We start from the raw sequence: 288,358 nt of genomic DNA, 5'->3' as shown, positions 1-288,358 counted from the left end.
GTAAAGATCACTTTTAATCATCTGCTAGGTGTTCAGTTTGGTTCGACAAGGAAATATGAGAATATCTGTGTTTAACACCAGCTTCACAGCAAATTTTGAAAGCCTTCAATGGAACATCAAAGCAAGTGATGCGTGACAGTCTACCTGAAGGAAATATTCACCGGCTCTGAATCATCATCTCTAAGTGTTTTATCTCCGTTGTTAATAATGAGAGCATGAAGAAGGTTCCAAGGTTGAGCGTTATTTATAAAAAAAACTTATTCATGCTGGGTTTAGCTGAGATGCAATTATTGCGCAAACAAATTAATCAATCAAAGACAACCCACAAGTATACGCATTAACTCCAGTGTCATCAGTCTTTTTGAGAGGAATGTATATCACTGATTTTTGGATTGAGCTAATGTAGGGTCATGCAATAATCAGAAGGCCAATTACACAGTCACAATCCTGATATAATCGGCAAACTCTTGTTTTATTTAGCAAAATATGTAAATGTAACCTTTTTGAGTGGTATATGGGAGTTTTATTTCTTTTTTTATTTCTGAGGTCCAAGGTCAACACAGCCGTATAATAGGAAGTTTTAGAGCTGCTTCCTGCTGTTGACCAACTTTATGGAGATGCAGATTTCATTTTCCAACAGGACTTGGCACCTGCACACAGTGCCAAAGCTACCAGTACCTGGTTTAAGGACCATGGTATCCCTGTTCTTAATTGGCCAGCAAACTTGCCTGACCCTAACCCCATAGAAAATCTATGAGATATTGTAAAGAGGAATGCAGAAGAGCTGAATGCCACTATCAGAGCAACCTGGGCTCTCATAACACCTGAGCAGTGCCACAGACTGATCGACTCCATGCCACGCCGCATTGCTGCAGTAATTCAGGCAAAAGGAGCCCTAGCTAAGTATTGAGTGGTGTACATGCTCATACTTTTCATGTTCATACTTTTCAGTTGGCAATGATTTCTAAAAATGCTTTCTTTGTATTGGTCTTAAATTATATGCAATTTTTCTGAGATACTGAATTTGGGATTTTCCTTAGATGTCAGTTATGATCATCAAAATTCAAAGAAATAAACATTTGAAATATATCAGTCTGTGTATAACGAATGAACATAATATACAAGTTTCACTTTTTGAATGGATGAGTGAAATAAATTAACTTTTTGATGATATTCTAATTACATGAACAGCACCTGTAATAACTTTTTACTGTAATCAGTTCAACTAAATACACAACACGTATTTAATCAGATAACAGCTGGTTTTCTCACATAACTAGTATTTTGGAGATCTTCTGAGTTGTCATTGTAAATACATTTCAGCTTCCGAGTTTGAGGGCTGGCCTTTTTGTCTGATGTTTGTTAAAATTGTAAAGATCTCCAGAATGTAGTGTTAATGTTTGTATTTCACAGCTCAAAATCTCTAAACATTATTTTTCCATTGGTATGGTTTGTCCATTTATTTTGCAAGCATCCATGTAATTAACTGCATTTCTTCAGAAAATGATTGTTTGTAGAGTGATAGAAGACTCCCGGCTTCGGGTTGGGGTCTACATCACCCTGTCAGGGTTAGTTTTAGATAATGACCGACTGACTGTAGATTATCCCTTACAAAACTACTGATGCTCTGACTTTGAAAAGGTTTGTTTTTGACATGTGTTGTCATGCAAAGCTCAACACCATTTGTGTAATTAACTGTACTTTCAAGCTCTGCCCTCCACCATCTGTTGCTGGTTTATAGTAATTTGAAGAGACTGCACAAGGACTCTTATCTTCATCTGAAAGTTGCTTGGGAATACATTCACAATGGAAATGCCTGTCACTCAACTATTTCAACAAATGCTGTTTTTGCATTCTGAACTCTCCTCTTGTTGCTTATAAATGACACTATTTTTATCATTATTATTTAGAGTTATCATTATCTGTACATATTTCAGTTAATACATTTTATTTAGTTATTTAGCTATTTTGGCATCATTCCAAAGTTGATTGTTGTTGGAGTGTGTATACTTGAAACTTAAAAAACAGATTTACACCATTCAGCGATCTTTCTCTCTCTCCCACATGCATTTTGTTGGCAGCACTGAAATACCAGTGGGCCCATTCTGACACAGTGTTGTCTATTGTACTTTATCAAATGCCTTAACACAAAAAAACGAGTTGGTTTTACATTTTGGATTTGTGTTCCAATTTTCTATGGTGTAAAAGAAGATCATAGAGCAAATATATTTTCTTTACTTTAAAACATGGAGGAAGTCAATACAAATAAATACATTTATATATAAAGATAAATAGATAGTTTTTCACAAAAACTTTAGATTTATTTCATATTAATAACAATTTTGAAAATAATAATATAGATATACAGGGTTTCAAGGCTTCTTTTTTTTAAGCTATTCTCTCAAATTATTTTAATTTGTATTATTTGGTTAACATGTTTATGTGTGTAATTTAGAAGAGGGGACTGTAAAACTGACTGTAAAAATATTTTGAAATTATTAAATAATATCAATATAGGTCAATATAGGTTATTATAAGAAACTATAGCCATGCCGTTAGTATAGATTATCAAATGTACAGTATCTGCATACATGACAAAACTTGATACTTTGGAGGACCAGGGATGTTGGTCTCTTGAAGGTCTCTTATTCACTACACTTTCCCTAAAATAAGCCAGCAATAAAATAATAAAAAAAGATAAATGAATGAATGAATGAATGAATGAATGAATGAATGAATGTTGTGTGACCTTAGGGAGCGTGATGGATTGTAGCGTGGTAGAAGGCTAGTTAGGTACACAGGAGCTAAACCATTTAGGGCCTTATAGGTAAGTAATGATAATTTGTAACTGATTCGGAACTTAATAGGTTACCAGTACATATTATCTTGACCTGGTAAGGACTCTAGCTGCTGCATTTTGGACTACCTGTAGCTTGTTTATTGAAGTGCATTACAATAGTCCAGTCTAGAGGTCATAAATGCATGAACTAGCTTGTCTGCATCAGAAACAGACAACATGGCACACTTAGCACTTATGTGGACTTTAGAAAGTACGCAAAGAACTCAGTGTGCACTCTTACCACTTATGTGGATTTTAGAAAGTGTGAAAAGTGTTCAAACATGCACACTTAACACCGATTTTAGAGAATACAAAGAGTTTAGGATGTATACTTAAACCGGTGCTGAACCGATTGGGAGAAGCAAGCTCAAATACAACCCTTTAAGGCAAAGGGAGCAGTGCCCAAGACAGCATTAAACATGAATATTCTCACAAATGCCCCCTATACTTCCCTCTCGATGCCTCAGCAAGAGGGGATATCCGAGTGACCAGGAAGCCCCTCAGGTTGACCTAGCCTAAAATCCAGTAACATCTTTGCAGTGCCGTGCTGTGCCGGGAGCCTGATGACCAAAAAGGCTCCCGCAGAAGCCTGTGACCTGGCCGGAACCAGGGATATCATAATGGCTTGACATAATATTGATGAGTGGAGAAACACTGCAAGTCGAGCACCCAGTTTCTGAATCCAGCGAAGGGGTGGGGTGCTCACAGAAGACCTACCTTAGAAGGGACAGAAGCCCCCCCACAGGTCCTGGAACACTGCAAAGACATCTCACAGAAGGATTATACACACATAACCACCAGCACATTAATACATACATATACTGTATAAATGTGTGAAATGGATCTGACTCACCCACCCTGGTTCCCATGCTGGAGCCTAATCTTTCCTCAAGAGGTGACTCCAAAGAAACCTTTAATTCAGACCATCAGTAAGGTGGTCACTATGAAGCCATAGAACCAACCACAACATCATACGTCCAGCATAGGAGACTGTAATGCAGGAAGTGTCAACCTAACCTCGGTCAGGTGGAGAGCTGGTGGTTATAGGGGAATTAGGAAGGGGAAGATAAGGGCAGATATAAAACCTCCAAAGGGAATGAGTAGATACTCAAGTATTACTCTGATCCAGACGGAAGTGCTGACGCCTTGTCTGGATCACATCCCTTAGGTCTTGCCTACCTTCCTTTCACCCGTGATTCCTTCTACCACTACCCACCGGTGGGGGAGGAGCGCAAGCAATGACTCTAGCCTTCTGTGCCCATCACTGTTCCTGGGACTGAGACGGCCCAGGACCCCTATAACCTTCTTGGAATGAAGAATTTGAAAACCACTGAGTGCCCCTTCGCCTTCCTGAACTTCTTGCCCACCATCTCAATGGAGGTACTGAAAAGTTCAGAAGGCATAAGCGGAGCATCAAGAAGAAAGCCTCTCTTTCTTACCGATATCTGCCAGGTTCACCCACAGATGTCTCTCCGTTACTACCATGGCCACTAGACCTGCCCATGGTGGAGGAGGCCTGCTTAGTAGCATGGAGAGTGAGATCTGTGATGCGGCATAACTCAGCTACCTCATCAGGAGAAAGGCCCTCGCCTTTACCCAGGTCTTTCAACAGATCAGCCTGATATGTCTGGAGCACCGCCATCATGTGCAATGAAGCCACAGCCTTACCTGCTGCTGTGTATGCCCTACAATTTAAGTGAGATGTATCCTGAAGGGGCTTACATAGTAAGGTGGGTGTATTAAGAGAAGACTTCTCACCCATGAAGCGATAGCTAGCCAGCATCTCCTCTACAGGAAGCACCCTCTCATAGCCGCTTTCATGCATTGCCTTGATATTGACATAACTGGTATGCTGAAATCAATGGATGCATGAGGAAAACGGCCCCTTCCATCCCTTCTTGATCTCTGTATGGAAATCAGGAAGAAATGGAGGGCTCACCTGAGCTGGAGGACTATGGTCAGAAAGATAATGCTCATTGATACGATCTCGCGGGATCACCTTCTTAGTCCACTTTCATGGCAAGTCCAGCCTTGCCGTGACGTGATCCATAACCTCCAACAGCTAATCATACGCATGACAGGAGGATTGAAAAGACACACCATATTCACCGTCCTCATACATCCTCTGCTCTACCTGGGCCAAACCCAGCAGAGCACTAGCCTTCGTATCAGACAGTGTTAAAGAAATAACATTGTCCTCCAGCTGCTAGAACATTCACTTAATGGAAACAAAATTTGTGTTCTAAACAACAACATGACTAAAGCATGTAAAAAATGGATTGGCAAACAATTTTTCAATATATATTATCTCTCACTTTCAAAGGAACTGGAATGCCATTCTGGACCGTTCCAGCCCATTTAACCACTGGTGAATAAAACTATTGTTCACTTTTACTGACTCACATTAGTGTACAACAAGACATTTCAAATGTTAGATCAGGCACAGAGTTATTACTCTTTAATGTTACAATGCATGGTCTCACTTAGAAATTGAACTCAGAAAAGTTAAAGTTTAAATGTAATGCATATATTATTTTATACATTTTATTATTATTATTATTATTATTATTATTAATTATTTTATTTTTATAAACAGCACATTCTAATGCAGCTAAGCTATTTCGGATGCATGTTCTTGTCTTGGCATGAAACATCACCAGAGCATGCCATTCATATCTCATTGGAAACATTCCTTCTTGCGAGGATTTTCACATTAAAGGGAGTTCTAAGCTCATTATGCAAATAGACGGTACAAATTAAGCATGCTTACACAAGTGAGTTCCTCCATACACACATCTACAAAACAACACATGACCTCTTCCTGGATTACTGAACCTAAAAAGGAAACCCAAGGGGTACAGAAGGTAATTTGTGAGATTCATTTGTAAAATCTCTTTGATGACCTTTAACGCCTATCCTTGGGTTCAGCCAGCAGACAGCAAATGTGAATGAGAATTTGTGTTCCGTTTTAAACATGAATAAACAGAGGGCCTTCAAATGTAATTCTCTTGTTTAAAGTGTTGGCTGAACATAGACTTTTGTAGCTGTAAGCACAGCAGAGCTAATAGAATTAACATACGAGTCTCGTGCTTGAGAAATGCCCAACCAGCCACCTCAAACAAGTTTGTCAAGACAGGACCTGCTCTTATGGCCTCAGAGAAACTATTATGCTTGCTAAGTGCTAAGCCGGCAAGAAGTTCAAAGTGACCAAACAATGGTCAATGTATGTGCTATGGCTCCAAGGCATTGCACATGAAGAGAAAAAAAATGATAAGAAAATGCAACAGTGCCCAGCTGCAAGAAATGTGCTTCTCCTTGAGGCGCTCCACCATGGGGGAAGCTTTGAAGCCCAATGTCAGTGCATAGTGGATGCTACAATTTTTTTATTTTTTTTGTCTATTTCGCAATGACAGACCGTGGGTTGGGTATTAAAGCAAGAAGTGTTGCAGGTCTTGATGAAAGGCCATGGGTGTGACAGGAATTAATGTTTGACCAGAGGGAATAGAAGAAATAACAACTGTGAGCACTAATTTTAGAACTAAATTCTAATTGTTAGTCAGGTTTGCACATGCATACACTCATAAGATTCTATATGAGTGCAAGTTCAATCAAAAAATGCAAGAATGTTAGAAAACAAATGTGGGAACATGCATTGTATAAACCAGGTGTCACTGAGGTGTTGTCAAGTACTAATAAAAGAACATCTCCAAAAATGACACATTTTACATTTTTTAGTTCACCTTAATATTGTCCCTAAACTGACTGACTTTATTTTCTTTGTGGAATGCAAACTAATATATTTGGAATGTCACTGTGGCCCTGTATTGTTTTGGACTGGGATTGGATTGACTTGCATTGCATAAAAAGATCATTCTTCATTATCTTTCATAGTAGAAGGAAAGTCATACAGGTTTAGAAGGATATGAGGGTAAGTGATGAGATAATCTACCTTTATGTGTGAACTATTCTTTAAAACAGCTGGATTTAAGGCAAGTCAGTTGCAATCACTACCATAGTTTTGGTAAATAGCTTGCAAAATACTCAACCATCCATTTTAGCGCCACATAGATACTTAAAATGATGCAATTTCATTTAAGTCTGCTGTGAATAACAGATTAAATTTAACAAGTCAGCCAAGCTGTTCACAATATAACACACAATGCTATTGTAAAAGCTAATTAGATATAATAAAATGAATCAACTCAATATGCAGTGTGCAATAGATGTGCAAACTTAAAGCAGTTACTAGAACCATCCATGAGATGTCTTCATTTTGTGTCTGTCATTGGAAAACCCACACTAAACATGATTGCCTAACATGAAGTAAATTTCTTATTAATGCATGCATGTATTTAAATTATTTATTTTCTCATATATAATGAAATATTTTTTTTTTTTTGATTGTCAGTTTTGCTTCCCATTTACATAGTGGCTGACATTTTGTATATTTTGCAAACTAGTTTGCAATAGGCAACCATTAGAGCCAACTAGTTGCTAGGAAACCATACATCCCATCCCCAAATGACTCAAAACGCAATTAGCCATTGAGCCTTCATGCATGCAAAGTTCGGTGAGTTTGTAGTATTAGGATAAAAAAGTTATTGCTGTTCAAAGTGACGAATAATAATTACAAGATTTAATGAGGTACAGTTTCTGAAGAACAATTTTGGAGAACAATATGTGCTACTGGTCCACAACTCACTACCACGATCCCGGAGTTTGAGTCAGTAGCTGGCACAAAGGAGCCCGGCCTCATGGCTGTATGTTTTCTGTTGTTAAAACATTTGCTAAAGCATTCTGGGTGATTGCTTGGGGCATTACTAAGGGGCTTCTAGACCAAAACCAAATGTTTGCTCACAGCCCCAAGTAAAAAGAGTCTAGGTGTTTCTATGATATTTTGATTCTTTAGATATGTGAAGGGAGCCAAGGGACTTTTTTTTTAAGTGAAATGCTATAGGATTTCTTGCCTTTTTCTTTGTCCACTATAAGAAATTCAAGAATTCAAATGTACTTTAATTGCCTTCAATGCAATTCCCTAAATATTGCATTATTAAAAACAAGAAGGAATCAGGTATGAACAGAAAACAATATATATATATATATATATATATATATATATATATATATATATATATATATATATATATATATATATATATATATATATATATATATAATAATAATAATAGTAATAATAAAAATAATGATGATGATGATGATGATGATGATGATAATGATATCAGTAGGCCTATTTGTCACACAGTGCAAACAATTAATATCAAAAAGTATGATTTTTAAAAATGTGTTTAACCACATTTTTTTAAAACCCCTTAACTGTTACTGTCCCACTTGTAAAAGTAAACTTCTACATTACTTCATGATATACTACTATATTACAGTTAAATCCCAATCTACTCATGACAAATTATATATTGTTGGAAAGGTCTAAGAATCCTATTTATCACAGATGTTTTTTTTTTTTTTTTTTTCAAATTTTGTAGGAACAGTAATAGATCCATTTATGACAAGAGTGTACCTCAAAAAAATATTCTACATAATAGGAGTTCTGACCTTTGTCAATTTTTTTTTCCATTAAATTTTTCCCTATCACATGTTTTAGTAATCATCATAAATTATATATAATTTGAAAGCTTCAAACCTAAAAAAAAGCGTTTTGAAATTGGACATTGCATTATCATGGAAATGGTGCTTAAAATATTTTAGCAGGCTCCTCGCCCTTAGTGGGGGGTGTCATTTTACAAAATGTATTACAGACTTTTTATAATCCTGCAAAAATACATATAGTTTTCAAGTATTTCTTGACCTGCGAACATCAAAATCATCAGAAACATATTTGTGTGAACTATGGAACACATCAGTGTATTCTCACTTTGCATGCATTTTCAATGACCTGGAACATAAAACAAGGGTTACCCAATGATAAACTGAGTATGATACACAATACTAAAACCATCATACCAAAGGACATGTAGTGAACTGCTGTGCTGAGCTTAAGAGTAACTTGGTCAAAACTTATTAGTAGGTATATTTCTGGGAAGTGTATTTTTATGAAAAATGCATCAAATGTAGTTTAACATGATCATAAAGCACAGTTAAATGTCAAATTTATTGTAATGAGAACTTCAGAGACCAATTAAAATACCTCTCTTGAGGAAAAGCCGTGGTCTCCCTCAACAGAGATGCTTAGTAAAAAAGTATCCACAGGCCAGATTTTATCTAACACCTACCTCATATATCTGCTATATCACACTCATCTCTCATTACCCTTAAAAAAGTTTGTCAACCTGAAATGATTTCAGTGATTGAAATGATTGTCAAGAAAGAAAGAAAGAAAGAAAGAAAGAAAGAAAGAAAGAAAGAAAGAAAGAAAGAAAGAAAGTCATACAAAAAAAAAAAAAAAAAAATTAATAGAAAATAAAGTTGAAACTGTAAGGCTAAAGTTCAAAGATATAAATGTTATAAAACTACATAGTCACATGCAAATATGGTGGCTTTAGACATAACATCTTTGACAACTGTTAATTTATTAATTACATAACTGACGACTGCTTGCCTATTCTGGATGCAGTAAGTTTGAATGTGCAAATGTGGAAATGCAAATGAGACCTGAGAGGTTTAACAAGAGAAGATTATGGCAAGTGAATAATGACTTTCATTTTGCTATGAAAAAATCTTTTACAGAAATCTTCATGGAGTGCACTGATGCTCACGGGTTCATTAAATTATAATATTAGTATCCTTATCAGGGAGTCTTGTGACATCAGCAAACGCATTTGCACATCTGCGTCTCGCAATTGAATGATCATCCAAACATTGTTAATTGCACCCAGCTTTACTGAAGTGAAACAAGAAACAATCTGTTGCCGTGATGCCGACAATACACTCTTTAACCAGCCACCCCTCCAATTTCCAATTCATTAGGTGCATCTAAGTTTACAAAGCGCACAGTGCTGCTCATTTTGTGTGTGCAGCTGTAGATAATGTAATCAGGACTTCAGTATTTCCCTGATGTTCTATAATGCAGCTCTTTCGTAGTTTCAAGTCTTGTATATAAATAACGTTAACGTATATTATACACACACAGGGGGCTTTTGCTGTTTATTTCACAGCTCCTCCGATGCGATTCATCTAAATGGAGTACAGGAAGTTTCATACGATGCTTAGGCTTTGGTTCTCGCAGTAATTCAATAAACGCCTGGGCGTATAAGTAGAGAAATCCGTTCTCTCTGGATCGTGTCGAGAAGCTGCCGCAGGAAAAGACCAGACTAGCTCAAGGCCAGGATTATACTGTGAGTAAATCACACTGACACAGGCTGAGAAAGAGAGTCTACATTGTCTGATGGGAGAATCAATCACAGCAGTGATTTGCAGCTTCTGTGCGAACACACATAACCAGAGCCCTCCCGCCTAAGTACATTATCCCAACTCCGCAATTCTGTGACAGTCCAATCCATATGGCGTGGGCGGAGAAAGGTATACATCCCGCAGATAAACTACACGAGTGAGCAGCTGTCATGTTACTTTACTCACTGGCTTCTGTGTTCAAACCGCAAAGCTTTGTTTGAACTGACTGAGGCGAATTGTGGTATTGTTTTGGATGTTCTTTTGAAAACGTATAGTTACATTGCTTTGAAATGAAAAGGAGAGATTTGGTAGAAAATGAATGGAACCAGCTCATAGCGTAATTTTGCTTGAGTGTATTGGTTTGGTATCTGATTCACTTAAGATTACGTTTTAATGTGAAATATTGATTGGTATTTGACAATATATAATACACTGAATGTAACCGCATGTACGTTTTATATATAAGATTTGTTTTTTTATTTATCTCCGTCTTGCTGGTGGGACTTTGTATTATGTGATGTTAGTCCAAGTGAAGGCATGTTTGGAGCGGGTTTTACAGGAGTGTCGCAAGGATACTGTCATGACGCCGCATGATTTCGGCCTCTGTACTTGAGGTCTGATGCTATTAGCTCCGCCCATCCCGCTGTTAGCCCCAGCTCGCACTGGCCAGTGGAAAAGTGACTAATGGGTGACGATGGCAGAAGACTGTACATTCACAAGATGGACGTATGCACATCTTGTCATTTTACAATTGCATATGGCATTAGAGTTTGCATATAGTCGTGTGGTGTCTAATATGAACAGACCCGAGCAATTCACAGATATTGACAGATAATCACTTTACCTCTACCATACTTTTAACAGACTTGGATTGTTTGTTATTCTGGCTGTCATCTTTTCTTGCATTGACTTGAGCCTTCACTTTGCCAATTAAAAGCTGTATTGTTAGTAGCCTGGAAAGCCCATAGTCACTATGCTAAACCATATTGCACTGTACTGGATGCAAAATGCTCTGTAATACATTTAGCCATTTCAGAACGTTAATTAAGTTCTACTTCTGTAGTTATTTTGGTGAAAGTAACTCAAAAGTAACGCAGGAGTCATGCAACGCATTACAGTTCTCAGACAGTAATGTTGTAAGGTAAGGAATTATGACAGTAACAAGTAATCTATAATATATTACAGTTGGAAGTAACTTGCACAACACTGGTGCTGAAGGTTACATCATAGCAACCACCGTAGCACGACACATTGGATATTGATACTGATACTGTCTGAACAAACAGATCTGATTTCATCAAGTACAGTCAGATTGAAAACCAAATCAGATTTGTGTATAGTGTGAACAAAGCCTCAGTATAGCTGCTATTGTTAATGGTATTGTACTCTAGCTGATTAAATATAATGCCTCCCTGTTCACTCTGTTTATGAGCTACAGAAAAATTGGACTACTGTGTGGAATCTAATTAGGTCGCTAATTGGTAAATGGGGTTCATATAGATAGGCCTTGCATTTAAAGATATATTACCCAGATGACTTGGTTAATTGCATCATTCAGTTATGGCTGTGCTCTTTCTGCTTCCATCATTTTTATGGATTCTTACACTAAATCTGGGCCATTTGTACAAAATTATGCAGTTTTGTCATGCATAAAAAGTCTTAAAAATTTTGCTGATGCAATTTTAACAACAGTTTTTTTCCCTTTTTTTATGTTCAAATATCCAGTTACTGTATTTTGTGTGTGCATACTTTAAACGGCATTTATTTCCATATATGTCTCCAACTTATTTGCACCCTCTATTATATAATATATAATACAAATATACATTGCTGTTTAAACATTTTGCTTCAGTAAGATTGAGCATTATTAGATCAACAAATAGAGTAAAAACAGCAATAGCAGATATAAATATATACATTTTAAATTATAAATGCTTTCTATTTTAATACATTTTAAAATGTAATTTATCATGGAAAAGCTGAAATATTAGCATCATTACTCCAGTTTTCAGTATAAAAAAACAAAAAAAAACAACAACAAAAAAAACAAATCAGTTGATTAAACTAAATTAATAATACCTCATAATATGACAAATAAAAAATAAAAAAAATAGAAAAGAAAATAATATCAATACGAGCTTTGCCAGATAAATCAAGAAAAGGCACCATTTTAGTGCATGGTTCCACTGTTTTCTTCAACTTTTCCTTTATACATGTCTCAGGTTAGAATCTTAACTGGTCCCCTGTGTGTTGATTTTCCAGGAGAAAAGTGCTGATCACCAGTGGCTCAATGAATACTGTGATCTCAGTGAGAGAACAGCACTGAGCTGCAGGTAGCGTGTCGATTAGACACTAATTACAGCCTTCTAGTAACTGTCAAGATATCTTATCATCTCAGCTTCAAAACAACTGTAACACCCATGATATTTCAAGCATGATAGCTTAAATATACCTAGCAGTCGCTGACAAGCTAATTAAAGGGATTTGGAGAGGTGAGAGGTGTGCGTGTGTTTGTGTGTGTTCACATATGTGAGAGTGTGACTGCTAGTAGACAAGGTTAGTCTCATCCAGACGGCACACCCAGGACCGCCCACTGATCATTCACAGACCATCTGATTCACACACAACCCCAAAGCACTTGTGAAAATCATGAGCTTCAGTCAAAGTGCCCAACTGTGAGTCACAGTACACAGGTTTGTATGTGTTGGAATATGTTTAAAAGTAGTGCTGTCAACTTATTATAAATTACATGACATCCCAGTCAGTTAATCACAATTCTTTAAAATTTGTACAAAGATATATCTTTATATATTTTATTTCATTTTATTTGCTGACTAATTTGCAATATATACAAAATTTATTTGATGAGCTTTTGATGAAAAACTGGATTCAATTATTTTTCACCAACTTTGTATTTTTAAAGATTAAAGATTAAAATGTAAAGACGTTTGGGGGTAATTTAATGTAATTTAATAAAAAAAAAAAACTTATTTTCATCAAATTTTCCTGGAAAATTTATCATGGTTTTCAGCACGTTTTTTCAACGCTGATGATAATAAATGTTTCTTGAGCTGCAAATCAGCACATCATAATGACTATCAAGAATCATCAATGATAAATAAAATCAACTTTACCATCACAGGAATAACTGACATATTAAATATATATGCAAACAAAAAACAGTATTAACAATATTCATGTTTTTACCGTATTTTTATAACATAAATGCAATTTATTTATTTTCTGTGAAAAATACATGAAGCTTTCTAGGCTGAATCTTGCTAGTTCGATTACAAATGGATTCGTAGGGCCCTTGTAAATGCAACTACTGTCAAACAGCATACTTCCGAATTCGTGCAGTCTGTTCTCTGACCATCTTATGCATATTGTCCATAAATCTAGCACACTCTAATCTGATTGGCTGACTGCTCACCTCTTCCTGGAGTGCACAGGGATTTGTATCAATCTGTCTGGCAAGTCATGTTTGCACGTCCCGGGGTTGATGCAACAAGCACTTTTGCTGATGAAATACATAGATTTTTTTTGTCAAAATATAATAATAAAACTCCACCCTAAACCAAAATGTCAGTCAGTCTTTAGTTACAACTGAACGATTGTATGAATTTATACAAATTTGTTTTAAAATAAAATGAGCATGGAATTCCAGCCTAAACCTAACCATAAGATGAACGTAAGCAGATGGTGCAAAAACAATCAAGAATTAAAGCTGCAAGCAGCATTTACGGGGTTCAAGCACATTAAGGCCTCTGAGGTGGTCTGAGCCAACCTGGATGTATGGATGACAGTTAAACACATCCAAAACGGAGAATAGGCTGACAGACAGACACACGTACTGAAATTAAATGATTAAAGTAGTTTTTAAGAGTTTGGATATCATTTTCAGGTTTCACTGTAATCATAATGTGACAAAATTGTAAAAACTGATAAGTCTGTATGAACAAAATGGAAAACTTTAACTCAGTGAGATTTAAAATGTTGTAACAGTGTTTTTTTTTTTTTTTTTTATTGTTTAGGCATGAATTCATAAATCTTTTCAAAAGTACTGTTTAAATTTTCTGAATGAGCCCATTAGTGGTCTTCCGCTGCCATCTAGTGGTTATAAATTGCATTTACTCAAACAACACTGTTTTTAAACATAACTGTTATAGTGTTATGTTTTTTGCCCAATCTCTCTTAAATTTTGCATGCTTGTTTAGAATGAAATTAGGCATTATTTTACACAGTTTTGATAATTTGTGGGCTTTCTGTTTGTATTAATAGGCCTTTGTGTACACTGTGAAAAGAACATATTATACAATCACTGGTTTATAGTTGTCCAAATGCAATTGTTCAACATGTTTTGGATAATTATTGACCTTCATAGTCTAGAGAATTGTACTTCAGTGGTTTTATTGATTTTCAGCTTAAAGCCTTGGACTACTTTGCCAAAGTAACTTTTTAAAATAATCTTGAATATTTAATTAACAGCTTTATTGACAACATTGGTCCCAGAAGTTGTTCAGAATGAGGAGATCTATCATATGATATGAAGATTTAGTGTTTTTGAGTGAATATATGAGCATTTTCAGACAATTTGAGGCCATTTACCATGTAAATCTTATGTTTTGAGACCTTTTCTACTGTTATAGCGCCACCTATGGTCTGATCTCCATGAAACTTTGCATGGTTGTTAAGGGTCAGCTGTTACATGATTTCACAGAGTTTCATAAAGTTTTGAGTTTTCGTTTAGGTTTTATATGCTTTTGGGTATTTTGGTCACGCCCTTTTGTAATTCAGCCAGTTATAGCTAACCAAAGGACAAAATTCAACATTTTTTTGATAATTATTGATCTAGAGAGTCCATAGAAAATTACTGCACTAGTTTGGTTTCGATCGAGTAAAAAACCTGGGACTAGTTCGCAAAAGTAGCTTTTTGACATATTTGTTAATTGCAATTGAACGATTTGATTGACATCTTCGCTCCTTGAGGCAAAGTTGTTCACAAAGAGGAGATCTATCATATGATATGAAGATCTAGTGTTTGTGTGAATGTATGAACATGTCCTACAAATTGTGATCATTTTTTATTGAAAATGTGTGTTTTTGAGGCTTTTTCAACTGTTATAGCGCCACCTATGGTCCGATCTCCATGAAACTTTGCATGCTTGTTAAGAGTCACGTGTTAAATGTTTTCACCGAGTTTCATAAAGTTTTGAGTTTTCGTTTAGGTTTTATAGGCTTTGGGGTATGTTTGGCCACACCCCTTTTCTAAATTACCCATTTAAAGCTAACCAAAGTACAAAATTCAACATTTTTTTGATAATTATTGATCTAGAGAGTCCACAGAATATTACTGCAGTGGTTTGGTTCCGATCGGGAATAAAACCTAGGACTAGTTCGCAAAAGTAGCTTTTTGACATATTTGTGAATTGCAATTGAACGATTTGATTGACAGCAATGGTTCTTGAGGCAAAGTTGTGCATTATGAGGAGATCTATCAAATGATATGCGTTTTGTGTTGAAAAGTGAAACACCACGTGATTACAGAGCCAATAAACTCGTTAGCGCCAACTAGTGGCCGATTTCTTTCAAAATTCTTACAGACCTTAAGGTTCATGAGTCAAACGTACCCAGCGAGTTTCGTTCCGATCACCATCCGTTAACCCTTTCAAATAGGTGCTTAAATTTGTTTGGCCAATGGCGGCCATGTTTTTTGAGATATGCAAATGTCCTCATAGGTACTTGTGCCCCTTCAGACCAAGACACTGCATACCGATTTTCAAGTCGATCAAGCCAACGGTTGCCTAGTTATAGCAATTTATGTGTTTTTTCTATCTTATAGCGCCCCCAAGTGGCAGAGATGCGCAATTTTTTTGATTTGACCAAAGATTGAGCTCATACATATGTGTACCAAGTTTGGTCAAGATATCTCATTCCGTTCAAGAGTTATAGTCAAAATAACATTTGGCTAACGTTAGCATAGACGCTTTTTGGCGTACTGTTTCGCGTAAGAATCGAAATTTCAACTTTTTTTTGATAATTATTTATATTGAGTGTCCAGGGAATATTTCTGCAGTGGTTTCGTTCCGATTGGTTGAAAATCCTAGGACTAGTTCGCAAAAGTAGGTTTCGGATATAGCTCGATTTTGCGAGAAAACGGTGCGTCGTAGAGCAAAAAATGCAGATATGCACTTTTGTTCGGGCTAACCCAAGGATTGCAACGATGCCTTGTTTTTGAGTCTACGGCTAACGGTTTACGACCTGCGGCCAAAAATGTCAAAAATTTTTGTTTTTTGCGCTGTAGCGCCCCCGTTAGGCCGATTGGGCCGGTTCTTTGTATCTGAGTAGCGAGCAAGACTACTACCATCTGACCAAGTTTCAGCTCTCTAGGCCTTACGGTTTGGGCTGCACGTTCAGTTTTAAGGCGGAAAAATAATAATAATTAAAGCTGCAAGCAGCATTTTACGGGGTTCAAGCATTTAAGGCCTCTGAGGTGGTCTTGGCTAACCTGGATGCATGGATGACAGTTAAAGACATCCAAAATGAAGAATAGGCTGGCAGACAGACACAAACACTGAAATTAAATGATTAAACTAGTTTTTAACAGTTTAGATGTCATTTTCAGGTTAAACTGTAATCACAATGTGGCAAAATTGTAAAAACTGATATATCTGTATGAACAAAATGGAAAACATTGACTCAATGAGATTTAAAATGTTATAACAGTTAATTTTTTTTATGTTTTGGCATGAATTAATGAATCCTTTCAACAGTACTGTTCAACTTTGCTGAATGAGCCCATTAGTGGTCTCCCGCTGCCATCTAGTGGTTCTAAATTGCATTTACTCAAGCAACACTGTGTTTTTAAATATAACTGTTATAGTGTTGTTATTTTTTTTGACCAATCTCTCTTAAATTTTGCATGCTTGTTTAGAATGAAATAATGCATTATTTTACACAGTTTTGATAATTTGTGGGCTTTCTGTTTGTATTAATAGGCCTTAGTGTACACTATGCAAATAACATATTATAAAATTACTGGTTTATAGTTGTCCAAATGCAACTGTTCAACATGTTTTTGATAATTATTGACCTTCAGAGTCTAGAGAATTGTACTTCAGTGGTTTTATTGATTTTCAGCTTATACCCTATCACTAGTTTGCCAAAGTAACTTTTTGAAATAATCTTGAATATTTAATTAACAGCTTTATTGACAACATTGGTCCCAGAGGCAAAGTTGTTCAGAATGAGGAGATCTATCATATGATATGAAGATCTAGTGTTTTTGAGTGAATATATGAGCATTTTCAAACAATTTGAGGCCATTTACCATATAAATCTTGTGTTTTGAGACCTTTTCTACTGTTATAGCGCCACCTATGGTGCGATCTCCATGAAACTTTGCATGCTTGTTAAGAGTTACCTGTTACATGTTCTCACCACGTTTCATAAAGTTTTGAGTTTTCGTTTAGGTTTTATAGGCTTTGGGGTATGTTTGGCCACACCCCTTTTCTTAATTACCCATTTAACGCTAACCAAAGTACAAAATTGAACATTTTTTTTGATAATTATTGATCTAGACAGTCCACAGAATATTACTGCAGTGGTTTGGTTCCGATCGGACAAAAAACCTAGGACTAGTTCGCAAAAGTAGTTTTTTAACATATTTGTGAATAACAATTGAACGATTTGATTGACAGCAATGGTTCTTGAGGCAAAGTTGTGCATTATGAGGAGATCTATCAAATGATATGCATATTGTGTTGATATGTGAAACACCACGTGATTACAGAGCCATAAAACTCGTTAGCGCCAACTAGTGGCCGATTTCTTTCAAAATTCTTACAGACCTTAAGGTTCATGAGTCGAACGTACCCAGCGAGTTTCGTTGCGAACAACATCCGTTAACCCTTTCAAATGGGTGCTTAAAATTGTTTGGCCAATGGCAGCCATGTTTTTTGAGATATGCAAATGTCCTCATAGGTACTTGTGCCCCTTCAGACCAAGACACTGCATACCAATTTTCAAGTCGATCGAGCCAACGGTTGCCTAGTTATAGCCATTTATGTGTTTTTTAAATCTTATTGCGCCCCCAAGTGGCAGAGATGCGCAATTTTTTTTTATTTGACCAAAGATTGAGCTCATACATATGTGTACCAAGTTTGGTCAAGATATCTCATTCCGTTCAAGAGTTATAGTCAAAATAACATTTGGCTAACGTTAGCATAGACGCTTTTTGGCGTACTGTTTCGCGTAAGAATCGAAATTTCAACTTTTTTTTGATAATTACTTATATTGAGTGTCCAGGTAATATTTCTGCAGTGGTTTCGTTCTGATTGGTTGAAAATCCTAGGACTAGTTCGCAAAAGTAGGTTTCGGATATAGCTCGATTTTGCGAGAAAACGGTGCGTCGTAGAGCAAAAAATGCAGCTGTACACTTTTGTTCGGGCTAACCCAAGGATTGCAACGATGCCTTGTTTTTGAGTCTACGGCTAACGGTTTACGACCTGCGGCCAAAAATGTCCAAAATTTTAGTTTTTTGCGCTGTAGCGCCCCCGTTAGGCCGATTGGGCCGGTTCTTTGTATCTGAGTAGCGAGCAAGACTACTACCATCTGACCAAGTTTCAGCTCTCTAGGCCTTACGGTTTGGGCTGCACATTCAGTTTTAAGGCGGAAAAATAATAATAATAATAAAAATCTTAACAATTACAATAGGGTTTCAGCACTGCGTGCTTGAACCCCTAATAATAAAAATCTTAACAATTACAATAGGGTTTCAGCACTGCGTGCTTGAACCCCTAATAATTAATAGGAATTTGACACCAGTTTGCAAAAAAACATAAGTTTCAACTGCACATTTAAATCCTACAACAGCTCAAATTTACATGATTTTTATGAAATGTAAGTATAAACTCAACCATCAACCTAACCTTTAGTCAAACACAAGCAGATTGTATAAAATTGATGGTACAAATTAAGACAAATTTGGCAAAACATAAAATAGTTACAAACTCTGCAATTAGATTTGTATGAAAACATACATTATTTAGACAAAATGCAAGTAGGAAGCTTTACCCTTAAACTTAAATCTGTCAGTCAAGAGTTAACATATTGAGCCTCATTTATGAAACTTGTGTACATATATGAGTAAATTATGAGTAATCTGCGTGTAAAACAGACCTTCCCGAAAACTATCCTCCAGATTCACAAACACTACATTAATAATTAACACTGAATGGCCCTTAGCCAAAACATTAAATAGTTATGAACTGCAGTTAGATTTGTATGAAAATGTATGACATTTAGGTAAAATGTAAGCATAAAGCTAATCTGTAAACCCCTAAACCAATCTGTAAGTAAAGGTAAGCGGATCATACAAAAAATGTACGGTGGCATGAAGAAATACGAATTGGTCACCAAAAATAAGAAATTGCCATTAGACTGTGTTGGTGATTCAAACCATTATATGTGCTTCGCATCATGTGAGATAAATTAATACAGTGATAATGCCTTTTAAAAACTGAATTCAGCTAAAAAAAAAAAAAAAAAAAAAAAAAAAACTTTCTCAGTAATGTGTGAAGAACTACGTCAGTCATGAATGATTCAGGGTACCTTGAAAACCATCACCCAGAGTGCGTTACCACGTGACACAAGGGAGTAAAATCATGCCACTCATGGGAGCAATGAAACTTCCCAAAGCTCTGTTCTTGATAACATGCTGTAATATAAAAAGCTCCTGCACCTCCTTCTCCTTGGTTTCCTCAGTTGATGGATAATGCAGTGGCTTCATTAGCCGAGCGTCCTGCTGTGTGGAGGCTGCTGCTGGCGTTCCTCCCTTACTTATATGTGTTATCGGAAAGTGTACCTTTGAGAATAAAGCAAGCCATGTAGTCAAGTGTGTGTCCTGTCATCATGACATTATCTCTTTAATACTAAAGTTAGAAGAGCTCATTGAGGAAGATGCTCATTATGGCGTTATTGTCTTATTATTGTTTTATTGAACACTGAAACTCTTAGCTTCTTGGTTATATATCATTTGATCTATGTATTTTTTGTATTGGCCATTTGCTTATCTGAAGCCATTCATGCTCTAGGGCATTACAATAAATGGTATCTTTCTTTTATGTATCTATTTATGCATGCATTTATTTAGCTATTAATTAATTTTATACAATAACATTTCCTTGTTTTAGATATTTCACGATTCACAAACTTTTTTTTTTTAAGTTTTAAATTATATTTTAAATCACAGATTTTTTTTATAGATTATAAGCTAAATTAATAAATAATGAAGAAACATTTTATTTTATTACAGGTACACTGAAAGCATGTTAATTAATAGTATGAACTCAATGCCACAGCAGTCCCTGAATGCAGACCATAAGGGCTGCTTAAGAAAACATCTTTCCTCTTTCTGCAGCCTCACTTCTCCCCTCCATACAGTACGTGTGATTCGATCAAACACACAGAGAGAGAGTGATCCGTTCCAGGTTGTACCCCATCTCACCTCCAGTCCTTTAGAGAATATTAAGAATTCCTTGTGTTTGTATGTTTCTCTGCTCAGTGCCACAGAGAAAACTTATGCTCTCTTTCTTTTCTAGTGACCTAGATTCTAAGGAGCGGCTCTGTTTGGAAGAGCCACAGACCTTCACGAGCTCTGGCTACATATACAAAGTATATGCACTCATGGTTTATTTATTGCATTTATTATAAATGACCATCCCATGCGATTCATTGGACATACCGTTTTCTCCTAACATGTTGCTGTTTTGTGAAGGGGTCTATATACTGTCTTTTGGAAGGCTGAGATAATGTATTTTAGGCTCCGTGGCTTGTGCAGTATCAGTCGCAGGGTTACATTGTGGGCTACTGGCTAATATTATGAACCTCATTTTCATCAGCATTAGAATTAGCATAATTGGACTAAAGCATATGGTGAGAGCGCTGTGAGTTCTTAGCTTTCATCAATTCTCCCTGAGTTAACAGAAATACACTGTCAGGTTTTTACTTGCACCTACAGTATTTCCTATTGCTGTGTAATCAGAGTGTACTTGGACAGGATAATTGATTCTGTACGTTGACTGGGTTTTCTTGTCATGATTACATTTTTTATGAATTTAATTCAAGGAGAACACAGAGATTTTATATTTTGCTAGATGGTAAATTATAATAACGAACAAATCACAGATTTTGATGAATCATTGGATAGCATATTTGAGTCATGACAGCTTTGATTTCTAACCACCATTTATTAGCATTGGACAGGAGATGGCAAATGCTTGATTTTGGTAGACAAGGTCTTCTAAACTAATTCTACTGCTGAGTAAATGCAAGGGTTATTTCAGATTAGTTAAAATAACATACATGATAAGGAAACATGCTGCTGCAAGAACATTCCCAGAAAAAGACTGAAACAGATGGAGCTGGGGAGGAGGAGGGTGAAACACGAATATGTTCGATTGGTTAAATGAGCTATGTGGAGGTTTTTACTAAAAAAAAAAAAAAAAAAAAAAAAAAAAAATCTTTAAGATCATTTATACATGTATGAGCCAACCATGATGTAAAAAAAAAAAGATTTACACCTTGACTGTCCACCACGGTTGCCTCTATCAGCGTGTAGACTTAATTGTTTGTGGAGGAGTCGGGCCTGAATTGGGCCCGAATTCACAAAATGTGATGTAATGCGCATTCTCGTCTACTTGGGCTTACAACCGTACAGCACGCCAGCCATTATAGTAAGCAGCGGCAATAGTGTTTTCAGATGGACTCTGTGGTTGGAAAGAAGAGACCAGCCTCCGGCAGCACAATTCAGACACCCACAGACACTCCTCAAAGTAAAAAAAAAAAAAAAAACATATCTAGTGTGGCAAAAAGAGAGAGCGACCGGCGTTAATGTGGTCGTGCCCGTACGAGCGTGCGCACTGAGAACGAGCATGAGACTAGCTGCAGTTCCTCTAACGGTTAGAAATTTCAGAACCTACGCAATGCTCCTTTAAATGGATTACATTTTTATTTTTATTTTTTCAGTGTCACATGATCCTTCAGATATCATTCTAATGTTGAATTTATGCTCAAAAAAACCAGCAGACAAACAAACAAAATATATATTTAACAGCTGGTTTGAAATTTTAGCCTCTTAACTGTTACCTCCCTTATTTAACATTTAAGTGAAATTTAAAACATAAAAAATATAATAATAATAATTTAAATAATGCCCAAAGTGTAAAAAAAAAAATATATATAAGTTAAAGTTTTTAAAATGTACTGTACTAAACAAAAATATGTAAAATAAATATTTATGAAATAGTTTGGAATCTAAAATTGCTGTCAAATCAAAGCCAAATGTCATAATTTATGTTCCAAAACTGTTGGTCACATTTATTATTATTATTATTATTATTATTATTATTATTATTATTATTATTATTATTATTATTTTGTAGCATTATTATTTCTATGACAATATCTCTGTCAAAAAATAAAATAAAATAAATAATAATAATAATGATTATAAAATACTGTAGTAACATTTTGTAATATGACACTTGAGTCCACCCATTAAGGGGAGGATCCCACTAAAAGGATTTAAAGTATAATTTCATTGTAAAGCATTACGTGTTTAAGCTTTTGAATGATATATAATTTAGGATGATTACTAAAATATGTGATAGGAAATAAGGCAATAAAAAACATGCTACTAGAAGGACGCTGACAGTCTATATTTATAAACACTTTTAAAAGGTAGAGTATTCAGCTCCATATTTTACCAGATTTGCAGCTTTCTGGAATCCACAATAAGTATCTAAACCCAAGTCCAAATTTCCATATTGCAAAGGTCAGTGCTATAAATTATGTACAGTGCTGCAGAGACGAACATCAGATGTTTTTTTAGACCTCTAAGGGAATCGGTCACTCAAAGTAATTTCCAAGAATACTAAATAAATAAATAATTAAATAAATAATAATAGATCAAAATACAAATAAAAAATAATTAAAAAGAGAGTGCAGAGAGCACAAGGCAAGACCATTTTTGTGAGACCTGTGAAATAATTTTACAATGATAAAACATATGTGATCTTATGAATCCAAATGACAGTTTTCCTTCAAAGTGTCTTAATTACATTCATCTACAAGATCAATTTTATCTTTAATTCTTTAAAGCAATTATGGACAGATGTCTGTGATGCTGGCTGGATTTTTTATTTGAAATGTGAATGAGAAATGAAAGGCAATTTATTTTAAATTGTCATCCTATCATAATTTATACATGATTTCCATTATGCCACATCACTTATATAAACTAATAATTAACTATATCAATATTTATTGTGTGATAATGTGTGTGTGTGTATGTGTTTTTTTTTTGTTTGTACTTTTGTAATTTATTAGCTTTTTTAAATTCAGTTTAGCTTCCTTTTATACTACTATTTTATTTTAATAATTTAGTACTTTAACATGTTCATTTCAACACAGATTTTTGTTTTTCATTTAATTTAGTTTAAGTTTGTCATCTAACATTGAAATCAAATTTTATTTCAGGTGTATTTCAGTTATAAAAAAACAATTTAAATGGTTTTAATTTGAGTAACAAGCAAACTTCAAGCTAAATGACTTGAACACATTATATGGATTATATGTATAATTTCCCAGCAAACTGTGTTTTTTATAAAATTACGAAAAAGGTGGGTAAATATTATTTAATTGTTTTGATTGAGTACTCATAAAATGCTAGATATGAAATTAGCCTTAAAATGTAGTTTACAGTAAAATGTAGTTTCTAGCACAGTATATTATGCAGATTATTACATCATTTGAAATGAAATCATCCTGTAGTGAAAATAATCATGAAATTATAAAAATGACTCTTCTCCTTTAGATGCATGTATAGTATATTATATTATTTTCCAAAAGTCTATGAGGCCAAAACTATATGAGTACTTAAGGAGACTGGAAGAAGTTTAGAGGGTATAATATATTTAATTTAATACAACTTTCAAGTTTTGTGTTTCCCAAAGAAACAGATTTATTTGTATTTTTATAATAATAATAATAATAATAATAATAATAATAATAATATATATATATATATATATATATATATATATATATATATATATATATATATATAGATAGATAGATAGATAGATAGATAGATAGATAGATATAAAAATGTATCTATAGATAGATAGATAGATAGATAGATAGATAGATAGATAGATAGATAGATAGATAGATAGATAGTTATAAAAATATAGTTTCCTTCCATCTCATTCCCCTTTTACGAGCTCTGTACAAAACAGTCCAATACAGATCATTGCCATTGTCTGTCTTGAAATATTCCAGTAAAGTCACAGCTTTTCTTCTACTTCCACACACACAGTGATTCTGGAGGTGATAAATAAAGCAACACATACAGTATCTTCCTTTAACTCCACAGTGTATAAAGCTGTCTGTCAGCTCTACATGCTGCCAGCTTACTGATCCTAGTTATACAAGAAAACCACTTAGAATAGTGCAGATGCCCACAGAATTACTATAGCAACCATAGTAGAAAATAATCATACTGCCTGAACACAGATCAGATTTGATCGCTAGTAAACAGTGTGGACAATCCTAAATCTTGCATTCATAAACTGTCATTGTCTGCATTTTGAACATATTCGCTCCTCTCAGTCAAATCTCTAAAGGATTTGTAAATCGTCCATCACAAGTAGCATCACCGGGTACATTCAATCACAAAAGCTAGAATTAAAATCATAAGACATCAGATGCTCAATATTCTCAAATGAGATTACGCTTGGAAAGAGAACAGATTTTGTTATTCAAATTTCCAATTGATTTTGCTATGGAACTGTCACTGCTTATTAGACATGGATGCAGAAGCTGACATTTGGAGATTTTTTTCTGGGGTGCTTTGTAGACCTGAACAACTATGCTGGCATGTTGGACCTGGGATGTTATTTGAGATGGCAACAGATTCTTGGCTGACTGGAAGAGGCACTAATTACTTGCTTTGTATTGCAAAATGGCTGCCAACTGGATTGTGCTGATGGAGTGTGTATCTGGATGTGTTCTTCCCCTGTGGTCGTCTGCAAATATTCGGGTGAGGGTTGCAACTGATATGAAAGTATGTTTAGTGGTACTACAAATTGGAAAAGATTACATGAAAAACGTATAACATTTTAAAAAATCAATTACTTAAGTCGGTTTAGGTACACTGGAGGGAAATAAAGATAGCCGTTACAGTCAGGGGTGTAAATTTTGTCTCACAGTAGGGGGGGACAACAAACATACAATTTTTGAAGGGGACACAAATAATACAGCTAAAATTGTACTTTTAAAGATATGTATGCACAGAGGAAAGTCTTACTACTATATGTGTGGCAGGGAGACCATGCCAAATTAGACAATGTCAAGCTGTTGTGGTCACGCCATGACAGCACTCGTGTCCATTGTAGACATTACTATAGCCGTCACAGTGTTGCCATATCTGTGGTTTTCCCGTGGAATTGGGCTACTTTATCATCATTGCCGCGGGTTGTTTTTCATATCCACGTGAAGCGACCCCAATAAGTTTATCTTAGCCCCTGGACCAGGATTTTTACTGGGGGACCCCGTTAGGGGGTAGTTTGGACTAGCTTTGAGCAGCAATTTGGCAGGTTTTGTTATGAAAACATGGCCAGCCTTTTCCTCAAGCAGGTAATATTATTATTGCTAACATAATGGAAAATAATCACTTAATCCGATGTTTAAGTGAATAAAATAGCCTTGACAGCCTTACTTACAGGAGTTCCACTACTCTCGGCTTTGTTCTCTCTCACCAGACTTGTGTGTGTGTAAAACAGGAAAGCAGGCATTTGGACACAAGAACTGTGAGGCAAGGGAAGGGGAGATGCAAAATGTTTCTAAACTTACAATGCTTTTTTACCCCATCTGTGTTATTTTATTACTTACACAGTTATTTAAAGTATAAAACATTGTTATGTACAGTGCACAGCATAGTTTTTAATCATATTTTTAGGGGGGGCAACTCTCAGATGGTGGGGGGGGGGGGGTAAGCAATAAACACATTTGTGTGGCCACAGTGTGTGAAAACAACCAGCGTATAATGGTAAAAATCCACCCACTAATGTTCAAGTTCCACCCAACAACTGTTTTATAATACCAATAAATCATGAACAGTCTCTCCTAGAACTAGCAGTTCCAGATGATGTCATTTTTGGCAAAGTCCCACCCATTTGTGATGTTCTTTGCCATTTTAGCATATACACAGCCCTGAGTGAGAAGCAGTGGTCCGGCATTACTGTTTTCTTACTGTAGTTGATTGAGATACAAAGTCAGTGCCAAAGAGCCATTAACATCGGGGTCTCCATAGACCGCTGAGGATGAGTAAAACATTTGTCTATGGTAACATTGATCACATTAATATGGAGTTCCTAAAGGGATGTGGTGATAGGAAAATCATTAAAAAAATGCATTTAGTATGACATTTTTGATCGTTTTGCAAGAGAACACAAACACAAAAAAAATGTTTACAATGATAGTTACTTTTTATTATACTTGTTATAATTAATCACAATTACTTCACAAGCATTAAAAAAGTACTATAGAGCCCCCTTCCTCAAATCTTGCCCTGGAGGTCCAATGCACTGCAGAGTTTAGCTCCAACCCTGATTAAAGTCACCTGTCTGCAATTTTCGAATGATCCCAAAGACATTGATTGACACTGATTAGCATGCTCATGTGTGTTTGATTAGGGTTAGCGCTAAACTCTGCAGGAAAGTGGATCTCGAGGTCCAGATTTGAGGATCCCTGCTATAGAGTATGAATGTGATCAAGACGTACTGCTGTATACTTATCATGTTGTCATTGTCATGTAACCTACCAGTGTCAGATGCGTTGCTTCAGGGTCAATCTCAAATCCTCTCCCGTGGCCTCATGGGATACTAAAATGCCCACCAGATGGGCGCTTCAGAATCTTGGCATAAATAGTATGCCATCAATGTATTTTTATTCAATGCTTAATGGATTCTTCTTTTCACACACTGTTTTTCACCTACCAAGTCATTCTGGATGCAGACAATTTTAGGAGATTAATTTATTCAACCTTTCATTTAACTATATTTTCAGTAGCATTCCGGTTTTTTATTTATTTATTTATTTATTATTTTTATTTTTTTTATTAAGCACACATACATACTCCATTTAAAGCTGAAGCAAGAATCAAACACACTCTTCTAGGCTGTCTTCTCTCCAATACTTTTGGCAAGCTCGCCTCATTTCAGAAAACCCCTTTTAATCATGAGCAAGTTTTAGATTGCCAATTTTTGAAGTAGCTTCCTCGACTCTGCTTGTTGCCACCACTGTCAGGTCGAGGCAATGATCCTCTGAACCTGCAGTACTGGGATCCTATCCAATCCTGGCGGAAGAGCTTCACAAACTTGCCGGCCTTTGGCAGTGGAAGAGTAATGTCTTTGGACCTGTCTGAAATGTGTTGGCCTTGCTCTGGTGTAACAGATCTTGGACGGTCATCAGTCCTGCAAGCCATCTGAAATGCTCTCTGCAGGCAGGTCTCAGTCAAGTGGTGTACCTGCATGTCTGGAAAAACACACACATGACATATTTGCCTTTGGTGCGCAAATGCACACTTTGCTTCTGGTGATTATTTGAGATGTAATGGAAATGTAGAAAGTATATTTAGTCTTAAAAATGTAAAACATGTATAATAAGTATACACACAACCACAAATATACTATATGCATGCATATTATATATCTGCTCAACCTAGCAGATCTAGACAGGTGGTTCTGGGGAGGAAGTGGACTATAGATATATTGCACAGACTAAATCCATTTAGTTGAAAATAAAGAGTAGCAAAAATAGAAAAAAAGTGATTGATTAGCTGCAGATCCAGCAAGGAGACAGACAATCAGTATGCGAAGAAGAGTTTCATGACTGAACTTGGTATAGCAGTTTTATAATTTATAAACAAGACAATTTTACACAATATATTTTTACACTTCGAATGTGTTATATTTTTCTATATGCATTCTGACTGAAAATTCTTTTTACAGCCTGTGTCATTGATGACAACAGAATTTTGTTTCTCTGGAGGAGGCAGTAATTACATGCTTTGTATCATAAAATGGCTGCCAACTGGATTTTGGAAAAACAGCGTTTGTCTCTGGTGGCTGTTTTCTGTGACTGCGGTCGTCTAAAGATTTGTCCTGGGAGCAGAATGCATGTTGTTTCAGATGACGAGCACAGAAAGCTTATGTGCTTAATTGTCTTAGAAATGAAAATCCTTGCTCTCAAAACAAGAGAGAGGAGATGCACAATAGACATACTTAAGGATTTCCTGTATTTCTGCTCTCAGAAGGAAATAGCTTGGAAGCAGAGTGTTTTGATGATGTTAAATTAAAGCCACACATACTGTGCAGCGAAATATAACGTGTTCAATGTTCAAGTTCAATAATGTGAGTGACAACATCATTCTACAAACAAATTTTATGCCAACTGCCAACTACATTTTCAATACATTTTTTGTACAGAACCAAACTTGAAATCCTAGTTGTTAATGCATATATGCAGCTGCTCTATTTTGGCAGTGGCAGCAAATGTTTTTCTCAAATTGTAGGCTACAGCATTTCACACTGTCAGAATAAAATGTATGCATATAGTGATTCAACATTTTATTACTTATGCAATAGCCTCAAAAGAACATATTTGTACTTTATCTAAATCAAAAAGGTGCATATTAGTAGGCATTTTATATCGGGGGCAGCATTCCAAGGCAGTAAGGCATCAAGGCATGTCCAAATCCTAATTGTGCTTCACTTCCTGACTCTGGAGGTACTTTCTTCTGATCTAATTGTGAAGGTAGCATAAATGTATCCTTTGATATCCCACGATCCAGTGCATTCTATTCCATAACTGTTGAGCTAGAAATGAAGGTTGGCATCTGAAAGTTGTGTTTGGTGGTCAGTTTGTGTGTAAATGTATATTTCTGACTTACTTTTTGCACTTTTTATTTTATTTATAGCATGAAATCAGTATTATAGTAAATAAATATTAGTTAAGTTATCACCAAAAGTCATTATATATTTTTTTTAGATCATTACTAATGTGACACACTAGAAGGCATTAGATCTATTCGCAGCTTTATTGAGAATAGTCAGAAAATACAGGGTCAGATAGCAGCAAAGCAGATCAATGGAGACAGAACCTTAACCAGGCGAGAGATCAGGGCAGGCGGCAGACAGACCGAGTTCAGAGAAGGCAATCTAAGAGAGTTTTCCTTAATCAGCAAGAGCACATTAATGGGCCTTCAGTCATTTCCCTGCTTGCATATTCCCATAATTAATCTGGTATGAGTGTCTCTTTTACTCTCCTCTTCAGGTGTCACATCTAAAAAAAAGACAGTTACACACTGTCAACACATCTCAGTTCTGTCGTTCCCACTCTTTCCTCATCTCCTCTGTACCCTCCTGCGGTTTTCTATCATTCTGAATGAAATGCAGATGCTGTTTTCATAGGAAAATGCAAAAAGGGGGCCTCTGTATTTTGAAAGATTCATGATTTCCCAAATTAGCCTGGTTAATAATTCAGCATGTATATAAGCTGACTCTGGAAGGCAGGGAATGAGAGTCTGTCGGTCCTGACAGGACAGTCTGCTGAAATGGGGGCAAAGATGCTTCACTGCACTGACAGGCCATTTTTGCAGGTTAAAATGGCTTTAGCATAATGAACTAGCCAAGGGACTGGACGTCTAAAGGGCTGACCCAACTTATTCAAGTGTGGATGCGAATATATGTGCACATTAACATGCACAAACGCTCTCGCTCGCTCTGTGTGCCCTTCCATAATCTTCTCTCGGCCAAGACCAGTGATTACCATTTGAGGGCATCCGCTAACATTTACTGTGTAGTTAATTTTTCACAGGCCAAAGGAGGTGGTAAAAACCTTCCTGCCTAACTTACAACAGCCTGTATACATTCATGAAGTTTCAGTGAGCAGATTATGGAAGGTCCATATTTTGGTTTTGAGAGTCCCCATCAACAGATTGACATGCATATTATAAGACAATGAGAGTGCTTTTCTGACCTTGCATGCATTTATATTTACCTTACTTGCTCAACGACTCCCAGTCTATTCGCTCAACGATAAATTTTTCCAAACCCCTCCTTTACCTGATGGATATGCTAATGTTTAATGTTGACGTCAACATGAAAAGAAATGAAAAAAAAAAAAAAAATCATTGTTTCAATGATTTAGAGTCTCTTGTTTCAATGATTTAGAGGACTCTTTTTTTGAGAGAGAGAGAGACTATAACTTTATAAACGGTGCACTTTCAGATTTAATAATTTGCGGGATGTTTTCATTCACTTAGAGCTGTGTTACTCACTGCATTATAGGTAATTTTCATGATAGGGGTGTCACACTTCACGAGGGTATGGAGCAAGAATGATGAGACAGAGGAGAAATTACAATGATGCATACATTTCTTTTAACATAGAACCAGGAAATCACACAAAAAAAGCAAAAACAACATTCAGTTCAATTTACACTGATTGCTATAAATGTATATTATTTTTGAGTATGCTTTTGATTTATTTATCCATTTATTTATTTAGTCATTCATTTAAGTAGCCTTGAGAGTCATTGTATTTATCCTAAAAAAATAATAATAATAATAATAATAATAATTTCACAATTGCACTATTAATTGAATAAATTATTCCAGTGGTCTATTTTTGTTGTACTATCACATATACAATGGCACATACAACTGGAATACAAATTATTAATTGCTTTTTATGTTGGTAAATGAGTTGCTAAAACAGATTATTGACCAAAGTAAGCTGCAGAGTTAACCAGACTTTATTTAAATAGTCACATGTCTGCAAGTTTAGGTGGGTTGCTTTGGCCTCCTCAACACTAGCATCTACTGGTAATAGATCATTAGGCGGTCTGCTAACTCTGAGTGACCTGTCATGACCTGTCATGCCTGCCCCAACTCCCCTTTCTCTCTCTAGCTGCACTTAAACCCTTAAAACAACACTTATCACCAGGCTGAACCATAAATGCTTGTCTCAGCACAAGTATTGTATCTGTTCATATCAGTCTTCCCTATAGTAAGCAGTTGCTCTCAGAGACTCTTTGGGAAATGGATTGTCACATAGAGCACTAGGTAAATGCTGTATTGTGAGACAGGACATTTTTTTTTTTTTTTTCATTTTAAGACAAGCAGAATGGCCTTTTTTTTCCTGTGTTGAAAAGGCAGAGGTATTTTATTTGTAATGGTAAAGGACAGGGTTTAAGCAGCTTAAGCATTGGCAAAGAGCTGTTTAGATCAATCAAAGGGCATTGTGTCTGTACAATCTGTGTTAGTGTTGATTATTTCCTATATTTCTCTGTTATCGTTGTTGATTGCTGCCGATTGAACGTGATCAATACAGCCATTCTCAACAATAAATCACGAGCACTGATGTGAATCAGTGTGTGAGAGAGAACAGAAATGAGAAAGTTCAGGCATCTACTTCACTTTAAAGTACAAACACCTACTGAAATACTTCTCAGCTTCACTTGAGTCTTATACTATATAGTGCTGTAGTCAAGACCAGACCATTAAAGTCTGAGTCCAGGCTGAGACCTAAGAAGGTTGAATGAGGCTGAAAACATAGAAGACTAGAAGAGGGTCAAGTCCGAGTCAAAGCCGAGTCCAAATGGTTCCGACCAAGACCATGAAAATGGACCCAAGACCAATCTTGAGTACTTCAACGCTGGCCTTAAAGCTGTGGCTCTCAACTGGCTTTGCTTTATGAACCAGATTTTGTATCCAAAATAAAGTGGTGAACAATTTTTTTTTTTTTTTTTTTTTTGATTATATATTTTTTTGTTAAGTATGGTTCTACCACACCTTCATTGACAGAAGTTTTCATACACACAAAAAAACGTACAACATGGACGTATTTATAGCACTAAAACGTACAAAAACATACTTATTAGCAGCCAAAAAAAATCTAACGTAAAGTGTGAATGTATATGAATTCCCATGTATTAATATTAATATTTAAAATTCCCATGTATTTAAATTAATATTAATAAAAAGTCAATCAACTATAGATATACTATATATATGCCTCTGTGTGTGTGAGTGTGTGTGTGTGTGTATGTGTGTAATTGCACTTTTGACATTTTTAAGTTATCTAACGATAAATATATTTAAATACATGACATATAGTTGTCATATAGTATAGACATTAAGTTTACCATAAATAATTTTCTATTTAATTCCGCACTACACTTTAAAGGGGGGTGAAATGCTTACGCTGTTAAAGAGTTGGATTCCCATGCTAAACATGGACAAAGTTTCAAAAATTAAGTTATACGTTTGAAGGAGTATTTCTGTTACAAAAATACTCCTTCCGGTTTGTCACAAGTTTCGGAAAGTTTTTTTCGAGTATGGCTCTGTGTGACGTTAGATGGAGCGTAATTTCCTTATATGGTTCCTAAGGGCACTTCTGCCGGAAGAGCGCGCGCTCCTGTATAGCAGAGCACTGAGAGCACAACAGACATTCACTGATCAGAGCGAGAGCGTCGCGAAATGTCACAAAAGAGGTGTGTTTTTGGTTCCCAGGGCAAGACAACCCTGCACAGATTACCAAAAAAAAAAAAAACAGCATTAAGGGACCAGTGGATGGAGTTTATTTTTACAGAGCATCAATGGAGTTGTGCAAGTGTTTGTGTTTGTTCCCTGCATTTCGAAGATGCTTGTTTTACAAACAAGGCCCAGTTTGACGACGGATTTGCGTATCATTTATTTCTTAAGGATAATGCAGTCTCAACGAAAAAGGGTCACGATTGTGTGTTGGAACCGCAGGCGGTGAGTAAAACTGCTTCAAATATCTCGGTGTTGTTAACTTAGCTATCGGGGCGTAAGCACATCAAGTAAACAACATGCGATGTTGTCATCAAACTGCACTTTCCACATGTACAGCTTAAAAAAAAAAAAAAAAAAAAAAATAGACGACAAAGTGGAACTTAGTCATTTTCCAAAACCGCTAAGCAAATATATACAGTTTCAGTACATACCACATAGAGACTGATTGCTGATGCTGCTCTTGTTAAATTACAGCCTCTGGATCTGATTCTGGATCATAAATATACACTGAATCTGACTGTTTTTCTTCACGGTAATGTCACAGCTTCCAAACACTCTCAACGCAAAAGCCTACTCGCGCTCGTGATTCTTTAGCTCTGCCCACACGTCACGCCTCCAGCCGGTCTTGTTTTTATGTGTGTGTGTGTGTGTATATATATATATATATATATATATATATATATATATACTGTAAATGTAAATCCTTATCTTGCTCAATTTCCATCCTATTTTTCTCTGCACCAATCTGCCACACTGCTTTGACATGATGGGGTCTCATGCATAATTTGTGGGGCCCCAACTAGAGTATAGGGCTGCTCGGCTCTGTCTCAGTCTGTATTTAAAACTGTATTTATTATAAACTCATGCATTTGACATGGCCTAATCTATTTATTATGTGTGCTACTGCGAGAGTAGGTATTTTGGAGCTGTCAATTTTAGAAGAAAAGATAAAACAGCATAAATTCTTAATCTGTCCTAGAATCCCAACATGAAACGGTCGGAAAAGAAAACATGCATTTCTTTTGAATGTTCTTGAGAAATGCATTCTTTCATTTAGCTGAAAATGAGTGAGACTGTCAAAACAGACATTGGTAATAGAAAATGCATCAATAAAAGGCTTAACTTCAAAGCTTTACTTTCCTTTTTTTTTTTTTTTTCACATTTTACAAAAAAGGCGTGCAAAACTTCAGCATATGAAGACAGATACAGTATGTGCTTCTCTCTTGCTGTCAACAGCCACACTAAACGAACTTGTCATGTTTCATCTGATCCGTTCCAACAGCCATCCTGATTCATGTTAAGTGTGTGCGTCTGTATGTCACGAATCCCGTCACACATTAAGATTTCAGTATATAATCTGCTCTCGAAACATTAACATTTCATCAAACCACACGGAACAGAAATCATAGAAAAGCTTTCATGAAAAATTCACTACCGTTGGCAGGTGTATTCCTCTATCTATCCATAAATTAAAATCACAAATGGGGGTCAAGCCTTTGTTATGGCTTTAAATGATTCAGACACCTGAAGCGGTTTAGAATGAATTCATAAAAATGGGTAAAGTCTCAAAAATAGATGAGACTTTTTACAGCGACACGATTGTGCAAATTTAAAGATCTCTGCTGTTGTGAGAATGGCCCTGGATTTTGCCTCTTTGGGTTCATCCTGCATGTCAAAGCAGCAAAATTTCACTGCCATTTCATATAAAATCTAACACATTAACTATTAGTTTCTGAGCAGTTGCCATTTACACAAAATCACTTAGTAACAGACCTTTATCATCACATTTGACATGAAGTTGGTTAAATGAAATTCCCCCTGCTGTAACTTAAAATGAACCCTTTATCATTTTAAGTGTTTTTTTTTTTAGCTTCATCTGAAACATTTCTGTGTGTCATCTTCATTTTAATGTACAGCAGTATCTCAAAAATATCTGTAAGGGAAAATGGGTTGTTCATTTTTCAGTGCTGAATGTTTTGTATAGTTTTCACGGCTGCAGAATGTTAATCTCCAGATTTCAAACCTAATGCAACTATAGACACTGACATTTTCGTCTTTACTCATTTTGCTCCACATATTTATTCATTGACATTGTATTCAAATCAGATGAAGATCTCCAAATCCAAATTTACATCTGTATCTGATCTTGTTTTATACATTGAACACTGAAATCCTGCAATAATAATATTACTTTGCATCCTAATATTTTGCATTTTGAAATGCAAAGGTTCTGCTTCATACATAAACATCATATACAAAAGTATGAACATGCAAATAGTGCAGTACAATTTTGTCTTTAGAAATACAGAAATATACAAAAGTTTGAAGTTTGTATAATTGATTAAAAGAAAGAAAGATGTATATATATATATATATATATATATATATATATATATATATATATATATATATATATATATATATATATATATATATAAGGTCATAAGAACAGAATTTAGATTATAAGAACTCCATTTATTGAAGTCTGAACATTTTTCTAATAATTTTTTACTGTCTGTTTTAATCCGTTTTATGAATTCATTGTCAAGGTTCATGAATCGGCTGTCTCACACTGAGGTGTCTGCGTGAGTGTAATTGTGTGGGTATGGTTACTCATTGTGTTGATTAGGGTCACCAGCTGTCGTTGATTCCACCTCCTTTATTTGCCAGTAATTTCCCTCTCATGTTGTCAGATCCTTGTGGGTTGTTCCTCGGTGTATGTCCTGTTCTCATACCTCGTCAGCTCAGTTCTCCATCTGGATTTCGTCAGTGCTTCGTGTCGTCTGGATTTCGGCAGTTCTTCATGTTGTCTGGATGTTCCATGGTTCCTGGGTTATCTCTACATGCTCTTCACCACACCACCACTGGATCGCCATATTGTCCCTGCTTCAACCACCACCTGACAATGTTTGTCCCCGACCTGTGTCTTTACTCTGACTTTCTGTGCCTGCTGTACCTAGTTCCAGGCACTCTCTCTGCGACAGGGAGAAGGCTCGGTGACGGATTTTTCCATTCGATTCCGCACCCTGGCCGCAGAGTGCCGTTGGAACAAGGAAGCGCAGTGGAATATATTCCTGCATGGGCTGGCTGACCGCGTTTATAAGGAGATTTGTGCCATGGACTTACCAGAGATGCTAAACAGACTGATAGAACTCACCCTGAGAGTGGACGCTCGTCTGAATCACGTGACCAGGCTGACATGCCCCAGCCATCCACAGCCCAGCTCAGAGGACCTCCAGCCCGATGGTGCGAGCGCGGTCAGCCCCGCATTCGATCATGAGCCCATGCAGGTGGGGAGAGCTCGGCTTTACTGGGAGGAGAGAGAGAGGCGGAGATCCCAGGGCCTTGCGGGCCACTTCATACACTCATGTCCGGTAAAAGAGCAGGCCCGGTAGTAAGTATTAGGCTACAATCGGGTGGGATGTCCGCCAAAAAGACCTAAGAGGGTAATTTCATGGACTTCAAACTGGCTGTTAAACTTCAGGTCCCCATCACTTCTCTCTCGCACCAGATCATCCGTCAACGCACTCAATGGTCAAGAACTTCCCCGGATCACACATTCCACTGAAAGTATCAACCTCATCACATCTGACAATCACACAGAAACCCTTTCATTCCTCCTCATGGACTCACCACTTGCACCAGTGGTTTTGGGACACCCGTGGCTCTCTAAACACAACCCCCGGGTCGACTGGTGCACTAACACAATTTCCACATGGAGTTACCACTGTCATGAATCCTGTTTAGTGTCTGCCTGTCCCTCTGTGTCTGGTTCTGTGTTTCAGAGTAAGGCAGTGGATTTGTCTAATGTGCCCGTAGAGTACCTCGACCTTAAGGAAGTGTTCAGTAAGTCCCATGCTGCTTCTCTCCCTCCGCATCATTCCTATGACTGTGCGATGGATCTACTGCCAGGTAAGACTCCGCCTAAGGGCAAACTTTACTCTCTTTCTGTTCCTGAGAGGGAGGCCATGGAGATATATATTTCTGATTCTCTGCCCTCTGGGTTCATCCAGCATTCCTCTTCTCCTGAGGGGGTGGGGTTCTTTTTCGTTGGAAAGAAGGATGGCTCTCTGCGACCTTGCATTGATTACCGAGAGCTGAACAACATCACAATAAATAATTATTATCATTTGCCGTTGATGTCTTCAGCTTTCGAGAGGTTGCAGGGAGCATCCATTTTCACGAAACTGGACTTACGCAATGCATATCATTTGGTTCGCATCAGGAAGGGGGATGAATAGAAACCCGCTTTTAATACCCCCAGGGGGCACTTTGAATATTTGGTTATGCCCTTCGGTCTTTCCAACAGCCCAGCGGTTTTCCAGGCACTCATGAATGACATGTTGAGAGACATGGTAGATCAATTCATATTTGTTTACCTGGATGATATATTGATTTTTTCTTCGTCTCTCCAGGAACACGTTCAACACGTCAGACAAGTGCTCCAGAATCTGTTAGAGAATGGGCTTTTTGTCAAGGCTTTTTGTCAAGAAATGCTTGTTTCATGCACTGCCTGTTCCCTTCCTAGGGTACATCATCTCTTCTGAGGGATTGTGCATGGACCCTGACAAGGTTAAGGCTGTGGTAGATAGGCCAAGTCCAGATTCCCGTAAGGCCCTACAGCGGTTTCTGGGGTTCGCCAATTTTTTACCGCCATTTAATTCGCAACTTCAGACAACTAGTCGCACATCTGACTGCCTTGACCTCCCCCCAAATGACGTTCAGGTGGTCGAACATTGCCGAGGCAGTGTTCATCAACATCAAAAGTCCCTTTGTTTCGGCTCCCATTCTTCTCACTCCTGATCCCACACGTCAGTTTGTGGTGGAGGTCGATGCATCAGAGGTGGGAGTAGGAGCAGTGCTTTCACAACGCTCTTCCTCAGACGATAAGATGCATCCCTGCACGTCCTTTTCTCATTGACTATCGTCTGCCGAATGTAATTATGACATTGTTAACAGAGAGTTGTTGGAAGTTATGTTAGCGTTGGAGGAGTGGCGTTATTGGTTAGAGGGTTCGGGGATACCTTTTATCGTTTGGACCATGTCTTTTGGTTACATGGCTTCCCGATAGACGTCGTCTCTGACAGGGGTTCCCAATTCGTATCCAAATTTTGGCAAGAATTTTGTAAATTACTGGGGGCGAAGGTCAGTCTGTCCTTGGGCTATCATCCCCAGAGCAATGGTCAGTCTGAGAGAGCCAATCAGGACCTCGAGAGAATGTTGCGATATTTGGTTGCCAAGAATCCGTCATCCTGGAGCCAACAGCTTTCTATGGTGGAGTACGCCCACAATTCGTTGCCAGTGTCATCCACGGGCCTCTCACCATTTAAGTGTAGTTCAGGTTACCAGCCACCAATTTTTCAGAGTCTGGAATCCGAAGTCGCGGTCCCCTCCGCTCACGCATTCGTCCAGAGGTGCCGCCGTACTTGGACTAGAGCCCGTGAGACTCTACTCCAAGCAGGGGAGCGCATGAAGGGCATGGCCGATCGCAACCGGTCAAAGCCTCCCTTTTACGTTGTGAGTCAAAGAGTGTGGCTTTCTACCAAGAATATTCCTCTCCGCTCCGTGTCTAACAAGTTAGGTCCCAAATTCATTGGCCCATTTCCTGTCACCAAAATTATTATTCCGGTGGCAGTCCGACACAAACTGCCTCCGGCATACAGGAGAATTCACCCCGCCTTCCATATGTCTAAAATCAAGCCCGTGTTTTATTCTCACATTAATCCGCATGCCCCATCCCTGCTTCAACCACCACCTGAGTGTTTGTCCCCGACCTGTGTCTTTACTCTGACTTTCATTAATTAAACTTTGTTTACTTGCATCTTGCATCTTCCTGTTATTTCATCACATTCATGCTGAATAAAATTATTAATTTCGTAAACTGACCCTAGTACACTGTAAAAAATCCAACTTACATTTTGTTTTGCAAACTCAGTTTTTAAAGTTAATTCAACAATTTAACATTAAAAAAGTTGAGATAACACAGAAAAGTAAGTTGAATAGGAATTTAGGTCAATTTGTTACACCAAATTAATATTTGGTATTAGTTTTTAATATTATATTAGTTGTTCTAATATTTGGTTAGAACAACTAGCAACTTTAAGTTGGTTATTAGTATTGCCAACAAAGGCTGATGAGCATGCGCAGTTAGAATGTTTTTTTAAACAACGCCATTTTATTTTCTCCTGTTTCATTTTCGAGTCACCTTAAGCGGCCTCTCTTTATTCCCTCATTGTGATCGCTCTGGTAAGTGTAGTTCTATGTGTATCAATTCACGATATGATTTAAATGAAGTTTATTCACAATATGCGCTTTTGTACAACATAGGTGGCGGCAAGTTAGTCAGTTAAATTTTCCCGCCTGGGCTTATTGTTGCCTCAGGTCAGACGTTGCCTATTTTTTCTGCCTGACAGTGCAAATTAATCTTTCCGGTAGGTGCTGTTCTTTATATAATATTTACCATAAGAGTTGAAATGTGTTTGTTCAAAATATGTGATTTTGTATGCCGTTTTAGAGTTGCCTCAGGCGGCGCCCAGTTAACGTTGGTCCGTCATTGTTATCACTCCGGTAAGTGGTGGTTCTTTGTGTATCAATTAAAGCCATGATTCACAATATGCACATCTTTACAACGGTGTAGGTGGCGGCAAGTTAGTCATTTCAGTTTTCATGCTTTGTCTTCGAGTTGCCTGAGAAGTGTCAGACGAGCGTGAGTTTTTTTTCCTCGACAGTGCAATCGCTCTCGCAGGTAATGTTCTATGCAGGCTATGAGAATAATTAACAATAATGTCTGAATGTATTTGTTTACAATATGTGCTTCTGTACAGCTGCTTAGGTGGCTCCAAACTGGTCAGTTCAACCTGTCCTGCTTCGTCTTCGAGAAGTCTTTTAGTCATTCGGTGGCTTTTTTTTTTCCAGACAGTATCATGACTTAGGTAAGCACTGTTTTATATCATATTAAGTAAAGGGGTTTAATTATTGTTAAGGATATAGAGTTTTCTTTATTTGTTTATAATATGTTCATTTTGTACAGTAGTGTGGGTGCCTTTGAGTTTTGAATAAGGTTATTTAAGTTATAAGTGTATTAATATATTTTTTTTAAACAAATGTAACCGTATAAGATAAGCTTGTGTGTTTTCGTCTCAAAGATGTATTTTCTTATTTTAACTTCTTTTAAATGTATGTGCTTATGTTTGCTTGGCGTGCTATAAGTCTGTATGTTTTAAAAATGCAAATAACTTAAGATCTTTTTTTTTTTTTTTTTTTTTTGATATTCGTTTAACTTGCTTGTTTTTAGATAGTACTTTAAAGGGATAGTTCACCCAAAAATCATAATCATGTCATTAATAACTCACTCTCATGTCATTCCAAACCCGTGAGACCTCCATTTAAGATATTTTAGATTTAGTCTGAGAGCTCTCAGTCCCTCCATTGAAGCTGTGTGTACGGTATACTGTCCATGTCCAGAAAGGTAAGAAAAACATCATCAAAGTAGTCCATGTGTCATCAGAGGGTCCGTTAGAATTTTTTGAAGCATTGAAAATACATTTTGGTCCAAAAATAGCAAAAACTATGACTTTATTCAGCATTGTCTTCTCTTCCATGTCTGTTGTGAGAGAGAGTTAAAAACAAAGTTTGTGATATCTGGTTTGCGAATGAATCATTCGATGTAACCGGATCTTTTTGAACCAGTTCACCAAATCGAACTGAATCGTTTAAAACGGTTCGCGTCTCCAATAACTTTTTTTAATGTGACTCACACTCCCTCTGAGTCAGAATAAACCAATATCCCGGAGTAATTCATGTACTCAAACAGTACACTGACTGAACTGCTGTAAAGAGAGACCTGAAGATGAACACCGAGCCGAGCCAGATAACGAACAAAACATTGACTTGTCGGTTTTCGGATCACCAGTAGTTATTTCGGACAGTTTGATTCAATAAACCGGTTGAAGAAAACGGTTCACCGGTTCTTTTGCGCTCAATGTAATGACGTCATTGGCGACGATTGCAAGCCTTCGGTTTACCCGCACTCATAACATTAGCACAGAATCAGTCACCAAAAGAATCAGTTCAATTCAGGCGCTATGTGTGTCGGTTTGCGTCACGCTGAATCACACATTCGCAGCATCATCAGCTCCTCGGTTCTCGAATCGGACGTGTCTTACAGAAACGGTTCTTGACTCGTGAACTAGTCGGTCTATTGTTCATTATCTGGCTCGGCTCGGTGTTCATCTTCAGTTCTTTCTTCAGTCAGTGTACTGTTTGAGTAAATGAATTACTCCGGGATATTGGTTTGTTTGAACTCAGAGGGAGTGTCAGCCACATTAAAAAAGTGAACAGCTTAAGTCATTTGTGGATTAATGATTATTGGAGACGCGAACAGTTTCAAATGATTCAGTTCGATTTGGTGAACTGGTTCAAAAAGATCTGGTTACATCGAATGATTCGTTCGCAAACCGGATATCACGGAACTGTTGTGTTTTGAACTCTCTCACAACAGACACGGAAGAGAAGACAATGCTGAATAAAGTCGTAGTTTTTGCTATTTTTGGACCATAATGTATTCTTGATGCTTTAAAAATTCTAACTGACCCTAAAATATCTTAAACTGTGTTCTGAAGATAAATAGAGGTCTTGCTGGTTTGGAATGACATGAGTGTGAGTTATTAATAACATAATTATGATTTTTGGGTGAGCTATCCCTTTAAGTTGTTATTTTATATTGTTCTCCAGCAATTAATTAATGTATCACTGGTGGTAAAAATAAAATAAAATCGTATGTTGTTGCCAAAATAATTAGTTCTAACGTTATTTTGTGTGGTTTCTTTTTTTTTTTTTTTTTTTTTTTTTTTGTTAAGTTGATGCTGTGCAAGATATGCAGATTTGAACACCCTGCCCAGGACGTCCTTTTGAAACATGACCAATTGTGCCACTACCAGGGAAGATACTGCCAACTACCCTGCCCCTACACAGATTGCATCTGCTCCTTTAAAACCACTGGTTGACGCCTTACCTTTTAAGATCACACAAGTGCTTATCTTCACGTGAGAGTCACTTAACATTGAATGATGAATTGTGTGACTTTAAGGAAATTTGTAAAACACCCTATTACTCCAAACATATAAGGAGCCATTTTAAAAAAATCATGAAACTTTAAGGTGCCCTTTTAGCCAGTGTGGTTTTTGAAACACATTTGATTTCATCATCCAGTGGTCAAAGAAGTCAAAATCATTGCAGCTTTTCCATTACAGACTTTAAAGCAAATATCATTATTCAAAATGCAGAACCAAAAGACAGCGAGCCAACTGTTGTTATGCACACACTTTTATCACCATTGCAGTTAATTTTATATTGCTTGTGATAGATATGAAGGACAGATATGGAAGCCAATACATTTTTGACTGGACCCGTTGCTATTTTTGCACATTATTTTGGACTTGAATTTTGTGATAGTTAATTTAATTGGGAAAGCATCAAATAAAAACTGTGTAGAAGTTTTTAATTTTGCAACACAAATGTGACAAATAAGCTCTTAACTTGAAAAAAATCTTTCTATTGTAATTAATTTTATTGCGACTGAAATGATTAATAATATATATATATATATATATATATATATATATATATATATATATATATATATATATATATATATATATATATTAATATTAACATAATATATTAAGTTAAGTGAACTTTTAGTTAAACTTTCAATTTTGTGTTTAGCTGACTTAATCATAATTTGGGCCAACTTAAAATGTTAAGTAAACTAAACACAAAATTAAAAGTTTACCTAAAAGTTTACTTAACTTAATATATTATGTTGATTGGACATGCACAAAAGTTTGTACAACTAACAGAGCTTTAAGTTGAGCAAACTCAAAAATCTGCTGAAGTTTGTTGCCTTGAAAATTTTAAGTTGGCCCAACTTTTGATTTTTTACAGTGTAGTATATATAATAGTGGTTTATTATATATATATATATATATATATATATATATATATATATATATATATATATATATATATATATATATATATATATATATAGTCAGATGTTTGCTTACTCTTGTTGATGATAAATTGTACACACAAAGAAATTAAAAAAAAAAAATCATCATTAATTTTGCCTATGTTAACTGCCAATGATAAAGGATAAAGTTCAACTACTCTTGAACCTTCTGCTTGATCACTAAACTGAATAATTAACCTTAGACTTTCTACATAGCTGCCATAACATAATTTTTCTACTTCTGTTTCTTCTCACATAATACAATGACTTCAAGTCAAATCAATATTTCAATTCCATTTACTACTTTATTTGGTGAGCAGAAATGTAATATGTGCCATAATGTATAGTCAGCAAAATAAACAGCAACATAAACCCCTTACATACAGTGCTGATAGAGCTTAGAGCTCAAAGTCACCATTATCAGGTCACTGAACAAATCTAAAGATGAGTTGAGTCAACACATCCATGAGTTTTCTCTGTTACAGAACATCTTGGATGAAGGTTAAATCACCTCTCTGCTATTTCCACCAACACAGCCTCCCACAAACCAAACTGAATAGGAGTTTGAGGCCATCCTGTCCTGATGTCACAGGGAGCAAAGCACAAAAGAGCACTAAGAGTTTGAGTGATCCAGCGAGGTGAGGGGCCACTGAAAGAATCAGGATAAAATATCAAGAGCCTTTCCAATGTCTAGAGGCAGACGGAGAGAAGATTTGTAATATTTTTTTTTTTTTTTTTTTTTTTTTTTTTTTTTTTGCACTGCGGCTCTCTGATAAGTAGTCCAGCAGATAAGATCACTTGGTTAACAGGGTCCAAAGCCTGAATTAATCATGCACTGAAATATATCCCTCTCAGGACCACTGAAGCATAACCACCCCTTCAACTTAAAGGAACACTCAACCATTTTTGAAAATAGGCTCATTTTCCAATTCCCCTAGAGTAAAACAGTTGTGATTTACAATTTTCGAATCCGTTCAGCCGATCTCTGAGTCTGGCGGTAGCACTTTAGCTGGAGCTTAGCATAGATACCTGAATCTGATCAGGCCGTTAGCATCTCACTCAAAAGTGACCCAAGTGTTTTGACATTTTTCCTATTTAAAACTCTTCTGTAGTTACATAGTGTATAAGACCAACGGAAAATGAAACGTTGCATTTTGCTAGACCAATATGGCTAGGAACTATACTTTGCTGCCATTCCACGGGTGGAGCAGATGCAATAGTATGCAATGCCTAAAAATAGGCTGCATCTGAAATCCTAGGCAACTGACCTGCCTTATGAGGCAATGACTTTCATTTATTTGTTTATTTTTTGGACAGGCTCCTGAGGCAGCATAATGGTTTAATGATCTGCAACAAAATAGAATGAGTTTTGGTGATATCTAAACTAATATGTAATTACTATAGTATTGATTTCTCACTTTAAATAATATCAAAAGTGCAAGTTGGTCAGAAATTTTACACACATTTTAGCTCAACAGTCACGGAATGGAATGTACAGGATTGTGGGATATCAAAGGCAGCAAAGTTAGCTGGGGACTATTTTCAGGGGCTGTGTAATATCATTGCGCCTGCTGCACCCGTGGTACGGCTACAAAGTTCCTTGATTATTACACTGGTAAGAGAGTATAGTTCCTAGCCATATTGTCCTAGAAAATTTGAACTTTTTAATTTTCCATTGGTCTTAGTACATGATGTAACTCTAGAAGAGTCGAATTTTAAATAAGAAAAATATCAAACCTCTCTGGTCATTTTTGAGCAAGATACTAACGGTCTAATAAGATTCAGTGATCTATGCTAAGCTACAGCTAATGTGCTACAGCCAGACCCGGAGACGGCTGAATGGATTTTAAAGCACTAAATCAACTGTTTAACTCTAGGGGAGTTGGAAAATGAGCCTATTTTCAAAAATAGTGGAGCGATACTTTAACACAGGGCTATTATACTGTATGAGTAAGTTAGTTCCAAGAAGAAGAACATTGTGTTTCTGCCAGCCTTTTGTGAACAGTTTGGTGCATGATGTACTGTACCAGAACACAAGTAGGGTCACAAAAAAAAAAAAAAAAAAAAAAAAGGGATGTGTATCTCGACCAACTGTATTAAGGTTCAAATCGATTTTTTTTTTTTTTTTTTTTTGGAGCTAATCGACTACTCTAAGAAACAATCCATTGGCAAGTAGCCATATTTTATCAATAAACCAAACTACAAAATGCAGTTTTAACAGTTTTATTTTTAGAATGTCTGCTAATATAGACATATTTATTCAAATCAAAAGGCAGCACAATACGAATAGCTAGTCATTAACAGAATTCATCACGTAAAAGTTCACTGACATAAAGTCAGCACATGAAAAGTATGAAAAGTAACTGCATACCCGCAAGAAAACCTTGACGTGTACCAGCAACAAAACATTGTTTTATGGATATTTAATTCGTAATGATCTTGATATAGCAACTGTTGTTGTCAAGTAAGTTTCATTTATATTATTTTCACTTTAAACCAGTATAAAATTCCATACCGTACCCAATAAACAAGCTTTATTGTCATATTATGCTAGTTTGAATGGACATACATTAGCCTACACAGAAGTACTTATAGTGGTCAAATGATTTGTATACATTTTTTTCCTGGTATTATATCTAGTGCTTAATCACATCCAAAACAGATGTTTTGTTCATATATTATATGTGTGTGTGTGTGCTATATGTGTATATGTATTATGCATATAGACACACACAGGCAGAATATATTTAGAAAATAGTTACAATAATTTACATGTATGCAATTTATATTCATATAATTTATTTTATGCAGTATATGAATATATTTAATATATAAACAACAAATTGTTTTTTTAAACATATACATATATGTGTGTGTATTTATATATACATAATAAATATACACAGCATACATGTTATATATGTTTATTTCGGATGCAATTAATTGTGATTAATTGTTTCCCAGCACTAATTATATCGTATAACTATATCGTATGTTATAAGTAATGATGCAATTTTTAATAATAATAAATAAGTAGCCGTTATTAAAAAAAATAGCAAAATACAAATGTTCCATGCATTTCATATGTTGCCTAGCAGTAGCAGTGTTGTTAAGTTGACCAACCACACACATTCCAGCAGAAAACAGGTGAGAATGTGATTCTACAAATCTAATTTAAGTTTTTTTTGCAGCTCATAAATGCAGAAAACTTGAAGCTGTGGACATCTTGGCTGAAGATGTAGCATCACCAGAGGCTGGATCAGTTCAGGAAGTAGCTATAGGTTCCTTGAGGCCCCGAGACTAAGCCTGGTTATTGCTTACTTGTGGATGAAAACCAAAATTGAATCCCAAAGGCTCTACAACACCTGAAGCTTAAGAGCAAAATTGCTATCGAAACTGGATTTTTTTTTTTACCGTGGGATACGCGAAACTGTTGTTGTGTTACTCCGGGATCAGAGCAGGATCAGTGATCCTGCAGTTCCACAGATGCAGAAGAGGCCGCAGATGCGTGATGGCACCGGTGATTCGGCTGTCAATGGAGACTGCAGCTGAATTGATGAGCGAGGCGGGTGAGGGAGCGGTGAAGAGCGCCTGCTGCTGCTGTCTGTGGTGTTGAATGAACGGCAGTAGGGTTTAATGGGCATCTCTCATTTCTCTCTGCTGTCATGATTCAAACAGCCACAAGCAAAAACACCAGCTTGTGTAACCTCACAACCAACAGTCATACATGAATAAAATAACATTATTTTCACATGTGTATCTCTCTCTCTCTCTCTCTCTCTCTCTCTCTCTCTCTCTCTCTCTCTCTCTCTCTCTCTCTCTCTCTCTCTATATATATATATATATATATATATGTATATATACAATCTTTCTTTCTTTTTTTCTCAGGCCCATCATTTTAATCCTGATGTTTAAAATGTAAAGATAAAAAATTAAGTAATAATAATCATAATAATACATAAATAAATAAAAAAAATAAAAATAAACACTTTATTTATTGTAAAATACTTACAATTATTTAACATCCTGATATAAATAAACCGTTAGTTTTGCATTTCTTACTTTCTTACTTTTTTTATAGAAGTCTCCTATGCTAACTAATGATAATAATAATAATAATAATAATAATAATAATAATAATAATAATAATAATAATAGGAAATGTTTAAAAATGTTAAGATTTCAGTGTTAATATACTTTTAAATGGAAATCATCCCTGTGACAATAACATTCAACTTCACGCAGCCATGTTTCCAGTCTTCATGAACAGCCTACAGTCACATTATTTATTTATTTATTTATTTATTTATTTATTTATTTATTTATTTATTTATTTATTTATTTATTTATTTTTAATGGCAGTACACAAATGACAAATGTTCCTCAGACATCACGTTGCATCATTCACACAAAACAACAAAGTGTTAAATATCAAGAGATTAAATTGAAATGCTAAAAACAAAAGCTTAAACATATACAACAGTGATCTGAACACAGATTCCATTTCAAAATCTGTGCACTACTTGAAACATGACTTTTATTATCATTTGACTCTTCTGAACAACCTGAAGTTTCATGACTATTACAAATATGGGTCAAACCTGCAAGGGTATGAAACCCTTAGACTCACACAATATAAACCAAAAGCTGTAAAAAGTGGCTTTACAAAAAAAAAAAAAAAAACAAGAAAAAAAAAAAAAAACAGAGAGAATCATGCAATTTATTTTTATTTATTTATTTTTGTCACAATAATGTCTCAATAATTAGAATTTCAGTGTTTTGAGATTACAACAACTTGAATGTACAGTGTGTGACTGTAAAATGAGAGAATTGTTATGGGTCTAAATATTTATGCAAGCATTTTCTAGGACACCAGTACATAGCGTACATTCTCTCGTCTTTAATTGGAGTCCTTGAGAAGACAAAGCAAAGAAAGAGGAAAAAACATCTAGCGTGAACAGTTGGTTGTGTAACAGCGGAGCCGATGATGCGCGGGCCTATAAATACAGACTGGCAGCAGGAACGCATCGTGGGCCAGTGTTTCCCCTCAGCCCACTCAGCTTTGTTTATTCCCAACCGCCTGGCTTGTTATGCCTCTGCACAGCTTTGACACTGGCAGAGAATTCAGGAAACACAATGCACAGCACCAACTCCCTCACAGATTTTGACCGATGCCTCCCTCGCTGTATGTGTGACTCCCTCGTACGTGAAAACAAACGATCAATTTGCCATACATCCGCCGTTTTATTGGCAGGTACAGTGACGATACTTTCCAGTATGGGAACCACAGAATGACAAATGTTTCCTCTGTGTGAAATGATGCAATGATTAATGTAGCTGCCCTGTCCTGTGAATAATTTTGTCTGGTAGCCTAGAGCTAATGTAACACAAAACACCTCCGCTGTCATTTGTTCTTAATAAGAATTCAACTTAGCTCAGTTGTCAACCGATCCAATTCACTCTCTGCTTACTAGGTATCGCCTGGAGAAGCTGAAGGGGAAGATGCAAAAGATAAACACATATAATGTGAAGATAAGGAGAAAGAGACAGGAAGAGTTGGGTCTCATCTAAATTGTTAGATAATGCATTTGAATGAGTTGCATGTATCTAGCCTTTCCGAAGAATTCTGCCGTGCATTTTCTAAGCTTCTAATGAAACAATATATCACCTTCTCTACCCACGTTCCTCAGCCTCGGTGCAGGATTGCTAACACTTCGGCTTTCATCTTCTAGATGTGGGAGATATTATTCATAAAGTGTAAAAAATCAACTCTTCAGATATTTACTGCGGAGTCAAAAAATGGAGAGCAGAAAACGGAAGCCCAGGGGAGAATGTCACTAAGACCAGCCATATTAGCTTTGTCAGAAAATACATTTGGTTTCAAACAAACTAGTTTATATGTCATCAGTTACTCAACCTGCTGTTGTTTTAAAACTGTATTGCATTCTGTGGAGAAAACAAAATGAATAAAAAAAAAGACATTTAGCAGAATGTCCAAGCCACTGTTTTCCATACATTTAAAATGAATGAAGACTTTGGTAGTCTATGACCCCAGGAATTGGAAGGAATGTAACAATTCAAGTTCCTTAACATTACTATTTAATTATTCCTTTCAAATTCAGAATATAAAAAGGGAGGAAAACAATATAAGTCTAGTTCTGTCCTAATAATTTTAATAGCAAATGATAAATGCTACATTTTAAAATGCTACAAAATGGATAAATGTTTTTATTTGACACTGCAATATTAACAAGCAATAATTACACTGATTTAGATTTTACAAGCTTTAAAGGGCACCTATTATGCAAAATTCTCTTTTAGATTTAATTTGAACATTCATATATATTGGTAGTGTGTACACAACCACCCTATAATGATAAAAATCTACCTGCTACTTTTTTTTTAAAACCCCATAAATCATAAGCAGTGTGTCAGAGCACAAGCCAATCACAGAATCTGTAAAATGTGATGTCACATTTTACAATCCCTGCACACAACTGTTGACAGGCACTGCTGTATTAGCAGAGACCCCGTGCTGAGTGACCCCTGATTTACACTGCACATGTCAGCAGCGCATTAAGGCTCCGAAGAGGTTTTGTTATGTCCTCCACGCTGTGCCAACTTACACCAGAACCAGATCAGAAGCACAGCGTCTAACCGTGTTGTTCTAACATTCTAACATTCCATTTTTTAATGGTCCTTGTAAAAAAAAAAAAAAGGATCTGTTGTATATATAATAATGTGTGTTTCAACTTTGAGAATTAACTTCTCATCATCTATTTCTGGCCTCCTAGAATGTGAAATATGATTAAGAGTCTACACAGGGTGTTTATTTTTAAATGTACATGATTTTTTTACTTTTATTTTGTATTTGCTGTGCGAATCAGGGCCGTAATGCACTGCAGACATGTGATGTGTAAATCAGGGTTGAGCCGCACACAATCAGCCATTTTAATCTTCACGCAAGAGCATGCAAAAGCAGCGTTGAAGTAAGAACTATCTTCTTATTAGAACTGCAGAAATTATTAATTCGAAAGCAGAGTGAGTTTCTGTGTTTATTTTATTGTTTGGGTCATATAAACAGCATAGATAGCAGTGAAGTAACTTTATATTATGCTGTGTTTTTCTAAATAATGTTTGTTTTTTTACATAAACGTCTGTGTATTTGACAGTTTAAGTGCAATAACATATGAAATACAACTTAGTTTAGTACTTGCCATATGATAGCCGCTTTCTGTGTGCATGCTAAACATGTGAGCGCTCAGAAAATCATATATCAGAAGTCTAAACTGATATGATATTGAAATCCATGATTTTAGTGCAATACATTATAATCAAATCCAAACAGATGTATGTTGTTGTTGTTGTTGTTTTTTTTTTTTAATCTGAGAAATTAGATGAAAAGGCACAGCCCTATTCTGGTCTGGAAAAGGGGCCAGAGAGCAGCAGTTCATTTGCATTTAAAGAGAAATGGACAATAATAATAATAATAATAATAATAATAATAATAATAATAATAATAATAATAATAACAATAATAATAATAATAATAATAATAATAATAATAATAATAATAATTAAATTATGTGTGGGGTATTTTGAGCTGAAACTTCACTGACATATTCTGGGACACCTGAGACTTATATCTTGTAAAAAACGGACATAATATGTGTCCTTTAGGCATAACGTAACATAACGTAATGTAACGTAACTTAACATATAGCATTAATTTAGAAACTTCTCAAACTATTACATAAGGGTTTGTGATTCCCTCCTTAGTTGAGAATCGGACTTCACTGGTTGTGCTATGTGTTTTTGATTCACTATATATTGTATTCTATATATTTTAGAGTGTCAACGATCATAATAATTTGTGCATAAATTCTTAAGGGAGACATAGAGTATGATATACATATGATGAAAGCAAAACCAAAGTGGTCCTCAGATACCATGTGTGTTAAAGATGCATATTTGTTAAATTATGTTGTGGAGAAAGCAGATCACACAAAACTGTATAATAATCTTATATTGAGATCAGAAGTCATTACTCCACCACTAGTGTGTCACAATACTAATGTGTCACCTTAATAACGTTATTAAGCATACATTTTTGAACCAACATGTTTCAAATGACAAAGAAATGGCCATGTTATTGTGCAATGGTTTTGGTCAGATTCAATTCAAATTGAAATGACTGGATTTTGGAAATTTTGGATTTTTTGTAAATGTGAAATGAATAATGCTGCCTTCACAACAGCTACAATATATACTTTTGAGTTGCCCAACATCTTACAGGATTGGACCAATATGAATGAATGATGACAGTATTTTAATTTTTATGTGAAGTATTCCTTTAAGCACTCCATGTTTGGATTTATTAGATATCAGATTTATCTATTTCCTCTGTTTACTGACATTTCAAGGATGCAGGGCAGAGGTGATGTATTAAAGTAGCAAATCATCAAGAAGCTTATGGGGAAATGGTTTGATTTCAATGTTGTGTGACTCTATCGACTGGTGAAATGCCTATGATGCAAGCACACAGGTAAAGGTGGCCCAGGAGATGTTTACGCCGGCAGAATGTTCCTTTCATTAACAGCACAGCAATGTTTATTTATACTTTCACCATTTCTGCAATGCCCAATGGGCTAGAGGAGTGTCCTGTGATGATGAGCTAGTGTAATCACTGAGCCCAGCTTGAGATTTATAGCTTACAGCGCAGAACCTAAAAACAGATGCTCTTTAGAGCACTTGCTTTATACAAGTTTACAAGCCCTGTAAAGCATTGTGGTAAGTGAATAAGTGAAGGTCTGGCATTACTTGGGGCTTCAGCAGATTCTGTATTTGTGCAGGACCACTGATTTTTAATTGGAAAAGACTTCAGGAAACTCACAGGTAGGCCATTTATCACAGATTCAGGAGGGATTTAATGCCCCGAGTCTCACAAGCATGTAAATGCTGGCCATAAATGTTTTAAAAAGCATAATAATCTTGAGACCACTGTTATCAGGGAATAGTTCACACAAAACTTAGTATTTGCAGAAAGTTCACTCAACCTCTGGTCAGCCAAGATGTTGGAGAAATGTAACTTTTCAGTACATCACTTGCTCACCAATGAATACTCTGCTGTGAATTGGTGCCACCAAAATGAAAGTCCAATCAGCTGATAAAAACATCAAAATAATCCACAAGTGATTCAAACAACTCCAGCCCATCAATTAATGCCTTTTGTCTATTCAAACCATTGCTTCTTGCATGGCTGATATTAGTTCTTTATTATTGCGCTCTCCAAAGGGGAAAATAAATGTTGCTTCTTAATCAGAAGAGAAATATGCACAGATCAAGCACCATTCCTGAAAACAGTCCAAAACAGCCTTAAATCATGAAAGTGACATAACATACAGCCAAGTATGGTGACCCATACTCAGAATTTATGCTATGCATTTAACCCATCCAAAGAGCACACACACCGCATTGAACACACACCCAGAGCAGTGGGCAGCCATTTATGCTGCGGCACCCAGGGAGCAGTTTCAGTGCTTTGCTCAAGGGCATCTTAATCATGGCTTTGAAGGTGGATAGAGCGCTGTACATTCACCCCCCGCCACCTACAATTCCTGCCTGCCCAAGACTTGAACTCGCAATTAGGGATGCATCGATCCGATACTTGGGATCGATATCGGCTCCGACCCAGGCATTTTCTGTGGATCAGGTATCGGACAGACGAGACCGATCCAAATCCGATCCTGTGTATATTATTCTGTGTTATTGTTGAGCCACACGGAAGGCACAAAAACATTATAAAGCACCAAAATGTTTTAGAGAACATATTTCAAGTGTTCTGAAACTGCTTCATAGTTCAATGTGAGGTACAGATTAATATTGAAGTAATTAAATTCAAGTTCACATAAACCCTTCTCTCCACTGTGGCTGTCTGTCTCAATACTCCTTGAGAAAAAATTGTCCCTCTTTCTAGTATATAAAAATATACTTTAAGTATAACATTAGCAAACTTTATGTACACAGTTAATTTACCTCTATGCATGCAGTTTGTACTGCAATTATATTAAAAGTGAACTTATAGGTATACTTATAGTTTGAAGTATAGTCTAATGCCGAGTTTCCACTGAAATTACCCGGAACATTTTTACCAGGAACTTTTTTTCCCAGGAACTTTTTTCCCCCCAGACCTGTTGCTTTCTGCGTTTCCACCGTGGTGTAAAGTCAGGGGTCAAGGAACTCGACCGGAAGTTGAAGTCGGATGGGGGCAGCCATCTTTTAGCAGAACTTCACTAGCGTTAGCATTCCCATTGACTCCCATTCATTTTGGCGTCACTTTGACAGCGAATAACTTTACATCTGAGGCGTTTAAAGACTCAGTTTGTCCATTATTTATTTCTAAAGATACACGACAATGTATAAAGGGCTCCATTACCTTCTATGTTACATTATGGCCCCGTATAAACAGTTTTTGTAAAAAAATAGGCTAACGATTGCGTCATAACCACTCGTCTCTCTGTCGCATTACCGTACAGACAGGAGGAGAAGCTCGCAGGCAATTAACTTAATATGGCGTACTGGCGTTACATTTTAAAATACTATACAAAATAATTATTCAGAATACTTACTCCTGCTCACTCATACCAAAGAACTCCCTGCTCAAGCTCGCCGTCTCTGCAAGATTAATGATGGCAGTTTGCACGCACAGCCACTTAGAAGATTTACATCTGTCAGACAGGTTGCTGATGTCGTCAAGCTTCGTTTGAGTCTGCGCGTCAGAAACGGAAGTGCTAAAAAACGCAAAAAATGGGCTTCACTTGTCTCAATTGAGTTCCAATGGGGTCGCTGTGTCCATTTCTTTTACTGTCTATGTGTAAAGTACCAGGAAGATTAGGCAAATGACTGGTGACGTAGGTCCGCGCGCATTTCTCAATACAAAGTAGCGCTGATAAAAAAAAAAAAAAAAGTATGCTGTTTTTGGACGTGCATCATCAGTAGTTAGTTCAGACTTTGTGCATTCGACTGGGGAGTGTGATGTCCGCGACGACGCAAGTCCGGTAAATCTATAAACAGCAGCGTAACGTTACTTGATAACTTCAGTCAGCTCGTCTTGGCTACTGCAATTTTCCTTACTGTATATTTACAATAAAACGAAATAGGATATCAAATACCACTGCCTCCTTTGGTTTTCATTTAAGCATAATAACAGCCGCAGAAATGTACTTAGTTCAGGGATATGTGTATATGCAGCCATTACAATGAAACAAAATATTATATAAATTTGCCTTTTTTATTTTCATTTTAACATATAGATAAATTGAATACAGACCAAAGAAAACCTGTTAGATTTACCCCGCAGCTGAATTATATTTTATGTTTAACCACTAAAGACACATCATAGCCAGCGGCACATATCAGAAGGTCTATCCCAGGAGAGGCTGCTCTCTGTGGATACATGAGGACTGAGCTCCCGCTGATCGAGTGGAGCTCACCGTCGCAGAGATCGGCGAAACACATTTTTAAATAGGCGCTGTCTTTATAAATAAACCACAGATTTGAGTTTTAAACAACTACATTCTCGCCTGAAATACTTTTAAAATTAAATTTCATGACACAATAACAGTAATATTTGAAAATGATCCGAATAAATGGTGTTTGAACTCAACCAATGCTGCGTGAACTCAGATGGCTTTGGCTACAGCAATTTTCCCCTCAGTATATTTACAATCACACGAAATAGGATATAAAATACCACTGCCTCCTTTCGTTTTCATTTAAGCATAATAACAGCTGCATAAATGTACTTAGTTCAGGGATATGTGTAATATACAGCCATTACAATGAAACAAAATATTATATAGACTTGCCTTTTTTATTTTCATTTTAACATATAGATACATTGAACACAGACCAAAGAAAACCTGTTAGATTTACCCCGCAGCTGAATTATATTTTATGTTTAACCACTAAAGAGACATCAGAGCCAGCGGCACATATCAGAAGGTCTATCCTCTGATAGGATAGATGATCACATAGCTCCCGCTGATTGCGTGGAGCTCACTGTCTCAGAGATCGGCGAAACACATTTTTAAATAGGCGCTGTCTTTATAAATAAACAACAGATTTTAGTTTTAAACGACTACATTCTCGCCTGAAATACTTTTAAAATTACAATTCCAGACACAATAACAGTAATATTTTGAAAATGTTGATCTGAATAAATGGTGGTTGAACTCAACCAATCAGCATGTTTAGCACCAAGGTCCCGCCCCCGAAAGTTCCGGAACTTTGAAAAAGTACCACCTCGCCAGCAGCAAGGGGCAAGGAACTCGACTGGAAGTTGAAGTCGGGTGGGGGCTGCCATCTTTTAGCAGAACTTCACTTGCGTTAGCTTTCCCATTGACTCCCATTCATTTTGGCGTCACTTTGACAGCAAATAACTTTACATCTGAGGCGTTTAAAGACTCCGTTTGTCCATTATTTATTTCTAAATATACACGACAATGTATAAAGGGCTCCATTACCTTCTATGTTACATTATGGCCCCGTGTAAACAGTTTTTGTAAAAAATAGGCTAACGATTGCGTCATAACCACTCGGCTCTCTGTCGCATTACCGTACAGACAGGTGGAGAAGCTCGCAGGCAATTAACTTAATAAGAGGACTGGCGTTACATTTTAAAATACTATACAGAATAATTAATCAGAATACTTACTCCTGCTCACTCACGACAAAGAACTCCCCGCTCAAGCTCGCCGTCTCTGCAAGATTAACGATGGCAGTTTGCACGCACAGCCACTTAGAAGATTTACATCTGGCAGACAGGTTGCTGACGTCGTCAAGCTTCGTTTGAGTCTGCGCATCAGAAACGGAAGTGCTAAAAAACGCTAAAACTGGGCTTCATTTGTCTCAATTGAGTTCCAATGGGGTCGCTGTGTCCATTTCTTTTACTGTCTATGGCCAGAAGGGACTTTCTGAGGGGCATTTTTTTACCCGGAACTTTATTTAGTTCCTGGTTCCTGCGGTGGAAACACACCAAGTACCAGGCCAAAGTCCCTAGTTCCTGCGGTGGAAACGCGGCTTAAGTAAACAACTAGTTTAATAGTTTTATACTGCATGTATACTCATTAGTTTTCTTGTGAACTTACATCATGCTTTAATTATACCACTATGTCCCTATTTAGGTTTTAATTTGTATAAATATCTGAACATACAAAACAGATGGGGCAGGGGTGGCCTGATGGTTAGAGAGTTGGACTAGCTACCTGAAGGACATGGGTTCGAGTCTCGGTGCTAGCAGGAGTTGTACAGTCTAAAGCTTGACTGTATCGGTCGACATTGTATTCCCTAACGTTACAGTTTTGATGCTGTTTCATGTCAGATGATTGTTTATTTTTTCTTTTTCACTTGTGTTTTTTGGAAATTCTACGCAGAAGATGTGTAGTAGCGCCCTCTACCACACAATCATGAAAACACAGATCTAGGAATAGCTCAAATATGTTTTTTTTTTTTAAGTATAAGTACTTAAATGTAATTTTAAGAGTATTTCTAAGGAGTACATGAAGCCAATTTCATATTCATTCAGCCAAGTACATAAAAAAGAAACCTAAAAGCTTACTTTGCTATTTTCAATTTAAAAGAAGTATACTAATAGCACACTTGAATAAACTTATAAACTTCACTCAGATCGGGGTCAGACAAGTTCATCATTGGTAGATGTCATGCCATTTTGTTGTGTTTATCTTGTACTCACTTTAAAAGCATTTGTTTACTTTATGTGTTGTTTTAGCAGTTATCATGCAGACACTGTGCTTCCTCCTGGTCCAACATTGGTGTACAAGAGATCATGTCATGGTGTGTACTCGAGTGTTGCACAGCAGCCACAGGTTCTTAGACTCGTGGCATGGTAAGTTTCCACTTCACTGGTCACGAACACTCACGTGGTGACACTATAGTTGTTTACTGCTACCACCATGAAGTATTACTGGATGTATTTACTACGTGCTCAATGCATATTCAACTACACCAGTACTTACAGTAAACCCATGTACGTATTGCGTAACACAACAAATCACATATCAAAACACCACCTACTGTCAGAGAATTAATCTGCATTTGTTCTGCTCTGAACAGATAAATCACAAAATTACATTTTGTGAATTCTCAGAATGACATTTAATGAACATTTTTCAAAGTAGGAATTTGGACATTGTGACTTTTGTGGTTGATTGAGATTCAGCATAAGTTAAAGCATGCACTATCATTGATAAATGATGAACTTCAGTCTCATCTCATCAAGACGCTGAATTTTAAACTGAATGGTAAAAACCCTGTGCAGTATTGAGGGTCAAAAAAAAAAAAAAAAAAAAAAAACGAAAATTGCAGCGCTTTTACAGTAATGGTTAAAGGCTAGAGTGATTAATTTCTAACTCCGCTGCACACCACATATACAGCAGCTAATTTTCTTCTGGAGTGAAATGCAAATGAATATCTCAAAAGTGCATGACTCATAAAAAGCTTACCAGTCTATTAGCATTTAGAATCCAAGAATGAGGTCAAACAATAAAATGAACTCAACAGGGACTTCAGGTCTGACTGAGTGAAGCCTCTCTGTAATATAAACAGCATTTTTGCAGCATATTCAGAAGATAACTCCCACTGCCTGTGATGTGTAGCGCTCCAGGACACATGTGAAACATGGAAATTAGAGGTGGGATTGAGGGTTTTGGTCCTAAGCACTTCCCTTTTATGTCCAGCTTTCAGACATAACACCACTGAGGATTCACTGACGTCATCTTAACATACCATTTCACATTGTGAGTTGCTGTGTAAGGGGTAGTCAGGTCAAGTCTGCTTTATTGTCAATTCTTCCACATGTACAGTAAATACATAAAGAGAATTGAAATTGCGTTACTCTCAGACCCCCGGTGCATACAGATAACAGTAGAGCCTAAAAATACAGATAGATACAGATAAAATATAAAATGTAAAATATGTAAAAAAAACAATAATAAAAATAATACGTTAAATAATTCAGCGTAAGGCACATTGCAGATAGAGTGCAAACTAGTGAGGTGAACAAACAGTGCAAAAAAAAAAAAAAAAACTCTAACAACTTGAAGCATAATGGGCACAATTCTGGGCTGATGACTAGAGGTTGCAAATTTAGATTTTTCTGCAGAAACATCAAAGCTGTGCATTTGGTCGAGACTCTTCAGTTCATGTTACTCCAGTGTTATGGTATCTGAAATCAGTTTACTGTAAAGACACACTCACTAAGGTTATGTTGGAGGTTTTTTTTTTTTTTTTTTTACATTTTATTTTTACACTCAAACTCTTTCTGTTTGATCTGCCTGGATGATTGCACGTGTGCTGAGCCATACTATATCTCTGATCAATGCTGTTGACTCAACTTCTGTTGTTATGTCGAGACTAATGTAGGGCTGCATAATAAATTGAAATGGAATTGAGATCGTGAATCGACAGAAGCTGCGATTGTCATGCATATCTTTCAGAGAAGCACGGTTCTGTGATCAGCAGTAAATCTCCATCCAAAGGCCAGAGGGCTGAAACTCCAAATATACCTCGCAGAAGAAACCCAGGAAGCTTGGTAAAGAGAAGATTTAACTGCTTGAAATGATTCAGTGTGCCTAATAAACACATGAATGTGACAATATATGGTTTATCTGAGTTCTTCTTATTATAATTTTCATTAAAATAAAGTATATTTATAATGCAATGCCTTTATCACTGCTTAGAGTACTATGACATGTACTGTGTGCCTTATTCTGTGCAAGAAGCCACATCATCTCACAGAAGGATATATTTCAAACACACAAATGACGCTATGAATAGGGTGACCATATGAGCCATTTTCCCAGGACGCGTCCTTGCCAGGATTTTTATATTGCCTAAAATATCCAGATTTTGGCTGTTTGTGCTGTGCAGATCGATCATTGTATGACATTCTTAAGAGCTATAGAGAGCAGACGGCTCCTTATGCATTCAAATCATTCTCTTGGTACTCTGGTGTCATTAAATGATAGGTCCGCAGCGACGCTTCAAGTTAAATGAACGAACAGACACCTAACATGTGCGTGTATTTGTATCGTTCTCTGTAAGTCTCACCTTCTTACACGGCACGATTGGTTGATTATGTACCATACCTGCGTGTTATTGGTCAAACTACTTTGGATGTTTTAGGCAATATAGAAATCCTGGCAAGGACGCGTCCTGGGAAAATGGCTCATATGGTCACCCTAGCTATGAAGTAAGGTTGGGAGTAAAAATATGTTACTAAATATGGTATTTTCACATGCTTTCCGATGGAGCAATATTTACTACACAAAGCCGTAGTTCAAAGAAAAGTTACACAAACAGGTGTCATTATCGGAAATGATGCTGATGATTTACTGCTGATTGCAGAACCATCTTTACTAGCAAAATGCGCTTGACAATCGCATTCAATTAATCGTGCAGCCCTAGTCTAATATGTATATTATGTTTGTTATTCTTTTTGTGTCTGTGGCATGTTTTGGTCAGGTGTACAAAACAAAGTATATATATATATATATATATATATATATATATATATATATATATATATATCTAGGCCACAGACGTTTACAAAGTAAACTGTTGTGAGTAGCATCAATAGTAGTAGCTTGTGTAATATGACTGGTCATGTGACCTCAAAATGGAGGCATTCAAGAGCAACCCACCTCATGATGAATAAAACAGTTTTTCTAGTCGAGTTCATGTGAGTGCACCACATTTTCTCAAAACCACTTTGTGTGTGTGTGTGTGTGTGTGTGTGTGTGTGTGTGTGTGTGTGTGTGTGCGCATTTTTAATTAGCACAAAATTACTGAGTGCACCTTAAGTTTAAACGCATTAGCTAAATTGCTAATTAGTATATTACATCAGGAACTTTTAATCCTGGAACACATAGGTAACTTCCCCTCTAGACTGCATATGTGGTACAGTATACCGTTGGATATATTTTCTTTATGACACATTTTGTTTTGTGAACAACATGATAATGTTAGTGATGATATAGGTTATGTGTGTTATTATTAACCTCAGGTTATTCCAAGGGGACTTTCACTGTAATACATATACGGTAAAAACATATGGATAAAAGCACCAGCTAAATGCCAGCTTAGTACATGTAAACCTGAATATAATATTTGACATTGCCTATATGTAATTGTGGATAATGCATAGAGAATGAATGAATAAAGGAAAGAAAGAATGAATGAATGAATGAATTAATGAATTAATTAATTAATTAATTCTCTTGGAGTGGTATTTGACTTTAAGGTACAGTTTGGATGCTTAATCCTGCAAATATGCAGGACTCAAAAACTATCCTCACTACCAATGTCACCACTGAAAAAGCAACAAATAACCATTATGTCAATATCATGCTAAGGTAGTTCCGCTATGTGTGACAATGTGTACAGTAGCTGTCAGTAGGTCCTTGGATAAGACCTCGAGTCAAGTGAGCATGCTAGCGCGATAAGAGGGCTCTTTCAAGCAGAAAATTGTTGCAGATAATGGGAGAACAGATACGCAGCTCAAAAGGAGATTGAAAACCCACTCAGTCCCATCCTATTGTAGAACATATGTTTTACATACATAATGAAGATATGATGGTCGATGGATAGGGTAAATTAACAATGACATGCAAAACAGCAGGTGAAGTCTGTGCAAATTAACAGTTATCAGGGCAAGCTGAGAAGTACTAGCTGAAATACAACGGATTAGTGTGCTTTAATACTTCCATCATCTCAGTGCCAGTGAAACCTCACTTATATTTTCCACTCTGTCACAAGCTTATGCTATATCCTCACAATATATACTATAATCACAATTTATAATTAATTGTGAATAGCATTACTTTTTTTTCTAATAATATAACATTTAATTACTTATTTAATGATTACATAAAAAATACAAAATACATATTTTGTTGCTATAATAATAATAATAATAATAATAATAATATACTCAAATATATATCTTAATGTATTATCATCAGTATTACAACAATAATTTGTATTATTATTGTATATTTTTATTAACTAATTGACTAAACATAGTTTTAATTCATGCAATAGCATGATATAATAAAAAAATAGTTTATTTATTGATTTATATAATGTTGTTTTTATTTATTTATTTATTTGATTTAATTTAATTCCATTTTTTACGTATTTATTTATTTATTTATTTATTTATTTATTTATTTATTTATTTATTTATTCAGGAAAACTGTTCCAGATTATCTGACCCAATTTTGCTAGGCTTCTCTGATTAAACATAACAGTGCTGAGCAGTGTTGCCCATTACATGGTAGACGGTTTCAATGATTGTAGTAGGGCAGTCTAGTTAGTATAGTGTCATGCCACATGTTTCCAGGTGTCAGACATCCATGCCAAAACCATAATCCTTGGATGAGCCTTTCATTTATACCCAGCCCAAAATAATTCTATCTGAAAATCGTACCTCTCATCTCATTTGTTATGTGAGTAAATGTAGTTACAGTAATAACAGTTTTGGAGCCGGCAGTTTTGAACTTAGCACTGACAGCCAGATAATTGAATACAGCTTGAAATGTGGTACTTCAGCTGTAATTATGGAGCGGGTTTCTCTCTTCCTCTCTCACTACGACACTCTAGGCTATGACAGGAAACCCATTAATGGGTTGAAAGAACTGCAAACGCTATTATTCCCTTTGCAGTGTTTCAAACTGACTCGACAGAAGCTGAATAGACACTGTTTGTTCTTCTTTGATAAACTGGAGCGTTCTGAAAGTTAGTGAGTTCTGCAAACGAGACCACGCTCCATTTTGCTGTGAATGTGAATTAAGCCTTATCACAGTCTAAAGGGGATCGAATGAATAACTGAATAAGGGATAGGAACCGGGAGGAAAAGCAATAATTTCTAGTTTGGTTAACCACTGGCTTACAAATGCAGAGTGACATCAAAATGTCGTTAGTGCGGTATATTGCTGTGAAACCACATGGCACCTCACTTGGAAAAGAGAGGGAGAAGTTCTGGCAAAGGCAAAGCAGTATATTCTAAAACCGTAAAACTCTCAGAATGGCACCGGCTGATGGAGTGTGAAAATATATAATGCTTACTGAATGTTTAGAGGTTGGTTTCCTCAGGGAGAGCAATTAATAACAGCAGTCTGCTGCCTTGCCGTTAATCCTGTCAGCTTGGCCCGAGAGGGGATGGAAAGATGCCTCCGTGATGAGAGATCAATGCTGGTTATGGTGGCACTAGGCTGAGGGGAAGCATAGGTAACACACAGCCGCTAATTGCCCTGTAGCGCTGTGTTCTGTCTTATATGTTTATAAAGACATACTGTACTGAAAAGAGTATAGATACCTACTCGCTGTCCTCTGTTACACGTGCACACCAAAACCAAAATAAATTATTAGTGTGAGTAGATTACATTCAGATTCAATGCAAAGACGCGAATAGACATGAATTTGCACCAGGCGATGTGGATGATGCGAATTTGGTATGTGAATGCGCAACAATCACCTCAGTCGAGTCTTCTGCGAAAGTTAAAAAATGTCAACTTGAGCAATAACTTGACAATACATGTTGTTGCACATGCCAATCATCAAAGAGCTTATCAAGGTGTTTGGTTTAGCACATCGGTTGTATCAGAAAGTCGTTTTTATTGGCTTAAACATCCTGTGAGTAACATAATGCACATATTCACTTTGCTTTTGGTGTAACACACTATAAAAAAATAAATAAATAAATAAACAAATAACGTTGTTAGAACTCTTTATTAGAAGTCAGTGTCTAAAAAAAATATTATTTTGAAACTGATATTATTAAAGTTAAAATTGCTTTAAATTTGTCAATGTATTAAAATATTATATTTCAAGATCAAATCAGCCTCCTGGAATTCTTAATAAAGTAGGAGCAATACATTACAGAAATAAATTGCATTTGAATTGCATTTTGAATGCAAAACTAAATTGCAAATCAATTAGCATTGCATTTATTTTATTTTTTTCTAAAAACAGCTAAGTTTTTCAAAAGATTTGTATACAGACAACAAAGTTGTGAAAACTATTAATGTTTACAAGTATCCTAAAATCACTTAAAGGCTGTAATATGCCAGGCTACTAGTTGATGATGAAACTTTGTAAATAAACTCACTTATGCCTATAGACTGAATACATAATGTGCAGATGCATGACATCACTGTTTTACCTACAGATGATAACAGCATAATTTTCAAAAACTTGCATTTTGAAACACTTTGTGTTTTCAGAAGCCCAAAATACCATTATGGTGTAAATTAACGGCCAAAACAGTTTGAAATTTGTAGGTTTCTGTTTTTTGTTTTCCCCATGTCCAGTTCTCTCATGTGCTTTAGTTTAAATAATTGTTAATTACCATTGTCTTGTTTATAAATAAAGTTAAACACATTCTATTAATATTCAGATCTTCTCATCTTCCTTCGCCTAAAAAAAAATAAAATAATCAATGTGTAATGTAAGTAAATCATATTCTTTATTTTTATGCTTATGGTTATGCTTATTAGCTGCTTGTCTCCAGATAATTTGCATTCAACGACAGCTCCCATTCTTCACATCACATCTCTCGCAATGCATCTGTGGCAGAGGGACACAAACACTGTTGTTCCAGTGACAAATACTTCAACATCTTCTCCTGAGTCATCACCTACTTCTAGTGTTTAACAGCTGCTGCTAGTGATCATGACGGTATTCATGCTGACGATGCATGTAACATGGGCCATGATTCAGACCCAAACGTATTTGCATTAGGGAATATGGTGGAAATTAAGGTCCAAACCAAGTGTCAAATCATTTTAACTAGAGTAATAATTATGCCAGTCCAATGGAAAACATTACCTTATGCTGTTACAACTTCTATGCTAAAATTATGTGGTAAGAAAAGTCAGGGATATGCTGTAATAATCAAAAACAAAGCAACTGTCTGGCTTGGTTCTGAAACAAAAGTCTCTGGTGAATATCCGGTTTAAGAGAGGCACCATTATTTTACTAGTAAAATAACCTTTCCTTTTTGAGTGTTAATTGGTCTTAGGAGAACTCTCCGTTAAATTATTTTGCCAGTTTTGTGGAAAGGATTTGGGGACACATGACAGAAACTATCACAAACACAGATAACAAGTTGGCCAAGAATTAATGAAAGTGTCTTATTTAATTTACAAAACCTTTCAGAAAAGGATATTGACCTTTACAAATAATTGCATAGTCACTCATTTTTAGTTCTGGGGATGCAAAAAAAGAAAATCCACAAGCATAAAGAAGACTATGAAGGGGTCTAACACATTTTGATTAAATTATTACTATATATGTTTTTAATTTTTGTTATATATATATATTTTTTCTCCTCACTGTGTCTCACTGACATTAAAATCACAATCAGTTAGACCATGACACATTTTTGTTCATTTGTTTATTACTTTTTTTATGTTACATACTTTAAATTATATTTCTATGTTTAAATGATTAAAGTAGGAGGGAAATTGTTGATTGGATTGGATTTATTGTATTATTATTAGTAGTAGTATTAGTTGTAGTAGTAGTAGTAGTATAAATGCATCTAAAATATTTTTATAATGTTCCCATATGTAAATACAATAATAATTTAAAAAAAAGATTAGTACAGTTTTTTTATCCCTCATAATAATAATAATAATAATAATAATAATAATAATAATAATAATAATAATAATAATAATACATTATTTTATTTGAAAGTAAATTAAAAATGGTAAATGGTATACAGTATAAATAATTTAAATCTGTATTGCAGTATGTTTACATTTGACCTTTTTACTTTTACAGCAGTTTCATTATGAACATACAACCGTCACTCATTTTGTGGTGCTAGACACAGGTTTCAAATTGCTGCTCTATTAAACATGCAGATATCTGGTTGTAACAGTAATTTATCACCACATTCAGTATTCATTCGCTACCATATTTCTTAAATGAGAAGGGGTTTGTAATGCCAGATTTTAGTGAAATTACTGTTTTAGTGCTGTCTCCATTCTGTGCTGTCACTGTTAGCAATGTCTGCCTCTTTCAGGGTGGCCTTGCTGTAAAGTTAGACTACTTCTCAAAGTCTTAAGAAACTCCAACAGTCTCTCATATAGGGATGAGTAAAGTTCTCAATGTCAGAAAGGTTATGGATACACACTGCAGAGACCTGGATGCATTGTCTTGGTTCTGGTCCATTAACCATTATAGATTTACAGATCTTACACACTGGAGCCCAATAGCAGAAAGGAAGGGTAATTTAAAAACTTTGAAACTCAGCTCGCTTAATGGGCCAGACTTGGTAAATTTTTCATGCTGTGTTACTTTTAATGACCACCAAGGTTAATCACTATCTTACATGTCACAAACAATTAGAGAAAGACAACGTGGCAACAGGATCTGGGTCCAAACACAGATTTTTTTCACTGAAAAAGGAAAAAAAGCAAAACAGAAAAAGAAACGGATCAAACAAGATCAGGGGCCCGTTCTTCGTACGTCACTAACTCAATTAGCTGGATTTGAATGTTGACGATTTGGCGTGATCTTGGATCATTTGGTTCTTCGAAGCTCATCCCGGAGCTGCTGTCATAGCAACAGGTCCGTAAGCTTGAACCTGCTCGGGAGCAGGCTTATTTCATGTAAACAGGATTAGATCGCTTCTTTTCAACCAGAACTGATACTCAAAATATGTCTGCTACCACCGCTACTTTATTACAAGAGTATCGTACTGATCCAGGGACAATAATTTAAAATAATAATCATTTAAAAAATTATTAAAAAATAATATAAAAATGCTGTGTAGTCCATAACAGCCTACTATAGACACAGCCAGTTTTACTCACTAAAATATTTATTTGTCATATAATTATTACTTCATAACTGTATTAGAGTCTTACACACATTCTATACATATAATAGAGTCGTGCATTATATTGAGTGATGACTGCTATTATAAGAGTGGCTTGATGGAGCGCAAGAGATGCAGATAACATGATATTGCCCCTGAAGAAACTTTCATGAATGCTTTCACGTAACAAATCTGTCCAAATATAAAATGAAATGAATCGATAATTTCTACATTGAAATGAAAATGTAAAGACTGCACAACTCTTATAAATTGCGAATCTAAATAATTGGGAATCATGAAAAAATTCTGATAAAATAAAAACATGTTTCTATTATCTGTTTCATGTATCTATTATAACATTTATGTAGTTTTGTTTGCTTGGCTGTTTCCTTATAAAATGTGTCAGGTTTTTCGTCGGGTGTCGTTTTAAATTATATGACGTCATTACATTGCCGTCTTGCCACCAGCCAATCGCTGCACTGCTGATCATGGTTTCGAGTATCGATACATATCCCCTTTTAAGCCAACACATGAATGCGCAATTATCTAAGATAACTCAATCCAGCGATACTTATCATACACAACAGGTGTGTTCAAAGAACCCAATTAGCCGGATCATGATTAGCACAATGATATCATCTTGGATGTGTCATTTGATCTTGGATGTAATAAGTGACGTACGAAGAACGGGCCCCTGAAAAACATCTCAAACAAGAACAGGTACGTGTGCTGGAGGGGGACCTGGCGACTAAGGCAGAGGTGGCGGGATGGGTACCCAGGGCAGTACCAATGAGCACTACAGCTGTGTGTGGAGCTGGCACTTTAGAATGAGCAGTGGCAAGCTCTGTTTTAAGATCGCTTTAGGAAGGCCCGAAACAATCTCTGCTACCTCGGAAGAACCCTCTGGACGAATGCCACCACTTCAGGAGCTCTTTCAACAGACACTGGTGTTTCGGGAGGTCTGTGAGAGGACACTGCTGCACCAGGAGCTTTTTGAGTAGACAACGGCAATTTGGGAGCTCCGAGAGTGGACTCTGCCGACCTTGGGAGCTCTGTGAGCGGACTCCTCCACCTTGGGAGCTACTGTGAGCAGACTCAACCTTGGGAGCTACTGTGAGCAGATTCCGCCATCTCAGGATCTTTGTGAGCAGACTCCACAACCTCAGAAGCTTTATAAGCGGACACCACCACCTCGGGAGCCTTGTGAGTCGACAACACCACTTGGGGGAGCTTTATGAGCAGTCACCGCATCTGCAGGAATGTTGTGTGTTTGAACTGCTACCTTGGAGGAAGAAGAAAGAAAAGAAAGTGATGTGACTTGATGTGGCCTAGTATGGTTACACATACTCGGAATAAGTGTTCTGCATTTAACCCATCCTAAGTGTCCACATCCATTAGGGAAGGAACACGACAAGACAATGCTGCTTGCACTGACCTCAGCGGTTGGATCATGCATGCTGTGTATCAACCTGGGTCGGCCCAGAGATGGGTATGAGGTTCTGGCAACAGCTGACAAGACCTCTGATGTCTCCTGAAAAGATTTGTCTCTGAGTCTCCAAGAGAACTGTGAGTGGGCTCTGCATCTAACTCCACCCTGAAGGATGATCCTCTCAAGTACAGACCCCAATTGACATATTTCTCCAGTGACTATTCGGGGTGCCGGTAAGGCGGTTAGGCCTCCACAGAAAGAGACCATGAGGCAGGTCGTCTCCATAGCTGACTGGCGAGACACTCTAACATAGTCCCAAAATCACACAAAATCAGTGAAACCGACTGAACACGATGTAGTATACAGTACATGTCAGATCAGTATGTGGCGTTGTAATTTTGCCACAGAGATACACTAAAAATGAAGAACAAGACTTGGAGCATTGCGTATAAACCTTACACGCTATATACCAATCGTTGTTGTTGCTTTTACATGACGTAGTGGTGTCTGATTAGGGTCGACACGACACAATATAATATAATATAATATAATATAATATAATATAATATAATATAATATAATATAATATAATATAATATAATATAATATAATATAATAGTAATTTTTATGTCCCAACCTTTTTAACTATTCCAATATTTGAGTATATGTTGAGTATATGAGATCAACAGATTCAAATCAGTTGTTATTATTATTATTGCCGATGTGATAACAAATCCAACATTTTGGAAAAAGTCTATATATTTATTTATTTATTTTCTTTTCTTTTTTCTTTTTTTTTTTTTTTCTTTTTTTTACATCATTTCATTTTTGGAAGCTGTGATTACAGAAGTGTTCTGTTCTCACCGTGCCTTGGTGAAACAGTAAACTGAGCTGGCTGAAGCTGCCTGACCAAAATAGGATTTGATGTGATCGTCACGCCACAACTGTTTTGGGTGAGATAATAGGAAATGTATTTTTAGGGAGTGGCAATCTCTGGTGTTCCATGTTCATGTTGTCTTTGGGTATTATGGATTACAGTGTACCTAAAAGCACAAACTCAAAAGGTTGAAAAGGTCAAACTTTTTTGTTCCATATTTTTAAAAGTCAAACCTTTTTGTTCCATATACTTAAAGAAACTGTTTATCCAAAAGCAAGCCAAGTAATTATAATGCAGACTAAGTCTTTTAAGCTTCTATTTAGGACATTTGCATTACATCAATTGTCACCAATGGATCCTCTGCAGTCAATGGGTGCCATCCTAATGAGAGTCTAAACAGCTGATAAAAACCCTGGAAAAATCAATAGTCTGGATAGAAGCAATGGTCTGAAGTTAACAAGTGGTTTCTTACAAACACACTTAACAGTAATTGATGGACTGTAGTTGCTGGAATTAATTGTGGATTATTGTGAGGTTTTTAACAGATGTCTGGACTCTCATTCTGATATGGAAGCATATGGGTAGCATTATTCAATTTGGGATGTAATATGCAAAATGACAATGCAATATGTAAAATGGCAATGCATTTCTGTATTTACATTTACATTTTCCAATACATTTGTGCAACCTTTGGTGCAAAATGAAAATGAAAATTAAATTACATAATTTTCATTTGCCATTTACTACACCAGTTTTAAAATGTAAAATGAATATTAATTTTAATGCTTTATAAGTTGCAAAATTAAAATGAAAATGTATTACAGAAATGATTAGATATGTCTAACATGTTAAAGCAAAAACTGTGGCAAAAATATCATTTAAATGCTATTTTTCTTAATTGCATTAACACTCACAGTCAAGACACTTACGATTGCATTTTCATTCGGTGTCCCGCAATGAATGTAGCAAAATTCAATGTGCACATTGAAAATGCATTCCGAGCCGATCACGTGTCCCCGCCCTCGCGCCAAGTCAATCATTGTGTGAACAAGGCGGGGCTTACAGAAGGTCAGAGACTCAAGTCTCAAGAAGAGGATTCAATCAAGTGAGACAACATGGACAAGACAGTTGGTCTGTGTATGTTTTGATCATTTCGGTTTATGGCTTCAATATTTCATTCAGACTTGTGCGCGGAGCTGAAACGGTGCTTTCATCTGATTGGTCGAATCGGATCGGTTTTCATCTGACAGCCTTCAGCTCGGTCTTGTCATTCTTTCAGGCAAAATAAGAGTCAGTGCGAGTGAAGCACTGAAATGTCTGAAACTACACTCACTGTTAATTAGCATAATATTTGAATCAGATGTATCTGGGCACATAATTCGTGCTGCTGAGACCTGCAAATTATTTCTAGGTTGTAGTATTGTATGAATATTGTCCCACTGATAAAAACAGTGCAAATAGTTCTGTCCCTTTGGATAACAGTAAAGTGGAAATAAATATAGTTAAATTTATGAAATAAAATTAAATAGGATTTTTTGGGAAGGTAAGTCTGGACAGTTATACAAGCAACACCAGTCGGACGAGTCTAAAGATATGAGCTGAATTGGGTGAAACATTAAAGTTCTAGTCTGTGTCAATTACTCTCATAATAAAACATAATAATAATGTTAACTGAATTTTTCGGTATAAGTTGCATCAGTCCAAAAATACGTCATGACGAGGAAAAAAACATATATAAGTCGCACTGGACTATATGTCACATGTATTCAAGACCAAGAGAAAACATTACCGTCTATAGCCGCGAGAGGGCGCTCTGGGGTAGGCTACAGGAGCACTGAGCAACATAGAGCTAATTTTACTATTTTTATTTAGAAATGTAACTATATTCATTTTTACAATTATTTATTAATGTCACACACACACACACACACACACACACACACACACACACACACATACCTAGTGCCTTATGACTTAAAAGATGAGAGTGGTAAATGTTACAGACATGGAACTGTTCAGTCTATTATTGATTTTTATTTCCACTTCACTGTTATCCAAAGGGACAGAACTATTTGCACTGTATTTATCAGTGGGACAATATTCATACAATACTACAACCTAGAAATAATTTGCAGGTCTCAGCAGCACGAATTATGTGCCCAGCTTCATCTGATTCAAATATTATGCTAATTAACAGTGAGCGTAGTTTCAGACATTTCAGTGCTTCACTCGCACTGACTCTTATTTTGCCTGAAAGAATGACAAGACCGAGCTGAAGGCTGTCAGATGAAAACCGATCCGATTCGACCAATCAGATGAAAGCAGCGTTTCAGCTCCGCCCACAAGTCCGAATGAAATATTGAAGCCATAAACCGAAATGATCAAAACATACACAGACCAACTGTCTTGTCCATGTTGTCTCACTTGATTGAATCCTCTTCTTGAGACTTGAGTCTCTGACCTTCTGTAAGCCCCGCCTTGTTCACACAATGATTGACGTGGCGCGAGGGCGGGGACACGTGATCGGCTCGGAATGCATTTTCAATGTGCACATTGAATTTTGCTACATTCATTGCGGGACACCGAATGAAAATGCAATCGTAAGTGTCTTGACTGTGAGTGTTAATGCAATTAAGAAAAATAGCATTTAAATGATATTTTTGCCACAGTTTTTGCTTTAACATGTTAGACATATCTAATCATTTCTGTAATACATTTTCATTTTAATTTTGCAACTTATAAAGCGTTAAACTTAATATTCATTTTACATTTTAAAACTGGTGTAGTAAATGGCAAATGAAAATTATGTAATTTAATTTTCATTTTCATTTTGCACCAAAGGTTGCACAAATGTATTGGAAAATGTAAATGTAAATACAGAAATGCATTGCCATTTTACATATTGCATTGTCATTTTGCATATTACATCCCAAATCCATATTCTGACAGCACCTATTGAACTATATCAAAAGACTAGAAGTATAGAACACAATTAATATGGACAACTTATTTGCATCCAATAATTGAACATGAAATCCCTGTCATCATATACTATAATTGTGAAATGCAATGTCCCTTTAAAAAAAATATTCAAGATGCTGAAAAGAATGAGCGACAACCTACTATTTAGCACAAGATTTGAAACGTCATCCCAATACCCAAATCCATAAGCTATGGACAAGCAGAAATCTAATATGTTACTCCAAAATACTCACAAGCAAACCAACTGCATGTTACTCGCAAATATCCTCACAATTAGTTTAAATACGTTACAACATACAGGCTAAATCTAGTCCAGCTTCCTTCCTGCAACCTGTTTGCTTCTTGCTATATGACGAGCAGTGTGACTGATGTAAGAATGGCGTGCAAACGGTCGCATCAAGCCTGACAAACAGAACTGAGATCTGCCCTGTAGTTCACTTTAATGGGATTATGAGCGTGTCTCCATCACCATAAACAATCTCTATCATCCAGAGCTGAACTGCAACCCAAATCCTCTTACTCTACAAAGACTATTCCAGACACACCAGTTCTGCTGATTTGTGTGATTAAGCTTCTCATTTTAATCCCAGGGTACAAATGAGGCTGATGTGAAGTACACATCACAATACAGTGAGTAAAAAATAGAAGACACGTACATTGAATCCTTTCAAAGACATACAGAACAGCCTTGAATAATTTATTTATTTATTTATTTTTGTTTTTTTCAAAAGAGAAAAGCAGAATTATGTGGTCTGATTCTGAACTTTGGATCAAATTAATTGCATAGATGGATAATCTCATGCAAGATGCTAAGCAAATTTAAATAAATGAGTGGTGTTATAATTGTTATATTTTCCCTGATGGTTATTACACTGAACAAGTTGCATTTATACACTCTAAAAAAACGCTGGTTTGTTTTTTTTCAATGCAAATGCTGAGTTGAGGCCGTTGGGTGGGACTTTGGGTTGGTTTGGCCGTGCTCGATTTTAACCCACACTCTATCTCCTGGGCCAGGACGGCTCCAAGCCCCTTGTCTGATGCATCTGTCTGCAGCAAGAAGGGGAGAGAAAAATTAGGAGAGTGCAAAAGTGGTCTGCCACACAGAGCAGCCTTTACCTGGGTGAAAGCCTCCTGACACAGCTCTGTTGACTGGACCGGATCAGGTGCTTCCTTTTTATTAATTAGGTACAAACTTTCTATAATATCCTGCCAGCCCCAGGAAATACCACCGGTTCCAAGCGAACCATGCCGTTACCAAAACGTGATGTGTAAACTGATCATGGATTGGCCAGAGAGATTTGTCAGTACCTACATTACTGAATTTGCAACACAAACTCAAAAGAACCACTAGATTTAAATCAGCAAAGCCAGCAAAAAGTTTTGAACGATCACTTCTTTTTTTAACAACCAAAAAGTTTTGTTGTCTGATGCAGAAGTATAGACATTCCTCACGTTGATAGCAGAGGAGCGGATCCAGCGAGATCTTGATGGAGTGACATGAAATGAAAAACTTTTTTTTTTGAGTCATGGCAGTAGATAGGGCTGCTCGATTATGTCAAAAATCTAAATCACGATTATTTTGGTCAATATTGTAATAACGATTATTTAACACAATTATGAAGAAGCCATATTACCAAAACTTTACATGATTGATTTATTTAAAAATACTTATCAAATATTTGTTTCCTGTCAATAAGGTTGCTATGACATCTGCAGTGTAGAGACCAGCGGAATTTCAAACAAAAAGTCCTCAAAATTATTAAAAATAATTAAACTGTCTGTAATAAAAAAGCAAAGCACAAATACAGTAGAATAAACAGATACAAATTAAACAAACTGTGATTTAATGTTTATTTTATGCAAGTCTCAACAGTTTACAGCCTACTGCATAAATGAATAATCAAATGTAAAATAAAACAGCATAGTCTTCACTGTAAGAGGAGTGTGGGATTTTGTCTTTTGTTGTTTGATTAATAAACACACAATAGTAGCAGGAAAATAGCCCAGTGTTACTTTAAAGGCCACACGGATGCAATTTACCGTTACACACGTATTTTCATTCTCAACTCTTTACATTTATTTATTACATGACTGACGAAGGTATACTTGAATAATCACTAAGTGCCACATTTTGACACATTTGTGACCCGTCACGGAAACCAGTGACACAAGTCGGCAGCACAACTTTCAAGCAAAATGAGAAAGAAGCGGGTTTTTTTTTCAAAATTTGTGATTTTCGTTTTTTTTTTTTTTTTTTCAAGATTCTGTTAGTTGATATCACAAAGAAGCCTCTCCGTGTTTGAGATAGCAGTATTGGTATATTTAAAAGCGTACATTTTGAGGTTGAAATCAGGTTGTTTGTCAGAGATTCTAGCACGCAGTAGGGGCGTTTCATTGTCTGTGTATTTCCATACTGGATAAGCCGGCTTTTGTTTCTTTTGTTATTGCCCCCGCCTTAAGAGGGAATTGTGGCTACTTAGTATGCAGCACTCTGGCCGGCTGTAGCTGATATCAAAATTCAGTGAAGATGGACGCCGCAAAGATGAACGCAGACGAGCTGAACCGTGGCCGTTACACCGAAAATGTTTTGAAGTACTCCTTCGACAAGCCGGATGCTTATGAAGAAGCGTTCACTGATTCTGAAGACGATCTGAGCGCCGATGAAAGCGGCATAATAAGACTGTATAATATCCCTAATCTACAACTGAGCGAAGATGACGAGGAAGAATGTATTGGACTGGCGTCAGACGAGTTGGACCGTAAGATATCAGAGGCTATATTGATAGTAACATTTGATGGGGATAAAGACAGAGAAATGGGGAAAATCCGTAACATTTAGAGGCAAACAGACGCACAGTGCAAACTTCGGATCTGCAAGAATACTTTTCTGTTTCTTATGGGGTGAGTTTCCATAAACATCAAAGTTTGTCGTTTTGTGTTCATTCTAAGAACACCCGTTATCTCATGTTTAGTCCATGTTTAGACCTTCCCATATCTACCTATTGTTATTAGCTAGCTCATCGGTTATCACAGAATCCTGTTAAAAAAGTCCTAATGCTACACAATGAAATCAATTCACCAAGTTTGATGTAGAAAACCAGCAAATAACAAATAAATTTAGCATCAATATTTACTTTTTGTTTACATAAACATTAAAATAATAACATTAAAAATGATGGCCACATTTGAAAGATTAAAGATTTTTTTATAAAAAGATAAAACTCACATATTTCAGCCTCTAAATAATTTTTATAAAAGTCAAAAAAGATAAATTACTGGCATTTACAATGCACATTCTCCTTTATTATTATTAGTATGTGGTCCGATTTTTCCCGTTGTGTCTGTCGTTGCTATGCAGGGGTATGGCTTATCTAAATGAGATGTAAATGAGCCCCATTGTCACTCGCGGCAGTGAGAACTGCAAATCTTCAGAGGCTATTTCTGCTTTTTGAGCTTTTTTGAGTTCCTACCTTCAAATGGCCACAACTTCTCCAAATATTATCAGATTTCCATGTGTTACACATCGTTGGAAAGCTTGGAGACTACACTTTCAGAACCTGTGAATAACTCAAAATGCCCCAGAACCGACTTGTGTCCCTACTTTCTGTGATTGGTCACATTTCGGTGGCGGAATGGGGCATAATAATCATTTTATCTTGATTATTGTATTTTCATAATCATTGGAGGCCAAAATAGAAACAGTTTTTCGATTAATAGCACAGCCCTAGCAGTAGAGGGAGTGAAACTATAACAACATGTGAATAATCCCGCCCACTGTAAAGCAATACTAAGCTGCAGTGGAAACGCAAACCGTGCCGAGCCGAGCCGTGCCATACCATACTGAGCCCTGCCGAATCATACTACGCAGTGGAAAAATGCCATTACTTGATTTGGGGATGCACCTGCTCGTGCCCCAAGTGGAAGCCCAGATACCAGACCTACCACATGCACAACCAAACACTTCTTTGGGTTGGCAGTCACCCCTCTCAGCACTCTCGGTACATGCTCCATATCCCTCTTTGTTCTCAGGTCCAGCACATACTTAATTTAATTTTGTCTTTCTGAAGTTTCATTCTCCCAGGACATCCAGCACATTGCGTGGTTGACGCCCATAGAGAAATTCAAAGGGGAAAAACCATGTGGAGGCTTGCAGGATTTCCCACACAGTGAACAAGCGGGATTCCAGCCACCTGCCCCAATTTTCAGCATCTTTGTAAATGATCTTCTGGATCATGGTTTTTAACGTGCGATTAAATCGTTCCACCAGACCATCTGTTTGTGGGTGGTAAATGCTGGTGCGAATAGACTTAATGTCCAACAATTCATATCGTTTGCGTAACGTACGTGACATTACTGCCATGCCTTGATAAGTGAGAATCTCTTTCAGGATTCCCACTTGGGAAATAAACTGAATCAATGTGTCTGCCACACTTCCTGCTGAACTGTTACAAAACGCTACTGCTTCAGGGTATCGTGTTGCATTCAACTAATGCAAAGCAATGCCTGCATGCAGATCATTCTAATGGCCTGATGAGTTCCATACCAAAATTAACTTTTGATGGGGGGCTGCAGTAGAGGAAGAGGGCGCTTAGGTGCTTTTGGGGAGCCTGGTGGATTTTAGCAGCTGACTTTTATGTAAAAGCCGTGCAACACCTCCGCACAATCCTCCTAAATGCCCATCCAAAAGAATCGTGTCATGAGATGATTTAGTGTCGCTGCCTGTCGCAAATGTCCCGCCGCTGGATTACAATGAGCTGCCTGGAAAAGCAATTCCTGATGACTTTTAGGTAAAATAAGGATATGAGAGCAGACGGGTGGGTTGGAGATGCTGATAGTCAATGGTCTGACCCTTTTCAAATGCTCATTTTAAGGATTCATCCTGGGACTGTTCCAGTGGGAAATCATCAAGTTCAGAGAGGATTAGCCTCTCATTTGCACTCCGTTCCCCTGGCTCAGTAGCCCACGGACCCAGTTCAGCTAATTCCACCTGTATGTTCGCTCCATTCTCCAGAATTATCTCTCCACAAGATACATCTACACACAAACAACCCAGTTAATGACTTAATGCTGGCCAATTTGTCCCCAAAATTAGCGGATGCTGTAAGTGTGGATTTTCTTGTGATCTGCACACCATGCTGTTGACCCCGAAATGTAATCACCACAGACAGGTACAGGCCAGCTTGATCGGGGGCAGCCTGTGGGATGTATGGGACATTGATAAGTGAAAGTGACGTGACATACAGCCAAGTATGGTGACCCATACTCAGAATACGTGCTCTGCATTTAAACCATCCAAGGTGCACACACACACAGTGTAATGTACTGGGTCCCAACAAGGAGAAAATGAGAGAGAGCTCGCACAGATTTGTCGACTCCTGGGCATGCCACCATCTGCCACTTTCCACTAACTGGATGGCAAGGCCTAGCTATGTCAGGCAGTGGCACTTCACCCACTCTAAGGCGAATAACCAGGTACCTTAAATGAAGCACTTTGCTCTTCAACTTGACGGCACCTTTGTACAAATGACCCCATAACCTTACGACAATGACCCACTATTGAACCCACTGATCTCAGAGCTACATTAACCAATTCTGTGGCAAATGGGCAAGAGTATTAACAGTCCTATCCAAACAGGACGTAGAATTGTATATTTTGTCAATTAAATTGTTAATCCGTCTACATTGCATATTTGGACACCTTGGATCCTGCCTCAATGCTTCATCAGGTTGCACAATTAAAGAAGCCATAACCGTTTCTATTGGAGGCATCAGACCCAAACCTATTGGACCCAGATACTCCATTGTTGCTAACCAGATGCGAAACCCGATCCAGTCTGGTCGAGTGAGCAGATTTAAATGCTTTTGAGAAAACCTCCATAAAATGTGGAGATTATGGAATAGCAAATACATTAGTCTATGGCCGGCTATAGCCTAGGCAATTTGTATGCACAGTTCCCGTTGTTGATTTGGGATCGACTCCTAATTTTGCTAAAGTGTTTTTTATTGTGTTTACCAGATCATCAGACGCAAGTGATCCTTCACTCTGACCATCCACCATATCATCACTGTCGATCACTTCTGGTTCCTTATCTGAAACGTATTTGTTTTTCTTCTTTGCTTTTATTTATGCAAATACTTTACACTCTCACGGGCGGTTTGGAAATACCACACTCCTCCGATAAACAATGTGTCTTACTACATATCGCAGGGATAGGCTACAGCTGTCAGAAATTTGTCCTAATTAGCTGCACTTCACACTACTGCAGGTTCTCAGATGAGAAGATGAAAGAGGTAGTGAAGACGTGCAAGCAGGTATTTATAGACAGACACGTCATTAAGGTCACGAGGTGACAGCTTTTATATTAGGTTCTCGCCAAAGGGAAGGACAGTAAGATTTCCACTCTGCTGCGCCCTCTGGAACTCTGCAGCCAAGGAAATAGAATATATTGTACCAAAAGTATTTTTGGTCATTTTTAGTTTTTTTTTTCATTCTGTTTTTATTGTACGTGTTGGAATTTAAACACCTGCAAAGCTAATGGTAGTACTGCCATTTTGTTTTCTTGTACGACTTATTTGTAGCATCACACAAAGGAGCACCTTTATGGAGATTGGAGATATCCAGATGTATGGAATGGAATGCAGCATAAATCAAACAAATGGTAAATCTGGCGATATAAGCAACAATGCCCTGGTTTGATAAATGAATTAAAAATTATTCATCTTGCTCATTATAAACAGCTTCAATATATAACACTGGACTGTTCAGACAGCTTTCTTGTCAACAATGGAATTGCCATATTATTATTATTATTTTTTTTTTTCTTACAATACATCTCATTTAGCAGCAGGAACACTATGACCAATAATATGTTGACCTGATGACCTTCAGTGATACAAACACCATCATCATGAACAGACATAAGAGGAAAGGACAGGAAGCGATTCAGCATCAATGAAGAAGAAGATTTATTGAGGGAAAACTGTACAAAGCATGGTGTGTTGTGGCCCGTTGAGGTCTATAGATACATTTTCAGGATAGACATTGAGGAAAGCAAGGGGAAAGAGCGTGAGCTGGGGAAAGCTGGATAAGACCAGTGTTTTTCTGTGTAACCGTGCCCTAGGTTTTTTTTTTTTTTTTTTTTTTTTCACAGATCACACTGAAGAAAATCCAATAATCAGCCTGCTCTGAGTTAGGCACGCTGTAGCCCATCAAAGCTGCTCTCAGTCTAACAACTCCTTCGTGGCAACGACAGGTACAGACGGGTCCATCTGATATCCACATAGCTGGCTTTACCTCAAAACATGACATCTCCTCTTCTTTTTAATGAAATAGAGGATTCCTCAAATCCAAAAATCCCAGCTCAGTTTTGATCAAAATCTGTGTTTGACTAGCCAAGGTGAGGACAGATGCTCAAATAGGAGATATTAATGATAGACAGAAGATTTAATGAAATGAGATTATAGAGGTTTTAGGAAGCTTCAGGTACTGTATCTTAGCACAAATTGTTAATAACATGATATTTACAGTTAAATATCAATAAAACAGGTACAGTAATTATTTGAAAGTGGGCATTTTCTGACATTTATGACATTTCTAGTGACGCATTAAATGGGTCATTTGATGCAATTAAAATGTTCCCTTTCTCTTTGTATTACAAGCTCTTGGTGCATAAAGAATATCGGTAAAGTTGCAAAGACTAAAGTCTCAAATCCAAAGATATATTCTTTATAAAAGTAAAGAGTCAACCACTACTTACTAAAATGGCTCATTCTAACACGCCCCCACATGTCTACATCACAAAGTGGAAAGATTTGCATAACTCCGCCCAAATGTTCACAAAAAAAAGAAAAAAGAAAAGGAGGAGTAGCTTTGATTCATGCTGTAGTATTCTTGCTGCCGCTATGTTGTGGAGACACTGCGTGTTTCGTTGTGAAAGTGAAACTACTTGATTTGGCCCTCCAAAGGAGGACACAACTAGAAATCAGTGGTTAAGTTTTATTTACAACACTATTCCAGAACAGTTCAACCTAAATATTCAGGTGTGTGCAGTGCATGTTAAGAGGACTAGGATTGCTTCCTGAGAGAATAGCCTACAACACCAGCGTCTGTGGACACGGCATCATAGTATGGTAAGGGGCGTAACATTTCCGTCACATGCTTGAGGTATTCGGCCAATCACAATGCACTGGATAACTGGCCAATCAGCGCACACATCGCTTTTCAGAACAATGAGCTTTAAAAAATTGGTACATTTCAGCAATTCAGGCCATAAAGGACAAACAACTATTGACATTATGTGGAAAAATATTTTAACCCTATACTGCATAAACATATTGCATTACACTAAATACACAAAAGGTTGAACAAAGCCATACTATAATTTACACTAAATCCTGGTGAATCCCGAAGTGCAAGTAAAAGACAGAATACTCAACCAAGCCAAAATCTTAATGTACATAATTTATTTTAATAATCAAATATAAACATCCTAATTTGCTGACCAAATGCAGACCTTCAGTGAATTCATATAACTCCTCAAATTACAATTTCAGCAGCTTTGAATGATCTGTAATAATAAATCCGACACCTGGAAATACAATACCATTAAAGTGTTAAAAGAGTCATGGCGTACTGTACCCCATGCCAAAGAAAAAGAAAAAAGCTATTGATAATGAGAGCAGAACCTATCAGAGCCTCAGAAACTCATTGCCTCTCTTTCCTGCCGCCCTGCTGTGCATGCTGCTTATTCCTAAAGCAATCTGTGCCTCCCCAGCAGCCTAATCTCAGCCTGACGGAGCCCTGTAGACCACCTTCATATGCCCTCAATGTGTCTTCCCAAAAATACTGCCGTTTAGTCCCTCCCAGAGTTCCACATCTCACTGGAATAATTACTGGCCCAAAGGTTCAACACTCTTCTGTTCCATTTATACGTCTCACATCATTTACACGGCAAGCGGTTTTGTGACGCTGGGATATGTTGACAGTCCGCAAAAAGAGAAGAAAGGTGCGCTCCGAAAACAGAAATCAAATCCTGGATGATCCCATTTTAGCATTAATCTCAGCACAAAACAGAGATGCAAGCAAATAATGTGATTAAGAGGCACTTTGATTAGAATTGGCATCTGATGAATTGCTCTCAGCACTCTACACCTCTAAAGATGGATATATATGTTGCTAAGGAGAATCCAATTACTCAGAAATTGTTGTCTATGGATAGGATAAGAAATTGTTATCAAGCATTCGGTCATGATTAATGTCGCCACTTGGATGGGCCAACAAGAGGCGATTCCATCACTGTGGTTTGATGTAGTACTGGGTACTGACTGATCGTGGAAATGCATCCTAAAAAAAAAAGTGTACTTTTAATCATTGGGACTCCAGCCTTCATAGTAGTCGTGAATCGTGCATCGCTTGCAGTCCATAGAAATGTGCCTAAATCAAGTCAGGGAATGAAAAAAGTCTGATAAATGATAATGACACTGCAAGGAGATATTGAGAGGGTAATGTAACACAAGTGTCACTGCACAGACATTATCAGTTAAGGCTGAGGTTATTTGTGGCTCACTGAAGATAAAGAACCATTAAAGCAGGGTGATAGAACTTTCTTCTTCTCCTTGGGCTGGGAATGTGACAGAGAATCTTAGGGTAGAAATGTTTGGATTTTCATAAAAAATTAAATAAATAAATGTGACCAAGGAATGGCACGGATTGTTGGATGAAAAATGTCCTGTTGTAAGTGTAAGTTCAATATGAGGTAATTTTAAGACATTTTACTTTTACCAGGAGAACTAATGTTGCTGCAAATAAAATAAGCTTACTTTGGTTTGTTTCTGGTCTAATTAAAAAAGATAATTTATATATATATTACATTATTCAAACCTGTATTACTTTCACTAAAAAAGATGATATTTGAAAGTTTCAGCTGGTTTTTGCTCATTGTTTATTTATTTTGTTCAGTGCAAGCCAATGGGGTCAAAACTTTCGAAGCTCCAAAGTCATCTAAACATCCAAGTAGTGTGATACAATTTCTGTCTTTTTGATATGTTGCCGTATTTGATTTGAACTCTATATACATGTGCTGTTGCATCATTAAACTGTATATGATTTGAAAGTGTATAGCCACATCGATTTTACTTAAAGGGGGGGTGAAATGCTATTTCATGCATACTGAGTTTTTTATACTGTTAATGAGTTGGATTCCAATGCTAAAAATGGACAAAGTTAAAAAAATTAAGTTGTACGTTTGAAGGAGTATTTTTGGAACAAAAATACTCCTTCCGGTTTGTCACAAGTTTCGTAAAGTTTTTTTTTTTTTTTTTGGAGTATGGCTCTGTGTGACGTTAGATGGAGCGGAATTTCCTTATATGGTTCCTAAGGGAACTTCTGCCGGAAGAGCGTGCGCTCCCGTATAGCAGAGCACTGAGAGCACAACAGACGTTCACTGATCAGAGCGAGAGCGTCGCAAAATGTCACAAAAGAAGTGTGTTTTTGGCTGCCAGGGCAAGACAACCCTGCACAGATTACCAAAAGAGAAACAGCATTAAGGGACCAGTGGATGGAGTATATTTTTACATAACATCAACGGAGTTGTGCAAGTGTTTTTGTTTGTTCCCTGCATTTCGAAGATGCTTGTTTTACAAACAAGGCCCAGTTTGACGCCGGATTTGCACATCGTTTATTTCTTAAGGATAATGCAGTCTCAACGAAAAAGGGTCACGATTGTGTGTTGGAACTGCAGGCAGTGAGTAAAACTGCTTCAAATATCTCTGTGTTGTTAACTTAGCTATCGGCGCGTAAGCACATCAAGTAAACAAAATGTGATGTTGTCATCAAACTGCACTTTCCACATGTACAGCTTAAAAAAAAAAAAAAAAAAAAAAAAAAAAAAAAAAAAAAATTCTACATAAAGTGGAACTTAGTCATTTTCCAAAACCGCTAAGCATATACATACAGTTTCAGTACATACCACATAGAGACGTCGTTGCTCATTCTCCTCTTGTTAAATTTCAGCCTCTGGATCTGATTCTGGATCATAAATATACCCTGAATCTGACTGTTAGCCATGGTTTGTTTTGGATGTTTTTTTTTCCTCACGGTAATGTCACAGCTTCCAAACGCTCTCAACACAAAAGCCTACTCGCGCTCGTGATTCTTTAGCTCCGCCCACACGTCACGCCTCCAGCCGGTCGTGTTTTTCCGGGAAAAATCAGTACAGACTATCTTTCTCTTATGAATATAATAAAGTGACATTCAGCCAAGTATGGTGACCCATACTCAGAATTTGTGCTCTGCATTTAACACATCCGAAGTGCACACACACAGAGCAGTGGACAGCCATTTATGCTGCGGCACACAGGGAGCAGTTGGGGGTTCAGTGCCTTGCTCAAGGGCACCTAAGTCGTGGGATTGAAGGTGGAGAGAGCACTGTACATGCATATTGAATCTCATTAATCGTAGTCCTATATATAACACTTTGAGTCTTGTACCGGCTGGATCACATATTAACAATCTTGTCAGTCTTTTTCATTAGACAGAGGCGATTGACACTGGATGGCTGGTGCAATAATTAGCTCATTAGATTATTTTTTATTAGTCCCCATAGATCTGTAAACAGTTAATGTAAGACTATATCTAACCAGAGGTCATGACCATTACTATAGAACCAAGTAGACCAAACTTAACCTCTTCGAACTTGATACAACATAATCATGCAGTGATTTCTCAGTCAGAATAAACTCAAATGTAACGATGTATTTTTAGTCAGGGAAATATGTATTTTGCCATTTACATAATCAATTCAGAATATCAAATCAATTCAAATCAATACAAATCATCACACTCTCAAAAGATAAATCTAAGAGAAAGAAATACATACCTGACTTTAAAAAGATACTTAGTGTGGAGTGTTGAGACACACACCACGCTGCAGGCTTCTTGCTACAGAATCGCCCTAAACCCCTTTGCCATCTTTCTGTAAATACCCAGATAATTCAATGGCTTACCAAATGGAGGTGTCTGCAATTATAATTAGGTTTCCATCCTAATTATATCCAGGGATCATAAATGGGCAATCAGAATTTGTGATTGAATGAGTTATGGATACCTGTAGAGGAGGGCACTTATTTATATACAGGAGGTAGGATATGAAGGACCTGGGGGAGGACACTCTTTAAGAGGTGCACAATATCCCTTATTTTCTAGAACTTCTTTGAAAGTTTTACTTTGTATGAGAAAATGAGACCATTTTACCAGGTGCACTGAGACATTACACCAAACATGTATATTCCCTTCTTGTACACACTTAATATTGCTTAGATTTAAAGTGAGCTTAGATGAGGGAACAGAGAGTGTATTGGTGAGGTGTGGACTGCTTGGCATGGGGGGTCTCAGATGGTACTGTTACTTATGCAGGAGAATGTTCAAGAGAGCAATCAAATGATAATTCATCGGAAAGTTTCTTTGCTATCTTAAGAAAAAGTTGTCCCACAGTCCAGACGGTCCGACTCCGGACTTACAGTATATTAAAATTGAATATTCCCATTATGTGCATTATGGAAGCTTGTAAAAACAACTTAAAACTCCCCAGCTGTTCACTCAATTTAGAGTGTATTATTCACTCGAATCATAGGCAACCTGACAGCTTTGACCATAAAATATTAAAGTAATGAGGAGGTGGAAACAATGCCACTGAAGAGTCCAAATGACCTAACTGAGAAATCTTTATTCATCTCTGATATAAACCATTAGAGAGAGTGCAGCACTTTAATGCATAGCCTGTGTCTCATTAGGTAGTGAGACATGCGGTTCTGCTGAGGTTGTCTCATAAACTGAGGATAATGACATGATTTTCTCAGAAATGTATTTGAAAGGTTATTATTTTTTTTTTATTATTTTTTTTTTTATCACACATATTTTATTTGAAGACAAAAGGTGAAAAAAAAAACACAATTTAAAAAAATAATAATTTAAATATTCATTCCAATTGGACGCATCAGTCATTTAACATTTTTATCTATTCAGACCAGCAGGCACGTGTTAAGATTGATCTTATTAAATTGCATGATGAGTAATTGCTCACATGCATCCAGAATGCAGTCGTCAGTCATGTAGAATAACTACGCGGCAAACAATAAATCCCTGTGACTCATGCCAGTAGTGGAGTCAGTAATGAAAGCCAGTGCACTTGCAGGGTTTGTCACAGGTGAAAAAGAGAGCCAATTTAGCTTAAAAAAAAGGAAATAAATAAAATGCAGGCCTTACTATAAAACAAGAGTATTCTATTGACAAGGTCAAAGGATATGTCGCAAACTTTAGAAAATCATTAAAACCACCAATTTAAACTCCTAAAATATGCCTCTATTTGTGTGTGTGTATGTGTGTTTTCCTGTTTAACATAATAAAGTAGCAGTATTTTTAGAATGCTCATATTTTTTTGTTCAATTATACATTCAATTTTTTGTTGAATTATACATCATCTAAAAACTGATTAAATAAGATCTCCATTGATGTATGGTTTATTAGGATCGGACAATATTTCGCAGAGATACGACTATTTGAGAATCTGGAATCTGAGGGTGCCAAAAAATCTAAATACTGAGAAAACTGCCTTTACAATTTTGCATATGAATTCTTTGGAATGCATATTGTTAAACAAAAATTACGTGTTGGTGGAAATAAGCATAAGTGCTTCAACCTGGTACAATGCATCTCTCCTTTTTAAGGTTAATGTATATTTTACAGTGTCCCTGTTCAAATAAATAAAGTAAAACATTTACAAAATAGCTTCATGGAACATGATCTTTACATACATATGTAAGTGTATGCTGCTCACATATTATTATAGCCCAGTTTATGCTGATTACAGTCATATTAGATTTTAGCCATTTAGATGTTTATTAGCAACTGAAAAAGAGCACAAATGTCAGGGAATGACAAAACTTCTCTAGGCCTCAAAAATACCCTTAGACATCAGAGGGTTAATATCCTAATGATTTCTGGTATAAAATAAAAATCTATCATTTTGACCCATACAATGTTTTTTTTTTTTTTTTTTTTTTTTTTTTTTTTTTGGTTATTGCTACAAATATACCCCGGTGACTGTATATATATTCATTGGAACAAGGTTGTAATGTAGTTGCTAAGGTGTTTTTTTTTTTTTCTCTCTTTTTTTAATGGCTCTGTAATCACAATTTTAAGATTTATCAGTGCAAGCATTTTACAGCCTAATGTATTCTAAATCAAATTAAATGGACAGTTTTCTGACTCTAACAGAATTTTATCCTAAGTACACTCTATATTCTCCGACATTTTCTGTGGATTTATGTAACACTTTTATCAGACTGAGCAGTTCATTTATAGCCTTAGTCGGAATTATACATTTATAATCCGTAACTTCAGAGCTGAGACACACAATTCCTACAGAATTCTCTCAGGATCCTATTGGGACTCGAAATAAAGAGCTGAAAAAAATATTCTATCATTTTGAAAACACCCACCAGTGACTGTGGGGTATGAATGAGTAATATCCAGACACAGTCAAAATAATCAGTAAAAGCTATTAACCTAATCAGATAGGCCTACTAAAACAGCAGAGACACACAGAGTCTCTGACTAAAATTTGCTGTAATCCACACAAAAATCAGATGAAAAAGTCTAGGTAAATTCTTAACGTATGATTTTGCGAGTGTGTCTAAGCTATTTAAAGCCTACCTCTGGCAGGACTAGCATTTCCCCAAAGCAATACATCTGTTCCAAATCTAGCCCTGGTTATATTATTGGACCCGATTAACAGTTAGCATATTGGAGGTCTACAACAGCATTTTATATACTCCATTGATTTTATGGCATTAGGAGAAATGCAAAAACTGTAATAAAAGGGCTGAAACGAACAGATTTGTTGCAGCGAACATGTTCTTTCGCTGTTGCGGTCTGCGAATAGATGTGACTGTAATCAAGATGACTAAAAGGTTCTTATTTTATCCCGTGACAGCAAACGATCCAAACATGGTGGATAATATTTCACCTTTGTGCCAGTACTGCGTTTTACAGTTCACTGTTCATGTGGATTATGCAAATGGAATTCGCAAAATCATGTAATGCACCCTTGATATGATAACTGCTCATGCAGGACTGTCAGACGATTTTAAATATGGTGATAAATGAAGACTGAGTTTCAATATTTGGTTTAAATAACTGACTCAGAGCTGGCTGAAGTACGCAAGAAAGTATCTAGTATCTGTTTTGTTGCAATCATTGTTTAGATGTAATGTATATGTCACAATATCTCCTGACATATTATAATGACACAGACTCTGTCAGAGGGCTGGCATTTTAAAGGCACTGAAACACCATAATTTGTTTTCTAATGCACAGCTTGCGCATTTGTTCATCTGTCAGATTTTACAATGCGAGAACCTCATGTGGGTTTTTAATGCTTTCATTTTAAAATAGCTGACTGTGATATGCAAACCTGCATTTTGTTGTTCTTGAATATTTAGACTATGTGTAAAAGTTTATGTATTGTAATTAACGTAAAACAAACCCAGACATGGTTATGAGGCACCCAGGGCAGAGTAGAATGTGCATTATCCCATTTATTACATGGCTTCTCACTGACTAAATAAATACGTTGACACATAAAATATTGATTTGATGAGGTTAATTATCTAATAATCTTAACTGTATATTATCTTTTCACTAAAACAAAAATTGTTCCAACAAGCTTACAAAACAATCGGCTCGACAACAAGACAAATACTGCAAAATACAGCCTGAATTATATTAATAGGCTGCTACATTTATTGTTCAATATAAAACCTACTTTTTTTAGTGGTTTCAAAGTTATCACTTATTCATGAGAACAGGGTGTTTGTGCAATAATCCTGATGTCTATTACCTCAGCCATAACCTGATAATTTGTTTTAATGAACTGGTTCATTTCACCAGTTTGTCTACATAATCACACAATAATCATGCATAATGTACTGTATACACAATACTTTTTTAAAGAACTCGATGTGAAGCATGGATGTTACATGTCTAAAGCATAATAAGTGAATACTCTTGTTTTCATCAGCTCACCATTTTATACCAATAAAGAGAAACCATAAAAAACTTTTATTTTGCCCTTTCATTTTAAGTGCTTGGCTGCTGCATTTCCATATCACTGGTTCATTGGTCTTCGGTCCGAGTCTGAAGTGTTTCCTTGGTTCAAGGACTGTTGCAATAGCTTGAGCTCTGAATGAGCTGGCAAAAACCAGCATCATGGGATCATATACTTTGGTATTTTGGCTTATTTTGTGTCAGAGATACTATCAGGCATGTTCAAAAGTGAGATTTGATTGAGTAACACTAGATATAGTTCAACAAAAAACACCAATTCAAAAGAATGATTCGTATGTGAACCGGACGTTGAATTACAGATAATAATGTTGTGTTTCTAGCACCGACTGATCGTTTCACTTCACAAGACCTCAATATATTATCAGGAGCCATGGGATTAATTTTTTTGATCCTTTATACGTTTTTTTATCATTATTATTACTGTAAAACTACTGCCACTGACCTGCATTGTGTGAATTCCCAAGGACCACGGTTTCAGCTAAAATCTTCTTTATTGTTCTGTTGAAGAAATAAGGCTAACCACATCTTAAATGGCATGAACTATCCTTCTAACAACCTCACAGCTCACAGAATGTTATTTACCATTTTTAATATATTTTTCAAATCCATTTCCCATATGGAGAAAATAAACGGAATGTTTACTTTTCAGAACCTGACTGCACTCTTTAAAGAACAGCTAGAATACTCAAATATTTTCCAATGTAAAGAAAGACCATTAATATATTTGTTACCAAGTATTTATTTGAGTGCACCGGCTGAGATGATTTTTTATTTTTTTTGGTCTAATCAAACTTCTAGATCAAAGGCATATGTACTCTTATGCAAATAAGGTTAACTGAGACTCGAGAGTCCTCACAAAAAGAGGGCATTTTTAGCATTTCTCTCTCTAGTTTTATTTAGAATACTGTGGAAATATTCTGGGTAAAGGATTAGATACAACCAACAGGCATGCCGTCAGGCCTTTTTAACACCCTGCAAAAACTGCTGTGTTGCAGAGTGCATGTAATGCGATCTGTGGGCAGAGTCATTCAGATTCTTCCGTCTAACCAATCAATTCCACAAACAAAGCGCCACCTTATCTTCAGGTGCACTACTCCAATGATAAGCTTAACATTGATTTGTTTATGTTTAAGTGTTGTCTCTGCAGGAAGCATGTGTACAGACTTTAAACTCTTTTTGAAAGCACTAGTGAAAGATCTGAGTTTGCACAGAATGCTGTGCTTGAATGTGAGACTGGAAAATAGCTGGAGGCTAGGAAAGTTGCCTCATTATACTCTCTCATGATAACTGTGTGTTGGAACAGTGCTCAAGATAACCCAGTGAAAGTCAGGCTAGTTACACTCATTCAAGGAAGTTTTGCCCCTAGGGTACATTGCAGTTTTTGGCCAAACTATACTTCATACCTTCCTGTCGGTAGTTCTCAGCTTGTTAGTATTTTTAACCAAATCTTGGTTTTGAAAACAAGAACAGAACAACATACATTGTATCACCAAGACAGAATGGAGAAGTGGTTTCTCATACAAGGACTTCTGATCTTTGTGAATCTACCTAAATATTTAACCTCTGTACTTCCATTTCTCATGTCTGTAATGATCAGATTTTTTGTATTTATTCTATTTTCCATGCATCATTGTCTCCAAAAACACCATGCCATCGAAGAAGACCAACAAGATGGAATGTGATGGGAGTACAGTTGAAATTGTGGGGGAAAAGGACTCTTCACATAACTCCACTGTTGTGTTGTTTTTGGCGGCCTGTTTTAATGTTAGTTTCAGTCTAGTCTTTGTGTGACGCTATGATTTTAGTTTTTATTAGCTTTAGTCACATTCACACTCTTTTTAGTCTAGTCAAGTTTCAGTCAACTAAAAGTCTGAGTATTTTAGTCTTATTTTAGTCAGAATTAACCATGAATATTTTCATCTAGTTTTAGTTGATGAAAACTGATTACATTTAGCCTAGCTTTAGTCAATGAAAAATTGTATTTTAGTCTCTTTTTTGTAATGCAATTCTGTTTAACCCAGTAAATATAGTACAAGTACCCAAATTGTCGTTGACGGCGATAATTAGTCATCATTTTTGTTGACGAAAGCAACACTACTCCACTGCCACTTTGAATTATCTGATCCAAACCTAATCAGAAATGAGGACTAGTTAAAGCATGCTGGGTAACTAGCATTGCCACAACATATAAGCTGAATGTTAATAATGCTACTGCTGGAATCTGACCTAAACTGAGCAATTGTTGTTAATAAATTCAGTTCTGAGGTTAAACTATCATGTTGAAGTCACTGCTTTTATGCTGTACCTTTTGAGTGTGGTAATGCCAATACAATATGTGTGTATTTTAATTTAATTATACTTCCAAAGGGTAAATCAGAACTTCAGATATATGCTCTGGTTAACTTTATTGCTTACGCATGGCAAGAAATTACCAGGATATAAATGAAGATGTAAATTTAACAACTGCTTAGTGGAAGAAACACACAAACAATACATAATTTGCTTTGACATTAGTCAATTTCTGTAATTTTAAAGAGTGTAGTACAAAAGTAACATTAGCCAACACCACAGAGCATCACAAAATCCATTAGAACAATATGCGTTGATATAAATTAAAGCAATATGTAATATCTAAGATTCAAACCATTTAAAAATAAAACACCTAAATATAATATAATTGTCAGGATTGTAACGAGAGGCAGAGGGAAGTGAATACAACCACAGTGTTTATTTACAGAATAACAAGTGCGAGGTAAGTAATCGGTGGTTTCAGGTGCGGGTTTGGTGCAATTCTCTCTGTGCGAGGCTGAAAACAGGTGAGTACATCCTTTGCAGATATGTCAATGCCACACAGTCACAGTCCGTTAATATTCTTCTTTTTCTCTTTCAAACTCTGAGGTTATCAAGTGAGCTTGGATGAAACACAGGAGACTCGGGAGATCGTTGGAACTCAGGTAACAGGCGAATATTCAGGAATCCTGGGAGTAGTAGAACAAGGACACAAAGGTTAGTGTTTCAAAAGGTGCTTATAAGTTATGTCTTTGAATCCGCGGTGCACTATATGATCCAGAGACAACCGTCTATGGTCTGTTCCTGTTGGAGGCTTGATCTCGAACTGGGGTTGTGGTGAGTGCTTTATAGTGACCTGTGATAAGGTGATTAGTACTCAGGGGAGCGTGATCGTTGTGGGATGGATGGGACCGGGCTTGACTGGTCCCTGGAAATAATATAATATAATATAATATAATATAATATAATATAATATAATATAATATAATATAATATAATATAATATAATATAATATAATATAATATAATCAATAGGTAAATTGCAACTTTTCCGGGTTTATAATGTAGCCATTCTCAATTATTATTATTTTTTTACAAATTTTCCCAAAGTTCTGAGATAACTGACAGTTCACTTGAAAGTCCACATCTGAAAAAAAAAAAAAATAAATAAATAAATAAATTGTTTGTTACACTTACAAAACTTATTTATAAAAAGTCACAATTGCCTTTATATTTCTTAGTACTATGACTTTATTTCTAGGAATTGCAACTTTGACACACAATTGACCCTACATAACGACCTGCTCCCTTACTGTTACCATTGCTACATTTGACAAGCCATGTTCCCACACAGTGAAAAATACATTACGGAGCAAAGAGGACACTGACAACACACCAGCAGACAAGACAGAGAAGCTTACTTTTTTCACTCAGCTTTCTAATTTTTTAAATATTAAAGAAAATAAAACAATAAATACCATTTTGTGGTTCTTTAACATGTCATGACCGATCACTGTAGCTGCACATTAACAGATCATCTCTTCCTCTGTACTAATTATAGTACAAAATAAACATGAATAAACATCAGAAGGATCTTGTTTAAACCGCAAAACGAGAACAACGCACCATTTTTTCAAGTTCAAGTTTCAGCTAAGTTAATCTACTCTTCTATCGGTTTGTTTGACTGACAAAATGGCGGGTTCGGCGTTATGATTGGTCAGAATGCCTGTAGATCAAACTCCATGCAAAGGATCAGTTCTGACCTTGTAACTCTCAATTGCGAGTTTCCATCTTGTGGCGGATACAGACTTTCACACATAGATAGTGTTTTTCATTTGTGTGTTTATTTTTTGTGGATTTAGCATGACTCCAACCATCCAGCTGTCCTAAACGACATCCACAGAGCCGGGCCTAGCAGGAGCTCATGTTCATGTCATGTGAAGCATCTGATTAGGCTGGAAAGAGAAAGGAACAGAGACTCGAACAGAATCCGGCTCTCTGATAGCTTTGACAGCAGGTAATGAGCCACTTAATGAAGTCCAGGGTAATTTTGCAACCACAACAAGAGAGAGATGCAAGGTGTGCGGTGTTAGGCTCATAACAGCCTTTAATGAAATGGGAAAGGCAGGCTGAAAATGATAGCCAGGGTCTGCGGGGATTTCGACGGCAACCGCAGGTAGCAGGTGCTTCTCTTAACCTGTTGGCATGGCAACCACAGCATAGTTTCTTCCCCAACAGTACATTTACGGCATCTCCAAAGTGATCCTCGCACGAGAAAATATGTTTGCTTTATTTCTGTTCATCAGGAGGCCTTCCATTGCCACCCACACATCTGCTGCTGTTGACTCTGCCTCCTCTAGGTTGTGTGTTTACCATTGGCATGTTTTCAAGATTTCCTCAATCAGCAACATGATGCTTTTCCTTCTCGTCATCTGCTTTTTTTAGTTTCCTGGATGAACAGCGTGAGAAATTAAACTAAGTATTAGTTCAGAGATTCTGGACATTCCTCACTGCAGAGGTTCTCAAAATGCCAAGCGAATGTATACTGCAGCATACTTTTTGTTGGAAATATTTTCTACTTTCAGTATTGAGAAAGCAGTTTCTTATGCACACCAAGGCTGCAGTAATATTGTAAAAGATTATTTTCAGCATTATTATCATCATTCCTGTCTCCAGCATCACATGATCCTTCAGTAATCATTCTAATGTGCCGATTTGCTGGTTGATTACATTTCTTGTTATTATCAATGCTGAAAACTGTCCTGTTTTTTTTTTTTTTTTTTTTTTTTTTTTTTTGTGGAAATCACGATACACTACCATTCAGTAATTTGGGGTAAGATGTAAAGGTAAGAACCACTGGGTAATAACTGAACACCAGTATTAATTGATAATAACTAAGCAGCAAATCAGCATATTAGAATGTTTTCTGAAGGATCATGTGACACTGAAGACTGGAGTAATCAGTTTTGCGTCACAGGTCCTGTTGTCAGTTCGGTTCAGTTGTTAATTTCCTAAGCACATAGATTGAGTCTGATTTCCTTATTACTTCTCTCATGGTGTTCTTGATTACCTCCTCCCATCCTTCCATACTTATGCTAGTGTGCAATCAAACATCACATGTCCACTAGATTTTGTTTTCCTTGATTGATTCTCAACATGAGCAATGCATAGAAATGCAAATGTAAACATCTGAAAGAATTCTCCTATGTGGTGTTAAAAACAGCAAGGGGCAGTTTTGTGTAATTTAATTTTTTTGTTTGTTTTTATTTTATTATTTATAAAAAATATAATTGTCATATTTAATAAACTTTAAATCATAAATGAAAATGATTATATACTGCCTTGGTTTAATGTTTTCAACGCATATTTGCTAATATATATGCAAGGAAATATAGATTTTAAATGAGGCTTTGAATTAAGTTTTTTTTTTTTTTTTTTTTTTTTTTTTTTTGGAGCTGAGATGTTTGAGGAAGGAATTGAGTTAGATTTAGTATAACACTGAGGTTCAATCTTCTGCTCGGTTAATTTATACTGCACAGTAATGGCTGAATGGGTTTTATATCACCAAAAACAATGAAAGAATTTAATTCTTTTAATATAAAAGATAGTATAAACCCAGAATAATGATAACACTTAACCCGAACTACAGTTAATTCATTAAACTGAAAAACTATACACTGAAATTAAAAGTAAGGACCTAATCTTATGTGTGAATAAAATAAAAACAAAAAACACCTTGAGTAAATATGCAAGTCCTTCATATATATATATATATATATATATTAGGGCTGTCAAAAATAGCGCGTTAACGACGTTAATTAGTTGTTTGTCGTTAATTAAGTCATTTTTTTTTTAACGCATTTCACGCATGCGCAGTGTGACAAATTATTCAGGTCAGGAAAGTCTCGTCGATCTCTGAATTCTCAAGATAGTAAAAAACAGCGGCGAGCGCTGCGACGAAAACACCGAAGAAGCTTAAGGTTTTACCCCAGTTACTCTCAAATACATTCATGCCAAGCTCGATAAACAGAGACGACTTTGGTAGTTGATACGCTGGAGCTTCTTCCTGTTATAGCGTCCTGTGTTTCACACTACGCATGCTCAGAACGCATACATGCAATGCAGCGAAAATTACAGCTGTTTGGAAAAGCATATGCATTTTACTTGGTTTTACTGGCACTTGAAGCCTTCAGAACGTGAAAATATCGATCCTAAAGTACTGTGGCAGAGCAAATGAACACCTCCCAAAAACAAGAGTGCCCAGAGTGCAGAGGGCGCATGTTTGTGTTTCTGAGTTCATTCTTTCGAGTTTCTCTATGCATAATTTCATAGATATGTGGCTATATTTAACCACTGGTTCACCTAAAACCCTTACACTATCTGTAGTTAAATGGCATGGTTTGGTATAGTGCTCAGGTAAATTTGATCTAAGTAAATGTTAAACTTTTGTAATTGCAAATAGTGATTAATCCTGATTAATCCACTGAAAATTCTGATTAATTTGATTAAAAATGTTAATCATTTGACAGCCCTAATATATATGTATGTATACTAATAAATAGAAACAAAACAAGAAATAATAAAAATAATTAACAGTATAATTACTGAAATAATAATATATTAAAAAATGCATTTTTTTTTTATTAGCAATTAATTACCAATTATACATAACTATTAATTTATAATATGTATTAAAATATATATTCATTTTAATTTATAGACCATTTTAATGTTTTTGGTTGTTTAATTATATAGAAATTGTGCAAAATAGACTGTTCTGCAACATTAAATGCTAAATAAATTTTGACACATTCACACAGAGGTCCCTGAAAGGTGTAAATATCATCTGTCATACTGCAGTCAAATTGTTAATTAGCTCCACCTATTATACAGGAGTCATAATGTAAATAGACATTTTGTTTCTTATTGCATTTTGTTTGCATATGGTGTGGATAGAACTCCCTTTGTCTGCGAACCAAGTGCAAATGTAAGTGATGCATATACATACATCCTTCACTCCTGCTCTCCCCCATGTCCATTTGAAGATGCTCATATAACTTGTCAGCACCACAATTAACTCCCAGAGCGACCTGCTCACCACCCTGTTGTTGAATCGGATTAGGTTTCTCTCTGTCTCCGTCGAGCTCCTGCTGGCTTATCTGGGGCATGTTTGGAGGGCGCAGCAACAGGACATGGACACGTGCCTGGAAATAAACGGAGTCTCGCGGTGATAGCCTCCCTGCTCACCCAGCCATGAAGGTTAAAACATTTTTTTCTTGCCTACAGTCAACCTTGCTCTATGACTGTGAATAAGAACGGAGGACGTATGCCTAAGAGTGCAGACATCTTTGTCTGTGTCTGCTGTCATGGGTCAGCAGGTAGACAAATGATAGAGTACACAGTGAGGGTCATGACGTGTTTAAACATAGAGGGCAGCAAAGTCAATCCATATATATATATATATATATATATATATATATATATATATATATATATATATATATATATATATATATATATATATATAAATGCGGCAAAGTGCACAACACTTTATGTATTCATTGTTTTATTGATTTAATCCTGGCTGTTGCTCTATTGTGTAGCCTTATGAGATACTGTATGCTATAAAAGTGTGTCAGTATTGACCCTAAGGCATAGGCGGAGTTTCACTTTTAATCTTGGGTGGGGGGTGGGGGGGTATGTTGTCACCCACTGGCAGATGAGCCACAGACACTTTTTTTTAATATACATCTTTTTTTACACACACACACACACACACGCACACACACACACACACACACACACACACACACACACATATATATATATATATATATATATATATATATATATATATATATATATATATATATATATACATATTCCATAGATTTATATAACATATATTTGACATAAAAAAATAATAAAACACCCTTTTTTCCAAATTTCAATATTTGAAGTTGGAATTTGGAGAATGGTCCACAATTCACACCTAAGTGACTAGTTTCTCTATACAGGAGGCATCTTGAAGCTGTCATTAACAACATAGGCTTTTGTACAAACTAATAAATACATTTCTGTTAGCATGTTCAATACTTTTCCCCTGGGTCATTCACCTGCTGTATGTATGCATATACATGCTTCTTGTCTCATTTAGATCGCACAAAACAGGCACTTGGTCTTGAGCTAACACAAGTTCACACAACGTATCTGTTTGTGTAAAAGTGGGCCGCTACTCACATTTCCAAGAGGACACCATTAGATTCTCTCGAACCAGCATATGCAATTGATTCAATAATACAGCTGGGCTGCATTAGCCACCAGTCTGTGCCGGGATGTGTTCCCTGATGGCCTTATAATCAAGGAAGTGCTCTTTGCATTATGTCCCAGTTCAAGCATGAATGAATCATTCTCCATCAGCAAACATCTGTGCGGTCCAGCATTTCAATGATAATGCATCCTGTGAAACTGAGAAGTGAATGAGCCACAGTGATATGAGGGCTGAAGGAGGATACTGTGTTTCAAAACAGATATGTCCATTGCAACATTAAAATAGGATTATTTAATAAAGCACTAACCAGGGAAGCACAAAATCAAATAATTTACCATATATAAAGAACATAGGTTATCAAATAGCAGGTATTGAGTGCGTTGGGAATATGTGTACTGTATGTAACACTGCTATGATCACTGCTATTATCATAAAACTATAATAGTAGTCCCTTAAGGAATGAATGGAGACGTTATGTCGGTGACTGACGAATTGGGATCTCACTAGAGAGACAAATCGCCTTTGAGTGTTAACAAAACAAACCAATAAATATATATGCTGACGAGGGCTGCCTCCACAACCTTGGTGAAGCCACAAGTCAACAGGGACAGAGAAAAAGACGCCCCGTCACTCATGGAGCTCTTTTACAAGTTATTATTTTAGAATAAACACTGAAGTGTTGAAGCGCCCACGAGGAATTGCAGCATGACCACAGAATTGGAAGCTGCAGCACGCTGAGAAGCAGCACTGGCAACTCTGGAAGCTGAAATGCTCGGCTCTGAATCGTAAGACGTAACATTGAACATGACTGACTAAAAGGGAATGAGTAGGGAACGAGACACTGCGTCCTCTAGGGGGGGGGGGGCGTTACGGGGAACACCTCGTCGTGACGCGTGTCTAAAGCATACATTGGAAAAACACCAACAAATCAGCCTCTGAAGTCATTACTGGCGCGACTATAAGCAGACACTGGGAGAACACTTCATTCACTTCTTCGTCGTAAGCCTGCGTCCGAAGCATGGCAAGGAGCTAGGAGGGGCTCTCGTGGCACTCTGATCAGACATCCATGGAATTCCCTGCAGTGCTGTGCCAGGCCTGATGATCAAGGAGGCTCCCGCAAAAACCTGTGATCTCAGCCACCTAATACCGGAACATGAAGCTGGATGGCTGGTGCCATGTTTAGTAAACACTGTAACCGAGCACTGCAAAGGAAACTCACAGAGTTGATTAGTGGACACATAACCAACAGCAATTTAATACACATAAGTATATACGGTTATAAGGGTTACATACTCTCCCACTCTCCTGCACTGGAGCCCCTCTCAAGGGGCGCCTCCTTTTAGTCCGGACCATCAGAAAGGTGGTTGCTATGAACATAGAACCAGCCAAAAACATAATTAGGTCCAGCATAGGAGATCGTTATGTGAGAAGTTTCCAGCTAACCTCGATCAGGTGGAGAGCTGGTGGTTACAGGGGAATTAGGAAGAGGAGGATAAAAGCAGAAGTTAAAAAATCCCCAAATGGAATGAGTAGATACCTCTGTATTGCTCTGATTCGGACGAGAACGCTGCCTCATCTGGATCACATGCCTTAGGTTCTGCTTACCTCCTTGTGCCCCACGATTCCTCTTACCCCTGCCTGCAGGTGGGGGAGGAGCGCGAGTTGCAACAGTAGCCGTCTGTGCCCTTCTTCGATCCTCAGATCGAGACAGGCCAGGACCCCTATATTGTTCAGGCTCATACCTGGACCTTAGTGGAAAAAAGGATCTGAAAGAAAAACCTGATCAGGAAAAAGAGAGACGAACGAAAGCTGAGCTTTTTCATTGAAAAACCGCTCACAATGCACGCAGATTGCCTCCTCAAAGACATCGCGTGCATGCTCTTGTAACCAGGTTGAAATTATATCTTTACTTTTACGGTTGAAATGTCACCAAATCCTGATGAATATTGTTTTCTAAATGTTTAAGATGTGTTCTATTGCCAATATGTATGTCTGGATGTTGTATTCAGATCATAGTGTTAATACCTGTACTTTCACTTTAAGAGTGTCGCAGGCTTTGTGGCGTCATTCACGCGCTTCTTTCAGTTTGCGCCAGACTAGCTGAGAGGAGGTAATGTGTTATTTTGCTCTTCAGTTTTAAACATTTATTTCGGTTTTGTATGATGCAAACCTTGCCGCACCAGTCTGACTGCCTGGCTGCTCTTGGTGGCAATTGCCTCTTTAGCACGATGGACCTCACTTCTGGCTTCTTCAACATCCCAATGCATGAAGACGACAAGAAGTACACAGCTTTCACAACCCCTCTTGGACTGCATGAATATAATCGCATGCCACAGGGACAGTCCAGCGTCCTTCATGAGGATGATGATTGGGATTTTTGGGGACATGAACTTTACAAAACTCCTGTGTTATCTTGATGATCTTCTCATCTTTGCATCGTCAGAGGATGAGGCCCTGTCCAGACTCCGCACAGTGTTCCAGAGGTTGAGGGAGAATAACTTGAAACTGGCTCCGAAGAAGTGCTATCTGCTTCGAGAACAAGTTGGATTCCTTGGACATGTCATTAATGGCGAGGGTGTGGCCGTTGATCCTGCCAAAGTGGAGGTCATAACCAAGATGACAGTACGAGACCTCATGGAGGACGATGAGTGCACGCCTTCTGTCCAGAAAATAAAATATTTCCTTGGCATGGTATTTTACTACCAGCATTTCATCCCAAACTGTTCCTCCATTGCGAAGCCCTTGTTCGCACTTACAGCTGGACAGAAGAGGCGGGGACGGTCAGCTAGAGATAAGAAGCCCCTGGATGCCTATCGCAAGCTTACTCCTGCAGACTGGTCAGCGGAATGTGGAATGGCTTTTGACCGGTTGAAGACTATGCTGTTGGGATGTGTTGTGCTGGCTCATCCAGACTTTGACGAGCCATTTATTCTGTCAGTCGATGCTTCGTTGAATGGACTTGGAGCAGTGCTCTCACAAGTTCCACGAGGAGAGTCCAAGGCCAGACCGGTTGCTTTTGCAAGCAAGACCCTTAGTGCGTCACAACAGAAGTATCCAGCTCATCGACTGGAGTTCATGGCTTTGAAGTGGAGTGTCTGTGAAAAGTTTAGCCACTGGCTAAAAGGCCGTAGCTTCACAGTTTGGACGGATAATAATCCACTAACCTACCTTCTAACAAAGCCAAAGCTTGACGCACGTGAAATCCGCTGGGTCTCTAAGCTTGCGTCTTACTCCTTTGATCTTAAACACCTGCCTGGGAAAAGAAATGTGGTGGCTGATGCCTTGAGTCGTGACCTCTTCGCGAAGCCCATTTGTCAGAGGCTGCTGAAGGAACCATATCCCACCCTGATTCAGGAAGCTAATGGGATAGAGGAGGATTCTGTGCAGGATGCTTTCAGGGTCAGCTGCCAGTCTCAAAGCTACAGATCTGGGGACCATCAAATGTTCAAGGTGGCGTGTGATTCTGCCGAGATCAGAGCTCTTTGTCAGGCCCACTGTGACTGGATTGATGCAGCGGAATCCAGGGCACTCTATCTGACCCAAAACGTCCAACAGCTGTCGAGTGGTCAGGATGTTACACCCATGTTCTCTGCTCAGGAGCTGCAGCTGAGTCAAGAGCAAGACCCCAGCATTTCTAAGGTGTTACCTTTTGTTGCAGCCAGGAAGCGACCATCTAGGTGGGAAAGGCATGGTGCTGATTCAAAAGTCCTAAGATTGTTCAAGCAATGGGACAAGTTGGAAGTCCATGATGGGATGTTGTATCGAGTGACGAGAGATCCCATGTCCAAACAGAGAAGATCTCAATATGTGTTGCCTCTGAGTCTAAAGGAAAAGACATTGTTGGGCATACACGATCTGGCTGGTCATCAAGGTCAGGACCGTACTCTCTCGCTGGCAAGGCAGCGATTTTACTGGCCTGATATGGAGAGGGATGTGAGGGCACATGTCAGATGCTGTCTGAGGTGTGTGTTAGGGAAGTCACCAGAACCTGCTGCTCGTGCGCCCCTAGAAAGCATCAAGAGCTCTGCCCCGATGGAGTTAGTTTGCATGGATTTTTGGTTGGCGGAGGACAGTAAGCAGCGTTCTGTGGATGTCCTAGTGGTCACCGACCATTTCAAACTCGCCCATGCATTCCCTTGTGCCAATCAGACGGCAAAGCAAGTCGCCAAGAAGCTCTGGGACAATGTGTTCTGTGTTTACGGTTTCCCTGAGAGAATACATTCCGATCAGGGCACCAATTTCGAGAGCAACTTGATTGCAGAGCTTCTTCGTCTGGCCGGTGTAGCAAAATCCCATACGACAGCCTACCACCCCATGGGAAATGGGGGAACAGAGCGTTTTAATCGCACTTTGGGTGACATGCTCCGTACCCTTCCCCTTAAGGAAAAACAACAGTGGCCACAACAAATTCAAACCATCACGTTTGCCTATAACGCCACCGTTCATGAGACTACTGGTTACGCTCCCTTCTTCTTGATGTTTGGCCGTGTTCCTAGATTGCCAGTGGATATCATGTTTAAGCAGGTTTTGAATGACCCAGGGGTTGTTGACTATGACTCATAAGCCAAGTCCCTGCTTTCTTGCCTCAAAATTGCTATGGAAATCGCCCAGAAACATTCATCTACTGAGCAACAGCACCAGGCTCGGCAGTACAACAAACGTGTCAAGGGTACCTACCTCTCTGTGGGAGATCGTGTTTTAGTAGCAAATAAAGGAGAACGAGGGAAGAGGAAGTTGGCCGACAAATGGGAGGATGGAGTGTACACAGTTATTGGTGCAAATCTCAATATCCATGTCTATAAAATACAGGATGCAGAGGGATGCACGAGAGTTGTGCACAGGAATCTTTTGTTGGAGGTCAACTTCTTGCCACTCTCTGGGATGGATGAGAGCCAGGATACCGATGGAAATGATCAGTCTTTGGTCAGCGAGGAGTCTGCTCAGGAAGACTGTGACTGTGATGATGATAGAGCCTCAGTGTCTGAGTTATTGACTCAAGATGACAGTGCACAGAACCTGTCAAATTCCAGAACTGGTGAGAGTCTTGCAGTTTCGTCCCCTGAAGTCCCACTTGAATCTGAGTCAGCTGATTCAGAAGAGCTGGACCAGTCTAGTTCAGTGCAAAGTCATGTTGGTGCCATTACTGATAACCCATCCACTTCACCTGCACCACAATCAGATATTTCACACTCACCACATGCTGATGCATTGGTTAACACTGACCCGCACACACAGACCGCAGCTGATGGTCTTGTTAGAACACGTGCATTTCTGAGGGGTTCAAATATTTTGTTTGGGAGCCATAGCTAATCTCTCTTTGTTTTGCAGAGATGACTCTTGATATATATATATATATATATTTTTTTTTTTTGGACTGTGTTATGAGCATTGATACTTGAAAATGTATGTGGGACAATTTTTTTGGGGGGGCCAAGTGTTGTGTGGCGTATCAGGCGTCGCATTGAGCTAAGGGGATTGAGAGACCTGATCAACCTTTTTTTTCCCTGAACCTTGTATGTGAGGTGACTTCTAAGTTGACTGTGGACTAGGTCTATTTATTTTCATTTGGGCCAGATTGTGTCAGTAGCAGACGTATTATGTGTTCTTTACAGTCCCGAGACCCCACTTTTCAGGATGTTGGTGAATTTCAGGAGGGGTGAATGTAACCAGGTTGAAATTATATCTTTACTTTTACGGTTGAAATGTCACCAAATCCTGATGAATATTGTTTTCTAAATGTTTAAGATGTGTTCTATTGCCAATATGTATGTCTGGATGTTGTATTCAGATCATAGTGTTAATACCTGTACTTTCACTTTAAGAGTGTCGCAGGCTTTGTGGCGTCATTCACGCGCTTCTTTCAGTTTGCGCCAGACTAGCTGAGAGGAGGTAATGTGTTATTTTGCTCTTCAGTTTTAAACATTTATTTCGGTTTTGTATGATGCAAACCTTGTTTTATGCATGTATAAATGTAAGTTTTGAGGTTGTGAACATGCAGTTAATGTGTCAACTGAACGTAAACCTTGTAAACAGACATTTTGCAAGCTTTAAAGTAGACATGTTTCCACGTGCTAGTCTTCAGGATTTTCTGTATGTTTATCTGCTAACAGGAGCTTGAGACCTGTATATTGTGTGGAGGAGACTGCATGTGACAGAGCCTTATATTTTTGTTGTTTATTTGTACAGGTATGTGTATAATGTTCATTATAATTCATCTGGCATAGTGTTTACATTGGTTGTATTAAGCATGTAAAAGAAATTCATGTTGTCAACTACATTGAGCATTTTATAATTTATTCAGTTCATTTTCACATTTTTTATTTAAAAGTATTTTTGCTGATAATACTAAGTTTTATCAGTATATGTATATGCAGTTTGCGCCAGACTAGCTGAGAGGAGGAGCTTGAGACCTGTATATTGTGTGGAGGAGACTGCATGTGACAGAGCCTTATATTTTTGTTGTTTATTTGTACAGTCTGCACCAGGCTCGCTGAGAGGAAACAAATTTGCTGTTTCGCCTTTATTAAAAGAGAAACCAGCAGTTGGTCGTGGTCTGCGTCTTTCCTTCATTCAACACAAGAACACAACGCAGTACATACAAGAGTTAACGGACGTGCATCCAACCTACATAAACTGTTAAAACCCTCTGGGGACGGATTAGGCGGTACCGCCCAAAATGGCATACTTTTACAAATGTGTAGTTATCTCAAAAACTATTAATGCTAGAGAGATGCGGGTTTTTTTGCCGTCTTCCTCAGATTCCGCTGAAAACAGCGGTGTCCAGTTTGTATATTAAACACTTCCCATATTGCGCAATACCACTGCGTAAACAGGCCAATGAAAAAGATTGTGCTAGGCAGATTCAACACGCAACAGCCAATGGAAAAATCGCCGCTGGGAGGAGTCTTTTTCTAACCCAATCAGAGGAAGGTTATGTCTTCTAGCGATTCAGAGGACTCTGTAGCTCTGCTGTAGCCTTGTAAAAGCTGGCTGGACTAAAGTAAAAGACATGTAATCAATAAGCGTTCAGAGAATCAGCATCAGGGTGGAGAAAGCAGAACGCGATCGGAGTATTAGCGAGCACAAAGAGCTAAATTCGAGCGATCGGAGAATCAGCATCACGTGGAGATAGCAGAAAGTGATTGGAGTGTTAGCGAGCACAAAGAGATCAATTCGAGAGAGATACAGCATTATTACAGAATTGTTTTATCAAAATGGCAAGCAGTAAAAGATTTACGGCAGAACAAGCTCTGGAACAATTACTGGAAAGGCCTGGAGAGGCCTTGCTTTGCTCACTGGCATGCCTAGGACTGTTTTTTAAAAAAAGTTAATTATTTAATTGTTCTTTACACATTTGATTAAACAATAACACATTTCTGTCAAGCAAAGAGTTTGAAAAAATATATTTTCTTTGTTCAAAAACTGTTCTATATTGTGTGTTTTTCAGTAATAAATGACAAAAATCTAATTTTCGTTTTTGAAATTCTCTAGTTTATTGTAAAATTTTTCACTCATACTTCCTTTATATAAACATATTGCATGCATGCTTATGGTAGCTTAGGGTCTTCTGAATCCATAGATACCAAACACAGGGTGTTTCATCTCCTTTACATATGATTTATAAGCCCAAATAAAAAAATAGAGAAAACAGACCAAATAGGGCTTAGTCCCAAAAATAAAAAAAACGCCTAGGACTGTTTGTAAATAAAGTTAATTATTTAATTGATCTTTACACATTTGATTGAACAATAACCCATTTCTGTCAAGCAAAGAGTTTGAAAAATATATTTTTGGGTCAAAAACTTTTAACTATTGTTGTGTGAGGTAGGATTTTCAGTAATAAATGACAAAAATCTCATTTTCGTCTTTGAAATTCTCTAGTTTATTGTACAATTTTTCACTCATACTTCCTTTATAGACATATTGCATGCATGCTTATGGTAGCTTAGGGTCTTCTGAATCCATTGATACCAAATACATGGTGGTCCATCCTCATTACATATGGTTTATAAGCCGAAATGTAAAAATAGAGAAAACGGACCAAAAAGGGCTTAGTCCCCTAAGGGGTAAAGACAAAGCACGCCCGTTACACTCTTCACCCAAACAAATGACCCAAAGTTAGCGTGTGTCATCGGGTGTCAAATAACACCGACATGGATGCACACATTGTCTAAACGCTCGCTAGTAGTCGCCATGATAGAGAGAGAAAGATCGTTCTAACCGGTACTTTCAGATGCACGCTTCAAACAGAACAGTCAGTGAAGACGAAGAAGAATTAAATTTTATCCCGGTGCCTGTTTATAGTCGCGCCGGCAGTGACGTCAGAGGCTGTCGCCGGCCAACTCGTTTATGTTTTTTCAATGTATGCTTCAGACACAGGTCACAACGAGGTGTTCCCCATAGTGCCCCCTAGAGGATGCAGTTTGAAGTTCCCTTGAAAGGGAACTAAACTTCACTTGACTCAATACAATACAATTGATTCACTCTGTGAACTTTTTGTATTAAAGCATTACAACTTTTTTTACGTTACATGCAGTTAGTATAATAATAACAGTGAATTAAGTTTAATCCTAAACTCACTAGTAAGTACATTTTGTTAATTAATATTACTCAGTACTAAATATATAATTATACTGTAACTAGGACACCAAAATGAAGTGTAACCACTCTGGACCCACTTTATATTAAGTGGCCTTAACTACTATGTACTTACATTTTAATTAATAATTTAGTACAATGTACTTATTGTGTACATACATGTTTTTACATTGTACTTACATATATAAAAAAAAAAACGACATGTAATTACATCTGTATTTAATTTCTGTAATTACATTAATAATTAGACTGTTGACCTATACTTTACACCTTAACCCATCCTTAAACTTACCCATACCTCCAACCCTCTCCCTAACCTTACCCCTATCCCACCTCAATAGCAGCAAAAGTGTTTTACAATGAAATATGAAGACAATAAGTACATTGTACTTATTCATTTATTTTTTTAATGTAAGTACATAGTAGTTAATGCCACCTAATATAAAGTGGGACCGTTATCCCTACTGTATAACAGTACACACTGAATAGTACACAGGAAGGCAGTCCAATCCAAATGACAGAGCAAATAGATAATCCAATAAACAAAAGTAGACAAGCAATAGCAATATATATATTTAAAGAATTTGCTACTGATAATTCAAACATGAGTTTTGAGCAGTGTAGAGTAGCGCTTGTTGTTTGTTGTTTCTCCCATCACAAATGCAGACATGGTCTTATGTTTACACGGTGCGATATGCAATGCAATGCATAAAAAGATAAGTATAAGTCATTATTATCAGTAACTGTGTCCCCACTGGATGCAACAAATGCCTAGTTTGTAATGGGTTTTATTGTCTCTTTCTGTCGCGCTGTTCTGACCAGGACATGCCATCACAGTATGGTGAGGGGCATAACATTTCCATCACAGGTCTGAGGCATTTGGCCAATCACAACACACTTGATAGCTGGCCAATCAGAGCACACCTTGCTTTTCAGATGGATGAGCTTTGTAAAAAAAAAAACATTGCGTTTCTGAAAGTCAGGGCATAAAGAAATACTGTAACGTATAGTATGTGGAAAATAATGTTTTTTTTTTTTTAACCTTATACCGCATAAACACAATTCATTACACCAAATACACAAAACAATGTTCTTTTTTGCAATATCATATGACCCCTTTAAATGTACTCTCAAAAATTTCAGCAGAAGCAGTAGGTCATCTCGATACTTTTTGTCTGCTGTTTTCAAATAGAAAAACACAGTCAGAAAAACAATGATTTGAAAAAAAAAAAAAAAATGCAATTTTTAGCTCCACATTGAGGTTTCAGCTACATGAATATGAATTAACATAAAAATAGTGACCCAGAACTTACTTTAATTTCCTGCAGTCCTATATGAAGAATAAACAATGGGAAAGCTCAATACAAGCCTGCTGTTGCAGTTTCACTGTAGTGCACTTACTGTGTGTGCTGCTTATGCATGCGGTGAGTGTGAAATGGGCTTTATTTGTGATATTTGGATTGGGTTGCAGATTACATTTGTAATTAATTAGTAATTTCTACAAGAATATGATTCTAAAGCCCACCCATCTCTGGCTGCTGCTGACACGTTCAGAAAAGAAAATCCTGTTGTCTGTTTGCCTTCACAACACATTTTGTCTCTGATCCTGGTCTCAGCTTGTGAAGGAGGGGTGTCTAGAAGGGTTTTTGGTAACCACATTATCCATTTTTTTTTTTTTTTTTTTACAATTTTTGAGTCTCCTGGAACCGTTCGGAATGACAGATCAAAGCTTCCCGCTCTCTCTGTGCTGGTCCAGCTGCTCTGGCCATGCTAGCCATCAGTCCTGGATCCAAAGAAGGCTTCTGCCTTCACAGAATGCTTGGATTGTTTCCCCAAGTGCGAACATCGGGCTTTGATGGTCAGTTTGCTGTGACTGAATCCCAAGGGTAGGCTTAGAAGGGCTGAACATGGGGAAAGAGGATGAAACCGAAGCTGGAAAAAGAGAAAAATTCTCCTTTCCGCATACAGAGTTTGTCAGCAGCATTCATGCTTCATAAGATGGAGTTAGCATATTTTTTTTGTTTGTTTTTTTTTTTTTTTTTTTTTTTTTGTGTGTAAGCACTGTGGGAGTTTATGCCAAAACATAAGCAGCAGAGATATCCCACAATGTGTGTTTTTTGGGGGACTAAAACTGAATTAACTGAAAAGCTCAATTGAATTAATTATATATATATATATATATATATATATATATATATATATATATATATATATATATATATATATATATATATACGACAATTTCTAATTTGTATTTTTCTCACACTGTTTCCCTCTCTTCCCTTCTATACTGTATATTATACCATTCATATCTACCCCTCCATATTGTTCAAATGATTCAGTATGCTGTGCATGTCACAAAGCCATGACTATCATTTTAGTGCCCCTCCTCCTGCTGCTAGATAAAAGCAGTGTCCTGGTCTGTCTCGGCTGGACTTCCCGACCAGCACTAATTATTGATATGCATTTGTCTGGTTTGCATCAGCCTCCTCTGTGATCTTGGCTTATGAGGTGCGATTATTCCAGCAATTGTTCATGGAAAAATGCACTGGGACAGCCAGGGCTGTTTATGGATGCTTCTCAGCCTCTTCAATTATGGATTTCCTCTGCCCTGCATCTTCCTTTGCCCCTATTCGCTTTGTTATTTTTATTCCACTTTTTTATTGGGTGAAAAAGCATTCTGAATTCTCGAAAAACCAACACGTAGAGAAGAGCTACATTAAAGATTTCAATATGTATACGACCTAATATCCAGAACCTAGACAAGCTAATTTTACTTAGAAAAGAAAATAATATTTTAAGATAATCCATACAAAACCTAGTAAACACCTTCCAAGAGGCAATGTAGATTACTTACAAACTGTAATCTGTCATTGATTACAGATTGTGTGATGAAAATTGTACTAAAATAAACATATTAAATTAGATTTAGATGCATCACCTGAAAACACATTTTTAAACATGAAAACAGGAATGAAGCAGTCAAGGCCTTACAGGTTTTATTTTTATTTATATTTGTTGTCGTTTTCAGTTATACATTGGCAGAGTTTAGTAACTGAGAGGTCCATTTGTCCCAAAATACAGAAGCATGGATCAATAAATTAATAATTTACTGACATTGTATGAATAATTTCTTATCATATAATCCATAAATAGAATTAACTGACTTATTACAAGCATTTTAATATATAATACAATCTAATTACAAGTAAACCATTTTGGGAATCTGAATATGTAATGATAATGTAATGATAATGTATGCCAAGAGATTATTTTTATTTTTAATATAGTGAGCTGCCTTGCTGATTTTGGGGTGCTGCGCCAGATGACCTGGCCTCCACAGTCACCAGACCTGAACCCAATCGAGATGGTTTAGGCATGAGCTGGACCGCAGACAGAAGGCAAAAGGGCCAACAAGTGCTAAGCATCTCTCGGGGAACTCCTTCAAGACTGTTGGAAGACCATTTCAGGTGACTACCTCTTACAGCTCATCAAGAGAATGCCAAGAGTGTGCAAAGCAGTAATCAAAGCAAAAGGTGGCTACTTTGAAGAACCTAGAATATGACATATTTTCAATTGTTTCACACTTTTTTGTTATGTATATAATTCCATATACAATTCCACATGTGTTAATTCATAGTTTTGATGCCTTCAGTGTGAATCTACAATTTTCATAGTCATGAAAATAAAAATAACTCTTTGAATGAGAAGGTGTGTCAAAACTTTTGGTCTGTACTGTATATATATATATATATATATATATATATATATATATATATATATATATATATATATATATATATATATATATATATATGTGTATATGTATATGTGTGTTCGTGTGTGTGTGTGTGTGTGTGTGTATTTTCCACGCCCCCGATAACCACCCTACCCCTCACATACACACCACTCCATACCCCCTCAAAACACCCCACCCCTCACACACACTCCACTCCATTACCCCTCAAACTCCCCACCCCACCCCAACATAAACACCATTCCATACCCTCCCAAAAGACCCCACCCCTCACACACACACCTCACCATACCCCCTCAAACACCCCACCCCACCTCTCACATACACACCACTCCATGCCCCCTCCGCGGCCATAGCAGGCTACAAGAAGTGTTGTTAGATGGCAGACAACGTTCTCCGAATACCTGGACGGCAGACTAACCTGGATGCTTGACCCCACTGAAGGACCTCAGAGCGCAAACTCGGCCGCAATCTCCTTCCCTGGGGCCTCAAACAGGCGAGAGAGGGCATCAGGATTGATGTTCTTGGATCCCTGCCGTTACAAGAGATTGAAGTTGATTCTGGCAAAGAAGAGAGCCCAGAAGGTCTGACACGAGCTCAGCTTCTTGGCCGAAAGGATGTATTCAAGGTTATTGTGATCCATCCAGACCAAGAAGGGTTGCGCTGACCCCTCCAACCAGTGACACCACTCACCCAAGGCCAATCTCACCACAAACAGCTCTCTATTGCCAATGTCATAGTTATGTTCTGCAGGTCTGAAACGACAAGTGAAGAACGCACACCAACCCCAACATCCGAAGCATCAACCTTGACGATGAACTGGGCCTTAGGATCTGGAACCAACAGAACACGTGCAAACGGGACTTTAAAATGTCAAAGGCTACCTGAGCCTCCCGGTTCCATCTGAAAGGCACCTTAGTGGAGGTTAAGGCTGTGAGCGGTGCAGCGATCTGACCAAAATTCCTGATGTATCGCCGGTAGAAGTTGGCAAAACTCAGGAAACGCTGCATAGTCTAATGGCAATAAGGGACCGGCCACTGGGCGGCTGCTTCTATCTTAGCGGGATCAGATTTAATCCCTCTCATAGAAATGATGTGGCCAAGGAATGTAACAAACTCAGCGTGGAATTCGCACTTCTCCGCCTTGACAAATGACTGGTTTTGTGTAATTGGAGAGAGGGGAGAAAATCAAGATATCATCCAAGTACACAAAGACAAATTGATGAATCATGTCACCCAACATATTGTTGATGAGTCCCTGGAAAACTGCCAGAGAATTGGTAAGGGCAAACGGAAGGACCAAGTACTCATAGTGTCCCGAAGGGGTGTTAAACAACATTTTCCACTCATCCCTCTCCCAAATGCGCACCAAATGGTAAGCGTTGTGGAGGTCTAGCTTGGTGAAGACCCGAGCTCCCTACAACAATTCAAAAGCAGAAGACCTTTAAAGGTAGGGGGTACCTGTTGTTTATAGTAATGTCATTCAAACCTTCTTCTGAACAAAGAAGAAACCCACACCATTGGGAGAGGAGGAATGGCGGATGAGCCCAGATGGATACAGTGGAATACAAGTAACCCATAAGCGGAGAAGAACCTGGGAGAAGGTCAATGGCACAGTCATAAGGGCAATGCGGAGGTAGCGAGGTGGCCTGGGCCTTACTGAAGACCGCTCGGAGATCATGGTACTCCGCATGGACAGCAGTCAGATCAGAGGAATCCACCTGTGAAACACACGACACAGAGACAGGAGCAAAAGCAGCACCCAAACACAACACATGACAAGACTGACTCCAGGATAAAACTGAATTACTAACCCAGTCAATGTGTGGGTTGTGTTTATGTAACCATGAGTGTCCCAGTATGAGAGGAGCCCTCGGGTAATCAATAATATACAGTTCAATCTGTTCACAATGGTTGCCAGCAATGTGAAAGCTAACACTGGGTGTGACATGGGTGATGGTGTTAAGGGGACTGCCCGCTAATGATCATGTCGACATTGGACTAGCCAAAGGAATAAGCGGAATGTTCCAACTGTAAGCAGAAGCAGCATCGAGGAAGTTCCCCTCAGCCACCGAATCCACAAGGGCGAGACCAGTGTGTGGATTACTCTGAAAGGAGAGTTGAAATGGCAGCTGAGTATGTGCTGTGGGAGAGCTTGAACCATGAAAAGTGCCCAGCAGGACTCTCCACCTCACTGGGGGGCCCTGGCTTTTAACGGGCACTGAAGGGCGAAGCCTCTTTTGCCACAGTATAGACACACCCCCGAAGAAAGACACTCCTGCTTCTGTTGCGGGGTAAACTGGAGACCACCACCACGGGTTCCTACTCGGAGAGCTGACGGCTGGTTGCACTGGCCGAAGAGGACTCCAGGTAGTGCCACGGAGCAGGAGTTTGCCGGCGATACCCCATTCATGGGCACGGCCCGAAAGAAGTGTAAGAACATAAGCCACCTTGGCCTCTTCATTGGCGTATCGTCGGGGCTATATATATATATATATTTTTTTTTTTTATTGGCTGAAAAAAAGGAAGATTAATATATGTCTACTTTCTACATTTTGCACTTTAAATATGGTTAAAGTGTACTGGTGAAAGCACTGACAGACATAAATATTAAACTAAATTATAACTAAATCTAATTTCCGTTGAAACTGTCATGTATTTTGCCATTTCTACTGAAATTTCTACTAACACAGTGTGTTAGTCAACAAATCAAAATAAGTGTACTTCTTTATAGTAGTGTACTTTAGTGTTTTAAGAATCATATATATATATATATATATATATATATATATATATATATATATATATATATATATATATATATATATATATATATATATATTTTTTTTTTTATTATTGGCTGAAAAAAAGGAAGATTAATATATGTCTACTTTCTACATTTTGCACTTTAAATATGGTTAAAGTGTACTGGTGAAAGCACTGACAGACATAAATATTAAACTAAATTATAACTAAATCTAATTTCCGTTGAAACTGTCATGTATTTTGCCATTTCTACTGAAATTTCTACTAACACAGTGTGTTAGTCAACAAATCAAAATAAGTGTACTTCTTTATAGTAGTGTACTTTAGTGTTTTAAGAATCATATATATATATATATATATATATATATATATATATATATATATATATATATATATATTATATATATATATATATAATATATATATATATATATATATATATATATATATATATATATATATAGAATGCTAACTGAAGAGGAGTGCTAACTGTCTGACACACAAAGGTTTATGCAGGCAGACAGCAAGGCATCTCAGTAGGATTTGGAACAGAGCCACTGACTTGACTGCTTTGAAATAAACAAACAGTTCATCATGGTCATTTTCTGTAAGGGACATATAATAATTCCTCTGCGTAATGTGTCCTGGACACAGATTAGATGCAGTTGTTGAATAATACAGATTTTCACAGTAGAATATTCTTCGGCTGAGGAGTTCAATCTGTGATTGGATCTGGAAACACTGCCCTGGAAATTGGCCATATGGTTTGACAAAGTGAGGTTTCCCCTGAGTGATTGCGCAGCGTAGGAGTGTGAGGATGTTTTGCAGAAACACCTTTGAGTAGGTTGTGACATTACACGTCTCTAGATCCTGTGCCGAGAAATACAAATGGAGTGAGATTTCCAGATGCATGGAGACAGGGGTGAATAAGGTTGACCATATTCTGCCACTCAGTCGCTAATGGACAATTTATGTCAGGTAGACTAAAAAAGATGAGTCTGAACTCTGAGGTGCAAATTTTGTCGGAAGAAAGAAATGACTTTTAAGACTAAAATGTCTATGTCTGATTTAAGGGAAATTGGATGTAATGAATGCAGCTCCCCTGTTGATGGTGGGCATCTCAGAACCCAAGATATTTTACAACCAAAGCAGCTGTTACTGTAGCAAGATGGCCTCTCACTTTCCCCATTTATCTCTCTAGATGTATTGAGCATAAAATAATAATAATAATAATAATAATAATAATAATAATAATAATAATAATAATAATAATAATAATAATAAATAAACATTGCCATTAGCCACCAATTGCATCAGAGATAAAACATTAACTATGGCATAATGTATAGATACAATCATTCAGCTCTCATGAAGGCCAGTGTTCTGCAGGATCTTTGGGAAATGACACTGTCCTGTGGGAGGGGCCAACCTTATGACATCACTGCAAGTGCAGAGTGATTTATGCTGTTTAAGTTAAAGCGAGAAATGGAGATCTCATTTCTAAAAACCCACTGGAAAAACCTTATAAGTAGAGCAAGCTGGACATTTCCACCTGTGCACTGACGTCATGTCTCTGTTGATGTCAATAATTCAGCTGCAAATTTAGACAATAAAATTCAGACGATAAAAATTAAATTTTAATATGTTATGTTGATCAGGGCCATGCACAGACATTTTGAGGGACAGTGGCCCAAACGAAAAAAGGGGCACAAGGAGGGTGGGTGCTTGTTAATACAAATTATCCAGTTGTTACAAATATACAATTAAAAGAGAAGATAGCACACTCTGTAATAATTTACTTTATTCTAGATGTTTTGATAATAGTGGGCTTCCACTGGCTCTCTGAGCCTACTTCTGCCTCATCTTCAATGGAAGTAGTGGAGAGTCGGGTAAGTTGAGCCAGTGAGTAAGTTGACCCATCCCCTGCATCTTGACAACTGTACACTTTTACTGTCATGTGACCATGTATTTTGTTACCACCAATCATTTCTGCCAGACTGTGGAAAGGAGAAACATATTGGGGAAATGGAAGGCACCACGGCTGTATCCAGGGTTTGAAAATAAGTGTGACCATGGGTGGGAATTGTGCTATAATAACCCTACTCACTGTATACACTAAACACTTAAAAGAGACCGATATGTAGATGTTTTTGAAATATGTTTTCTCTGTTTTGGAGGGATGAGCATTGTTAAATTATATCACATTGCACCATTACTTTAAGTTAGTGGTATATAATTTAATCTGTTGTTTTATTATTCATTCAGGAATACATAGGCCTATAACTGTTATAGTTTTCATTAATAACCATTGCTACATAGATGATAACTTAGTCTAGTGGCCTTATGAATGTTGTTGGCACGACTGAAAATTAAACTACAATATGAAAAAGCATAAACGTAACATACTTGTTCTACAGATCTCTCTAGTGTTACATGCTATTTTTTGATACCGTTGATAAAATTTGTGTCACATTATCAGTCTGTGGGCTCTTTTGATTACTATCAGTTTAAGTTCTGACAGTGTTGCCACATTTTGCTATAAAAACAAATACAAATAAATAAATAAAAATATATTTCCATTTGTCACTAATGGTCAACTCTCTGTTTAGTCTGTTTTTAGGAAGGCTACAACTTTGGTGTTCAATAAATTGTTTCAGAAACAAACAAATATTGAAATTGAAAGTTAATTTGGTTGGTTTTATGTTTTTAAAGTTAACCTTAAGAAAATAAATATGACTGTCTGTAAAAGGAAATTATTAAGTTAGTTTTTAAATTATTATTTATTTCACATGACTTTGAACCAGATTCGGTCTGATTACAATTAATAATTATTTAAAAAAATCTTGGTCTACAAATTCTGCCAAAAACAGTGACTTTGGTGTTATCTATTAGATCTGATCAGATACAATAATTTGATTAGACATTTTAATTCTAAGAACATGGATATTTTGTACAACACTTTTAGAAGGCAGAGTCATTACCGACAAAAACAAACTACCAACTAATTACTAATTATAATGAATCCACTAATGTGGATCGTAATGCATCTATCGGTTAATGCAATGACCTTCAGCTGGTCTCCACTCTCCAGAGAGCAGCACACAGATTGTGAGTGATGCTGCGGAATCGGTGGGAAACACGGAGCGGATCAGCAGAAGCAGCGGATCTTTAGCAAAGCAGTAACAGACCGCTTTGAGCTATGGTGATGGGGGGATTGGTGAGAGTGGCACCTCAGCCAATGAGGGCAAAGGACCAGTGGCTTTAGCCACCGGGCCACCCCCCTGTGCACAGCCCTGATATTGATATATAAAAATATCCATCTATGAATTAGTTTGTGTATACAAAATAAATATGACAATAAATATGTTTATGCATAAAAACAAATGATATTATTTTAAATGTGTTATAATTTATTAAATAAATAAAATAAAAATAAAAAATAGTATAACATAATAAAATAATGTGTAAATATGTGCAATAATAGTGTTCCTGTAGCTCAATTGGTAGAGCATTGTGCTGGGTTCGATTCCCCAGGAACACATGATAGGTAATAAATGTATAGCCTGAATGCACTGTAAGTCACTTTGGATAAAAGCGTCTGCTAAATGCATACATTTAATTTAATATGTGCATTCAAATTAAACACTATAATCTTTAGAAATGATAATTTAAAGTATTATATATTATTTTTACAAATATTTACAAATGTTTTCTTTTTAATTAAAAATAGTGTAATTTAAATATATATATATATATATATATATATATATATATATATATATATATATATATATATATATATATATATATATATATATATATATATATATATATACAAATAATAAAATAATGTGTGGCTTTATGTATTGTAATAATAAGGTATATTTTGTATTCTCTATTTTAAGTGCATTATATAATATTGTACTATATATCATAATAATAAATGTTTACTATATAATTATATGTATTCATCATATATGTAGGCTACATGTGTGTACAAAATGCATTTTTTATTTAATCATATATTAATGTAATGAAATTTTAATAGTACAAATAATAATAATTTTAAATATATATTAATAATACATGTAAATTATATTTTAAAGGATATTTGGTTGTCAATATAATTTCATAATTTCATAATTTCATGTATCTATGGTGGGGGCATACCAGAACTATTATGAATGTATGGAAATGCTGACGAATAACTTTCTTGAAATAAGATACAGCTCTGACAAATGTAGCCCGAGTGAAAATAATTGCTGTATGTATGATGATACTTATACTGTCTGCAACTTTTTTTATGCATAAAGTGAAAATGAACTACCTGTTAGGAATGTAAATCAATTCACAAGAAATTCCAAAATGGAATGTCACAGACTAAAAAAAAACCAATAGGATTGAGCCAGTCTGTTATTTTATTTAAAAAAAAACATCACACACCATAAAAATTACATATACAAAACTATAAGATCTTAAATTGATTTATATACAATTACAAAAGAAAATGACGAAATAAAAAGTGACCAGACAACTCAAATTAACAGGTGTATTTGTGCTCCCATTCGGGACTGTTGCTGCTGTTGCCGTCTGTTTGTTGCTTTAAATCCTTTAGGTTTGAGTTCTCACTGGACGAGAGGGTCACGACTGACACTGTAAAGCTGGAGGAGATGCAGGAGGAGACACAGAAGGGCAGACTGATGAAAGTGCAGAAAGCACAGACATGCTGTTTACTTTGTCCCATCTGAGTTTCCACTCACTGGTGCAGTTTGCATGATTGAATGGGTGGAGGATGATGAATATCTAGAGAAAACAAGAGAGAGAAACAAGATCAGACTCTTTGGCAGAAGGCGTGACGCTTCTGAAGAGATAAGAAAAGACTCCAGGTCCTGCCTAGTCATCGAGGAGCTGTCTTTCATTTTATAATATTGTCTTATATTTATGCTTAATGAATATTGTTGCATTGCCTTCTAACAATTACTCAACAGAGACATTGTGGATTACTGTAAACTGTTACCTGTCACGTTTACTTTAACAACTACAAAATAAATACACTAAAATTAAAGGGCATAGTCTTAAAGGGCATAGTCTAAAAATGTTATGTGATGATCAATGTTATGCCACAATTGCTTTACTGAGTTTACTTTACACTCAACACGGGGCGTTCCTTTATAGCCTGAAGTCTTCAAAGACCAGAGGGAACGAGTGAAATTGGCTTTCATAAGTGGTGATTGTGACATCTAACATTACATTGATCTTTTATGTATAAAGGCACAAAAGGAATGAACAGCAGTGCTGGCGTCCTCTCATATCTATGATGGTGGTCTTCTCTTTGGGTTTCTGGACACTTTGGATGGGAGAACAGCTGATATAAATGTAAATTTGTTGGCAGGAGCTGCTAATGGTGCCGCCAAGCTCTGGAAAGCTTGAGAGACCATGAAACCAACCGGGATTAGACAACATGTCTGCCAATGACTTGACCCCATCCCTGATCTACTGCTGTCAGATAATGTGTTCGCAGAGACCACCTTCAACATGGACAAAGACCTCCATCCGCGTCCTGTTTCAACAAACACCACAATCAGTCTCCCATCAAAACCATAATGAGCCGCCATTATTAATGAACTAAATGTGCCACAACTGATTTATTTTTAGCTGGGCCCTGACAAAAGAAAATGCATCGACATGGATTTGGCCTCTAGAGCGTCCATATGTTCCAGCCAAGCGATGAGACAGATACTGGATGTTTTTCACTGCATGTGGGCTCCGAGATGGATCTGTCTGGAGCCTCGCGGCTCCAAATGACAGCAAAGATGTGACACTTGACTGAACACACAACCAAGATCATCCAAAACACAGCTAAGATCAACAGCTCTGTGCATTTGCATATTAAGTGAAGTTTCTGTTTATAATCTCAGACGGTTTCTCCTCTCGTAGGCCCGGAAATCGTTCTGGTGTTTAATCTTGTTAGGTGAAAAATAAATGTTTTCAGCTTTGAGTGTGGCGACGTAAACAGACTGCTTAAGATATATGGGAATAAAAACAAAGAGAAAAGATATGCCTGTTTTTCCGGTGAGAGGACTATTCCAAATAAAGAAAGAAGATAAATAAATGTCAAACTACATTCCCACTGTGTCATAAAAGCCTGATCTCTTGGCCAAACAAAGGCTCGCACCGAAATCTTTTTATAATTCATGACAATTGAGTCAGGATTTGTTAAGATCCTTTTCATTTACCATGAAACAACTTCTACTTTTAAAAAAAGAAATGTTCATGCGTTAACACCAGTGTATTCAAATATGTATTTTTTCCAAAAGTGTGAGGTCAGTAAAATGTTTAGTATTATGTATAGTATTGAACAAATATGCAAAAAAATTATCAAAAAGGAATACATAAATAAATGCTTTTATAATGATGATGATGATGATGATAATAACAACAACAACACTAATAATAATAATAATAATAATAATGCTTTAATCATTTACAGTATTTGTTTGTTTGTTTGTTACTGTACCTTTGAATGTACTCAAAAAAAAAAAAAAAATGCAGTCTTGGTGAACATAAGAGATTTTCTGAAACAGCTCTAAAACAAGCCAATTGAGTGGACTTTTGCAAAACCATTCCATGCAAAGTTCAAATGAAGTTCTACACTGACCTCCTAGATGAAATATTTAGCGTAAAAACTTCTATATCAGAAACCGAGGATGGCTTTCAGCACTCAAAAACTCATATTACTTGGTTTGGCTGCCATTATAGCTTTCATTATGAGTTATATCGCCACACCTTGTTTCTCATCAGCCCTATTGATTATGCAATTAAATCCAGCCTGACCATTAGATATCAAATAAAGGGAATCTTTCAATGGATTTTGTGCAAACCCAGAAGCAAACGGTGAATGACAGTGAGGCGTAATTCACAGAGGGTCTTTAATGAAGTAGCAGTCTGTCATGCAAATGGGAAATGATGGCCACATCACTTTCCAAGAAAGAGAAAGAGACAGGTAAACTCCATATGAACTCTAAGCACTTAATAGCACTGGAATATTTATTTGATACATGTGTGCATATAAGCATGTAAGAATGTTTCTGTGTATGGTATTTTACTTTGTACTGCATCATTTAAAAAAAAAAAAAAGAAAAAAAAAATGACACACACACACACACACACACACGCACACACACACACACACACACACATATATATATATATATATATATATATATATATATATATATATATATATATATATATATATATATATATATATATATAATCACGGGAATGCAATAGCAATAGTGTGCACGTGTTAGTACATAGAGGGAACAAATTAGTTAGGTGTGCACACAATTTATTTATTTTTTTCATGCATGTTGTGTGTGTGTGTGTGTGTGTGTGTGTGTATGTGTTGACCCTTGTTATGTATATATAAGTGTTTTACCATAATTTATGGATAGGCCACTTATTAATTCATCATCTGACATTTTATTGTGTCACCTATAAAATTATTACGGTTTATTATGGCTTTTTTTTACCAGTATCAATCATGTATAAATCCTTCAGATATTATAATTTTGAAAAATCCATCCATTGAACAATCCATATGTCTTACTGTATGTGAAATGTATTTTTATTATTATTATTATTATGTATTCATTTATTTTTCAAAGCTAAGCAGAAGCAATGCAGTGTGGCCATTATATCATGCTGCTAAATTCTGAAATAATTTTACAACCTTAAAATCCAGTGTGACCACCCCCGAAGAAAACAAGACGCATTTGGAGAAGCCAGTGTGGGCGACCATTGGAATCCATCTGGTTCATCTAAGCAGTAAGCAAATTCACATTTTCCCTGACCCTGTAAGGGAAGCATCTGGTCTCACGGAAAGGGCAAATTCAATTTGCCAGAAAGTGCACACTAACAGGTCTCCAAGAAACAAAACGTAAGCAACAAAACCAGCACTGAACCGTTAATTTTCGAGGAGGTATTATGTGATTAACAATGTTCTGGTAATTAGAGAGTACTTATCTCAAAGAGGTGGAAGGTGGAACAAAGAATTAAGGTATCAGCAAACATCGCCTCTGGTGAGCAGACAGAGGCCAGATAACATCGCCACACACTCTTTCAAAACCACGTTCACAAACAAAACAACAACAATCACAAGAGCAGCTCATTAAACCAGCAGGATAAACATGCTGTTGTCTTTAACATATACTTTTTAAGTCATCAGTATCAGCAAATGTTGTAAATAATCAGATATCAGTACAGACACACTCGTTTTCCAAGGACATTTCAAGGTCTTTGCCTTGAGCTAACCAAATCTGAGATTAGAGCATTTATCATTCTTATATAATGAATCATTATGTATCAATATTTTGTTCATGTAATTTCTGTTTTAATGGCATTCTGTGATTAAATGGCAAATAAGCAATCAAAACGGACAACCTGCACGGGCGTCTGTGGCAGCAAAATGTGTTCAGTGAGGTTATCGCTGTGTCATCGGCGTGGAGAAGTGATTAGTCACGTAATGATTTTTTAATTGGCGAAGAAATGAGGCTTGACAAGTCAAAACGAAATGCTAAGTGTTTGGCGAAGGGGTGCCAACAACTAAAATACTGTGTAATTGCAGTTCAGTTGGACTTAGATGTACCACTGAGAGAAGAAAGTCTGAAATAAGACTGTTGGAAAGCTCAGTCATTGTTTAATAGAGCCAAAAGTCATCTGTGCTCTTCTGAAAACAGTGTGGGAATTTGTTATAGTCATTCTACTCTTTCAAGATGTCTGGATGAAGAATAAAATGTAATCAGTAACTGAGACATAATGAAATCGGTGCCTTTTCTGTTTTCTAAAGGTGACGTTTTTAGCAAATAAAAGCTATTAAATTCAATTCTTAACTAGGATGTACACACACAAATGCACACACACAGAGAGATTACAGAACTATAAAACAAAAAATTCCCAAACTTTCGGTATAAGGAATTTATAGGTATTCAAATTTATTCTAGTGCTAATTTGATTATTTAAAAATAAATTAATAAATACTGATGGTGTGAATAGTTTATATGAAAGACTATATCTGCAAATAAATATATACACATTTTTGCAAATGTTTTTTTTTTTTTTATAAATAATTGTAATATATTATATATAATAAAAAAAAATATATATATATATATTTTTATTGTTAATCAAGTGTCATTAATTACCTAAAATGATCATAAGTTTGGGGTTGGTAAGGTTTAATTCATTCATTCATTCATCTTTTTAATTATTTTTAATGCTTTTATTAAACGTCTCTTATGTTCAGCAAGGCTGTATTTATTTGACCAAGAATACAGTAAAAATTTTATATTGTGAAATATTTTTTTCTATTTTACAATATTTTAACATAATTTCTTCCTTTTTTTCCATTTATTCCAATTTCTCTGCATTATTACTCCAGTCTCTAATGTCACATGATCCTTCCGAAATCATTCTAATATGCTGATTAATGTTTTAATTAGCCTTTTGCCTTTACTGACAGTGCCTTTACTGTCACTTTTGATAATTTAGTAATTCATTGCTAAATAAAAGTATTCATGTATTAAAACAAACTACTGGTTTACTCACATACTGTATAGAGAGGCCTGATGATCTATATGTTGATGTTAGTCTGTGGTCTGCTTACACTTGCGTAGTTTCACAGAGACAAATCTCAGGATGACACCTGACAGCAGGATTTGATTCACAGCTTCAAGCACTGAAACAGGAGAATAAACAACTCAATCCATCTAAACTGTGCTTTTCACTTTGCCCCATCAAACTTTTAACTGCTCTCGTTTCTCAACGTCATGGAAAGCAGAAGCTTTGATTTTGGGATCAATAGCCGTGCGAAGCACCAATCGTTGGCGTGTCAATTCTTCCTTGTCAGCTTCTTTAACCGGCGGACTTTTGAACGGAGTCCCACTGATTGTGTATGACGTCAGCATCAAATACTTTTCTGGGGTCACAGACACCCCTGTTGCACACACATTCGATCAATATTTCATCAAGTGAGTTGCAGCTTAATTGATTGCTTAAGTTTTTGAGGGTTGTTTATTCTCTGACAACAAATACTGAAAAAAAAAAAAAAAACAACAAGAAATGTGCCTCCGGGAACATCAGTATCTTCGTTTATGTGCTACTCGTTTGGCTCGTCCGATGTCTGAGTGCGTAACATTCCCTAGTGCATTGGTTTGCGTGCAACAGCCTGTTCATTTCTTTGACATGCTCTGTCAACCTTCTCTTCTGATGTCACAAGGCATTGTGGGGGAATTTTTAGCAACAGTTAAAACCACAGAAAAAAAATATCAGTATGATCAATTATTCATGAGACCGTTGCTGTTTCTGAGCTTGAACACAGTCCACATATCCACTGTGCAACAACTATGCTGTTTAGTCACCTTATAGTGTAAATTGTGCACGGCTCCATTATAACCTCTGCTTGACGTCTAGCCTAAAACAGTGGAAACTTACATACTTGGCATTTACCATGGCCTTATGTTGGCATTTGTTTGCAGTCTTAGTTGATACTTAGAGATGAAAAGTACTGATTTGGTAACACAGCCAAGTTAATTATATTTCCACATGAGTGATCGTGAGTGGAGCGTCTGATACATGAAGCTGAGATGCAAGACATTAACTGATAACCTCAGGACAGACAGAGCAATGTCAACACTAGAGCCGAGTGCTTGCTAATAACAGATTCTCTTCTTATTTGAGTGAACAAGCCTATATATTTGTAAATATCTGATGCAATGTTGTCTGCTTCATAAAATATATGTTTAGGAAAGTTTCTGGTCACCAAAGTACACAAAAATCAATACAATATATGATATGATAGCATGTACTTTGTAGTACACTATTTTTATGGAATATGCCTATATTAACTAAATTACACAATTTAGTGTACGCAAAAAAACAAAACAAAACAAAACAAAAATAGCCTATATAACATATATATATATATATATATATATATATATATATATATATATATATATATATATATATATATATATATATATGTATGTATGTATGTATGTATGTATGTATGTATGTATGTATGTATGTATATATATATATATATATATATATATATATATATATATGTGTGTGTGTGTGTGTGTGTGTGTGTGTGTGTGTGTGTGTATATGTGTATATATATATATATGTGTGTATATATATATATATATATATATATGTGTGTGTGTATATATATATATATATATATATATATATATATATATATATATATACTAAGTAAGTGATAATTAAAAAGTAAAAATAAATTAATAAAAATAGTAATATTTGTAAGATAAAAATAAGCCAACTTTATTATGATTATATGTTAATTTGGAGATTCAGTTTTTTTTCAGTGGATTGACAGCACCGATATTTATTAATTGATCTGTTTGTTTGTTTGTGTGTGTGTTTGTTATTATATTTTTCTCAGCAAGGCTGCAATTATTGAAAACAAATAAATAAATAAAAAAGTGTAATAATATTTAAAAATATCAGTTTTAATGATATATATATATATATATATATATATATATATATATATATATATATATATATATATATATATATATATATATATATATATATATATATATATATATATATATATATATATATCATTAAAACTGATATTTTAAAATATTATAATATTAATATAATATATAATATTTCCCATATTTGAAAGTTTAAGAAAAACAACTTCTAATGTTTCGGTTTGCTTTAGTCGGGAGAGACACACACTGTAAGTGTTCTCTGTAGAGCAGGTGTATACTCACCCCTTCAGCAAGATGTCGTTCTTCAACCCAGACCGTCCAGTAAACAATGCATACTGTAGTCGGCAGCAAACACTTAGACAGTCCTGGCCGTGGGGATGTAAAAGGCAATATGTTCCAAAAGACAGTGATGGAGAACAATTATTGTGCTCCGTTTCCATTGGTTGAAGTAGTGGATTGAGTCCTCAAATTTGTCCCGATAGGAAACGGTTGGGTAGTCCTTGGAATACAGTGTGTGAAGATAATGCTCAGGGGAGAAAGTCCAGTAGGGGTGCAGACAAATTATTCTATATTCCTCCCCATAATCAGATGGCCTGGTCAAATCTGGGAGAGGTTGAAAACAAAGAGAGAGACCAACGATGAACAAAACACTCTCAAAACCCAAATTAAGTGCATATGTCTCAGCTGGTAGTGTAGATGTTTTTTTTTTTGTTTTTTTTTAATTTTTTTTTTTTTTGGAAATACAACAAGTGCATCTGTCACACTGCACAGAACTGAGATGAACAAAGCTGTCATATGCAACAGACAGGAATTCAGAAACTGCACCAGTACCAGTGTGTATATATTGTGTCGGACAACATCCCAGTCTTACACTTTCATCTTAGGGTGGTTTCTTTTTTCTTTTTATGCCATTATTGAGTAAAGATAAGGTAAAAATAGTACTGGGCAATGGTTAATAGTGATTAATCGCATTCAAAATAAAAGTTTTTGTTTACATAATGAATGTGTGTGTACTATAAATATGTATTGTGTATATATTAAAACACACATGCATGTATTATATATTAAATAGATTCATACATAATATAAATTGTATTTTCAAAATATACTTAATTATATACTGTATGTGTGTGTATTTATATACTTACTGTATATACAGCACACACACACACACAAAACCCATATTACATATAATAATAAAAAAAAAAAATCAACTAAAATAAAAACTTATTTTGGATGCAATTAATCACGATTAATTTTTGCCCAGCACTATTTAAAAATGTTAATTATTTACAAAATACATTACATTACATTAAATTAACTGTAAAATTCTTGAAATCTTGCAGGTAATATAATATTCCTGAAATAACAGAAAATGTAAAACTTTAAAGTGTAGTTGTTTTCTCAATGCACTTAAAGGGAAAGTACACCCCCTCCCCCCAAAACAAAATAAAAATAATAAAAATAAATAAATAAATCACCCAAATTTATTTTTCTTACTTTCTTTTTTTTTCTTCTTTTTTTTTGCCAACGTAAAAGGAGATATTTGGAAAGATATTGGCAAAATTAAAAGTAGATGGACCCCATTGAAAATTACTATGTAATATGAATCAATGGGGGAACTGTTTGATTACACACATTCTTCAAAATAATGCATTTGTAATAATGTCAAATGGAAAGTAAAAGTAAATGTTTTACCCTCTGGTGATTCTCGCATGATTGATTCAATTAAGAAGAATGAAAAAGAGAGATGGAATTACTTTTTAGGGCTGATAGCTGTCTCTTGCGGGACAGCGGAAGGAGTCATCAAATTTTAAAGTCGCTCCAGTCTCGTTGAACCTTCTTCTCATCGGTGAGCTGCGGGCTTGCCATGTCTAGGGAAGGAAGAAAAACAGTGGTGAGGGATGGGTTGGACTGTGGTAGTGACAGCACAAAGGGCAGTGTACAGGCAGAGGTGAAGGACAGAAGCTTGTGTGTGGCAGCAGAACGGCTATAACATGTCACAGAACAGACAAATATGAGATAGTGAACAATCAGCTGGTCATTAAAAAAATAAACATGATAAAAGGTGATCAGGAAACAGAGCAATTAAAGAATAAACCCTAACTATGATATTAAACTATCAGTAGTTAATCCTGATACTCATGAAATTTAACTTATCTTATTTATTCAATAAATATTAGCAAATAAAAACTAAATAAATAGACCTGACTATTGTTAAAAGTGTCATTAAATGTATTGAATGTGCACTTATATTGTACTTTAAATTTTAAAGGTATAAACGTACTTGCAAGGAATAACATATCAAGGAAATCAAAGTAAACTTTAGTCTTTTTTGTTTCTTTTTTTTTTTTTTTCACTGTTATTCAATATACACTACCAGTCAAAAGTTTGGGATTAGAATGATTTTAATGCTTTTTACTTGAGTTTCTTATAAAGTATATGTATCATATATTGAAATGATGCAAAATAATGTTTTTCTTTTTTAATACACATTAAAAATCTTTAGCTTATCTTAATAATTTATTCCTTTGATGCAACGCTAAATTTTTAGCATCATTACTCCAGATATATATATATATATATATATATATATATATATATATATATATATATACATATATATATATATATATACATATATATATATACATATATATATTACATCATATATATATCTTAATATAATATCTTAATATCTTAATAATTTATTCCTTTGATGCAACGCTAAATTTTTAGCATCATTACTCCAGATATATATATATATATATATATATATATATATATATATATATATATATATATATATATATACATATATATATATATATATATATATATATACATATATATATACATATATATATTACATCATATATATATGATGTTATATATATATATATATATATATATATATATATATATATATATATATATATATATATATATATATATATATATTATCATTATTTTTATTTTTTTACTGGATTATTTGATGAATAAAAAGTAAAAAAGGAACATTTTTTATTTAAAATAGTGATATTTTCTAACAATATGAACAAAAGTTTGAAAGTTTAGAGGTAATTTGTCTTATAAAAAATATATATGTGTGTGTGTGTTAAATTGTTAAGAAGTGATAAAAAATATTTATATTGTTACAAAAAGAAAACACTTTATTATTTATTTATATATATAAATGTATACCAACATACTAATTTGTATGGGTTGAATTATGTAGAAATGTCTCTTTAAGGTAGCAACTGCAGGTAAGCACTTTGATAAGAGAAATGAGACTAGCATATTAAAGGAACACAGGTCAAATATACCGCATAATAGTCATTATACAACAGCATTTCACTCCACAGTTCTGCAACTGACCAATCAAGACGAAGTATTCCAGAGAGCCGTGTAATCCTGACTCCACTGCAGTGGCAAGGGAAAACACATTCTGTGCTGCTACAAAGCCTTTTGATTTACAACGAACAAATGTCTTTCTGATGTCAGGATCTGACACTACTGTAGCTGTTCAACTAATCAACTGTTTGTTGCACATAAGGAATAAATACAACATACTATTCCGTACACAGATTCCTCTGATGTATTATGTAACACACAAAGCCATTTCTTATGACTACATGTTGTTTATCGACAGTGTGTTGGTGGGATGCCATTTTTGGATCGGTAGCTATACAGAAACACAATCCTGTGATGTAATTGTTGGCACTTTTCATGAACCCATTGTTTGTTTGGCTGGTTGTTATTTATCTATAAGAACTTTTAATGAAGCTCATATATAGTAAAATTTTGTGTCTGTCCAGGCCATGATACTCCTTCAGACATAATACTATTTAATTAACATCCTGTGCTAACTAAGTTGACTAATGATTACTTTTAATTCACAACCATTAGGTGCCTTGGTGACAGAAGGGATCAGGAGAATCATGGAATTTCACCCTTCTGCATCAGTGGCTCTTGACTGTATGGACTTTATCGATTTCATGATTTAAGGATGAGGTCCTCTTGAATTCCATGAGCATTCATCTAGAAACGGCAATTACCTGATTGGACCCATAAATCCAAATTCCACAAAAGGAAAAGCTCTTTAAGGAATACCTGGACGTGGCCCATTGAATCAGGTGAATAGCTCTATTCCTGGCAATTATGAGATTCTATGTACTTGAAACAGCTGTAAGGTGCCCAGGCATTGTTAATAAAAGCCTACTGTAGAAAGGTTAAGTGAATGTGCAATTGCATGCAAGAATCCATAAGCATTTTAAATCACACAAGTGATTTACCTTTGATGATTTACCTTTTTTTTTTTTTATGACACATTTGTTATTAGTTTTTTTTTTTTTTTTTTTTTTTGTACGTGCTTAACATTTTCTTTTTAGGTCTAATTTACAGTGAAACCCAATTTGGAAATGAATGCATGCACTTTCTATTTATCGTTCACCCAAAAGTGAGAATCTGCTGAATTATAATCAACATCAGGCCATTCAATATGTAGATGTGTTTGCTTCTTCATCAGGACAGATCTTTTTACTTTTTACTTTTACTTTTTTTTTTTTCTTACACATTATGTAAATTGTCGTAATAGAGTTGTGTGGATTACTTGTGGATTATAGGGATGTTTTTATCTTTATTTTTATCTTTTTTGACGGCATCCATTCACTACATAGATTCTATTGGTGAGTAAGTGATGTAATGCTACATTTCTCTAAATTTGTTCCCATGAAGAAACAAACTCCTCTATATCTTAGATAGCGTGAGGGTGAGTACATTTTCAACAACTGAAATGTAATTTTTATTTTGTTTCGTTGAATTTTTCATAAAAAAAAAAAAAAAAAAAACTGAAAATAAATAATAAAAAAAAAAGAACTATTTTTGTTTTACCTATAAATTGCTACTAAATATTCCAAACATACTCAAATTATTATAATTTTATTTATTTATTTATTTATTTTGAGTGTACATACCTCCTGGTGTGTCTGAGCTTGTACCCTCTTTGGAGGACAAAGAAGGCCGTCTCTTGAGCTCTATACAAGTCCTTGGATGGTGCCTTTGTGTGGGGGAGACTATGTCCTCAGAGATCATCTCTGATATCTGCACAGTTGTCTCAGAGTCTGTGTCCTGCACCATGGCAGTGGAGTCTTTTAAACTAGCAGCGGCCCCGGTGGCCCCCCCAAAACCCGCTCCCGTAGCCTCCTGGCCCTCCATGATTTTGGAGCTGGAGTGCGGGACCTGCCCCGCTGCTTGCCCCCCATTGGTCTGCGAGCGCACATTTGTCATAGCAGTCCCCTTTCCGGAATCTGCCCCATGATGGCTGTAGACTTTATACCGGATCATGAGGATGATGATGAAAACGAGGACGGAGGCCACAATGATTCCTCCGATGATGATGATCATGGTGCCGCCCAGGAATTGGCTGCGGAGTGACTGGCACTGGCTGTACTCCGTCTCCGTGACGAATGAGATGCAGCCCACTTGGCGCGTGGCGGTCAGCGAGGTCACGCCATCATTGTAGACGGCCAGAACGCACAGGTCGTACTCCCGTCCAGATACGAGGTCTCGGACCAGGAAGTCGTAACTCGTGGAGGGAATCATTCTGAAAGACAGACAGGGCAGAGTTGAACGTTATCATGTATTCCTCTGATAATACATGAATATAATTAATATTACACTCAGCCGGCATATGCATGAATTATCTGTGCCCACATGATCACTGTACAGAAATGTATTTAATTATAATTCTGAATAGAATGGACATTATGTTACTTCTGATTAATTATTAAGGAGAAATATGATGCCCCTTTTTTACAATATGTAATAAAAGTCTCAGGTGTCCTCTGAATGTATCTGTGAAGTTTCAGCTCAAAATACCTAACATTTATTTTATCATTTTGAAAAAAAAAAAAAAAAAATTAAGAGGAAGCAGAAACATGCTGTATTATGACCTGCTGCTTCTCGCCCCATTTTCCAGAATAGAGCTGTCCCATTACATCGTACCCCCTAAAAACAACATATGTTTGGGTTCTGATTATCATATTGATCGTGCTGAAATCATGATTTTTAAACCATATTAGTTTAAAATTATTATATACTGTTTTTTGAGTGCACACATCTTTAACCTATGTCCGGGCCACAAGAGAAATAATAAGGGAGTAAATTAAAAGGTTTAGCTATATAGGCTACCATTATCAGCATATGAAGTAGATTATTCTATCGTCAGCTCTGAGATAATATGCGCCGTTAATGCAGCGTCAGAAGCCGAAAGTGCCATCAGTTTTTACTTTCACTTTCTAGTAAATCGACTGAGATTAGGCTAAGAGGTTCAACGCATAACTCTTCCCAAAGTTTGCACGCTGCTTGTGTGATATCCATTGGCTTTCCTTGTGTGATATCCATTGGCTTTCCTGGTTTAAAACAAGTATTTACAATATTGTGACGTATAAGTTTGCTGTTGGGGGCCGCAGATTTGTGCTAGGCCACTGAGTTCCGTCCATTAGTAAGCCTAGTGCCCACTCACTTTTGCCCAGGCCCAGTTAAATTCTGGCTATGCCACTGCTGTGAAGGTAAACAGCTGGGAAATAAATTGAATTTTTATTTTAGATCTGTGAGGCAGCAGCAATGTACAGTAAATAAATCCATGAATCCACTGCTCTTTTGTCTCCTCTGAGGCTGGGACTTTTGTACTCATATGTGCAGCCAAAGACAGAACAGTTAGCATGTTTTGGTCAGCTTTTCGCCATGGCATTAGAGCTGATACACCCTTGCTGTTTGCAAAATCAAAATGATGGCACCGTGGGTGGAAACATACAGATTAAGGGGGTGGTAATATTATGAGATCTCTTTGCAACGTCACTAGGGGAGCGAAACGTGCTCTTTTTTTCAGACTCTTGCAGAAAAATGCTAACCAAAACAAAGTTGTTGGGTTAATCTTTTTCACATTTCCTTGGTTAGTAGATGCACCAGGGACCTGATTATAGAACTTAAAGCCTGGAAAAGTCCGATTTTCATGATATGTCACCTGGTATATAACAGGTATGTATAAGGTTTCTAATACACTATAATGTAATTTCTAGTCATTGGATAAATAATTACGTTCATAAAAAATAAAAAATAAAAGTTAAAAAGTAGTCTTTAAGGGTCTGTTACCATAACCAATTTCAAAATCAATACACAAAACATTATCGATTATCGACCTGTTATTACGTGTGTGTGTATAGATGCGCAAATCCAAGTTCATTATCATATATATATATATATATATATATATATATATATATATATATATATATATATATATATATATATATATATAGCTTACTTTATTTATTGAAGCCCATGTTTAAATGTAGCACAATTTTATCCGCCACTGCCCTAAGATCACAAGAAGTAACTTTGTTATTTATTGTTTACAATTGTATTATTACTATTAAAATTACTGGGGCAATATGCAAAATACACTATTTTGAAGCAAAGATTAATCTGCACCTTTGTTTTCTATAGGCGAAGTTAACCCACAACTATTTAGCTGTACTCTCCGGGGTAACAATGATCAAAAGACTATATTTAACATGCAACATTATCCTGAGGGCTGACAATGAGGAAGAAGGCAATCAGTGGAAGATCTTGCTGCATTTAAAGCTTGCTTCAAATGACCATTATAAAAGCCATTAAAGGTCTTTAAGGGTAACTGAAAATTGACCATGTTTCAAACCAAACACTTTTGTGAACGTCTTGACTACAATAATGAAAAAAAGATTTTCCAGAATATAGTGCTCATAATGCAGAACTCAACAACTCAAAAAAAGCCTGGCACTTGATGATCTGTGCATTTTCGACAGATTAATACTGCACATAATAACCCTGCATACCATAAGTGAGCATTAAACAGACTATCCATTGCTCCAAGCAATGCTAATCTCAGTGTAGATGCAGAGCTATTAATAAAACATCTGTATACACTGCATTTCTACATTTAATGTGCAATGAAAAATATTTTCAAAGACATTTTAGTATTAAACATATAATCTTTTGGCAGATTACTTAGAGGTTAGGGTTACAGTATCACTCATTTAAAAAATAAAATAAAATAAATGAATGATAGCAACAATAAAATAAAAATATATATATATGTGTACCAGTTGTAAAACACTGGAAATCTGCTGGAAATAAATAAATAAATAAATAAATGATTTTGAACTGCAGAATTTGAACTTCTGAACTAGAGAGCAGAAAAAAAAGAGAAAAACCTCAGCCTTTAATTCCACAGAGGTCACGGAAAGTCAGGGTGGAAGATGTTTTTTGCTTCCATACCTTTTTTCATAAAAAAAATATGGTGGTGTTAATCATATGGTTTATACAGTAAAGCAAACCTCATGCTTTTTTTCAAACATCTACATTATTAACCGTTCCTGCCATAAAAGCTCCAAACAAGCTAAAAAGCATCATATAAATGGTCCATACACACTATATTCCACATCATATGAAAGCTTTATGAGAGAAAAAGCCTTAAAGTCATAGAACTCTGTGTGTTGCTTTTATGCCGTTTTCTGTTGTTTCTGGTGCTTGACAGACCCGGTCACAATATATATATATATCAGTGTTTGGTGTTGCATAACACTTATCAGTTTGTGTTCTGTAGAAAAACATGAAAATGTAGGTGAATAAATAACACAATTCTTAATGTTTGGGTGAACTATCACTTTAAAACCTATGTGAGATTTCATTAAAAATAAATAAATCGAGAATTTTCTTCATCATGTTACAATGTGGCAAAGGAGATGCTTGCAACTTCTGGTTATTGATTTTAAAGTCGTCTTTGAAGTGTTCTCATTTACGTTCTGCCTTCTGTTCACTCAACAAGAAACAGCATCCTTTTTTTTTGCACTGAAAATGCCATGCATCAGGTCCCTCTGCACCTTAATTCATTACTCAAACACACTTCACACATGCTCGCTTCATTTGCATGCCCTCAAGGGCCGTTGCTTTCTGTATGGTATTAGGGCCACCAGTGAAGTCTGGCGTTATTACAGAGGTATTCTAGACCATCAAAGACCCTCAAAAAATAGCTTTCTTGAGAAAAGAGCTTCTAATAACGTAACACAAAGATAATACAATAGAGGACTTTGTGCAGTTGCGGCACACACACAAAAAAAGAAACACTCAAATTAAAAGACCCATAATTTGGTGCACGACTGAGAATCCTTTTCTCTCTGGTGCCACACAAATCAAAGCCAGTCTCAATTTTTGCAGTGCGGTTTATTGTTGTCATATTCAATTCTGTTGAAATCTCAACAGCACTTGTCTGGAAATGAAGGAAACAGCATCGATCGCAGTTTAGCACTAAACAGCTAATCTAAGTTTGAGTTTTAAAACACGCCTTACTTGTGAAATTATTTTTCTTCCTAATGCTGGTATTTCAACAGAAATGTGTGTTTCAAAACAAGTTATTAAAATAATCACATACTCTAATAGTTAGCGCACACCTGCCACAAACCAGTCTGTCATTAAATAACTTCACCGCAAAAAAAAAAAAAAAATATATATATATATATATATATATATATATATATATATATATATATATATATATATATATATATATGTATATATATATATATATATATATATATATATATATATATGTATATATATATATATATATATATATATATATATGTATATATATATATATATATATATATATATATATATATATATATATATGTATATATATATATATATATATATATATATATATATATATATATATATATGTATATATATATATATATATATATATATATATATATATATATGTATATATATATATATATATATATATATGTATATATATATATATATATATATATATATATATATATTATGCTCTCAGAGAAATCACACCAATATGCCATAGGAAAAAGCTATTAGTTTTATTGGAGAAGCAAAACATTATCATAAAAACATGAACCTTATCAAAGTAAAGCCTATGGATGCTAGCAAAGAAGCTTTTTCGTTTGTCAAAAACAAAAAAAGCACAAAAAAAAAAAAAAAAAAAAAAAAACCTGAACAAAATGTTCAACACAAATTATTTGTAGGCTTGTTATCAATACAGACTTCCCAGTTTGTTATCAATTTTGTTTAATTTGAGAACATTCTCTATCTTCTCTGCTAAAGCTGTAAATTGAACAGGGCAGTGTTTCAATTTATTTCAAACTGGTAACTTGGAATCTTACCAGTACATGTTTTTGATTCAATAAAAGACCCATCTTAAAATATTCACTTGGTTGTGAATCAGACACAGATTGTGCTCTGTGTTTTTGATTCACTAAAAGACCCATCTCGTAAGAATTATCTGCTTATGAATCAGACTACATACTCTGATTGTGCTCTGTGTTTTCGATTCACTAAAAGTTTTTGATTCAGCCAACACAACATTATGCATTGGTATGGTTTTGATTCATTAAAAAGAACCACAAGTCACAAGTATGGGACGATTTTAGATTCAAAATTATTAAAGGTAAGGGTAAGTGATTTCTGGTAGTCAATTTTGATATTTCAAATTACCAAAACAAAAGGCTTTTACAATTACAACCCCAAAAGCCTCTCTCCCCTATTTTGATAGCTCCACCCCACACATATGTAAACAACCCAGGCAATGTTTATGGCGGAATCTGCTGTATTATCATTTGCTGTTTTAAATATTTTATTTTAATTTTCGGACATATTTCGAGAGCTGACACTTGAAACAGACAGTGGATGAGGTTTAAACACTGCAGGCTTAGGGTGTGGAGATGAATGTGTCTTTATCATAGCTGAAGGGAACGACAATACGATTGCAGATATACAAACAAGCGAACATGACGCACAAGCATATTGAAGCAAAAGCCAGCATATATATACTCTTTGAAACAAAGCAAAACCAATGTTACTCAACTATCAAGAAGAAACAAAGCATCCCCGGCATCCGATCGCAGGCCTTCCCATTCCTTGAGTTCTCTCCAGTTCTGGAAAGCTGATCTGATATTTACACAGGTTCTACTTCTTTCCATATCATTAGCCTTCTTTTGTTCTGCAGACAATTTTCCTCTTTTGTATTTTATCTGCCATCTCTATCTTTCTGTTGTCGCTCGGTTCAGCTAATGTCTGTTCTGTGCACTGAGCTCTCTCCCCTCCCCATAATGAGTGGACACCCCTTACTGATGACTGGCTACAAGCTTGTTTGTCAGACACGTTTGCAAATAAAAATGTTCTGTTCTGCATTAATATATCATAAATGGCTCATGCAAAAAGGAATGTGTGCATTTGTAGATCGGCTCACATGCGTACGTTTATTGACGTCTTTTTAGAGTCGATCTTGTTCAGTTCATTTGGATTTTGAGATTGCATTTTCGCAGATTACAGCATTTCACGACCCCCCCCCCCCACACACACACACACACAACTACCTACAAACAAAACATTGGTAACACACTACGCCGCAATGGTCTGAAATCCTGCGGTGCCGCAAGGTGTTTCCGCAAGGCTCAAGAAGTTTCTGGTGGTAGAGGAAGAAGAAAAGGACTCGCACATCTCCATTTCCTCCACCAGGTCCATCTGCAACCCCCACGACGGCAACCACCGATTTCCCTCGGTAGCAGCAGAGCCTGAGCCCTGAGGAACCCTGACGAGGGCTCCATCGTCAAAGAGAGCCCTCTGGGAGCAAGGCATTCACAACGAGAGGTACTCACATTGCGGATAGTGGTCTCTCTCCAGACCTCAGTGTACTTGGCCCACAAGCAAACAACGCAATGGCTGTATAACACACCCTAAACTGATGTTTGCTTTAATCACCTCCCTTGGACTTATCTTTAGCCTTTAGCATTGCTACTTTATTAGATATAGTGTAAGCATTTGTTGCATTTTGTTGTATTTACCAAATAATATCTAACACCTCCTCATCTAACCAAAAGGTCTATGGACCCTTCCCCAAAGGGAAGCTATCACCTCAAAATGGACAGAAGAGGCTTCCGGTTCCCTAGCAACCAAATGCACACTATCTGTGTGCATTAGGACTAGGTCCCGGGATCTTGTGCAGCGCCCCCTGGGTTTACGAAGCACAAAAATGTGGCTAAGCCACTCTAAACTCAAGTCTCTCAGAAAGAGACACATAATGCACATAAAAAGAAAAAACCTTTATTTGAATTAATTTACATATACTTAGGGCATCGTGTATTTGTGCATGCAGGCCCGTCGCAACAAGGCAGGCAAACCAAGCAATTGCTTGGGGCCCCGAGCTGGCCTGGGGCCCCAAGACAACGACTGGTTAAGAATAAAATGCAACGACACTGTGTGAGCGCCCCTTTAATCGTCAATGCAGTAATGACACTGTTATCGGGATCCCCCTCAAGGGGGCCCCTCTCAGTAGTCTCACGTGATCTCACGTGATGGACTAATATCTGTAAATATTAAGCCGTAACAGTTTATTTAAAATGAATCCGGCATGTTCTGCGTGTTTCTGTTAATGAAGGGAGCAGAAGCGCGACTTCCTTTACTAACACACACTGAAGCGCACGTGGCGCTCGCGGTAATTTCAGCATCTGATGTCTCTCTAAATAAGACGAGAACACATGAACAACATTTCCAGAACTGTTCTGACAGTCACTTCATGAGCATTTGACCGTTTGATTTGAGTAAAACTAGCGTCAAATCACATACACAGAACTGTAAAGGTACGTCAACCCGTCAAAATAAAAGTCCTGTTTTAGACAAGTATTTGCCAGAGATATATTACTATTGTTCAGCAGAATGTACATAGCCTACTACAAAAAAAAAAAAAAAAAAAATCAACCTTTTTTTAAGGTTTAAACACACAAAATTTCTTCCATGTTTTATTTTTAATAGTAAATCCCCATTGTTTACCAAAAAAGTTAAGTTTGCTTAATTTTCAATAATTAAAATATAAATTAAATTAATGTTTTGTGTTTAATGTTTAATGTTTAATGTGCATCTCAGAAAATGCTTTATTTAACACCTCAACTGAATGGCACTTAAATGCACTTAATTCATCTGTCAACTTTATTGTCATTGTTCACAGTTCAAGTACAGACAGAGAAACAATGGATAATAATTAAATGTTTATTTTTGATGTATGCATTGCATTCTATGCATTTAAAAATAAAAATAAAAAAATCTGAAAAAGGAAACTTAGTTGTTCATTTTAAGAGACCCAGGAGTCTTATTTTATCTTGCATAATTAATATTAATAAGCAAAAACACATTTTATCCGATTACTCGATTAATCGATGGAATTTTTGGTAGAATACTCAATTAATAACAAATTTGATAGCTATAGCCCTAGATGAAAGTGGCATAGCAAATAGCATGCTATACTATTCCACCGGGATAATCTATTTACCAAATGGGGGTTATGAAAACCACACAATAAATTATGTGCATCAAACATTAGCTTGGGATGTTTTTAAGCATTGGTAGTGAAAGCAGCTGCCTGCATCCCTTCCCTTCTAATATCAAAATATGGAAATGCTAACATATCTTAAATTTTTCGGTAAACTTTATAATAAGTAAAAATACTGTTTGCTAACAGTTAAATGAAAAAGATTAAATATTAATTAACTATCAATTTACCATCTATTAATGATTAATGATTGTTATTACAAAGTGTCTACCATCTAACTTATCAACTATGGTTTTGGTAAACACACCCCTGAGGTGTTAATAGTGACCTCTTTCAATATGCTAACAGTGAAATGGTAAAACGTTCTTCACAGGTAATTTCAGAATTTTTTTTTTTCAATTATTTTCCCAGCAACACCATCAACTTCATCCTCAATATCAACAGATGCATCACTTCTCAGTACTGATATTTCCTCTATATAGCCAAGGTACCACAAGCTCTAGAATAATAGCTGATATTCTGCACAGCCCAGAGTTTAAACTGATAAGTGTGTGCTGTCATATTATTAGAAAACAAAAACAGTGCAAATCACTATTGAATTCCCACCAAACTATTTTTTCAAGCAGTATTTGCACTGTAAACCTTTTTTATTTATATAAAGTTTAGGTGAACTTAAACTGTATGGCTATGCTGTTGTTTCTGTAGGCTTTGCATGCGTGCGGGGGTCGGGGGTCCTCTATGTCCATTTTGCTTGGGGCCCCCAAATTCCTTCAAACGGCCCTGTGTGCATGCTATTTACATGGCAAAATTACATTTTACATTTTTTTAAATATTTCTGTGCTGCTGCACATCCATGTGTGTAATAAGCAAAGTGTACACATATTGTGCACCCACCTATAGGTGCATATTACTAACACGCTCTTTAAATAACAAAGAAAAAGTATTGCACAGGACTTCAGACCAGTGGCGGTTTTCCATTAGGGCGATTGGGTGATGCACCACCAAAGGAAAGGGAAGGATTTTTTAAATATTTTTTTTTTTTTACATTCAACCACATTGTTACGCTAGCTTTCACTATTCTAGACTGTTTGTGGTGCCTCTGAATAGTCCAATCAGCGTCGAGTCGCGTTTTATGTAGTACCGCCCCTTTTTGAGCGATTTCTGTCAAACTGTTAAAAAGCGCCCCGAGTGTTCTCATTGACTTCCATTCAAAGATCTTTTTTTTTTTTTCCAAACTGTAGGTACTCCAATGCAATCTCAATGAGTTCCCGGAGGGCTAGCACTAATGTGCTTTCATCATTGTGTGTAACCTTAAAGGGATGCATGAAGTGCTATTTCATGCATACTGAGTTTTTTACACTGTTAAAGAGTTGGATTCCCATGCTAAACATGGACAAAGTTTCAAAAATTAAGTTGTACGTTTGAAGGAGTATTTCTGTTCCAAAAATACTCCTTCCGGTTTCTCACAAGTTTCGGAAAGTTTTTTTCGAGTATGGGTCTGTGTGATGTTAGATGGAGCGGAATTTCCTTATATGGGTCCTAAGGGCACTTCTCCAAGAAGAGCGCACGCTCCCGTATAGCAGAGCTAGACGAGACATTCACTGACCAGAGCGAGAGCGAAATGTCACAAAATAAGTGTGTTTTTGGTTGCGAGGGCAAGACAACCCTGCACAGATTACCAAAAAAAAAAAAAAAAAAAAAAAAACATCAAGGGACCAGTGGACGGAGTTTATTTTTACAGAGCATCGACGGAGTTGTGCAAGTGTTTTTGTTTGTTCCCTGCATTTCGAAGATGCTTGTTTTACAAACAAGGCCCAGTTTGACGCCGGATTTGCACATTGTTTATTTCTTAAGGATAATGCAGTCCCAACGAAAACGGGTTTGAGCCCCGCTCGGAGCGAGTGCGAGGAGCTTCAGAAAGGACCCGGGAGAGAGGGGTTACATAAGCAAATATATACAGTTTCAATACATACCACATAGAAACGCTGTTGTAGTCATTGCTGCTGCTGCTCTCGTTCAGTTTCAGCCTCGGGATGTGATTCTGGATCATAAATAAACGGCTGAATCTGACTGTTAGCCATGGTTTGTTTCGGATGATGTTTTTTTTTTTTTTTTTTCTCACTGTAATGTCACAACTTCCAAACGCTACTACTTCCAAAACTTCCAAAAGCCTACTCGCGCTCGTGATTCTTTAGCTCCGCCCACACGTCACGCCTCCAGCGGCTCGTGTTTTTCCCCAAAAAATCGGCACAGACTATTTTTCTCTTATAAATATAATAAAACTAAAGACTTTTTGGAGATATGAAGGATGCAGTACTACTCTATAGGTACTCAAGATTAACAGGATTTAATCTTGTGCAATGACTGGTGGGAACAGTGACATCCAATAATATTTAAAAACTATTTCAAATTTTAACAACAAGAAAAAAAAAAAGAAAAGAAAAAGGCTGCGAAGTAGCTGTTCCATCGCAAGAGTGTGACGGACATCGCATGCAGGGGCGGGTCTACGTGGTGGCCAGGGGGGGCACCGGCCCCCCCTGAAATTCGATTGGCCACCCCAGGTGCCCCCCCTATAAGATGTCTTGTGATTGGTGAAGTTCGCGATTCAAAGAAGTGCAGCGTCTTCAGAGAAACAACGCTCGTCGCGATATTGGACTTAATTAATTAATTCTTGACCTGGGTCTTCAGTCTGTGATTAACTCACCTCGTGTCTGACAAGTCTTCGGGTTCAAATCATTCCTTAATCACGTGACAGACCCATGCGCTATTTCTGACATTTCTGTCACTGTGTTTTTGTTACTGTTTCTTGAGGATCTGTGGTGTTATTATTTTATAAATAAATAAAACCTTTTTATAAATAAAATATTGATTAATTTGTCTTTTTGACTGTCTATCAGTAAATAAACACTAGGCTATATAATAATATAATAATCCAAGTATTTATAGCCTACTTTAATTTTTAATCCATTTTTTAATAATATATGTATAAGATGCTTGCTCAAAAAGGACATAAATTAAAAGCAAACAACATTTTGAATCCTAACACTACAGTTCTATAGTCTAATCTGAAGGGTGAACTCAAAAGACATAAATCATACAACACGGTCATTTTTGAAGATTAGAATCCACTGTAAAAAAACAAAAAAACAAACAAAAAACAATCAAAGTGATGTCGCCATCATAGAGACGACTCATTCTTCCCTAGTCACATTAAAGATTCGTCGTTCAAGAACGACACATCACAAGACACCAAACAAAGCAAAAGAGCTGGTAGGTAACCTTTATGTATGGTTTAAAATGTTTGTATGGTTTTCTCAGATCAATGTTTTTACCCCGTCAGGCTCTGCTCGCATTGGTCGGGGTTGATTTCAATCGAACGTTCAGTCAACGTTTAATAAAACACAATAAAAGTAAAATACGCTGGGGGGCTATCAAACAATAAACAGTCATGTTGATTTGCATATTTTGTATCAGTTTATTTTGTGACAGTGACCACATATAGCAAGATTGCACCAAATGACAATATGCACAGAATGTTCCATAATAATATTTGTCTGGTGACACGTTACTTGTTAATGCATGAGAGTAAGTCAGTTAGAGAGTCAGTTAAATTGTCAGGCCTAACTTAACCATTTACACATGAAATGTTGTGGATGCATTCTGTGCATTTCATTTACAATTTGAATTTTTTTTTTTTTTTTTTTTTTTTTTTTTGAGATTGAGAAAAACAGACACACATAAGTGTTTCTTTTGAAGGCAGGGAAGAGAGCAGTGGCAAGCCATTAAAAGAAGTAAAGATATAGGGAGTTTCTTTCAATGAAAAAAAAAAATATATATATATATGTGATGACAAAAACTAAATTAATCAAAAATGTGCTTTATTACTGCATTTGTTTACAAGTAACTTATTCAAGTTAATAATAATAATAATAAAATCAATAGGATATACGTAATACACTGTAGAATTTCGCTTTTTTTTTTTTTTTGGCCACTGGCGGCCACCCCATTAGGAGGCAGTGCCCCAGCATGGCCCCCCCATTGAAAATGCTCTAGACACGCCCCTGATCGCATGGACAAGAGGTGTCACCGAAATGCATCATCTCTCAGAGAAGGTGAAAAAACATAAAAGAGCAAAGATGCATATGGATAGTAGGGAGTTTTGTAATATAAGTAAGCAATTTAAGTAAGCAGTGTAATGTAAGTGAGGAATGTGATTTAAATGAGCAGTGTTATATAAGTGAGTTGAGTAAACAGTGATTAATGTGACTTCAATTATTTCTTATTAAACTGAAATCGAGGTAAAACTATTATTTTTTTTTTATTATTTTTTTAACACATCCTGGCGTCAGTCTTCATTTGCTGCTGAATTGTATTAACACACATATAGAAGCAAGAGATTGATTGCTAATGTCAGTTTATTTTTTATTAATACTACAGTAGTTCAGTTCCCTTTACATCTTTAACTAGCTGTTAATGTATCAATTGAACGGGGGACCTATCCTCATTAATCTAACAACCCCCACCCCGAGAGAATTGGCAGGAGCCGCCACTAGTTTAGACCAGGTTTGAGGTGGTCTATGATGCAGTCTATTTCCAGTTCCTCAAAATAACAACTTGCCAACAATGCGCCTGAACATACCTTTTTTTAGACCAGCACGCCCATGGGTGCAAATGCATTTGATATTAAAGCAACGTGGCAATGGACGGGAAGATGAGAACTGCGTCGGGCTAAAACTAGCAAAAACACTCGTCCTGCGCCTTGCGCTGCATTGCTCCAGTTGTGTGATAGGGTCCTATATGTCAATATGTATTCTAGTACTCAACCAGCTTACATGGAAGCAGAGCATACTTCCTAGATACAAACCAAGTGAGTCATCATACAGAATGTTTGTACATTTTTCAAGTGCGGTGGTTTCCAAAAAAAGACTGCTTTTACATCCTCTAGAGACTAAATAAAATAAATAAATGAAAACTGCCACATGCACATACACCAAGATCTCATGGCACCCTATGTTCTGATGTAAAATCCCATCTGTGCTCTTGAACTGTGTGACACAACAATCACACCCGCTCTACATTAAAGGTAGTGACCCAAAATCTTGACAACAATGCACACATTGCAGCTTTTTCTTGCACAGGAGCAGTTTTGCCATACGTTAGCATCCACTAAGCTTATTTACAGGAAAAAAAAAAAAAGCGCAGTAGTCTCCTGCGTACCTGACCGGCTTGTTAACAAGGGTGCACTGGGGGAGCATCGCTGAGCTCAATCTTTCTGTAAGTGTGAGCAGAATCCTGCCACAGCAAGATTGGCTCGCGCAGGTTATGATCTCAATGCTGCTCAGTTTCAGGGACCAATTTATTACACCAATTTATCTCATATCAAGCTTGGGCTAAAAGCACGCCTGTTAACTAGCCGTTGAAAAGCTATTTGTTACAAAATGTCTTGTTCTTATTGCATCAATAATAATCAAGCTCCTAAAATGATACCCAGAGTCAGCTGCCTGGTCAAAACACACCAGTGTTGGGGAAGCATCCTATTATTATTATTATTATTATTATTATTATTATTATTATTATTATTATTATTATTATTATTATTATTATTATTATTTCATTAATCTGTTTAATAATAATAATAATAATAATAATAATAATAATAATAATAATAATAATAATAATAATAATAATAATAACAATTAATGCATTTCAGGAATTAAGAAGGAACTGCAGCATGTTTATGATTCAATTGGCTTATAAGAATCATAAAGTTTGTTTTTTTTTTTTTTTTTTTTACATTTATACATTTACCCAAACCTTTAGAACCTCTTTCTGCTTAAACACTTCTCTAGATTAGCTGGTTTGCTCATGCATTAAAGCTTCTGGGGTAATGTGCAGTATGTGTATTGATCCAAATTCATTCATTACAATGGACATATTCTATTAAGGTAAAACAGGAACCTTATTAACACTGTTTGCAATTGTAACATTCATTGTTAACAACATGTTAAAGAGATAAAGATTATAGACTGCTAACCAAGATATGGTTCAGTGTAACTGGTGGATTGATTAAAGTGTCCACTTGTCTGAAATAAGTCCGACTTAAATGTCAAAGGTTACACTGAATAGAATCTGTGTGCCAGCTGATATCTGATTCAGACTGTGGAAGCACACAGATACACTTAGACAGACACACAGTACAATCTTCTGCCCAGCATAAAGACCTTAAACTTAGCTAGATGTAATTCATCAATTTCATTTGAAGTTCACATAAAACAGCACTGACAACCAATTTAAATTTTAATAAGGTGACATATATCTTTAAAAAAATAAATAAATAATAAAAAAACTGATTGGATTGTGAAATATGACTGTTAAACAACAGAAACCATTGTGAAACACCTTCGACACCCACATTTGAGGAGGCGTTTGTCCAGAAGGTGGAGGCTGAAGGTCAACTTTACCCTCGAGAGAATCTTGACATATTCCAATGGTGACACTTCTTTTTAAAAATCTGTGGCTATTATGGCTATTATTACTGTAACCTTTATTACATGAAGGTTAACCAGCCTTAAATTACTACTGTAAATTATTCGCAAATTCTTAGAAAGGCCGCATACCTATATACATTAGCCTAAAAAGAAAGTCTGAACAGCTACAGTATGTGGCTACTAGTTAACATTTAGATGTTAATAGAAATAAAACAAATAATATATTGACATATGAAGCCAATTTTTATTTAATGTTTATTCAATCCTTTTATCTTCTGAAAAAAAAAAAATAAAAAAAAATAAAAAAAAAAAAATAATAATAATAATAATAATAATAATAATAATAATAATAATAATAATAAAGTAACAATACAGGTGTATCTCAATAAATTAGAATGTTGTAGAGAAGTTCATTTATTTAAGTAATTCAACTCAAGTTGTGAAACTTGTGTATTAAATAAATTCAATGCACACAGACTGAAGTAGTCTTTGGCTCACATTTAACAAGAACCTCAACAAATTAAAATACTTCATAAGACAAATAAAAAATTTATTTTTTAGTGAATTGTTGGCCTTCTGGAAGTATGTTAATTTATTGTACATGTACTCAACACTTGGTAGGGGCTCCTTTTGCTTTAATTACTGCCTCAATCTGGTGTGGCATGGAGGTGATCAGTTTGTGGCACTGTTGAGGTGCTATGGAAGCCCAGGTCTCTTGTTTCTCATTTTCCTTTTGACAATACCCCATAGATTCTCTATGGGGTTCAGGTCTAGTGAACCACATAGAGTGTGCATGTGCAGGTTGGTGAACCCCATGTGCAGAATGGTTTGCTGGCCAGTCAAGCACACCAAAACCATGGTCATTTAACTAAATGTAGGTGTTTTTGGCAGTGTGGGCAGGTGCCAAATCCTGCTGGAAAACAAAATCAGCATCTTCTAAAAGCTGGTCAGCAGAAGGAAGCATGATGTAGGCCTACGCCACAATTTCTTGGTAAATGGGTGCAGTGACATTGGTTTTCAGAAAACACAATGGACCAACACCAGCAGATGACATTGCACCCAAAATCATCACAGACTGTGGAAACTTAACACTGGCCTTGAAGCAACTTGGGCTATGAGCATCTCCACCCTTCCTCCAGACTCTAGGACCTTGGTTTCCAAATGAAATACAAAATGTGCTCACATTTGAAAAGAGGACTGCTTATGTATCTTTTTCTTCCACACTTTTTCCTTCCACTCAACTTTCTGTTAACATGCTTGGATACAGCACTCTGTGAACAGCCAGCTTCTCTGGCAATGAATGTTTTTGGCTTACCCTCCTTGTGAAGGGTGTCAATGATTGTCTTCTGGACAACTGTCAGATCAGCAGTGTTCTTCATTCAAGTAGCCTAGTGAACCAAACTGAGAGACCATTTTGAAGGCTCGGGAAACTTTTGCAGGTGTTTCTGAGCTGATTAGCTAATTGACATGTCACAGTCTAATATTCTAATTTGTTGAGATTGGGTTTTTGTTAAATGTGAGCCTAAAATCATCACAATTAATAGAACCTTGAATCACTGAATTAATGAGTTGAATTAATGAAATGAACTTTTGAGATGTACCTGTATATACAATAAGACTAGGGATATATATTAAAATTGTATTTTTAACCATTTTCCTATCGTTACACTAGCACAAATTGTATTATTATTATTATTATTATTGTTATTATTATTATTATTATTATTATTATTATTATTATTATTATTATTATTATTATTATCACTGTTTTTAAGGATTATGCTCAACAAGGCTGCATATAGTAATATTAGGAAGTATTATTATAATTTAAAATAACAGTTTTCTATTTTATTATATTTTAAAATGTCATTTATTCCTGTGATGCAAAGGTTAATCTTTAATATCATTACTACAGTCTTCAGTGTCACATGATCCTTCAAAAATTATTCTAATTGGCTGATTTACTGTTCAAGAAAATTAATAAATAAATAAATAAATAAATAAATAAATAAATATTTAAAATAAATAATAATATAAAAAGAAAAAAAAAATCTTATTACCAATGTTGGTGTGCTTCTTAATATATTTGTGGAAACAGATACATTTTGATTAGGATTCCTTGATAAATTGAAAGTTCAAATGAACAGAATTTTTTAGTAACATGTAACTTGTGTAACATGACAGTCTTTACTGTCACTTTTGATTTATTACCCCAAACAGTTTGACTGTCAGTGTAGCAAAAGTTGGAGGACAACAAAAGTCAAACCATACTATGTAACTTCATGTCACATGGAGCAGCACTTCATCAGAGATATTCATCAGATATATTCATAAGCAGTTGATGTTGGCTTGTCACATGGCTGGCAGGCCTGTGGAGAAGGGGGGTGGGGGGTATGGAAGGAAGGACAGGGGTTTGGCCCATTCCTCATTCCCTGAGGAGAACCGAGGAGAGCATGAGCCTTAGGCAACTCAAGATGTTCTCTATCTCCTTTCCCAGCTCCTCCTATATAGAGCAGGTCTGTTTCCAGTTTACATGCGACAGAGACAGTCACAATGGATTTGCAAGTCTCACATTCCCAGAAAGTCCCTTGGAGCCGAGTGATGTATATACAACTGTGAAAAAGTGAAGACATCCAAAGAGCTGCTAGAAAATGAATTCTCCAGGCTTCACCCCATTCCATGATACTTCATTACCATCGGATCCTATGTGAATTGCTTGAATTGATATTAATTATGCAATTGCATAACAGCTTCCTCATTACAAAAGCATGCTAACGTCGAGCCAATGCCTTCCATCCCAAATGCACATTGTACAATGGCGAGCCTCTGTGTTTGCGTCTACCTTGTGCATTGTGCCAGGACTTGCATTATTGATGTGCAGTGAGTCTTTAAAGAGCTTTGCAGAGGTTAGCCGTTGGGCGGCAAATACAACCCTTTTCTCCAAGCCCTCAATGTCCCTCTTCTTCTGTACTGGGACACCAAGCATAACCAGGCCTAAAATATTCCCTTATCTCTTATTCATAAGCTCACCTCAGAGGTCTGTACCTAGCAAACATGATTTCAGTAATAGCAGTTTACACTTCCCTCGAATATTGATCCTTGATGTCTCTTAACCTAGGAATAGCCTAAGAAATGATTTAACCTGAAAAGCACATCTCCTCTTACTTAGTTTTGGTAAAAAGAATTGTGCTTCACTGAATGGAATATGCATTTGTGGTTTAAATATTAAATGTACATTTAAAAAAAAAAAAAACATATATTTGCAAATGAGGCCACTTAAGAGAAAAGTTCTCCAAAAATTGCTAAAAATGTGCTCACCCTCAGGTCATTCAAGATGTAGATGAGTGTGTTTCTTAACTAGAACTGATTTGAAGATATTTATCAGTGCTTCATTTACTCACCAATGGATCCTCTGCATTGAATGGGCTCAGTTGTTTTATTATGATATTTCTTTCAGCTGTTTGGACTCTCATTCTGACGGCACCTATTCACTGCAGAAGCTCCACTGGTGAGCAATTGATGTAATGCTAATTTCTCCAAATCTGATTAAGAAACTCATCTACATCTTGGAGTAAATTTTCATCAAAGTAAAATGTTTGGGTTTGCCATTCCTTTAAATACACAATATTTTAAAGAATATAATTTCCTTAACAACAACAACAAACACAAAAAGTGTACTTCTTTTTCACAAGGTTACAAGGCCGATGCCAGCAAACACTTATTCTGAAAAAAAAAAGAAAAAAAAAGTGATTGTTAGTGGAAATGTAACGCCTTGTTAATAATTAATGCAATACATTTCCACTTTGCTCGGACACTCCCTTGCTTGTAAAAAGACACCACTATTTCACTCTCAGCTGCTGCTGAATGAATGGCTTGTTTTGGTTTTAGCAGAAAGCTGAATGGCCACACAGTGAACTGTGAAATGTCTGCAGCATGTGTGTGCAAATCCATGCATAAACACAAGCAAACACATGGCTGTCCTTGAGAATTCCCATTAACAGTCCTGTAAGTTGTTACTGAGATTCTACCTGAACTCAACCTTCCAATTAAATATGGATTAAAATGTTGGATGTTCTTGAATTACAGGGCTTACAGGTTGCATTTGCTTAGAAAACATGCATTTATACATGGATTTCGTCCCACACTATTTCCCACGCTTAGTCTACATAATTTCCATACTGAGATCTAGGGATATAAATACATTTTTAGAGCTGTCAAGAATAGTTCACCCCCCTCCCCAATGTATGTATTTGCATACCTGCACACACCTTGTTTATGTCATTAGCACGTTCCATTATGCTATTGCAGGCAGAGTGTGAAATAGAAGGCATTATTATTGTAATATTATATGCTAATGTTTTCTCACATGAGGTAATTTGACAGCATTGCATTCAACCCTCCACCAATGCCCTCTCTCAGCGTGTTCATGTGTTTTGGAGGAGGCGTGGTTTTGTATAGTGATTTCCCCAGAGGATGGGATCTTATGCTTTCAAAGCTAGCATCTCCAGAATCGCACACCTTTAATATAATGTATAAAAACATACATCTTTGGTAACACTTAAAGGTTATGCACACCACAACTCAGCTATGGATTACTCCAGTTTATCTGCCTTTCATTTTATATAATTAAAATTTTTACATCAAAACGTCCCAGGTTACGAATGTAATCATGGTTCCCTGAGTAGGGAATGAGACACTGCGTCCTCTAGGGTGCACTAAGGGCAACACCTCATCATGACCCGTGTCTGAAGCATACATTGAACAAACACCAACTTGTTGGCCGGCAGCCTCTGATGTCACTATTGGCGCGATAATAAACAGGGACCGGGAGAACACGTCATTCACTTCATTATCTGAAGCTTGCATCCAAAGCATGGCAGGGAGCTAGAGGACAAAGTGTCACGTTCCTACTCAGGGAACCATGGTTACATTTGTTACCTGTGACGTTACCTTTCAATGGAACTTCAAACTGCATCCTTTAGGGGTCGCTACGGGGAACAGTATACCCACGCTGCCATGCTGAGGGGAGTGAAGGCCAGAATTATGGTGAACACTAATTACCAACTCCACCATTTCTATCGGAGTTGCCCCTGGGACATTTAGATGGCTGTCTGTGATAGTACCCCTTATGGCCAAAGGACTAAGCTACATACCCATCTTAATTGTTAGGGCCTCAGCCCGGGGTAGAGCTGAAGGCTTGGAATCAGGGAAGATTCCTTTGAGAGACACAGCTAAGAACCTAAAATTTTATAATAAGTCTTGCCTGTCACACAGGGCCTACCACTAGCTTTTGCATAAGCATGCATTGCTGAAGGAGCTGTCTCAACAGATCCCTAGTAGCAACACCTATGTTTAGATAGGTATACGAGGATACATAGGTGGAGTGGCGCCCAAGATGAATGGGGCTTTTACCAACTCAAGAAAGGGCATGAAGCAACTGCGCGAGGCATTCACCATATAGGATTTTAGAAATAACGCAGAATACTAGCATGTGAACTTACCACAGTGTGGATTTCAGAAAGTGTGCAAAGACTTCACGTGCACACTTACCATAGCATGGATTTTCAAACAGTGTTCTAAGGGGGGGCTCTCGTGGCTCTCTGACAGAGCAGCTCATAGATAGAATGGTGCATCTTAAAACAGTGTGTTTGAGAGTCATCAACTCGATCTGTGGAAATAATACTCGAGTGTTCTGGGGAAAAAAACAGAGAATTCAGTCTCATATGAGAGGAGAACTCCGAGCTCCGAGTAGCGCACTCATAGGCGACCCTTCTTGGAAAAGGGGAGTGCTGCTAAACTACCACAATAATTGCCCAAATAGCCCCTCATGTTGAGGGAAGTGATGCCTTAAGTGTATAAACAAATACACACTGGCTGAATGGAGCCCAATGAACCAAGGTCTAATCATCTCAAGAAAGGGAACGAGGCAGAGTGTGTAACCCTTGCCGTGCAGGATTTCAGAAAGTGTGCAGAGTCTTGCTTGCACACTTACCACTTACGTGGATTTCATAAAGTGTGCAAAGTGTCCATGTACACGCTGACCACCATGTGGTTTTCAGAAAGTACTCAGAGCTTACCATGTGTACCTAAAGGTTCCTTAGCATCGCAGAGGTGCTGAACAGCACGGGAGAGGCACGCTCAAATTTTACAAACCTCTGGCGAGGGGAGCATCACCTGACGCAGCATGTACAAGAAGACTTCTGTAACTGCCACCTCCACTTCCCGCTGGATGCGACAGCACCACTAAGCGGCCAGGAGATCCCTCAGGGTGACCTGGCCGGACATCCATGAAATTCCCTGCAGTGTTGTGCCAGGCCTGATGATCAAGGAGGCTCCCACAGGAACCTGTGATCTCAGCCGCCTAATACTGGAACATGAAGCCAGATGGCTGGTCCTGGCAAGTGTTTAATAAACACTGTAACTGAGCACTGTAAAGGAAACTCACAGGTTACATACTCACCCACCCTCCTGCACTGGAGCCTTGCTCAAGGGGCACCTCCTTTTAGTCCGGACCATCAGTAAGTTGTTTGCTATGAACACAGAACCAGCCAAAAACATATAGGTCCAGCGTAGGAGACTGTTATGTGAGATGTTTCCAACTAACCTTAATCAGGTGGAGAGTTGGTGGGGAGGAGCGTGAGTCAAGACCAGTGATGGGAATAACGGCGTTATAAATAACGGCGTTACTAACGGCATTACTTTTTCCAGTAACGAGTAATCTAATTGATTACTCTTCTCATCTTAATAACGCCGTTACCGTTACTGCCAAAAAATGCGGCGCGTTACTATAACTGATGATGAAGCTGTTTTTTTTTTTTTCATCAGACCAACTAGATCTCTGTGCGAGTAGGCAAATACTTTTTTTTACTGTTCTTCCTTGGTTAGTGGGCAGAGCACGAGACAAGCGCATAAATGCTGACGATTGGCTGAGGTAGAGTAAAATTTCATTGTAAGCCAATCAGAGGTAGAGTTGGGCGGGTTTTCGAAAGCACGCATAGTAGTGTTGGGAATTCGGCTCTTTTGACTCAGCTCACTGAAAAGAGCCGGCTCTTTGGCTCACAAACGGCTCTTTAAATGACTTTGACTATAATATTTCAATTTTTATTACATAATTATTTAATTTCTATAGGCTAAATTTGAACAAATAGAGTTGGCTCTTCAGATATGCGAGCCAGCTCCCGAAGTTCAACTAAAAAAGCCGGCTCTTAGAGTCGGCTCATTCGCGAATCGCGAACGACTCATCAAAAGCTCATTCGCGAACGAGTCGATCCATCATCACTAACGCTCATTCGCGAACGACCCATCATCGGACAGGACAGGACACACAACGAACAACACAAGCCAGTCAGTCAACGAGAGACAGGTATGGCGACGAGCCCAAATAATCCAAAAGTAGCCTTCTCTAAATGGAAGTATATACATTACTTTTTCCTTCAAGAAATTAAAGAAACAATAAAAGGAAATATCAAAAGTTCCCAAAAATCTATCGTGTTATTTGCATTGATCCACTATATAAACATAATATCTACATACATGCCATTTGATTGGAGGCTAGTCTCACTTTGTCCCACAGCAACTTTTTTTTTTAGATGTGTGTACAATGTTTCATGTTTCTGTTAATAATGTATTGTATTAAGTGTCCATTTCATTATAATATTCAGATTTATCATAAATAATTGAACATGCACATGTATTTTAAGTTCCTTTAAAGAGGGGTAGAGGTGGGGTCACGTTTGAGCATTTAAAATTTAATTTTACTTGAAAGTAACGCAATAGTTACTTTCTTAAGTAACTAGTTACTTTAAAAATTTGTAACTGAGTTACTAATTTAGTTACTTTTTGGAAGAAGTAACTAGTAACTGTAACTAATTACTTTTTAAAAGTAACTTGCCCAACACTGGTCAAGACACTAGCTTTTTGTGCCCATCTTTCGGGCTCAGACTTGGACCTTCGTGGAACAAAGGATCTGAATGCAGCACAGCACACCTTCATCTCTCTGAACTTTCAATGGAAATACCGAAAAGTTCAGAAGGCGAAACCTGAGCATCGAGAAAAAAGCCTTTTCTTTCTTCCAAATGTCTGCCAGGTTCATCATCAGATGTCTGTCAGCTACCACCATGGCTGCCTTAGTCCCGCCCCTGGTGGAGGCGGCCTGCTTGGTAGCATGGAGAGAGACCTGTGGTGTGGCGCAGCTCGGCTACCTGATCAGGAGAAAGGCCCTCCCCTCTATCCAGGTCTCTTAGCAGATCAGCCGGATATTCTTGAATCGTATGCTTCATTACACACGATGGTGTCGTGTGTAATAAAGTTGCAGAAAGAAAGCTCTCAGCACATTACACTCATGCTGAAACCGATGGATACGAGAAGAAAATGGCCTGTTTCATTTCTTTTTTTTTTTCTCTGTACGGAGATCATGCAGAAATGGAAGGCTCACCTGAGCTGGAGGGCTATGGTCAGAAATATAACGCTCATCAAGGTTTTTTTCAACGTCACCTTGTTAGCACACTTTCATGGCAAGTCCAACTTTGCCATGGCATGATCCGTAACCTCCAACAGCTCTACATACGCAGGGCAAGAGAACTAAGAAGGCTCAGCCTCAGCTTCTTCACCATCCTCAAATATCTCCTGCTTTTCCTGGGTAAAAACCCAACAAATGTCAGTATCAGAAAGTGTTAAAGATATAACATTATCCTCCCGAGGCTCTCTCTTGTCCACCGCCATTAAGAGCGTGAAAGGGAAAGTACCTCTCTAAAACATTCAGACAAATCCACATGAAATTATCACGACCTCATTCTCCTCTGTGCCTCAGCAGGGGCGGGTCCTGAACCGCGGGAAGCAGATGACAGCCTTTTTTCCTTTTTTTTTCCTCGGAAAGAGAGACGAACGTGAATGGAGCTTTTTCGATGGAAAAAAAAAATGCTCCCAATGCACGCAGATTGCCTCCTCAAACACAGCGCGTGCGTGCTTTTCACCCAAACAAATGACGCAAAGATCGTATGTGTCATCACAGGTCAGTAACACCAACACGGATGCACACATTGTCTAAATGCTTGCTAGTCGTCACCATGATAGACAAAGAAAGATTGCTCTTACAAGTTCTTTCAGATGCATGCTTCAAGCAGAACAGTCGGTGAAGACAAAGAAGAGAAATGACGTGTTCTCCCAGTGCGTGTTTATAGTCACGTCGGTGGTGATGTCAGAGACTGTCGCCGGCCAAAAAGTTGGTGTTTTTTCAATGTATGCTTCAGACATGGGTCACAATGAGGTATTCCCCTAGAGGACGCAGGTCGAAGTTCCCTTGAAAGGGAACATCATAATTATGAAGCATTGCGATGCTTAGCAACTTAGACTAAAGTGGTTATTGTTATAAGAGGTGCTACCACAAAATTACTTGGCTCTGTAACTTAAAGATTGAAACACATAAATTAGACCAGTTTCTATGCCTAAATGCTTATTTATTTATTTTTATTTGGTGGTAGTGTTAAAACATAAATGCTCAGTTATATCTAAAATACAAGACTTTCAGTCACATACACTACAGCTCTATTTGTGGCAAACTTTGACACTAGCTCACCTCAGTGAAAATAAGTGTCAAATTGTTCTTCCTTTCCAGTCGTCTGAATAAGATCAACTAATTTGGAAAAACAAAGACTGCTTGTTTCCTGCAGGTAAGAAGTGGCTTGTGTGACATCAGTCTGACAGTCAGCCCAGAGTCAAATAATCACTGCAAATGAATGTGTAACGGCAGCCTGTGCTCAGAGAGATGTCTGATTGGACTATGATTACATTCAGTCACAGAGAATATCTCTATACTGACATGAGAATGCAGCTAAAATTGCATCTAAGCGTGCCAGACAGTAAGGAGGTGGATACATGTCAATGCTTTCCTGGAATGTCAATTGCGTCCTCACATGGCCCACAATCCTCTGGGCTCTGCCCACGCTGGTGTGAGTTTGGCCTGTCTCTGAGCTAATGTGCTGTGAAGTGAGCTGGGCCTAATAAAGCATGGCAAAATGGGAGTCGACAGACCCAAGATGTCATCAACGAGTGGGCCAAGAAAATGAGACCCACTGATTTCTGCTATAGTAATCAGGCAGGTCTAAAAACTAAACTGCCACATTTGTGCTCGAGTCTGTTTAACTACAAAATGCTTCATTCATCTTGGCAGAGGCATTTATAATCTTTAGTAAAACGAGTATGACAACATCTCTAATATAATAATGTTACCTGCCCTCAACCAGTAAATAATCATGTTTGTACCACTGTCATGCAAGATGCTATACCTTTAAAAACCTATGTGTATACAGCATATACCTTATATATCTTAAACTGCATTGATTTGTTTAAGTTTCCTCTGCTTTAAAGTATACATTTGTTCCTTATATTGTGTAAGTAAATTCTATTCTATTCTATTCTATTCTATTCTATTTTTTCTACTGACACAATTGTTTGAATCCCATACACTAAAAATAAACACTGATACTAAAACACTAAAACACTATATAAAACACTATATAACACTGAATATACAGTCTGTTTATTGATTGATTGATTGTAAATCATCTTACATCCCCAAATTTAACTTCATTCTAACATGGGTAATGAATGCAAAGACAACCCCACCAGAGGGCCAAACTTCCAACTAAGGTTTTCTCTTATTTAATAAAATATATTTAAACCCCATGTAACTGTTTAATTGAATATTAGCGGTTCACACTTAGTATATTTCACATCTCAGCACCGGAATCTAATAGGTTCTATTTTTTTTCCCCTTTCAGTCATGGACATTTGAGCTGGTCTTGACTGTAAAAAAAACACAAAACTGCTAAATTTACCAGAAGCGACAGGAGCGGAAAACCCAGAGAACACGGGGAGCCACACCGCAGCTTCTCATCTTTCTATGTAAATGCCGTGGGCGATCAGGCCACGCTGGGAAAGATGCATTCCTGCAATTAAATCGGTACAAGCATAAACTGTCCTGCTGACTCCTCGCTGCATTTCTGAATGCTATCTCATGCTCAGCCAGAGGAGGAAATGGTTTGAGGTAACAGCCTGACAGACTGGAGGGGAGTAGGATTTGAATTGTGTTTCACAACGACTAAACAGCTTCCAGTACCAGTGTTATGGATAGATAGGGTTTTTTGTAGTGATGCCACTGTTTGACAATCAACTTGTTAAGTTTCACAATATAGCTTTTCAACCGGCAGACCTTGTGTAGGCCTATGGTGGGCAGGATGCTTTACCATTTTATAGTCATATCTGCCAAAGCAATAGCCATAATTTTAAACAGAATAGTGAAAATAAATGGCCTATTGGATTCAGGTCAAGATCAAACGCTCAGCAAACTAGGCTCATTCGCAAACTGCCCGGATAATCCATCAGTTCCCGTCCGAAAGAAGATTCCCAGTCACCTTGAATATTTCTATTTGAATTTCCTCAAAAGAAACTCGCTCACTCTTCTTCTTCAGAGCGCTAAAGGCTTTTCTTTTTACAATATCTTCATAACTGGCCAAAGTTGCATAATAAGCACAATTCTATAGATAAAAAAAGAAAACTGGCAAGAGAGAAAGAGAGATTAGAGAGCAAAAAGCTGGTTCAACAGAAGAGCATGGAATCATAAATCTCTCCTCTTTCCTTCTAAGGATCGATTGATTTGATAAACGGGGAAAAATATGGTGGCGCTAGTCACTTCTTCAAATCTGCCTGGTTTCACTGTAAGCACAGGGACTTTAAGTAGCTCTAGGAGGAGATGGTCTGGCTCAGAAAATGCCTTTATTGTATTAAAGTGAAACCTCAGTCACACATGCTGGCTAAAGGGCTTTGCTATTTAGCTTGAGGGAGGGGGTGTGCTTACATTACAACAGATGCATTTCGGCCTACATAGTGCTCTTTTGATCGCTGAGCTGCACTATGAATTTGAAAGCTTTGATATCCAGGCCCCCGCAATGCAACCTTGTATATTTATGGAAAATTGTGTTTGAAATGGACCACTCAAGCAAATTTGTTTACCCCCTTATGTTGTTAAAATTAATTTTATGGTTTTAGTTTGAGGTTCCGGACCCCATATAAAGGTTATTTTGAAACTAACCTGTTATTTTCCCCTCAAATTTCTTTTTTAGATGTTCGTCTGACCTAGTCAAAAAGAGAATTTTTTTTTTTTTTTTTTTTTTTCCTGAAGCTGAAACTCAATTTTACCACAAGGCTTAGGACTGCACTACTTCAAAGGATTTTTTCCCCCGTATATATATATATATATATATATATATATATATATATATATATATATATATATATATATATATATATATTTTTTTTTTTTTTTTTTTTTTTTTTAAGTATGGCAGTTATACAATTTCAAATGTCATTTAAAATGATATTTAATAATAAAAGCAATAAAATTATAATAATAAACATATTTAGGTCTGTTGTGGCTATTTGAAGTGCTGCAAATATAAATAGGTTATAACAAACAACAACAACAACAACACCAATATGTTATTTTATGCTAATATTTCAAAGTAAATTATTATATTATATTATATTATTTTATTATATGCTATTTTATGCTAAAATTTCTTGGTAAACTATTATACTAATTATTATTATTATTATTATTATTATTATTATTATTATTATTATTATTATTATTAAAAACTATTATGCAAAATCACTACAACTACTACTGCTAATAATAATTGAGCCAAAATTATAATATAGATAACACCAGACAATGTGTTGGGTTTAGCTTTAACAGTGAGAACACAATTTTTAGAAATATACAGTTAAGCAAATCTAAGTAAACCAAGGGGTAACATTTTAGTCATTTGAAAATGACAAACAGAACATAGGGGTTAACATACATACCCTCAGAACACAGTGCACCCAATCTCTAGACAGAAATCCCCAGTGACACAGCTTAATAATACATGCTAATTACACCCCCACAAGGAAAATTAATTTTATGCTTCGTTTAGAACGACTGTGGTATAGAGGATGGAAAAGACATGAAAAACGAATCAAAGGCATCTTTAATAAATGGCTGAGGCTCCAGAAATGTTAAATACATTTGATACATAAAGAATACGTGCAGAAAGGTTTAATGTTTAACTGCAAGGTGAAGTGTGTAATTGTTTTGATGTATAATACAGATTCCTGTATCAGCTTAATGAGATCAGACAACAATTAGTATTAGTACAGCTTTCATTAGTTAAATTCCCTCTGAAACACTCTGGTGCCTTCAAAAACACAAAGAAAGATAAATGTTTTAGTTTGACTAAATTCTTTAGTAATGTAACGTGAACATAATACACATATTTTCATGATTAAGAATAAACAAAATAAATAAATAAATAGCAGAGTTTATTTTATTATTATTATTATTATTATTATTATTATTATTATTATTATTATTATTATTATTATTATTATTATTATTAATGTTGTTGTTGTTGTTGTTAGTGTTGTTATTATTATCAGGCACCAAATACAGTAGCCATTAAAGATAACATCTAGCCATTATTATTATTATTATTATTATTATTATTATTATTATTATTATTACTTTTGCAGTACACATAAATTAAACATTTCCCTTTTAAATTATTAAACCACTTTGTATTCAAGATGACAATATGGTCTGAGGCAGGGAGAATCCTTCGCTTTCATAACAATGATTCCAATTTATTTTGTTTTGCTAGATTAGCATCTTTTCTTTAAGGCTACCTGTTGTCGGCTGTCATTAAAATCACTATCTAGGCCAGGAAGAACTGTTTTATCTGCAGGGCTGTGGCACGTCGTTTTAATTAAAGCATGTCGTCTCACTCTGGTGGAGGGAGGGGAGTCATAGTGACGTTCATAATTAAAAATTGATCTGGGGCACTGCAGGAATGATGAAATCCTGGGAGGGAAGAAGGAGGCAAGAGGAGGTGCGGTTGATCGAAATGCAAACTCAACATTTTGACAATCTGCAGTTTAGGAGCCATATACAGGTATGGATTCAATTCCATAAACAGTAAAATCTGGATAACAAAAACAACAACAATAATAATAAAGGTTTTTTTTTTTTTTTTTTTTTTTTTTTCACGTACAGTATTGTTCACGTTTTGGTCAAGTTTGGGGTCTGTAAGATTTATATAATATATAATTATATAATATCCCACTAACATTGTGACAATAGTAAGTAATGGTTTTGCATGTGCAGATACTGAGTTTGTTGTTAATATGCTGATTTCCTGTTCAAGAAACATGTCTTTTATTACCAGTGTTCAAAACTATTTTACTACTTAACATTTTTGTAGAAAACACAATAAAGGTTGTTGTTCAGGAATGTTTCTGAATAGAAAAACGTATGCATTAATGAATTAATTCATTCGTTCATTTTTTTTTTCATTACTTCATAATTTTCATGCATTCTAAATGAATAAAATTGTTCATTTCTTGCCGTAAGTAAACAAACAAATAAATACATACATTTGGAATCAGTTCTCTGAAATAAACATATTCTTAGAAATGAAACAAACTAACCAGCTATTATTATTTATTTTTAAAGAAAGTTTAAAACAAATTTGCTACTAAATTATCTTAATGTGTCTAATATATTTGTGACCCGAAATGTTTAATGAAACTAGTCCAATGACAAGCTATTTAAGTATAAAGCATTATTACAATGTTACTTTTTTAAACTAAAAACGGTTTATGAATATACTTACATTTACATTTAGCAGATGGCTTTTATCCAAAGCAACTTATAAATGAGGACAATAAAAGCAGTCAAAACTAACAAATGATCAACAGTTTATAAATGCAAATGACAAGTCTCGGTTAGCCTAACACAGCACACATAACAAGGCGTCTACATATATATATATTAGGGGTGTAACAGTTCACAAAATCCACGGTTCGGTTCGATACGATACACTCATGTCACGGTTCGGTTCGGTTCGGTACGTTTTAGATACAGCAAAATGTAAAAACATCTCAACTTTTCAGAATGCTTCAAGCGCACCGCGGGTCATGTGACAAGAACTAACCAATCAGCTTCATCCTTTCCCATAACAATGTTGAAAGCTCAGCCAAGATGAAGGAACAGCTGATCATAGTTGTATATGGATTGCAATTTTGAAATAAATTTAGTAGCAGAGTTACTGCAAGTGATTTTTAGAGCTGCAAATCCATTTATCCTTTGCTGAAATTTCCGCGTCTCATGGAGAGAGCACGTCATTGTTGCTTAGCAAAGACAGACGCCTCATGAGCGCTTCTGCCCGAGCGCTTTGGAAAGGAGGAGAAAGACGCGCCTAGCGTTTTCCACGCGTTTTTAGGCACGATATGTGAACGGCACCTAAGGCGCTCGCTCACTCAGCACACGCTGAAGGCTCGTTGCAAAATGTCTAATGCATTTAACAGACCAGAAATAGAAGATCCTCCAATAACCAACAGGTCTGGTGTTTGGGTGCACTTTGAATTCCCTTTAAACTATAATGGTGTACCGGTGTCTAAATGCTGTGGGGATAGTTTATTGCATGTATGTTTCTCCTTTTTTTCGTCTTTTCCCAGATACTGACACAATAAGGTGATGTCGGTGTAAATGAGTTGACATGTTTGAAGTATTTCCGCTGGTGTTTTTTTTTTTTTTTTTTCGCTGGTGTACCCTATTGTCATGTAGCAGATGCGACATACCATTGTTTTTTTTTTTTATCCACCACTCTCTTGCCATCACCATTATAGCTTACAGGGAATCCAAAGTGCACCAAAACACCAGACCTGTTGGTTATTGGAGGATCTTCTATTTCTGGTCTGTTAAACGCATTGGCCATTTTGCAACGAGCCTTCAGCGCGTGCTGAGTGAGCGAGCGCCTGACTGAGCAGCCTAACATAAACATATAACTATAAGTTGGTGTTTTTTTTCTTCTTCGGGAGTGTCAGGGGCGTTGCCTGTTATGTCGTTTGGGTTATTGGGCTACCTTGTTGAACGCATATCATTATATTTCTCTTTTTTTTTTTTTTTTTTTTTTTTTTTTATATAATTAATTAGTCCAACGAACTGTTCGGTATACATAATGCATACTGCGTACCGAACCAAAAGCCTCATACCGAACGGTTCAATACGAATATGCGTATCGTTACACCCCTAATATATATATATATATATATATATATATATATATATATATATATATATATATATATATATATATATATTGTATATACTGTATATCTATATATATATATATATATATATATATATATATATATATATATATATATATATATATATATATATATATATATAAATTGTATATACTGTATATCTATATATATATATATATATATATATATATATATATATATATATATATATATATACAGATTGTTTATAATTGTTTATTATATATATATATATATATATATATATATATATATATATATATATATATATATATATATATATATAAACAATTAGAATATAATTAGAATAGAAAAAAAATGTATAGAATAGAATAAAAAAAGTGTTTTTTATATAAGAAAAAGAAGATAAATATAGAAAGTAGAATTAGAATAGAATAGAAGGTGCTAGATTTAGAGGGTCAGATAAAGATGGAACAGAAGTGATTTTAGTCATTTCTTGAAGATGGCTAAGGACTCATTGGGCAGGTCATTCCACCAGGAGGTAACAGTGAATAATATGTGGTTCACTTGCAGAGCACAAGCTACTAGAGGGTACATAAGTCTGAAGTAATAAATTTAGGTAAATGCGTGCAGAGCCAGTGGTGGTTTTGTTGGCAAACAATAATGCCTTGAATTTAATGCCAGCTGCTACTTGTAGCCAGTTCAAATTGATGAACCAGACATGCATTCTTTTCGGAATATTGCAGATTAATCTGACAGCAGCATATTGGATTAATTGTAGAGGTTTGATAGAAGTGCCTGGAAGACCTGCCAAGAGATCATTGCAATAGTCCAGCCTTGATAGAATAAGAGCTAAAACAAGGAGTTGTGTTGCATGTTCTGAAATAAAGGCCCTGATCTTCCTAACGTTGTATAATGGAAATCTGGAGGACCAGACAGTTTTAGTAATGTGGTCAGAGAAATGTAGCTTATCATCAATCACAACTCCAAGGTTTTTACCTTTTTTTGAAAGGAGATATGGTTTATGAGCACAACTGGATGGTGATGGCTTTGCTGAAACTACAGTCAGTTCTGTCTTAGACAGGTTGATTTTAAGGTAATGGTCGGTCATCATTAAGAAATGTTTGTTAGACAGGCTGAGATGCCATATATATATATATATATATATATATATATATATATATAGGAATAATGGGCCCCATTAATGAAACATTCATTTAATGACATGTGAAAGTGAAGTAATGGTGCAGATAACGCAGACTTCATGCTCTTTACCATTGCAGACCATAGATGCCCTTGCTGGGAGTCATTTAATTAGCTCATCAGTCATTAATGATGAATGAAACATTAGCCCTTCTCCGTTTCAGAGTTCACACATTAACCATCTGCTAATCAGGACTGATTGGACACAACTACTCCTAAGTTCATCCAAGGAAATATGACCGCAATGTATTTGCTCCTCCTGAATGTTCTCTTCCAGCACAGCCATCATCAGTATTATAGGTATGTGGGCTGTGTCTGTTTGCATGTGCAACCTGGTTAAGATAGTTAAGAAGACAGTGGAAACATCTTTTGTAGCATTCAGAGTGCAACACATCTAGTTAAAAATGACTTTCAATTAACTAAACGAGTGAACAAAATATGGAAGGAACTTTATCCTTGTGCATAAACCGGAGAAGCTGTGTTAAGCTTTTCTAGTAGTCTTTGATGTTAGTCAATATTTCCTATAGATCTGAGCTGGACATATTACTACCACAAAACAGTGAGGAGAGAGAGAGAGAGAGAGAGAGAGAGAGAGAGAGAGAATTTTTGTCTCGCAATTCATATTCTTTAAACTGTGTAATTTGATGGATTGCTTCAAATCTAACCACACACACACACACAATTGTTTTTGTGAAAAGTGGGGACATACCATAGGCGTAATGATTTTTATACTGTACAAACTGTATATTCTATGGCCCTACACCAACCCTACACCTAACCCGCTCAGGAAACGTTGTGCATTTTTACTTTCTCCAAAAAATGGGGAAATGGGTTATGTCCACCTAAGTCACCCTCTCCTTGTAATACCTGTGTCATACCCATGTCATTATACCGAGTTGTGTCCTGATATGTCACAAAATCAAGAGCACACACACACACACACACACACACACACACACACACACACACACACACACACACAATGGTTTCCATGTTCCATGAGAGTCTCCATAGGCATAGGTTTTTTATACTGTACAAAACTGTATTTTATATTACCTTACCATAAACCTACCCTTCACCAAAATCTTTCAGCATTTTTAGTTTTTCTAAAATCTTAATTATGTATAATTTATAACAAGGGTCTTTAACTGAGCTTCCACAGCTGCAAAATATGGTAAGTCAAATATGGTAGGAATAATCCTAGAAACAATATTTGCATCAATGAATATTATAAATTATGTTCCAATTATTTGTAAAACTAATACCTTGTAAACAATATTAAATGTATCACTGTACATCACTATTCTTGGTGGAGGCGTTGCTTATACATTAAATCTGCACTCTATTAGAAAACCCTAACTAACTTCAGATATTCAGTGATTCGATTCTTATCTGTCCATCTGACAGTAAAATTTAAATGTTTAATTTTAGTAAACCTGAAGCCAAAGTTACAGCAAATGATATGTGTTCAACTCACAGCAAAATTATGTGTTTTCAGCAAGCACTCTGTGTAGTATGCGGTCGATGTGTAGTTTGTTTGGGAGCGGAGCAAGCACAGTCAGCTCTCGAGGAAGTCCAAGTCTATTTGTGCGTCATCCTCCCGCCAAGAACGCTCCGCTCCCGCCGGGCACACTTCAAGTAGTGTGTACGTATTTGCAGTCTTTGCTGTTCCCATACCGCTGTTGCTGAGAAACATCAAATGGGATTGCAGGGATCACAGTTGAATCTAGTGCTCTCTCTCAAGGAGCCCATGCTGCAGTATCTTCCCCATTTGATTAAATCTATACTGCAGCTAATGTCTCGGTTACATATGGTAACCCTTGTTCCCTGATGGAGGGAACAGAGACGTGATGTTGGATGACTGATGAATGTGGATCTTGCTTACAGAGACCAGTCTTCTTTGAGTGTGAGCTAAATGAGCCAATGCATATTGGAATGAGATTATTGCATCTAACTGCCACTGATCAGAGCATCTGACATGAGTATAAGAAATCAGCAGGTGCAGCGCATTTTCAGGTTTTCGCTGAGGAGCAAAACTGGTGACCCAGCCACTTCAGTGGTGGTGCAGAAGCTGTGGCAATTGGAAATGACATGTCTGTTCCCTTCTTCAGGGATTGAGGCTTACCATACGTAACCGCGACATTCCATTTCAGTTGGTCTCTCTCAAAGTCATGTCAGATGACCGACAAATTGGGATCCCTACCAAAAGGCCACAGATACTGCCCCTTCCAGTGTCCTGTGGGAGCTACCTGCATCCCTACTTTTTAGTGCAGGGCAGGTCTTAACACAAGATGCTGATATGGCACTAACCATTCAGCGGGACTGGATAACACTGGAAAAATGTACCCATACCACTTGGGACAAGAAGGTTCGGAAGCCCCATCCTTCCTGAAGGAGATTTCTGAAGCATTTACACATACAAACAACCGTTTAGGTGCATATGGAAGATTAGAGGTAATTGTAACCCTCTTAGAAAATAGCAGGAAGTCTGCCAGGGAAACATGGGCTCTGAGGCTATACTGTGGACTTTACACATATGGGATCTACATAGGTCTCCACATATGGAACCCAGCCCTCTACCGGTTCTCACAGGTTCATCGATTGAGGGCCTTGCGCTGGATGCTCTGTCATGTCTGGCTGGCAAGGGGATGAATGAGCTCAACAAGGTCTACGATATGGACTCTCTGGAGAGGTTTTAGCAAGCCAACCGGAAGCCGGGGCCTCTCAGTCCTTCTACCAATTTGAGGTCAGAACACAGGAGGATACTGGTTCCACACAAAGGCTACAGAATAAAGTGAACATGTTAGGGGTCGCCCACAGGTCTGCAAATATCTGTCAGCAAGGCACCACGAGACGTGCCAAGGAGGATGCAATAATTCTTATAGAGTGAGAACCCAACCTGAACAGGCAGGGCACACCCTGTGGGTTATGGAATCCATTATCCAGTGGGCCATCATCTGCTTAGAGATGGCATTCCCTTCTGCTGGCCTCCTTCTGGTCCTGAAGCTTTGTTTCCTGTCTATGAAGCACCTTAATATATTAATACCCAGACTAGACAAAGCAAAGCTAGGACTGGGTATGCCTCCTCTGGGGGCAGCACTTGTAGGCCTACCACCTGATCCCTGAAGGGAGTACTGGGAACCTTGGGCATATAGTGGGATAACCTGAGGGCCCAAACATTAGGCACAAATCATTGACCGAAAATGCATGCAGTTCCCTTACCCTCTTGATGGAGGCCAATGCAATCAGGAGCAGAGTTTTCATTGACAGAGGCTTCAGCTCGACTTTCTGCAAAGGCCCAGATGGGTCCTGCTGTAGTGCTCTGAGCAATAAAGACAAGTCCCAAGAGGGTATAGAGCGGATTGACACTTGATTTTTTGCGTCCTTCGGGTCGATCACTGCAAACCAATCTCAGGGATGGATGCACCCGAAGAGTACAGTAACAGTAAAGAGACCGGTTCAAGATACGCCAGTGCAAAATCAGTCGTAATTCACTGCCTTTCTTGGGTACAATGAAGTAGGGACTGTAAACCGTATCCTCATATTGACTGGAGGGACCAGCTTTATTACACCCTTCATCAGTAAGACTGAGATCTCCGCATGCAAGCCAGGAGCATCAGCCACCTTCACTAATGTGAAGCAGATGCCGCTGAACTTGGGGGGATGCTGTTCAAGCTGAATTGCATATCTGAGTCTAATGGGCCACAGGAAGCAGCAAGATGGAATGGGTAGCCAGGTAGTCAGACACTATACCAGCTGGACCAGCAGGACCACCAACATACCCTCAGAAGGGCAGTGGGGTGGAAGGCAGGGACCTGACGAGGGCCCTGAGGGTGTACTCACAAGGCACGGTTGCCTTGAACTTAGCCCAAGCTCAATTATCCCCCTCCCCACTCAATTGCTGGCCTGTACTCATGCTTGCACTAAAGTTTCCAGTGCCGGAGCATGCTTCCGTCATGTATGAGATAACAGAGAAAAACACTTTTGCTAATATTCTGCCAAATAATCAACCTGTTAGCTAGCACCCCGAAGCGGGCATCCTCAATGCCCCTCAACTTGCACGTGTCAGTGTTTACGAATAGATTAAATGAAACGGGACAAATTTAATCTTGACAAGCTATATGTCATTATAATGATCTAAGCCTCAAGCATCGACAACAGTTTGCTGTTTTTCAATGGAAAGCTTATAAAGACTGTATGTGCTACATTTGTGTAAGCAGTACACATAAAAACATGACTAATGGAAACGCTGTACAGATTAATAAACACATCCACAGCTGTAAATCCCGGTTTAGTTAGGAAGGTAAGGGTCCACTGAACGACATCTCATGGAGCACGTTTAGTCCAATGAAGCAATAAGGTTGTAATATGGATCATAATTCCTTTGTTTACATTTCAGTTCTTCAGCTACAGAACAGTGAAAGAAATGTTTGTGTCCATTACGGAATAGCTCATGGTCAGAAACTGCATTTTGGTAGTAAAAAAAAAAAAAAAAACAGCATGGTTTTGCAGCATACAGTGTCACAAACAGAATGAAATGATCCACCAGAAAAAAAAAAAAAGTGAAAGATAATATATTTGAATTCTGGCGCTCTCTTGTGACGGCTTGTGACACGCTCTGATGCACCTGTCAGGAGCTGCACCTGATGGACGCGGAACTTATAGCGATCACCTTTTTCTTTGTTTGTTTTATTTTTCAACAGTTTTTATATATGTGAGAGTGTGTTTTATGTTTAATTTGAATGTTTCTGCATGATTATCATCTGTTTGAGTGCAAATCATCTCTCTATAACTGTGTGATCACGGCTATCAAAGTCACCGTGTCTATATGAATAGAGAGAGTGGATTATTTACTTTATGGCGCATTTGTGTTATTACCATTAATAACACATTGTGTTATTGTTATTGTGTCCATCAGCACATCAAAACTTATTTGCATTGTAATTTATTGTAAATGCGGAATTTCTAGCAATCTCATGATTTTCTGTAAGCGGCATACAATGTTAAATATTTGTATTTTATTTTTCTTATTATTCTTATTTTACTTACTCAAATTATTCTTATTGTATTTTTCTAGTGCTCAAACAAATCACTTATGATGTCTAAGTGTCTGTCTAGTGTTTTATAATTGAAAAAGAAAAAAATAAATAAATAATGCAGTAGTATTTTAATGACTATTGTAGAAGCCTTCAATACAGCTGGTAAATATAATATATATATATATATATATATATATATATATATATATATATATATATATATATATATATATATATATATATATATATAATCGTTAGGGCTCTAACGATATGCGATATGAAATCGAAATCGCCATACGCAGGTCCAAGAACCTGTATCGCGATATGAGAAGGCAGAATCGCGACACACCCCTCCTAGAGTTATCCTTCCTGTCCAGATCCAATGCTACCACATTTTTTAATTACTATAAGTATTATTTGAAGTTAACATTATAAAATAAGTTTGAAGGAGTCGATTGACGCGGAAACGCATTATGAGTCATTTTCTCCTGATAACCCTGAAAATAACTTAAATTACACTTTCAGTTTTAATCATACAGATAAGAGCAATACATCAATCGAATCAGTAAAGGGTTTACTTTTTTTGGATACAGACATAATAACAACAAAATTTTGTGCACTTATAAAATAAAGATATCAAACAAGGTGTGCTGTCTGCAGCCTTTGTCTGCGCTGATCGTCATGTACAAACACGTCATTACAATGAACTGTAACTCCGTGAATACTCAACGAAGAGACATGAGAGAGATATCTATAGAAAGCTTGACATGTCTACTTTTAAACTAAACGAGTACTGCCAAAAACAAATATTCTGTGATAAAGTAATCCATATGAAAACAAGGCGATGTCCGTTTTTCACGTCTCCCTTCATTATATCTAATCTGACCATGCCCCCGTGCTGAACCCGCTATTCAGATTCAAACTGAAGTGCGCGGCTTGAATACGCCCATTACAGAAGAAAAAGCAGCGAGACTGTTCTTCAAGTTCTTTTTATTTTACTGTTTGCTTCGCGATGAGAGAAATAAGACATAATTTACCCCAAAAAGATTTGATGTGGTTGAGGATTTGAGAAATGGATTTCCTCAGAAAAAAAGAATGAAGTCCTCTATTCAGCAGAGATCATAAACATGAGTAAGTCTCTTTATATTTATTTATATACTTGTACTAGTTTTCACATAACGTGTAAACATTTTACTAGTTAGACTTTCCAAACTATAATTCCTGACTAAATGTATAATTAAGTGAAATATTATGAAGTTTCAATAACAATATGCAATACTATATCATTCAAAAGCTTGATGTAAATAATATAAATGTAACAAATAAATGTAACTGTAACAAATGTAACAAAAAATTGTGTTATTTTAATTTATCCCCCCTAAAAAACCTGAAAAATATTCTCAGCTCTTTTCAACATTAATAATAATAATAATAATAATAATAATAATAATAATGATAATTATGATAATAATAAGATTGTAAGGGTTCCATTCTTTCTTGTAACTCCTCCCTCTCAGTGACACAGCTGACTGAAAGGCTCATCATGCAGCTCATTATACGGCCTTTGTCTTTTCAATTGTAAATCACAAAGATATTTATGATAGTTGAAGCCTACTCGCATATGACTTTTACCAACAAAAAGTGTTTTTGAAAATTTAAATCAATATATTGTTTTCTGTAAGTGAGTAAACAAGATGTTTTTCACATAATTTAGAAAGAAAAATTCTAGGCTACAAATTCTACAAAATCCCAGGAACCATTGTTCTTTATGTTTTTTTTTTTTGTTTGTTTTTTTTGTTTTTTTATTATTATTATTATTATTTATTTTTTTGCCTTATTCAAGTGTTTTAACATTTTTCATTTTTCACTAACCATGCATAACTTTTTTTTTTTTTTTCTCAAAAACACAATCATGTACATACATCCATTTCACATATTATTATAGCTCAGTTTGTGCTGATTACAGTGAGATTAGACTTTACCTAAGACTATACTTAATTGAATTACATTCATTAAAAAGTGTAGTGTCGTAGTAGAAGTAATGTAATATGTTCACGGTCATAATAATGACAGTAGTGCACACAAAATAGTATATGTTCTGTGCTCCGGCAAAATTAGCGCTCACACTGCATGTGTACCATGCACAAACCACCTCTTCCAACCGGGGCAGGGCCGACTAAACGAACCTTGCCAGAGCATGACTCAAACAAACCGGGCTTTGGGGATCAAAAGCACTCTGGCACATTTCAAAATGCCTAGTGTGAGTACACCCTGAGTGTGCATTGAAATACTTACCTGGTTCAACGGTTTGGCAGAGGATGCATGAGTAGAGCCTTTGACAATGTGCTTGAATGGCCCACTGCTGCCCGCTGGCAAGAGAGATGGATGAGTGTGGCCCGGTGTTGGTCCGTTCATGACTTTGCATGCTCTTTTGGGACCCAGAGACCCAGAGTAAACCTGTTGCTCTCCTATTGAGAATTTTTTAAACCAGATTCTCCACCTGGCCCTTCTTCAGGAATGAAAGAGGATCATGCTTCTCTCTCTGGGTCGCTTGTTGAGGCCTCTTGCTCCTGCTCACCGCCAGGTGGATGGGGGCCTAGATGGGTGGGTTGGTCTGCCAACTTCCACCTCCATGGCACGGCTGGTTTAAGGATGCTGTGAATGTGGCACGGGAGCAAGGGTGGATGCAGGGGGCTGCCCTCGGTGATGAGCAGGCTATGGTGCTGTGGGCAGTGGACGGATGGAAGAAGCAGCTACCCACAGGGTAGAAAGTTGGCTGGGGCATGTTCTGGACTGCATCGCTGAAAAGGCCGGTCTGGGAAACAGGGATATTGAGGAAACAAACTTTGCCAGTGTCCCTCATGTTGACCAGACACAACCAGAGGTGATGCTCCTGGACCACACGTGTGGACATTGCACGACCCAAAGAACTTGATCAACATTAAGTCATCGGAAGGAGCGCCAAAGAATACTGCCGGTATGCTCCTTGTAGAGGGTCCAGCATGTTCCATTGGCAGCTCAACTGGTAGCAGAGAGCAAGAGGAGTGATTGTCCCCAAAGGGTAGGTTCCCTGGAGGGTTTTCCATCACTGTTACCCTCAGACTGCCCATGCTACTGCTTGAAGTAGCCCCTGCCTGATTGCCACCATGACGAAAACTAGATCAGGGCAGAGGCAATGGAGCTCCACCCCGCCTGCAACACATACAGCAGGTAGTGCAGCCTGATGTGTGCAACCCACTTGACATGGGAGACCACCACCACTGAAGAGTCGTGCAGCCAACAGGAAAAGCTTTCAAAGAGCACGCTTCTTCTCTCAGTAGAGTAGTCAGGAGCAGAACAATGTGATCACTTGGCTCTGAAGTGAAAAGCTGAATATGCGCTGCACCTGCTGCCTACTTATACGCACACTGTGATCAGCGGCAGCTGGATGCAATAATTGCATGCCAATGTACAGTCGCTCATTTAGTTTATACTTTAAGTAGATTTGTCTCTCTAAGCGAGATCCCAATTCATCTGTCATCCGATGTGACGTTGAGAGTGACCGACTGAAAGGGAACTTCCTCCAAGGAGGTTGATGTCGTTAGAATTATTTCACCATCTCAATTTTCTGCATATGAAAAGCATACTGCATTTTAGATAGCTAATTTCTCTCTGCCTTCGCTATAATAAGAGGTGGGGCTGCATGCAATTTATTTGTGGTTTGTTTTGGAGCGGAGCATGCAAAGTCAGCTCTCTAGGGGGCTAGATGTCTTCATTCATAAATTAACCCCAAGTGTACATGTGAAAATTCATTACCTTAGATGCTTAGCTCTGCTCCAGCAGTCATTTATTCTCAAGGCAACATGTGCATTACTCTGCACCAAAATAATGCTAAGGGAAACTGTGAGCAAATGGGAGGTTAATTTTTCTCAATATTTCCCCCAAATGTGTGCAAATGTATAAATGTGTTTGCAGGCTGTTATTCGTGATTATTTTATAATACATCTTATATTATAAACAGACCGTGTTGACTTGTCTGTTTTGTCCTGAGGAATTCAATTATGGATATTCTTCTGGCTTTGAGAAGTTTGAGAAAAATATTGGTATGGCCATCTCGGTTCGGTGCATGAGACCTTACAACGAATACAGGCAATTCACCCTCAATCCAGAAGCGGTCACCCACAGCAATGCAACTCTGTTTGATTACCAGCAGCCAGCTGAAGAACAGCGAATTCCATGATTTGCGCACTTGAAAACAAAGCCCACTAGACAACCTCACACAACCTGACAAAGAAGTATATTTTAAAGGCTTGTACACTCAACTGTTTTCGAAATGGGGCTTTATGCACGTGTATCCTACCTCATTCTGCAAAAATCTAAATATCCCATAATATCTCCATATTTGCGATGTAACATATTTGTTCCAACGGTGACACAGTGTCACAATGTCTGGGTTGTTGTTCCCTGGGGTTCCACTAGATGTCCTCCTTGCTCACGGTGTCTGTCACCAGATCACTTCCTCCTCCCTTATTTGGTCACCTTCCTCCTTGTTGTGTAATTGATTGTCTCCCACCGTTCTCTTGTTCCCTCATTATCCTCTTGTCTATTTATACCCAGTCTGTCTTAGTCTGTGTTACGGAGTCCTTGTTTATGTCTTATGATAATTCATGTCCGTCAACTCTTGTCTTGTCTTGCCTTGCCGTGCTTTTGTTATCGTGTCTAGTTTATGTTTTGGATTATGTTTGGTTTTGACCCCTGCCTGGACTGTTTACCCCTTTGGATTATCCCTAAATAAACGACGTACCTGCAATTGGTTCTCTCGCCGTGTTTCAAGCATCACGTATCGTGACACACAGAGCTAGGCATGCTGATGTTTGATTCACACATCATTAGACGAATGGCATCTACGCTAATATTTGTCTGTTTCTCTCTTATTCCGAGCTCACTGCAGTCGCCCGGATCCAGTATGTATCCAGACCAGATGGTGGATGAGCACCTAGAAAGGACCGCTACTGCCCTGAAAGACAGCTGAGACCAGGACAACTAGAGCCCCAGATACAGATCCCCTGTAAAGACCTTGTGTCAGAGGACCACCAGAACAAGACCACAGGAAACAGATCATTATTCTGCACAATCTGACTTTGCTGCAGCCTGGAATTTAACTACTGGTTTCTTCTGGTCAGAGGAGAACTGGCCACCCAACTGAGCCTGGTTTCTCCCAAGGTTTTTTTTCTCCATTCTGTCACAGATGGAGTTTTGGTTCACACTGAAAACACAACAATGTGCTTACTCCCATTTGAGTTTCCTTTCTGTGAAAAAAATTAACTGAAACTCAGTGTAAAAAGGCTACATTACGTGCCACACTTTTTGTTTTTTATTTATATGTAAGCAAAATCCAATATATTTTAAGAATTTATTAATTGTATGTATATATGCACTTTAGATTATACATACATACATACATACACATATATATATATATATATATATATGTATATGTATATGTGTATGTGTATGTGTATGTGTGTGTGTGTGGCACTGCTGAGATTGTATGGAAGCCTAGGTTTCTTTGACAGAGGCCTTTAGCTCACCTGCATTTTTTAGTCTCCTATTTCTAATTTTACTCTTCACAATACCCCATAGATTCTCTATGGGATTCAGCTCTGGTGAGTTTGCTGTCCAGTCAAGCACACCAACACCATGGTCATTTAACCAACCTTTGGTGCTTTTGGCAGTGTGGGCAGGTGCCACATCCTGCTTGAAAATTAAATCAACATCTTCAAAAATCTGGTCAGCAGAAGTAAGCATAAGGAGCATTTATTGGTCTAGATCTGGTGAAGACATCTTGCTGATGATCAAACCAAGGATCAGAATGGGGAAGAAATGGGATTTAAGTGACTTTGAATGTGGAATGTTTGTTGGCGCCAGTTGGGCTGGTATTTCAAAAGTATTTCAAAAACTGCTGATCTATATACTCAAACAACCATCTGTAGGGTTTACAAAGAATGGTCCAAAAAGGAGAAAATATCCATTGAGCAGCAGTTGTGTGGACAAAAATAACTTGTTGATGTCAGAGGTCAGAGGAGAATTGTCAGAATGGTTACAGATGACAGAACGGTAATAGTAACTCGTATAGCCAGCAGCGATATCACCCTGCAGCCAAAGACCGGTTTCCCACTGGAGCTAAGCAGGGTTGAGCCTGGCCAGCACCTGGATGGGAGACCTCCTGGGAAAACTAGGTTGCTGCTGGAAGAGGTGTTAGTGATGCCAGCAGGGGGTGCTCACCCTGAAGTTTGTGTGGGTCCTAATGCCCCAGTGTAGTGATGGGGACACTATACTGTAAAAAGCCCCATCCTTTGGATGAGACATTAAACCGAGGTCATGAGTCTCTGTGGGCATTAAAAAGCTCAGGATGTCCTTTAAAAAGAGTAAGGGTGTAATCCTGGCATCCTGGACAAATTTCCCCATTGACCTTTGACCATCATGGCCTCCTAATCATCCCCATACACTGATTGGCTTCATCACTCTGTCTCTTCTCCACCAGTAAGCTGTATGGCTGCCGTCACATCATCCAGGTGGATGCAGCACATTGGTGGTGGCTGAGGAGATTACCTCAACCACCATTTCATGTAAAGCGTTTTGAGAAATCAGGAAAGTGCTATATAAATTATTACTATTAGTTTTATTATTATAACCGCTCTTTACAACAAAGGTATGCAGATTACCATCTCTGAACGCGCAACACATCGAACCCTGAAGCAGATGGGCTACAGCAGCAGAAGACCACACTGGGTGCCATCCTGTCAGCTAAGAACAGGAATAATTGCACAGGCTCACCAAAATTGGATAATAGAAGTTTGGAAAAACGTTGCATGGTCTGATGAGTCTCGATTTCTGCTGCGACATTCAAATGGTAGAGTCAGAATTTGGTGAAAGCATGGATCCATCTTGGCCCTTAGTACCAAAAGAGCATTGTTTAAATGCCACAGCCTACCTAAGTATTGTTGCTGACCATGTCCATCCCTTTATGACTACAGTGTACCCATCTTCTGATGGCTACTTCCAACAGGATAATGCACCATGTCACAAAGCTCAGATCATCTCAGATTTGTTTCTTGAACATGACAATGAGTTTACTCAAATGGCCTCCACAGTCACCAGATCTCAATCCAATAGAGCACCTTTGCGATGTGGTGGAATGTGAAATTCGCATCATGGATGTGCAGCCAACAAATCTTCAGCAACTGTGTAATGTTAGCATGTCAATATGTACCAGAATTTCTGAGGAATGTTTCCAACACCTTGTTGAATCTATGCCATGAAGAATTAAGGCAGTTCTGAGGGCAAAAGGGGGTTCAACCCGGTACTAGCAAAGTGTACCTAATAAACTGGCCAGTGAGTATATATATATATATATATATATATATATATATATATATATATATATATATACATAGAACTGTGACATCTGTGTTAGGGGATGGGGGGTTGGGGGTTCCGATTCTACATCTTTGTTTGACGAATAGCTCTGTCCTGCAACTCAAGTTCAAAATTCTCAGGATCAAACACGTTGTGTCTCAAGTAAGGTCATCCCACACTTTCACCAAGTCTGTGGATGCTGCTTTGGCTCCCCTGCGACTCCAGGGCATCCCCATTGTGAATTGCATTTATGATTGTTTGATACTAGCTCAATCAGAGCAGATAGCGGTTCGACATTGAGATGTTGTTCTCGCTCATGTGAAAGATTTGTGGTTAAGACTTAACACAAAGAAAAGTGTGTTTTCTCCATTATCTGGGTGTGGTCTGGGATTCAACCACGATGCAGGCACGTGTGTTGGGTCTGATGGCAGCTGTGTCCAATGTGATACATTTTGGTCTGCTGTACATGAGACCCTTGCAGTGGTGGATCAGGACAAACACATTATCAAGGTCACGCAGTGTTGCTTATGGGCCTTAGATATGCGTATGAAATTATGGGTCCTGTCACAAGGGCCTGTGTTGGGGGTATCCTTGTCGTTGTGTAACACTAACAACAGATGCCTTCCTCATGGGCTGGGGAGCAGTCATGAGTGACTACTTCGCCCAAGGTCTGTGGTGATGCCACTATCTCATGTGGCACATGATTTGCCTGGGGATGTTGGCCGTGTTTCAGGCACTGCAACACTTTCTCCCAGACCTAAGGGGTGTTCTCTCTCACCCCAAACTCTCACCAAGTATGTGGATGCTGCTCTGGCTCCTCTGCTATTCCAGGGCATCTGCATACTCAAATACATCAACGACTGGTAGATACTAGCTCTTTAGAACATATGATGGTACAACAATTGATGTTGTCCTCGCACATATGAAAGAGCTGGGAATAAGGTTAAGCACCAGGGAGTGTGTTTTGTCCACTACAGAGAATGACTTATCTGGGGGTGGTATGGGATTCGGCCACGGTGAAGGTGGATCGAGTCAATCCTCACAGTAGTGAAGAGAGTAAATGTAAGCTAGTCACTCACTGTCAGACAGTTTCAGAGACTGTTGAGTCGGATGGCAACTGCGTCAAATACAGTACCCTTTGGCCTGCTATATATGAGACCATCGCAGTTGTGACTCAGGACTAGAGGGTTCTCCCAGAGGGGCAACCCACTTTGCATGATCAAGGTCACACTGTATTGTTTATGTGCCTTAGACGTGGAGGAAACCTTGGTTTCTGTCACAAGAAACCAAAACCCCAGTGCTGGTGGCTTCTGGTTGTCACAGACGTTAACGACGGATCCCTCCCTCACGGGCAGGAGAGTGTTCATGAGTGGCTGCTTTCCCCAGGGTCTATGGTTAGGTCACCGTCTCACGTGGCACATGAATTGCCTGGAGATGCTGGTTGTGTTTCAGGCTCTGAAAACAGGAGGTCCTTGCTCCATCGCCAAATGTTTCCTTACCCTGAAAAGTTTGATTCCCTGATTTGTAAGCTTTTCTTTCTCATGGGGACCCCTGTTTACTCTTTACAACACTTTGTTATTCCTCTTATTATTTCCATACAGCAGCTAATGAACCAGAAGTCTCGCACATTCATAGAAAAAAAATAAATAAAATAAATAAAAAAAACTTACTTCCACATTGAAAAATAAAAGGTAATTTTCTTTTTCAAAAGCAAACCAAAATATAATGTTGTGTGTGTGTGCAAATGTGTTTTTGTATAGAAATATAAATTAGACTGCTCTAAAAATGTGTTATATGTAAGGGACTGGGAGAGTAAAAACAACAGTAATGTATGCCTGTTATGGCTCATTAAGGTAGCATTCTTCCCAAAATAATGTGATAAGATCACAATTGGTTCAATTAATTATATCTTAACATTTATTAGCATTTATTTATTTATTATTTTAATTAATTACTAAGAGAGATAGAGGGAGAGAGAGAGATAAAGAGAGAGAGAGATGAAAGTTGTGTGTTTAAATTACGTGTATGTGTGCCTCTCTCTACAAACAATGAAGCTGTGAGTTTAGTTACTTCAAAAACAATGATCCCCCACCACCCATTTGTTGCTGTGAAATATTATGTAGAGATTCAGTATCAAACCTGTTTTATTAACAAGCATCCAGTGTTGTATGCATATAGAATGCTGATTAAACTGACTTGGAAATGCCTGTGCATTTAACAGTTTTAATGCACACTGTATCTGCCAGCCAATCAGAATCGAGAAATTCAGACAGGCCATGTTATAATTGTTTATATACCAGGTGTATGGTCTTTAAACAGTGGAGATTATATAAAAGGCTAAGCATGTGATCAGTGCAGGCACTGTAGGTGTGCTCAATTATTTTGGAGCAATCAGGACATCTTGGTCCATTCATATATCTGCATATGCTAGTTTGAGATGGGACATTATAATTCCAATAATTCAGTCCCGTTGTTACTAATAACTGAGCTAATTTCGTGGAAAACACACTCTTTTAATGGTGGGTTCATGAAAAAAATATACAATAAAATCCATATTACCTGGAGTTAAAGTTGTTCTACAACTTCTCCTTTTCTCCACTAAAAAGAGCTTTTATGTGGTACAATCATGCAGCTATTGAACACAAGGGGGTACAAATCAGGCAGGTTGCAAACAACCATCTATCCCACTGTTTGAATAGCAAGCACATCCACCTATTTCATCCAAAGGCACAATTTGCATCGCCTGCTTTTAAAGCACACATGATCTGATCTAATTAAGATATCAGGGAAGCTCTGGACTTTGCTTTTTGTCTGTCTGTGAAGTGGATAATTGCTGTATTTCTTTAAAAGCATCTGCTGGGGGCCCAGTGAAAATATAAAACCCTGAATTTTGCAACACTGGTTTAATATTCATTAACAAAGTAATTAGCAGACTACTAAGAGTAAAACCTTTCTGGCATTTGTATTAGCAGAATACCCATTCGTCCCTGTGTTGGGTGGTAACTAATTAAAAGTAGCAAAGGAACTTACTTCACTTCATTTTCAGTTACATAAAAGTACTCAGCTGTTTATAAAGTAGTAGCTTCATACTTGCCAGAAACCTTTCATTTTATTTTATTTTTCTCCCCCACCCACCCAACAACCAGCAATTTGGTTTCAGTTATTTATAGTGTTATTTTGATGTTATTTATATGTAATATTATATATTTTTTAAGTTAAGTTTTAGTAATGGTAATGTGTGTTTGTCATTTAAAATTTATATAATGTTATACATTATGTATAATTTTATATTAATTTGTATTATTTATTTTAGTTTTTGCTTAAACTTAATTTTCCCCTCATTATGACATTTTGAAAAGTACCTTTCATGCAGTGTGTAACACAACTCTAATTGAATGAAAATATCCTCCATATAAAAGTGCATTATTGTCTCTATCTCAAAAAAAATAAATACAATAAAAATAAAGAGTCGACTGAATCATTGAAACGTGTAGTTAAAAAAAAAAAAAAAAAATCAAAAGTTGACATTAACAAGAAACAAGAAACAAGCAGATTCCCTGCCCACTTGTCGGTCTTTTCAGGTTGGTCTGAATGAAAATGCTAATTCATTCTTTGCCACTAGGTGCTGCTTTTTGAGTAGTAAAGCTGTACACAAAGCAGCACTGCACTCACAAAAGCTGCTTCATCAGGTTTCACAGGCACGATGAAATGCAAATGTTGTACCAGTCACCACAGTATAGTGAACAAGTAAGGTAAAAATAAATGCTTAAGACAATTAAAGTGTTTATTTATTTATGTATGTATTTATTTATTTATTTATTTATTTATTTATTATTGTCATTCTTCTTCTTATTATTATTATTTTTATTTATTTATTCATTCATTCATTCATTCATTCATTCATTCATTTATTTATTTATTTATTTATTTATTTATTTATTTAAATTCCATGCATGTTAACCTGTTGCTGGGGACTCCCAAAACAAATTACCCATAATAGGGACACTTTCAATGTATTACTATCAGATATTTGCCTATGCATTTCAAATTTTTCCTAGAAGAGATAATTTTGTTAATTTTATTAACTGCATTCATTTATTTTTGATTCAAAAATATCTCACAATTTGTATACTTATTTCATTCAAAACACCCATGTAGCAATGTATTTGAATTCACCTTGCTTCGTCTAATTCAACAGATTACAAAAAAAAAAAAAAAAAAAAAAAATACTGAAAATCCATCATCCATCGATCAATCCAGTGGTGTAGAAATAACTAATATTGCACATGAACATACCCATAACACTTATGCAGCTGTGTTCAGCACAACCTGTGAATTTTAGCATGTCATTCACTGTATTTGTCTGTCACACTGTATTTAGACCTATCCAGACATGTTTTCCCTCGGGACTTTGCGGTAGTGTTTTGCAGAAAATCCCATTTAATCCAGTCAGAAGTGAACATGTCTGGCTAACTCTTCTCCTTCACTTTTAATATATGTTCACCTTCCCCAAGAGTATTACTAAAGCTAAATTTAGCATTTAACTACCTGATGCAACTTTGTTAGATATTTTAACTTTATATATATATATATTAGGGCTGTCAAAAATAGCGCGTTAACGGCGTTAATTAGTTGGTTGTCGTTAATTACGTCAAATTTTTTAACGCATTTCACACATGCGTAGTGTAACAAATTATTCAGGTTAGGAAAGTCTCGTCGATCTCGGAATTCTCAAGATAGTAAAAAACAGCGGCAAGCGCCGCAACGAAAACACAGAAGAAGCTTAAGGTTTTACCCCATTTACTCTCAAATACATTCATGCCAAGCTCGATAAACAGAGACGACTTTGGTAGTTGATACGCTGGAGCTTCTTCTTCCTGTTATAGCAGTGATCCTCAAATCTGGCTCGCGAGTTTCATGCAGAGTTTAGCGCAGCCCTTACAAAAATTAACCATGGTTTTACTACGTATAAAACCAAAAAAAACATGGTTACTGTAGTTAAACCATGGTAACCACAAATTAACCATGGTTTTGCTATATTAACCATAGTTTAACCATGGTATTTGTAGTAAATCTGTGGTTTTACAAATGGCAGTCAATACGCCAAAAAACCATGGGTTACTACAGTTTTACTATAATAAAACCATGGTTATTTTTCGTAAGGGAGACTCCAATTAAACACACCTGCCTGTGATTTACTAATGATCCTAAAGACACTGATTAGCAAACTCATGCGTGTTTGATTAGTGTTAGAGCTAAACTTCGCAGGAAAGTGGATCTCGCAAGCCAGATTTGAGGATCACTGTGTTATAGCGTCCTGTGTTTCACACTGCGCATGCGCAGAACGCCTACATGCAATGCAGCGAAAATTACAGCTGTTTGGAAAAGCATATGCATTTTTACTTGGTTTTACTGGCACTTGAAGCCTTCAGAACGTGAAAATATCAATCCTAAAGTATTGTGGCAGAGCAAATGAACACCTCCCAAAAACAAGAGTGCCCAGAGTGCTGCTTATGTGATTGTGGCGCATGTTTGTGTTTCTGAGTTCATTCTTTCGAGTTTCTCCATGCATAATTTCATAGATATGTGGCTATATTTAACCACTGGTTCACCTAAAACTCTTACACTATCTGTAGTTAAATGGCATGATTTGATATAGTGCTCAGGTAAATTTGATCTAAGTAAATGTTAAACTTTTGAAATTCAGAAAAAAAGAACCACATATTGATGAATCAATACATGAAAATTATGTATCTGTGTCCTGTTATTTATCTTTTGGTATGCATTTCAGAAAAAAAAAAAAAATGGTTAGGATTCAGGTGTAGTTGCAAATAGTGATTAATCATGATTAATCCACTGAAAATTCTGATTAATTTGATTAAAAATTTTAATCATTTGACAGCCCTAATATATATATATATATATATATATATATATATATATATATATATATATATATATATATATATATATATATATATATATATATATTAAGTTAAAATATCTAACAAAGTTGCATCAGTTGCATAACTGGTGGATATAGCTCTGCTGGAATCTCATTAATACTTTTAAATTAATCATACCCGAAGAGTGCTTTCAGTAGAATTTAAAAGATTGAATGAAAACAGAAAAAAAAAATAAAATTAAAATTTTTTTTTTTTTTGGCTTTTAAACAACAAAATGCTCGGCGTCTGATTTATGAGTAGCTACTTTTAACCATTTTTACCATGCGCTACTAGGATAATCTTATGTTCTGCAGCCGTACACAAGGCTTTCTTAAGGATCTTTATTTAAGGAACACAGCTGTGCTCTTTTTTTCCTCAAAATAAAGCACTCAGAGAATAAAAGTATCACCATCACAAGATGTGCTTTAAAGACAAAGCCAGGCACATGCTGAGCATTCTGTTGCCACAATGAAAAATTGCAACTGAACTTAATTTGCACTCACTGATAGATGTGAATGCTTTCTTCCCAAAAGACACCTCTATAAGCAAAGCCACTTAATCAATCCCTTCTACCAGATGCTTTTCAATGACAATTAAGGAACATTTCCATTATTCTTCCAGCAGGTTTAATTAATTTCCTGTATGCAGTAGTTTATAGCTGTACTAGCACAAAATGTTACATTTTATTGAAAGATAGCATTGAATATGACTTGAATTACCTAGACAACAGCCTAGTTGAACTTGAATTCTGTATGTTTTTGTTCACATTTTGCAAAGCTTCTTCGTTAAAACATGCCTGGATGTTATACTGACACTTACTGGTCTGGCTGAACATCTAATGAATTTCTAATTAAATAAAAAAATATCTATCTATCTATCTGTTTGTCTGTCTGTTTGGTCTGTCAATCTGTACTTTCACCTATGTAATCAAATATTCATCCATACATCGTCTACATATATATATATATATATATATATATATATATATATATATATATATATATATATATATATATATATATATATATATATATATATATATTCTATAATTATAGATATAAATATAATTCTACTTTCAATTAATTCTCAGTTACAGAAACTGAATTTAAATTTAAAGGCATTAATTGACTTCAGTGAATGATGTACAACCTTCGTAAACACTTTTAACCTTGGCAATTAATTTAATACATTACTAAAGTGCAGTTTATCGTACAGTGTATTACAAGAAATCAGATCCCAGGCTCTGTGTTGCCTATTCATCATATTCATACTTGCACATCTAAAGTAAAGTCATATAGGTTGTGTTTTATTTAGGGGATAAAAATGCCTCCAGCTGTCCCCTAGTGTGAAAGGAATCAGGAACCTATTTTGATATGTCTGTCTCTGTTCATCAGTTCTTTTGGAGAGGCTGTTTGAGGTGTTATTCTGAGCTGTCAGTGGTACATTGACTTCCTGTGGCATCCTGTCAGAAGGAAGTGTGGCCAGTATTATCACTGATAATAGAGCACAAGTGCCTTTTTAGATCCAACACAGCCTTTATATACTGTTAGCTGTTTTATGTGTTTACTCCTAACATGACATTGTCTTTAACAGAGAAATATATTACAATCTATGTGTACAGAATGCATTAGAAATAACCTATTGACATGCTTATTCAGTCAGATTTTGTTAAATGGTCACAAGAGAAAATTGAAAAAAGCTTAAGCAAAAGTGGCAGGATACCTGTTTTAGAATCAGTCGCTGTGCTTTAATGCTCATGAGATTTGGTAAGCAGATTTGGACTTCTCCTTGGGATGACCCAGTTTCTTACAGATTTACACTAATTCAGTCTTAAAGGTACAGGTCACCCTAAAATGTGACCTGAAAAAATTATGTTATAATTTACTCACATTTATTTAAACTATGTTTACCCTGCGGATGATTTTAAATTAATACATTGTTATGTTTACACCACATGGCCAGCTCCATATGTATGGGCTTTCTGTTGTAATAAACTTGCTTGCTAGCTCACCTGGTGCAGCATTGCACTTAAGACATTTGCAGAAATTTTATTTTCTGTCTGCTTTGTTATGTACAACAACCAGCATTATAAAATGTTAATACAACAAAAAAAAATTTTTTAGCACCACTCAATGGACATGTTACTATTAAAGTGTCACAAAACATGCCAAAACATATTGAATAATATGTGCTGAAATTGTTTTATTTAATTTTGTTCTATCTCATGCACATCTATGTTGTGGGATAGATACTAATTGACAGCCGTCCCCAGCATCAAGACTAATTAAACATAATCTGTGGATGAGTAAATATCACAACAGGTGTGGATCCTAACCATTAGCAAGGACGAAATAGCCTGGTTTGTGCCCACCTCTTCCAGCACAGATTTTGTTTTACTCGTTAATGTCAAAAATAATCATCTGTTAGTGTGACCATAGAGTCATCCTCTCTGATATTTTTGTCTTCTCTCATGAATTGGATTGCTGAGGCTCAAAAGAACATTGTGCACAAACATTTTGAATTTCGGATATCCCACAGCTTTAGAAAGTGCTCTGGGAATACATTGCCTATAAACAGTGCAACTTCTGACAGATGAAGCAACAATTTTCACTTTTATCATGACAAAGGCATCCTGCGGTGGAATACAGTGGAAGTTTCTCCTGTCTTTTTTTTAATTTATTTTTTTTATTCTGAAACCTGAAGCATAAGGCACATCCATAGAGATGAATGCCACTGATTGTTGCATTAAATAATAAACAGCAGTAAACAGAAGCAATATTTAATGTGAGTCCCAGCAGTGCAATCAATTGGGATTGGTACTTAACAACATGCACAACATATAATTAAAATAAACTTATATAGGAGGATGGATATGCTATTGGATATGCAGTTGCACCATAAGTACCTTGCTATGCTAGAACAACTAGTTGCACTACTATAAATGCAATTATATTTTCAATTCATAAAACAATGAGGTGTCTTACCTGTAGACCAAAGTGTCATCTGCCGAGCTGTTGTATTGAATCTGAAACATCCTGATTCCAGGGAAATTATGTTGTGAAGGCCACCTGATGAGTGCAGAATTTGCCGTAAGTTCAGCAAGTACCACCTTCCTCTCCTGAGACCTGGTCTCATTGCTTACAGATGAAGTCGACTTTGCAGAGGTTAGGATATCGGATGGTCCTGGATCAGGTTCTCGAATTCGATTAGTACTGTTAGCTAAGTGTGGCAAAGGGTTGACCACCAACTCCACCGTGCCTGTAGACTCCCCCGCCGCATTAGACGCAATGCAGGTGAAGACTCCTGTATCCTTCAATGAAGTGATATTGATCTCCAAGCTCCCATTGCTAAAGCTTAAAGTACGGGAGGTGTTAGCGATTAGACGGCCCTCTGGGGATATCCAGTGAATGTCTGGGTCTGGGTCCCCATTGGCCTTGCATTTCAGACTGGTGGGCTGGCCCTCCATGGCGAAGGTTTTGGGAGATTTCCTTGTAATCACGGGGGGATCACAGATGAACTCTTCCTCTGGGATGGTCCAAAAGTATTTTGCCATAAGGTCTGGAGGTGACGCGCAAGTCTCCAGGTCATCCTCCCTAGTTAGCCTCCTTAGCCAGAGTAGCTCACAGTTACAGTGTAGTGGATTCCCTCCAAAACTTAGGACGAGGGAGGAAAGGGGTGACCCTTTTGACTTGGCATAAACTGGTATCCTAAGAAACAAGGGATCAGGAGGTATTTTCTTTAGCTTGTTAGATGTCATATCCAAACGGGCTAGTTTGTGTAGGTTCGAAAAGACTCCTAGAGGGACATGCTCTATGAGATTATGGTCCATGTTGAGAGTGTTCACATTGGTGAGGCGTCCTATAGTCTCCCACGGAATGTCCACCAGGTTATTGTATGAGAGATCCAGGTCCTCGAGAGTCCCCAAGAAGTCGTCAAACGCATGTGGGGAGATGTTGTGCAGTTGATTGTTGGCAAGGATAAGGTGCCGGAGGTTGGTGAGTCCTCGGAAGTGGTCATCTGTGATGACGCTCAGGCGGTTGCTGTCTAGGTGTAGCGCACGTAGTCGCTTAAGATCGGCAAAAGTGTAAGGCATAATCTGGCTGATGGTATTGCGGGACAGTGTCAGGTGCAAGAGACTGGTCATGTTTGCAAAGTCCCTCCTCCTTAACGCCGTGATGAAGTTCTCTGTGAGGCGCAGCTCTACTGTACGCCGGTCAATGACTGTTGGCACAAAAAGCAGGCCGGTCTTGGCACAGAGGATGGCTAGAGATGGCGACAGGTTCTGGCACATGCAACGCTTGGGGCACAGCTGTCCTGATGCAGACACAGCCAGCACCAGCAGGGAGAAGATCAGCCACTCCATCTCTCGGGGGAACTGCAAACAAGCAAACACAGTGTGCCAGTGTGATGACATGTAAATGCACTCTCCATTTGAACGTTCAAAGACAATGAAAAAATGCACTGCCACTGTATTGGATGGATAGCCATAAACAACATCATGCTGTTGACAGTGGCCTAGAGCTAGGACAGTAGTTTGTAAAGTATTTTAAGTCACTCTTGGGCTCTGTATACAAATTCACACTCAACCTTCATGTTCTGTTTGTGGTCTTTGAAATTCCAAGGTTAATTTAATGCCTTCGAAACATTTAACTAACATTGAAGTATTTAAACAATGTTAAGGTTCAGCTGTTCTGCATAATAAATATTATATATTTTGTATTTATACACAAAAAAAATAAAAATAAAAATAAATAATAATAATAATTAGTCACTTTATTCGTATGTCAATTTCTCGCTATTAACAAACCACTAACTAAGTTTTGTGCCTCAATAAACTCCTAATTTGCTGCCTATTGGTAGTTTGTAAGGTAGATGTTTTAGGTATTGAGTTATATTAGGGAATTAAAATATAGTCATGTAGAATAAGGCATTACTATGTGCTTTATAAGTACTAATAGACAGCCAATATTTAACTAATTGACACGCTAATAAGCAACTTGGTAATAGTGACAACTGGTCACTATACAAAGTGTTTTACATTTCTTACTTAGATACTGTAAAAAACATTAATAGATGATCACACTGGGCTTTTACTGGGTCAGAGAGTGATATTAAAAGCAAATGATGGAAATGTAGTTATTTAAAAATAGCTTTTTTGTATCACTGTGTATCACAGCAAACTAGATATCCTGATATCAAAAGTAAGAATCCTTGTTCCATGTGAACTTTAAAATGTGTCTTTTCCATGTTATGGTTACATGGTAATGTAGAATCAACTCATAAGTTTGTGTGGAGATGATGATGTAAGGTAGCAGACTAAATTAATATCCTAGTGGACACTGCAAAAATACAAATACTGAATGTTTTCCAAAACCAAAAAAAAAAAAAAAAAAAGAAAAGAAAGAAATTAAAAAAAAAAAAATATATATATATATATATATATATATGTATAAAGAGAGAGAAAGAGAGAGAGACCAGTACCAACAATTCTTACATACTGTTTTCAATTCAGCTTTCTCCTTGCGATAACAATAAAACCAATTCCCATATTACAGATAAGGTTTGTTCTAAAGTATCTGTCCTTCATGAAAATAGTGCATCTCAGCAGGTCTTGACATAGACTTAAAATAGAGATCCATCTTTGTGTATATTAGGATGCCATTCAGCAGAATTGAAACAAAAACATTACGGAAGCAAATATGTCCTGCTATACAAAGTTGTGACAAAGTCTTTGTTTTGCTGAGATGTGTCTGACAAACTCCTTAATAGATTTATAACTGTTATTGTGTGGTTATGTTATGTCACCATAAAGCGGCCCCTCTGGCTGACAATAGGCCTATTTATGAAGTCATTTCTGCTGTTACGGCCATTGGCTTTACAACATAACGATCTACATGAGACTCGTTATAAGCCATTAAATGTTTTTAGTGTGTGCATTTGGAAAAAGGAATAGTCGGAAAAGCCATGCCACTGTATGTAATAAAAGTGTGAAGAATGTGATGTAATGATACCCACGTTTTTTTATTTATTTAATTGTTTGGTATTTAGAAAGGAACAAAGTCTAAATCCGTTGTATCCATGGACTTGTAACTTGACTGTAGTTGCCTTGAGCGACCCAAGGGGTTTGCATTTCATCACAACACAGCCATGTAAAATAGAAAACGTAAAAAAGGGGGATAAATCAGACAAATACTCTCATGAGGTTTGTTTAAAGATTGCACTGATCATCTAATTCATAAAGTTATCTTTGATGTATCAAACTGATTTGTCATCCAGTTAAATGTGAGTTTTCTGTGCCACTGGCATCACCAAACAGTGTGCTGTTCTTTTTACTTTATTACTGTATCATCTGTATTTCATTGTTGATGATACTGTATGACATGACTCTGGATTGTGTGTTCTTCAAAGCTCATCTTGGAGTTGCTGTCATAGCAACAGGTCTGTAAGATCAAACCTGAGCAAAAGCAGCTTTATTTAACTAACAGGTTTCAGTACCTGCTTTTATAAACACTGTATTAAAGCCACAATTTATACTTCTGTTTAGAGTTTGGAGGCAGGTCATTTATCTATCTATCTGTCTGTCTGTCTGTCTGTCTGTCTGTCTGTCTGTTTGTAAAAAAATAAAATGAAAATAAATTGCATTCAAATTATCAAAAGGGGCAATAGAGATTTTTTTATGTTCCATGCAATTTCTATCTAAAATGCCATTTTTATGGACTATCTATTCATCAAACAACCCTGAAGAGAAAAAAAAAAAAATGCCAGTGCAATTTTCTCAACATAAAAAATATATATATTTTTTTTAACTGCAAATAAATCAGAATAAGGGCTGGTAAGCAATTACAATTTTTAATCTAATTGTTAACATGATGTGGTGATTAATTAATCTAATTAATTGCACATCAAAGTTGTAGAGATTACTCTGAAAATATAATTTAAAGTCATTGTTGTGCAAGGCATCAAACAGAGATTATTTTGTTTGAGATTATTATTTTGTTTGATAATATTTATTACATATACTCTTTTGGACCATATGAATAAATAAAGACAAAATTGACATTTTTGGTTGGGTGAACTATAGCTTTAATAATGTATTTTCTTAATTTTATTATTATCACTGTAAAAATATTAAATTATTTATTTAATGAAATTCTATTCTAAATAATAAACTAAACCTGCCAGTAGGTGGTGGTAAATGTCTTAATGATTAAGTCATCGAGTCATTTATTCATTCATTTGATTCGTTCAAATGGCTGATTCATTCAGGAGTGAAGTAAATGGTTCTTTATGAATGGTTCACTGAATCATTAGGCTTGTTAGACTTGAAGCAGGTCATCACCATCAGACCGACCGGTGTGTGACATCAAAGTGCCGCAAGAGCTTAGAGAGCAGACTACTCCTTGTGCTTTTAAATTGCTCTCGCTGTACTTTGATGACATACACTGATCGGTCTGTGCAGTGCCACGTCAAATTCAATGTGACTATGGCCAATGGTTCAATGCACCAAATTGTTCACCAAATTTGTTCTAAACGTGGATAAAGAAATGAAATGCCACTGTGGGTTGCTTGGGGATGAACAATTCTGATTTGTCTTTATATTTTGGTTGGCAAAATTAAACAGAACAGACAACACTGTTTCTAACATAACACAATATATAAGATGAAAATAAGATGAGGATCACATTTGCACTCGTGCGATATTTCTTAACTACCGTATTTTACGGACTATAAGTCACACTTTTTTTCATAGTTTGGCTGGTCCTCCGACTTATAGTCAGGTGCGACTTATTTATCAAAATTAATTTGACATGAACCAAGAGAAATGAACTAAGAGACATGAACCAAGAGAAAACATTACTGTCTACAGCCACAAGAGGGCGCTCTATGCTGCTCAGTGCTCCTGTAGTCTACACTGAAGACATAGCGCCCTCTCGCGGCTGTAGACGGTAATGTTTTCTCTTGGTTCTTGGTTCTAAATAAATGCGACTTATAGTCCAGTGCGACTTATATGTGTTTTTTTTCCCCGTCATGACATATTTTTGGACTGATGCAACTTATACTCAGCTGCGACTTATAGTCCGAAAAATACGGTATATGATGTAAATATGAGACAAAATTTCAACAGGGGAATTTTGCTCCATATCTTGAATTTTAGGGATATTTTTTAGGCTCAACCATGCAGTAAGTTGTTGACCTGCCTCATATTAGTCATCAATTGACTGTATGAGATCTACATAGGTCTGGGGCGGGGGAAGTGCGTTAAATGTGTTAATATTTTTAACGCATAATTTTTCTTCATAATTAATCAATCTAATTGGCACGTTACATTTTATATTAAATTTGTAATATAATAATATAATTCTGAAGGATCATGTGACACTGAGTACTGAATGATACTGGACATTCGAATGTAAAATATATTCAAATAGAAGACAGCTGTTTTAAACCGTAATAATATTTCATAACATTACTTGTAAATTTGTTCCAATAAATACTGAACCCCAAACTGGTAGAGTCTATTAGTGTATTAGCAATTAAAATGGAATTATGTTATACAACATACATTTGTCATGAATCTGACAAACAAGCAGATCAGTGTCAAAACTCAATGTTAAAAGGAACATTTTTAGGGAGACCTTCAAATAACAGACTCACAAGTTGACTGTGTATTTAAACATCAAGAAATAGCACATAGAACACAGCTGATTCTAAAGCTAAAGCCACATCATATACAGTGTATAGGACTTTCCACTGGGAATTAGTGAAAGATTAGTTCATGGCAATACTCAGATACAAACCCAAATACCCTTCAGAACAGAAGCCGATCCTTCTCCTGAAACCTCTCCGTTTGTAAGAAGCTTATGTTTAAAGACTGACAGGTGAATAAAACTACCTGAAGTAGAAGGAGAGAATGACTCTCTTCCACTTTACTCTGACGCTAGTGAGAGGCAGTAAGTGATTTCCGGAGTCTTTCTACCGTTTCGTGTGCCTGCGACTGACAGCATTCCTGGCCCAGATAGCTCTGACGCAATGGAGATGGATTATCATGTCCATGTGTGCTTTCTACCAGAGTGCCCACGGGCCCTGTGAGGTAAAAGTGTGGTAAATCGGTCTGAAATTCCTTTTCCTGGAAGGAATGAAAAAAAAAAATAAATAAATAAATAATAAAAAAAAAAAAATATATATATATATATATATATATATATATATATATATATATATATATATATATATATATATATATATATATATATATATATATATATATATAAACTACCTCACAGAAGAACTACAACCAGCTGCTGCATTATTTTGCTTGCTTGTTTTGTTTTTGTCCGTCAGTTCAAAGTGACTGCATATTAGTTGCAACTACTTTGCTGCAATGCATTGTTGTGCATCATCATGTGACTCAGAACCCTTTGTGATTCAATCAATGTCATCCAGTGGAGAGCTCTAGAATCAAGCAATCACAGTAATCATATGCTGCCTTGGGACTTGAGACGTGACCCGCAGGGCGAATGTCATACTTGACTGTCACTCACAGTATGCGCCGAATTACGAAGTGAATGAAAGTGACTGTTGTGAGTGTTTCAATTAAAAATTCACAATGGATTTAATTCGGCACAATGGAGGCCCAGTCGGGTGTCATCAAAGATGGAGACCCCTTTGGGGTGCACCAAATTGGCTTGCGAAATAGAGTAAAAAACATAAAAATAAAACTTAGAATCCAGTAGAAAACACATAACACAAGCTTTTTACCCTGGATATCAGCTGTCTCCAGGACTTATTTATCTCGGGTAAAATTATGCCCATGTTGCTATGACAATTCGAAACAGAGAGTGCATTAATCACATCCCATTATCAGGCATTGTATCTTATCCGTGGGCCTGTGGTTTGCTTCTCAGTATCGAACACTGATCTGAATTATATCAACACAGTGGCAATCTACAGAAACAAGGATTTCCCTGAGCCAAAACAGATGCTTCAAGTACATAACACATTAAAATAACAGCAGTTAGCCATTTCTATTCTTTCCAAGGCTGCATCTTTATTACAATTCCCCTAGTTACTGTAGGCTGTAGGCCTCATTTGACTGCAGATGTTCCCTGGTCCATTTAAATGATTAAACAACACTAGTAAGTGAGAATTTCACTTTAAGAAAAAAAAAAACAGGGTGTACAATAGATGAGTTTGTTTCACCATCTAAACAGATTTGGAGAAATGTATTATTACATCACCTGTTTACTTGCTCTCTTCTGCAGTGAATGGGTGCCACCAGAATGAGAGCCCAAACATCTGATAAAAACATCACAGTAGTCCACAAGTAATTCCAACACTAATTCTAAGAAACAAATCCATAACTGAAGCATTTTAACTTTAAAGCATTGCTTCTGGCTAAAAATATAAGTCCTGCAAATACTGCACTCCTCCAGTGCATAGAAGTTAATCTCCTGTTGTACTCTCACATCAAATCTAAACAACATATTTGTTTATAATGGTCCTGGACTGGTCTGTGCATATTTCTCTCCGGATTCAGATGAGGTGACATTTTCACTACAAAAAGCATTCTGTTCCAATGAAGAAGCAAACACATATACTTGGATCTGGCCTGAGAGTGAGTATATTCTCAGCAAATTTACTTCTGACCGTAAATTTAGGTGGGGCAGATTCTGGGTCTTAGCACTAATATATGAAAAAAAAAAAAAAAAAAAAAAAAAAATATATATATATATATATATATATATATATATATATATATATATATATATATATATATATATATATATATATATATATATATATATATATATATTGTAAGCTTTATATTCTAATCTCTGAACATATGGAGATAACATTTTGGCAGAGATGTAATTGCATTATCCTGTGCATGGCACGCTAATGCTGATTTACAGGAGCAAAGTAATGTTACAAAATGTAATAAAATGTAATAAAATGTAATAAAATTTACAATATAATAACAATTGCCTTTATAAATGATTTATCATCTCCAAATGTTGATTTAGAATGTTGTGGAGCAAAAGTGAGGAGAGAAGAAGATATGTATATTCTCAGAAAAAAAAAAAAAAAAAAAAAAAAAAACTTTGATTCACTTCTCCACATAGAAAAAAATAATAATAAATCAGACTATTTACTGATCTGATGCAGACACATAACTGAAGCAGATTGAGCAGGGTTCAAGGAATGTAACTTGAAAATAAGCAGGGCAGTCTCAAATCTGCCCCAGTGGCTTTCAGTTAGTTTAGTTTAGTTTATTAATTTATAAAGCACATTTCAAAACAACAGATGTTGCAACCAAAGTTATGTACAGAGGCATTAATACAAAATTAAAAACAGTATAAAAATCGGAATTAACCCACTGGATCAAAACCTTGAAAACATGTCAAAATATGAACACCATCATTCAAAAAAATAAAGAATACAGATACATTTTTAATGAAGATTTAAAAGTAAAAACAGAAGGGGAAGATCTAATATAGAGATGGAGACTGTTATAGAGTCTAGGAGCAGCCACTGAGAAGGCCAGCTCACCTTTAGTTTTGTACCGTGAGCGAGGAACAGGGAGAAGTAGCTGATTGGAAGAACGTAAGGATCTTGTAGCATTGAATGGGACAAGAAAATCACTGATATACTGAGGGACAACAACATGTAAAGCTTTATAAACAAAAAGCAAAGTATTAAAATCAATCCGTGCCTAACCGGTAACCAGTGGAGAGAGGCAAGCACAGGAGTATTGTGCTGACAGATTTGGTGCCCGTCACAAGCCTGACTGCTGCGTTTTGAACCATCTGCAGACAATTTACAGTTGAATAAACCCAAGTTTAAAGAGTTGCAATAATGACCTTTCTTAGAGAGCATCATCTTGATTTTGGCAATAGATCTTAGCTGAAAGAAACTACTTTTAACAATAGCACTAATCTGCATATCGAAACTCAAAGTAGAATAAAAAATTACACCAAGGTTTTCGACAATCAGGAACATTTGAGGATAAATAACCAAACTGATAAACTATGTCAGAGGTCCAGTCTGGTGAGGCAAAGATAACAATTTCAGTTTTGTCATTTGTTAACTGTAAGAAGTTTATATCCATTTTTGCACCCTCATTTTCAAAGTTGTATCTCGACCAAATATTGTCCTATCATAACAAACGTCTCAGGTTACGAATGTAACCATGGTTCCCTGAGTAGGCAATGAGACACTGCGTCCTCTAGGGGCTGCTACGGGGAAGACCTCCTCGTGACCCGTGAAGCATACATTGAAAAAACACCAACTTGTTGGCCGGCTACAGCCTCTGATGTCACTACCAGCGTGACTTTAAACAGGCACCGGGAGAACACGTCATTCACTTCTTCGTCTGAAGCTTGCGTCTGAAGCATGTCAGGGAGCTAGAGGACGCAGTGTCTTGTTCCCTACTCAGGGAACCAAAATTATATTCTTAACATGAGACATTCCCTTTCATGGGAACTTAGAACTGCATCCTCTAGGGGCCGCTATAGGGGAAAGTATACCCACGCCGCCTTGCTGAGGGGAGTGCAGGCCAGAATCATGGCGAGCACTAAGTACCAACTCTACCATTTCCACAGGAGATGCCCCTGGGATGTTTAGATGGCTGTCTGTGACAGTACCCCTTACGGCCAAAGGCCTAAGCTCCATACCCAACTTAATTGTTAGGGCCTCTGCCCGGGGTACAGCTGAAGGCTTGGAATCAGGAAAGATTCCTTTAAAGGCATACAGCTAAGAACCTAGCATTTTCTACCAAGTCTTGCCTGTCACACAGGTGTTACCGCTAGCTTATGCATAAGCATGCTGAAAGAGCTGTCTCAACAGTTCTCTAGTAGCAACACCCTGTGTAGATATGTATCCGAGTGGCGCCAAAGATGAGCAGGGCTTTTACCAACTCAAGAAAGGGCACGAAGCAACCGTGCAAAGCCCTCACCATATAGGATTTTAGAAAGAACGCAGAATACTAGCATGCAAACTTACCACAGTGTGGATTTCAGAACGTGTGCAAAGACTTCACGTGCATACTCACAATAGCATGGATTTTTAAATACTGTTCTAAGGAGGGGCTCTCATGACACTCTGATAGAGCAGCTCATAGATGGAATGTTGCATCTCAAAAAAGTATGATTGAGAGTCATCAACTCAATCTATGGAGACAATACTGGAGCGCTCTGGGCAAAAAACAGAGAACTCAGTCTCATATGAGAGGAGAACTCCGAGCTCAGAGTAGTGCTCATAGGCGTCCCTTTTTGGAAAAAGGGGAGCGCTACTAAACTACCATGAGAATCGCCAAATAGCCCCTCATGTTGAGAGAAGTGATGCTTGAAGTGTATAAATAAAGGTCTGATCATCTCAAGAAAGGGAACGCGGCGGCGCACCTAACCCTTACCGTACAGGATTTCAGAAAGTGCGCAGAGTCTTGCGTGCACACTTACCACATATCACGCGGATTTTAGAAAGTGTGCAAAGTGTTCACAGTACACAGTGACCACCATGTGGTTTTCATAAAGTACACAAAGCTTAGCGTGTGTACCTAAAGGTTCCTAAGCATCGCAGAGGCTCTGAATCTCACGGGAGAGGCAAGCTCAATTTTACAAACCTCGGGCGAGGGGGAGCGTCACCTGAGGCAGCATGTACAAGAAGACATCTGTAACTGCCACCTCCACTTCCCGCTAGATGTGACAGCATCACTTAAGCGGCCATGAGACCCCTCAGGGTTACCTGGCCGGACATCCATGAAATTCCCTGCAGTGCTTTGCCAGGCCTGATGATCAATGAGGCTCCCGCAGAAGCCTGTGATCTCAGACACCTAATACTGGAACATGAAGCCAGATGGCTGGTGCTGGCGAGTGTTAGTAGTAAACACTGTAATTGAGCACTGTAAAGGAAACTCACATTTTTTAATAGTATACACATAACCACCAGCAATTTAATGCACATAATTATATTCAGAGAGGGTTACATACTCACCCAACCTCGTGTGCTGGAGCCCCGCTCAAGGGGCGCCTCCTTTTAGTCTGGACCATCAGTCAGGTGGGTGGTTGCTATTAACATAAAACCAACCAAAAACATTATAGGTCCCGTATAGGAGACTGTTATGTGAGAGGTTTCCACCTAACCTCGATCAGGTGGAGAGCTGGTGGTTACAGGGGAATTAGGAAGGGGAGGATAAAAGCAGAAGTAAAAAATCACTTAAGGGAATGAGTAGATTCCTCGGTATCACTCTGATTCAGATGAGAACGCTGACTAGTCTGGATTACATCCCTTAGGTTCTGCTTACCTCCTTGTGACCCACAATACCTCTTACCTCTGCCCACAGGTGGGGGAGGAGCGCGAGTCGCGACACTAGCCTTCTGTACCCGTTTCTGATCCTCAGATCAAGACAGGCCAGGAACCCTATGTTGTTCGGGCTCGGACCTGGACCTTCGTGGAACGAAGGATCTGGAAGCAGCAGAGCGCTCCTTCGTCTCCCTGAAGTTCTCGATCACCGTCTCAATGGAAATACTGATAAGTTCAGAAGGCGAAACCTGAGCATAGAGAAAAAAGCCTTCTTTCTTCCCGATGTCTGCCAGGTTCATCCACAGACGTCTCTCCGCTGCCACCATGGTCGCCATAGTCCTGCCCATGGTGGAGGCGGCCTGCACAGCCTGACTTCCTGCTGCGTATGTCTTGCCATCTAAGCCAGATGAAGGGGCTTAGATGGCAATGAGGTAGCTTAAGAGAGGATGTCTCCCCCGCAGAAAGGAAAAATATTTTTTTTTTATTTTGCTCTTTCTACAGGGGATGTCCCCTCATACCCGCAGACTTACTCTAATGCCGGAACCGAGCGATGCGAAATGGAAATGGCCTCTTTCATTTCTTTTTGATATCTGTATGGAGATCATGCAGAAATGGAAGGCTCACCTGAGTTGGAGGGCTATGGTCAGAAAGAAAACGCTCACTGAGGGTTTTTTTTTTTTTTTTAATGGCCTTCCATTGTCATCTTGTTAGCGCATTTTCATGGCAAGTCCAACTTTGCAATGGTGCGATCCATAACCTCTAACAGATCTACATTTGCATGGCAGGAGAAGTGAGAAGGCTCAGCCTCAGCTTCTTCAACATTCTCAAATATCTCTTGCTTTCCCTGGGTAAAAACCCAGCAGAGCACTAACCTCAGTATCAGATAGTGTTAAAGATATAACATTATCCTCCAGAGTCTCTCTCCATCGCCTTTACTTGCGCGAAAGGAAGAATCCCTCTTTAAAACATTCAAACAGATCCACCTGTATTCTTATGAGCTCATTATCCTCTGTGCCTCAGTAGTGGCAGGTATAGATCCATGGGAAGTAGATGACTCCCTTTTTTATTACTTTTTTTCGGAAGAGAGACGAACGAGAGCAGAGCTTTTTTCCTTGAAAAAAACGCTCACAATGCACGCCGATTGCCCCTTCAAAGACATTGTGTGCGTGCTCTTCACCCAAACAAATGACGCAAAGATCGTGTATGTCATCGGGTGTCAAATAACGCTGACACGGACGCACACACTGTCTAAACACTTGCTAGTAGCCGCCATGATATACAGAGAAAGATCGCTCTTATCGATTCTTTCAGATGCACGCTTCAAACAGAACAGTCAGTGAAGACGAAAAAGAGAATGATGTGTTTTCCCGGTGCCTGTTTATAGTCGCTCCGGTAGTGACGTCAGAGGCTGTAGCAGGCCAACAAGTTTGTGTTTTTTCAATGTATCAGACACGGGTCACTACGAGGTGTTTCCCATAGCGGCCCCTAGAGGACGCAGTTCGAAGTTCCCTTGAAAGGGAACAATACATCAATGGAAATCTTATCAAGTCTGCTTTGTATAAATCTCAGTTGTCAAAAATGTACACTTAAGACTGCTTTTGTGGTCCATGGTCACATTTACATTGCAAAATTGTGGGGCACTGTTGAGCTCGCGAGGTCTCAGGCAAGTATCACCCGCTTGATATCATGTATAAATGCTTGCTAAAGCCATGTGTGGGATTTTAATATATACTGCTTACTTTATGACTTAAAATAGTCTACAAAAAATATGTGTATATATATATATATATATATATATATATATATATATATATATATATATATATGTGTGTGTGTGTGTGTGTGTGTGTGTGTGTGTGTGTGTGTGTGTGTGTGTGTGTGTGTTTTCCAAAATGCTGCACAATATGTTGGTGCCCATATAAACGAGCCATATAGGCAATCCACAGAAAGATGCCAAAGAAGCCAAAACAGATGCTTTTGCAGACGTATTAAAATAACAGCAGTTACTCTTTTGAGCCCTGTGCATCTATCACAATTCTCCCAGTTACTGTAGGCCTCATTTGACTGCAGATGTTCACTGGTCCATTTAACATGAATTTTCAATTGGAATCCAGTGGATTCATATATTCACAGTGTGAGGGTTTCCTCTCTAAGAAAATGGAGACATTTTAATCACAGACTGATGCAGGATGAACTGTTAATTGTTTGTTCTGTGTTAAGTCTCCGAGGGACACGATGTCCTGAATATGCTTGAAACTTGTTTCAAATTTGGTAACTTTTTTTTTTTTTTTCTTTTTTTTTTTTTTTTTTTTTGCTGGTCTATCAAATTCTCAAGGACTTTTATTAAATGAGATGAGTCAATATCAGTTAACCTCTTTGATTTCACAGATCCTTTATAGAAGAACATTTTTTCCCTTTTTTAATTTGTAATAATCGATAGCATGATCTCAAGGTGTAGTTAAATATGAAAATGTATTTAATTACTAATGGGACTATTTACAAATGGTTCTTAAATCATTAAAAACCCCATTTATTTGCAAATGCAATCCTAAGCATGTAAAAAAATAATAATAAATATATTTATAATCATAACTGAAACATTTATAGTGTGATCTCATTGAAGAATCATTTTGCACTACACAGATTTTCGTCCAATCACATGGTCTAAAATGATAATGTATTTTAATCAATCAATCAATAAATCAATCAATGCTAATGTAGCACATAGGAATAGGCAAAAGTATGTGCAACATGAGTTTAAATGTTTAAGATATAAACAAGATTTTCATTGAAAAAATAAATGTTCACAAGTATAAACATTCAAGTCTGTACATTATTCTATTTTCTTATATATTAGTGCATAAAACTGCATGCTTAATGATAAAACATCAGTTATTATTAATTTTAGTAGTAGTAGTGGTAGTACTATGACAAAAACAACAACAGCAATAATAATAATAATAATAATAATAATAATAATAATAATAAAACTGTGGCTTAAAGCAGTTCCAATTGGATTATTGCAGAAATTGCAAGTATTGCACTGCAGGACACTGATGTCACACTAAAGTATTCTGACATGTTGTTGCCAACATTTTTACGCTCATATGCTAATGTCTACACACATAATTTCAGCTCTAACCTACTTTTTGCTTATTAATGTTGAAAATCTGTATACTTTGTGATTGTTAAAGGTCACACCGCAGGACGCTGAATTAATGAACATGATAGCAGGTGCACATAAACAGTGCGATTTTAAATGGTAGTAGGAGGTAAAACGTAAACACTTTTTAAACTGAAGCATCTTTACTTCCTGTTGGGATCATGATTAGTAAAATTATGCTAAAAGCGCCAAGAGAATGCCTGATTGAAATGTTTTTTTTTTTTTTTTTTTTTTTTTTTGTAAGATAAATCTTATTACTATTCTATCACTATATTACTAACAAATCTATCAATGTTTTGTAGTTAATACAAGAAAAAAGTTACAATATGCTTGTTATACGGAGACATATTTTTACACAATTTAATTATTATTAAATAAATAATTATATATGCTTTGTTGTTTTTTGTAGTATAAAATAAAATTATATTTCAAAACTTACAGTGTCCTCCACTGTTATGGGCAACCTTTGTAAATATGAGCAAAGGCAACTCTGAGAATAAATCTTCATTGTTTATCCTATCTTTCATTCAAAAAATACACAATTTTCTAAACTTTAATTGAAGTAAAACAATTGAAAGTCGAGGGAAAATCTCATTGTGAAATAAATGTTTTCTCTAGTTCATGTTGGCCACAATTATTGGCACACAATTATTGCAACATCCTTTTCCCAAGATAATAGATCTTAGGAGCTCTTAGGATAATAAAGTTAGGAAAACATCTGATAAGAGATCAGAGACCATTCTTTCATACATAATCTCACCAGATCCTTTAGATTCACAGCTCCATGTTGGTGCTTCTTCTCTTCAGTTCACTCAACTCATTTTCTAGGGTTCAGGTCAGAGGACTGGGAGGACCATGGCAGAAGCTTCATTTTGTGCTCAGTGACCCATTTTTGTGTTAATTTTGATGTTTATTTTGGAATACTCTCCTGATGGAAGATCCAACATTGACCCATTATAAGATTTCTAACAGAGTCAGTCAGGTTTAGATTTTCTATATTTTGGCAGTGGTGGACAGTAACGGAGTAGCTTTACTTCGTTACTGTACTTAAGTACATTTTTCAAGTATCTGTACTTTACTGGAGTAGTTTTATTTTGAGCAACTTTTACTTTTACTTCACTACATTCCAAAGCATAAAATCGTACTTTTTACTTCACTACATTTCATAAAACATATCGATACTCCCTATATCACGTGCTCCGACACTCAGAAGCTGTGTCTGATTCATCATGAACGAACTGAGTCTTTTCAAAATAAACTTTTAAATCGGATCGCGAATCACACCAAACGATTCGTTTACGAATTAGAATGATCTGATTGCAGCTGTTCTGGAGTCTACCACTCACTGATTCAAATGAACCGTTTAGTGCGAGTCTCCAGAAGTAAGAACCGGGAGATCTTGTGAGCGCGCGTGCATCTGATGTTGCTAAAAGTAAGTTATTAATGTCGAAATTTTGGATTAATTATTGTAACTGAAAATCATATTTAGGTCAAAACTGTCAGTTGTTTGGGAACTAAATCCGTTGTAAAGAGTGATCTATTTAAGCGCACTGAAATGCTCGAGTGCAGACGATGCAGACACATCAATTCTAGGTAAAAAACAACAACAACAACAACAAAAAAAAAACATAAAATAACACAGATTAAATACAATAACTCGTGCACGTTCAAATTCACCGCTGCCGTAATGTTAACAGTTTAATTAAAATGTCCTATGTGACGTATGTTTTTATATTGTTTATCGTCAGTAACGTTATACATATGTATATTGTTTGGATTAACTAGACGAGTAGACAGACATGAATGTTCATCGTACTGAAAATAAGTAAATATTGTTAGCTGATCTGGTTAGAAAAGAAAGGATGTGATGTTCAGAACATGGTAACTACAGTAATTATCAGTGGGAAGAGATGCACCCCGTTTGGCCAGGGGTGTTTTTAAACCACAGACAAGATTTGAGAAGGAAAAAATCATTATGAAAATTTTTTTATTATTTTTTTTTTCTTAAAACGTTCTTCCTAACTTCAGGCCTTATTATCATGTCATATATACAGTACAGACCAAAAGTTTGGACACACCTTCTCATTCAAAGAGTTTTCTTTATTTTCATGACTATGAAAATAGTTGATTCACGCTGAAGGCATCAAAACTATGAATTAACACATGTGGAATTATATATGGAATTATATACATAACAAAAAAGTGTGAAACAACTGAAAATATGTAATATTCTAGGTTCTTCAAAGTAGCCACCTTTTGCTTTGATTACTGCTTTGCACACTCTTGGCATTCTCTTGATGAGCTTCAAGAGGTAGTCACCTGAAATGGTCTTCCAACAGTCTTGAAGGAGTTCCCCGAGAGATGCTTAGCACTTGTTGGCCCTTTTACCTTCTGTCTGTGGTCCAGCTCACCCCTAAACCATCTCGATTGGGTTCAGGTCCGGTGACTGTGGAGGCCAGGTCATCTGGAGCAGCACCTCATCACTCTCCTTCTTGGTCAAATAGCCCTTGATGCCTTCAGTGTGACTCTACAATTTTCATAGTCATGAAAATAAAGAAAACTCTTTGAATGAGAAGGTGTGTCCAAACTTTTGGTCTGTACTGTAACTTTGATGTTCTGTAAAACAACTAACTTTAAAATACTTTTTTCTTACTGGTGAAAATCAGATGGTCATCTCTGTTTTCTCTCAGGTACATCACAATGTAAGCTTCACAGTGAACATTACTCTCGTCAGTTTAGTCCATATCAACAACAAAAATATATATTGACTCCATACAGTGGTTATTTTGGAAAAATCCAAGGTATTTTGAGCAGTAGGATTATAAAAAAAAAAATGTGCTAATATAAAATTAAATTAAGTAGCCTATATAAAATTGCAAACATCTATCTTGCAGTACTTTTTTACTTAAGTACATAAAAAATTGAGTACTTTTTTACTTTCACCTGAGTAAAATTGAAAAAGGAGTACTTTTACTTTTACTGGAGTAATATTTTACCATATGTATCTGTACTTTTACTCAAGTACTTGATTTGTGTACTTCGTCCACCACTGTATTTTGGTATCTGATTGAATACATAATTCAATGTATTTTTTTTTTTTTTTTTTTTTCGCCTGACCACAGAAGCCAGTGCAGTTTGAAGTTCCAGTTGTGTCTGAAAACTACTGGAGTTTGTTTTTGGATAAGCAAGGAGAATTGTTCTTGAAACCCTCATGAACAACATTTGGTGATGTAGGGGCTCTTTGATTATCTTTTTTAAAAGGCTTTCTGAACCAAGTCCCAACTAATCTGTGCAGTCCTCCAGCTGTAATCCTTGGAGAGTCTTTGGCCACTCAAACTCTCCTCACTGTGCATTAGGACGATATAGACACATGTCCTCTTCTAGGCAGATTTGTAACATCTTTAGTTGATTGGAGCCCCTTGATTATTGCCCAGATGGTGGAAATTGGGATTTTCAATGCTTTAGCTCTTTTCTTACAGCCACTTTCTATCATATGAAGCTCAAAAATGTTGTTCTGCAAATCAGAACTATTTTCTTTGGTTTTTACTCCTTGTGATGGATGATTAAGGGGTATTTGGCCTTTGTGTTCCTCATATGTATAATCCTGTGGAACAGGAAGTCATGGCTGGAAAATGTAATGCTCCTAGTCACCCTGGCGTGCTAAAGAATGTAAATATCAATGGTAATATACTTCAGAGATATTTTACTCAAAATAATTTCTGGTGGCGCCAATAAATGTGGTCAGCATGCATTGGACAAAATCAATTAATTTATGATGAGACTTTCTCCCCACTTTCAATTGTTTTGCTGTAATGATACAATAGAATTTTGTGATTTGTATATATATATATATATATATATATATATATATATATATATATATATATATATATATATATATATATATATATATATATATTATTATTATTTATTTATTTTTTTTTTTTATTTTATTTTATTTATTTTTTTTATAAATAGTCAAAAGGATAAACAATGCAGATTTATGTTCACAGCCGCCTTATTTACCAAGGGTGTCAATAATAAAGAAGGGGACTGTAAATATATTTTGTATTATTATAGCCACAAACACAAAAGTGATACTTCCCTCCTGAACAGGTGTACTGTATTCAGGCTTTAATACGTTAATAATAATTATTATTATTAATATTAATAATATTACATTTTTCAATATATTTATTTGTAAGTATATCTTAAGGGGTTTACATGGGGAAGTCGTGGGAAATCATGGAAATCGTGACCTAGTGGTTAGCGAGTTGGAATCCAAACCCTAAGGTTGTGGGTTCGAGTCTCGGGCCAGCAATACCACGACTGAGGTGCCCTTGAGCAAGGCACTGAACCCCCTACTGCTCCATGTGCCGCAGCATAAATGGCTGCCCACTGCTCTGGGTGTGTGTTCACAGTGTGTGTGTGTGTGTGTGTGTGTGTGTGTGTTCACTACTGTGTGTGTGCATTTTCGATGGGTTAAATGCAGAGCATGAATTCTGAGTATGGGTCACCTTACTTGGCTGTATGTCACGTCACTTTGAAAAAAAATAAAATCATGTCATAAATTACTCCCCCTCGTGTTGTTCCAAACCCCTATGTCCTTTGTTCATCTTCGGAACACAAATTAAGATACCCATGTGGCTCAACTTTTTTTTTTTTTTTCTCTTTTTTTTTTTTCTCACAAAGAAAACAAAAAAATAACAAAATTTACCTAACCATTCTTCTCCCCCGAGTTACGTCTTCTGCCATTTTAAAGAGTATTACAATTCATATGCACATTTTCTCCTAAGCATAAACAATGCTTAATACGCAAATTACGTTTATGCCCGTGTCCCCCCCCCCCCCCACCCAAATGTAAACAACGCTAATTAAGTCCAATAAGTTCTTGGGTACTCTCCAAAATGGTGGAAGACGTAACTCAGGGGAGAAAAATGGTTGATGTATTTTTTGTTTTCTTTGCAAAAATGAAAAATAAAAATAAAACATATTATTGTAGCGTTGCAAAACTGAAGTTGAGCCACTGATGTCACATGGACTGTTTTAGTAATGTATTAACTATGTTTCTGGACCTGGGGACATTTCAGTTGCACTGCTGTCTATGGAGGGTTAGATAGCTCTCTGATTGTATCAAACATATCTTAATTTGTATTCCAAAGATGAACGAAGGTCTTACAGGGTTGGAATAACATGAGGGTGAGTAATTAATTACATACATTTTCATTTTGGGATGAACTAATCCTTTTTTATTTTTATTTTTTTATTTTATTTTTTTCATATTTGTGTACATCACAGTCCTTTGACAAGTTCTACATTTGACATGAAATGATATTCAAAAGAAAACCAAATTTGAGAAAATCATTGCATGTTGCATGATCACAGGCAAAACCCATCATATTCGCCCTCAAGCCAATTAATACATATTTAATGTAAATATGTTTGCTTTGATTCTAGGAATTAACATACCAGCTACAAACTATATAAAACAGATTATTTGTCAAATATTGCAGTAATGGCTGATGGCTTTGGCTTAAATTTTCTGGATTAAACTCCATTAATTCAGAGATGTCAAATTCCACACAGCCATGGAAATATAAAGCTGGGTCAAACAAGGAAAAGAGGCAGTTTGGATCAATGACCCAACGTGAATCACAGAGATCATTCTTAAAGAGCTCTTTAATACGCAAAGTGCTGCAGGGAGAGAAAACACACAAGCAACAACACATACAGAAACACATAATTGGCCGTGACCTTTGCGCGGGGCTCCCGCAGAACTGGGCAGCTCTTCAAAAGAGCGGTTTCAGGGAGACAGGAAAAGCAGTGGTGTACTTTGTGAGACAGGCTTCTATTCAGCAGCCCTGCATGCAGCTGTCCCTCTAGGCCACTTTCTTTGATGTGATAAGACAAATTATTTAAAGATATACGCTGCCTTTTGAAGATAGCTTTCTGTGTGCATTTGGAAATATTCCTATTGCTTTTTTTTTCAGTGACTGTAAGATTCTGTAAGTGTCTGGGTTTGGGAATAGTTCATATGGTGAAGTTTACAGGGATGCTGAATGAATGAATGAATGAATGAACGAGCGAACAATCGACAATTAACCAGCACTTATTAGCCACAGAAACTAATATATGAATGTTTTGTAATAAAAATACAAAATGTATAAATGCATAAACAATCAAACAAACAAACAACAGCACAGGCTAAACCGCCACTGACATATTGACAAAGACATGCATTTTCATACAATTATATTTCATTTACATAAATCATTATACTTATATAAAAAAAAATAACAATACATAAAACATATTGCATATCTCCTAGACTGATTTGCCAATTGAAAGCACTATATGCTCTTTAAATGAGACTCTGCATAAGAGTTTCTTCTCACTTCCCCAAGTGGAAATTATTAAGCCATTATTACGGCTTTTTTTTTTTTTTTTTGAAAGTTCCAAAATATGAGGCAGTTTTAATTAACATTCTAAAATCCATTATTTGATTGTTATTCTTGTGCATAATTGCCTTTCCTGCAGAATGTTCATGTGACTGTATAGCATTCTACTGTAGTTTTCATTAGCAGCTGCATTCATTGATTGCCAAACCTACCGCCTCAGGCCTTAAACATATATTCCCACACGTGTTAACTTGGCAAACATTTCCATAGTTCAAGCTTTTTAATATGTAAGATTTTGCAAATTCCTTCCCAATGGCCTTGTGAAAAATTCTAAAACACCATCTGAAGACAAACTTACAAATGCAACTGGCTTATGGACTTGGCCTGTGTGAAACATGGTTGTTTTGGAGTGCTATTCACCATCCTGTTTACTGCACATTTCATCTGCCCTCATTTTCTTGTCATTGATGTCTAACTTGTTCCCTTAGCTCACTATTCTGAATAGCAAAATACAGACAGAGGCCTATTTAGACTAGAAACAAACCTAAAACTGCCATAAACACAAGATTCACAATTTGACATCATGAGCTGCAAACAAACCTCAGCAAAAAAATAATATTTAGAAAGGAATTTTCCCTGTTCTCTGCAGCTGTCAAATCTCATTCTGTCCTCCAGATATTTTTTTTTTTTTTTTTTTGAGATTATACAATTTCATAAGGGACTAACTTTCATTATTTTCCACTAAACAATAAATGCAGTAACCACACGCTCTGCAAATCCATCAGTTAAATAAACCTGATACATAAAACATGAAACAGTGAAATAAAGCAGCTCTGACGTTATATGAAGGTCAGACTTTTTTGCACACAATATATGCACTGTAAGTGCTTCTTTTGGGGAAAAGCATGTGATTACAAATTATGTTAATGTAATGGAGTCTATTACTGCATTCTGACCATGGGCATGATGATGTATAGTGTTAGCTAAAGTCATGCATGCAGGTCAAACATCATTGCACACACAAACAAACAAATGAGATCGTATCAACTCTTGAGACAGTCATTTAACACTCCACAGCCCGCACTGATTTAAATCCCAAGCACTTCCTCTTCCAGTGGACTAATCTTTTCCCAAACAGCAGTCACCAAATCACTGATATTTACAGCCATGTAAACAGGGTATTGCGTCATCAGAAGAGACATGCAACAATATCCTAAGAAGTTTAAAATGGAATACAGTATGTCTTATTACTATTACAATTATGTAACTCATTTCAGTGTTGAGAAAATTACTCAAAAAAGTAATCCACTACAAATGACTAATTACTTTAAAATGATAATTTGATGACATTACTGATTACTGCATTTAAAAAGTAAGCAGATTACTAATTACTTCACTTTCAAGTTGTCACTCCTAAAAATATACACTGCAAAGAGAAACTCATTGTTCTTTCATTGATTTAATATTGACTGAAAAATATGGCATAACTGTTATTTGTATACACATTATTTGTTTGTTTGTGTGTGTCTGTCTGTCTGTGTGTGTGTGTGTGTGTGTGTGTGTGCTCTTTTTATTTTATTTTTTACTGTTTTTTAGAAAGTAACAATGCACAAAGTTTCCTGTGTGGGTTAGGGTTAAGTGTAGGTTTGGTGAAGGGCGATAGAATATACAGTTTCGACAGTATAAAAACCATTACGCCTACGGGATGTCCCCATTTTTCAGAAAAACAAATGTGTGTGTGTGTGTGTGTGTGTGTGCGTGTGTGTGTGCAAAATTAAGAAAACAAATATGGTGCACTTTTTGCATTCTTAGTCTCCGTGAATGTTTTCCAGAAACAAGTCTGTAAACAAGTCGTAAAATTTACGAAAATTGTATGAGAAATATATCTAAAGAAATTCCTGTGTACTGCATTATACCCAATAAATATTAAATATTTAAAAATGGATGGATGGATGGTTGGATGACCCATCATGTTCTGTTGAATGTGAATAAATACTATGAACTAATATTCAAAATGTACTAATGATAATGATTTCTGCCTATGCCGATAATTTGCTTGTCTTAAGGACATAAATATGTCTTTCAATAAAAAATAAATAAAATAAAATAAAAAAATTGTTAAAATAACAGAATACATATAAGAAGAAGAAGAAGAAGAAGAAGAAGAAGAAGAAGAAACAGAAACAGAAACAGAAAAATAAGAAGAAAAAGATAAGTGACATGAGTGCTGTTGACCATTGTTTTTCTTTCTTGGCTCTGATCACTGGCGATTATAATTTCTATTATCATTGCATTAACTTATCACTTATAGCAGTCCTATATTGAGACATTTTAGTAAAAGGTTATGATCTGCTCTGATCTTAGCCCATTATTATTATTACTACTACTACAGCTACTACTATTATTTTATCATATACTATACTACTATTAAGTCTTGTAATGTGACTAAGTGATGCATGACTGGCACAGACATTGGCTAAAAAAGGTGTGCTATGTCCCCGTAAATAGACACCTATCCTTTCAATCCATTTAAGCCATTCTAAATACTTTCCAAACTGAAATGAGCATTCTGTTGCAGACACAACAGACTCATCTAAATATGTATGTCTGAATGGGATGTGTGTTCTAGCCACAGTGATTTATACTAATGCATCTGAATCAAAACCCATTGTCTATTCAAACTTAATTTCTGAATCACTGTCAAATGAGTTCAAGAGGTTTCGAGCAGTTAGAAAATCACTGCATGAAGCGCATCATTGTTATGATTGATCACTTATATAAGTGCTCAGACAACAAGCCTCTATACGGAATGATAATTATATCAACTCAACGGCTTCATCAAAAATGCTGAGATAATTTAATCTGACCCAGTTTGTGTGATTCATGTTTCTAGGTCTTGAACTCAAGATGAATTTTCAAGTCAATAATCCATCATAAGATGCTTAATCCTGCCCTATCGACATACTCAGCATTCATTCGTCCTCTCGGTTTGGCTAACTACTCATGATATGTTATTTTCATAGTGAGAGTCAACATAAGGAAAATGTAAGCAGTGAATAAAAAATTGTGTGCCCTTGAATGAATATATTTTGCTGGGTGTTCTGCTGATGTTTGCCTTAATTAGCGCAGCTTCGCATGGATACCCTGAGGAAAATAAACTTGGCCAAGGAGCAACTGGTTTGAGAGAGGTTATCTCACAACCGAGCAGGAATCAGTCAGTGAACTTATAATATCAGTCAGCCTCTACAGCCTAAATGACCCTGAAAAGTCCTGCCGCCCACCTTCTCTTGCTACTGTCATCATCTACCCTATACCGTAGTTTCTGGACGAGTGTGTGAAGCTCCACTGCTGAATGAGGTTAGCCAGACAGATGTGGTCTTGACACATTACCATTGGTAGCATAGACAACCTTTCAGACCCCACTGTTAATCATTCGCTGCCCACAATGTGATGAAGCCCAAGTGGTTGGTTATATCAGCTGTTGCTGCTCTTAAACATCACACTTTATGCTCCTTGATGTGTGTGAACAAAATAGTGCTACAATGCAAATACAAAACAGAAAAAAAGAAAACAAAACAATGCAAAGAACAAAACAAAACAACCAAACAATATAGCTAAATAAAGCAACATAAAAACACTATCTTTCAAAGAACAAAGCAAAGCGAAACAAAACAACAACAAAAAATGAACATAAAAAGAAAACAAAAAGCACAACAAAGCAAAATACAAAGCAGAAAAAAGTCAAACAAAACAACATAAAAACAATATACAAACTATCTATCTATCTATCTATCTATCTATCTATCTATCTATCTATCTATCTATCTATCTATCTATCTATCTATCTATCTATCTATCTATCTATCTATATAAAGCAAAACAAAACAAAAAACTAAACAAAGCAACATACATATGCAACACAGTTATGCAAATAACAAAGTGAAACAAAATAAAACAAAAATGCAACATAAAAGAATGCAAAGCACAAGACAGCAAAATAATAAAAACACATCAAAACATAACAACCATACGGTACAAAACAAAGCAAACCAAAGCAGCATAAAAACCTGAACAAAGCAAAATACTAAACAGAACAAACAAAGCAAAACAACATAAAATCAAAACATTGCAAAGAACAAAGCAAACAAACAATACAAAGCAACAGAAATAAAAACACACAAAAAACAAAACCGAAAAAGAGCAAATCAAAATGTAATCAAAACAGAAAAAAATAAAATAAAAAATAAATAAATAATAATAATAATAATAATAATAATAATAATAATAATAATAATAATAATAATAAATCTAAACAAAATGGAAGAAAACAAAGACAACATTTATTTAACTTTTAACAAACAGTTAAAACTACAAATAGAGTTAATTATATATAATATTAGCGTACAATATGGGAAGTAGTATTTAATTCAGTAATATCACAGCCCTATTATACAATATATACACACCATTAGATCGACACTGTTATTTATTCCACCCCTTAAGGAATGAATACACAAAAGAATGCTGGGCACTGTACCAAAAATACAGCACCATTATTCACAAAACATCATGAAGTTGTATCTCAATTTATGTCCTTTACATGAACATTTAAGGACATGCAATCACAATAAAATGTTTTGTAAGGACATTTACTGAATCATGTTTAAATTCTATCATTGACCCAATGCATACAAAGCATCTGCATTGGCTTCATGTGTGTCTGTGGCATTCCATTCATATCATTTCCAAAGAAAAATGATGTTTTTTACTATTGATGCGACATTTAGAGTCAGCTGTCACTGAAATGCTTTGGACTGAGGCTATTACCCAGAGGGCCTCAGCAGTCAGCTCTGAAAGCATCATGTTTCTGGAGACTTAAAGAACCCTTCGCCTTGAATTATGCCAGGTAGGGTGTACGCTAGACCATGGCAGGCCTGTTTTCCAGAAGGAACATGCATTCTTCTGCTGTATTTCAGTTTTTTCCCTTTAGTTGACCTCTGACCATAGCTGTGACTTTGCTGTGCTGGATTGAGCTTTTTCACTCATGCTAGGCAGCCAACAACTGTGGTTGGTTTGCTGTTTTTATTTTTCTTATGAGACTAAACAAAAAAAATATATCCAGATGATTAGACAGTAGGAAGCAGTGTTTGACATTGATGTGTTTTGAATCACGTGTCATTTTCAGATATGAAGTAATAAATGATGAGAAAAAAACATTCAGGTACAGTACATACAGTACTGATTTTCTTTTTTTCTTTTTTTTTTCTTTTTTTTCTTTTTTTTTTAATCTGAAATCAGTGTAGTCAATATCCGGTACAGAACATGCTTTTCATAGTAATGGCTGCTGTGTTGTGCAATGAATGACATTTGTGTATGACGTTGCACCAATAAAGAACTACCATAATGTTCAAAAACAAGGAGTATTAGTCAATATACAGTTGTAGTATTCTGAAATAGTACAATTTAAAATAACAGTTTTATACTGTAATATATTCCTGTGCCTGTGATTCAAAGTTGAATTTTCAGCATTTTTTTTTTCTGCTCACAAAACATTTATTATTTATTTTGAAAACAGTTGCTCAGATTTGTTCAGCATTCTTTGATAAATAAAACAAGTTCAAAAGAACACAATTTATTCGACATAAACATATTTTATGATGTTATACATTTCACTGATTAACTGTCACCTTTAATACATTTTAATGTGTGACTGCTGAGAAAAACATAAAATAATAAATAAAAAATAATAATAATAAAGTACCCCAAAGTTTCTGCTGTTCATTCATACTATAAATAAAGAAAATGCTTTGAGTCAAATACATCAAAAACAGAGAGAGACAGAAAAATAAATAAATAAAGATTTTAGTTGTTTGCCTGAATAAAACCTAAATGTCTCAAAGAATGTTCATAAAGATAACTCACTCAGAGTCTCATCAAGTTAGGGCATGACAGCTGCCAACATCAACATATGTACTGCTTTGTCACTTTAGGTGTGAAATTCCATATATAGGAGAATGTGGAATATTTCACCCAAAAATGAATGTACAGTCCAAGTTACTTATGAAAATGTTAATGATTACAAAGGGGGTTACAGCTGAACATATTCTGTAAAAAACTAGCATATGTTGAATAATATAAATGTGTTGGTTTGGATGTGTTTTATTGACTGTAAAATATGAGACACCAATGTTTTTTACAATTATTCTATAAATGTTTTATTTCTTATTCCTTCATGCAAAGGTCACACACTACGCAAAAGTTTTTTTTTTTTTTTTTTCAATACATTTTTGATACTTTTGGAGCTTTGGTGTTGCCGACTTTGCTTTTTTTTAATGTTTTCAAATATAAAATTCTTATTCTAAATTGTAATCATTCCACACAATATTGCTGTTCTTACTAAATTAAACTTTTTGACCAGAAATGCATTTTTATGGTGCTCTACAGTCTGTGGTCACCATTCAATTTCAATGTTAAAAGAGCAGTGTGGGATATCTCCTGCTGTACAAGTACTACAGGTGTGTGAGTAAATGGTAAGAGAATCGTGGGTGTGTTATTCCTTGAACTCCTCACTGCAGTGTGATTTGAAGTGTACCTCTATCTGAGAAGCGTAGAATGGCTGGAGATGCTCATGAAGGCTCCACTGGCGGGATAAGCACTGAGGATAGCTGTAGGCTCGGGCTGCTACATGTGGACAGGCTTGCAGAGAGCAGAGACTCGAGGCATTGGCCCAGGAACATGAGAGTATCTGGCACTCAACTGACTGACAGTGCTGCAGGTTTCAGAGCTCCATCCACCTGTGAAAGGAGAAAGGGAGGAGGGACATTTACACGAGACACAAAGCATGTCTGTCTGGATTTTTCGCCTCTCGGGACAAGAAGGCCAATGCATTTCCAGGACAAAAACAAGAGCTAGACAGCGAATTTGCACCTCCTTTTCTTTTTTCACATCACAAAACAAATGGAACAAAAAAGAAAATGGAATGTGGCAAGAGCGAGGACATTAATAACGACCCAGAAGTGTCACGCTGTTTGAACGCTCCTACCATCACTCTTGATAATAGCTGCCATACGCAATATATTTAGCTCCATTCTCTTTGGAAACAAATTCTTGTTATTATTTCAAGTGTTTCTTTTACAGTTGTCTGCCTCCTGCATTGCTGGTGGTTATAGCTGTCCCACTGGACAGTTGGCACAATTACACTTTGTTCTTTTTTATTCTCTAAAATTCATGCTACTGCACAAACAAATGCTGCTTAAACCAGCACAGGGTTTTTTTTTTTTTTTTTTTTTTTTTTTGTCGATTGCACCATTTTAATTACTTCTTTCAGGGTGAACATGCTGTAGGAGTTATGCAAACTGAGCTTTTGTTTGTTGAGTTTGTGTTTGATTCTCACGACAAATATATGAATCATATTTTAGCACTGTTGAGATATTTTTTGCATTGTTTTTTGCATCGTGACACTATTTTCATGAAAATTCTGATTAAACATAAGGGCAAAAAATCTGATTCTGAAATCTGACTCAAATGTAACAAAATTTTCCAATGACTAATTACAAATTTGTGATTATTTGTCATGGAAATAATGTCACAATGTATTACATTAATAAAAAAATCAGAATAGATTTGGAGAAATGCATGGCTTGTGCACCAGTGGATCATCTGCAGTAAATGGTTGCCACTTTAGAATGTGAGTCCAAACAGCTAATAATAATAAAAAAAAAAAAAAAAAAAAAAAAAAAAACATTGTCATCCACACGACTCCAGTCCATAAGATAATGTCTAGTGAAGTAAATACCTCCCTGTTTATAAGAAACAAATCCATTCATGATGTTAACTGATGAACTTACATTTAAATAACTGTAATTTATTTATTTATTTATTTATTTATTTATTTATTTATTTATTATTATTATTTTATTATTATTATTTTTTTATGGGCTGTTTGGTCTCTCATTTCATCAGCACCCATTCACTACAGAGGACCTTTTAGCAAGCAAGTGATTTAATTCTAACCTTCTCCAAATCTGTTTTTATTAAGAAACAAACTCATCTACATATTGGGTGTCCTAAGGGTGAGTTAATTTTAAATTGTGGGTGGACGGTTCCCTTAAAGGGGGGGGGGGGGGGGGTGAAATGCTCGTTTTCACTCAATATCCTGTTAATCTTGAGTACCTATAGAGTAGTACTGCATCCTTCATAACTCCAAAAAGTCTTTAGTTTTATTATATTTATAAGAGAAAGATAGTTTGTACCGATTTTTCCGGGAAAAACACGACCGGCTGGAGGCATGACGTGTGGGCGGAGCTAAAGAATCACGAGCGCGAGTAGGCTTTTGCATTGAGAGCGTTTGGAAGCTGTGACATTACCGTGAGGAAAAAAACATCCAAAACAAACCATGGCTAACAGTCAGATTCAGCGTATATTTATGATCCAGAATCAGATCCAGAGGCTGAAATTTAACAAGAGCAGCATCAGCAACGACGTCTCTATGTGGTATGTACTGAAACTGTATATATTTGCTTAGCGGTTTTGGAAAATGACTAAGTTCCACTTTATGTCGCCTTTTTTTATTTTATTTATTTATTTTTTTTAAGCTGTACATGTGGAAAGTGCAGTTTGATGACAACATCGCATGTTGTTTACTTGATGTGCTTACGCGCCGATAGCTAAGTTAACAACACAGAGATATTTGAAGCAGTTTTACTCACCGCATGTGGTTCCAACACACAATCGTGACCTTTTTTTATTTTGGGACTGCATTATCCTTAAGAAATAAACGATGTACAAATCCAGCGTCAAACTGGACCTTGTTTGTAAAATAAGCATCTTCGAAATGCAGGGAACAAACAAAAACACTTGCACAACTCCGTTGATGCTCTGTAAAAATAAACTCCATCCACTGGTCCCTTAATGCTGTTTTTTTTTTTTTTTTGGTAATCTGTGCAGGGTTGTCTTGCACTGGCAACCAAAAACACACTCCTTTTGTGACATTTCGGGACGCTCTCGCTCTGATCAGTGAATGTCTGTTGTGCTCTCAGTGCTCTGCTAGATGGGAGCGCGCGCTCTTCCCGCAGACGTGCCCTTAGGACCCATATAAGGAAATTCCGCTCCATCTAACGTCACACAGAGCCATACTCAAAAAAAAAAAAAAAAAAAAAAAAAAAAAAACTTTCTGAAACTTGCAACAAACCAGAAGAGGTATTTCTGGAACAGAAATACTCCTTCAAACATACAACTTATTTTTTTTTTACTTTTTCCATGTTCAGCATGGAAATCCAACTCTTTAACAGTGTAAAAAACTCAGTATGCATGAAATAGCATTTCACCCCCCCTTTAACTTTCATTCCCCCATCACAACTATTGAAGTTGCATGTTAAGCTGTCAAATGCTTCCAGATGATTTAATTAATTTATTTTATTACTATTATTATTATTATTTTTTTAATACTGTTTGGTCTGAAGGCAACGGTAAATTATGAAATAATATAAAACAAAATACAAAAGGGCTATCATGGCTGTTTGGTATTATGGCTTAAGGTATTTCTTATTATGTGCAATTTCAATATTATCTCTCTCTCTTCTCATCTCTTTTTTTTCCAGCCCGATGATCTCCCCACTCTGTGAACCTAATTAAAACTTCTTAATTAGACATTTATGACCCTTACTGGGAAGAAAGCCAAGCCACCAAAAAAATGCTCTTACTCAGATATCGTATGATTTTGTGCAGACACAATGGTGTCTTAATACAAATAGCCAATGACTAGGTCCTATTGTTTGCTTAACAAAGTCTAATTTCATACTGTCATATATTTTAAGTTCACTTTATATTGTACACTTTTGACGCAAAGGAAATTTACAGTGGCTTTATTTTACGGTATGCTACTATATATATATATATATATATATATATATATATATATATATATATATATATATATATATATATATATATATATATATATATAATTTTTATTTTCACTCCTTAATTATCCTTATTATGTTATTTTCTCATAATGGCATTAATTGGGAAAAACTATTTTTTTATTTTATTTTTTTTATTTTTTATTTGAAATGACATTAAAACACTACAGGCTCATGTAATAATGTGTTATAATGTGACCTTCATATAACAGAACAATGGAAATCTTATTAACTTAGCTTAATAAAAAAAATGAACCCAGGAAATAAAATTGCCTATATTTGATGAGACACCCTATTCTGTTTCACCCATTTGGGAAATACACAATCATGCTGCATAATTTAAAATGTGTGCCATCATTGATTTTATTCATGCAAAATATGCATATGACTCCTGCAGGATGTGCTGACTAACAATGCAATATCCTCTCATAACACCGGCTTTAGATCGCAAAGCTCCCTCTCCCTCCCTCGAGTATGACACAGGGCACAGATTAGTGTCCATGTACATGGTCGTTCTCTCCTTAGCACATCGTCAGAATGAGCCCAGCTGCCTAGGGAGAACAGGCATCTCTTTGTCAAGACTCAGACTCACTTTTGGCCTGTCCTCAGTGACTCTGTGTTACCCACCCATACTGTTGAGCCCCAGCGTTACGTTAAAAAGACAGAGAAGAAAAGAGCTGTGTCCAGTAATATTCTTGTGTTGTGTCATGGCGCCGTCTGATCATTCCATTACCAACCACAGCACTTATCTATTAACGACTGCCGAAGATTGCTGTTCTGAAGACAAAGGTCATTATTTCCTGTTAGTCCCTCTCTTTTTCTGTGAAGTGAAAGTTTATTTCTATTTTTTTGCTGGTTGCTGGTTTTGCCATAATTTGGCCAAATTTCAGAATTTCTTTCATCACAGAGCAAATGAGACAGTCTTAAACGCTGCATGAGTAAGAATGACACACCACCAGCCTTTCAGGTCATTCAGAGCACAACAAAAGTCATGTAGAGTTTAATTTAAATCTGCGGAAGGTCTCTGACCTTCAGCTAGTGTTGACTCATCCAGATTCTAAACTGAGGCAAAAATCTTAAACTGCCTTTAATTATGTACTAACCAGAAAATAGTTTGAAAATGAATTATTAACCTGTTTTTAAAACAAAATGTTGCAAATCTATCATCTTTTGTAGTAGAATAAGTTCTGAGTTCTGCAGTGATGTTGTTTTGAGCAAGTCTTCTGAGTCATAACTATCATTTGACGATGAGTGTGATTTCACCAAGTATAACATGTTCCTGGATCATCATCCTTGTTGATCCTGGAACATATTCCAATCAACCAATCAGAATTGGGATATAATTTTCAGGAAATATATTTTTTATAATATGGGTTTAGTGCTTATACACTCTTGTTAATCAGTTATCTTGTTCCACTGATTTTAGGAATAAATTATGGGTTTAGGTTTAGGTTTAGTTAGGTTTAGGGATAGGGATTGGGCTAAGTCTATATTTTTGGACAACAATGTTGATCCAGGATCATCAAAATATGTTGATCCAAGAACATGTCTTACTTGGCAAACCACGGTGACCATCTTTACACTATTGTAAGTGTTTTTTACTAAAAGTAAAGATTAGTATGCGTATTTAATCAAGATCAATTCCTTTGTAGACCTATTTAGCTACTCTAGATGGCCAGATAGATGGACAGATAGACAGATGAAAAAGCTTAGACAGGAAGATTGATTGATTGATTGATTGATTGACAGAACAATGGATAGACTAATTATCACTTCATCAATTCACAAGGTATTTCTTTTACAAGAAATGTTGTACCTCAGCCTTCCATCTGTGGATATATTTGCTGCTTGGAAGTCAGGTAATTGAGTGTGTTTGATATTAGAGAGTTTCAGTTTTTATTTGCCAAGTTTGAGATAATTTCTAGATGGTCGAGGCATGTTTTACAAGTAGTTGTAGTTATGTAAAATTGTAAAATTAGAAGTTAACATTTAGGGTTTCCTTGTCTTTCTCGCTAATGTTAGCTTGCTGTGTACAGTATATGTCTACAAAGTTTTTATATGTGCACTCTTTAATATTCGAAAGGTGGCAGTTCTGGAGAGATTTGCAAGAAGTTTAGAAGAGATATAACACACTGGTTGAGTTGATCACAATTATCACAAAATGAATTAAGAAATAACACACGGTGTGCTGTTTTTAACATCCATTTTAAAAGTGTAGACAGAGACAGATCTATTGACAAATGCAGGTGGTGGTACAGGGAGACTAATTTTCAATCTACATAATAAACATTTGTAAATGCAGAGTACAAGATTAGTCATCCATATTTTTTGTCTGTTTTCCAGTAAGAGATTGTTGATTTTAAATGTGGTAAAGTGTGAATTTTGATCAACTTTCAGTGCTTATAAATGGCTTCAAAGCTAACAGACACAGACTAAATACAAATTTAGATTTCACGGGGTCTCTAAGCTGCGTTCAGCCCACTCGACAATGCTAAATCTAACATGCTGGAACATGTGCTCACACCCAACTGGCATAGTCTGGAAATCGCACGAACACTCTCAGTGGGGGATGCCGAATGACTGAACGTGGGCTCAGTTTGTGATTTTGGATGCCAAACTGCTTTGATTCGACGAGACTGTGCTTTACGCAGCATACGATACGCATCCACGCACACGCCATTTACATTTCTCCCTTTATGAAATGAGAGAAAATATATAATTGAGAGGATCCATCGTCTATCGATAGGGAGCAGCGGTAATTGGCGAGTAAACACGGCACTCAAGCCTCTCGAAGGAAATAAAAGTGGGAGCACACCAAGCCAAACAGAGAGTGCATTAAGCTGGGATAATGATCCCAGCTTGACTTAGATATTCTGACTTTATCGTGCCCACCCACACTTCAGGCCTCGGCTGAGCTGCTCCACTGTGACTTGTGCGTCGAGTTCGGCTTTTCTCTAAGTGATCCGTGGAGACGTGATCCTCCCTCCAAACTAGTCCATTAGAGGCTGGGTCAATACCACACAGTGGGTGGGGATGAAGGTGTGTGAGGACTGTGTTTCTGGATGGGAGCGTCCGCTTGCGTGCCCTGATGTCAGTGCACTGCCTTTAAAAAGCAATAAGAAGTACGGCTGTACATAACACTGAAATATTGTACATGGAACATTGGATTTGTCGACAGCACTTGAAAAGAGAGATGTTGCATCTCAGCTTACATGACGGTTTATTTTATTTAAAACAGACATAAAGAAAGACAGATGGACTGGCAGACATACAGAGAGATATACAGATAGACACACAGACAGACAGATGGTGTTCAACTATAAAAAATGTGGGTGGATGGATTGATTGACGGATGGAATGATAAACAGAACAATACAACAACAGACAGGATGATAGATAGTCTTCAACTATTAAAAAAAAAAAATAATGGATAATCGATACGGAGAGATGTTTAGCAACCAGTGCTTACAAAACAACTGATAAACACTGTTTACCTCATTAAATATTCATGTATTTTGTGCAGTCACTGTTGTGATGATGTGTTTCACGTGAGGAATTTCAGAAGCTGACAGAAACATTAAAACGCATGCTAATAGCACACTTAAACCAGACAGTAGTGGATTTGCACACCAACAGTTTTACAGATGGGTAAAACAGCAATACAAGCTGTTATTAAAACTGGTTTGCATATCAACCAATCATCTATTATAGTATTACTGACCTCATAATTATGCAAAAAATAACCTTAACTCAGGGTTTACAGATTTATGCAATGAAATCTCAAAACCTGATGTCTCAGGATTAATTATTAACAGTGATAAATATGAATGAATATGAATGGTTCATGGATGTAAATTCACCCTGTAAGCAATGATTTCTGTCATATAATATAATATAATATAATATAATATTTCTCAAGAAAATACACGACAATTAGGATTCCATTTTAAGATTACATTACAGCCAGAGTGTGAAAAGCCCATATGACAAAGTGGACAGATCATGTGTAGATAGTTTTATAAAGCAGTATTTTTGAAGGTAAAACTGTTTTAATATGCACTGCTGCTCTGTGAGTGGCAAATGGTGTTGCTCTTGGATCAATTCTCTTCATAAACTGTGCGATAATGTAGTGCTCTTGCCGCAGCTCATGATTTCGTACCCTGCTAAAAGTTCTGCACTAACTTACAGCAATTCCTTCAAACAGGTCACGCTAAAAGCACTCATAATGAACAGCATAGAATTTGAAAAGTCCATTCTTTCTCATTTCTTTTTTGGTTCCAGGCAGCAGATGGGCTGCGGTTGATAACTAGTAGAGATGTGGGTTCCCTGTAATAGGCATAACGCTGCTCAGATAAGAGAGATTGCTTCATAAAAGAGAGGTTTAATGGCATTTAAGTGGAGTGAGGGAAAAACTTTTAGTATTAAGAGGCTTTTCTTATTCACCTGTGCAAGATTCAGCTCGATATTGTAAAAAGGAAAACAACAACTAAACGATGAACTTGATAATAATTGATGATGGCATTAATCATCAAATTCCATTACAGATTACTGGGGTTTTATGGATTAGTTGGGTCAAATGGAGTGCAAAAAAAAAAAAAAAAAAAAAATAGTAATCAAATTTAGGCTTTCAAATAACTATAAGTGAAACCCTATATTGTATTTATATAGTGGTGGCAATCTTTTAACCCGGATTAGTGAAGTTGTATTTTTAAAGATTATATTTATTTATTTATTTATTTATTTATTTATTTATTAGATTATTATTATTATTATTATTATTATTATTATTATTATTCTCATCATCATCATCATCATCATCATCAACAACAACAACAATCATTTTAATGCAATTATAAGAGTACCCAATTATAACATTAAGGATTTGATGATTTGTATATGCTTATTTTTATGTATAATAATAATGATAATTTTCTCTCCATAAATTCATCTACATTGTTTTGCTGGAAAACACTGGCAAATAATGTGAAACAAAATGTTTATAATGGATGTAAAAGATCAGTGAATGCAATACATATAATAAATGATTTGTCCTGAAACAACAAGAAACACTTCCTCTTGTCTAATCCCTGGAGTGATTTTGATTTGCACATTGATGCACAAACCTTGAGTTTAATATATGATTAAAACAGTTGCAAGTTGCAGCTCTAACTACGTGAAGTCAGTAGTTACTAGAAGAAGAAAAAAAAAAAAATTTCATGTCTTTAAAAACAGAGTAGAATGACTTCTAAATATCAGTAAGATTTTATGTGTTCACTGTAGTTTTTGTCTTCTTTTCGTAACCTCGGAGGAGGCTGTTTCTTTCTCTAATTGAGCAGCTGCCTTCCTCCATGTCTATCCGAGCCCAAGCTCCCTCTCCGCACAGCTAATCATTTGCGCTATATTTAGCTGGAGTTGTGCCTGCATGCCCATGGCTTTGCGTTTAGCCTTATCCCTGAGCACACGGTAATTGTGAAACGTGTTTGGTAAAAACAGTTCCACCAGAGGAAAAATAAACAAGTCCTTAGGCAGTGTAGACATTTTGGCTGAGGGCAAAATGCTCGCAGGTGGTCATGTTTCTCGATTGCAGTGGGGGAATCATGCAAGACCACCTCATGGCTTATCGCATGACTCACCGTATGTGTGTGTAGAAAGGAAAAAAAAAAAAAAAAAAAACGCCACCAGCATTTGAGTCCCAATTCACTACGCACATAGTGCCAACCGCTCTGTTTCTCTGCACCACAATCTAGAACTTTTCAGACCAGATAGCACAAGCCCCCAGAAAGGCATCTTGTCCCTTATGTTTGTATGTGAAGTAAAAATACAAACAAGACTTGGGGACTCCAAATCATTTTTCATCAAGCTTTCAGGAAACAAAACATGTTTTATTATTGATATTCTTTGCAGTCTTGCACTCGCAGGCACCATTTTGCTGATTTCCCACAATATTTAACTGACAGGGTTACTCTTTTTGTTTTAGTCATGGTTGTTTGTTAGACCTGCTGTGAATTTTGAGATGAGACTAGAAGGAAAGGATACTGAAATTTACTGGAGCTCTGATTAAAAATGCTCTGAAAATAATTTATCTGAAAGCCTAATCATTTGCTTGACAAAACAAAGCCTGTAGCACATAGTTGTGACAAAATAACCATCAGTCAGATCAGACAATTTGACAAAGTGTGTATTTTTTTTCTGCTCTGTGTAAACACACGCACAAAATCTGCATAATTTTTCAATTGCTCTGTACATGCTGCACAAGATGAGTAACCAGTGAAGAAAGTTTTAAAATAAAATAAAATAAATTAAAATAAAATAAAATATCCCTAGGATACAACAAGACATATAAATATATCCCTAGGAGACAAGACATACAGCATATATATATATATATATATATATATATATATATATATATATATATGTGTGTGTGTGTGTGTGTGTGTGTGTGTGTTGCTGTGTATTGTTTATGCTGTGTAAAACAAACATACTGAATATCATCTCTAAAATATCAGGGAGAAATGGCAGCTCTTTTTTAACATCAGTGTTTGGAACTCAGTGTAGGCTTAAGACAGGCTGTGAGCCGTCATGTTAATGGAGGCTAAGAGGGAATCTTGAGACGAACCCCCAGCAAGCCTTCTCATCATTACTGTGTGGAGACCACAGCACATGCCTAATGGGCTCTCCTATTAGAAACCATCATTCACAAATCCCGTTGTCATGTACCACTGTAGAACTGTTCACTCGTATGGAGATCCAACAGCACAGCTTAAAGGGGCAGAGAACAACATGTTAATGCTAATTAGACAGCGTGTGGCCATTCAGAGCAACTGTATGATAATGGTTAAATAGTCACTTGTGAATTGTATGATAGTGTAATACTGCAGCAATGGGCTTGAAAAATCCACAAAATGATGCTCTTCATGGTGTAAAACACTCCAATCTCCAGTGTTGGTTGTATTTTTTTAATGGAGAAAATAAAAGAGACAAAAACATGATCACTGGTCTGTGAGATGTAAAGCCTGGCTGTATGTAATTTCAGACTCACACAGCACATCCACAAACATTTACTCAACATCTGATGTTTATCGCACAGGAAAGAGCCAGCTCTTTATATATATAAACAACATATATAATGCACTTCTGAAATCTCCTATACAAACTAACAAACGTTGTGCTTTCATTCATAATAAACAAACAATTGGATAATTATCTTTTAAATAAGTAATTTTTGCGGTATTTAGACTCTAGTGAATGAACAGAGAATCAAATAAATATATAAACAAATATACTTATAAAATGAATATGCAAACTAACTAGCATTTTTGCACTCATAAACAAATGAGCAAATGAGGGAATGAATGAATGAATGAATGAATGAATGAATGAATGAATGAATGAATGAATAAATCAATCAATCAATCAATCAATCAATCAAGTAATCAAAAAGTTACACACAGCCCTATACACTAGCTTTTTTAGAGCCTCTAAAAGCAAAAGCAAGCAAGAAAGAATGAATGAAAGGTAGAAAGAAAGATAGAACGGTGGATAGAACAATAGAATTATAGATAGAATAATAGATAGAACGATGGAAAGAACGATAGATAGATAGATAGATAGATAGATAGATAGATAGATAGATAGATAGATAGATAGATAGATAGATAGATAGATAGATAGATAGATAGATAGATAGATAGATAGATAGATAGATAGATAGGTCTGTAGTTAGTGCATGTAACCCAGGTTTCCAGAGGAACGAGACTCTAAATGCATACGGGAACACATTCTTGTTTCCACACTCTGAATCACATGTGTAATCAGTCTAATGGATAGGGCAAAACGTCATGGGCAGGGGGACGTAGAGACCATGAAGCTTAAAAGCATGTGCGTTGGATACAGCAGTGGATACAGCTTATGGGGAATGAAGTAAGCGGTCGCAGAGATATTTGAAGTATGGCACTGAGACGCAGCGCCTCATTCCTTCGGGGAACCAGGTTTACATGCATAACCTAGAGACGTCCTCCTTCAGGAACTCGAGCTGCTTCTAAACACTACGGGAACATGTATGCCCACACTGCCAGACTTACAAATCCCTTTATTTAGCACACTAGCAGTTGGTCCGCCCTTCTCTATAGCACAGCTGTGTGGTCGTATTTTCACACTGCAAAGTCTAAATAATAAAGGGCCACTGAGAGTGCCTGCAGATCCCCAACTACTTCTTGAGAGAAAAAAATTGCTAGAAGGAAGGTAGATTTAATAGTAAGTGGACGATCAGATGCCTCCTGTATAGGTTTGTAAGGAGTTGTACAGAGAGCTACAGCCAGGTCCAACTGGGGGACACAAGATCATACCGGAGGCCTCATCCTCAGTGCACTGCGGAGCAAATGTGCAACTAGCCTCAGCCTCAGTGCACTGTGGAGCAAGTGTGTAACTAGTGAGTATCTGCCTACTGACTGGGCATCAAGAGGGACATGGTAAGTTGCAATGACCGCCAAATAGACCTTCAAGGTGGAGTGGGTCAACCCTGTGGAGAATCAGGCCTGCATGAACTCTAGAACTGTACCAACTGGGCAGTTAACTGGTTGGAGCTGACAGTCTCCGCACCAAGAAGTGAAAAATTTCCACTTCAAGGTGTTCAGTTTCCTCATTGAGGGAGCTCTGAATTGGAGGATGGTTTTTCAACAACCGTGGTTGAGAGACCAGAAGCTATGAATTGTGCCCACTCTGGGGCCACACCCACAACTTCCACAGCTCCAGGTGGGGGTGAACTATGATGCCCCCTGCTTGAGAGAGAAGATCCCTCCCGATGGGAATCTCCCATGGAGAGCCATCGAGAAGGGACACCAAGTCTGAGAACCATACTTGGCCTCGCCAGAATGGGGCCATTAGCATTAAACAAACCCCATCCCGGTATACTCTCTCCAGAACTCCCGGGAGCAAAATAATTGGGGGAAAGGCATACAGACGAAGCATCGGCCATGTCTGTACCATAGCGTCCAGTCCAAAAGGAGCTGGATGAGTCAGCGAGAAACAGAGGGGATAGTGTGAATCACAAACAGGTCCACCTGAGCCTTGCCAAAAACTCTCTATATCTACTTCACCACCTTGGTGTGAAGCCTCCATTCTCCGGGTCTCGGCCCCAGTCTCGACAAGATTTCTGCTCCCATATTGAGATGCCCTGGGACCACACAGGGATCTGGTGCACCAGCCTGTATAGTGGGCCCAAATGCAGACCTCCTTGGTGGGTGATATAAGAGACCACTTCTGTGTTGTGGGTTCACACCAACACATGGTGATTTCTTGGGTCTGGAAGGAAGTGTTATAATGCTAGAAAGATGGCCAGCATCTCCAGCCAGTTGAAGTGCCACATGAGATGGCAACCACTCCACAAACGGTGGGCTGAGCAACCACTCATGACAGCTTCCCAACCGGTGAGGGACATGTCCATCGCTAGCATTATGCGGTGACAAGGAGTTCCCAGCACCAGGACCTGAGATAAGAACCAATGTTTCTGCAATGATTCATGACTGCAATGAGGATTGACTTGATCTGAGCAGGAGACAGACACGCCTGCATCATGGCCAAATCCCACACCACTCCCAGATAAGTGGTTCTCTGTAGTGGAGAAAGCATGCTTTTCTTGGCATTTTAGTCTGATTGAGCTAATATCAACCAATCATAGATGAAGTTGAGTATGCTGATGCCCTGGAGTCGCTTTCAATTTCTCAATTGCCACTCTCTAGCCCTGAGGGCGGCCGGGTGGGAGCAGCCCCCTCCATGTACCAGCTCCTTATACAGGGAGGCACAAAAACAGAGCCTTGCCTCTTATGCTCCCACGTGTTGGGACCGGGAACCCCATCAATGCTCTAAGCCTGGGTCTTCTAACAAAAAGCCGGATCTGTGGACCGTTCTCAAGTTTAAGAAAGCCTCAGCCAAGAAGTCCTGATGCTTGTGGATCAGGACTTCTGAGGGCAGGCCCCTCTGTGGAAGAGTGGTGTACACCTCATCACATGGTGCCCGTCTCTCCTCAGTGCCCTCAAGAGATCGGTCTGCCAACCCTGCCACACACAGTGCTTCAGGGAGCAGTGTTCTTGGGCGAGCACTTCTCTCAGTTACTGCCCGAAAACATAGCAGCAATAAGAGCCTTGCTATCTATTCAGAGGTCTCTAGACCACCTATTTTGGCCACCCTCTGCTGGTCCGCCACTTCAGGGCCACACCAGAGGTCAGTCTCGAGAGATTGATTCCCTTCGTACACTGTTTAGCAGCATGGAAACCAATACCAATTGTGTCTCAATGGATCCTGCGTACTGTAGAAAGAGGCAACAGAATCCAGTCTTGTTCTCCTTCTCCTCGTTTCACCAACGTCATTCCAGAGCAGACTCTGGTTAATGGAATAAGAAGTAAATGCTCTCTTGAGGAAGTAGGCCATCGAGATGGTCCCTACTCTCAACAGAGAACCCGGGTTCTACAACTGGTACTTCATCGTTCCAAAGAAGGATGGAGCGTCGCATCCCATTTTAGATCTGTCATGAGACTGAAGTTCAGGATACTCACAATCAAGCATGTTGTGTCTCAGATCAGGTCATGAGACTGGTTTGTTACGATCAATCTAAAAGACGCATAATTCCAAATCTCCATCCTTCCCCATCACAGGAAATTCATGAGGTTTGCTTTTGGGGGCAAAGCTTACCAGCATCAGGTTCTTTCCTTCTGCCTTACACTCTCACCATTCACTTTCACAATGTATGTGGATGCTGACCTGACTCATCTGTGACTCCAGGGCATCAGCATACTCAACTTCCTCTGATTGGTTGATATTAGCTCAATCAGAGCAGATGGTGGTTCGACATCGAGATGTAATGTCCGCTCACATAAAAGAGCTGGGGTTTCAGTCTCTTTGGTGGCACGAAGAGACAGATCAGCAGTTCGTCTGAATGTCCTCAGACTTAACCACTTCGCCCTCATCCAGCTCTTTCAGCAGGTCGACTAGGTAAATAAGTATGGTACCATTACTTATTTTGTGTTACTTCTTACTATATTTCACATTATAAAAATTAAATGCTTAGAAAAAATAAACAGATGTAAAAAGACTGCTCATCAGTTCTCTCTTTTCATTAAAAAAGAAAACAAAAAAACAAAGCAAAACAAATTATGATTGGTCATTTATGTCATTCAGACAGTGCATTTCTGTCTGGACCAGGCTGGCTCCTGAGCATACTAAGCTGCAAAGTGGATCAGACTTTATGCTGACCGAAAGCCTGGCTCTGTGAAACTAGCCTATATGCATCAGCATCCGGTTAAAGCTGAAACGGTCTGCTAGCACAGTCAAAATCCCTAATCCTAACCAAGACTTAGAGGAAACAAGACAAAAAAGACTGAGAAACTGCCAAAAAAAAACCTCTACAGTCTGTTCTGTACATGGACAATTGGACAGCAGTCCTTGTCAGACTGTCACTTTCAATGTAATTCCTGTGAAAACAGAGAAAATAATATTACAGCCAAAAAGGGCAAAGCATTCAACTCTACAAGCAATGCTTGCTGTATTGTTGTTGCTGTTTTTCTAATCTAGTGTCTGGCCATGTGCTTCAGAAGACATGATGAATGCTCTAATTAATGTTATTGTTAAGCAGCTCTGTATCAGGTGAAAAACACTCTTTCTAAAGCACTAGACAACATAAAACACTAGACTCAGTCAATGTAAACAATGATTTTCATATTCAGTGACCACAGACTAACTTTATAACTTGCTGAGCTTTACAAACCAGTCTTTCTTTCTTTCTTTCTGTCTTTTTTTTTTTTTTTACTCAATCTGACCATTAAAATGTATTGACTGTTCAATGTTTCAGTACAAAATAGAATGATACTAATGCAATACTACTACAATACTACTACTATACTACTCGGAGGTGATAATGAAAGCAATATTGCATTGCTTGTCAGTGATCTACGGCTCTGTCTATTAAATGCTGCTCTATTTGAAAGCCGGTGATGGTGATTTAGCAGTAATTATGGAACCAGATTACTTACTAGATGCACATGATCATATCGTTTGATTTATCGCCCAGCCCTACTACTATTACTACTACTACTACTAATAATAATAATGAAAACTGCTAAATTCTGAAAGACTGCTGAGCTCATGAATATTAATCACATAGTCTACAATCACTTGAACTGATGAAATCCGAAAATGAAATAGGATTGCAGCTTGTATCAGTGCTCGGTCTTAAAGGCTTTGTTTTATACAAAAGCCTAAAATGATGAATACTTTCAAATGAATTTCATTATTTTGTCAGGAAAAAAAATAAATAAATAAATAAATAAAGTAAGACTATCTTGCTTTCTGTCTTAACAAATGTATGTGCCCTGTTGGCAGCATATTTTGGTTAGGAATGTTTTGAAGCATTCTAGCTGGTTTGAGCTGGGTTAAACTGGTCTAGGTGGTCATGAGCTGATTTAAGATGGTCCAGGATCAGGATCAACTTAAACCACCCCATGACCTATTTATTTATTTATTTATTTATTTAATCAACGGGGTATGAGAGTAGATACAGAGGCTGCGTCAGAAAGTGTAGGCAATGATTTTGCAGACCAATGGTACCTCACAAGAATGATCTGAGACAGGCAACATAATCAACTGAGTATATATACTTTTTTGGGGGGGCAAAATTTTACTTTTGCATCATTACATCCCAAAGGATAATAGCATACTATTTACTCCACTACATTTCATAAAAACATGTCGTTCCACATTATTTTGAATTAGAGAAATCAACAGGGTGAGTGCTTTAAAGGGGTAGTTCAGATACAAATGAAAATTACTTCATCATTTACACATCCTAGGTGTATATGACTTTCATCTTTAAAACAAGTACAATCAGAGTTATATAAAAAAAAATATGTCCTGGCTCTTCCAGGCTTTATAATGGCAGTGAATGGTGCCATTCATCATTTTGAAGCAAAATAAACTGCATCCATCCATTATGAAAAGTACTCCACATGGCTCCATGGGGTTAGTAAAGGAACTAAACTTTCAGAACTAGTATTTCTGCATAACATTCTTTTTAACACATTTTGCCATAGGTGACTGTTTATTGTATGTTGTCATCCTATTTACAACCCCACCCCCCACCCCCCCACACACACACACACTTTACAGTACTCACAATTATATAAGGTAAAGTGAACTTAATTTTCACAAGGGAATATAACTACCTCCTTTAGATATAATATTACCACATTAAGCATTTTCTTTCTTTCTTTTTGTAACTGACGTGACATTTTTAGAGTGTAAATTTCAAGAAGCCCTCTGAAGATTCCCAGCATCTTTGCCCAAGTCTCATTTTACATGACACTTCTGAAAGATGAAACCAGCTTATGTTGGAGGGAAAAGCATCCAGAAGATTTGATGCCTGAGCATCCCATAAACTTGAGTGAACTCTGAGGGCAAATGGGTTGTGCTTTTGTTACTCAAGGAATATGAGATATTAAAGGTCACCACCTAGTGACCTTCAAGACAGAAGAAGAAAAAAATAGCTCTTCTTTCACATACACTTCTCACCGTACTCTCAGACAGACATGATCCTGCCTAGTGTCGTCAAAGTGGGATGAGTGAGTGTTTAAAAATTAAAAATCCACTCCATTTTAAATGGCTTGTCAGCTTGTATTCATCATGAAACATATGTTCTACATGACACTTGGATATTGAGCTTTATACTGTACCTAATTTTTAAAGCATTTTAAATAGTATAACATTTTTTCAAAACATTATGCCCCCGCATAATTACAGAAAACATTTTAAGAACTTGTTTGTTTGTTTGTGTTTGTTTGAAAGCTTTCCCTTTTCTTAAAAAAAAAAAAAAAAAATCTTTAAAATATGATGTGCAAAAAGTACACATTTATATATTACGTGTTATTAAAATTAAAATGTGTTTTATTTATTTGCTTGATGGTTGCACCAATTGAAATAAAACTGAAATTGACTCCATCAAGTAATATATATATGAAACCAACATGAAATCAAAGAGCAAGTTTTTTAATAACATGGTGCAGGGCATTTTTTACAAGATTTTTCCCTCTCTTTATCATTCATATCATTGACCAACTTAAGGAAACAGTATGTTGCGCTTGCTTAATGCTCGATGGGAAAAATAACTAAATGCCATTCTTATTATGCCTGCTGGGAGCGGGAATACAGCTTGAATTATAAATTTAGCCCCTCAGCAACTTGCCACAGAAATAATCACACTTTTTCATTTAGGAATGAGGAGAGATTGAAACAGACAGAGAGGGGAGTAAAATATCTCTCTGAGGAGACGTGGATCTACTATAAACCAGCCTAACCTCATTCCCAGCTTCACTCTTCTCCTGATGAACAGACAGATACAGGGAGCAAGAAAAAAATGTCTCGGTTATGTATGTAACCCTCGTTCACTGAAGGAGTGAACGGAGACGTCACGTCGGTGACCGACAAATTGAGATTCCCAATTTGTTGGTCACCGACGTGACGTCAAGCGTGACCGACTGAAATGGAACCAAAACACACAAAACACAATATCCACATATCTATTTTTGAGGCTTTGCCGCATGGGATCTTGTTGCTAAATTATTTAATTATTTCAACAATGCCGTGATTGAGAGAAAGAAGGGAGAATGTGTTTCGAGGCACATCGCTCAAACATCTCAGCTTCAGGCTAGCACTGCATGAAAAAAAAAAAATAAATAAATAAAAAAAATAATAATAATAAAACTGCTTTTTTTATATTAAATAAAGCTGTTTGGCTTGATTTAAACAGTTATTATTAAACAGTTATTACTGACTAAAAGGGAGTGATGAATGGATCTGGAAATGCTTATAATTTACATTGTTAGATCCAGTGAAATTACGTTGCAGTGTACTTAGCCTTATAGTTCAGATGGGTTGGCTCTAGATACCTTTATTGTTTAATTCAAAATGTTTTTTTTTTTTTTTTTTTTTTGACAGGTTCATCAAATAAAGTTATTGATTAGGTTTATAAAGCTTTCAACATTTTATTAAGAAAAACAAAGTTCACAGACTGAGCACACACTGAGTTTGATCTTCTTTGACAATACTTATTGTATATGTAACAGTCAGTCACACAAGGTCATAAGTATTTGTCGGTCCATATACAGTACATACTATCAACTGTGTGTGAAATTCAAGATAGCATAGTGATGGGTGAGAATATTAAATCTGAATTCGATATATAAATACAGTTATTAATATAAATATATATTATTGGGAAACATTGCAATTTTCATTAACGGTTTTATTCAGAAGTAATTGTAATATACTGATTTGATGCTCAAATAAATAAATAATGTTTTTATATAATCATTATGAAAGTTAATATTAACTATATAGGCACTAGCCTAAACAGAGACACTCTGTCCCAACAAAAAAAAAAAAAAAAAAAAAAAAACTTTACTATCACCTCCAAACAATGTCATACATCATTGCTGAATAATTAATTAATTATTAATTATTATAGGTTAATCAATTGTTGTTTTTTATTGAAATTATAAATCAAGCAATAACAAATTAACAAATAATCTTACTGACCTCAACCTTTTGGATGCTATTGCATACAAATTTAAAATAAAATAAAATAAAATAAAATAAAATTCAACAGAAAACAACATAACAAAAAAAAAAAAAAATAATTGGAAATGGTTACAAAACAAATTAACTGAAAATGTTTTAATGATTAAGATGATAAAATCATACACTGATAAAATGGTAAAATCAAAAAAATTAGTTGATTAAAAAGTATAATCAGTCACTGTATTGTACATAATATATATATATATATATATATATATATATATATATATATATATATATATATATATATATACATATATATATATATATATATATATATATATATATATATATATATATATATATATATATATATATATATATATATATATATATATATATATATATATATATATATATATATATATATGTAACAGGTAAAAAAAAAAAAAAAAAAATAGTTTGGGGGACTTCATGCAGCTGCAATTCAACTGATTTTAAATTGTATTGTCAAAAATGTGACTAAATTTTACTTAAAGGGGGGGTGAAATGCTATTTCATGCATACTGAGTTTTTTACACTGTTAAAGAGTTGGATTCCCATGCTAAACATGGACAAAGTTTCAAAAATTAAGTTGTACGTTTGAAGGAGTATTTCTGTTCCAAAAATACTCCTTCCGGTTTGTCACAAGTTTCGGAAAGTTTTTTTCGAGTATGGCTCTGTGTGACGTTAGATGGAGCGGAATTTCCTTATATGGGTCCTAAGGGCACTTCTGCCGGAAGAGCGCGCGCTCCCGTATTGCAGAGCAGAGAGAGGCTGTGCACAGACAATCACTCATCACAGCGAGAGCGTCGCGAAATGTCACAAAAGGAGTGTGTTTTTGGTTGCCAGGGCAAGACAACCCTGCACAGATTACCAAAAGAGAAACAGCATTAAGGGACCAGTGGATGGAGTTTATTTTTACAGAGCATCAACGGAGTTGTGCAAGTGTTTGTGTTTGTTCCCTGCATTTCTAAAATGCTTGTTTTACAAACAAGGCCCAGGTTGATGCTGGATTTGCATATAGTTTATTTCTTAAGGATAATGCAATCCCATCAAAAAGGGTCACGATCGTGTGTTGGAACCGCATGCGGTGAGTAAAACTGCTTCAAATATCTCTGTGTTGTTAACTTAGCTATCGGCGCGTAAGCACATCAAGTAAACAACATGCGATGTTGTCATCAAACTGCACGAGTAAAACTGCTACAAATATCTCTGTGTTGTTTACTTAGCTATCAGCGCGTAAGCACATCAAGTAAACAACATGCGATGTTGTTATCAAACTGCACTTTCCACATGTACAGCTTAAAAAAAAAAAAAAAAAGACGACAAAGTGGAACTTAGTCATTTTCCAAAACCGCTAAGCAAATATATACAGTTTCAGTACATACCACATAGAGAAGCCTTTGCTGATGCTGCTCTTGTTAAATTTCAGCCTCTGGATCTGTGTCACAGCTTCCAGACGCGCTCAACACAAAATCCTACTGGCGCTCGTGATTCTTTAGCTCCGCCCACACGTCACGCCTCTAGGCGCTCATGTTTTTCCGGGAAAAATCGGTAAAGACTATCTTTCTCTTATGAATATAATAAAACTAAAGACTTTTTGGAGTTATGAAGGATGCAGTACTACTCTATAGGTACTCAAGATTAACAGGATATTGAGTGAAAACGAGCATTTCACCCCCCCTTTAATACATTTTTCTACATAAGGCTACACCTCAGAAATGATTTTTACCCAGTAAACATATTTCTGCTGGTTGATCATTTAAATCAGTATATTGCCCGCCCTAGCAAGTGCCACTTCCATCCGTCAAAAGAGGCCATCCACACTCGTCTCCTCCTGAATCTTTCAACCCACATTGAATCTTTGACTATTGAGAGCAAATAGGAAGATTATAGCCGCTCTTCACAGCATGCTTTTGAACTAAAATCTACAAAGAGACATGACATCAATACCATGCCAATATCTGGCTCAGCATTAGGGATGAAGGTGGCAGCGCAAAGCGATTTAACTCAGCCGAGGCTTATTGCCAACATACAGAAATGACTTCGGCACCAACTTACTTTTAACTTAATGGATTTTGCCTTTGCTTTCATGAAGGCATCTTCATGTTTCCTGCGCTGTGTTAAAACCCTTTACTCTAACCTAATACTCTTCTCATAGTCAGGGCACCCAAGACACCACTTAGACACGGCATCCTTAACAACCCCCTACAGTTTCAGCCTGTGGATACAGGAAACCTTCACTAAACCTTCACTAACCCAAATACCTACTTATCTAATCAGCCCAGCTCTGAAAGCGTATGCATGGAAGACAAAAAATAATTACTTTAGCACTGGCACAAACAGTACCAATTCTGGCTCATTTGGTACCAGTGGCATTGGTTTATTATTTAAAATATTATTACTATTATTATTATTTGTTTTGGCTGAACTATAAACTGATATAGCTATAGCTTTCACATAGTTCTGAATGCGTTAACTTTGTAGAGGCTTTTGGGGAATGAGGCAGTTGTGGTAAAATGTTGTAATCTCCCCTGAATGACACCAAACTCCGGTGGGAATAAAGTTTACTCCACATATCTCATCACCCTGCAATTGCTTTTTCTCTTTTTGCCCTTTATAACAGTTCCTGCAGTCTTCATGCGCTATTTTTAGTCTGGTGCAGTCAGTTTTGTGCTGTATACTGCCTGCTTTAAGCTCTGACTTGCCTAGAACTGTGAAGATGTGTCACTGATTCTACTGGATCCCATATAGGTTAGAATACAGCACAGTATGGATGAATTTACATACATATATACATGAATCAGTGCTTTCAACCCAACCCAAAAATTTTTCATGTATTTATATATTCTATACATTACAAACCCCCCCCCCCCCACCCCCCACCCCCAGTATACACTTTGGTGCTTATACAATAATAAAAAAAACGAACTTATTACTAAATAAGTTGGTTTTTGAAAGCCTTTCACTTTGCAATCTGTTCCACTCTACCACTTTTCCAGTTAAAGTTGAAGATTTAATCGAGTTCACCATCAGAAATGACAGACCTGACTAGAGCAGAGACGTATTTAGGGACGCTGTTTCCGGAGCCTGTGATTTACCTGTCGCATCTTATGAAACATTCAGCGAAATGTTTGAAGTAGGAGTAAACAGATGCCTCAGGATGTTTATTCTGCTGAACAGCATTAAAAATATATCTACATATCACACTTAAACCTAGCTATGATTTCAATATCATATTCACCAGACACGTTAACCTGGTTGGAGGTTAATTAACTGAGCCTGGCTTCAAAAACGCAGGAGATAAACGCTCTGCCATTTATTTAGTTATTTATTTATTAAATAAATGAATGGAATTCTATCCATTTAAATAAATGAACTTTATATATATATATATATATATATATATATATATATATATATATATATATATATATATATATATATATATATATATATATAAATGTATCAAGGCAAGAGGAGAGAAAACCGTTCAGTCTTTCTATGAAGTCTTAGGATAGGATCAAGGCAATGATTCAACCTTTAGACTCGGCCAAAAGACATTAACCAACTGTTGTGTACCACAGCTGACCACTTATTTGTTTAACTACCAGTTAATGTGTCTTAAGTGCTGGCCCATGGGGTGGGGGTGGGGGGTTACCTGGGCTTATGAAGGGGTGCAATATAATCAGATCCCATTTTGGATTGCACTTGAGCACCTACGAATTCAACATGCTGGCTCTTTTTCCCCTGTGACCTCTAACATCTGTCTCTGAAAACTGCTTGAGCTGTTCATCCAACCACATTAACACTCACTTTCTTTGCTCTAGTTCACACGCGGACACACAAGCACACATATGCATTAGAAAATCCATTATGGAAAAGTTCTGTGTGAAGTTCTTATTATCCTTCTGGATTTACAAAACTGACTTTTTTTAATGCACAGATACTGTAGCATTGAACCTGGATATTCTGGGTTAAACACAATTTAAGGTCAATCGACAGCATCTGAAGCAGTTTAACTCACACCTCGCTTTATAAAAACAAGCCGCAGCATGTTTGGGGTAGCGTATGACTTATGGCTTCAGTTCTATCAGATAATTTAAAAATAAATATTTGACATGAAATATTCAGCTCTGAAATATTGTAACTAGGTCTGCTGAATAGTGTGTTGAAATCTTGGATATAACTTTACTTCAACAAGGTTAATAAGCTTAACCTTGTTTGTGTGTTTAAGTGGTGTGGCTATAATTGTGTAGACTTTTTTTTTTCTTTTTTCAATTAAAATCCCCTAAATATGTAAACATAATAATGAAAAAAAAAAAAAAAAAAAACATCTGTCATGTCTTTCTTTTCTTTTCACATTTTAAACTTAATTTTACTTACAGTGAGCAAAAACAAAACACATTTTTATTAAAGATAGGTTTTCTGAAAACAAGTTTTAATATCTTCAAGGATTTTTCAACATTTTACTGGAAATACACAGACACACACACAAAATGCTGTTTGCTGTGTAATGTACACCACATTGATTACTTTCAGTCATAATCAACAATATCAGACAGCATGAAGGACATTCCAACTTCAGCATCTATTTCTAGGAACCTAAAAGCTCATTTGTTTTTCACTGATGCTAACACATTTCAGAGAAATCGGGATGTAAAGCTTTCAAAATTAATGGATTCTGTAAAAGACCTCTTGAGTCTGTGAATGACAGCAACAAAGAGTGTGACGTAAGGAACAGATATTTTCAATTAAACGTGCTGTTCTCTCTCTCTCTCTCTCTAAAAGTGGTTAATAATTTGTGATGTTTGTTTTGTGCTCCCAGTTGAAGGACAATTATATTACGGCAGCTAATTTTCATGTCTGTTAATGCATCAGAAATTAGCTTTGAGTATTTGCAAAGTTAGTGCACATACACTCCCTTTCCTTCATTTATTGTTTTCAATTTCATTGCCAGTTTCGTTCAGTTTTCGTTCAGTTTTTTTTTTTTTTTTTTTTTTTTTTATGATAGATACACATTTAAAAAAAAAAAAAAAAAAAAAAAAAAAAGGCTCTTACCATCCTGTCAAGAAGACTTCAGTTGCTATCCCTTTTGGAAATGTGTGATAGATAAATAACATGATGAATAACAACATTTGTGGGTGCATGCATGCCTCACCAACAAAACTAGCTTTTCTTGTGCATCGTTTGATGAGTAACGCTGACCCTCTTTCCCCTTTTAAGCAGGTTACAAACATACCCAAAGCACAGAATGCTTATGCAATGGAATTGAGGTTCCTTCCGGTTATGTGTAAACCATGAGCCACCAGATTCTACATATTTCATGATCTCTTAGTCTTTGTGTTAGCACAATTCTTTTGTCCTCGCACGCACACGTACGCAAGTGTGCCAGATTGGTTTGCTTCTCAAAATGTTTTCTATCTTGACTAGGGGTGCTTCGATCACGATCGGCCGATCGGTTAATTCCATCAGGTGCGTGATTTCACATATAGCAGCTGTTACTACACAGAGCCGTTGTTAATAGAGAAGATGCGCAAATCCACTTCATTTTCAGCGTTTCTTGGCACATCTTCTAGGTTAACAACGGCTCTGTGTAGTCACAGCTGCTCTATGTGAAATCACGGACCTGATGGAATTAACCGCTGATTAGAAAACCTTTACTAACGAGATGCGCATTAACGATCGGCCGATCGTGATCGGAGCACCCCTAATCTTGACCTTCCTCTTGTAGCTTACTCAAAAATGAAAGTTTACTCAATATGTACTCACCATCAGGCTCTCCAAGACTTATATACGTTTGCTTGCTATTGATACTTTGCTTGCTATTGAAACTTTTTCATTCATACTGCAGTGAATGGGTGCCGTCAGATTGAGAGTCCAAACAGTTGATAAAAAAAAAAAATCACAATAAACCACAGGTTATCCATCTTGTTTAGTGGTAAGCTATTTGCTTGTAGAAAACAAATCCATAATTTTGAGCTTCAAATTGTTACTTCTGGCTAAAATGGCAAAAAAAAAAAAAAAAAAAAAAAATTCATTTATCATTTATATTGATTTCTCCAGTGAAAAAGTCATCTCATCTGAATCAGGAGAGAAATATGCACAAATCAAACAGGCAAAACCAGTTCTAAACAGATTCCTGGAGGACTGTGACAGTGACAGGACAACGGGGTATTTTCACTGGAAAAAGCATTATTAAGATTTATGTATGTATATACAGTATATTTGTACATTAAGTAGGCCTATATGTGAAGCAACATTTTTAAGATAAAATGCCTTAATGATGGATTTGTTTGTTACAAACAAGCAGCGTTTTGCTTCACAAGACATGAAATTAATGGACTGGAGTGGTGTGGATTACTTGCGGATTATTGTGATGCTTTTATCAGCTGTTTGGACTCTCATTCTGGCGGTACCCATTCACTGCAGATGATCCATTGGTGAGCAAGCAATGTGATGTTAAATTTCTCCAAATCTGTTCTGATGAAGAAACAAACTGATCTACATTTTGGATGGCCTGAGGGCGAGTAAATGTAAAAAAAATGTGGGTGCACTATTTCTTTAAAATTACTTCAGCACCTAGAGATTGTGATTTGGCTGCACCGATTAGAGGATTTCTGGAAATAAAAAAATTAAGAAAATAAATAAATAAATAAAAACCAGAGAGATGCAGAGAATGAAACATCTCTGTACATCGAGATATTTCAGTTATTCACATCCCGCAAATACTAATGAGGTTTTCATTCTCAGTAGGATTACCCAATCATGAAGAGAGACCTTGGAAACGCGGCACCTTTAATACAGACTCGCAAGCTGCTTCTCAAGGACACTGAAGCCTGCATTTTTATTTTCATATTCAGGCAAGCACAATAAACATGAGTTGAAAACAAGCTCGTTGGTTGATTTTTCAGTTTGCTGTGCTGTAAAAAGGTTAACGGGTTCAAGATTTGACATTACACTAGAGGAAGACGTGCAGGAAGAGATGAATCTGAGGTAAAACCAACCCTGACAGATGTGCGCCAGCCGCCAGCGGGTAGGAAACCCCTTCAAGTGTTTCTGTGCAACAAAACCATGATTCTCTTTTTTTGCTCTCTATGCCACAATACCTAAAGTATCTTCATCTGAAGCTATATATCACAACACTAATGCAGCATCATGTTCCCATAGAGAGCAACACTGAATGAATATTGAAGTATCCTACCCCTTCTTTCTTTTTTTTTTTCTTTTTTTAGGAATGGATCGTTCAAGCTCTTAAATTTCAAAAAATGCACTATAAAAGTGGTTCGAATTACTCAGGTGCTATCTACAGTCTACTGAAGTAATACAAAATCTTTGGGCGAAAAATATGTTAAGACCCTGATAAGCAAAATCAAAGAAGAAACTGGTGTGAGGTTATTTTCAACAAAATGTTCAATTGGTATTGGTTTTAGGTTGTTTATTGCGTTATTCGGCTGTTTAGTCCGATGAGATTAGAAACCCACGTGTGAAAACATGAACAAAATGGAAATCTGCTTTATAGTAGAAGTTTAAGATGTTAGCCTAATTAAACGTGACATTGTTCTTAATATTTAATACAGTGAAGCTGCTCACTTTAAAGTATTCTATTGTATAAAGTGCTACAGCGTATAAATAAACGCAGTATGACTTCACATGTATGTCAGACTTCTTTTTACCACTAAGTGTAACATTAAAAATTATTTTGCTGTGAGTAAATTATATTGTGTCTTTGTTCAAATAAATACATTTCCCCTAGGTGTCCTTTGGCACATTCATGAGATAAATATCCATTTCCAATTGGTATACGGATTCAATCAGATCTGTGAACGAATTGTGCCAGATTCTTTCAGTGAATAGGTTTAATTTAATTTAATTTAATTTAATTTAATTTAATTTAATTTAATTTAATTTAATTATTTTTTTTTTTATATATGTATTTTTTTTTTCCTAGTGCACAGAACTGACCTGAATGATTCGTTCATGAACTTTACACACAAATCCAATTATTGCACACACAAAATGCAAAAATGCCTCAAATGAGTCAAGGAGCAAGAATTAGCGTATCGTTTTGAATATGTGGTGTGTGGTTCTGGTGTTTGAGTGTCAGGTTTCAGAAATTGTGTTTTAGTTAACAGTAAAAGCATGTTTCTGTCATATCCAACACTGCACCATTAATCATCTGTGTCATCTCAGATCCTCTAGAGGAGGATTACTGGTTAGCATTTAGCAGTAACTGACCCTGCACGTCCTTGTAAGACAACAGGAAATTACCCACGAGGCACTAATATACTAAACTGACATGTGAATTTGTATATACTCAGACAGAAGGTCAACCGAGATTGGTCGGAAAATGTAAATCTTTCACATTTGCATGTCAAGAGAAGTCAGTATGGCATCTTCCTGATTGGCACAGATGTTAATGGCATGTTTCAAGGATTCCGATGAGGAACATCAAGGAAAATCAAGAAGCGAATCCCAAGGACACCTCCACAAGGGTAGACATGATGGACAGAATGGCCTCTGGATGCAATTACGTAACTGTGAAAGGTGTGGGATGACGCTTAGATGAGAATATCCAATGAGGGAAAGCATGAAAAGCACATTTTTTGCAGTTGTTTCCCTCTGGGAATCTTCCTAAATGGGGATTTTGCCATTGTTGTGCCCTTGAAAGTGCAATAAGGGCCTTGTGCATTGTGGAAAAAAACAAACACACTGATGGAGCTTGAAAGCAAGTCAATTATGCTTTAAAACAAATCACACTAATTACCAATCTACTGCTTCCACAAAGAGAATGCAAACAATAGAGAAACAAACATAAAAATGGGAGCTAGTTTTCTATAATTTTTCATGCTTGGGAAGCCAGAGTGTTTTTTTTTTTTTTTTTTTTATAGGGTAGCAGTTCTCTGGGGAAATGCCGCCCACATCTCGGCCTCTCTGCCATCACAAGGGCTTAAACTGAGTGTGATTCTTGCCCTGTTCCTGGCCTTGCTTATGGTGGCCCTCAGGGACAAGGTGCTTTAGAGTATTGAACCATGTATATCCCCAATGGAAATCATTGTATACAATGTCGCCAGAAAACTCTACCACTAAAACATGAAGAAGCCCTTTCAGTATTAGAATGTGCTTTTATAAAATCTTGATAGAATGTGAAAAAAAAATAATAATAAATAATAATAATAATAATAATAATAATAATAATAATAATAATAATAATAATAATAATAATAATAATGATAATAATAATAATAATAATAATAAATAATAATTTTGCACTGATCTCCTAATGTAGTCTTCAGAGATTTGTGTCTTTCAGAAGATCACAAGCTGTGTATCTGGCTTTCGCTTAATGAATACTGTGTCATACTTAGAGTGTTTATAATGCCATACTCCAATGCAAATGGATTACATAACACATAAATATCATACTCCGAGACAAAAAAAAAGAAAAAAAAGTGTGTGCGTGTGTGTGTGTGTGTGCACAAACAAAAAAAAAAGTATTAATCTGATATGTGCTCTGGAAACTACAGCTTAAGCAAGGATGCACCGAATTTATCAAAAGTGACAGTTGAGATTTGTAAATTATGAAAAAAATAAAATAAAAAATAAAATCTATTTTCAATAAATGTTGTGCTATTTAAGTTACAATCCTAAGGGGAAATCATCATGGGTTCCATTAAACAAATATAATAATAATAATAATAATAATAATATAAAAAAGTCAAATAAGCTTTAAATCTCTTTTCTTGAGCAAAAATAAATAAATAAATAAATAAATCAGCGTATAATGATTTTTGAAGGATCACGTGACACTGAAGACTGGAGTAATGATGGTGAAAATTCATCTTTCATCACATGAATAAATTATAACATATCATAGATTTAAAACATATATTAAAAAAAAAAAATGTAATTTTAATTGTAATAATGTTTCACTTTTTTTCTTTTTTTCTTGTTTTTATCAAATAAATGCAGCTTTATGAGCAAAATTACGGAAGTTCTAAGCGGCCATGCATTATAATATTTTTTCTTGTTGTTTTCTCGTTATAACGACTTAATTTTCTCATTATCTCGACATAACGAACTTCGTTTTCTCGTTATAACGACTTCATTTTCTCGTTTTCTCGACATAACGAAATTCGTTTTCTCGACATAACAAAGTTCGTTTTCTCGTTATAACAACTTAATTTTCTCTAAGAAGTTACAAAACTGCGCCAGCAGGTGGCACTATAGACCTGAATATAACTGATGGGGTGTTGTACACTATCCACTGTACGCGGACCTTCCTCGTGATCGCTATAATTAGTGCAGTCTTCATTACTGACATTTAATTAATTCATAAATGTTAAATGCTTGAATCAATATGAATATTTTGTGTATTAAGTTCCTGCTAGATGCATGAGTTTCACCAACGTTCTGTGTCATAAAATAACTGCTTATCAAAACCAAGGTTGACATCACTGTATTCTGTTTATCTACAGTAGGACGGGATTTAACGATGTAGGCTGATGTGCTTCTTTTCCTTATTACTAATCTTTATTGTTAACCAAATTGATGAGAAATGTGATGTATATGTAAAATCCATAGGCTAATTCAATTCAGTTTTGTTCTATAATGTAATCGTTTTTTTCTACACACACACACACACACACACACACTACACGTACACATGGACGCTCTTTTCAAACAGAAGCTTGTAACACACATGATATCTGCTACATCATATAATGACTACTACAAATTACAAATTATATATAATTTTATTTCAAATAAAGGTAAAAATGAAAAGTGAGTTTAATCCAAGCAGCTCTAATTTCGCGTGTTGCCTTTAAACATGTTAATTACAAAAACAAAATGTTCGTTGTACTGTCTCTGGAAAAATCAATGATCGATCAGCCTTTATTTATATACAGTATTGTAGACGTTATTACCTAGGCAAAGCTAAATTTGCTGAAATATAGGCTACAGTAAGAGCACCTGCATGGTTGTCCATCAGATGCCTGTCAAAGTTGAGTTCGTTATATATAGTACTATTCACCTTATTCCGCCCCGCCCACTTTTAATACTTCGCATTTCCGCATTTTGTCATCCGACTTCCGCTAAACCGATAACGGCACATCCGGTTACTAGTTTAGTAGTTGTAAGATTGTTTATAGCTAGCTATAACTGTGGCGAAATGACAAAGAACGTTATGTTATAAATTGGGAGCACGATGAAAACGTCTTACGACGATCAAATGGTCCTTACGACGATCAAATGATCCATCCATCGACGCTGTTAACGTGGGTAATGTTAGACGATATGAAGAAGTGGCCAGAGTTAACCTATATATTTAACTGCCCTGTCAGGAGGAGTTGATGGAGCAGCAAGGAAAAATGATTTTAAAAAAAAATGTACCGAGGCTTACCAGTATTTACATAGTGAGACAGTGGGTAAACCTGTATGTACTGTTACACAGCGAAGGTTTTTTCGTCTTTTTAAAATTGAACGTGCAACCAGCCAGTCGAGCCGTCTAAACCTCTCAGCATGGTGCTGGTTAGTTTTGTGTGTGTGTGAGTGTGATGTTAATATACACGAAGTTATAAATATTTAAAAGTATAATAACGTGTTTGATGACCATCATCAGACTAAGTATTTTTTTCTAATAACTTAATTGTACAGTGGAGTAAGGTAAGTGATGGTTTATCAGTTACACATTAGAAAAGGAGGAGGCTGGAACTTGGAAGTGAAAAACGCCTTAAATCCAGGTATGCATAATTATTAGGCAGATTTAATTTACAGATTAAACAAGCCAAAAAAAGATGATATATCACTTATAAAAGATTAAATGCAAAATTAATAGTTAAGATTGGTTTGGTTTGGAATTGGAAAATTTTACCAAAAAATATGATCAGAAAATCAGCTTGCCTCTTAATTCTGCACAGTGTATATGCAAAAGGTAAGGTAAAGGTAAGATTTGGTAGGTGTACATTAAGTCTAATCAATGAATAATGTAGGTAAGTGTCAAGTGTAATAATAATGAATGATTCTGAAATAAGACAACTGTAAAATCTTTGAAATGTATTTTAGGTTTGCCATGTTCTGTACAGGGCTGAGGATCTGTAAGCTGCTCATCTGGGATCCATCACAGCAAGTTACATGTGCCATACAATCAGCGATTCTGAGCCAAGACTGTAGCTAGACTACAAACCTTTTATTTTAAGTGTATGCTTCCTCGTGTCAGATGAGTTTCAGGCAGGCGACCTGCTGCTTTCAACAAGATAGTTGCAGCTTTGTAAATAAACAGGAATGAGAATAATTAGGTTAAGGATAGGATATTAGGTAATTGGGATGTGATGTAGAGGATGTGGGTGAAGACTAACTATATGAAATAAGTTGTTTTAAATCAGTTGTGTTAAACAAGAGACAGACTGTGATTTGTTTTTTAGAACATGGATAATTTAATATAAGTTGTATAAAATCATTTGTGATGTGTTGATCAGTGTTTGTTGTTTCCAGGAAGCAAGAGACACCTCCTACTGACCATCCTATAAAATTTCAACATTTTATTTCCATATGTAATAAACCAAGATGGAATTAACTTGCAAACTTGACATGACTTATTCCTTCAAATCAGAGATTAAAGATGAAAAAAAAAAGATCAAATTAAGATAAATAAAAACTATTTACAGCAGGTAATGTCAGGTGACACTGTAAAGGTTCATAAAAATATCTATTACAGCAGGCAACTTCTGGTGACTTTGTAAAGGTTCATAAAAAATAACTATCACAGCAGGTAACTTCTGGTGACTTTAAGCAAGATCAGGGGCATGTGGATCTGATCACTGTCACAGTTGTCCACTGCATCACTGGCGGTCATCGATACATCTGTGGAAATAATTCAACATTTTTACATTAGTACTTACAATATATCATGAGAATTAATATATTATGTGACCCGAACTTAGAACTGTGTGTGTGTGTGTGTGTGAGAGAGAGAGAGATGCATTAGACACAAAACAGTATACACACTATTAACTGTAGTGTTCAAACGTAGGTCAGTATCTGAATGAGAAATGTAGATAGCTGGCCTGCTATCACCTGCAATCTCTGTAGCAGGAATAATGTGAGCTATTGTAATGTACAATAATATCTTGTACTACCGTAAATATTAAATAAATAGGTGGACAATGGTAATCATGGAAAATTCGTGGTCTTTGTTAACTGCCTGTTACTGATCATAAATGTATTCATAGAACGGACTTCATAAATCTAACGTTAGGCGAGCAAACACATAGCTAGTTAAGGTTAGCTTACCCGAATCTGACAACCTTTTCATCCCCGGCGTGACCTCTTTAACGGGACATCGTAGTCGAGCCATTTCTCGGGGTAAGTGTGTTCGTCAGTCGCCTTCCCGTCCATGAAATGGTACAAACACACATAGGAGCGCTTGGGTGGGCGCTTCAAATTTAGCGCCGTCATCCATTTCCTCAGGTGCTTCTCTTCTTTAGGTGGTGGGTGTAAATTGTAAAGTGCACCACAACACTCCGACCGCGTCAAAATGTGTTCGCTACATCGTTGGTGCAATTGTTTTTTTTTAATACAATTGTCATGCAGCCCCTAACTGAGCATATATCATACTTATCTTCGTTCTGCGATCTGTTATCTAGCCAGCCACTAGCTTAGGTACGTTACATCCGGTCCCTCAGCCGGAAGTAAGATGACAAAACGAGCGCAATGGCGGCACCGTTGTTGCCATGGAAAATAAGGTGAATAGCAACAGTAAAACTGTCATGTCGTTATAACGAGAAAACAAACTTTCATTATGTCGAGATAACGAGAAAAATAAGTCGCTATAACGAGAAAACGAACTTCGTTATGTCGAGATAACGAGAAAAATAAGTCGTTATAACGAGAAAACAAAAAGGAAAAAAAAAATATATAATGCATGGCCGCTTAGAACTTCTGTATTTAAAAAAACCTTACAGACCCCTATACAGTATATGTACACACACACACACACACACACACACATACTATATAAATATATTAGAGAGAGGGAGACGTATATCTCAAATAAACAATCACATCTATAATGGGAATTATAAGTGTACATTTGATTCACAAAGCTTAATTTTGAAAAGTGTTTATCATTTGTGTAATTATTTGTGCAATTATTCATATTAAATCATCCGCAATATGTCCACAAAGTGCACACACAATCTGATTGACTGCACAAGCAAATTAGTACCTTTCATTTGGCTTCTCAGTGAATCAAGACCTCAGCCCTCTCTCAAGGGAAAGCAATCTCATCATTAGGATATTGACGAACTCAATCACTGAATCAGGCATGTATGCTTTTTCTTGGTGTTTTTTTTTTTTTTTTTTTTTTTTTTTGTCTCGATCGGTAATTAATTACATTGGTCCAGGCAGCTCCACACTTCTCTGTCTCTTGTTCTACAGAAGCCATCTTTCATCTGGTAAGCCCAACATAACACACCAGATATGAAGTCAGTGGGGCTCTTTTCCTCCAAGCAAACCCCCTGCTTTCAGTGCTTCAGCAGTTGGCCACTGCGGGAAGCATATTCCGCTGCATTATGCACAATGATGTGTGCCTTGAAATTGGGAAGTACTAAGCAGTGGCAAATCTCCATGTGTTCCTCTTTGTTCGCAGTGAGGAGCCTTGTTTCCTCCTCATCTGTAATTTCACCATCTCAACCCCGAAAATCAGAGCAGCTGTCAATGTTTCCCAGTGCAAAATCCTCAGAGGTTAGACACTCTGATGCAACGGAAGCTGAACTCTTTTGACACCAGTCTGACTTAGTTGAAACTTCACAAACAATATATTTTCTGAGTTTAATAATGAATAAGATAAAAAGTGGATCTTTTGGAGCATCTCATATCAGGTGGGAATCTGTTTGTTGGTTGTTTCACGAGAAAAGACAGAGATGAGGAAGCCATACAGGTACAAGTTCTTGGAAATGTTTATATTTAAACCATTTTTATATATATATATATATATATATATATATATATATATATATATATATATATATATATATATATATATATATATATATATATTTCATGTGGTGCAACTATGATGGAAAAAGTAATAAAATGTGGCATTTTACTTACACCTTGAATATGATTTAATTACTGAAATTATAACGAACTTAATAATTAAAGTATAATGAAATTAAAATAAAAATGGAATAAAAAATAAAATAAAACTTGCATTTGCAATAGTTCTCTTGTTTATTTATTTATTTATTTATTTATTTATTTATTTATTTATTTATCCCATAGAATAAAAATGTTGAAAAAAAAACTGTAATTGCAAATTTGTATATCACAATTATGTTCCCCCCTTGCAATTGTGAGTTTATATCTCACAATTCAGACTTTTTTTGTTATTTTTGTTTTAATTATTATTATTATTTTGTAGTATATTACAGTAATGTGTTAGTGCTGCTATTACTATAGTTACTGATTGCCACATACTATGCCACTGTGTCATAGTCAAAACTTCACAAACAATATGCTGTGTGTTTAATAATGAATACAATAAAACAAGAATCTTTTTGGAGCATCACACCTTGGGAGGGAATCTGTTCGCTGGTTGTTTATCGTGAAAAAGACAGCAATGTGGAAGCTTCAAAAGGTACGATGGGCCACAGTCAGCTTCCATGGAGGAACCGTGATGATGAGCGGCAGAAAGCAGGAGGAGATGTTACTGCTGATGTGACGCTTGCCTTTCTCAGCCCCTTCCTAAGAATTCAGACATCAGATGGTGTCAGGCTTTCCAGTACAAGTGGCAACTTGTGATGGCTGCATTATTGAGGGAATCCAGGTCTTCAGGGTTTGTGATCCAGGAGCTGTCGCCTTCAGACACTCTTGTCACAACAACTCTGGTCCTTTGATCAGCCAATGGAAACAGCCAAACCCACATCTCTTCAAGGCTGTTGGCCCACGGGAACCTTTGAAATGCAACCTTGACAACAATAGCGAGAATGCAGCCTTGAAACGGTTAGCAACTCTGGAAAGTTTGAAAGGGACAAACGCTGAAAGATGCTATGACTCCCACGTGAGATACAGCAAATGATAGAACAGTATCTGAAAGATTCTTCAGGCTGATGGAGTTCAAGAAGTACGTGAGAATGAAGAGTTGTGTAAATGTAAACTACAATAGTATCTCAGTGATACTTAAATCACACTTCCATTAATTAAAAAAAATCTTAGGACACATTTATTTTATTTTATTTTGTTATGCATGTTCCACCATACAACTTAAATTTTCTCAGACACATCAATGGGATTTGGTCATTGTTGTGCCATTTAAACTGCACATCCTTCCAACAACAACAACAACATGTTTAATGAAACACACTGATGAAGCTCAAATGCAAGCTAATCATGCTTTCAAATAAATGATTTGATCAAAACTTACCCAAAATTGCAAGTTTCTGAAACCATACACCCTTTGCATGATCTCAATGTGTGGTAGAGGCAGTAACACCAACATTGTAGTAGCGAAGTGATGCTAGAAAACTCAACACCTCCTACATATGAGGACTGATGCCAACTATCCATCTTAAAAGGGAATTGTGAAGGAGTACCGACTGTGTACAAACTGTATTGTCCACATACACGCAAAACCTCTTCTTTAGAGAGTGTTCTGATGCATCGAACAGGTGAGCAATAGTTTCATAACACAAATATATTTTTATCACTTCAGTTGCAGTAAACATTGTTTTTCCCCTGGACATTTTTTATCCATCAAATAAAAAACTGCTGAAAACTGAAGGGGATCTAACAGAACCACAGTTTGGTTTTCTCACAATGAAGTGACTTATTCAGTATATAGGACTAGAGCTTACATTAAAGAGATTTATGTAGTATTGAAATAAGTTGTTGATTTCATATTTAAAAACGTCAGACATACTTGGAGGCTTCTGCATCTGAACTCTTATGTGTGTGTGTGTATATATATATATATATATATATATATATATATATATATATATATATATATATATATATATATACCACACAGATTGAACAATGAAAAATAATCAATCTGTAAATAGAACTCGCTCATTTGATATTGCTTAATTATTGTTCTTTTTTAAATTCAAGCGTCCCCATCATTCTCCAGCACAAACGTGTGACTGTATGCACAAGCATGTGGCCAAAACACTCACATGACCAGCCTCTCACACTCTGCAGCGTCTGAGCTATTGCCAGCTATGTGCGAGAGAGAGAGGGGGGTGGGGGTGGGGGTGGGGTGTAGAGAGAACAGGGAATCCAAACTGTTTGTGCTCAGAATAAATTACTTAATGACTGTGAGGTGTTCTTTGGGAGATGCCACACAAATTGTAGTTACCAAGCAACCACTCATTATCATCCATCCAATTGTGGTGACTATGAATGAAGAGAACGAGAGAGATGAACCTATAGTGTGTTGGAAAACATGTAGATGTGAGAACAAATTATATATTTTTTTTGGATTTTACATTTGAGGAAAAGTCAGATATATGTATGGAAGTCCGTTTCCACAATAATAATAATAATAATAATAATAATAATAATAATAATAATAATAATAATAATAATAATAATAATAATAATAATAATAATAATAATAATAATAAAGGAATTGCTTTTTTTCAGCCCTCTCGTAACAGTTGATTGTTCCAATTGCAGCAATTTGCAATAACAATTTGTTTCTAAATGCTATAAGCACCACATCATTTATGTTATGTAGTAAGACTATGAAGTAATTCACAAAATATGTGAATGGATATAGGCCTGCAAATTATTTTATTTGCACATTACATAAGTGATAGTGATTATATATATATATATATATATATATATATATATATATATATATATATATATATATATATATATATATATATATATATATATATATATTCCAGCTAGTTTGTAGCCCAATCATCATGCCATTTCCTGGATGGCATTTTCATTTTCTACTCTAAGCGAAATCATTTCGCTCTCTGTAAACACTTCAGATAGATATTTGAGCAGATTTTTAATTCATATATGTTGTACAACGTTTTGAATGTGCCATTTTCCTTGAATATGCAGCTACTCGAAAGAAAGTAGGTCTATCATGACAACTCTCTGGAAATTTTTGCATGCTAATGGATATGAAAATGTTAATGTATTTGGTCTTGGCAGAATAGATCTGCTCTGCTGCTTAATTGCAGTGGCTTTTAGTCATTGCTGTTGTAGATTATCGCTGCTGCTGCAAAGCAAGAACAGGAACCTTCTACTGCCCGTACATAGATGCAGTGCTGTGAGTATTAAGACATACTGCTGCAACTCAAATAGCATATATAATAACTCGTAACAGATCTATACAATGGAGCTGGGGAGGTGGAGGGTTTTAGAGGAACAGCCAATTGTGTGGTGGTTAAAGCATGCATTTGGCAGGTAATACAGCTTGACTGAAGGGATTATCCAGGTCAGTTTGTAAGTTGTTGTGTTGAAACTAAACAAAATTAGACAACATAAAACTCAGGAAAACTAAATCAAAAATCAAAGATCAGAGCTCAAAAACTTCTATACCGGATAAACAACACTTTTTAATCTAACAATTCCAACTTTATGTCTTGCGATTTTTGCTTAGAATGATGAGTTATAAACTCTGAATTCTGATTTTCTGGAAAAAAAGTGAGAATTGCAACTCACAAATAGTTGCAAGAAAATCTGAATTGCGATATAAAAAGTTGTAATGACCTTGGATAGTTGCATAACAAAAGAAAATGGCACATGCAATTTGTTGTACAACTGTGTTTTTACAGTAATGCCATAGAATAATCATTTTTGATTCCCCTATGAGCCTTTCAGTGATCATAATTATTATTATTATTTTTTTTTAAAGAATCATATTTTCTTTGTGTGAAGAACATTTTTATAATCTTTTTTTTTTTTTTTTTTTTAAGAACCTTTTTGTACATTGAAAAGGTTTCATGTAAATGAAATGTTCTTCATGGAACAGTCAGTGTCAACTTTTTTAAATCAACCTTTATTTTTAAGAATACAGAAGCTTTCCATTGCACAAATGTGAAAAAAAGAAGAAGAAGAAAAAAGTGTACATACAGTAAATCTGCTCAAAGATCTATCTGAAGTGCTCATATCAAGCTATATGATTCAATTTAGAGTGGTTTCCTAGAAAATGGCAACCAGGAAATGGCATAATGGTACAGATACAAACTAGCTACATTATTATATTGAAACAAATCACTTATACTTAAGGAAAGTGCAAATAAAGGCAGAATTTGCAGGCCTATAGTCATTAACATATTTTACACATTACTTCAAACTTCTTCTCCACCACATAAACGTTGTGGCACTGATTGCGTTCAGAAAAAAAAAAAAAAAAAAAGAAGGTTATTCCAATCTTTGCACCCCCACCCACCCACACACACACACACACACAGACTTCTTTTTTAGATATGTGATCATCACAGCAGATGTAACCTGACAGATCTGGATGTTAATTGAACAAAAGGCATGTTTGGAGTTAGAAAATTATACCTAATGTCAGTTGTTTGCTAACTCAGAAATAAAACTCTGTGAATGCACCAGTAAGCACACACACAGACACAGATTTGTGCAAATTTGATGTGTGCAGATTCGTGCACAGATTCATCACCCTTCATCTCAGCTCCTGATGTTATGCCTCTGTTCTTATCGCTATCATTGTGACACAGCTGTAACTTCCCTGCTTGTAAATGCCATGTCTGAATAGCAGAACATATTCGACAAGGCACTGTATGATGGGGCTATGAAGCTCATACAAATGTGTTTCTTTCAGTATGCTATATTATAGCTTTATGACAACTAACATTACTGGCAACAGAAGAGTTGGTCAGACTCTACAAGGATACTACTGATCTACTGTTATCACATGTAGTAATGCCCAATGAAATGGTTTGACGAGTGCACTTTTATTTCCTCTACTGATGAAGAAGGTCCATAACACCTGAAGGAAGTTGGCTGTTAACATTTCCATTCATCTCAACAACAGTTGCTCTGCCAGCGCAGCCAATAAAAGACTGCCTGAGAGCCTGTATCATTGATAAATAAGTATAATTCATTACATTTATATAGCGCTTTTCTAGGACCTCAAAGCGCTTTACATAGACAGGGGGTATCTCCTCATCCACCGCCAGTATGCAGCATCCTCCTGGATGATGTGACGGCAGCCATATTGCGCCAGAACCACACACCAGCTTACTGGTGGAGAGGAGACAGAGTGATGAAGCCAATTAGCGGATATGGGGATTGTTAGGAGGCCATGATGGTCAGAGAGCAACGGGCGAATTTAGCCAGGATGCCGAGGTCACACCTCTACTCTTTTCAAAAGACATCCTGGGATTTTTACTGACCACAGAGAGTCAGGACCTCGGTTTAACGTCTCATCCGAAAGACAGTGCTTGTTGACAGTATATTGTCCCCATCACTACACTGGGGCACCAGGACCCACACAGACCACAAGATGAGCACCCCCTGCTGGCCTCACTAGCACCTCTTCCGGCTGCAACCTAGTTTTCTCAGGAGGTCTCCCATCCAGGTACTGACTAGGCTGACTCAACCCTGCTTAGCTTCAGTGGGAAACCGGTCTTGCGCTCCAGGGTGATATGGCTGCCGGCAAGAGAGTATACAAGAGAGAAAAAGAAATCTCACAATGTGACTTAAAGAATGCGTTAGTAATATGAGCCTTTAGGCAGGTCCACAACTCGCATACATTCTGCTCACGCGCAGCTGCACACAGACATGCCAAATATTAAAAATTAAAGGATTACAATGTAAAATATTATTATAAAAATGCGTACATCATAATGGATAGTCATTGCATGTACAGTATCAGAATTAAGCTGCATATTTGCTTGCACAGAAGCAGCTCCATTTCCTCTCTGGAGACACATTCAGTATTTGCACTTGCAAATTCCACCTTGTAAATAGCGAATCTGCCATGACACAAGTGCAATTGGCTCTTAAAGGGAATGGGAGATGAGAATCTGATTGGTTTATTACATATTATGCAGAAAAAAAAAAAATTGCATCAATAGAACAGGGAAAACCCTTATAGACCATGCACCGACCGTTTTTCCAATCGTTAAATTAGTAAAATCGGATTGGGACACGCGCACCTGCGCCTTACACTTTAGACAATGCACTTAGATCGTTAAAATTGTTGTTTACTGTCAATATCGCGTTCATAATCGCAGATGAATGACTTTCGATTGTGAGCGTGATATCGCCTAGCTTGTCAGTGAACTATGGCTCTGTGTATTTAATTATGTTCCATCTGAAAGCAGGTGCTGGTGATTTAATATCACGAAACCTACTTTACTGACAAGATGCAAATGACAATCGCATGCGATTCATTGCACAACCCTACCATAGGGTCATAATGTGAATTTTTTTTTTTTATTATTGTATTTTTTTACTTAAGCTTCATCAAATTAAGGCTGAACCACTGATGTCACATGGATTTTAACTAAGCTCTTACCGCCTTGAAAATGTCAGTTCTTCAAACTTCAAAAATATTTTAACTTGTGATCCAAAGATGTCTTACAGGTTTGGAACTTCAAGTAAATCATGACATAACTGTCACTTTTTGGACAAACTGTCCCTTTATTAGGACAACAAATGCAATATGCAAAAGCAATATGCTTCTTTAGACTATAGTCTGTAGATTAACATGTAGACAAAGACTAGCTACAGAAAAGCTAAAGAAGCACATTACTCAGGCACTTGAATTGCATAATGTTTGTTGACTCATTAGTGTTAGATACTGTGGTCGATTACACATTGTGTGCTCTGCATATAGTAGCAATCAAATCACTGCTACATAAGGGCAGGCGGGTAGGATTCATTTTACTCTACTCTAAAACGGCTTCTTCTTTGAAACTGTGAAAACTGAGGCCAGAAAAAGAAAAGCAGTTCTCAAATTCCACAATTCCTAGATGCTGGCCAATGTGCATCACAGGCTGAACAAGTGACACTACATTCACAGAACCAAGGTCAAAAGCATTAAAGGGTAAAAAGCATCTCCTGCGGTACTCTGGACTGTATTTTGGTGGAACGATTTTGTGATAATTTAACAGTGGGGGCAGATTGAGAGCTGTTTCAGGGCAATAAACCCTGAGTGACTTTTAGCTAAGAGGGGGCGTAATGTTAGCTGTCGAGCATGTGCTTAATCTAGCATTAAATCATATGATCGCCATTAAGTAACCAGGCCAGACAGGATATGATTGAAGAGCATCTGGGGCAGAATCTCTCTTTACCTCTCTCAATCCTGTTCCCGCTCGGTTATTGTTCTTATGAAATAAGTCCTCATGTTCAGTGCACATCCATGTTGCTAGACCTTGGGCTTTCACTTGGGCTAATATAAATAGTCTAAATAGTCAATTTGCCAACATTAAAAAACATTGACATTATTACTAAACAGTCATATTTGTGATCATACCAGTAACAATAACTATATAAAATGCAATTACATTTCGAAATGACTATATGGACGACCGACATGATGACATTAATTGTTTCCCCTAAATATACAAATTTCAAAACTGCATTTAAAATAGAATTTGTACATTTACAATGATTATTGAGGGGCATAAAGTAAAATAAATAATTAAATAAATTAATCAGGGTGATAAAAAATGTACTGAAATCATCATTATAAAAATCAGAACTATATAATAATAATAATAATAATAATAATAATAATAATAATAATAATAATAATAATAATAATAATAATTATTATTATTAATTGCTCTGCTATTTAAAAATACATTTAAAACTTTTGCCCGCCAAATCAAAGTCATGTGGTGTGGTCATCAAAGCCATGTGATGTGACTATAAATTTGGACTACTTGTACCTCATTTTTCTTTGTTTATTTAATTCTTTAAAAAATCCAGCATCTACAGCTATATTCATGGTTAATCCATATAGTTAATACATACACAATCGATCCATACACAAGTCAAGAACAATTTAAAGCGTTCAGTTAACCTTTCCTGCATGGCTTTGGGCTGTGGCAGGAAACCGGAGCACCCGGTTTAAAACTTTTGTAAAACAATGTAAAACCAAAATGAATACAAACGATACATTTCTAGAAAATGTTCAACTAGATGTTAAGATATTGCATTCTTAGATACTCTTATTCGTCAGTGACCCACATACATCTACTGGCAAACAGATGCTATTTTAATTCCTCTTGCATATTTAAAATTAGTCTGACAAATTAGATGAACACTTCGTAGATTTTGGCACATCAGGCAATAAATATGCCACATCAGTTCACGCTCAGGTAGGGGGTCGAGCCCTCTTGAGGCCGAGACTCTTGAATGTGTCATTGTTTTGCAGAGATTAGGTCAGTAATCTTCCATGAACCCATTGTGGGATACCCAAAATGCTCACAAAACACACATACAAACACTATCCCCCGCAATCACCAGCTGTATCACCTTCAGTAAATCCACAGCTCAAGAGACGAGCCCTAATATGTAGCCCAGAGCAGCACATCTGTATGCACGTGGTTAGAAAAAGGACTGGAACAGACGTAAAAGCCGTCCCGCCGGATGTCTACACGGATCCCATAATCTGACCCGTCACACCCGCCGATGAGAACAGGCAGATGGTCACTGAGAACATTTCTATTTATACTGTATGGCATAGAAAGAAGCAAAGCTGAGCTGAGCTGTACAGAGAGACAGAAAGATAATGCCGGAGACCGAAAGAAAGAAAGAAAGAGACAGAGGAAGGTGTAGTCGAAGGTCATGGATGATTGACTCCATCACCACTGAAGGTGCAGCCGGAGACGACTGTGTCAAGAGACAATGCTGATAAACACACTTCTCCCCGCAGTTACACACCAACCTGTAAAACACGGCGGAGATAAAATCCATTTCAGGATGCTGTGTTTTCTGGGTTTACAATATCGCACTGTGTATGACAGCTCCTCACACATCTCAATGAGCTGGGAAAGGATGAATACAAAAAAAAAAAACACTAAATATCAACAGGAAGCTGAGACAACTGTAAAAACCCACTTAAAAAGGTGAAAGCAAACTGGGAATTTTCCTTGCAGCCAGTAACACCAAAGGGAACTGCAAAATAATCCAATTTCAAAACAAGTTTTCCATACACTTTCCAAGGCCCCCTTTTGCCCATCATGACAAAGAGGCGCCCTAGGCGAAAATGTTGCCTCCATCAGAGTACACCAACAATGAAAACACGTTTCTGCCTCAGAGTAAAAAAATAAGGGTGTACTCACACTGCCAGTTTGAACCGTGCCCGAGTGCGTTTGACCACCAAAGCGCGGTTCGTTTGACTAGTGTGAGTGCTCCGAATCGTGCCCGGGCGCGGCTCGATTAGCCGGCCCTGGCCCGCTTGGAAGAGGTGGGCCAGGGCACGGTTCAGTTGGATTTGGGCGCGGTTCGCATGCAGTGTGAGCGCTAACCGTGCCGGAGCACGGAAAGGACGCGTTGCGTCACGGTTTTGCGACGCTCCAAAACCAACATGGCAGGGAAAGGGTCGCTTTGGTCTACGGCAGAGGTGCAAAACACATAAAAAAAACTAAAAACTGCAAAGTCCTTGCTGCACTTCAGCTGGTATCTTGCAAACATCCTCATACGAGCAGCACAATTACGTGAAAATGTTCGCGCCACCAAGGCGACACATCTGTTTAACAACAGGCTGTGGACCAAACAACACAAAATTATCCACATAGAAAACAGAGCGATGCACTCCATTGTGTTCATAGAGCGCCGCTCTTCCTGTTTATCCCGAAACCGTCGCACCATAATGACGTAAGCGTGCTCCGGCACGAATGCTGAAACCCTATATGTGAGTGCAGGCCAGAGGGGGGACAATCGTTCTCGGGCCCGGTTCATGGCAACCGTGCCTAGTGTGAGTACACCCTAAAACTTAGTTCAAGTTAATATTTTATCATCTATTGCATCACTGCACCTATTGCATCACTGCATCTTTTAAAAACATTGTTCAATAAATAATATATCCAAAATGTAAAAATACTTACTCAATGATTAACTCAAGTCGCAAATTTAAAGTGTATTGACTTGCTTGACTTAATAAACAAAATTACTATGATTCGAGAGCCGGTGACTACATGACTTGACAATGACTTACTGTAATTCAATTAGTTTTAAAAATAAATCACTGTGGCACAAATTGATAAACAAAATCCAAGACTCAACACCAGTGGCACCAGTGATCTGAGTCATTGCATAAGAACAGGAAAAATAAATAAATAAATACAGTGCACAAATTACAGAAGATAGAAAAAAAGTCTCCCAAGATCATTTTGTTTGAATAAAACACTTCGGAATTGACCGTATTCTTAGAAGGAGATTTGCTGCATGCACAGTTTACAAAGCTAGGATTTCAGACATGACCGGGTCACCACATCCTTCTTCACTGTTTGTTAAAGTAATTCTCACAAATATATAGACAGCATAATGTGCAGATCAGCATTCAGCATGCTTCTTCATACAAAATTATGTTTTCAGTGTAATCAAGGGCTTAGGGTGTTCCAACTCAACTAATTTCAAGGGTTACACCAGTCGTGGCCACTTGAGCTATGTAAGCAATGATACAATACATCTAATGTCAACGAGACAGAGAGAAGTTAGCAAGGGAAAGTCATAACAGAGTAAAGGGGAATGCACCTCTTCATTTTGGAATGCAGAAGAATATGCATGAACCTCGCATTTTGTATGCAAATAAATGCCAATGGACAATTATATGAAGTCATGCAATGAGCTATAAATTCACAGAAAAAGCCATAAGCCATATTTTATTTTATTTTATTATTATTTTATATATTTTATATATATTTTATTTAACAGGCGTCCATTGACAAATTACTAAGGGGAACCATAAAACATATATCTTAAACATTTTGGATAAAATATACTTAGTTAATTGAGTGAATGTGTGTACTACATGAGTTCATGGAGGGTCATATTCATTCAGAGTTTAACTTGAATAATAAAAAAATTAACAAATATGTACCCGAACCAGCTAATCAAGGTCTTCAGGATTACTAAGGCTGCATCTGAAACTGATTTACCTCAGAAATCGGTTCTGGAAATGACGTCACACCCAAGTAGACTGTGTTCCAATAGAGAAGCCAGAAAACCAGGATTGATGCACCTATTGTTAGCAATACCAGTCGATTAAAAACATCAAAAGTGGTATTTTGAACAGATAATCTCAACAGAACTATGACTTGGGAGGGCATTCTATTTCCAGTTCCTACTGGGAAATTGCAAGGGCATATGAAATGCACCATAAATGCTCAATTACTGACACTCAGACAAAGCAACATGGAAACAAAAGATAGATAGTCATCCAAGATGAGTGTGGAAATAAATTTTAATTATGAATATAATGGTTAATATATATATATATATATATATATATATATATATATATATATATATATATATATATATATATATATATATATATGTATATATATATATATATATATATATATATATATTATGTTAAATAGAGGGCTAGACAATCATAGTTTAATTATTTCACTGTATTCTTATTGTTTGTTGTGGTTCAAGTTGTTCTAACTTAAAATAATGCATCTGTTAAATCGGTCGCAATGAATGTATTATGTCAGTAAAATCGGTCGCAATGAGCTTGTGTTTCATTGTAAAGCAGACACAGTTATGTATTTCTGGTATCATTTGTCTATATTTCTGGTAAAACCGCTGCCTAAAACTACTCACATTTTTATTTTCTGGATGTCAGATTTTTTTTATTTGGTGGCTATGCCATTTTGTTTTATTCAGTACTCTGTCATCTGTATTTGCTAAGTAGCTTCTGAATAACTTAATTTACTCAGAATGCATTTTTTATTCCACTGCTGTTCTTTTCCATTGTATTTCAATGTAAATGCGCTACCCGACGTCTTGAATGCTGTGCTCTCATCTCAGGTCTACCAGCGTCTCGCGCTTAATTCTCGTGCATAATAGCCTACATCATTCTAAAACAAGGCACTCAAATTCAGTTTCTAAAACACGTGCCGGCTGCGCTTTGTGGAATAAGAAAAAAGTATTATGTTTTAAATTCTTTAACTTCAGTTCACAAGCCATATTATATAGTTTAAAAAGTTCACACTTTTCCATGGCCTGATAAGGGGAAAGAGACTTAATGATAAGATTGTGACACTTTGAACAAAAAATCCCTATAGATTGAAATCCTTTCTATCTCAAGCCAGTGAATCACTTAAAGCCTCTCAGTTCCAGAGGCACCATATGATTCGTTACTCTTATGAAATGCAGATAAAAAGAAGAATTAGAGAAGTCAACTTTATGTCTGGGTTTCTTAAGGATACAGATATGAGAAGACAAGTTTTCTTTGGTTTTGACTAGCGAGAACTAGAATGTCTTGTAAAGTACGTTTCCGAAAATCGACTTTCATGATGTGACACTGAAATACAATTTGCAATTTGCGCAACTCAATTCTGAACATTAATATCAATAAAAACACAAAAGTGAGCTTGACAAAGCCACAAATCTGAATATGTGCCTTCATTAGATAAAGAACTGCTAGGTCTTCGTCTTCACCATTTTCCCATGCCAACATCAATATCTTTATCTGAGGGCATTTAACTGCTGAATGAAGAAAGCAGAGCGTTCACTCAGACTTAATGCCAGACCCAGCGCCGGTCAGACAGCGGTGAATGCGATTTTGCCGGGACCATGTCATAAAGTGATTTTCACTGAGCCAAGGAAAGAATAAGACAGACTGTAGGGATCGGTCATCCTTGAAAGGCCAAATAGGAAGTGATGGTTTCCCACCGTGCTGGATCCGTTTCTCTGCAGGAACCCCAGAATGGATTAGTAAAGGCTTTGGCTGTGGTTTGACTGGCTGTAACCGTAGATCAATAGAGGTCTTTGGAGTGCAGGGCAAATACATAAATTGCACTTAAGCAGACCTTAATTATACCAACAGAAACAATGTTGAAGATACTGTATGCTCAAGACGGGATTTTGAACTGAGCAAGCCAAGTACTACATTTTCTGGGTCTTATTTCACATAATTATTATTTAAAGTACATTTGAAATTTAAAACTGCTTATGGTAACACTATCGACATGCATTTTTAATGTGTTACACACTAAGGAAACGTTTTTATAGTTCTGTATTAACATTCCCTGAGCACAAATAAACTATAAATAAATAAACAAGTGAAATGACCAACCAGCACTTTCTGAAATTATATGATTTAGGTCTCAATGTGAAAATGACAGGGGATACAAATGGTCCATTAAAGCTCAATGGTTGTCACACGTCCTCTGAGGAAGCAGAGAACAAAAAATTTCTTCAATTTGTTTTCAACCACAGATGCTGCAAACATCAGGAATTATTGAGCAAACAAAACTAAAATGTGAGGAATAAAATCACAACAGTCTGTTTTTGCAAACTGGTTGGTATGGTTTCCACAAGTATATATATAAAAAAAGAAAAAGAGGGAAATTTAACATATTACTTGAACAATCATTTGGATAATTAGTCATATTTAATCATATTTTTATTCAGAATTAAAATAAATTATATATATATATATATATATATATATATATATATATATATATATATATATATATATATATATATATATATATATATATATATATATATATATATATATATATATATATATATATATATATATATATATAACAATGTTAGTAATAAATATCAGCACAACAATTATACAGGGACAAAATAAACAATTATTTGTATTAAAAGTAATCATATAAAAAATTATTTTATTTAGAATGAAAATTTCATGAAAACACATACATTATATATTTTGAAAATATTTACATGTATATACATTTATATATTTATATTCTTATATTTTGCTTTATATATATATATATATATATATATAAAAACATAACATATTTTTCTTAAATATATACGTGCATGTGTTTGTATTTATATTAAGACAAATGTAATAATTATACACAGTATTCACAGCACCGCCGCTCCTTTTACGCAGAGTACACAGTTTGTGTAGAGAACCAGCTTCCAGGGGGCAACATCCCAGTTACCAACTATAATGCACACCTTTTACATTTTTGATATTTATTCAAATAAACTGTAAATCATATGTAAATTCTGCTACTTTTTGGAATGTTTTGTAATATTTAAACTCAATGGCATTTGAGGATGAATGTACACCTTATATATATATATATATATATATATATATATATATATATATATTTATATTCTTTAAAATAAGTTGTAAATAAGGTAAAAACGAAGCCCGTGCATCACTTCAGACACATTCCCTTGAAACTGTTTTTAGCTGTTGACGTTAATAATGTGTTTTAATGTTGAAAATAATTTCTCCATCAATGCATCTAATATTCTAGACTTTCAATGTTCCCTTACGAATATTAGCAATGGTTTAACAAAAATAACACCAAAAATAATCATTATTGTAGCCATGGTAACTGCAAATCAGCCATGATTTTGTTACTTCAAACAATAACTTACAAAGAATTATTAAGATAATAATTTCTTGTGGTTATGAAAACAGACCCAAGACACCAATAGCCTTTAAAATTACTTCAAAGGCATTAAATAAAAACAATGAGGCAATAATGACTGGTTAATACCACTGTTAAAATGCATAATGTATGCTAATAAAGAAATAAAAAATGTATGTACATAACATGCTATTACAAATGGCTGCAAAGGGAGCCAAAGGGTAATTGGTGCTGCTTCAATTACAGCTTTAATTATTTATGTATTTATTTATTTATCAATCCATACACAAATAATATAATTATTTACAATTATATTTTTAATTATATTAATAAACTTTGATCATATGTTTTATAATTAAAAAGCTTCTTGGCTGGTTACAATGAATGAATGAATGAATTAATGAATGAATGAGCATTCATTAATTCATTCACCACCAAATTTTCTCTATTCACCTGACTGATTTGTTGGCATCACTAAACACTTATTTTGGATCCTGGTGACAACTGGTTTTATACAAAAGTAGCTGCCAAATCCTTGTATTATTCCAAATGTGAGTACTCCAGTGAGAGCCGTGGTAACTGCATACTGTGACAGCTCCAGTTCTTAAGCCCTTTTTGGACAGGACTAGTTTTCCCTGAGGAGGTCAGGTTAATTTGTGTTTCACAGACATACTTTGTGACTTAAATCCTCCGAAATCAAACGCGTCTGTGTTTCCCCCCCTACACAAGAAACACAAAATAGCAAATTACCTACTGTTTTTCGACTAACTTAAGGGGTCCTCTGAGAAATCTAATCCGGTCCGGATAGGGATGTCTGTGAAATGACGCCGCTTCTCCTCATTTATTTTGACCTTCATTGAATACCGTAACAAAAGTTGAATTTCTCATCGCGCTGCCTGCTGCACCTTCATTATGGATTTTGACCTTTTTTGCCAGCTTTCTGGGGGAAAGTAACAGTTGGCAGTTTAAGTGCTGCTGGCATCCAATCCGACGTAAAGGGACAATTAAATCAAGCAGAGTCCTACTGCTGACTCAATTTTTTTTTTTCTTTTTTTTCTTTTTTTTACAATAAAACAAGTCTGACAAAGAATAGGATTTGTAGTGAGTTGTTGCAAATACCAAAGATAAACACATTAGGGCTCAAAAGCTTTAAGGTCTAGCAGAGAACCATTGATTTTGCTGAGGTGTGAAATGTTTAAGTAGAATATTGATGTGCTTCACAACACAATGGAAGAACAGGCCTGACCTCCACCATTCTTTCCTCTGCTTCACTCCCCAGCCGTTTTACAGCCTCGCCTCCATCCCGCTGTCCGCGATGTGTATCTGCATTGGCTTCCGGACCAGATCAACTGGAAAATTACACGTCTGCCTGTTTAAGCTCCGCTGGCCGAACTCTGTTGTTGGGCATCAACTCAAAAGTGGCAAGAGTTCATTTAGAGCGGTCGCCGGCCGTGTTAAGCGTCGAGGAGAGGGAGTGGGAAGAGTAATAGGTAATAGAAGAGCAACACACAGGCTAATACATCGGCGCAATTAACCGCAAGCTGCGGCAGCTGTGGCGTGACGGAGGCCCGAGGGTAATTGCAGACCCCACTCATCACTGCCTCTCGTTAATACAGAACTCTGCACCCCTGGGAGAGAGAAAGAGAGGGTCTCTCACTTCCTTTCCCTAGCTCACTCTCGACTTCCATTCCAATCCTCCCTGAGCACCACTCTGCTTCATGGTGAGCCCACTCTCTCGGGAGATTGGAGTGTGCACCCTGGTTCTACCACATGCTGGAAAATATGACTGGGATTGAGAGATCGATCGGAATACGGCATCGTTTGCATATATGGTGAGCGGTGCGGCTCGTGATGGATGGCAGAGGAGGAGGAAGGGAAAAGGGGAACATCTGAAATATTCCACTCAGACACAGAGGCTCTTATGGAATTATACAACAAACGGTGGTTAAATTACATTGTGTGAAGATCAACGAAACCATGCAACCAACAATGCTGACTAATGTGAAACTATTAGCCTACACTTGATGTGGAAGTAAGGCTATTTTTTTTTTTTTTTTTTACTTATTTTAATTTTTTTTACATTTGTATATTATTTTAATTATTTAAAAAAATATATTTTTGAGATTTTCTGTTTTTCTAATTACAGCAACAACAACAACAACATCAATAATAATAATAATAATAATAATAATAATAATAATAATAATAATAATAATAATAATAATAATAATAATAATAATGACCACAACACAATATTTTACCAAATACTTTGGATTTATATAGAATTTTATACATATTTATGTATAATCTTGCTTTATATAATCTAATAATAATAATACGTTTGGGTCAGTTAATTTATTTTCTTTTATTTTATTTACATTCTTTATAAGGATTACCTGAAATAAGTTAATTTAGCTGCACAAATCAATCAATCAATCAACGTATGCATACATGCATAAATAAATAAATAGTTTTTGAAAAAAAAAATCGCACAATTTAAATTAACTCCAGACGTTAGTGTCCTGTGAGTAAATTAAAATGTAAATGAACAAAAGACTGAATGAATGAATTAACATTTTCAGAGGAAAGTTAGGTGTCTTTTTATTTTATTTATTTATTTATTTATTTTTTTCTGGAAAAGACTCTTCAAAACACATCCTTTCTAAAAGGATCATTTGGACCCTTAGAGCTCATAGAGGTTCCAACAGGAGAGTGGAAGTCTAATCAGTGCAATTTTAAGCTTTTAGCGTGCCCTTTTCCACCATGTGTTTTCTCACTGTTCATTTGACACCAGTATGAGCTTTGAAATGCTAAAGAAACCTGGGAAACCTTTCAAATCAATCTAATTCAAAGTCTCTTTTTCATTTCACACAACAGGGAATGCATCACTATGCAGCAGGTGAGAGAAAATAGCCATACTGTGGTCGCTGTGACAGATGCAGCAAAACCAGCCCAGTTCTCACAGCTAAACGGTGACTCCCTAAACAAATGGCACTGCCATGTGCAAACTGTAATAACGGAATGTGCTGGTCCCAAATCTAGCTCTGTGTATTTGCATTTCATTCATCCTGCTTTATATTTGGATGTAGCATTACCAATCATCTATCCATAGAGGAGAATACGGGACTGCATGTGGTCATTCTACAACTCTACAACATTCTAAAACAGGGTTTCTGCAGGTAAATGTAAATCGTTTTAAGACTATGTGATTTTTTAAAACTAAATATAAATTAATAAATACTGAATATATAAAATAAAATAAATAAACTGAATATGTATATATATATATATATATATATATATATATATATATATATATATATATATATATATATATATATGTGTGTGTGTGTGTGTGTGTGTGTGTGTGTGTGTGTGTGTGTGTGTTTTATACACTTGACCATTATTGCAATTCTACTCTCTATCAGTATTATATATATATATATATATATATATATATATATATATATATATATATTTTTTTTTTTTTTTTTTTTTTTTTTTTTTTTTTTTTTTTTTTACTTTTTCATATATAAACTTGACTGACTTAATGAATTTGAGAACTTCTGTTCTGATTTAAGACATTTAAGGCCTTCATTTGTGGAAGGGCTAACTAAGCCTTTTATGATCAGCAGAAACCCTGGGATAAGTCAGAATAAGCTTTTTTTTTTCCATTTGCATATCCTATCAAACCCAATATGGCAATAAAGAAACAATATAATGAAATAACACAACTCAGATGGTGATCATGTTGAAGGGCATTAAAGGGAAAGAAACATATGTTTGCTATAACAGCACATACGGATTAAATTAAGACCAGTTATGAAATAACCACCTGCACCTGACATGACTCAAATAATTTTCAGGATGCAGAAGCTATAGGTAATACAGCACAAGAACTCATCTACAGGCCCACCATGGCCCCCTACCTGTGGACAAGAATAAGACATAATGAGCTTTGCAACTTGACATTCAAAACTCCTCCAATTATTGGACAGTCATAAACAGGCAAATATGCAATGCATAGGCGTGGACCAAGTGGGGTTTATGTTCCATTTAAAGCACACATACTAGAAAGATTAAAACTGCACCATCTGATCTGGTATTAAACAGTGTTTGCTAATGAATATAAGATAACAGTGATGACACATTTCACTTGGCATCATGAAGATCCTCACAGGACATTTTTGCATGTGAATGAAATCCAAATGAGGATTAAAAACAAATAGCATGGTTTTGATGACCTGCCACTAACTCAGAATACAGTCTACATACATTTTTTTTTTTTTTTTTTTATCTATGTTTTGGGCATATCTTTGCTGCTAGATTATATCAAGAGGTCTGGTGCACTTAAAACCAGTATTTCTCTTTAAAATCACAAGCAGAAAACCCCAGTACTATCGCAGCATAAATGTAGGCAGAACATCTTGTGATGCAGAAAAAAACTATCAGGGTGTGCTGCCACCATGGGTAAAATATCTTGTCAGGCAGAACTAACCCACAACCCTAACCCTAACGTTACAAGAATGTTTATATAGTATACAGTTTGTCTAAACATTATTTTGCTCAGTTACATCACAGTTTTGCAAGACCCAAAATTCAAGTAATCATATATGCAAATAAAGAGGAGAAAGTGAGCTATCAAATTCACAATGGGGAGAATCGTGGCTCTGGTGCATTGCTGACCATTACTCAGCATCCGTGCAGAGAAACACCTCGAGATCCTTGCATCTAGACGAACATTATACTGATAATTCATAAAAAACATTTTGTATTCATCAGAATCCAAACTCAACCCAAAAGATGCGCAAAAACGTGCTGGAAATCAAGAAGAGAAAAATAGTTTGCGCTGCGCTGTCAATTAATCGCAGAAAGTGAGTATATTAAGAAAAGGTTACCTTTCCACACCGATGCTCATTCTCCTCCGGTGAAAAGTGAAAGCCGGTGGTCGTTTAAGGAGGACGGGGTGGGATAGCGCTAATTAAAGCCGGGGAAAAGATCAGACAGGTTCGGTATGGTTGCACAGTAGCTCAATGTTCTTCACAATGTGCACCAAAAAAAAAAAAGAAAAAAAAAAGAAAAGAAAAAAAAACACGCTTTCATTTTCTTCAAGGACCGCAATCGTTTCCTCTACTTTTGCTTTCGCGCACTAATAGTTCCCATTCTTGTGCTCGATCCTTCTTCCCAGGTACGGCGAATCAGATATCTAGTTTCCGTGGCTTTTCAGTTTCACCTTTCAATAAAGAATACATATCCGTGTGCTGCTGAAATACATGACAATCTAATCCGTCAGAGGTGTAGATCCTCAAAAAGGAAGCCTCTTGCAATATCATCCTGATAGATGGGTGAGTTAGAAGACAAATACGCACGAAGCGTCTGCTCGTCTTGGAGCACGCTGAAGAGTGGGCGTTATAGGGGTAGATCTTCACTGCTGCCAATAAGCATGCATGCCTCCGCCTGAAGCGCTGCTTCTCTACATGCACGTAAACAGGCGTTCTGTCAGCGCGGATGGCAGAAACTTGTGACTTTAAGGTAAAAAGGATACATCGTTAGAGAGTATGAGAGGAGAACTCAAGTCAGGCGAAACTAACGGAACACAACAGGGGCAAATATGAAATGAGCGCCCGGCACCTGAGTGGGTTCGTGTAATCGGACGGAAAAAATAAATAAATAAAAATAGACGATAAGCTGACCGGCGCGCTGACAGACATGCGTTGAGCGTTTAGCTTTCTTCGGCCAGTGTCAGTTGTTTGGTTTGTTTCAGCACCACGGACAGCGCACACGAACGCTGATGTATTTGAGACCTATCTCTTCTATATTATCTATCTATATAAATTGTGTTAAAAATATATATTCTGATTGTTTAAAATAGTCACATGGTGCACTTACACTAACATTTTATCCATCTAATGGATGCCTATCCGGCTTTCTGCCACTTAATTCATCTTTTTTATGTGTCTTGCTTACATTTGCAGGCGTTGTGACAAATTAAAGAAGTCAACACATTTCCAGTTGTTATTTAAGTGTGCCATTTGCTAACCTTTTTGTACAATTGTTAGACTTTGTTCCCATTGAAAGTTTTTTTTTTTTTTTTTTTTTTTTTTTTTTTTGATTTAGTGACCTTTTTTCCACATTTATGTAAACAAATCAATATAATGATCAAACTTTAGTCATGCTGGAAGAGGAACAACAGTTTATCCAAGATGAAAAATAAGACAGACAATCCAAGGCTCACCGCCCCGAAAGATCTTCTCTAATATTTCACAGTAACTTTATGTTGAGCACATCATTCAAATTTTCCACGCAGAAAGCGGATGTTAAAGCATAAGCACACACTGATGAAGAGAGTTGCATGACAACAAAAAAAATATTCACAACATTACAACTGTACTCTAATAAGCTAGGTCTTGAATCAGATGGACTGGTTTTTTAAATCAAAATTTGCCTAGTAGACCTTATTTTAATAAAATGAAATAATTATTTATCATTTACACCAATGCAGTGTCTTCCACCACATTTACCTCATGTTATTATGAAAACCTAATATGTCTACACATTTGGCACAGGCTGAAAAGGTTACTACAGCTAACATGACCCAGGGACCTTATGAATGTCATTTAACCTCAAGAGACCTTGAAAGGATAAAGGAAACGGATGTGAAATCCCACAAAATGGAGGTCTGGTGCAGGGATAAAAGAGAAAGCATGCCTGCTGCACTACTCCTTAGAGACATTAAAAGCGATTGGCGGCTGATAAAGAGAAGTAGGAAAGTCAATAGGAGACTGAGTGAAAAGAAAAGCTGAAGGGTTTGTGTGAAAATACACAAACACTCCGGAAACAAAGCAGATGTCTAAAGGGCCAATGACTGAATCACAAAGAAAGAAAGAAGGATACAAAGTGAAACAGGTAGTGCGTAGAAAAGGTAAAGCTGAATAATTGATAATAACATCCTTGTGGGGTGTCAGATGTGGGGAAAACGGAACATTCTTATATATTTCAGGTTCTTATCGTAATTGCTTAGAAACTGTTTTGACAAAGACAAATGCAATATACAACCACAGATATTTGACTTGTTTATTTTATTTTATTTGTTTTTCTTCCTTTCTTTCTTTCTGGAATTGGTAACTTTTGCCTTTGATTGATGTTGCATCCAAACGGTGTTAAATATGATTGATTGGCTGGTTGGTTAAATTTAAGTTTAATTTTGAGCTTGTTCCACCATCCTTAGTATGATAAGTCTTGAGCTATCAGTGTAAATACCTTAGCTTACTTCAAAAGACAATTATGAATTAAGCTTATGGGCATACTTATCAATCCTCATTTTATGAGAAATTGTATCTTAATTGGCACGGTGGTTCCACAGCCTGCTTCCTAGCCCAATTACTTTTTATTGCAATAACCAACCCGGCAGATTTAGGGTAGTAAATACTGTATAGTCAGTGGCTATTATTAGATTATAAAAACTTTTGCTGGACAGAATTTTAACAACCAGTTTGAGGATGACAGACAATGAATAATAACTTGTTTTAATTAGATCTAAAATAATACTAATAAAAAAGGTTGAATGAAGAATTAAGAGGTTTGAGATTAAGATTGCAACTCATATTGGAATTGGGCATTAATGTACTATAATTTACATAATTTTGTGTATGCAAGGCACACGTGATTTCATCAATTACAACATGTTTCTGAATCAACATCTTTTTTGATCCTAGAACTACATTCCAACCAACAAATCAGAATTGAGAATTGAGGAAATATCTGCTTTAGGCTTACAATCGGGGTTAGGTGCTTCAACACCCTTGTTAATCAGCTATCATTTCGCAATGATTTTAGGAATAAATTATGGGTAGGTTTAGGTCTAAGGGTATGTGTTGGGTTAAGCCTATATTTTTGCACAATACTGTTGAACCAAGATCATTAGAAGATGTTGATACAGGAGCATGTCTTACTTGGCAAAATCACGGCGACCTGTATGCAAACAGGTCAGGAAAGTTTCAGACATTGTCCAGTTCACAGTGCAGGGCAGTCACTGCAAATCATTCAGACCAAAACGGACACTGCAGCACTATCTCGGGGCATTATAAATATCAATCATACATGTACAGATGGATCAGGGAGGGAGGGCAGGTGTGTGTAAGGTGCCTGCTGCCATGCTAGTAATCTGTTTGAACAGTCTCAACCCTTAGGCCGAACATCTTGCCAGTATCTCTTTTGTTTTGCAGATTAGATGCAAACTCTGCTGGTCTGCAAATGTGCTATCTAGAGCAAACTTGTATGGGTGTTTGCTAAGATCTAGCCCTAGCTTGTATGGTTGTCATTAATTGATTAAAAACAGTGACTCTCCAACTGATTGTTACTCTACGTGTACATAATTGTTCAGTCCAAATTATATATATATATATATATATATATATATATATATATATATATATATATATATATATATATATATATATATATATATATATATATATATATATATATATGTGTGTGTGTGTGTGTGTTTGTGTGTGCGTGTGTGCGTGTGCGTGTGTGCGTGTGTGTGTGTGTGTGTATTATTTGAACACTAGTATTTTCACTAACTAAAAATGGTTTTCAATGGCTTTTACTTAAGTTCCTAAAACTTTTAACAGTACTGTAGCTTTGCAGGTAGGTTTCTTGAAGCATCTTGGAGATGTTGCCACGATTCTTCTGGATTTAGTCTGTCTCAATTTTACTTGTATCCAATGTTGTAATATAGCATCAATCTTATTGTGTCTACTAAGAAACAAAGCAACATTTCAAGATTTTGCCTTAAGATTTTCTGCAACATTTAGCCTGATACACCTCCCAATTGTGTAACCCCGTTTCTGTCAGGTCATTTTAGGTTTTAGGAATGCTAAAGCCCCTGAAGTGGGGTAATGCTGTACTAAATGCTGAAGCAGCCATGAGTTCTAATGCTTGCAGTGCCTGTTGTTGTCAGCATGAACTGAACTAACCCTTGGATGCCGTCCAGCTGAGAGGGTGTCAGTGTACTCAAGGCCAGGCTTAATCTCTGGTACTGGATAACAAGGACCCTCTCAAAATCCCACCAAATGCCCAAGGATCTGTACAGTACATGTTTATAGCGTGCATCGTGCATCTTAAAATACTCTACTCATCCCTGGAGTAAATGGATAAAACATAACAGGCTTTACACATACATATACACACAATGTTCTAAATCTGTATGACATAACCTGAATTCAGTTTGATCTGCAGTGATTCAAGGTGTGAAAACATATAAAGACTTACTATGCTATACATGTAATATAGTATACTATATTATTGTTAGGATTGGACCTGTTTTCAGGTGTGTCAGTTCCTGACTTTCCTTATTTGGTCTGTTTCCTGTCCTTGTTTAGTTTGATCATTAATTGATTCCACACACTTGTCAGTTCACTCATTATCCTGCTTTTATAACCCTAGTTCTTTCAGCTCAGTTTTGTGGGGTTTACCAGTCAAGTACAGATGCATCTCAAAAAATTAGAATGTTGTGGAAAAGTTCATTTATTTCAGTAATTTAACTCAAATTATGAAACTTGTGTATTAAATAATTTCAACTGACACAGACTGAAGTAGTTTAAGTCTTTGGCTATTTTAATTGCAATGATTTTGGCTCACATTTAACAAAAACCCACCAATTCCCTATCTCAACAAATTCAAATATGGTGAAATGCCAATCAACTCAAAATGCCTGCAAAGATTTCCTGAGCCTTCAAAATGGTGTCTCAGTTTTGTTCGCTAAGCAACACAATCATGGGGAAGACAATTTCACAAGGAGGATAAGCCACAAACATTCATTGCCAAAGAAGTTGTATGTTCACAGAGTGCTGTATCCAAGCATGTTAACAGACAGTTGAGTGGAAGAAAAAAAGTGTGAAAGAAAAAGATGCACAACCAGCCAAGAGAACCAGCCTTATGAGGATTTTCAAGCAAAATCATTTCAAGAATTTGAGTGAACTTCACTAGGCTGGGGTCAAGGCATCAAAGCCCACCACACATAGACATGTCAAGGAATTTGTTGAACTACAGACACCGTCAGAGACATCTTACCTGGGCTAAGAAAAAAAAGAACTTGACTGTTGCCTAGTGGTTCAAAGTCCTCTTTTCATATGAGAGCAAGTTTTGTATTTCATTTGGAATCTAAGGTCCTAGAGTCTGGAGGAAGGGTGGAGATGCTCATAGTCCAAGTTGTTTGAAATCCATCGTTAAGTTTCCACAGCCTGGGTTGATTTGGGGTGCAATGTCATCTGCTGTGTTTTTTGAAAACCAATGTCACTCCACCCGTTTACCAAGAAATTTTGGAGCACTTCATGCTTCCTTCTGCTGACTAGCTTTTTGAAGATGCTGATTTTATTTTCCAGCAGGATTTGGAACCTGCCCACACTGAGAGAATCTATGGGGCAATAAACCCAGGCTTCCATACCACCTCAGCACTGTCACAAACTGATTACCTCCATGCCACAGTAATTAAAGCAAAAGGAGCCCTTACCAAGTATTGAGTACATGGACAGTGAATTAACATACTTTCCAGAAGGCCAGTCCATTTTTTTTTTTTTTGGTCTTATGAAGCATTCTAATTTCTTGAGACAGTGAATTAGTGTCGGAAACAGTGACTTTCATAGTGCTTTCATGGCTGCTCACCTCTGCACCCCCCCCCCCCCACCCCCACAGCTGAGGGGTGGACAAGCAATAGAGCCCTTCCCTCCAAGCCCTGCAGGATGACCTCTGCCATGCCCGGCAGAGCCTACACACTGAAAAAAATTAATCTGAGTGGATGTAAATGTTAAGTAATTAAAATGCGTGATATCAACAATAAAATGTTAAGTTTGTGTCTTTACTTTAATATATCTAGTTTTAAATTAATCTGCATTTGTTCAAAAAACAAGAAAATTTGTATTTTATTGCTTTACAAAATTAATCTAAGTAATCCCAGCCAAGCTTTTTAGGTACACACGCACAACAAACAATACCTTGTTTTATTTACTCGCTTGGTACAAAAAAAAAAAAAACCTCCCCTTCCTGTTTCGTTGGTCTGGAAACCCCTTGCATTCCTAACGAAGACGAAGACGAACACGCGGACTGAATTTAAGGTAAGAATAAAGCTAGCAAATTAACAGTTAATGTTACTTGGGTTGGTACATTCTTTACAGTTTTCGAATTGCTGTACAAAAACTAGGCTTTAAATGTAATTTGAAGATTGTTGTAACGTTATGTGGATTTTCTAATTAGCATTAGGCCTACCATGTGGTTACACTGGTAAGTTAAAGTTAGGTGGCTAACTTAGCTGCTTTAAAGCATTCAGTATTAAGCTTGGCATATGTCTAAATACATTTAAGGAGCCACTGAAGCCCATTTTAGGATTCCTTTTTCTCCCTGTGAAAGTGTTTGGTTCTCCCTGATAATAAAAGGTGATGTGGATGCGTTGGAATGCGGGTAACGTTAGTCTCTCGTACGGGGGGACAGCTGCCAGTTGAGTTCACGTAGCATTTACAGCCGCCATTTTATTCGGATAATTTTCAAAATATTACTGTTATCGTTTCATGAAATGTAGTTTTTGAAGTATTTCAGGCGAGAATGTAGTTGTTTTAAACTCAAATATGCGGTTTATTTATAAAGACAGCGTCTATTTAAAAAAATGTGTTTTGCCGATTTCAGAGATGAGCTCCATGCGATCAGCGGGAGCTCCGTCATCATGTATCCGCCGAGAGCAGCTTCAGCTCGGCTAGACCTTCTGACATTTGCCGCTGGCTCTGATGTCTCTTTAGTGGTTCAAGATAAAATATAATTTGTTTGGGTCAAAACGAAACGTTTCTTATCTTTGGCCTTTATTCAATCAATCTATTAATATGTTTTATATATATAGGTCCTTTTCATTCCTGTCTCTATAGAAATATGAACTTTTGTCATATAGATATTTCGTCATACAGAATGCATACTCCATGAATTATGCGATCTGAAAGAGTGCCCATTAGCGCGCTCTGTCAGTTTCTCTTCGTGGTTTGTGTTTGTTAGGACGGTAGTTTTTACGGTCTATGGTTAGAGCGTTTACAGCTGTCAATCATAATATGTGACCATAATCCTGCCTTCTGCATGACGCAGTTCCCTGTACACTTTCTCATCTGAGCTCCGAGGTAAAAAAAAACAACACAAACATTTCATATGAAACTGAAGACAATTAGCTGTCTGATCGGCAGGTCAACTACCTGTAGTTGTTTGTGGAGAGAAGAAAATGTGAAACTATTTTTAATTATAGTTATAGTTATTATTTGCTATGAATTGGGTTTCTTGCATTGGTCAGTTACTAACCATTAACTTACACTGTGTCCTTAACCAGGTGATTCTCCTGACAATAGGCTACACTGGATAAAGGTATGTAACTTTCAATAAATTATATTTAAATGATATAATACATTTATTGTAGTGAGGAAACTGGGGGTAAAGTTATAACTCAGTTGGCAGTTTTTTTTTTTGCATTTCACAGAGCAAATTTATAGTCCTGTAAAAAAAAAAAAAAAAAAAAGTGACGACTTAAGGGGTGTGCACCATATGTTGCTGGTTGCTCAAAGTCTGCCATTGCATTAGTTCCCATTTCCATGATAATCTATTTTTGTTGATCCCATGGTTACATACATTAGCTAAAAAATAAAAAAAACTTAGTTTACTTCAACCATTCAAAAATTCAAAAATTGGCTTAAATCACAACACCGCAGCAACCACGTAATCCTACCCTGATTTTTGTTCAGATGGAGAGCAAAGAGCTAAATGCATTCTTCACATTAGCAAACAAAGCAGTAGGTTCACTTCTCTCTGGTTTATTTCACAGGTTTGTGATGACGATGATGCTGCAGCCATCCAAGAGGCCATTACTTCATTTGTGCTCAACATCTTTGTGGTCAGCAAAGCCAGGGATGGAGGTCTCGAGAAGAAAGTTGGAATAGCCATTGAGGGAGCGGAGGTCCTTTTTTGCATTCCAAGTGTAGCACATGCTTGCTCCTACCTTATGGGCCTTATTTATGCCTTGGAACTCAGCTACCCAAAGAAACTTAAATATACCTTTGAGGTATTTCAGAAGATCTTCCTGGAGCTGGAGGATGTTAACAAAAACATGTCCTCCAAAATCCACGATCTCAAGATCAGCTTACTGGCCTAAAAGCGATACAGACATTGTTGAAGTTGGAGGGTTCGAGTTAGGTCCCTCTGTTAAAGTTTTACAGTTCAATTTCTCAGGTTCTCCTAATGCACTCTCAATAGTAACTACTATTGCATTTTCATATAGGGACCATGTTTTGTAAGTCTGTTAATGAGCATTTGAAGGAAACATGACTGTGAAGAAGTGAGAAACGCATGGAAAACATTTTGCACAATGTGAATTTATTGTAATTTTATTTTGATAAGCTAACCTACCCAAAGAAACTGAAATGTAGCCTTTCCAGAAGATCTCCCTGGAGCTAGAGGACAGGAACCAAAAAATGTTTCCCAAAGTTCATGATCTCATGATCAGCTTACTGGCCTTACATTGTTGAATGTAGAGGGTTTGAGTCCCTCTGGTAAAGTTTTACTGTTCAATTTCTCAGGTTTTTTTCAGTGCACTTTCTCAAGTCACACTAATCCTATTTCATATAGGGAACATGTTTGTGATTCTGTTGATGTTAAAGGTGCAGTTGAAGGAAAGATGACAGTTAAGAAGTCAGAAACTATATTGCACAATGTGAGTTTTTTTCAATAGAAACCCAAAGAAACTGAAATGTAGGTTTCTTAGAAGATCTCCATTGTCACACGGGGATTATACATATGATCATACATGTGCAAGCGTGTTGTTTTAAAGTCTTTAGAGTATGTTACTGTACAGGACTGAAAAACGCAATTTTATAGAAAATATTCTGTGAATGTCTCTGAATGGTTTCTTATGAAGACAATAAAGTCTGTCAACTTTCACTTAATGAGCTTTCCTCTGTCACCACCATGAAGCACAATTTTCTATTGTACACAATGTCTCAACCTGTGAGGTGGATATATTTTATTATACTTTGTTTTATACTGACCTTGTCAGTTTTTACTATCAAATGGCCAAAATGTCAGCTTTAATGTTATAACTAGATTTCTATATTTGATGAATACATTCTACTGGCATTCTGTTTACAAGTACCAGTGTTGGAACTTTTACTATAGTAGTAAAACAATTACTATTTGCATTTATACTTTCAGTAGAAATACTCAGTTGCTAATTAGAATATCTGAGTACATGTAACTTTAAAATACACTAACAAATTTTACAGTATATCCCACTTGAAATTTGTAATATTGAAATGTAAAAATTAAGTTGGATTCAATCAAAAATGCACATTTTGGATTCTTAAAGTTGTGTAGATCACACACACAAAAAATGACTAGATCAATACTAAAATTAAGTTAACTTTATGTGCAAATTTTATTTCAACAAACAGAAAAATTAAGTAGTTTGTACAAAGACTAGTCTTGTTGGATCTACGTAATACAATTATGCAAAAGAATTCATCATATTTTTTAAGTAAATCAAGCAGATAATTTTTATCAGTGCACTTTTGCGGGCCAAGCCGCTTCAGCACTGCACACTATGGCCATATTACAAGTGTTCCAGGCAAATATTCTCCATTCCCTGGATGAGTCTAGCCCTCATGATCCTGTGAGCGACAAAGTGGCCTTTCTAGATGGCCCAGTCTCTCCATCCAGTCTCTCGGGCCAGCCGTAGAAGTTTTCACAGAGCGCTTCACTGCAGCACAGAAGTCATTCCAGGCAATGCGACGCTTCCTGCCCAAGCGCTCCAGCTCTGCCCTGAGTCGCCCCAGGACTGCGCCAACTCAGCAACGGAGCAAGCCTGTCCCTTCTACCTCCCTGGCGGCGCCCTGTAAGGAGCAGCACCCAGCTCGCCCCACTAGGCGCGCTATACCGCATGGACGTCAGGGCCCCCGGCAAAGAATTGTGCTGGACCTGATGCCCTCTAAATCCTCCTGATCATTGGGGGAGAAAGAGGAAGGTGCAAAGTCCCACCATGGCAAGACCACCCCAGAAGCTCTCTGAATGGAAGTTTAGGATGCTGACATTGAAGCAGATCCTCACGCAGGTTTGCCCCGAGGACTGGTTCTTCTCATTGGACCTGAAAGACGCTTACTTTCACATCCAGATAGCCTCCCCATCACAGACGATTCTTGAGATTCGCATTAGAGGGTGTGGCTTACCAATATACAGTCCTTCCCTTCGGGCTGTCTCTAGCTCCCCGCTCTTTCACAAAATGCATGAACGAGGCGCTTTCCCCTCTGAGACATCTCGATGACTGGCTCATTCTAGCCCAGTCGCGACCCAAGCTAGACCACCACAAATCCGTGCTCCTGAGCCACTTAGAGTGCCTAGGACTCAGGGTCAATTTTGCTAAGAGTTCACTGCTCCCCAGCCAACGTATTATGTTCCTGGGAGCGGTTTTCGACTCAGTCCATATGGAAGCGGTCATATTACCAGAACACACTCTGGTACTTCAGCAGCTCAAGGCCTCCGTCAGGAACAAAGCCTGTTTCCCTCTGAAGTTCTTTCAGAGGATGGTAGGGCTGATGGCCTCCACCCACCCAGTTTTACAGCTCGGCCTCCTACGAATGTGGCCCCTTCAATACTGGCTGAAACTCCAGGTCCCACCTCCTTGGCAGCACGGAAATTTTCGCATCCGGGTCAACCAGGCCTGTCTAGCAGCCCTGGAGCATTGGATGAACCTTGTTTGGTTCAGCCGTGGGGTACCCCTACATGCGTTTTCCAGAACGATGGTGCTCTCAACAGATGCGTCCAACCTGGGTTGGGGCACTCTATGTGAGGGCAGACCAGCCTTCGGCTCGTGGTCGCACAAGGAGAGCCATCTCCATATCAACTGCCTCGAGATGCTGGCAGTAGAATGAGCCCATCAATCCTTTCAGGCAATCATGAAAGGGCGCCATGTCCTAGTCCAGTCGGACAGCATGACAGTGGTGTCCTACATAAATCACCAAGGCGGCCTTTCGTCCAGCCGCCTCTGCGCACTGGCAAACCGCCTCTTGGAATGGGCACTACCCAGGTTGTGATCGCCCAAGGCGATGCATATACCTGACAAGACGAATCTGGGTGCAGACATGCTTTCATGGAGCAATGTCCCCTCGGATGAGTGGATGCTCTATCCCCAGACTGTTCTCAAAATCTGGGAGATTTTCGGGAAGGCAGAGGTCGACCTCTTCGCCTCAGAAAGCAACTCTTATTGCCCAACTTATTTTTCGAAGAACACCCCGATCACTCTGATCCCTCAGGTCATCAGACAAGTCAGGAAAGACAGGCACAGAGTCCTCCTGGTTTGGAGGAGCCAAGTTTGGTCCTCTGAGCTATTCAGGCTTTCCATGAAAGCCCCATGGCCGATCCCCCTGAGGGGGGACCTCTTCTCTCAGGTGAACAGGACAATCTGGCATCCCCAGCCAGAACTCTGCCTAAAATGTCCAGAAATGGTCAGTCTTCATTGACTGGTGCTCAGCACCAAATGAAGACCCTGTTGAGTGTGACGTATCTCTGATACTGTCATTTCTCCAAGAGCATCTAGACAAGGGTCTCACCCCTTCCAAGCTCAAGGTGTACGTAGCAGCCATCGCAGCATTTCATGCTCTTATCGCTGGCCAATCAGTGGGTCGAAATAGCCTCATTGTGCATTTCCTGAAAAGTTCTAGGTGGTTGAAACCCCAGTGTCCTCTCACCGTTCCCTTTTGGGACCTTCACACGGTACTTGGAGCACTCAAAGGACCTCTGTTTGAGCTCTGCGGTCAGCTGACCTTCGGCTCCTGATGCTCAAAACCACTCAAAATGCTCAAAATCGGACAAGCGTGTTGGCGATTTGTGGGCCCTCTCAGTGAGCCCTGCATGCTTTGAATTTGGGCCCAATGACTCGAAGGTAAAAACCCAGGCATGGCTATGTCCCTAAAGTGCTCTTGACTCCATTCAGAGCACAGGTAATTTCCCTCTCAGCTCTGCCTCCATTGTCAGGTGAGAAAGAACTGGATTTACTCTGCCCAGTGAGGGGTTTGAGGATATACATTGAGCGGTCACAGGTGTTCAGGCAATCTGACCAGCTTTTTGTCTACTTTGGTGGCCGCACCAAGGGGCCTTCGGTATCAAAGAAACGCCTCTCATGTTGGATAATCAACACTATCGCTTTATGTTACTCCTCCATTGGCCTTGAGTGCCCCATAGGAGTATGAGCCCACTCCACTAGAGGGATGTCCTCTTCTTGGGCCTGGTCTAGTGGTGTCTCTATCAAGGACATCTGTGAGGCGGCTGACTGGTCCTCGCTGTCCATTTTTGTCAGATTCTATAACCCGGACATCCCAGCTTTGCAGTTACTAAGCGCTGTCTTTGGTTTAAAAAGTTTACAGATTAACCAATGGCAGTGCAGTTGCACTGCATTATTGAAAAAAGGCTCCAGTATCGAGGAAAAAAGGAGCTTTTCCCCATACACAGTACTCGTTCCGTATCTCAGGGAACCGAGGTTACGTTCATAACCGAGTACATTTTAGCTATATGAAGTTTACATGAGACTAGATAATGATCTAGGATATCATCACTTGGCTGCATAATTTCAACAACATCAGCATCAATTCCATGTGACAATATTACATCTAGATTATGATTTTGACACTGAGTAGGACCTGACATGCATTGTCTAACACCAATGGAGTTCAAAATGTCTATTAATGCTGATTTAAATGCATATCATGGATATTAAAATCACCAAGAATTAAAACTTTATCTGCAGCCAGAACTAACTTGGATATAAAATCAGCAAATTATTTAATAAATTCTGTATGGTGCCCTGCTGGCATTTATACAGTAGCCAGTACAAACATCACAAGGGATCTATCACTAACACTTGTTTCGGGGCGGCAGTGGCTCAGTGGTTCATGTAGGTTGTCTACAAACCGGAAGGTTGGTGGTTCGATCCCCGGCTCCACCTGACCAAGTGTTGAGGTGTCCTTGAGCAAGACACCTAACCCCAGCTGCTCCCGACGAGCTGGATGGCGCCTTGCATGGCTGACACCGCAGTCGGTGTATGAATGAGTGTGTGAATGGGTGAATGTGAGGCAACTTGTAAAGCGCTTTGGATGGCCATGTGGTCTGTTGAAAGCGCTATATAAATGCAGTCCATTTACCATTTGTTTCTCTGGATACTGTAATATGAAGCACTATTACTTCGAATGAGTTATACCTGAAGCCGCCTTCTGAAAATTACTGAAAATATCTGCTGAACATCAATTAAATTGTTACTCTAAAATTGGTTTGGGATTTTTTTTTTTTTTTTTTTTTTTTTGTAGTACAGGTTAACAACATGTTAGAGACATGAGACACTTGCTTATCATGTTAATGACATGTTAGTCACTTGGTAGTCATTCTAGCAACATGCTAGTCATTTGCTAATCATGTTAACAACATGCTAGTGACATGCTAGTCATGCTAGCAACATACTAGTAACTTACTGATCATGGTAAGAACACGCTAGTCACTTGATAATGATAGCAACATGTTAGTAACTTGTTAACCATGTTAATGACATGGTATTCACTTGCTAGTCATTCTAGCAACATGCTAGTCACTTACTATTGCTAGGAGCATGCTTTTAATGCTAGCAACATGCTAGTCAAATGCTATTTATGTTAGCAACATGCTAGAAACATGATAATGACATGCTAGTAACTTGCTACCCATGCTAACAACATACAAACAACATTCTAATGCCATTCTAGCAACTTGCTAACCATGCTAGCAACATGTTAATTACTTGCTAATAATGCCATCACAATGCTAGCGACATGTGAATTATGTTGGAAACACAGAAGTGACATGCTAATAACTTCCTAATAATGCTAGGGACATACTAGTCACATTGGCAATCATGTTAGCAACATGCTAGTTTAATATTTCTTATCTGTTTATCTATCTCTCTATTTATCTATCTATTTTTTTTTCTTTTTTTGATTGATTGTATTGCCCTCAAAACTTTAAAACTAATAAAAATTAGTTAAAACTGAAAACCTCAAATTTTCAGCTTTTAAAATGACTTCAAACTTTCTGGCTAGGCTTTTTCAAGCCAAACGATTGCCTACTTTCTTAATATCTAGTTACTATATATAGTGGAATAAAGTAATATATATATATATATATGGTAAACTGCATGTTTAATCAGTATGTTTTGCCTTTAAGAACTGCTCCAATTGAATTATAATAATAATGATAATAATTTGAATATATATATATATATATATATATATATATATATATATATATATATATATATACATACACACACATTTTTGTTGCTGCTTAAGTGCTTCTGCATTACATACCTACCAAACCCCACCACTACTTACAGCAAGTAATTTTACAATAATTTACAGTTTGTACTCATTTTTATAATAATAATGGTTAGTGGCTTGGATGTCATAGCTCCCTAAGACCCCCCATAGTGCCAACCACAGCATAACTGAGAGAGTGTGTATATATATATATATATATATATATATATATAAAAAAAATAATAATAATCCTCTACACATTCGTCAGATCTCCAACAACCCACATACACAGAGTTTTAGGGAATATAAATGAATTCATTTTAATTGAAATTCCCAGCAGTCATGCCTCAACGGTCAGAACACAGCCCCCCACTAGGTCCCGTGGCGCTTTGAAACCCTTCAACCTTCTCATCAGGGTTGTTTTTTGTTGGTGTTGTTATTTTGTTTTGTTTTTTTGGCTCTCAGATGTTTTTTGTTCCATGTAGAATAAACCGTGCATGTTGCATGGTTGATATTATCTCCCAGTTGTGCCATTTTGATGCAGTTCCTGAACAGCTTTTCCCAGCTATCAAAGATTTCAGTTATGACACTTTGATGGCAGAGCTTAGATGATAGGCTTTTTTCTGAACACCATTCTGCAACATAAGAAATGAGAGAATGTTTTAGGCAAAGACGAAATCTTTAAGTAACCATTCCTTTAGGGTATATTTTCTCAACTGCACCATCTTCACAATGCAACTTTATTTATGTGAAAAGCCCATTGTTTTTGGTAGGCCTTCTCGTCAGAAACGGAAGATGGAGAGAAGGATTTATCCATTTACTGTCTTATAATTATCTTACATAATAACAATTCTATGGATTGTTCCAGAAATATTTCATATGCATAGTTTGTATATCATATAGAAAAAAAGAATGGGTTAAATGCAAAATGTAACTCAAATGCAAAGTGCGCAGATTACTGTCTTGCTGACTTATAGTGTCAACACTATTTGGGATGTAGTATTACATTTCTTATAGTATTAATCCATATATCTTAAAAGCATTATAGTTGTGAACATAAAAAAAACATATAGCTTTAGTATCAAAACTGACGTATGATTTAGCTGTGAACACAATCGTTTTGGTTACACAAACTAAAACAAGCTCAAATTTGACCTCAAAAATCCATTTTACCGAAAAACGAGTTGCTTTTGGAAGATGGAGAAAAGATGATGGTTGATGTAGCATAAGCGGAGGAGTAATTGTCACCTACTGTGTACTTTCTAGCTGTTTTAATCGGTTGCCAAATTAAAACGTCTCACAGCAATGTAATTTATGCTGATGATAAAACAGTTCCCATTCCCTATATGGCTCTGCAGAAGAGAAAAAAAACACTTATTCGTCACATTGGTGTCGTGTTGCTCGCGTTCTGAAGCAGAGCAGCTCCAGATGTGCAGGCTGCTGCAAACGCGCGCTCTCAGCTGTGGTGAAGTACATCTGCCACCTTGGAATAGTTTGTTGCTTGACCCAGTGTGATTTCTCTTCACAAGTCTCTGTCTGCTGTAATGTGCTGGCGTATAGGGAAGGATGAGATTTATTTTATTTTTTTATTTTATTTTTTCTCAAGTATTTTTACTTTGCAGTTAAAACTTAATTTGATTTCTTGACTATAAAAAGTTATTAAACATTTTCACTGTTATCAACCAGTTTAAAGATACAATTTGATGAACAGATGAAGTTGGTAATGTTTACCTTTAAACAGTTACTAAACAAAAAGTAAACATAATTCATATATATATATATATATATATATATATATATATATATATATATATATATATATATATATATATATATATATATATATATATATATATATATATATATACATGATACACTTTACAGTTCTTTCAGGTTCTGGAGAGACATTTTTTCGGAAGTGCGATATTCTAGTGATGTTGGAACTCCAAATGTTTCATTGTTTGTGTCACCCTGTTTGCAGTATTATAGTATTGTAGTATTGCACAGTGAGTGTCATACTGTACACCTAAATTCACTATAATTGAAGAGTTCAGATGCAAAAGCCTCTAAGTGCCACCTGAAATTTTCATCAAAAATTTGGATTTTTATCAGGCACCTATATTTATGTTCAGTTATTTCACTTTAATAGCCTGGAAAAGGACCTGCATATTGCAATGAAAGTAAAATGGCTCAACCTAAGCATAGGAGCTTGATAAATATCCTAATTTTAGATGAAAATTTCAGATGGCACTTAGAGGCTTTGTTTTGCATCTGAACTCTTCAATTGTATAAATACTGTTTTTGTGACAGTTTGTTTGGTTTGTTAATAAACGTGAAGTCTATTAGAAAATTTGCCTCAGTGTTTTTGGAGATGTGAGCTCCAGGGTGTCAGTGGCTGTTCAGTGCTCATGAAACCACTGAGAGTGCCTCAGCTTGGCCAGATCTTCCTGAGTTTGCTGCTGGCACTGATGTCTCTATCTTTGTTAAACCGGAAATATGATTTATTTGGGGAAAAACTAATGGGCAGTCTTTGGTCTAATTAGTCTATTATTTTTTTTCCACAGCAAATCGTTCTGGCTGAGAGCGAAATCTCATTACATTAATTTATATATTTTACGCAACTTTAATGCTGTATATCAGAGCGCTTCCTTTGTACTTTTGTCTGAATTGCCTAGGAACTTGATGATGGCTATTGTTTTTGTTTATTAAATGTAATCATTTAATCAAAACTATTTTATATAAAATAATATTAGTATTTAATAGTATTTAGTATGAGAAACGTCTGTGTTCATGATGTTGATTGAAGTTATTGTTCTACCAATAGATGGCGAAATGAGACACCAATAGCGAGTGAATAAGCAGTAATGACTTTTAAATTTTAAAAGACTGAAATGAGCTTGTAAATAAGGAAGTTATTTTCCTTTCAACAACAGTTTGTAAGACACAGCCAGCAAATGCACTGAGCAGCACAATCACCGGAAATCTTTCTTGAAAGGATAGTACGACAAAGATATTGCTTTGCTCAGCAGACATTCAAACTAATGTTTTGTGAACATGAGATTAAGCTGAAGAACGAATGCTGTATGATGTGCAGGTAATCACACTTGCTCATTCCATCTCTCTATGATAATACTCTAATAATAGAGTGAGCTTTTAATAGAATACAATGATCTTTTATTGAAGCAACTCAATGTTCCTTTGTTACAAATTCTAAAGTGACCCTACGGCTGAATCACCGTTTTTGTTACATTTTGATTTTTGTTTGTTTTGTTTTAATTCGCTTTGCTATGCATTGTGTTTTGTGGTGTGTTTTGGCTTGGTTTGCTTTTGTTGTGCTGTGTGTTTTGTTTCTGCAGTAATGGGTAACACTTTACAATAAGGTTCCATTAACTATATTTAATGCAGTAACTAACATTAACCAACAATGAACAATACATTTGTTTCAATATTTATTCATCTTTGTTAACATTAGTTAATTGTCTATCTATGTTACCTCAGGTCCATTAAATAACATTGATAGATAATTTTAATACTAACATTGTATTAGTAAATTTTGGAAACGACATTAAATAAGATGAATAAATGTTTTGGGAATATTGTTTTTATTAATTTATGTTAACTAATGTAGTTAAAAAAGAGAACCTTATTGAAAAGTGTTACCCAGTAATGATAATATTGGCAAATATAGCAACTGTATTGGTTTGCAATGAAATATGAGTCTGAAGTATGCAGACAGAAGAGATGCAGGTGGTATTTGACACTATGTGATGGCAGATGGGGTACAGATGTGTGGCCAGCAGTGAATCTGGGCATGATAGGAGCCAGTGGACCTTAACATGGGTGTCCTAAGCTGTGGATGAAGAAAGTAAATGGGAAAAGTAAAGAATGAATTATAATGGTGACAAAGAATCAAACTGTAGTTGTCAGTATACAGAGCTACTACAGCAGGATTAAAAGCAGACTGTGGGAATTGAACTGTATGCCTGGATAAGCAGAGTCTTCAGTTAAGACTTAAACAGAGAGTACAGAGCTACAGCAGGCAGTATAATACAATGCTTACAGCCATGTAAAAATGAGTTCATTTATTCTTTGCTCAATGATTACGTTAACAAATGTGAAGTGGAATAAAGTCTTCATTGACAAACCTTTTAGTATTTTGTAACTGATGAAGAACCAGGCATAGGCAATATTTTTAAAAAAAAAGCATATTTATATGTCTGCATTAGATTAATCCAGTGTTGAAACCATGAACATGCTACATAACCTCTCATTTTTGCCACAAAATAAGAAAATAAAATAAAAAAGAAAAGAAAGAAAAATCATAATATAAAGTTTACAAAAGATAATGATGATGACGACGATGATGATGATGAGGACGATAATGTAATAAATCAATTACATAGTAATGACAGTTTATTGAGTATACAGTGAATTACATAAATTAATGTAATTAAATGGTTTATTTGTTTGCTTGTACTGGGTGTTTTATTTATTTATTTGTGGTGTTGTTTTGTTTTGTTTTGTTTGTTGTTTGTATTGACCTTTTTATTTTGTATTGTGTGTTTAGTTTTGCGTTAACTTTGTTTGTGTACTTTTGCTAATTTTTTTGTGTGTGCTTTTTGTTTGTTTGTTTGTTTGTTTTTGTTTTTGTTTTGCCTACAAAATTTAAGTGATTTTATGCACACCAATTTCAGCTTGATCTCTATTTGCTCCAGAACTGACTCGTGGCATTTCCTGAACCCTGACACCCTAAGTGCTTGCTTGTGCAGACTGACTAGCACAACCCAGCAGGCATAGTCTTGTACCGATAAAATGTGTTACTTTATCTGAGTACAGTGCTGAAAAAGATCCCCAGTAGCAGTGAAAAGACTTCTGGTTTCTTACATACAAGAACGTGTGGAAAGAACCATCGGGAGCAAAGGGCTGGGGGTGCAAAAATCTGTCTTCATGATTAATGGGGCTTTTCCACCAAAAAGGAAGGAAAAATTGCGGCTTGGACAAAATTGGGCTTGGGCCTCACATTCCCTGGTTTCATACACCTGTGTGGTGTTCATGGGAATCGTTCGAAGGGTGAAAGCAAATTGTAAGTGAAAAAAAAAAAAAATGCATCTGTGCTGTTTTACGGCAGGCTGAAAAAAAAAAAAAAACACTCATTATCTTACACAACCACAACTCTGCCTCTCTTTATGATCACAGATGGCCAGTAAGCATCAGGTGTATATGAATGTTGATCATGCAAGTGGCATAGAAGCATTTTTTTTTTTTAAGTCAGACTGCTGTTATCAAAGGGGTATGGAGGTATCTTGTGTCATATTTCCCAGATCTTGCACACTATGCAAGTGGGAACTAATTTATACAAAATGCATTCATCCTCTTTTGACTTGTGTTTGCTGCCCTCATTTTATGTAAGCAAAAATGTTCTCATGCATATCAATAATGAACCAGATTTGAATTGAGATAATTTAGGATATCACAGTTATGAACAGTTTCATTATATTCTATTTGCATTAGATGAGGGTGAGTAAATAATTGTTCATTTTCTTTTAATACAGCTCCCATTTTATATATATATATATATATGAAGAGTTCAGATGCAAAAACCTCTAAATGCCATCTGAAATTTTCATCTAAAATTAGGATTAAAACTACAATTAAAATGGGCCACCAAAAACAACACTAGTTTACAGGCAATTGACCCTTGTTTTTGTTTTGTTTGTTTGTTTGTTTTTTCTCTCTCAAAAAAGTCCTTTGGCTAGATTGTTTCAGTATTCTACATCACATTTAGAATTCTCTTTTGTTGACTTGCTTGTTTTGTTTTTATTTTAATTTGTGCTTTTTTACCATTCATTTACCATCCAGTGTGATTTAACAACAGTGCTAATAGACAACCACATCGTGTGTCATGTATCAAGGAAGTAGATCTAAATTGTTCTTGTTGCAATGGGGACCAAAACACAGTAAAGCATATCATAACCACCCTGTACCATTTGGCTTCTGTAATGTTATAAAATCACGTTTTGTAATCATGTAGGTTTAGAAATGCAGAATGCTCTATTAATAGCCATGTGTGTATTTTATTGATCTTGATGGGGAATGACCATGGGCTGTTTGGAGGGATTGCTTTGTGTAAACATGTAACGCATAATAACAAATCTCAGAGATTACATTATGGCTCTACTTGTCTACAACACAGCAGGGAGGCCCAAAGGCTTCATGTGTATGCATTTCAACTTCAGCAAATTAAGTTTTTTTTATTTATTTTTTTTTTATTTTTTTGTCATGGGGATCTTGCTTACTTAAGTATATTTACAATCTCAATATACTATACTGTTATATGGATATATTTACAATCTTAATATACTGTATTGGATATATGGGTATATTTACAGCCTTAATATACTGTATTGGGTATATTTACAATCTAGTAATACTGTATTGGATGACATATTTACAATCTTAAACAAATTAAAACATGTATCTGTGTGGGGCCACTCACTGTATGAGCCATGCCAATTTGACCACTATTCACCTGAACACAAACAAACACAGAACAAAACAGCTGGTTTACATCTGCATTAATTAATTAGTATAAGCATATTGTTCAGTACATACATTCAGTACATTGTTATATATCTGTACAAATCTAAACAAAAGTATCTGTATGTGCTGTGAGTTGCAGGAGCTATACAGTTATAGAAGAAACAGGCACTGTTTTTTTTATGTTTTTTTTTTTTTTTTTATTCAGATGGGTCACAGTTTCATGACTGATATTTGCCATCTGTCAGGATCCTGCCCTGACAGCCCTGTCCATCTTGTCTCTGTTCCATGTTTCTTTGTTTGTTTTGTGTCTAAGCACATGGTTCTGTCTTTGTTTGTGTCTGCCACGTGCTCCCCTTGTCCCACCTCCTTGTTACCCCTGGTCACGCCCCCTTGTTTAGCCCTTGTCTGCTTGATTGTTTTCACCTGATCCTCATGTGTACTTTCCTATATATTGGGGTTTCTTTCCTTGTGTCTCTGCTGGTTCGTTTTTTTGGTGTTTACCCATCTCGTGGCCTAGAATTTATCCCTTTGAGCTTGATAATTATTTTATCTCTTATCTAGTTGTTTATATCCTTTTTGGTCTTTAGCTTTGTCTAGTTTAAAAGGAAATATTTTTGTGTATTCCAATCTAGTTTTGTTTCTCATTCGATTTAAATTTACATTTATTCTTGCTTAAGTGATTCCAGTTTTGGATTGAGTTTTGTTCTTACTCTTGGATTATAGCTTTGGTTTTCTTTTGCTTTGTTCTAATTTTGTCTTCAATTGTCTGTGTCGTTTTGAGTCTTGTTTTTGTGTATTGTCCTGTCTTGGCCCCACTCAGACTTCCTGACCTCTGTACCCCACTGCCTGGAAGCAGCTCACGTGTCAAGTCTCTGGTCTTGTGAGTCTCTACCTGGCGACTAGTCTGGTGACTTTGCAGTTTCACTTGAAGCTACGCGTTTCCTGTGTCTACCTGGCCCTTCCTCTGGAGCTGCCTACTCTGTGCTTGGGCCCGTGGTCATCTTGGACCGTCTCAGTGGTCATCCCTCCTGCCCGTATTGTCTGCCCAGCCCGTCTGTTTGAACCGTTTCACTGCAAATTCCCCAGCTGTTCCAGTCTTCGTCTTGTTAATAAAATACCCTTGTCTGCTCATTCTGCATTTGGGTCCCATTTCTTGCAGATCCCTGACACCATCGCTTGTGCTTTTGTGTGCTATTGTTGAGAACATAAATTCAATGAGCATAATTATTAAAATGCACCATAACATACAGTCATCTGCATATCTAGATGTGTGTCATGTATACAAGAATATCATACAAATCAAACCCCTCCCTTTTGAATGAAGACATACAAAATTTTTTATTGTTGGGTTGATAATCTAGTGTGTTCTACCTTATTTTTAAACACACTTATTTGGTGTGAACATTTTTTTTGCAGGTAAAACATCATGAAAGGTTCATTGATTGCACATAAATTATCTTTATCCCTCTCCGGGATGACCTGCTATCATAAATCCTACCATACATCTGCTCCAGAGGGAAACTCAAATGAACCATTTAAAGCGTGGGATTGAGAGATCTGTAGCTTGCATGCACTCCATATCATTAATTAGTCAGCATTACCATGGGTATTGCACCCCTCATCTCCCATGTCTAACAGACAATAGGGGAAGCTCTGAATATCAGCTCATTAATACACTCCATTCTGGTTTAAGCTCTTAAAGTACCTAACCATCACATCAGCCTTGGTAGGTATTGTGATGGGATTCCCACACATATTTAAAACTACAGGGAAGAGCTATAAAGCTTGGTTCCTGGAGCTAGCTAATGCATTTGTCCATGACATAATGACATCAGTGATATGAAAAATGAATAACATGATATACTGTAACATAATGTGTGGGGACTTTGTGTTGGTGAAAGCTGAAATGTTCATTCAGTGGCTTCAATATGGATGGTATATGCTTGCTTAGGAAAAATACTAATTCAATTAAAACAAATTAAATAGCATTAACTTAACTGATAAAAATAAATAAATAAATAAACAATTTAGCATTCAAAAGTCAGATGATGCTACCACAATAATGTTACATAATCTAATAGTGTTCAATGGCTTGAGCTTCAGTATCATAAGGTAGATGTTTGCTTAGGGGGAAATTCCATTTGGTAGATGTGTGCTTTGGGGGAAAATAACTAAATAAATACATACATAAAATAAATAAATAATAATTAATTATTTTTAAAATGTTGTATTTTTTTTTCTATAAATTTATGTCCCTTCTTCATACATATATATCCAAAGTTTGTATCTTAGTGTGAATATATACTCTTATCCTTGAGTATGATGCAATAATTTAGCCTGTGCATATATAAGAAGCTTTATTCCCCCTGTGGACTGGTTTATGTAGGTGAACATGAAGGTAGAATATTCCAACTTCATAATGCTTGAGTAAGTAATCCTGTAGCACAATAGTTCTAAAAATAGTTTTGCATTAAGTTTGAGAGCTTGTTTACTTTGGCATCTGAACATCAACCTTCTTTAACCATGCAATATTCACAAAGGGAATTTATCTTTTCTCTTCTCTTCTTTTATTTCCTTTTCTTTCCTTTTATTTTTTTTATTTTATTTTTTTTTGGATGTGATGAATGTTTTCCTGGCCTTTCTGCATTTTTCTGTCCATTCATGAATGTGGGTGAATGATTTTAAGCCATTTCTTCATCCACACCAGCAGCTGACTATTGTGAAAGTTGTTTAAAAAGTGTCATATTCTCATTTTCATCATCATTAATTCACGTTTTACTGAGAAATAAGCATTGTACTCATTTACTATTTGATAGGTTATGTCCAAAGTCTGCTAACTATATATATATATATATATATATATATATAGACACACACACACAGTGCCCTTCATAAGTATCGGAACAGTGAAGACACAATTGTTTTGTTTGCTGTTGAGTCATGACATTTGCAAATATAATTAAAAGATGAATATGAGACAAAATTACAGAACGTCACATTTTATTATTAGCTGTTTCACACATATTTTACCAAATTGAAAGGACAGCACTTTTAGAGTTCATCCCACTATTTGATGTTAGCATAAGTATTGGGACGGATGAACTTAATGCAGATTTAAATGATTAAAAGCCATTATTCTGTTGCAGATCCCTTGTGTGCATTCAGAGCAGTGAGTCTACGACCCACAGACATCACCGGACTCTTATGCTGAATTTCCTCCAAAATTACCCAGAGCAGTTGTATTAGAAACTTTTTTTCCCCCCAGACCTGTTCTTCTTCTTCTTTCGGCTTTTCCCTTCAGGGGTTGCCACAGCGAATCATCTCTGTCCACCTATCCCTATCTTCTGCATCCTCAACACTTGCACCCACTAGCTTCAAATCCTCATTAATTCCATCTATATACCTCCTTTTTGGTCTTCCTCTTTGCCTCCTGCCTGGCAGCTCCATGTCCAACATTCTCCTACAAATATATTCACTCTCCCTCCTCTGAACATGTCCAAACCATCTTAATCTGGCCTCCCTAACTTTGTCTCCCAAACGTCCAACATGAGCTGTCCCTCTGATGTACTCGTTCCTAATCCTGTCCAATCTTGTCACTCCCAAAGAGAACCTCAACATTTTCAGCTCTGCTACCTCTAGCTCTGATTCCTGTCTCTTCCTCAGTGCCACTGTCTCTAAACCATACAACATAGCTGGTCTCACCACTGTCCTGTACACCTTCCCCTTGATTCTCGCTGATATTTTCCTATCACACAGAACTCCCGACACCTTTCTCCACCCATTCCAACCTGCCTGCACTCGCTTCTTTACCTCTTTCGCACACTCTCCATTACTCTGGACTGTTGACCCCAAGTACTTAAATTCCTGTACCTTCTTCACCTCTTCACCCTGTAACCTTACTGTTCCACTTCCCTCCCTTTCATTTACACACATGTACTCAGTCTTACTACGACTGACTTTCATTCCTCTTCTCTCCAGCGCAAACCTCCACCTCTCCAGGTTTTCCTCCACCTGCTCCCTGCTCTCACTACAGATTACAATGTCATCTGCAAACATCATTGTCCAAGGAGACTCCTGTCTGACCTCCTTTGACAACTGGTCCATCACTAGCAAACAGGAAGGGGCTCAGAGCCGATCCCTGATGCAGTCCCACCTCCACTTTGAACTCCTCTATCTGACCTACAGCACATCTCACCATTGTCCGGCTCCTCTCATACATGTCCTGCACCACTCTGACATACTTCTCTGCTACTCCTGACTTCCTCATACAGTACCACAGCTCTTCTCTTGGCACCCTGTCATACGCTTTCTCCAAGTCTACAAACACACAGTGCAATTCCCTCTGACCATCCCTATACTTCTCCATCAAAATTCTCAGAGCAAAAATTGGATATGTTGTGCTCTTTCTGGGCATGAAGCCATACTGCTGCTCACAAATTTCCACTACCTTCCTTAACCTAGCTTCCACTACTCTTTCCCATAGCTTCATTGTATGGCTCATCAACTTTATCCCCGTATAGTTGCTGCAACTCTGTACATCACCCTTATTCTTAAAGATCGGCACTAACACACTTCTTCTCCATTCCTCAGGCATCCTCTCACTCTCTAAAACCCTGTTGAACAAACTAGTCAAAAATTCCACAGCTACCTCTCCTAGACATTTCCAGACCTCCACCAGGATGTCGTCAGGACCTACTGCCTTTCCACTTTTCATCCTCTTCACAGCCTTCCTGACTTCATCCTTTCCAATCTTATCTACTTTCTGTTCCACAGAGTTCACCCCTTCTTCTTTTTTTTCCCCTCTCATTTTCCTCATTCATCAGCTCTTCAAAGTACTCCTTCCATCTCCTCTGTACACTCTCCACACTTGTGAGCACCCTTCCATCTCTATCCTTAATAACTCTAACTTGCTGCACATCCTTCCCATCTCGATCCCTCTGCCTAGCTAACCTGTACAAGTCCTTCTCTCCTTCTCTAGTGTCTAACCTAGTGTACAACTCGCCATATGCCTTCTGCTTGGCCTTAGACACCTCCCTCTTCACTCTGCGCTGTAACTCCTTGTATTCCTGTCTATTCTCTTCAGTCCTATCCATGTCCCACTTCTTCTTGGCTAACCTCTTCCTCTGGATACTATCCTGAACTTCTTCATTCCACCACCAAGTCTCCTTATCTTCATTCCTCCTTCCGGATGACACACCCAGCACCTTTCTCCCTGTCTCCCTGATTTTCTTCTGCTGTATATTCCCAGTCATCTGGCAGGACTAATTACTAGTCTAGCAGCTAATTGCTGTCTCTTTTTTTAACTACACAATTCTACTCACCAAATATTAGCAATAAATAAACTGCAGTATACATTCCATGTGTACATTACAGTACAAAAACGTAATGCCGTTTCCCATTTAGATTTTATTCAAAGTGAAAGACATGTTGTTTGGACTCCATTTTTCCTTTTTTCAAAGCTGGGTTGAATATTATTGTATTGCTATAAG

General features: G+C 36.7%; 1 protein-coding gene and 2 long non-coding RNA genes across 3 annotated transcripts; 2 read left to right on the top strand and 1 right to left on the bottom strand.

Annotated features, from left to right (window-relative positions):
• The first annotated feature begins 101,188 nt into the window (after nucleotides 1-101,188).
• Nucleotides 101,189-102,075, top strand: LOC113115252 (uncharacterized). The gene is made up of 2 exons (XR_003293849.1): nucleotides 101,189-101,648; nucleotides 101,870-102,075. It is a non-coding gene; the product is annotated as an uncharacterized LOC113115252 (long non-coding RNA).
• A 13,221-nt stretch (nucleotides 102,076-115,296) lies between these two features.
• On the bottom strand, nucleotides 115,297-262,760 carry LOC113115251 (leucine-rich repeat and fibronectin type III domain-containing protein 1-like protein). Its single transcript, XM_026282692.1, has 7 exons — nucleotides 261,879-262,760; nucleotides 208,471-208,672; nucleotides 181,001-182,391; nucleotides 127,390-128,018; nucleotides 124,174-124,287; nucleotides 122,696-123,016; nucleotides 115,297-115,682 (listed from the first exon to the last, which is right to left on the bottom strand). The coding sequence occupies exons 3-5, from the start codon at nucleotides 182,377-182,379 to the stop codon at nucleotides 124,220-124,222; spliced, it is 2,076 nt and encodes a 691-aa protein (XP_026138477.1). The 5' UTR covers nucleotides 182,380-182,391; nucleotides 208,471-208,672; nucleotides 261,879-262,760; the 3' UTR covers nucleotides 115,297-115,682; nucleotides 122,696-123,016; nucleotides 124,174-124,219.
• A 5,025-nt stretch (nucleotides 262,761-267,785) lies between these two features.
• LOC113115563 (uncharacterized) lies at nucleotides 267,786-270,839 on the top strand. The gene is made up of 3 exons (XR_003293910.1): nucleotides 267,786-268,097; nucleotides 269,342-269,376; nucleotides 269,831-270,839. It is a non-coding gene; the product is annotated as an uncharacterized LOC113115563 (long non-coding RNA).
• The last annotated feature ends 17,519 nt before the right edge of the window (nucleotides 270,840-288,358 follow it).

Source organism: Carassius auratus, chromosome 15, assembly GCF_003368295.1.
Source record: "Carassius auratus strain Wakin chromosome 15, ASM336829v1, whole genome shotgun sequence".
Lineage (NCBI taxonomy): Eukaryota > Metazoa > Chordata > Actinopteri > Cypriniformes > Cyprinidae > Carassius > Carassius auratus.
Note: the sequence above shows the minus strand (reverse complement) of the source record. Positions and strands in the feature narration are given on the sequence as shown.

Coding starts and splice junctions, on each gene's coding strand:
- LOC113115251 (XM_026282692.1), bottom strand. CDS start 182,379: ATGGAGTGGCTGATCTTCTCCCTGCTGGTGCTGGCTGTGTCTGCATCA. Junction 128,019..181,000: donor GATGACACTTTGGTCTACAG/GTAAGACACCTC, acceptor TCTGTCTTTCAG/AATGATTCCCTCCACGAGTT. Junction 124,288..127,389: donor AAGCTCAGACACACCAGGAG/GTATGTACACTC, acceptor TTCCTTCCCTAG/ACATGGCAAGCCCGCAGCTC.